Raw genomic sequence first — 278,576 nt, 5'->3', positions numbered from 1 at the left:
TATGCTTAAGAATTGGCTCCACTTTTGTTAGAATTTATACGGAATCATTAATAATGGAAAGCTTCCGCCAACCATGACACAAGCCCGGAACAATCTGATTCTAAAAAAGGACGAAGATCCAAGTGAGTGTAAGATTTACCGTCCAATTTCCTGATCCAGCTAGATATAAAACAATATTGTCAAAAATTCTGGCTGCTCTTCTGATAAAATTAGGCATTTCATCAATATCACGAGGTCAGTGGCGAATGATCAGACTCCAGTCATGGCCATTTGATATGGTAGAATGGGATTATCTTTTTAAGATTTTGGAAATACGTATACGGGTTCAGGAATACTTTTATTGTATGAATTAAGTTACTAGACCCAGTAGCGGTGGTACAAACAAATGGATTACTTTCAGATTATTTTACTCTGAATAGGGGCTCCCGGCAAGATTGTGGTAAATTATGTTGATTGGACATGATTTAGAAAGGCACACACCTGTCTATATAAGGTCCCACAGTTAACAGTGCATGTCAGAGCACAAACCAAGCCATGAAGTCCGAAGAATTGTCTGTAGACCTCTGAGACAGGATTGTATCAAGGCACAGATCTGGGGAAGGGTACAGAAAACTTTCTGCAGAATTGAAGGTCCCAATGAGCACAGTGGCCTCCGAGGTATAAAGGTCGACTGCAGGGTGTTGTGCGGGAGAGAGATCGTTAGCGGACATGTCCGTCAGTGTGTGTTTATGTTTCTCGCCTCCTCCTTTCCATTGAATCCCTTTACACTGGTGCCGAAACCCGGGAAGGAGGAGGGATACGCCGTAGTAGAGTTCTCGCCACTACCGTCCACCCCAACAGAGCAGCCGCGGCCATCTGCCGGGGGATGAGGAGCCCAGCCGCCTGAACGAGGACGATGGCCGCCGACCGCAAGGGGAGAAGGGGCTCGGCAAGTTTGTGGTAAATTATGTTGATTGGACATGATTTAGAAAGGCACACACCTGTCTATATAAGGTCCCACAGTTAACAGTGCATGTCAGAGCAGAAACCAAGCCATGAAGTCCGAGGAATTGTCTGTAGACCTCTGAGACTGGATTGTATCAAGGCACAGATCTGGGGAAGTGTACAGAAAACTTTCTGCAGAATTGAAGGTCCCAATGAGCACAATGGCCTCCGAGGTATAAAGGTCGACTGCAGGGTGTTGTGCGGGAGAGAGATCGTTAGCGGACATGTCCGTCATGTGTGTGTTTATGTTTCTCGCCTCCTCCTTTCCATTGAATCCCTTTACACTGGTGCCGAAGCCCGGGAAGGAGGAGGGATACGGCGTAGTAGAGTTCTCGCCACTACCGTCCACCCCAACAGAGCAGCCACGGCCATCTGCCGGGGGACGAGGAGCCCAGCCGCCTGAACTAGGACGATGGCCGCCGACCGCGAGGGGAGAAGGGGCTCCTAGCCAACCGCCTGGAGCGGTCAGGGCTGCTGCCAGGGGCAGAGGAGTCGCCTACCGGCCGCTGAAACGCGGTGGGGTTTAAGACCGCGAGCGGGGAGGGGCTCACTGCCGACCGCCTGGAGAGAGAACTGCTGCCAGGGGCGGGGGAGACCCCTTCTGTTCCCCAAGAACGCGGCGGGGTGTTCTGTCCGCCAGGGGCTGGAGGACTGCCTCGGATCCGCCCGGAGAGGCGCGGCTGGCGTCCGATAGAGGGTGGAGGAGTGGCCGAGGAACAAGCTGCGGCGTATCGGAGAACTGGCGAGTAAGATCTTTTTTTTTTCATCTCTCTCTCCTCTCTCTCTCTCACTGTCGCTCTGAGTTGGCCTTTTCCCTCTTTTTAAATTTGACAGTTTTTGGGGGGGGTACTACACTGTTACAGGAAGTACCCCCCATTTTAATTATTTCTGTTTCCCTCCCTGTGTCCCCTCCCTCATCCAGGTAGATGACCTGCCGGCAGTCAGCGCATGAAGGCGCGCCCTCCCCCAGGGAAAGGGGGGGGATGTACGTCAGGCCGGGGGCACCCCAGCCTGAGAGAACAAGGGAGGAATGAGGCAGGGCAGAGGGTGGGGCCGGGTCGTGATCATACACACCCGGTCCCGTATTAGGCTAATCAAGCCTCTGAGGTTTAAAGGCCGACTGCAGAGTATCGTGCAGGAGAGAGAGATCGTTAGCGGACATGTCCGTCATGTGTGTTTTTATGTGGTCTTTTGAGTTTATCATTAAAACTATTATTTATATTGAAAAGCCGGTTCTCGCCTCCTCCTTTCCATTGAATACATTTACAGTGACCAAGAACCCGATGGTCACTCTGACAGAGCTCCCGTGTTTCTCTGTGGAGAGAGGAGAACCTTCCAGAAGAACAATCTCTGCAGCACTCCAACAATCAGGCCTATATGGTAGAGTGGCCAGACGGAAGCCACTCCTCAGTAAAAGGCACATGACAGCCCGCCTGGAGTTTACCAAAAGGCACCTGAAGGACTCTCAGACCATGAAAAACAAAATTCTCTGGTCTGTTGAAACAAAGTTTGAACACTTTGGCCTGAATGGCAAGCGTCATGTCTGGAGGAAACCAGGCACTGCTCATCACCTGGACAGTGGTGGCAGTATCATGCTATGGGGATGTTTTTCAGTGGCAGGAACTGGGAGACTAGTTAGAATCGAGGGAAAGATGAATGCAGCAATGTACAGAGACATCCTTGATGAAAACCTGCTCCAGAGCACTCTGGACCTCAGACTGGAGCAAAGGATCATCTTCCAACAGGACAACGACCTAAGCACACAGCCAAGATAACAAAGGAGTGGCTACGGGACAACTCTGTGAATGTCATTGAGTGGCCCAGCCAGAGCCCAGACTTGAACCCAATTGAACATCTCTGGAGAGATCTGAAAATGGCTGTGCACTGACGCTCCCCATCCAACCTGATGGAGCTTGAGAGGTCCTGCAAAGTAGAATGAGAGAAACTGCCCAAAAATAGGTGTGCCAAGCTTGTAGCATCATACACAAAAAGACTTGAGGCTGTAATTGGTGCCAAAGGTGCTTCAACAAAGTATTGAGCAAAGGCTGTGAATATTAAGTACATGTGATTTTTTTTTATTTGTGATAGTTTTTTTTGTAATAAATTTGCAAAGATTTCAAACAAACTTTTTTCACGTTGTCATTATGGGGTATTGTTTGTAGAATTGAGGAAAATAATGAATGGAATCCATTTTGGAATAAGGCTGTAACATAACAAAATGTGGAAAAAGTGAAGCGCTGTGAATATTTCTGGATGCACTGTACATATATATATATATATATATATATATATATATATATATATATATATATATATATATATATATATATACAATACTGTGCAAAAGTCTTAGGCACATCAGATGCTTCACAAAAACATTTGGCTTAAGATGGTTATTTATATCTTCAGCTTTAGTGTCAATAGGAAATACACATTTTAGACTCAAAATTTATTTTGCAAATAGAATAGAATAGAAGAACAGGGAACCCTGCAACAGAGTGCATGGGATTACAAGGAGAGACAGAAGTAATTGAGACAGCCGAAATAGAAGAACTGTGGCAAATTCTCCACGGAGCTTGGAACATACAATCTGCCCACAACCAAGAAAAACTGTGTCCAGGTGTACCTAGGATTATTGGTGCTGTTTTGAAGTCAAAGGTGGACACACACACACACACCCCAAATATTGATTTAGCTTTTTTTATGCTTACTGGACTGTATGACATTGATTGATAAATGAAAACTATTTATGGCATTATTTTTGAAGACATCTTAACTATGCAACATTTTTCTCAAGTGCCTAAAACCTTTGCACAGTACTGTATATATATATATGTATATATAAATATGTAATGAGAGCTGAATGTTGGCGAGGACTCTCCCTTGACATAATGATTTTTATACTGTACGAACTATAGATTCTGATTCAAATACTGTGGAGTCCAAAAGTCTGAGATCACTATTCACTATCTGTACATATATATGTAACGCAAGCCAGCTGATACGTGATAGCTGTGCGATATGTGTAAACCTCACTCCCCTGGTTTTAAGAGGTGCACTAGTTACTGACGCTAGGGGCTGTAGCTTCTAGCCTCCTCATTAGCACCCATGCCGAAGTCACCCCGGTTCAAGTCCCGCTAGGAGCGGGTCGAGCAGGACCGGTGAATTATATACAGTACACACACACACACTGTATACACCCTTGTTTAGTCTTCTCACAGAGCTTGAATGAAGGCATTTAGGGGGTCATTAAATTAATCTTACCCTTAGGGTTAGTTGTAGTGTGTCCATCCCCTTCTCAAGACCCAGATGATTATGTCAACACACCCATACAAACACGAGACCTTCATGATGAGAGGTTTCATGGGGAGTGAGAGGTCAGAGCTCACACACTTCACTGTTAACAGGCAAATCAAAGGTTTGCAAAAGGGTCTTAAATTTGCTTTAAAAAAAAAAACTGTGGGCACATAGATTTTTTTAGGCTGTAATTTAACTGTGCACCTGTGTTCGAAGTAACAATTCAGGTGCCTCATCCTTCAATTCGCCATGCAATCTTCAAGGACTTCTCCCTCTGTAGTGTCTTTAAAATGGAGGGAGTGAGAAACGGAGGGTGACGCAATTGGCAAAGCAGGTGGCAGGCCTAAACCATCTTGATGGCACTATGTTTTAATGGCTCTAGAAACTCATGCTGGGATAAAGAGGGGGGATTAGCCCACTGTCTCAACTGCATTGATGCTCTCTGGCTGGACTGGATGTCTGGAAATCACTGCTTTTGGTGGAACCCACCGCAAAGACAATGGGCTTTGGAATTCCAATAATGAAATGCAATTAATTATTAATTTGAAAAAGCCACAAGAAAGGGCTTCAGAATCCACAGTGAAATTTGAGGTAAGTTGATTGAAATGTTAGCAGCATTAAATTGATTCACACAGATGGGAATACCAACTGTAGATCATTACTGAATGTTCTGTTTTTGAGCAAACCTTTGTCTAGTGCTAATTACTCTGTAAACCAATACTGTTCCTCATTGTGGAGTTTCTGGGGTGACGTGAGTAATATTTTACTCTCTGCCTCCATTTACTCAGAATGAAGAAGGAATAATTATTCTATATTCCAGAATTAAGATCATACTGAAGCTATAATTAAAAAGGGAACTTCATGGAAAACCAGAGGTCATGACTCTCTGTGGCTATTAAAAAAATCCCAGAGCATTTCTTGGAAAAGAGTTGGTTTTCAGAATTGTTGCAACTGTCAAATCAACACTTAACAATACGTAAAAATCCTCACATAATCTCCTAACGACTGATCTGTGCCAGTTGTGCTTGTTAATATTGAGCGATGTTATTTTTCTTCATGTGGCCAAACCAGCGTGGTGGTTAAATTGTGCTTTGGGGTTTAGGGGTTTAAAAAAATGGATCACATTTCTCCAGTTTTAGTGACTTTACATTGTCTTCCTGTAAAGTTTAGAATTGATTCTAAAATTGCTGTTTTTGTGTTCAAGGCTTTATCTGGCGTTGCAACGCATCAAATTAATGACCTTCTGATTCCTTACTCTCCCCAAAGGGCATTTAGGTATAGTAATCAGCTATCACTGTAAAACTAATGGTGGTCGGGCCTTCTCTGCTGCAGCACCTAAACTTTGGAATAGTCTGCCCGTAAATGTGAGGTTTGCTTCTTCACTAGCCAGTTTTAAATCGGCTCTTAAATCTTATTTGTTCTCTCTGGCTTTTGATTAGTTTAAGGGTTTTATGTCGAAGTTTTCTGATTGTATTTTATTTACTGTGTATATATTGTACGCTGTATGTTTTCCTTTAATGCTTTCTTTTTATATGCTCAACGTTTTATTGTACAGCACTTTGATGCAACTCCGTTGCTTTTAAATGTGCTATAGAAATACATTTTGACTTGACTTGACTTAAGAACTGGCTTTGTACATACTGTATATTGTCTTTCCTTTAAATCACTGCATTCAGTCTTGCTGAATGCTTGTGATTAACAACTATTTAACATTGTTGGAATTTAGAGCTAAGATTTAAAGTAAAAAATTAATTGCAATAAATTGCAATAAATAAATAAATAAAGACAATTATTTTGACATCAGTTCACTACAAATCTAATTTAATTTGCATGATTTTGAGAAGAAAAAAAAAGAAGCAAAATCATGGTTACAGTATAGCACTTACAATGGCAATTAATGGGGCCAGTCCATAAACTTTAAAATACACACTTTGCAGCCACAAGACGTAAGCATTATGCATGTTAACAAGATTGCAGTGTCATAAAAATCACCTACTAACTTTATCCATGTAAAGTTATATCCAGTATTACAATGTACATAATCAATATTGTCTGGTGCCATTCTGTTTCATTGTAAGTGCCTGACTGTAAACACAATTTTTTGCTTCTTCTTTTTCTAAATTTATTTATTTATTTTTATAAATGAGGGACAAGTCTAAAATATTTTTTGTGGTAATCAACAGTATGCCTCAAATGCTGTCAATTGAGCTTATATTGAACCCGGAACATTTGTTTAAAATATTGAAATGTGAGGAGAACTTTCATATAGAGCACCAGTGATCTGTGAAGTCTTCATTACGTAACCTTGGTCACCCAGACTTGTTTAATGGCCCTTCAGGATAAGATAAGCCCAAAAAGCTTGTGTTAGACCATTTATCTTTGGCATGTGTCAGCGACGTTGACTACATGTCCACTTCATTTAATCTAGATCACATTCTTTGAGGCTCTGTCAAACTGTGATTTGGTCCTCTTGGGGTCATCAGTCCAATGAACTCTCCTCTTTGGTCAAAATGTCCTGCTTTACCAGAATCTGGGGTTTAAATGATAAACCTACCATTGGAACACAGTTATGTATCTAGAATAGTCTTGCTCATTTATAACTTATTATTTTGATCACATCCAGTGACAAATGTCCCAATACCATGCTGAATATTGATATTGAAATATCCCTTCAGGTTCCCTTTTTGCATTTCATTTGGCACAATCCTATTGAATAAAACTGTTAAAACCTGCATTTCGCTTGTTGGCGATACTTAGCAGGACTTCCAGCCTATTCAGGCTGGTCAGTTGGCTGATTTTAGAGAAGATTCAAACACTTTGTAGGTGGCCTCCCAGCTAAATCATTTGAGAACCAGCATGGCCAGGCTGGGAGAACAGCCAGGCAGCTTAAAACAGCAGAGCAACTTAGGTTGGTTTAAAGTGTTAATTTTCCAAAAGGGTCATTATATAACACATATCTGATGTTCAGAGTTTGGCAATTGATGTTAGTTTGTAAAAGCATTGAAGATGAGGACAGACATACAGCAGTGTATGTTTATCTATGGATTTTCCCAAAACATTACTAACTGACTGCAGACATTAGAGAGAAAACAGATATAAAGCAGGAAGGGGATACTGAGAATGACAGATAGAAACATGGTGTCTCTCCCCATATTTCCTCTATCATCTTTCTGCACTTTTTCATCAGAGTCTGGTACATGACAGATTGCATGTTTTTGAGTGAGACCACATACACATACATTTGTGACATGTACGAGCATGTGACCCTACCAGAGCACAGATAACATCTAGGGCCTATTCAAACTGGAACACTTTGACCTTTTGCCGTCCTCCCCCCCCGAAAAAAACCCACAACTGCACAAATACACACACAATCTAACCTTGACACACTATGATCACCATAGATTCAGTAGAGATCAGTATTAGTTTCCATTACACAGAAAGAAGTTAGGTCTGCCCCACAATTAAGGGGTCATGAAATGGAAAATTACATTTTCCTTGATATTTAGACATACTGTAAGAGGTAACTGTACTTTAAAACATACTGTCAATTTCAGAACTCAAAACTTCCTCCCCAGTCTAAAAAGAGCATTTATAGTTCCCACCCTGATGAAACGTCTCATTTTTAAAACTGTGTGTTCGTGACATCCCGATAAATTGCTCAGTTGTATTTACATGCCACACAACATGTTTCCTCGCACCCTTGGCGTTCATTTTGTATCGTAAACAGAGAGGGAGCGAGACAGGCCTAGTGTTACCAACTATTCTTGAACACCAAACTATTCTTGAACACCAAAAATCTGAACTATTTTGAAGTTTTTGTGCATATGACATGCATAAAACAGACGTCTTTGACCTTGTCATGTTTATTGCACCAGTTTTAAAAGATGCAGTGTCAGTTACAACTCAGAAAAGGAGACTCCATTCGGCTTCGTTTTATGTGTTATGTTTCACTGTACTATGGACTGTGTATGTATGAATATCAGCGTGGACTGCTTGTGAACCAGTCATAATACAATTCAAGCATTGCAAAGGAACTGTTAGTGAAGAATGGGGCAGTTAAAAACACTTGGACTTGTCAGCAAAACCGTAACTAAAGATTTTGATTAGTGAAAATTTCATATGTCATGACTGTTTGATATGTTTGAGTGAAGTTTAAAATATTCAGATACAATATGTTTGTGGCAGGGCGGAGGGTGGGGCCGGGTCGTGATGCTACACACCCAGCCCCTAATCAGGCTAATTAGCCATTGAGAGGGATAAAGGCCGACCGGAGACGGCAGTGCGACAGAGAGAGATATTTACGGGAAGCTGCCAGAAACCTGTGTGTGTGTTTGTCTTTTGGTTCAGTTCTTCATTAAATATTATTTATTTTATCAAGCTGGATCTCACCTCCTCCTTTCCATTAATGCTAAAACCCAGAAAGGAGGAGGGATGCACCGTAGTGGAGTTCTCGCCACTACCATCCACCCCAAAGGAGCAGCTGTGGCCATCTGCTGGAGGACAGAGGAGCCTGGCCACCTGGAAGCGAAGGAACGGCCGCCAACCGCGAGGGGAGGAGGGTCTCCCAACCAACTGCCTGGAGCGGTTAACGCTGCCAGGGGCAGGGGAGACTCCCATGTCCACCAAAAAAGCGCCGGGGCTTTCCATCCTCCAGGGGCTAGAGGACTGCCTCTGATCCGCCTGGGGAGGCATGGCTGTCGTCCATTAGAGGGTGGAGGAGTGGCTGAGGACCAAGCTACAGCATATCGGAGAACCAGCGTGTAAGTGTTTTTTTTGTCTATCGCTTTTCTCTCTCTCCCACTACTGCTCCGCGTTAGCTTTTCCCTCTCTTTTAAATTTGACTGTGTTTTTTGGGCGGAACTTCACTGTTACAGTGAGTACCAGCTGTTTTTAATTATTATTGTTCTTTCCCTCCCCCTGTCCCCTCCCAGATTCAGGAAGGTGGGGATGACCTGCCAGCAGACGAGGCCCCTGGGAAGGGGGGGGGGGCGTAATGCAGGGGGCTCCCCGACCTGAGAGAATGAGGGACGGATGTGGCAGGTTGGAGGGTGGGTCGTGATGCTACACACCCGGCCCCTAATCAGGCTAATTAGCCCTCAAGAGGGATAAAGGCCAACCAGAGATGGCAGTGTGACAGAGAGAGAGATTTACGGGAAGCTGCCAGACACCTGTGTGTGTGTGTTTGTCTTTTGGTTCAGTTCTTCATTAAATAATTTTGATATTATCAAGCCGGTTCTTGCCTCCTCCATTCCATTAATCCCTTTACAGTGTTGGATGTGCGTTAATCCTGAAGTTTAGTTTTATAATGTTGTGGAGAGCAATTTTAAAAACTATGTCAAGGAACACAAGCTTTTGTACCTTTAAGCTTTTTTGCCTTTTTCTGTCATGTACAATGAAATGTAGTTATGTTTGCGGGAAGGAGAACTAGGGAAGGGTACTGATTGAACTTATTAATTTTATGGACAAAAAATTTGTCACAAATGCAAATTCCACAACAGTTATCCAAAGTACTGCAGGGAATCTCCCAGGAATTGGATTCATTGCACGGAAATGCAAGCAATGCCTCATTACATTAGTCCTGGACATCCTCCAAGTGATGTGAACATTTAAGCTAACATTCTCACCCTCCCTAATGTTGTAAAATTGTCTTAAAACCAGAGACACCCACCCTACACTGAGCTCAACTATTTAGAATTTTTCGCCGTAAAAATCTGGTTTGGATTATTTATGAAAACTGGGACAGAAAATGGACAATGTCGCTTTGTATCAGTGCAAACTTATTATTTGGGCCTTATGGGGGGTCCCTTAACTCTTAACAGACAGTAACCAGATCCTATCTCTCACAGACAAATACACACATCTCTATATCACTTTCCACCTTGTTTTCCCTCAAACAAAACAAAGTTATTGTTGTAGGAGACCCATCACCTGTGTGGAATCGTACACAGCATTATTCTCAGCATATATATGTATATATGTGTGTGTGTGTGCATGCGTACATGCTTGTGACTAACCAGTTTCTTCCATCAATAGACATCTGTTTTTGCTCCAGCAGGGGAGATTGTGAAGGCCTGAGTGGTGAGGTTGTAGCTGAAGGACTGCATCACTCACCACAAAAACTGTGGGAACTCTTTTTTCTTCTTTTCTTTTCCTGTAGATAAGTCTACCATTGTAAGGTGAGCCGAACCAGGTCTCGTGCCGACTCCCCAGGTAAGCATCTCATTAGCTCAGCTGGATACCCTGGGAGACTCAGGAAACAACATGCCTCAGCTCAGATTCACACAATGGGAAAGACCTACACACCCCCCTGACCAGAGACAGGTCTGCGTTACATTCCCTCCCTAAATAACAATGAAACAGTGGTTCTGGGTTACAACAAATTCTTGCTTGATGTTTAGCTGGTGAATATATTTTTAACAGTTTAAAGAGAAATTCTGTCATAATTTATTCACTCTCATTTTTCTCCTTACCCCATATGGCTTTTTTTTGTTTGTTTCTTATTTGTTTCGTTTGTATTCCATGTAAGAAAGTCAAATGGGTTTGGAAAATATGAGGGTGAGTAAATGATGGCAGAATTTTCATTGCCGTCAGAACTAAACCTTTGACACGCAAGAACCTCTAATGGGGTAATTTAAGGATAATAAAGAAATCCATTTCAAAGCTGAAAGCCATGCAATCCCATGGTCCCCATTCTCCTTGTCCTTATGGCACCCTCCTTTATTCCTATCAAAGGAACATGTGTTCAGGACACACCTGGAGAACAGTAAGCTGTGGAATTCAAAATCTTCACCTGCTGAGAGAGAGACTCTGCAGCAGTTACCAGACCTCATCCACCTTCCAATTCCTTCTCCCTCAACCTCTGACCTCATAACAATACTTACCTGATACAATAGAAATGGAAGTCTCACAACGCAAACTCCGTTTGGTTTCCATATTGTAGAGCTGGTAACATTTAGAATTTCTAAAGTTGAATTGGAATGACATGAAGTGGAATTTACTGAATTTGAATTCAGAGAAATTCAAAACAGTCACTCGAGGATTTTCATCAGCCCAAAACAAAAACACACATTTTGTGTCATAAATAATTACATTATTCATTTTTACTAATTATGCCTATTTATTCCCTGATAGGAGAAACAAAATGTTTTTTCCCCAACATATTAGTCATATTGAACTAAACTAACTACAATTAAAACAAAAGAGGTTTTAATTTGGCCATACAGCACCAGAAATTGTTCACCCCATTCATTTCTGATTTTTAATTAATCTATTTATTGTAACAATCAATATATGAATTTCTTTAAATGTCAATCCATTTTGCTATATCAACTCAAAACAAGGAGTTGAATTGGAAATTAATTGGTATCCTTAATTGTATTGTGAATGGTGCACAACCCTGATACAGAATTGTTCATAAGAGGAAAAAAATAGCTGTTTCTGTGGGTGGAAATCATCTAGGATGAAGGTGTTGTTGTTCTTATGTAAGCAGGTTGATGATCTTTATTACATGGAAATGTAGGACAGGACTCATGTGTATTCCAAAAGAACAGTATGTTACACTAAATGAGATTCAACTTCAAGTGCTGAGAGCTACTTATCAAAAGAGTTAGGTTAGGACATCTCAATATTTAAAAGCAATGTGTTTTCAATCAAATTCCCTTTTTTCTCACTCTCATTTTGAAGTAGAAGTGAGAATCGATCTGCTTCTGGTATGGTTTTTGTTGACTTTGCCTTATGTTTTGCGTGCCTCTGGATTTGGCAGTGGATTGCATTGCAAGAGGTTTCAAAGTTTTGAGAGTCTCTACCAACCTTAAGTTTTTGAATCATAGAAAAAGTTATTTGTAAAATGTGAATGAGTGCTGCTTATATTCTCTTAACGTTTCTAGACAACACATTAAGTCATTGTATATTTAAAAGATCCAAGACAGAGAGACAGAGAGCGAGAGAGAGTGAGAGAGAGAGAAGAAATCAAAACTAGGTGACCTAATCTTCCCCACCCATCTGTTTCTACAAGCCCTTTCTGCAACAGTCAGCATTGCCTGCACCACAACTGAGAGAGATGGAAGCAATTAGGGCCGTAGGAAAGCACGGGAACATTTAAAAAGAACAAAATGGTGGGATCAAAGCCACCCTGTCTCTCCGCCTGCCAAACCATAGATCAACCGTTAAGAGACACTGTGACACATGTGAGATGGGAGCTGATGTGAACATAAACGTGGATGAGAAGACCACCTTACTGTGATGTGAGCTGCTGTTTGGGTGGGAATCGTGAATGCCAGATGATATTGCAGATGATGGAAGAGGGATTTCGAAGACTAGATGTTTTTGGTGGACAAACATCACTCTGAGCAGAACAGGAACAAAGGCATCTCTTGAACGTTGTCTTTGGCTCTGTGTTTTGCCTGGAATGATGTAAAGCTGGGTTTCTTCCAGTTAATAAACTAAGTCAATCCCTGAGTCAGAGTTTTGCGTCATACATCATATCTCTTTTTAAGGCACAATTACACAAATGCGAAGGCTTGGACTATGCACTGCCAATATGTGGCCTGGTTGAACATGCTTAATGTGTTTTGAACATTAAGTGCATCTTAACAGTGATTACTGAACATGCATAGCACTCAAGGGGGGCGAAAGAGTTACCTACAAAAGTCTGTGCCTTTGGCTGAATGTGTTATTTTATTCAGGTAAGGTGCTATAAATATATGGACTTTAACGTACTCGCTTAGCAATATTCTCTTCAAACTGTTCCTCTGCCATGACAGAAGCTCGCTTGAAAGAGAAAACTCACCATAGAAGTGAACAGTTCATACTAATGTTTGCTGTAGCACCGCTAGTGGCAATGTTGAGAATGCAACACTTACTTACGTTGGGCTATGACCCGCGATCTGACATGCTTTGGAATGCAACTGTGAACAAAATCGAGCTTTCATAGCTAGAAGTGTCTGCGTTTGCGTACTTGTGTTGAGTATGTTTTGGGCTTACATTTTTCCCTGGGTTGGCCACAACTTTTACAAACTACGTTTACATGCACTTTAAAAGTTTGATTTCAGTTGGACTAAAACAATCATTTGTTGTTTTAAATGTCATGTAAATGCTTTAAGGTGCGGTCAAACTAGACTTTGCACTCGATTCACTCGCATTCACACAGATAAAAAATGTGGGAGACCGAAAACACTAGGTCATGCAAATAAATGCTAAAGTTTGGTGAAATCTGATCTGAAAATCTGGATGAGGAGAAGACATGCGACTACTAGAAGATTGAAACGTCACACCCTGACCTCTTGGGTCAATACAAATAATACAAATGATCAAAGCTTCGTGTTTTTATTGTTGCAGGAAAGTGAGTAGAATGTCACGGTGTCTGAAAAAACATTTATGTTAAAAGTCTAGTGTGACTGCCACTTTAGTCTGGCTGAAATTGTGCACGATTTTGATGACGTTTGACTGATATACATAGATAATGCAATTGTAGCTGGGCTTCGTCCAGCATGCAAATTGGACCACAATTGGTCTTGGCATTGTGCCGATGCTCCTAAAGACAGAAGTGATGCTTAAACCACCATATGTCATCCATCCTTGAAACATTCAATTGCGCATTGACATACAGTATATACTTGGACAGAAGAAGAATGTAGCTCAACTACACAAAATCCTGCTCTAGCTCAATTATAACTGCACATATAAACATACTGACAATCTCCTTCATCTGTCCAGGCTGAATTAACCAGCTCTGCTCATGTCAGAAGAATGTACTCTGTTCCTTTCCAGAATTCCCAGCCTGAGCTCGATGTATACAGCCAGAACATGACAGGGTGTTTTAGCCATGAGCGTGTTAGCACTCCTCACAGATTCCAGTTTAGCAACCAGCTTGCTTAGACACTAAACTTCCAGCACACTCACATGTTCCGTGCTCCCTCCAAAAGCCTAAATATTCTGTTGGGGAAAAGGGAGGGTGGATTGTGTGACTGTAGGGGGCTACGAAGCTTTGATTGGTGGATTCGGAAGGAGACAGGCGAAGATCTGAGCAATTATGGCTCTGCTGGTCGTGTGCAAGTAAACGTACTGAGAGTCTATTGCCTTACCTACTTCCTGCCCAAAAGAGTCATGGCAGGGAAATCTGGAAAGTTGAGGTTGGTGGGATGTAGACCAATAGGATGGCAGCCAAGTCGGCACTCTCATGAAGTGAGAGGTTACATGATGTTCTTCTGTCAGAGCCAGGCATTTGATAGAGCTTTCTTGATACTAAGTTTGAGAGCTATTTAAATCTTATGACAAGCACAGGCATGTGTTAATGTAGAAAAAGTGAGTGTAACAGTTAATGGGTTGGCAAGGAGGAGGCGGGAACCGCCTGAACAGTCAACGTAAAGTTAAATATCAAACTCGACTTAAAACAACATAAAACATAAGACGAACACACACACATGCAGTGCGGCCATGTGCGTCAATCTCTCTCTCGAACTGGCGTCTCCAGCTCCCCTTTATCTTGCTCTCCCTCTGATCAGCTGATTCAGTGCCGGCCTGGCTACACCCTTCTCCTCGTCACCCTCCTCCCCCGCCCGATTCAGGCCGGGTCTCCAACCGGACTGACCTACTCCCCAATGCCCCCACCCCCCCATCTCTGGGAGGGGAGACGCTGCCCTTGCGGCCGTTCTGTCAGCGGCAGTGATCCCTCCATCCCTAGACAGACAGCCGCAGCTGCTACTCTGGCGGATGGCAGTGGTGAGGACTCCGCGACAGAGCATCCCTCCTCCTTTCTGGGTTTCGGCACCACTGTAACACTACTTCAATTTCGGGTATGGAAAGGAGGAGACAGGGAGCAGTGACACTCTTCAGATAGGCTTTTGTTTCCTTTGCCTCTGTGCACAGTGTATGCACTCTGTCTGTGCTTTTACTCAGTTCAATAACACTCTCAAAATAAACCTAAACCTCTTCACAGCACTCAGTAGAATAATCACTCAAAAGCCGCCACCGCTGTACATTTAATTCGTTCTCTCTCTGTCTTCTTTGGTGTGTTTGGCTGCTTTTAAGAGCTCTCTCACCATCAATGTCATGAGAAACAGCTGTTAGAAATTATGCCAGCCAGCTTGATGAGCCACACCACTCAATCTCCCCAGCAAACAGACACACGACCACGCCCCCATCCCCACAGTGAGAGTGCATATTATAAAACAAGTTAAAATAGTTAGTCACTCTTTAGAATGTTATAATTAACAGCAACATTACATTATAATTCCCCTGGAGTAACCTGGGGTTAAGTATCTTTCTAAATATCACAACAGCTACCTTTCAACCATCTGTATTGAGCTTTAAACTGTAAACCTCCCCACCCCAGTGCCTAGAGGATTTCCCAGACGAGTCATACTCAGAGTAAGGGTAAGAAACAGAAAGACATAAAAAGCTTGCTAGAGACATGAAGTGGATGTGTGAATATTTCAAACTATAAATCATATGATTCATCATCACAAGTTTGTGACTCATGCTTCCCAAGACGACATATGGGAAAGAAAAGATCTGTTGAAAAGACCAGCTTAGAACAGCATGAATTTCCATGCTGGTTTAGTGCTTGTTAATGATGGTTTAATGCTGCTATGTCTGGTGGACCAGCTTAGCCCTACTACACACACACACACACACACACACACACACACACACACACACACACACACACACACACACACACACACACACACACACACACACACACACACACACATATATATACACACACATATACACATATATACACACATATACACACACACACACACACACACACACAAAACAGAAGAAGAAAATATTGATACTTCTGATACTTTTGTTAAAACATTTGTAAACTAATGATTTTATGATTTCTTTACCATGAAAATGAATCTGTATCATACGTTTTGGAGTGAAAGAAAAAATAAATATATGAGCAAATATTTGCATAGAATAGGAAAGATTTTCTCCAGTCATTAATATTCAGAAATGATAAAAAACAAAAGCACTCAGGCACAAATAGCACTCCTTCAAACAAGAGTAATCAGTTCTTACCTGAAGTAATGGCAGGAAGACAGAGAAACATCATCTGGAGTAAATTTACACAAAATAACAAATCTAATTGTGACATATTAATGGGTTTGTGTGACATCTGTTCTAAGTCTATTATATTAGAAGTTGTTAAAAATGTATAATGTACTGTAATTGTTCAAAACCAAAAGTCTACTAATTTGCACTTTCGGCCTATAAATGTTAACATAAAATATCATATTAAATGGCTACAAAATGGAAATAAAATATAATAATAAATGGCAAAAAAATAAAAAATGTATACCCAGAATTAAAAAAAAAACGATATAATTTATATAAGTATCATATTGGTATCGACATTAGCAATATTGGCCTTGATAGTACTTATATACGAAAAGAACATAAGTGGTATTGCTATCTCTGTAATTTCCTTAACCATCCGATGGAACCGAAAAATGGCACCTCCCTTTGGTGTTCGCAGCCATTTTTGACCAGAAGGGAAAGATGTGTAATCCTTTTTTTATATATATAATGATAATGATACCATTTCTTCTTCCCTGAAGTTAGAACAATAAATGTATGCATTTCTTTTGGTATTTCATGATACTTTATCTTATTTACATGTACATTTCTAAAATGTACCATTAGATTCAGAACATACTCTTCTATAAGTTGAAACATGAAGAAAATATTAGAATGTGAAAAAGTTGGTGAACAAAATATAAAAAACATAACTTGAAAATCATGTCACACCAATAAAACCAGTAAATGGCTGTGGCCAATTGCTGTGTAGTCTGATTGCTGGTCCAATTTTATATTTTATCACAAGATATGTATTTGGATATATATTTAGACTTTATCAAACTATTATTTGTCAATTTTTAAATGTATTTGATGTGTCAGTTTTTGCATTTAATGTAATTATGCTTGCAATCAAACATGACCATGGTGTTACAAAGAGAAGACAAAGAATAAGCATGTTCCTACCAATAATTATTTAAAACATAAAAATGTAATAACTCAAAGTAAATGCATAATAATGTCAAGAAAGAAAATGAACATCAAGAAACAGAAATTAATAGCAACATTCTGAAAATTAAATTAGAGTTTAAAACAGAAGAATCAGGGTAAACATTTTGCTATTTCAAACTTTCTATAGTGAGAGTGTGAGTGTGTGAGTGTGTGAGAGAGTGTCAGATTGCTGTCATCAGCTGGAAAACAACAGATAACTTGTAATGCCAACAATGACCAGATGACACGACCAGGAGAGCCATAATTGCTCAGATCTTCGCCTGTCTTCTTCCCAATCCACCAATCAAAGCTTCGTAGCCCCCTACAGTCACACACACCACCCTCCCTTTTCCCCAACAGAATATTTAGCTGTAGAGCTCGACTTATTGATGCCCTGGATCTCTCTGAGTGTGTGTGTGTATTCTGCATTGTGAGTGAATTATCATCTCACCCCTTCATGTCTGTGTGTGTGTTACACATTGTGAATGATTGATTGTTTTGGTTTTTGTTGACAAATGTAAAAAAGTGTGTTATTGTATCACCAGTTCATTTTTATGTGTGTTTAATTGTGTTTGTGTGTGAGTGGGTGTGTATGCTTCACTGTTGTTTTGCCCCTGTCATCTGTTTCCCCTGGACTACACTTCCCATAATTCCCTGCCCTCATCACTGCCAGCTGTTCCCAATAGTTCTCACCTGTCTTTCATTACCTCGTTAATTCTTTTGTATATAATGCCCTAATGTCTGTTCAGTCTTTGTCAGTTGTTGTGCATTTTCTCCAGTTTTATGTACTATTGCTATATTGGATCACGTTTGCGTTGTTTTCAGGGTTTATCCTGTTTTTATAATATGATTTATTTTCTATTCAGTTTTAAGCCACATCTAAATCCTGCTCTTGTGAATTCATTCAAATGTGACACTTTGGAGGGTTTTTTAATCAGTGTTTTTGTCATGTTTTCTAATAAAATATCTAAACATTTTTTAATCAACAAACATTTATTATAGGAGCAATATAACACAAGATCTTCAGTCTTGTTTTCAGAGAAATCTAACACAATTTAGTGATGTTTATGCTTAAAATAAGTAAATCTATTTGCTTTTTTTCCCTTTGAATATTTTTTTCTTTTTACATTATTGTTTTAGCATAATTTGCATACCATAAATGTTACAAAATTGTGTTAGACTTCTCTGAAAACAAGTAAAAATAACTAGTGACATTTTGCTTCCAAAGTAAATCTACAGTATCTTGTTTTAAGAATGTTTAGACGTTTTACTGGAAAAAAGACAAAAATACTTAATTTATAATAATTACTTTTTGTTTTTGTTTTTCATTTTATTTATATGATAAAATAAGCATTGCTTATTTTATCATGTGGCTCGTCGTGTATGACAGCGGACACTCAGCATGTGGCGGCTCATGCTGCTCTCTGCGATCTATGCACAAATTACCACGTGCCCCATTGAGAGCGAGAACCACTAATCGCAACTACAAGGAGGCTACCCCATGTGACTCTACCCTCCCTAGCAACCAGGCCAATTTGGGTGCTTAGGAGCAAATTTGAACTCACGACTCCAGGGGAGGTAGTCCACGTCAATACTCATTGAGCTACCTAGGCCCCTATTTATGCAGTTTAACATTAACCAACAAGTGTAAAAGTATTGTTTATTGTCTGTTCATGTTAACTAACATAGTTATTTTTACTGGAAAACAAGCCAAAAAGTAGAAAAAAATACTTTTTGCAGTGCAACAGTAAAACTTGGACTGGTGAAGCTGGTTGACCAACGAAATCTTGCTGGTTGAGAGACCAACATCCCACCACTCCTGAATTTTCCCATTTTCTGCATCTCTCTCTCTCTCTCTCTCTCTGTGTGTGTTCACTGGCATAACAACAGAACTATTATGTACTCATCTGTCATAAGAGAGAAAGCACAACATTCAACATCCAAACAAGAATGTATGATCCTGTCAGAATGGCTCCACTTACCCTGGCCTCTTTATCAGCAGATCTGGGATTACTTTCCCCTCACTACTGAGATCATGTCAGAACAGACTCTACATGCCCTCCTCTGAGGACCTTTGTATCAGGTCTTTTTGGAAGGTATGACTCTGCATTGGGATCACTTGATACCAGTAGTCAGGAATGATACAGATAAGCTGAGATCCAGGCCTGTGTTCTTTTTTAAACACCACACTCACCACCACGGCCATTATGAAGTGTGCTTGAATCGGCAGCCTGATACCCAAAGTACTTTCAATAATACTGAGCTGAGTCACTTTTTGAGAGCAAAGATGGCCATACAAGGTGGTGACTTGGTCAGACCAGTCAGACTCTAGCGTGTTTCCCTGATGATGGATGACGAGCTGATTCACTTGTAAGAACAGATGCCTCACATCCCCTACTCACCAAGCATGAAGATTGTATATGTTCTTTTTGTACAAAGGTTATGTTTATCAATACAATGATGTGTTGGGCTCAATTATGCAGTGATCTGTCATATGGAATGAACAAACAGTTGTCAGCAAGTTTAAAATAATTTAAAAACAAACACTCTTTTGTTTGTGTATATAAGCAGTTGTACAGCATAAAAGCTCTAAAGTTCGAATTCCCAACAGTTTACATGCGAAGGAGGAATGCAATATTTAATATGCCCTTAAGAAGCTGGCATTTGTTGATATCTTGTTCTGTTACAATTCTGTAGATGTAAAAGATGGAAATTAAAGGAACAGGTCATCCAAAACTGAAAATTGTGTCATCATTTGCTCTATCCCATTTTGTTCCCAACCCACATGACTTTCTTTCTGTCATGGAACACAAACGGAGATGAAAGGCAGTAACTTGGTCTCAGACACTGTTCACTTTCATTGCACCTTTTTGCATCAGTCCAGTTTTTTCATGCAATGAAAGTTAATGGTGACTGAGGCTAACATTCTGCCTAACATCTCCTTTTGTGTTCTACAGAAGAAAACAAAGTCGTACGGGTTGGAAGCAACATGAGGGTGAGCAAATAATGACAACATTTTTATGTGTACTATACCTTTAAGGGTTAGTGCACCGACAAATACGATTTCTCTCATCATTTACTCACCCTCATGATATCCCAGGTGTGTATGACTTTCTTTCTTCAGCAGAAGACATTTTGAAGAATTGTTTTTAAATATCTTAGCTCAGTAGGTCCTTCAAATACAAGTAGATGGTGATCCAACATTTTAAGCTGCAAAAAGAACAGATAGTCAGCATAAACGAAATCCATATGACTCCAGATATTAAATTAATGTCTTCTAAAGCGGCACGATCACTTTTGGTGCAAAAAATAAAAATATTTCAGTTTAAACTTTTTAACTCTAAATAATCGCTTCCGAATCACTTGCGAGAACTGACGCATGTGCGACACTCATGGAAGAGTAGCGCTGTTTACAACTGAGGGGGAACACTGTACAGAAGCTTCATTTGTGAGATGAGAGAATTTTCATTTTTGGGTGAACTATCCCTTTAAGGCACAGAGAACTTAGAAGGCATCATATCTTCTGGTTCCTGTGATCCTGTTGACCCATGGCTTTGTGTATTGATGTGTATTATGTTTAAAGTATTTATCTTATAGTGACATCACTAACTCTAAACCAGCTGTGATGGATTCTCACCGGCTACTGGCCAATCCGGTTTATTTCAACATTCCGATGTCAAACAAACTTAAAGGGAACCAAGTGCTCAGTGAAACGACTGGACATTTCAACAGGTTTTTGTTTTTCAGAGTCCCGTGTGGTGTCAAACTTCCTGTGACAATCCACTGAGCTAAGTGGTACACAAACATTGTAGGAATGTTTATGGAGAAATATGCCTTAAAGAGGGTCATTTTTAAATTAACACTAGGGTAGATTCCAAACAAAGAGTGATGAACATAAACGTATCATAGGGAATTGTCTTGTAATTAAATTATTAGAACATAGTGCTAGCAATGATAATGTCATGGGTTTAATTCGCAGGAAATACACTGCTAAAGTTTAAAAAGGACTTAAACATTGATCTGTATCTTATGTATCTGTATCTGTATCAAACTGTATCAGTTTGGTTCAGAAGATATGGATTTTACCACTGGAGTCGTATGGCTTACGATTATTCTGCCTTTATGTCCCTTTTGGATGTTCAAAGTTCTGGTCACCTTTCACTTGCATTGGGAGGACCAACAGAGCCGAAATATTCTTCTAAAAAACTTTGTTTGTGTTCTACAGAACAAAGAAAGGCATACACATCTAGGATGGCATGAGGGTGAGTAAATGATGAGAGGATTTTCATTTTTTATGTGAACTATCCCTTTAATACTTAAAACAACTGGCATTACAAATAACTTTGGTCACTTTTGGACACTCTGTGGACATTTTACCCATAAACTGTTTTACCCATGCACATGTATTTAGCACTTCCAGCTTTGGCCACTGGAGGCAGTGGTTTGGTTTTAGTTAAGCACAGCCCTTGTTTAGCTGAAACACTTTCAACCTACTGTCGCCAAATTCAAAGTGAGATCTGTCTGGATTTTCATGCTGGTCCAATCTGTTTTATGGTGATAAAGTGTTTTGTCAGCCAGCATAGTCTTTCTGGGGAAGCTGGTTACCAAATTCACAGCATGGTCATGTGGGTCCCCAAACCAACACCAATCAGTAAAAGCAGCTTGGACCAGCAGTGAAATTCAAAGGGCCCTTCAAAATTTATGTTTTCTATCTAATGTTTATTCAGCCTTGCTTCCAATGATCTTCACAGGGAAGACAATGAGTTTGAAGAAGGGACTTGTGGCAGTGACATATGTGAGGGAGGTGGGACTCATTTCTCACTGATGTGATTGGTCTGCAAACTGACAGATGTGGTGTTATTGATGCTTCCAGGATTAGTCACACACCAGGCAATTCCCATAGTAAGATACCAAACTCCTGTTATCAGAGAACTGGGGTTTTAACCTATGGTTTTTCATCCAATCAATGGACACTTCACTTTGCTACTTTGCAGAACCCTTTAAGCGTCAGTCATTGTGCAGCAATACAAGTGGCTCCTCTGGTTTCAAAATGACATTAAATGTTCCAAATGACCATTATTTTCTACATCTGCACCCTGTATACATTCACAGCTTCCACTGTTGAAGGCCGAGCCTTTACAGGAAACAGGGAATAGTCAATGGGAATGGTGATTACTGAATGGAACACGCTGATAAAATGGAAACACAGGCTTGACTCTGAGTTGCAGTCTCAAATTATTATAGTTTTTGTCTTTGCTGGCACTAAGGAGACTTAAAGTGTTGTTAAAGTAAGTAACAACACTTTACAGTCTATTAGTGACATTCCATTATGTGTCTTGGTCATTTCTTTACAGTTGAGGATCATCTATACACATTGCATGAGGAGCATTTTGACCCACACTTAACTTGGGTCATCCCAACAGGTGGAGATGCAGTCTGGATTTCACAAATAGAAAATGAACTGCCATTATTATGGGTCTGAATATCTCAAGTTACCAACTCAACTCAAATGGTCACCATGCCTTGGTCTTACCCAGTAAAAGAAACATCTCACCCCGGCCACAAGCTTTTTTTCACAGCAACCCAAACCTATTAAAAGAAAGGAGAAGTGTAAAACCATACTCCCTCAGTCCCACCCTAATTTTTTTAAATGAGGCACTTTACTGCTCTCTAACATTTCTTGGAGATGTTCACTACATGGTATCATATTCCAAACAACTGCTCTTAGATGGAAGACTGATAGTTTGAACTACTAGTAACTCAGTTTAACCATCAAATAGAGTAAACAGTCCCATCTACCATACAGATCTGGCAATATTGTAATCACAACCCTTTCTGCCGTCTGTATAAGGTAACCCTAACCCTAACTGCAGATTACTCTTTTCCATGGCAAGTTTTACTGTCATCATAGGCTTACAAGGAAGACCAGGTCATTATTGTGGGGGGCAGAAAGTCTATTAAAAGACTATTCGAAAATGTGATGAGTCATCCCTTGGGTCGTTTTGATGCATTTATATAATAGTGACATTAATACATGAGTGCCAACACTCCCACTTTCCAAACATGGCAGAACCATGAATGTACAGGACACAGGGAACATTAACCTAGTATGTGGTAAGATAAGAGTGGTTCCTGGCCAAAAAAACTCTCAGAGGCTTCAGTTTAGATAGTATTCTTTTTCAAAACTTTTTGTTTTAATATTACTATTGGGCATGCAAAAGAATATTTACCCAGTGTCCAATGGCAAAATGCCAATGTAACTGGCATCGGAGTTTCATCGATTACAGAGGCCAAAAAGTATTTGGACACTTTAGCCACACTTTAAAACCTATTATTTTCTTTGCATAGATAACAATATATATAAAAAAGGTGCTAGACCATTTGCTAGACTTTTTTAGACATCTTTGAAATGGCAATAAACCAACTAGCTACAATTTAATGTTAAAGTTCGCACAGGAGCCCCTTGTAGAGTTACCATGTGTTGTACACTGGAACCATTTTGTTTGTTTGTCTCTATAACCTACAATCAAAATTATTGTACAATTCTTAACAGAAATGATCACAATGTGAAGATGGTGTTGACATACTGTAGCTGTGACTGCAGAGACTTCAACATTGTTTGTTTAAAACATATATATATATATATATATATATATATTTTAAAACTGATCAGAACATGTGTCATACTGTTGCATCCACCATGAGCAGAAAGTGGGATTCAGAATTACTGTATAGCTGACCAAATTTGTTTTACCACATAATCTGATGGAGCTGATGCAAAGTGAGGACACATCTTTGATTGGTAGCAATTTTCTGTCCCTGTTCATCGAGGCTTGCTCTACACAACTTTAGAAGCCTATGAATGTGGAAAGGCTGCAACAGTGATCTGTACGTGTTTATTTGTATTTGCTTGTGCATATGTGTTGGGGGTCAAGACAGAGGGAACAGGGTTCCCCTGTGGCATCCCCCTAAAAAAATTTACTGCCTGTCTGTTCTGTGCTCTGGTCCCCTGGATGCATACCCCCACACACATATACACAGACACAAGCACACTTATCCATATTTTCTCCCTGTTGGGCCTCATGCCTCCCCCAACTTGGTTGAACGCAATGAAGAAACACAGGAGGGGGTCAGAGGGTCGCCACTCAGAGGCCAATGGACAGAGTGAATGCTATTATTGTAACCTATGTATTGTAGGACTTTGCTGGAGCTCAAGTCTGAAGGCTTATTATTCATTTTTTTGGAAAATGCCAACTATGTCAGTATTCTAAGGAAATTTGAAGGAGCTCATTGGTGAAAGACTAGAGATTTTTAAAAGATTAACAGACAAATTATCTGAAAAGCAAATGCTGAAATGAACCTTGAGCTTCTGGACAACATTAAAGCTGATGTGTGTAATTTGTTAGATGTTAAAATACTTTCTCCTATCCCATCTTAATATTTAGAGATAACTATGAGTAAGCTATTAGTAGGCTGATTTTGCCCAAATGTTTAAACACAGTGGCTCTGTAGCGCTTTCCAAAATTTCTGTTTGTGCAGCCAGGCCAGATTGACACAGCAACATTGGCTGAACCAATCACATGAGGTTAGGGCGGGACTATATATTTTTTGACCAATGGCAAATGGATGGTGTATTTGGAAATCTGTTAGAAAACACTATTTTTATCTTCTTTTTTAAATTTTTTAAAATTCTGTTTGGTGACTAGCGCTGCAGAAATTACATAATTTGGTTTTAAGTTCTGTTCTGAAACCTAGTGTGCTACTTTTTGGTTTAGTTCCTACATAGCCATCTGCCTTCTTAGACAGCATCTGAACCTATATTGAATGTCATAAGTGACTCATTATGCTTTAGATAGTCAGCATCATGTTGCACAGCATGGGAGACTTGAGACAATTGTTTTCAGTAGAGTTTGACATTAGCATGTTGTTAAGCTAACAACGGGATACTCTAATGAGCATTAAATTCTGTACACACACACAAGTAGTGAGTAAAATTGAGATTTATTATTTTTATTTTTTTTAGTAAAATTTGTACTGCCATCTTGAGTTTCTTTGATTTTTCTTCATTATGGAATTGCTTTCATTGCAAAGGATACATACAATGCTGCATTATTAACTTTTGGATATCAGGAGCACGCCTATGATCCCTATAAATGCTGTTTAGGTAGATGGCTCACTAAGTTTGGAACAGAGCTAAAGAAATGTTAGTTTACATTACACTAACGTTAGTTTAAATGTTTGCTCTAAGCATGCTCTCCTTCTTACCTTTCCTGTCATGTGATTCTTGATGAACCCTAAGAGGCATTCACACACTTCCTTATATACTGTCTGTAAACATACCAACTCAACAACTCAAAGTTTGACTCTGTCCAACCCCCCCCACACACACACATTAGATTTCATTCTTAAACATGCATATAAAAGTGTTTGTGTTTGAGGGAGGATTTGCTGAAACCAATGGGGTACTTAAAAAAAACCTCAGTCATGCTTGAATGGAACCACTGTTCCATGATGTTGCCTCTACTTGGTCATCTGCATCAACTCCAACTAAGTTGAAATAATCATAAACAGTATTTGCATGGATGAAACCTGATCCTATACAAAGGCAACGTATGTGTTCTGTAAACGGCATTGTGGCATGTTTATGTGGCTCATTAGCTGTCTGGGGAGCTCTGAGCTTGAGTTCAGTGCAGTATATTGCTCTTGCTTTCTCACTGTGGGATCTGAGCGGATTCGTATTAAACACAACCACGCGCCATGAACCATTTTGTGGCTCTTTAAAGACCTTTCAGAACAATACACATTTTAGTGTCAACTTAAAGTAATTTCCTGTGGTACCACTGTTACAGACCCAATGAAATCGCTTGATAAGTGCAGATTTCTATCCTGTTTATATGCATTTCCTATTGAAACAGGAAGTTTGGGCAGGACATATCAAAGTGCTTGTTCAATAAGGGCATGTTGTCAAAGCAAACACATTTGGAAACTTTAGACACAAAAGATGAGTGTTATGGTTAGACTGGTTTATGGTGTTAGGTTAACCCCATGTAACACTGCATTTTCTGTTTCCCAAAGTTTACACCCACTGACCTTGACCCTTGCTCTGGGGACAAACTTCACCACAGAGAAAAAATGTGTAATGGAACCGAATGCTTTATTTTTTTTTGCTAAATGAACACTTTCTCTTCTGTCTCATAAAATGACCTACCTGAATGAGGTAAATTGAATCCAGCTGAGCTCAGTTAAAGTTGTGTTGCTATGCTGCAAAATCAAACTGTTTTAAACTGTTTTACATTCAAAGACTGACCTGAAGTTCTGTATGGATACTTGATTTAGTTGCCCTAGCTCTGTGATTCGCAATTGCTGGGATGCACGTATGTTCTTTATTGCGGACAGCAGGGAACAAAACAGTGCTAAATGTGAATAATACAATGTAACTTACCCTATACGTGTGCTTAGTTTGGATAGAAAAATAAATAGGCCAATTAATTTTTAAAAGGGAGCAGAAAACGCTTTCTATTTTGATGTTGACGTCAAAGACAGTACATCCAATTCAGCAGTGTTTTGCACAAATGTATGTGCCACTTGTAGATATGGCAAACCTAATACAATATTTAGCTCAGTGTTTATTCCAGGTGTTAATCTGATACGTCACACTTCAGCTGTTAATGCATAATTGTCTGTTTTTCCTATGTAGCCTTTGTCATGTTAAACATTGAGCATGTTATTGGGAATATGCTGTTTTTGGGTAATTTGAATCAATTTCAAAGTTTGATTTTAATTTTGTTCCAAATGAAAATATGACTGAAGAAGCCAGCCCTGAATTTCCCTACATGAGGATTTCTTGCATTAATGTTCTTTACTGATACTCTCTTAGTACCAAGCACATCCAAAACTGATGTACTTATCTAAGGCATAAAAACGTTTTAGTGGCCTTTTTTTAGCTTTACTTTTAGCATACAGTAATGAAATTACAGTTTGATAATTTATGGAGTCAGCAATGTTTCTCAAAGAGCACATAATTCTAATGAGCCTTTGAAGCTTGATGTTGCTCTGGAGTAAGTTACTCAGAATCTGAAGGCAATCCAAGCATCACAAACGAAACATCAAATAACTGAAGACATGCAGCGGTTAAATCATTCGAAGCTGCATGTCTTAACTGCTGTATCCAACTGTATCAGGTGATAGATCACTGTCTGCACTCTTATTGGTAGCTGCCACAATGCATTGACTTGCTTTTAGGGTACAAGACTAAGCCCAAGCACCAATCAGGTTAAACCCCATTCCTTGAAGTTAAATTAATCTCCCAACTCACAATCTAACAGGTAGTCTGCAGTAATCAGCAACATCTCCTTAAACGTCCTCTCTTTAAAAGGAACATGTTTAAAGAAGAACAGAGTGAAGGAAAGAAATTCCAGATAGCCTATGTGAGAGAGTCAGGAAGTGAACACAGGTCTTTATGTTAGAGGCACTTCCTGTCCAAGTGATGCCGACGTTAGGTGTAGGGGTTTGTGAACAGAGAGAAATAAAAAGAGAGCTTATTTGACTGTGTATTTAGACTTTGATAATAGATTGAGAGATTGAGGCATTCTGCCAAACACAACTGTGAACATAAAACAACTCTCTCTGTTTCAGAATACAAAGAAACAACCTTTTCTTGTTTTAAAATGAAAGTAAAGCCACATAAGTCTTATCAAGTATTTAAGCAAATCGGTCTCAGTTGCTCATTTATATACTGTTCTAAAACTCTCTTTTGCAGTTCAAGTATTCTGAATGCAATACAAGAGATTTACTCTTTTTTTTCCACATTTACGTTGTACTTTTATTTATAAGTGATACATTAAAGGAATGTTTCTGGTTCAATACAAATTGCACAATGTCCATCAGGCAAAAGTAGCATTTAGTGTTTATTGCATTTACAATGAAAGTCTATCGAAATGAATTGCACTGATAACTACATTTACATTTATGCATTTGGCAGACACTTTTATCCAAAGCGACTCACAGTGAAATTATTACAGGGACAATCCCCCCGGACCAACCTGGAGTTAAGTGCCTTGCTCAAGGACACAATGGTGGTGGCCATGGGGTTAGAACCTGTGACCTTCTGATCACCAGCCCTGTGCTTTAGCCACTACGCCACCACCACTAACTGTAGAGTATTTTAACGTATCTCCATAAGACTTAAATATTATACATATTAACATGGGACTAGTGTGATAATATCACTTGCTAACTTTATCTGTTTACAACTTTACACACATTGGGCCTTAGTCAAGAAACAGAAGAAGGACAAATTTGTAGTATAAATCATTAGTAAAAGGATTCTTCTGTAATTTGACCCATTCAACCCAATGGGACAATTTACTGTTCATTAGAGTAAATTCATAAACAATTTACACACACATTTGTTCCTATCATGTTTCATGAATAAAGCCCATTACATACGGAAGAATTTATAAAGAAAACAAAATCTGCTTTTAAACTCTCCATAGACTTCCATTTTAAGTGCATTACTGTACATGAAATTTTGGTTTGGTTTTACAAACTTCAAAAACTAGTCAAAATGTTTGCCTTTGGTATACAACAGCGTGCCACAGATGCAAAATGGTTAACTCATTTCAAACCCAGAAAATTATTTTAAATGACTGTGTATCTTAGATTTGTTTATGTCATTTACCGGTTAAGATTCATGTTGTAAAATAAACTTTGCATTGCTATGTGACCTTGCAAGTGGTAATGGATGAAGGCCTTGGAATTAACAACACGTTACTTTGTTACTATGCGAATGCAAAACCTGTGTATATTTAAAAGCAAATGAATATGAGTATGTATAATATTTATAAGCTCTGTTCTTAAAACAGCTCCCCAGCTGTTTGGAGAACATCAATGCACAACTGTTTTTTGTTGTGCTCTCTATCAGTTGCTATGACAGCAGTTCTGATGTCACAATCCAAGTATGGAAAATAGCACTGTAGGCCACACACACACACACACACACACACACACACACACACACACACACACACACACACACACACACACACACACCATATATATCAGCCACAACATTAAAACCACCTGCCTAATATTGTGTATGTCCCAACTGAGTTACTGCAGAGTTTAACAGTTCAAACTAGTCTGGCCATTCTCTGTTGACATCACACATCAACAAGGCATTTCCGTCATTAGTAGTAATGGTTAAAAACAGCCAGAACTCAGTGTTCAGTTTAGTAATCATGGGTTGTCCTGTCAGCTAAAGTTGTAACAAGATGTGCCTTTTTCTTTAGCATGAGTAACCACAAATGTCTTAAATGTTTTCCAGGCGGTAGTAACAAATACCTTGACTCAGAATGGAAGAACCAAGTACAGAGATGTTTCACCTAGTGACCAAATACTGGTTACAAAATACAAGGACTAAATACAAGAAGAGTTATCGCCTACTGAATAGACACATACTCCTTCTCACACTCTTCAGATGCAGATCAAAGATCCTACATGTTCAACATATTTGTTGTCTCATTCATTGCTGTATGCTGAAGGGCTTTTGAAAAAAGAAGAAAAAAAAGAAGCATACCAACCTTATATATGTAGCCATGTCCCAGCCCTCCAGTGAAGACATTTTTGGCTACCACTTCTGCTTGTAAATGTGCCTCATGTACATTCCAAGCATACCCTTTAAGATATAACCACATCCCAGCAATAATCTACAGATGAAAACCCCATTGCATAGCCCATGAAAAGAAAACCTGACACACATCCAGGCCAATTACCTAATCTTTTCCTGTTATTCTAACAAATGAACATTTGCAGTGCCAGATCTGGACAAATACCTCATGCTATGGATTTCAAACGGTTCCTTGCTTTACTATGTTGTATTACCTGTAAGTTGCTCTGAGAATTTTTCTCTGAAAGCTTTGATTTGTGATGCGATTTGTTAAATGTACGACACTCATTCCCTTCAAGGTGCCAGATGTCGAGGTGCACAACAGACATAATGTGTTTCATGTCGAGAATTTAGAGTCTCTCAGGTAATGGGGAGGATAACCTTTTGGAGTGGGGGACTGACTCACCACGGCAGACAGCCTGCTTGTGTAACATTTATCTCTCTCTAAAATGTGTATGCTTGAGCCTCTCTGAGATCTTCAAACTTTTGACCCTTGTTATGTCAGTAGAATACATGTATCTGTAAGAATTAATCTGCCTCAGTATATGTATGTGTTTTGTTGGGTGCACTACATAGAAATCATAAGGTACACAGAAATGGGAGGACAAAATAAGCAGAAATCCAAAGGTTTAACTATAAATTTCTTTAGATCAAAGATGTTCATGCTCATTTACACATGTGGCATCATATAATTCTAGTTTGTACTTTTTAAAACAGCCATTGGTTTGAAGCAGAGATGTCCAAACCAGAGATGTTTGGCCTGTAATGACCTTTGATTTGGCCTGCCTTGCCATATATGACAAACAATAAAACTTTTAAAATAAACGCCATTGACGCTCTTCATTGCAACAGATTGCAGAGTAATGATGTATATATATATATACACAGACATGCGTTACGTTCTTGCGTTCCAAACACTTGATGGAGCGCAAATCCGAACTAAGGGATCTCAATATGTGTTCTAAGTATTAAACTATATTTAACTTGACACAGTGACCTAAAAATTTTATGTTTATGACGCAAAGCATCCAAGATGCTACACAAGCATATCTGACGTAGATGTTCATTGACGGGTCCTTAAACAAGCCCTCATAATAAATCTCCAACTGGTAAAAAGGATTGCTTTGAACTGTATGCCAATGATTGTCTTATGATCAATAATATGGTAGTAAACAATAGATTGTATTCTAAAGCCGATTTTTGTATTGTCTTATTAATGATTAACTCTTCTGCTACAAGAATGTAATGCATTTTAATTATCAGAATGTTTTGTTATTTTATATATATATAATCTTTTAAATATTTAAAGATAACTATATATCATTATTTCATTATTATATATTGAATTATATTTATATGAGGGTCTTTCTCAGCAAATATTTGTATATGCGATTAATCGTGATTAATTAATCGGGACACCATGTGATTAATTCGATTACAAATTTTAATCGATTGACAGCCCTAATATATATATATATATAATGAAATCATAAAGGAGGGAACAAGGACAACTTTTATACTTTTATATAATACAGTTTTTGCACCTCTGGTTGAAGCAACAGTTTTCAATAGACCCAAGAACCCCCACCCAGACAGCCAAACTTGGGACCAGGGATTGAAATATTTTAGGTCAAATTTGATTCATAGAAGTATAAAAATAAATTAAATATAAATTGAAAACTATTTAAATCTGTATAAAATCCAGAATATCAGAAGGTAAAAGGTCACAACTGGTTCTTCCCATATGGGACAATATTGACTTGTTACGGCAATGAAGTAACAATTTGTTTTAAATTGTTATTTCTCTATAACAGTTATTTACAAAAGAAATTTTATTTTTTATTTTGTTTGATTTGATGCTTGGTTCCAGTACCAAAAACTTTGAGGTATTTATAATATATTCTTTACCTGTCCCGTGTCAGAAATGACACAAAGACAATAGGAGGATTAACTAAAATTTCTACATTCTATATATAATGTTAAACAGGTCATTAGCAAATGTTCATTCAAATAGTTAGAAATGTCGTAAAAATGTAGAATTTTTTTAATGTCATATGACCTACTGAAGTACCTTGCATGGAACCCCAGGAGTCTACAAGCCACTGGATGAAAACCTTGGATTTCTAGGAATATTTCATCCAAAAACTAGAATTGTCATCTATATCCATTCTTCCATGGAGCACAACAGGAAATGCTTAGCGGAACCTCCAAATCACAGACGTGACCACGGTCTGTCAAGACACATTTAAACACATTTGACACATTAGCAATAATTGCCCATATTTACATTTCTCTAAATAACTAAAGACATTTTTCAATAATAAAAAATGACAAAGAATTGCTCCTTACTTTCTCTTAGTAGGATGCATGGGCCTGTGTATGTGTGCAAAGTACTGTCTTTAACTTTTGTTTGTTTGTTTTGTGATTGCTCCGTATTGGCTTCCGTAGGTGAGATTGCGGCAACTGAAAAAAGCAGTCTATTTGACTATGCAACAGATGTTTGTTACCGCACTATGAAACTGGCAATTTGTATGCTTTTTTAAGTCTTCTTTGTTTATTAAACACAGTTATGACATATAGTACCCAAAGTCAAACAGGTAAATTCACAAGATAAATGTATCAAAAATATTTTTGCACACCTCATGAGCTCACGTTACGACCCCTTAAATCGAAATGAACAAAACAATAAATGTTTTGAAAATGTATTGCCTTTGCACCAAGTCTGTTTAGGATGAGGTTTAAAGTAGAATGGCTGTGATCCGACAGCTGTGAGCTCCCCCTTCACACCCTACTTTCCCAAATAGAAGGCTTCTAACTGTGAGTTCCCTGTAGACCTACATCCAAATTTGGCTCCCCATTTCAATCCCTAGGGCAGAGTCTGAATCAACTAAAACAACACATTCTAATTCCAGTCAGTGAGGTGGCATTTTACAGCACTGAGTCGCACAATTTCCCAGCTCCATGCGTCTTGACGGTGTCAAATCCAAAAATAGAGATTGCTCAGTGTAACACGCTTGTTTATTATAAACAACGGGCCTCTGCAAATAATTGACTCATATTGCAGCTACTTTATATATACATGTGGTATGCTGTTGCCTAGTATTGTTTCAAATATTTCTGCATTGGCTTTTCTTCTAAATCTCCAAATGACCATGACGACAAGCTATTTCAGTATTTAACATCGATTAAAGGAATAGTTCACCCAAAAATTTAAATTCTCTCATCATTTTCTCACACTCATGCCATCCCAGATGTGTATGACTTTCTTTCTTCTGCTGAATAAAAATGAAGATATTTAGAAGAATATTGCAAATCTGTAGGTCCATACAATGCAAGTGAATGGTGGCCAGAACTTTGAAGCTCCAAAAAGCACATAAATGCATCATAAAAGTAATCCATATGACTCCAGTGGTTAAATATATATCTTCAGAAGTGATATGATAGGTGTGGGTGAGAAACAGACCAATATTTAACACTTTTTTTTAATTATAAATCTCAACTTTCAGGCTGTCTTTTACTTTTAAGTCTGTGTGCTCCGGAGGTTGTGTTTGTCGGCAGCATAGTCTCGTTTCAGAAAAGCAAGTAGGAGACTCCAAATGCAGCCTTCGAATACAACCTTCTTTCACAGGAATTTGAGGATGCAAGAGATGTATCCTTTGAACTCACATTTCCCAATTCTTTACTTCGGAAAAATAATTTCTGTGAAAAAATTATGCAGATTTACCTGAAACTATGATGTTCAAAAGTAATGTTAATTCTCAAGTTGAAGTACCTCAGTAGATGGGAGTAAAATATATAATATGTAAAATTATAATAATAATAATAATGCAATGTAAAATAAAGTATTTTAAAGTAAATATAAAAGTACAACCTCAAAATAAAATTTTCTTTATTTTCTACATCATTATATCTCTCCTAAACTTTACAGAAGATGTTCTCTTCTCACTCAGAGTGCTCGTGTAACGGGAGCTGCAGCCTTTAGCCTCCTTGTTAGAGCACCCGCCTACCACGCCGGAGACATTGATTCAAGGCCCGTACGAATCTTCTGTCTGCAGAAGAAAGAAAGTCATAAACATCTGTGATAGCAAGAGGGAGAAAGTAAATGATGAGAGGTAACAGGAGTGTCACACTCATGCAGGTTGAAATAGATGCCTGTTGTCATAGCAACCATGTGTTCTGTCTCCATTTGTCCTGTGAAGGTCATCTCTTTTAAACTATTCTGCTAACTCAAATTTGAGAACGTTCTGTAAATCGCTGGCTACAACGGACGAGGTCCAACCTAGCAGACAGCTTCACTTTCACTTCCACATTTTTCTGTCTTTTGTGTTTTGAAGAATCAAATTCTTTGTGCATATCGCCACCTACTGGTCGGGCTGGTCAGAGGTGGATATTTATAGTGAAAAAGGACTTAAATATTGATCTGTTTCTCACCCACACCAATCATATAACTTCAGACAATATGGATGAAACCACTAGAGTTATATGGATTACTTTTATGCTGCCTTTATGTGCTTGTTGGAGCTTCAAAGTTCTGGCCACCATTCACTTGCATTGTATGGACCTACAGAGCTGAAATATTCTTCTAAAAATCTTTGTTTGTGTTCTGCAGAAGAAAGAAAGTCATAAACATCTGTGATAGCAAGAGGGAGAAAGTAAATGATGAGAGCTCAACTATTTTGGGTAAACTATCCCTTTAACTCGAAGCTGAGAATGTAAACGTTTAAAGGCAATACGTTTGGAGATCATATTTGGAGGATAACATTCTTTGAAAACAGCTCTTTCGTTGTTTAAAGGTTTAATCTTTCATTCAGCTATCTATGACAAATATGCAGAGTCCTTCGAGTGGACAGAAAAACTCTTGGACAGGTTTATGTCTCCAAATTACGCATCCTATTGAAAAGCTCAAAAAGCATTGTTCATAATATAATGCGCATCAACAATAAAAGCAAATAGTTATTTTTATGTACAAGCCCACTATGTCTATATAGTGCATTACTTGTCTTTCTGTATGTGCGTTGCGTTGATTATTTCTGACTGTGCGCAGCAAGCTATATTAATCAATATTCTTCTGACCAAGAACTAACTATCTAGTTTACTTTTTCAGGATATTTCCCCACTTTGTGAATTGTGCTCTTAGCTCCACCTCTACATGAGTTTGTCATGAGTGGAAGAACTGAACTCCCTCCTCCTAATACCCCTTCAATTAGGCAGGAGGGAGGACGCAGAGTGGAGACGGGGAAGATAGACGAACGGCAACGGAGCGCTTGGAAAAATACTGAGCAAACTGGTACATTTCACTCAGGCATGAGATTAGCGTGAGGCGACATCTACAGAGTACGATCTCAGGTGGATTCCGACCTAGTGACCCGCTTTTGTTTAAAAAGAAGTTTCTTCAAATAGGTGGATTTTGATATCGATTATTATGGGTTCCAAAAGGCACCGTTCAAAGACCTCGGCGGCTGTGCACAACTCGCGATGCTCTCCAATAGGACTTTCACTACTGATGCTTCTTCTACCTTTGTCTGTTGCCTTCAACTTGGATGTGGAGAATCCTGCTGTGTATAACGGACCCAATGGCAGTTATTTTGGGTATTCGGTGGACTTTTACACGGTTGAGTCAAGGTAAGTTGTTGTTTTAGCGCACATATTGCAACATGTAAAGGTTTGGAGGCGCCGTGCATACAAAGTCCAACTCAGTTACTAAGATCTGCTAAGCACGCGCACGCATCATTTATCCACGTATAGTTGGCACATTGACAAATATGTGTTTTAACAGCATACGTGAGGAATTGTAACTGAAGTTTGTTTAAAATAACGGTGATCTGCAGGAAAAGTTGCCACCTGTGCTGGTGATTGGTCACATCTTTTAGTGACACCTTTTTGGTCTTTGTAGTTGAGCTGAGCTACTCTTGAAGAATAATGCCCCAGTATAAAGATCAGTGTCATTTCAATACAAATAGAGACATGTTTATTTACAAATATGAGGGAACGTCTTGTTTAGCCCTTATTCTAACATACAAACCTTTGTATGGTAATTACATTCATTGACTCATCCCTTCTCACAGGCTCACTACTGATAAGAGTTCAATAGATAATGTTTTTTTCACACTCAGATTAGGGGGCAATGAAACTATTCCCCCAACTGTTGTTTACAGTTCCTACCCAAAGTGGTCACTGCCATTTAGATCAAAGCATATTGGCACAGTTGGGAAGCGGCTGTCCTAAAAGTGTGGTTTAGTGTTTATACAGTCATAGTGTGAGCCTGAAGTGTGTGTGCATGTGTGTTTGTATGCATGCAAGCACCTGATGACACTCATCCCCCTGTCAGTGGCAATTCTGGTGGCTTTACAATTCAATTTTTCAATTTAAAAGTACTTTATTGGCACGATTGTGTTTACATACAGTATATAGTACATAAGTGAATGTACCGGTGATGTCATGAGGTAAGGAGAGTACTGGAGAATGGCTCTCTTCGGGGAGAATAAAGATTGCCCCCATACTTATCCTTGATTGCACATGTTATGACCACTTAAAGCCATTGCACAGTCTATATAATCTATCAGGAGAATCTCCAACTCCTAAAAGATGACCTTTGGTAGATTATGAAGAACCTTTTTGAGTTGAACCCTGATAAGTAGAATGGTAAAGGTCTCTGATCGGTTGCCAGTGCTTAATTGCAGATATCCATATCCAATTCATTTTTAACTGATCTAGTTTCTTATGATGTAAATTAGTTGATCAACTAGATTTGCATAATTCCAGTCAAATGTTTGGACACACAATACTCATTCTTTATAATTATTGTTTGCCACACTTTAGAATAAGAGTAAACACCGCAAAACTTTGAAATTATACAAATGGAAGTATGACAATTATGTTGTGACCAAATAAATATATATATAACTTCTTCAAAGTGGCTTCCCTTTGCTTAGTTTAAAGCTTTGCAAACTCTGGGCATTGACTTAAAGGAATAGTTCACCCAGAAATGAAAATTATCTCATCATTTACTCACCCTTATGCCATCCCAGATGTGTATGACTTTCTTTCTTCTGTTGAACACAAGAATATTTCAACTCTTTAGGTCCAGGCAATGCAAGTGAATGTGTAATAAAAGTTCAAAGCTCCAAAAAGCACATAAATATAATTTCAGTGGTTAAATCCATGTCTTCAGAAACGATATAAGTGTGGAAGAGAAACGGATCATTATTTAAATCTTTTTTTCTTCTGTAAATTATCCTCCCTGTCCAATAGGTGGCGATATGATTGAAAAATGCAACTAGCCAAAAATAAAAGAAGAATGTAGAAATGGAGATTTATAGTAAAAAGGACAAATATTGGTCTGTTTCTCATCCACACTTATCATATCGCTTCTGAAGGCATGGATTAAACCACTGGAGTTGAATGGATTACTTTTATGCTGCCTTTATGTGCTTTTCTGAGCTTCAGAATTTTGGTCCCATTCACTTGCTTTGTGAGGACCTACAGAGCTAAAATATTCTTCTAAAATCTTTATGTTCTGCAGAAGAAAGTCATACACATCTGGTATGGCCTGAGGGTGAGTAAATGATGAGAGAATTTTCATTTTTGGGTGAACTATCCCTTTAACCAAATTCATGAGGTGCCACCTGAGATGCTTCTTTTAAATAGGATTGAAGGAGTTTCAATGAATGCTATCTGGTCCAACTCCTCAATTTAAAAAATAAAAATAAAAACAGTTCCCAATTAATATATGTCCACAATACAAATGTCAAACATTTATGAATGCATAAGCCTTTAGTTAAAAAGGCTTACAAGATAATAAAACACAAATTCAGTCAAGTGTGTCCAGACTTTTTAAAGGTAGAATATGTACCTTTAAATATTAATAGCTATCTATTATTGGCACAGATCAGAATGGAAATAGTTTGTTGAATGGAGAACCAATGTAATCTAACTGTGATTGCAAGTCAAGCCTCCCAGACCACATGATCACTTTCCACCAAAAGATATCATCTCTGTGGCCATCTTGGGGGAAATCAACTTTGAGTGATGTCATTCAATCACAATGCTAATCTTTTGGGTTTCCCAAACTTTCTCTGTTTTTATGTGGCAGACAGCTGGACGGCTCTGTTCAGTGGTGTGATTGCTGTAATCATTAACTCTCACATGCCTTGACTAGAACATGCCACAATCAGCCATCTACATCTGTGTTTTTGTCTGATAGACTGCGTCTGGCTGTGCACAGCTGTAGAGGGGCCTTTGTCAGAGTGGGCTTATGCTGGCTCTGGTTTCCATTGGAACGTTATTTTCAGTGACTCTTGTCCACCTGTGTTTTTTTTATTGGTCTTTTACTTTACTCTTTTAGAGTCAGGTAAGCATCACTTAATTTTGCTCATACTTGGGCTTAGGGGTTTGTTAACTCTAACCCGAACTCTTAAGTATTAAGTTTTGGCATGTAACTAGTCCCCATTACTTAAAATGCAGTCAGTAATGATACCTTAAATCATGCAGTTTATTGAGAGATTAAGAATTACACGAAAGGAGGGACCTGAGCCATATCTTGGGATCTGAGTATTATAGACCATTGGGCCAGTAAGTAAACATCCAGAACACCCTAGCATTGTAGCGGTAAGTTTTGTATGGGCAAGCATCACTCACTTTCTGTTAAGAAAATGTAAAAATCTAGTTGCTTTTACTCTTTTGTTGTCGTAGTCTGCATTTCTCTTCGGAGAAATGCAGACTGCTCTTGCAGTCTGCTCTGGGTGTCTGTCTGGCATATATTCAGATGCAGTGGATGATTTAGCTCATGACGCATAGCTGAATGAGTCAGAGGATTGTGTGTGCATGCCCTTGTGTGTGAGCTCACCTATATGCGTGAGGTTCTCCATTCTGGGTCTCCGATGATGTAATTCCACATGGTGTTTAAACCCCTCACCCAGTATACCTCCTCTACTCTAGACCGTACCCCACCTTCTTCGCAGTGCCTTGGTCTATGAGCTTCTTATGAGCTGTGGCTCTCTCGACGATTACTTCATTTGAACTTTTCACTCCTCATGTAGGAGGATAGACAGGAAGTGATGGGCCTGATAATGTAGGCTGAGTAAGAGTGTGAAGGAATGTTCAATATCTGGAGCTTTTCTTTCCAAGCACTCTATAGAATATGTATTTCTTAGTTTTCTGTCACTGTACGTGATGCAATACAGTTACATGCCAAGTAGCTCAAAGGAAACTAGAGGTCGACCGACATGGGTTTTTTCAGGCCGATGCCGATCTTTTGAAATCCGAGTCGGCCGATGGCCGATTAATGCTGCCGATTTATTTTGGCCGATATTTGGCCGATATGTGCTTGTCTTTAACCTCTTATTTGAACCTTTTATTTGAAAGATAAAATGTAACACAAATAATTACTTAAGATATTGTATAAATAATGTATAACAAATATATTGAATAAACAAAGCAGGTGTTACGAACTGCTCCGAGACACGAAGGTTGAGATCCAAATGCAGCTTTAATTAAGGGGCAATCCAGACACGTAATCCAATATTCAGAGCATCCAAGAGAAGCACAGGCATAAACTAGGGATGGGTATTGTTAAGGTTTTAATGGTATTACTACTCTTACCAATTCTGCTTATCGATCCGGTACTTTAAAGGTATTCTTAACGGTTCTTTTGATATATATATATATATATATATATATATATATATATATATATATATATATATATATTAAACAAAAGATAAACAATTACACAAAGATAAACGTTATATAGGCACAGTGATTTAATTTCAGGAAGGTCTACTAACATTACTGTTCAGGTGTGGTCTAAAAAGAAATCTAATAAAGTAATCAATTGTAAAATAACACTGCATAGTTTATCATAGATAGATAGATAGATAGATTAATGCAGAAGTGATTCATTCAAGAGCTGTAAGTGATTTTCTCTTTGCCTTTTGTTGTTTGATTCGCAGTAATGGCTCAATCGTCAGCATGTTTATTAGACTGCTTCCCCTTTAAGACCGAGTCTAATAGGCTCCTGATGCGCCATATTTTCTCCCAACTATTTCCATAACTACGTCCATTTAAGAAATAAACTGTGTTTAAGTGAATCTCCAAGCCGGTCGTTTTGACATATTTTTGTGTATAGTTGATGGTTTAGACGCGCACATGAAACCCAAAGTAGCCTATACATTGTTTGTCTCGTTGTGGTCAGTATCGGAGCACGCGCCGCCTTGGGAACGGTATCTCTTGCGCTCTTTTTATTATTAAATGCGTCCTGCAATTTAACAAGAGTAGCTAGACTGCATTTTACAACAATCACCGATCGTGCTGATTCTGATGTTAAGTTTGAGTTTTAGGGAGAAATGTCAGTGCACCGCTGTGAAGGGAAGGAAGTTAAGCTAGACAGAATGCGGCTTATGTATAAATATTCTTTTATAATCTTTGGAAGGCGAAATCTAAAATAAAATCAGACTAATATCCCAGATCTAATCCAGGCTACGTTTGAATGTTTAGTTCTGTCCTCCGTCGTCACTCATTAAGCAGGGCTCTTGTTGTGCTTGCTGTGGCACCGCATGAACGAGATCTCTCTCTCTCTCTGACTGCAAATAGCTAAATTGCATCACAGATAAATGGTTTCATATTATTATACATAGAAATGGCTGGCGAGATAAAATAACTTTCTCTTTATAGCAATAATAAATTAATTTTCTTAATTTCTCCAGTACCGACAGCAGAACCGATAACGTCCGAGCTTACCAAAGCCAGTCCTTCAATAGCCTATAGTGCATTGGTATCTTTTTTATTACTTATTTCTCTGCATTGTGTGACAACCCTCTCAAATATAAGACACACAAACAGAACAAATAAAAGTCTCAGATTCACTGTCTGTAATTGCAAAATTCTTGCTTACTTATTGTGACATGATAGCAACCCTTCTGCTGTGATAATGCAACTTCAACTACGCTATCAATATCCAAAGTAGCCGAACGTCATGTCGCCTAGCGCATTTTTCACATTTTTTCTTGAAGTTGGCAGTAACATATCAAAAATTTTTAATTAATTATAAAGTAGTTATACAAATTTAATCCTTACCGTTTTCTACAAGGAACTTAGCTCCTTCCTTTGGCACTGGATGAGGTCTGCTCACTCTACTGGAAAATGACTCTAGGGGCAGTGTGCGTCGAACACGTGTTCCACAACAACACTAGGCTGCCCACAGATGCTCCTGCCTAATGATTAATCGCCGACCTCTAAAGGAAACGATTGCAACTCTGCTGTCATTGTCACCCAATTCAAAGGAATTTCACACAAGAGACAATTTGTTTTCTTCTTCTAGCAGCTACTCATAATTGTGATAATTTCCATTTTTACAGTTGATAACAGCTTGGTGTTCCCCTCTACTCAAGCACACAACCATGGAGTTATCTTGTATGCTGATTTGAAGCAGACATCAAAAGTATTTTAAAAACTGCTTAAACTTTATCATCTAGAAACGTTGCCTGGAAAATCTATTAAAAAGTTACAATACAGTAAGAATTTTGGTGATATTTTTTATTTTTTTTCACCTACAGTATATACCACCACATCAACACATTACTTCTATACTAATTCAATTTCATTGGCTTCTCATACATGCATGTATTGTTTTTCTTATTTTAACATACTAAGCAGTGCATGTATGACAGCTCCAGTTTACCTCTGTGATCTTGTTAAATCTTACACATCTTCTCACTCTCCATTCTGCTGGCTCCTTTACTCTCCAGAGGTTTTTTCTTTTACTGCCCAAAGGTTATCGAGTTCTCTGACTCTTGTTATTAAAAATGCTCTCACGTTGAATAGCTTTAAGAAACTTTTAAAAGTGAATCTTTTTAAAATGGCTAATATTGATTTACAACTGACTCCAGCTTAATCGGCTGTGTATCTATCTACTCAATTGCTTATTTGCCTTATTTTTGGAATTTCTGTTTTATCATCTACTTCTAACATGTAACAGTGTACTGTGATAAAACGCACTACCACACTGGTTTTTGTCATACTGCATTGTGCATGTAGCTTCCCTGAAACTTCCCTTTCAGGCATGTGCTGTTGGTATGAGAAAAGCTCATTACAAATAAAATGTATTATAATATTATTATTTTCTTTTACACACAGCATGCAAATTTAATTGCCTTTGTCAGCCGAAACTGATATCTGTCATCTCTATGCAGAATGCATAACATATGTTAAACAGAGCTGGGAGTACTACTTTCTTATTAGTAGCTGAAAGCATCTAAATTAGCTGAAATGTTTGATAAACGAACATGCAAGGGTCAGGAGATGTGTAGAACTTTGCGAAAGAAGTCAACTTTTGGGCAACAGATTCAGTTTGGGCCTGGTTATGAGCAACGTTTCCATGTTGTAGTTGTATTCATCAAAGCCATAGTGGGATGGAAAAGGCTCTACCACACTTTAGTAGAACAGCATCAACCTGCTGTCTGAAGACTTTATGTTCCTTCAAAATGAAGTATCTAGTGTGAGGTATAAATTATCTGTCCTACCTGTTCTCTCTCAATCTCTCACACCCTCTATTTCTTTTTACATCTGTGTATATACTCCCTAGTCTGGCTCCACTGGGGCATGTATAGTCTGAGGAGAGTAGGACTCCTTGGCACGCATTATTAGAATTAGAAGAAGTGTGCAGACCACCACAGAGAACAGCCTGAGGACAGGGTTCACGATCTATCAGCTCTATATATGAAGGAGAAATGTATGGCCAATGAACATGGAGAGAAGAACAGCACAGTATTCTGTAGGGGCCTCCCCGGGATAGCCTGGCATACAACCGTAATTTGTCTTTAAGAACTGAGGTTGGTTCTTGAAAGTCTCATGTCTTCGACTGAGTGGAATTTAAATATCTTTTAGTCAATTATTGCAACAAGCATCCAAAAATTTTGCCATCGCATTCTTTTCAGAGTTTACATGCACTTTAAGCTTTTGATTAACTTTGAATTAGAGTGGTGATGGCGTAGTGGGCTAAAGCACATAAGTGTTAATCAGAAGGTCCCCGCTTTGATCCCCACGGCCACCACCATTGTGTCCTTGAGCAAGGCACTTATCTCCATGTTGCTCCAGGGGAATTGTCCCTGTAATAAGTGCACTTTAAGTCGCTTTAGATAAAAGCCTATGTAAGGTGCTAGCGCCTTTTTAAGCCTTAATGGTATTCAAAGCACTTTACACTGTGACTCATTCACACACACATTCATACACCAATGGCGGCAAAGCTGCTATGTAAGGTGCTAGCCTTGCCCAAGGACACTTCGGGTCGTGTGGACCGGGATTCGAACCACCAACCCTGCGATTAGTGGCTGATCCGCTCTACCAACTGAGCCATAGCCACCCTAAAAGGTGTCTCTGTCTTAGGGCTGAATGTCAGAAATGAAATACCTTTTATTTTAAATGTTTAGAATTTAGCAACAATGGAAACAAAACCCCAGTATCTGTGCTTCTGCTGGGATTTGCTTGGCTCCACATAAGTGTTGTTTTCAGAAAATAATGTGTTAATATGCATAAATTCCTTTGATGTTTATGATGTTCGAAAGACTGTTTTTGCTGTTTGATGATTGTTGGCGACTGTTTGAAGCTTGCGGTTGAATCGTCGGAGCGGTACTGTCTGCAGTATTGGCCAAAAGCAACACATTTACAACCACAATGTGACCATTCTTGGCAGGAATATTATTGTATAAAGATTCTACATTTCTCACCTGCCCCTGTATATTTTATTACCCAAATATTCTCAAAGTTGAGGTTTACCAAGTTGCCTTGGCTACAAACCTGCAGAAACTGTTCTGATCATGTACCATGTGTTTGCAGGAAATGGTACATTTAAATGACATCATAGATGGTTTGGCCCTGACATGGTGTATAGTAGGTTATCTTCAGCTTTGGTCATCACTCTCATGAAGATTACCCTCTATAAGAGGGTCATTGCTAGATCAATATTTACTTGGGATGTTGGGTAAGTTTGCCTTTGCTAAATACAGACATGTTTTCCCTTTCAACCTCTTAAGCACTACCTGGTTGGATTCCATTTGTAGTTGATCATTTCTGCTCTTCCTCCATGGATTAGGCTGTCTGTTGTCTGCCGTCTTGCGTCCAGCTGGGTGTGTGTATGTTGGCTGCCAAGCTATTCTTCACCAAGGTTCTCCCTGTGACGACTGGTGTTTTCCATGGAGTCGGTACAATAGAGGCCTTTGTGCAATGGTAGAAAAGGTTTGCTATGTTCAGTAGCAAAACTTTTCCATGTGACTTGAATCTGTATTTATTTATTCATGTTTTTGGATCATTCACTTCTTGATAAAACCTCATTGAGCTCTTTTCACCCATGACATTTGGCACCAATGGTGCTGTCTATCAGGTTGGTCTGTGGTAAAATTAGAGTCTGCTACATTACAGGTTAATGGGTACAACTGATTGGGAGACTATGGGTTAGGTTGTCTTTACCGTTGTGAGTTGTCTGCTTTTTATGGCCTGGTTAGACCTGGCAGGCTTGTATAAAAGGGTCTTGTGTGTGATGGTCTTTTTGTGCCCTGGTGGAAAAACAGGCATGTGTTCGATCATGGTAGAACAAATAGCCCAGTCAGCTTTGCAGACATTTACCCTTTAGACTCCATAATGGCCTTGGATTGATGCATAGAGTAGAGAAGATCTCTATTGTCCCTTGTCCTGATGGACACTTTGGGTAGATCATTATCTCTTGGTCTGTTCTGGTGGATCAGGATTGAATGGCCCCTGCTGGGCAAGCAACGACAATGAAAGTCAAGTCAGCCTTCATTTAGATGGTCTGTTTATTGCCTGCAGGATTAAAAAAACAATGGACATGAGGCATAGCATGTAAAAATGAGCGATTGATGCTAATTGTTTGCCCCCTGATGGCCCCTCTTACTATATTCAAGTGCGAAGAAGGAGACTCCATGCTGAGAAATCTCTCTCAGAGATGTCAACAGTTGCAGCTTGCTTTGGGAAGTTAACTGGTCTTGGTGAATGTGTGAATTATAGCTCTTTGGGGGCTGGGGTTGCAATTTGGTATCAGGAGATTTAAGAGGTACAACCACACTCTGTGTTTATGTCAATGTTGTGGGGTGCTTTAAAGTGTTGTATCAGCACTTACGAAAATGTGGCAGTTGAATGACATGGCTTGGTCTTGCCTGCTGAGTACACTGTCTGGATGCATATTCCAGAGTATTTTCCGGTTATTGGTTCTCCTGAAAGAACTGTAGTTTGCTCTTTAAACCTAATTGATACAATGAAAAAAAGGCAACAAAAAATTCACCAGAATGATCTTAAGCACTATAGATGAACAAAGTCTATGTATATGCAACACATAGTGTGCAACATTATTTAAAAATTATGAAAAGAAAAATACATTAAAACTTAATTAAAAATTCAAGTCCAAGCTACACAGATTATTCGTTTTAACAAATTATCAGTGCTCTTTAACTAGTCAAGTTCTCAAAGATCAAGGCTTCAAGGGATGTACAGGAGAAATATCCCCAAACAAACACCCTAGCGGATTTTGTCATAATCTTTTTAGGCACTCTAATGAAGCCTTTTCGCTCAGTAAGTATGAATTAGCATTTATGATGCCTTAGCATAAATTTGACACATTATACGTTTTTTATATTTGAATGGCTACTAAGATCTACCAAATTGTCCGATGGTGAGCTAAATGTTTTTTTTTTGTTGCAAGAACTTATTCGTCTTTGTGAACACCCAATAAAATAGTGGTGCTTAATTTTCATGCAGTGTATTTAGAGAATAAATGGCTGTTAACAATTAAATTAACTCCTTGGATGCAGCTCTGAGATTTCAGCTCGAGAGTTGCAATGGGAATATCCCAGCATTAACGGGAAGCATGATATAACTAACCCAAAAAACAGGAAGAACTCAAGTCTGTCAAAATAAACGTCCCGCTAACATGAAAGCTCTGTTCAAATGGATGCATGAAATTGAAGACAGAAAAATATAACCACTGTATAAAAATGTCATATTCAAAAAGTAGCAATTATACTCATAATAACAATTATGTAATATTAAATTATTGTATTATTATTATTAATATCTGTAAGCAATATCACAAACAGTTGCAGCCTTGTGCCACAGATAATCTGATTGTTTTCATTAATACTGTGAAGCTCTGTGAAGCATAACATTTTGTAAAAAAATAAATACAAATATTTTTTTATTTGATTAAAACTGTATGTATCAATTTAATTAAAAATAATTTTATCATAACATTTAATTAAATCATTTAACATGGAATCCAGAAAAATAAAAATGGAAAACACAATTTGAATCTGACATGATGCAGTTCTTTTAATTATTAAGTCATTTTCTGTGTAATTTCATAAAAACTCTGAGGCTTTTTATTTGTTGATTATAGTATAGATTTAGTATCGATACAGAGGTTCCAGGGCTGGTATCGTACCGAAGCCCAAATTGTGGTATCGGAGCAAATTTTGTCATCGGTCAAGTAGCGCGCACTGTCTATGTGCATCCTAGTAGACACGTGCCATCGGCATGGTGCTAAAAGTGTATCACTAAACGGTCTTCGCATCAAATGTGTCCATATAGGCTTGAGGTCAAAAGAGTATACTCTGAAAGACTGTGCACGAGATGGAACTGGACATGGAAAAATGCCTTTAGACTGTATTCCAACATACTAACAGAACACTAAGTGCACCTTTTGAACTACATTGAGTACATCGATCTGGCATACATTAACTGGCATAGTGAATAATACGGTGCTCGTCTGCTCTTTATGAGTCAAGTTAAATTTTCTAGATCTGGCTGACCCCTCAGCACCTGGTTTAGTTGATTTTGACTCCCCTTATGGTGGAAATATCCTCTGAGAGGAAATGTTTTTGTGGTGACATTAAAATGTGCCTGTGTAAAATGGGGTGGGGGTGTTTATCAGATTAACAATTGAGGGCATGTGTGCAGTTTTAACGACTATTCCAAGCCGGCAAAACCTTGCAGCAGGCATTGCCTGGAATTTGTTTTACAAGGCCATGACGTTGTACTGTTGGAACTGTGGCTGATTGTGACATATTTTTTCATGCAAACAGGCAGATCCATATTTAGCCATGGATGCTATTTTACCCTGTTTCAGGGAAGCTATGTGCACAATGCAGTGTGTTGATTAGGCCTACCAGTGTGGTAGCATTTTATCACACTAAACTATTACTTGTTAGAAAAAAGCTAAACTAAATTGAAAATATCTGTATTACTATCTTGCTACTGAAATTAGTAGTTAGATGCTAGTAGTGTCACTACTTTCAACTAGTTAATCTCCAGTGTTTATTCAGTTTTAATGCAGTGGATAAGTTTACCTTTCAGAAGAAACATACCTTGAGTTGGATAGTCTCAAGCTGGTCAGACTGTTCTTTTTGCTGGTTTTAGAGGGGTGTGGCACCTTTAGCTGGTTCTTTCAGCAGGGTAATCTTTTTAATAATTAATGGGTATGAAATCATTTAAATGTCATACTTATTCTAAAGTAACCATCTTAAATCCAACCTCCCAGTTTTCTTTCATTATCATCTGAGGTTTAATAATAATAATAATTATTATTACAAAGAAATTTGGTGACAGTTACGGTTGTCTTCCTCCATTTCTTTGCAGTTCTTTTCAGGGCTTTTGGCATGCCAGCTGTGTAAGTGAGCTTTCGTCCCTCAGTTCCAGCTGACCCAGCGGTCACTGCTTTGCTCATCATCTTTTGACCACAGCTCCCAGACAGCAGAACAGAGCACGTGCAGATCGGCTCAACAGAGCAGACAGGGGCTGCAGAAGAGCTTCTTTAGCCCATTTATTTTTGTCTCATTATTAGTTGCTTAACGATACTGAGACAGACTGGCAACTATGTTAATGCTCACTGTTGCCTTACAAGAGAAAACACCCAAAAACAAATCATTCACACGTCATAGAACACGCATATAGAGTACATTTGTTTAAATATTTTTTGTTTAATCATTTTAACTTTTTAACTCTTTCCCCGCCAGCATTTTTTAAAAAAGTTGCCAGCCACCGCCAGGGTTTTTGACGATTTTCGCTAAATTTTAATGGCCCGCAGAATATTTTCTTCCATGAATATATGAAGATGCTATATATCACAATAAAGATCTGAGCCTCTGCTTTTAGGCAAAAAAACGATTTTATTTTATCTTCATTTGTTCTTTTTTATTGCGACTTGAACAGAGGTAGGTTTTGTCAAAAACAACATTTCAGACAAAAAGCTGATAAAAAGGCATGTTTATGTCTGATATTTTGAGCTTCTCAATACTCCATTTCTTCATGTTTGAGACGATCGCAGTCTGTTTCTTTGATCAAAGAGTTGCGTACTCTTTCAAAACATGCGCAGGGGTCTTCCTTACCGTATAACACCTAAAACACGGAAACCCGGAAAATTCTGTGTTTGGCGGGGAAGCGTTTTTTCATAAAACATGGAAAATTCCGTGTTTGGCGGGGAAAGAGTTAATTACATTTTTGAATAAGTTGACTTACAATCAACATTTTGCTGCCATCTTGGATTAAAATGTTCACTAAAATTGTTTTCTTCTCTGCTAAGTGTACATGCATTACTCTCATAAAATTAGGTCAAGCATAATCATGCAGCATAATCATGCTGTCTACCTTTTGGAACAAGCTTCATATCTGGAGTGCACCCATGATGCCTTAAAATGCTGACTCTTTAGGCGGCTAACTAACCACACTTTTCCACTGCACTTTTCGACTCAACTCTACTTGCTTTACTTTTCTGAGATTGCTTTTCCACTGCTGTTTAGTGCGCCTCAACGTGGGTGGGATTATAGGCTGATCGTCATAGATGCGCTGCCTCTACTGCCGTGACATCATCTTAAACGCAACACAAAACAATAAACAATAACACGACCGCTAGCTGTTAGCTAGTAGTTCATTGTGCTGCATAAAGCAGTTGTTTGCATGGTGATTTTACACAAATTGGCCTGGCTGTTTTAGAAGCAAGCTTTCCAGTAGCTGATCAACTAAATAAAGTGAAGCTTTCAAGCAGCATGTAAAGTTAACGTACCATCTCCATCGTGAGTCCAGGGCACTCTCCCTCCCATTGCTCACGGTCTAGATAGCATCCATTTGGTCGAACTACTTCCACTTTTTCTTGACGGTCCTGTAGTCTCTTTTTAACTTTTCCCTACACTGTTGGTAGCTCCAGTGGTAGCCGTGTGCGGTCAACAGCTGAGACACTTCCTGAAAGACTTTTTCGTTTTGCGTTGTTTTGTTCGTCGCAATTTGAAAGTCACGTGAACAAATGATACTGCTATCGCTGTAGCTAACTTTAAAACTAGCGGGTTGATGTCCTGTGTCGTAAATCCTGTGAGGCTGGTAGTGATCAATCAGTGATCTGCAGGGTTTTCATGTCACATTTACTATCAGCTCGGCTCGCTTGGAACTAAAAAATTACCAGGTACTATCCACAGTGGAAAATCCCCAAAACGTGAGCAAAGTCGAGTGGAGTTTTGCCGTGCAGTGGAAAAGCCCTATACGTTTTGGAACTCGGCTTTTGTTTTGGATCAGTTCGACATCATCTTTGTGAACATGGTGTGCTATCTATAACCGTTTGTGCTAATAACAACATTCAAATGCCAATGTGCCTCTGAATAGCTTGATGATTGTTCAGTCTTTGTGTACATTTTTAAAAGTGTCCTTAAGACTACAAATTACAATCAGTCTTAAATATTATGGTCTTGTTAATATATGTCTGGTGAGCATGGGAAACTGTGGGATAATCACAAATGACAAAATTACTTACAGAAGTGACTGATGGTAATGAATTATTCTTGGCACACATGTTGAATTGCAGTTAGCTTGATTGATTTTGTTATTTTTTTGACGCACATGGGTTGGGAAAAAGCTTGTGATGAAGTTGTATACAAAGCTTCCCTGGATATTCCCAGTTTTGCTATGTAGCCTTTAACAGTGGCAGTACTGTTGTTTGCTGTGCCATTGCCATGTTAATGGTGGCATACAAGGTTTGTGTATTTTGTCTGATTTCCGTGCCCCTTCACTACCAGCCAATGTGGTTTCTTGGCAAGCTTAATCAATTAAAATAGTGTTCGAGAGACATAAGCTAAACAGCTGGAAGATAATTAATTTTGGAATGGGTGGAAGAATGTTTTAAGCAGGAGAAGGAGGGAAATAAGGCAAGCATTTGGAATCTGATGTCCCTAAGCCTCTTACCATTAGTGCAATTTAGTTTTGCACTATCAGCCTATTCACCCAACATTTCTTGCCACAACTTAAAGGAATAGTTCACCCACAAATGAAAATCTGCTGATAATCTACTCGCCCTCAGGCCATCCAAGATGTATCTGAGTTTCTTTCTTCATCAAAACAGAATTTAAGATTTTTAGGAATTCAATTCAGGCCTCCTCCTTTAAACAATGCAATTGAATGTACTCTGTTTTTTGATGGTATAGGTTGGGCAAGTTTTTAAACTTGCCCAAAGTTAGTGAAACCAAGTGCGAGAGCATTTACTAAGATTCATAGGGTTTACACAATGAGATCAATGGTACAGGTGATATCACACAGAAGATAAGCTTCACAAACTGAAGAAGAGGTAACGGGCAAAACAGCAGCATGAGCACTAAATAAATATCGATGAAGATCAAGAGCAAATACAGACAGGTAAATATACTACTATATATATTACGTGAGAGCATTATGCAGGCAGTGATGAGCGAGTGAATTGAGGGCAGGTGCAGTGAATTATAAATCAGGTGATGAGGAGCGGAGCACTGAGAGAGCCGTGACAATGACAAAATTTTCAGATATCAACCTTTTTGTTTCTTTTCATTGTCTAAAATCCTCAGGGCTAAAATTATTTTCTTACGTCATCCCTCTTATGAGCGTGCGTCACAGAGATGTACAGAAGTGAACATTTGTAGTTAAAAAGTATGTTTTGTTTCTAAAAATAATCAATCGTTTGGGTTCAGAAGAACTTTATTTATCGACTGGAGTCGTGTGGATTATTTTGATTAACCCTAGGTATGCATTTTGGACTGTCAAAATTTTTAGTACATTCACTTGCATTGTTTAAAGGAGGAGGCCTAAAAAAATCCTAAAAATCTTAAATTCTGTTTTGATGAAGAAAGAAGTTCCAATACATCTTGGATGGCCTGAGGGTGAGTAAATTATCAAAAAATGTCATTTTTGCGTGAACTATTCCTTTTAAGTAGATGACATCTCTGGTGCGCACATTCATTTTTATAGCTTTGATTCTGGTCTGATTACCAGACCTCAAAAGAGGGGGTTTAACCATGTTAAGACATCCTTGCCTCAGTGGTGAGCATCTAGCAAGCTTAGCATTTTGGTGGTAAAATATTTGAGTCTGGATTTCAGACTAATTCAATTCGCTTAATTAACGGCACACCGAGAATGGTGTTTATGTCTGCTGATTAGCAACATGTTTAGTGTCAGTGTTTGTCTCAGAGTGTGTCTGTCATGAGTGCGCCAATACCGGTTTTCCAATTTAACACATCTAGGTTTAAGGTCCACTGTTGCAAAATTGGTCACATTATGATATAATCATGTTTGCTGTCTAGCAATAAATAAAAGGTAAGTATGAAAGATGTTCATAAGCAAAAGGGTGGTATTTTTATCATCAGCACTACATGGCAGATAGCCCTTAAACTGACCTTTTGGCACAATGTTTCTCCATGACACAGATCCATCATTGATCTCCATTACCAAGCAAGATGGTTGTCAAAGCAAGACAGTGTTTTCCCTTTTTAACTGTTCACCTTTTGTTCCATCTTTTTTGTAATCTGGCAATTTTCTCAGTGCTTTGAATAATTTACATTAGGTACTGTCTAACTCAATTCAGTTCAGTTTAAAGTAGTTCCAGTTCAAAATTTGTTGGGATTTTCTATGACGTCATCAATTGCTATTATTTTCGGTGCTGCTAGGTGCAAAACAATTACACACTGCACCTTCAAATTGCCTAACCAACTGACTGGTGTTTAGTTTTTCAACCCAAAAATGAAAATACTCTCATTTACTATTACTCATTAGTTATTTTTCCTGTGAAACATGAAAGAAGTTAGGGTAGAATGTTAAAGAATGACATCCTCCGTCACCATTCACTTTCATTGTATGGAAAATGTTGCAATAAAAGTCAATGTTGACTGAGCTTTATCATTTAACATCTCCTTTTGTGTCCCATGGAAGAAAGAAAGTAATTTGGGTTTGAAACAACAAGGGGGTGGATAAACGATGGCAGAATTTTCATTTATGCATGAACTATCCCTTTAAGTGTTAAAAATGGTTTGGATGTGTAGTGAAGAATGACCCAACATTCATTATGAATTATTATGTTGCACATTTCTTTTTTAAGTAACCGGCCTGTAAACCTTCTCAATTAGGATTCAGTGAACAATCTGTCCCCTGCTTGCTCTGTTCTTTTGACTTTAGTGGTCATCTGGTTGTACCCAAATCACTTTATCTCTGTAGAGCATCTAAAGTGGGCTTAAGTCTCCATGGCTGACCAAAGGGTTGCTGAATGCAGCCATTGTGAGAGCCCTCTGTTACGCGTCACTGAGACCAGCCCAGAGGGCAGGAAAGGGTGTTCTCTTCCTGCACCATGTTCCCCCCCATGAGTTGCCCTTAGTGCCCTCTGACAAACACCTCCACACCCCCATCCCCCCATCTCTCAATATGCCGACCTTAATGACAGGAAAGATGATGGCAAGTTTACAGAAAGTGAGGTCATGGCGGCCCTGCACCAATCCATGCCGGGTCTAGGAATTTTAGACACTGATTAAAAGATCAGGGTAGGTAGGAGTGGCAATCTTGCTTTTGGGTACTTTTGGAGAGTTTTGAATGTCTGCTCTGATCTCAATACCAGAGAACCAATCCTGAAATTTTACAGAAATTGCTGGTGTGGAGTATATTGATGTTTTTGCTTATTTAAATATACCCCATAAGCCCAAGTATTAAACTTCAGTGCGCAACCCGTCCCACATCATTTGTACTGTAGTCGTGAATGATACTTCAATTCATGTGGTTTGTTGAGGAGAGTTGTCCTATTACTTATCTAAGTGATCTGACTTATGATTTTCACCTAGTGGGTGATTAAAATGGGTGAAAAAATAACCCATAGACTTACATTGAAGGAGAAACCCGAGCCATATCTAGGGACCAGAATAGATACTTGGGAAAGAGCTCCCAAGTGTGTGCGTAAGTGTATTTGTGTGTGTTGGTAGTCACATGTTGTCAAAGTTACTAATGATTGCACATGGCCACAATGCTACTTAATACAGCACTGTATGGTAGATTAGGAGCCAGTCCATTTCCTCAAACATCGTCATCATCTCTCGGCTAGTTTCTGGTCCTTCATTTTCATATTTTAATAAGATTAGAATATAATGAGTGTAATATTGAGCTGTTTCCTCTGTCTTTTGTAACAATGACTAATATTATTATAAAGAATATCTGTTTCTTCACAGATAGCTTCCTGGTTGCACTTCAAGTTGATTATAAAATCCAAACCCTTTACCAAAGTTCTCCACCGGTTTTTGCGAATCAGGACACTGTTATACTTGTCTTGCTTTCTGATACACATTGCAGACAGTCTTATTAGCATGCTAACAGCTTCCTTCATCTTTTCTCTTTTTGAACAGTGTGAGCATTATAGTTGGAGCACCCAAAGCCAACACCAGCCAGCCCAACATCAGAGAGGGAGGTTCAGTCTTCTATTGTCCATGGAGCCTCAGCCAATCACAATGCAGCAGCATTGAGTTTGATCGATTTGGTAAGTTTCAGTAAACCAATAGTGGATTGCATTGCATGTGATGCAGATGGCACTTTAAACATGATATTTAAATTTGATGTATTTAGTAAATAAACACTTTTGGTTTTGGACCCCAAATCAAGTTTCCTTGCTAATAAAGCAACTTAAACCAGCATAAACTGGTTTGGTGTCCTTACCTGGTCTCAGCTGTTTCCCCAGCCTCTTCAAGCTGATCTTCCAGCCTGGCCAAGTTTGTGCTCAACTGGTTTAGCTGATCAGCTTGCTGGTCTTCCAGACTTGCCAAATGAAAAGTGCTGGAACCCTTCTAAAACCAGCAAATAGAGCAGCCTGACCTGTCTAGGAAAGCAGCTATGATCAGCAAACCAGCTTAGGCTGGTTTAAGCAGAAGGGTTATCAGCTTGCGAAACAAATTTAGAGCTCAAAGACTCCAAGAATGCTAATTGTTTAACAGCACTTTAAGTGGATCCAATATTTAAGTTTCCATATCCTCCTCAAAACAATCCCTGTGTTGATGGATATCTGCTCCCTGCATTATGTGGCTTCCTGAAAGCTAGCACCTTTTGGTCACACAGGTCTTTGCCTGTCATTGTGTGCACTGGGTTCTGAGAGGGTGATGGAAGATGGGATTTAAAGGAAGTGAAGCCAGACAAGTGCTCAAGCAGACTTCCTGAAGTTCATGCAGTCTAATATTTTCTCACAAAATTAATTTGTTGAAAGTTTCTCAACAAGGAAATTCCCTTGAGGTAGGCCTTAATAGCTAGCAACTCCTAAACATGGATGGGAATATGTTGCTTAAATAGAGATATTAAGTGTAAGGTCAGATACATACTTTCCGCAAGTACACACACAGATGTGAACATTTGACCAACGCATTGCCAACGTGTGATTTGGTTGAACATGCTAACATACCTTCTTGCATTACTGGGATGACACAAACCTCAGTAGCCTACATGAGAGGGCTTGATTGTCTGTTTAACTTGCTCAGAATTATTCTCTTCAAACTGTTCGCTTCGCAATGACGATAGTTGACTTGGAAAGAGAAAACTCACCGTAGAAGTGGACCGTTAACACTAGGGCTGCAATGATACATGCGTCCACGCCGAACCGAACGAATACAGGGCCTTCGGTACATGCAGTCATACGAATTATTACATATCTTTTTACCATTATTTAAAACAACATATAACGAACAACACAAACTGCATAGAACTAAAATGAAAAAAGATTCTGGACCAACACTGGAACGGACAGAATCAAAACTTAACAGAACAGAGCACCACACGGTACACTAGAAACTGCGTATCAGATATATGCATGTGAAGTTTAAGTATCGCCACAGTGTTCAAGCAGCCTTTCGCTGCAAGCTCAGAGCTAAAGCGATAATGAACTCCATAGGCGTATTTATTGCTGCAGACATGCGACCATACTCGGTTGTCAGTCGCATCTGCTTAACGTGCTTCAGCCCCATTATAAAGTTGTTATTATTATTTATGGTTTTATACAATGTGCATATAAGAGGCTCTTATGTTTTGTATTGTAATTTCGTTGAACAAATAGTGCAGTCATGTATAAATGAGCCTTCGCAATAAGAATTGTTGCCCATCAGCCACTGTGTTTTCAAATTAAATAATTTAAATAAAGATTCTTTGTTTGTCCTTCTTTGAATCATAATGATCTTAAGTTACTCATTATTAAAAATCATTAGCTGCAGTCAAGCAACTCTTTTCAAAATGTAGCAAGCTACTTTTCAAGTGACTAACGAAATGATGGACAGTATTTTAAAAATGGAAAAATGTTTTAAGTAAGTTGCGTTGCTACTTTTATTTACTTCCCAACTCTGTTCGTGAAGACAACTAGAATATAACACGTATTTTGGGGAATTCTGGTTCTGGAAACAGGTCACAAAAGCTTACATCTTATTTAATAGTGAGTTTTGTTTACAGAAAGAATAGACAAATAATAAACGTATAGGACAAGGACAAAAACTTCAAATTTGAATATTTTTGTCTGCGGTGGGAAGAGGTCTATAAATAGAATCTACATATGATTTCTTTATAATGCATTATTTCAGTTTAAAGCCTTGTTCACTGCAAATTATCACTCTTTAAGGAATATTCCAGGTTCAGTACAATTTAAGACGGCATTTGTGGCATAATGTTGATTTAAAACCAAAATGAATTTTGACTTGCTCCACTTTTTCTTAAAAAAACTAGCAAAAATCTGGGTAACAGTGAGGCTCTTACAATGGAAGTATAAGAGGGCTAATTTGTAAACGTTATAATACTCACTTTTTCAAAATGATAGCCATAAGACAAACAATATGCATGTAAACATGATTTTAGTGTGATAAAATCACCTACTAACCTTTTATGTGGAAAGATGACAAAAGTTGTAAAATTGGCTATATAACTATATAATGTCAACAAACCTTAAATGACTGTATGAAATGACAATTGAAACTAATTTTATAGCTCAATAAATACAGCAGTTTAAGAATTAATGGAAGCGCTTTTAATATATAAGCTTCACATTTCAGACTTTTTAAATCCTCCAAAAATTGGCACATTCATTTCCATTGTAAGTGCCTCAATGTAACCCAGATTTATGCTTCTTTTCAAAGAAAAGGTTGCACGAGTCAAAATAATTTTTTGTGGTAATCAATATTATGCCGCAAATGCTGTCGATTGACCTTAACTTGTACCAAACCCAGAATATTCCTATAATTTGAACAGCTGTCTGCTTTGTGCCTGCATGCTAATCATTGTTGCACGTCAATTTCCATCAGAACCGGTCAGCTTTGTTGTGGTCCTGATGTAAAACATAAAATATGCATAACCTAAGGATTCAAATTTCTGTGCACTACAACAACCAGGAAAAACAATATGGGGGCCACAACTTACCCTCTAGCAAGTGCGTATTAATTTAAAGGAGTCCATTTTCTTGAAGCTGATGGAGTACTAAGAAGTGATCCAAGTTGCCGAGTATGTAGAACATATGTCTGGGGACAATGAAGTGTTCGTTCTTTCAGTGAGATACTATTGGCTTCCCTCCTGCAGAATCAAAGTCTCCTCTGAAAATCCAAACTGTGATTTATTGCCTATTACTTATACACAGGGAGAAATATTCCACAAAATCTTTTTACAGGGCTGTTTGACTTGAGAAACATAAGGTGTGACTATGAATCATGCAAATGTTAGGTCATTCTTATTGCATTTGACTTGAATTAAAGCGTAATTTTATTTTGGTTTAACTCGATAGTCAAGCAGAAGATCATAATTGAGTTAAGCTAATACCCTGTGACGCGTGATGTATTACGGGGTCTGGTTTAGTCTCAGAGGTTAATGTTTATCCAATAATTATTCAGTTTGTTGTCAATGCATCCAGGCAGACCCAAAATGGTTGACCTTTTGACAAGTGAGAAACCGCTGAATTGACTTCCTTTTTTTTTTTCATTGGTGAGATAACATGGAATTGTAAAAAAATTTAAAACTATATTGTTTTTAGATACCTATCCATAAATAACTCGCCATTATTATGCTAGGATGCTGCCAGATCATTGATATGCAATGTTACTAAGGTGTTCAAAGTGGTTTTAAGTGTGCTATTAGGGGGTTGTGGGTGGTTGTTTCCAGGGCTGGGCTGGGAATCTGGCATACCGGGCATTTTCCCGGTGGGCCGACGTACTTTGGGGCCGTTCAGGGCGGAATGGCCATTGGGAGAACCGAGCGGGCCGGTGGGTCGGCCGTGAAACGTGCTGAATGGGCCGCGTTAAGGAAAAATGAGCCCCCGCTTTATGCAGAACGGACCACAAAGCGGCGCCGCGATATGCTGAAATGAATAAAGTGAATAAAACTGACGTGCTGTTCATCCCAGATGCAGTTGAAATTTAATCTAAGCATAAATGCAACATTTTTAAGAAGAATTTTCAGTTATTTTAGTGGAGTATCTGTATTAAAAAAGCTGCAGATGTTCTTGCTTCTCATCTGTAGCCTAGTTTCCATCCACTTTTCGCACTATTTTGTATCAACAAATTGAAATTGAAAATGCGTCAAATTATGCAAAAAGTTGCTATATCTTCTGCCTTTTATCTATAAAAATGGTGTGCGTGATGACGTCATGCCTAAAAAAACACTTGTCACATAACCCTCTTTATTGTCTGCCAGGCAAAAATCATTCAAAAATCATCATCAATTCGGATCATTTAGAAAAGTAATAGCACACTTCTCAATAAGCCACATAATTTGAAGTATAATTCATGTCCGTAGCACAATTAATGCGGAATGAGTTATGTACCAAAGTTAGATACTTAAAGTTAGGGGTTTGTCCAAATCCCTAATGCCCAAAATAAACAATACTAATAGTGATACTTACCTTGGAGAGCACCACTAATAAAGACCTCACCACTTGAATATGGGCTTGACCCAGCATCACCTGATCCACAATTGCTTTATGTGGGCCACAAGAGGGTCACATATTATTTCCTCCTACCTAACATCCCTCAAAGAGAGAGCATTAGCTAATCATGTCTCAAGATCTCACCTCTTTCCTCTTTCTCCCTGATGAGAGCGAGAGCGCGCATGTTGGCTCTTGGCTCTTGTCTTTTCTCATTTCCCTGTCTCTTGGCCTCTCCCCAGGGACGCTTGATGTGATGACTGAATTTAGCCACGTGGCTTGTGCCTTCCGCTACCCCTCCCGAACACAGATCTAGATACTTTACTAATGGGGTTCCTCTCTCACCGCTGAAAGATAGTGGTGTCTGTGACCTCCTCACCTCCAGCATCCCGTGAGAGAGTTGACCGGGTCTTCTTGGCCAGACTCCAGAGACTAACGGCACTCATAGGATTACCAAGAGAGGGGAATTCTGATTAAAATGGCTGTAAGTCACGGCACAGCGTCTCTGAAAATGTCACATTGTTTTAGCCTTAAATACTTCCTGCTAAGTCTTTTAGGTTACATCACCAGAGTCTAGACTGAGTGCACTGCACTTGTACGATGATTGAAAGTATTGTGGTGCTTTTGAACGTTTTGATGCTGAACTCAAAGTATTGTATTTGTTTTAGGCCACGTCCACATTTTAAAACACATTTACTTTGCTACACCTCTCATCCACACGAGAGCGAGTTTTCAAACATAAATGGATTAGTGTGGTTGTGGCCTTAGATTCTGGTAAGAGAGAATTTCAACCAGTGAAATGGATGATTAGCTATGTAGTCATTTAGCAGACACTTTTATTAACACAATATGGAGCAACAGGGATTTAAGATATTTCAATTTAAAGCCGAAATTATAATCTGATGTTTTCTGTGGTGTATAATGCCAAGCTCCGTGGGACAAAAAAAAAAGCAGCATCAAAGTACTTTGAAAGTACCAGACTGATATCTGAGTGAAATAACAATGGGTTGACGTTAGCTAAAATGGGTCTGTGCTTGTCGAAATTCGAAACAATGCCCCTAGTGGCCAAAGCAGTAAATGTTGCATATGGGCACGTGTGAGCTCCATTTTCCATATGTAATGTCCACAAGGTGTGCCAAAAGTGAGTTGTTTTCAGCTGTTCAGGCTGTAAAACAGCGAAGTATGCATATTTTATAAATTGTATCCCAAACCCTAAACCTAAACATAGGCTGAATTAAAAATGTAATGTTAGAGGTAAAAGTTTAACCTCTGATTCGCGCTAGTCAGTGATTATACAACCACAATTAAGTCTCGGTTTCAATGCAGTATCTGAACCAGAGTCGCCTTGATTTGGAGATGCTGCTTATAAGTTGGCATAATGTGGCCTACCCTAGGGTACTGGAACACTTGAAAACAACATGCCGACTTCCCATGTGATCATGTTGAAAGTAGACTCATGTGCTATATTCCAAGACTTATGGAACCATACAAAAGCTTTATCTGTGAAACAGACCAAAATTCTTTGATTCTTCAGGCCTCCTTACTTTGGCAGAGAGCAAAGAAAAGACAGGAAGGAAAAAAAAACAGAGTGTGTGATCACCCTGGAGTTGACCATAAGGCATATATCTTCTAATGTTATTGGAGGACTCTAATCCCCACTGCTTTCTGCTTTCCGGTACCAAAGATCCTTGAGAGAGGCAAACAAGTGAGGTGTGTGAATTGCCTAAAAATTCATGTTCCATGTCTTGGAACATGAAAGCTGGTTTCTAGATGGTCCAAACTGTTCTTTAGCTGATTTTTTTTTTTTCAGATTTTTTTTTTTTAACTAAATTTGACAAGAGGAGGTCTTTGGGAACTAACTGGGAAATTTGGAAAATTGATTTTAAATCTAACATTTTAATACGTTTTCTTTAATGGGTATAATTAAGCCACTCTCACAGAAATGTTAAATTTTTTTTTGTTTGGTTTGAAAACGCTTTAATTTAGCTTCTTTTGCCTCTCATCCACACTGGAACTACGTTTCCCCCCACTGAGCAGTGTGAACGTGGCCTTAGCGTGTCATTTAGATGCTGCCAATTAGTAATAATAATTCGCTCTCTACAGTATAATAACAATCTAAGTCTATGGGATTTTCTTATTTAGATATCTAATTATGAGAACTTGTGTGGTTTTTTTCTACATTGTGTGGAGCAAGTGTAAACACCTAGATAGTAAAACATTAAATTTTCTACGTTGTGGAGAGCAGCATACGTCCCTACAAGGAAAACGGCTTAAAAAACCTATTGGATAAAATCGTAATAAAAATGTCAAATTGCCCTAAGGTTTCTGTGAGATATGAAGAGTTGTATCACTAGCTTAGTACCAAAAGTAGTCAATGGAATGTCCCACCATGATACGGTGTCTTCACTTTGAATGAGAGCAAGTATTTTCTGAGCCAGCTGAAAGGAGATGATAATAAATGGTGTTCCAGCCAGTTGTACCTTTCACTCATTTCTTCTCTTCCTCTATCCCTCATTCCCCTTTGCCCTCATGCTTGTACTTATGGTGCAACTGAAGACATTTTTTGTGGCAAAGTTTGAATGTCAAGGGTGGTAGCTGAGCATTTTAGAGGGTTTCTTAATGTTGTGACATTGTTCTGGCCTAGTGACTTTTATCCTTATATCTGGATACTGAACTTGAGCTTTGATGGTCTTGGTCTAGCACATTTATTGTTGCATATCCACCCCTCTTTGTCTGTACATGTCTCATTAGTTTTGATTACGAATCCCATTTCAGTCCATATGTGGCCATCTGTCTTTTCCCCTTCTTGTGCTGACAATGAGATGACCTTGAACCTTAGAAGTCACCTGAGTCATAAATGGAACTAATTTTGCAGTCTGCTTTTTTGTTTTTTACATTGAACTTCTTTATTTTTTTTACATTGGACTTTCTGTAATTTTGTTAAAGTTGCTGTAAGTGATATTGTTTCATGGAAAGGTATGCAGAAAATGTTCCTACTCCCTGAAAGATTTTATTGAATTAAAGGGGTCATGACATGGTTTTTTTTATTGTATTATTATGTTCCCTTAGGTGCAATTATAGTATTAATATATTTTTTTTTAAGAAAAACTTTTAAAATCTAGTGATTTATGACCTTTTCCCACCCTGTTTCTCATCCTCTGATTCAAACAGTCTGTTTTGGGGGCGTTTTCCATTTAAGACTTCAGTGTTAACGCCCACTGTTATGATTGGCTAACGTCAGTGCCTATGTATCAATTATTGACGCTCCAGCCAGAACAATATGCAAGTAAACTAAGTAAAAACACTGTGATTATTCATAGTGAATGAAATTGCGCTTTAAAAAGTAGTTTAAAGTTTAAAATAGATTACTTACAGTTTGCGTCGTCGTTGTTCCCAGAATAGTCGGCACGGACTTATCTTTGAGCAACAGTTTTCTGGCAAAGCCAGCATCATATTGAGATTTGTTCTCAAAACAGTCATCCTTAAAATGTACAGAACAAACGCTTAAGTTAACACTGCCGTGACTGGGTCATCCGCAAAAAATAAAATGCATCCATTTTTCCCTGACGTCTGGATCTTTCGGCAGCTTATTCAGAGGTTTTGTTTGACCACAGCCAGGAACAGCACATCTGTGTGGCATCGTAATTTTCCTGTGCACAAGTAGTCTCTGTCAGAGCTCGCTGTCCATCGACTGAACACTTGTGAGGCGCACGGCGATACGAAATGAGCGTAGTTGTCTTGCGCTGGAGGCGGTCATATGCAAACGCTGGTACGTCACTTCTAACCGACACGTCACTTCTAACCATGAATCCAGAACGAGCTGTATTTTGAGCTTGATTAAATAAATGATTCGTTTAGAATGGGGAGGACGTCTTAAAATATTAAACTTGCAGGACGTTTTAATGATACAAAGACCTCTTATATACCAAAAGATCAAGGCAAATTTGGTTTCTCATGTCATGACCCCTTTAAGTGTTGTAAGATATCTCACCTGTCTCCTGTGACTGCTTTGGACTCTGTATATGGCAAATAAAAACGCGGGCCGCAGACAATGACGCTTTTGACCCGTCCATCATTTTGTGCATTGTCGTAGTATTGTAGTTGCAGTGAATTATTGAGGCTAACTGCCATTTTTAAGCCATATTGTTCATAACAATTGTCTGTTGATGGTGCTATTTTGCTGCTGCTGTTTTAAACATCCGTTTCTGCATGTTGTCGGTCTCAATAAAGATAATTTGTTAGCTGATTTGGAGTGCTGGATTTTGGAAAGAGGCTAATTCAATGGCTCAGACTCGTAGAAGTAGAACGGCTAAAATCGCTAGCAGCACCTTTAATGACCTAAATATTCTTAATGACATGAAATGGCTGTAACAGGATAAGGATGGGCAAGGAGGAGACGGGAAACGGCTGAACAGTAAACAGTAAATTTTAATAAGAAACTACATAAAACAAACATAAACATAAGGACACACACGCAACATGGCCATGTGCATCTCTCTCTCTCTCTCCTGAACTGGTGTCTCCGGCTCCCCTTTATCTCGCTCTCCAGCTGATTTAGCGCCGACCATGGCCCAGCCACACCCTTCTCCTCGTCACAATGACACATTGAATTTCTGTAATGTGACATTTCTGAGTGAAACAGAAGAGTCAGTGGAAAAATCTAGGGCCAGACTTTTTTTGATCCATTTTTATTTAATTGGATTGTGAAATGTAGGCTAGGTTACAGTGTATATAGTTAATGTTATTTTTCCACCCATATTGCATGGTTACACCAACAGAAAGTTGTTAAATGCCAGAGAAGTTGTTACATTTAAATTATATTCTTTTGAATTTTTTTTTTTGTTTTCTTTAAGAATAACTTGCTCTGAAGCATTTTATAAAAACAAAAAACTTTAAATTATGTAAATGATTGATTTCATAGTGTCTTTAGTGCTGAACAACCCTGTAAATAGGCACTAACATCAAATGAATCCACATCTAGGCAGTGTAAACGTCTCTTAATTTGTATTTTTCTGACTGTAGGAGATCTAAATATGACTGTGAATGATGCATTGCACCAGGGAGAGTTCAAATCCCATCAGTGGTTTGGAGCGACTGTACGAGTACATGAAGATAGTGTGTTGGTAAGATGTTCTTACTAATATATTTGACTATATTTACATATTCTTTTTAATAGTCTGCATTCAGACATGTTCACTCACGGAATGCAAGAGAACTACTTCCACCATCCCCACTGTGCCATTCAGCATAAAATGGACATATTTCTGTGTTTGATTGCAAAATATGGATAATAACTCAAGTCTCTGTTATAGAACTGAAGTCTGAATTTCAGATTTGTCTGTCAATATCAGATCCAAATGAGATTCAGAAATCTAGATGTGGTATTCATAGATAGTTCCTCTGAAATAATTCCTTTACCATGTTTTGAATCTCCAGACTCTCTGTGATTAATGCTAAATTTGTAGGTCTGTTACATCAAAAGACAAGGTGCTATAGTTCTTCATGAATTATGTGGCCAGTGTCATGCTTACTTTACTCCAGATGTACCCTTGACCTCTTTCATACATGTGTGTGCATGGAAGTGACCTTTGACCTCTAGCAATATCCTTTCTTTCCAAGGCTTGTGCCCCCCTATATTCATGGAGAACCATGGAGGACACGCCTCATGCCGATACTACAGGCTCATGTTATCTCTCCATCAAAAACTTCACCAAGTTTGTTGAATACGCACCGTGTCGCACAGGTGGGCTTGCTAGCTCATTCTCTGAATCTCTGTTTTTTTATGAGATTGTGTTGCACTGAATGTGGTATATAAAACCATATTTTTAAATTTGACGTTCACTGAAAATAACATGACGGCTGTTGCAGAATTCCTCGGAAGAAAAGACCAAGGCTACGGTCAGTGTGGATTCAGCGCTGATTTTACTCAGGCAAGATGTTTTTGGATACGTGTGAATTTAACAAATGGACCCACTTTATATTAGGTGTTTTTAACTACTTTATACTTACATTTAAAGTACCTGCATTTACACTGTTAACCCTAACTCTTCTTCTATACCTACATGTACAGTACTTCAATCTTAGTAGCAGCATCTTAAGCGCAGCTACTGTCAAACAGTCATGCCATTTTAAACATTCATGAATGAAACCATTTGCTCACAGGTCCGGTAGTGTTTAACTGCCCCGTATTTTAACAACAGTTCCTTTGCAAAGCTTGAATCATATTATGACTGGTTCACAAGCAATCCACGCTGATATCAGCTGAAAACGCATACAATCCACACTGAATTGCAAATGTAATACAATCCATGGCGATGTTGGGTGCTTTAACAGGCCAAAGCAGAGATGCTGGTCTTCACAGGAGAGACATCTCACACATCTTCTGTGTTTGTTTACACACAGAATGGCATGTGTTTCTCCCAGTCAGTGGCAGCAGCAGAATGAGACGAGTTTTTAAAAGTTGCCCTTGTACCGCTCTTAAAATGTGGCACAGATCACACTCTAGTGCATGTTTACAAAAGATCAAGAAATAAAAATAGCCAGCAAAACAGCCAAATAGCAAAGAGCAAGATGAAACAGGATGGGGGTCTCCTTTTTAGAGTTCTAACTTTACATTGCGTCTTCTAAAAGTAGCACGAAATGCATGATACGTTCAAAGCCATTCATCTAGTGCATGCTTGCATAGAAAAGCATTTAAATCCTGATAGACACATGAAGGTGTCCTGTGTAAGTCTTCTTTGGTGTAGATGAATCTACCATGACAGGCCCTCCCTTCACCTGTGTGACAGAGTACCAGTGGGCTGGGCTAAGGGAGAAACATTGTAAAAGTAGGGGTTTCTTTTGCTGACGTATTGTTCTTTGAGATATCACAAAACACACATTCCAAATGAGCCATTTCAACAGCCTGGTTAAAAGAAATGCTCTTTTTCAATTAAGGAGGAAGTTTTCAGTACTAAAACTTACAGTATATTTTTATAGTTCAATTACCTCTTATATGTCAAAACATCAAGGAAACTCGCATAATGTAAAGTGGTACCAAACAAATGAACCTCCAAATTGCGTGCCCATCTCTGCTGTTGTGTCCTCACCTAGAAAATGTTGCTATGTTACAGGAAGGAAAGGTGGTGCTTGGAGGACCTGGTAGTTACTTCTGGCAAGGTTTGGCATTTAAAGTATAAACACTAATTTAATTTACACTTAAAATGAACCATGGTAATTCCAAAAGTACCATGGTAATAACATGCTTTAAAGTACCTTGGGATACCATTTAAATACCATGGTACAAGAATATGGCAATCATTCAGGATAATTGTATATATTAAAGAACAGTAGTATTATCATCTGATACCATCACTGTTCCATGGTACTGCCATAGTAGAAATGTATGATTTACAAACAACCGTTTTGGTTAAAAAGCTGCTTACACAGACCTTCACCACATTCATAAGAAAACGGTCCTCAAAATGTGTATATTTACATCTATTATTTGCTCTGACTGATAGCTAAATGTCAATATCTCTATGCCATCTCTAGGACAAGTGATCACTGCAGTAAAACAAGACATTGTCAAGGCTTATTATCCTGGATTCTTCTTAACATCAGTGCATGGCCAGATTCAAACCAGACAGAAAAAAGAGATCACCTTTGATGACAACTACATGGGTAAGAGTTTCCAGTCCTCTCTCATTAGCAATCTGGGTTAACTTGTTGAGGTTGATGTAACATGAGGGTGAGTAAATGAGTAAATGATGACTGAATAATTTTTTTTTAGGTGAACTATCCCTTTAAGGGTGGAAATTTTGTATTTCACAATTGCTTATCACTTTTCTCTGTGTTGCAGGTTACTCTGTGGCTGTGGGCGAATTCAGCGGCGATGATGATGAAGGTAAATGTTATGACCTGAAAGAAGAAAACGACTACATCACACTCTAGTCTCTGTTAGTTTAGAATACTTTAAATTAGTTTGACTATATCGTGATGCCATTTTGATTGCATTCATGTAAAACAAGGAATTAATTCAGTGTAGTTGCTCCTGACTGATTATTACCGCAGATAATGATTAATATCATCATTTGGCATTTGAATAGCCATAGACGGATATGTTAAATTCAAACACTGTTTGTAGAACCTTTTAAAGGAAGTGTTATGATTATACCCACTTTACGGTTCCATTTCACTTAAACAAATGTGAAAATACAGCTCTTGGAGTGATTTGGGCTCGGATCGCCAGATTTCCTTTGGAAGCCACACATTTCCATGTTTCCACTGCTAAGTCTTTCTCTGTCCTTATTCTATTTTTCTCTCTCTTGCTCACTCTTTTTTTGTTTTATTTTGTTTTGCCTGCTCTCTGTCTTTAGACTTTGTGACAGGAGTTCCCAGAGGAGTAAGACTGCACGGACAGGTGAGAGGAAGTGCCTATACCACTGTCTAAGAGAGTCCCTTTATTGTGACTTTTAGCCATATAACTCGATGGTAAATTATGTAAAGGAAATTTTAGTTTGTTGTTTGTATTTTCAGGTTTCTATTCTCAATGGTTCTCTGGATAAGCTGAAGACCTTCACTGGTGAGCAGGTAAGTTCGATTAACATCTGCCAACATCTGATGATAAACCTACAGATTACAGCTTTAAGTGTATGGCAGTAGAATACTAAAATAAGGCTGTGCTGGTAACCTAAAAGAACACAGTGGGCATAAAAATTTATTTTATTTTTTTCATGAAAATTAAGCTGAACAAGCATGTTTGTGGCTTAAGTGTCAAACTGCTGTATAGGCACTAAAAGATGCAAAGTGAAAGATTTTCACTCTTAATTGTAACTGTTTGTAGTAGTTTACACTATGTCCGTTTTCTTTTGCAAAGTTGTACTATTCTAGAACAGCAACTATTATTTGATGAAGTGACACATCATCGAAGACGTAAACAGTAGTTATGTAATTCATTCTGCTTTGCAAAGCTTCATCCCACCATGACATTTCTCAAACCGTAACACAGTGATGATATAAGCAAAATAATCTCCTTCACAAGTCTCTTTAAAGTGGGTTTTAGTGCTCTGTGGTAAGCAGTAAAGGACTATTATTGGAGGCGAGAGCTTACAGGCAAATTTTCCTTAAACGAGCGCCACGGTTTTGCAAATGAAAATTGTCGGAGGCCTCTAACTGCTCTGATTGCCTCAGCTGAGTAAATACAATCAAAAAGCAGTTGTGTGTTCAGATCTGAATTATCAAAAAACTCTATTCATCTACTAAAATAAAATAACCATTGAAGGGAATGTCAGTGTGTGCCTTAGGCAAAAGGATGCAAAGTTACTGTCCATGTGACATTCATATGTAGTTTATGTATAGTTTATTGTTCTCCTTAAAGAATGAGATGCTAATATGCACAACTAGTCAATAGTTTGGACGCACTTGACTGAATTTGTTTCTCATGCTCTTAAAACGTTTTTTGATTTAAAGGCTTGTTTAAATGCTTGATTAGTATCAAAGATATAAATTGCTTGTGCATTTATTTTAAAAAACGAACAATTCTAATGGATGATTTGGACTGGAAAGTAAATGAATGGCAGAAAACAAGTGTCCAGTATACGTGGGAACTCATTCAATGCCGTTTAAAAAGCATCCCTGGTGGCACCTCATGAAGCTGGTTAAGCAAATGTTTAGAGTTTAGAGCTGTAATCTAGACTTTGAAGATGCTAAAATGTAAGAATGTTTTGTTTAACACAGAATATGTTATTGTGAGTCAGGCATGTCCAGACTTCTGAATCACCATGTACACTATTATTCAAATCAATTAAGTGTCTAGGATAACAGTGGTTAGATATCTGTTCAGCAGATTTTGTCAAGAAGAACATCTGACCTGTACATCAGTTGTTTGGCATTTAAATAATGCAATTATTCACAAATGTTTCAGATGGGATCCTATTATGGCTATGCAGTGGCCGCTACAGACATTAACAATGATGGGTAAGTCACCATGTTGAGGTTTAGTTGCATTAAATCATAACATAAAGTTCATACCATTGGCTAATTGACTCCACAGTGTTCAATAGATGATTAGATAGATTTAGCAGTTCTGTGAGAATTTTTTAGTTGTTAAATTTGTGGTTGATGACACCCAGGATGACAGATCTTCTGGTTGGTGCTCCCATGTTCATGGTTCGTGACTCTGATGGGAGGTTGGAGGAGTTGGGTCGGGTCTACGTGTACCTGCAGAACGGACCTCTGGATCTCACCCCTCAGCTACCTCACCTCACTGGCACACAGACGTTCGGCCGGTTTGGCAGCTCCATCACACCTCTAGGGGACCTTAATCAAGATGGCTACAATGGTGAGAGTACATCCATCCATTCAGCCATCCGTTTAAAAAATATAAATTAATAGGTGGATTTTTTTTCTTAATTTCTCTGTTTACATTCAATTGTTCGTTCTTCTATCATCATATTCTTTTGTTTCCATCTATGGCAGATGTGGCCATCAGTTGTCCATTCGGTGGGGAAAATAAACAAGGATTGGTCCTAATTTATAACGGGCACGCTGCAGGACTCTGGAACAAGCCGTCTCAGGTGATCGCTGGTCAATGGGCTTCAGCCATGCCGTCAGCTGTGCCTGCCAGTTTTGGTTATGCCCTCCGTGGAGGAAAGGACTTGGATAGCAATGGCTACCCAGGTAAGAACAGAAAATTATGGGTCGTTCACACCGAATGTTGCATCCATCTGTGCTGTTTTAAAAAATAAATTATCTATAAAATATGCGCTAGATGGACATTTTTGAACGTTGTTGATTTACATACATTTTTTTTAGTGCAAGAACATATTCACTTAAAGAAAGATATAGGGTTCTTGTTCATGAGTGAGGAGCATGAGTTTGACAGACGGATCGGTGCAGTGCCTCCTCAATGCGGTTCTGCAATGCGGTCGCTGCACCAGACCATGGTGGTAAAAAAATAATCTGAGCCTGAAGGCAAAGCTCTCAATTTACCAGTTTATGTTCCAACCCTCTCCTATATTCATGAGCTTTAGGTAGTGAACGAAAGAATAAGATTGCAGATACAAGCGGCCGAAATTAGCTTGCTTCGCAGGGTGGCAGGGCTCACCCTAAGGGATAAGGTGTAAAGCTCGACATCCAGGAGGGGCTCAGAGTAGAGCTGCTGCTCCTCAATGTTGAACGGAGCCAGTTGAGGTGGTTCGGGCATCTGATTAGGATGCCTTCCTGCTAAGTTGTTCCGGGTATGTCCAACTGGGAGGAGGCCGTGGGGAAGACCCAGAAAACACACTAGAGGGATCATATCTTTCAGCTGACCTGGGAACACCTTGGGATCCCCCAGGATGTGCTGGAGGATGGGGCCAGGGAAAAGGAGTATGGGCTGCTATGCTTGGTCTGCTGCCAATGCAACCCAGTCCCGGAAAAGCGGTTGAAGATGGATGGATGGATGGAGGAACACATTCAGTGTTACAACAACATTCAGTGTTAACAACTGCTACCACAGTTTAACAACATGCGACTTAACATAATCTGATACAATTTTCCCATTTCTCTTTTTCTGCAGATCTCATTGTTGGTGCATTTGGTGCAGATACTGCATTTCTTTACAGGTCAGATTTAGTTTTTTCATAATGTAAAATTCTGATAAAGACAGCTCAAGAATTTAATGAACTGGATCTTTTGTCTTTTTATACCTTTCCAGGTCTCGTCCTATTGTAAACACCAGCGCAACCCTAAGTGTTTACCCAACTATGATTAATCCAGAGGAGAAAGTCTGCACCATAAACCAGGGGAATGAGACCATGCACGTGTCCTGGTATGTCTGCCAGTGTTTTATTCCTGGTTTACAGCTGTAAATGGACATTATAAGACCTTACACTGAGTTTATCCGAACTTCGAGTGAGAGCTGATTTTCGAGTGATTCAACGAGCAGTTGTATTTGAAAAGTTAACATCATGATTATACCATTTGTAAAATGTTTGATACTAAACAACACTTAACAATACTAAATAGCAGGGCCTGGTAGCTAAGCGACTATTGACGCTAACTACCGCCCCTGGTGTCGCGAGTTCGAATCCAGGGCATGCTGAGTGACTCCAGCTAGGTCTCCTAAGTAACCAAATTGGCCCGGTTGCTAGGGAGGGTAGAGTCACATATGGGTAACCTCCTCGTGGTTGCTATAATGTATGGTTTTCGCTCTCAGTGGGGCGTGTGGTGAGTTGTGCGTGGATGCCGCAGAGAATAGTGTGAAGCCTCCACCAGCGCTATGTCTCCACGGTAATGTGCTCAACAAGCCACGTGATAAGATAAGTGGATTTATGGTCTCAGACGTGGGGGCAACTGAGATTTGTCCTCCGCCACCCAGATTAGGCGAGTCACTACGATACCACAAAGACTTGGAGCGCATTGGGAATTGGGCATTCCAAACTGGGGAGAAATAGGTAGAAAATAAAAAACAACAATACTAAAAATCGAATTGTTATAAATATAGGTTACTTGAATATATCCACAGGATTTGGATGTTGGGTTGGGGCATGTGAAAGGGTGTAGTTATGCTGTCAGCAAAAACCTTTCAAAATGGCTTGGACATGCTACGCTGGTTGAGCGCGAGCCAGGAAGTTAGTGAAAAGCATGAAATGGTCTTTTTCCACCTCTGTGACGTGTGTTTTTTAAAAATATGCATCCTAGTATCTGTAGAGGAGAAGGAAATTCTGCTGGGCAGTACTCCATCTGACGTGAAATGTCTGTCTCTCCGCCTGTTCGGTTTTATGCAGGAAAAGTTTGTATACACATGTCTTAATTACAACACGTTGCTTGGAGATGGGGGCTTTTGGGGGAAGTTGGAGAGAGTAGCTTTGAATGAGATATTGTTTAGTGGTGGAACACAGCTGGGAAACATCAGGGCGTATTGAGCTGCACATGCATGTGAGCTAACACACACACACACACACACACGCGTATGAAGAAAAGTATACTTAGGCTTATAAACACACATAGGAGCACATTTAATTTAGCCTGGATTGTAAGTTTTTGTCTCGCTTCACTCTGCCCCTTTTGTATCTGGTTTCTTTTGTATTTTTTTCCTTTCCTTAGTTACCTTTTCTATTTGTTTGAAAATTCTTCTCTTTCTTTCTAATGAATGTACAAACAAACAAACAAACAAACAAACTTTTAAATGAACTAATGAACAAACTTTTTAACAAACTTTAGAAGTAACAAACATTTTACTGAACTAAAACTTTTTAACAAACTTTTGAACGAGCTTTCGAACAAACAATCTTTCATACTTTGTTCAAACTTTGTGTCTAAATGTTTTCTTTCTTTCTAACTTTTTTGGTTTTCTTTCCAACTATCAGACTGCATTTCAAACTTTCTTTACAACTTTTAAACTTTTTGTAATAAAACATTCTTTAAAAATTTTCTTTGTTTTTTGTGTTGAACTTCTTTAAACTTTTTTTAGAACTAATTTGTTCTATAAAATGTACTTTCTATTGAACTGTCCGTATCAAATTTTCTTTTTTTTTTTTTTAGAACTGTCCTTCTATAAAACATTCAATCTTCCTTACAAAATTTTGATTTTCCTTTCAAGCTTTCTTTAGCTTGGTTGTCTTTTTTCTCTTTTATTTCTCTTTTTTTTTTTCTCTCAGTCAGATACACTGCTACATTGTCACTCTAGTGTCACATATCATAAAAAGATTCTTAAAGACTTCCTTTTTGAGTACATTAGAATAGTTTCCAGCACGCTGATATTGAACAAGGACAACTTCTTAATTCAGCGTCCTGTCTGAAGACATATTCTGATGCCTCATACGATCCAATATACAGTAATTAACTGTAGTCTTCATTCAAACTGTCAATCCATGTAAAATAGGTAACTTAATAGAAATGGGCTTGATAGCCAGAGAAGTGTAATGAGAATCATTGTTATAAATTCACTTCATCTCTCATCATTTGTCTGCTCTGCCTCTTACAGCGTCAACCTGAGCCTCTGCCTCTCAGCCAATGGGAAACACCTACCAAATAATCTCGGTAAGCCAGCAGGACACATCTGCTTCTGTTTACCCACCTATAGGAGCTCCATTGCGAAGTCATTTGAAGGTGTTTTCACACTGGGATCTGAGAGCAGTTTGCACTCAGGCCCTTTGTAGTGAACTCAGACCATCTTGGGAGTTGATATTAGCCTCTTATTTTTATGGTGATAACAGAATGAAGAGAAAAATCTAGTTGGCCAAACACAGTTTTATGCAAAGATGAAGATTTGAGGGTTTTACCCAGGCCACCTTATGCTTACTGTTAATTTTTTTTATTAAATAATAAAAAAATTACTATTTCATAATAATAATCTAATAATACATTTAAGAAGAATTAGTATTATATGTTAATATCATTTTGCATCTTACTGAGGTGGTATTGGGAACCTTAAATGCATGCTGCCGATTGTTTTGGTGCAGATTTGAGTGAGATTACAGTGTTCATATACTGTCTGCACAACCTAAAACAAATCTACTTTCTTTTTTGGTCTCTGACTGTGCCTTACCTACCTTTTCTGTTCCAATTCCATCAATAAGCCATTCTTTGTCCATATACAACCTTTACAATGTAATTATTTGTAATTACTTCCCTGTACACGGCCATATGCCCTGCCATTACAGGCCTAGACTACGTGTGAAGAATAACACCTAATACATGCTACCATATCCAAGCACAGGTGCCCAACACACATCAGAATGAAGCTCCAAACACACCCAAATTCCTTCATGCCCTCATGGCTTTTGATCAGAAACATAATGTTTTTTTTCTTATAAGTCTTCTCTTCAGGAGTTGGATCATGATAAAACTTTGAAGAAAAAAAAATGTGGACAATTTTCTACACTTGCCAGGCAAAAAGGTCCACTCTGACCAGTAGACTTTGAGATTAAATATTTAGTGCTATGTCAGCATAGCTCTTGCTTTGCACCTGTGTATGAAGAGCCAACGTGAAGGTATCATGCCCTTAAACTTCTAAAAAATATCTGTGAATGTGTGTGTTATAGAGTTTAACATTGATGTTCAGCTGGACCGTCTGAAATTGCAACAGAAGGGGGCCGTACGGAGAGCTTTGTTTTTAGACACCCAGCTACCCAGTCTACAGAGAACACTAAATGTGCAAAATGGAGACAGGGTCTGCAGTGAAACCAAGATCTACCTGCGGGTGAGAATCAGCCATCCATCCATCCATCCATCCATCCATCCATTTTAAATATACTTTTGAAAGGCTCCATTTATTTAAAAAATTGTGCACCTTTAAGTAAATTTTTTTTGTTTCTTAGTACAAGTATTAAAAGTTAGTTGAGGATAAGTAAGATAAGTGACGCTGATGCGCCAAGAGACGCTACTATTAATGGCAAATAATGCACTGCTGGATTAAGAGTGTCATCTCGCTCTGCTTTCTGACCGTTCTCACCAACTCCCATTCTGTTTTCCTCTCTGACTGAGTGCAGGATGAGAAGGAGTTCAGGGATAAACTGTCTCCGATCTTCATTGCGCTCAACTTTAGCCTGAATCCACAAGCTGCGGCAGACAGACACGGCCTGAGACCCATCCTCAACTACCAGACAGCAGAGATCATTGAACAGAAAGTATGTACATCTGATGTCACACTGTGGCCCTAAATAATTTTGGACACTTAAAAGAATAAAAAAATAGCCTTTTTTTTTTTTTTTACCCTCAAGGAGCAATGCAGTCCTTCCTTTTCTATGGCACTGATTGACCCAGATCTATAAATTTCTCATTTCTTGAGGGGGGAAGACCCCCCCCCCACCCCCCCCCATTTTCAAAACACACATCTGGGAAGTTCTCCAAATTGTCTGGAAAGCCATTTCAGAGTAGGGGGGAAAGTGAACGGTGTACGGTGAAGAACTTTTCACTGTCCCATCAGGAGTAGCTTGCTGGGCTTTGTGGAAACTCCACAAAGTATAGAGTGTAGAGTGCTTTAGAGATGTTAGACTGCCCTAAAACATTGTCTATCCTCACCATATATAGAAACATTCTAATCAGAGATCTTAGAAACATTGCAAATGGAGTGATTTCCTCAGACTTTCCTATATTTAAGCCAGAATGATTTAAGTGTTTTCATTCATATCAAAGCTCAATTGTAGCTCATATGTGGTCTTTATTTACATAGGACTATCGATCTATGGTTATGAATATGTCTCTGTGGGCTGACAAAGGCTTTGTGTTTTTGGTAATGCTAAAGCCTGCTGTGGAGTTTGGGGTGGTAGCACACTTGGCCAATTCACCTAAGCCAATACAACTTGCACATTGTAAGACATTGTGGGGGACCTTGTGTCAGAAGTGGACATGGTATTTTAGAGTAACACACATATATTTTTAAGTTTCAATGGAACATTTAAATATTACATATTTTGTTTCAATGGATGTGCATGTGTCCATTTAGTCTCCCTATGTGTGTTGCATTTTGGGTACAGTGGCTGCTTTACTTTGTGCTGTATTGCTTGATTTGCAAGGGCACTGATGCTTTGCACCAGATCTGATCTCAAAATTAGATCTCATTTGAGTTGTAAGAGCAAATTTTAGTTAACACACATGGGTAAATGACATAATGATATTTTATTTTGTCAGAATTTATGAGGTTAATTGGTAACACTACAATAAGGTTGCATTTGTTGACATTAGTTAACTACTTTAGTTACGGTGCATTCAGAAAGTATTCAGACGGCCATTTTTAGGTCTCCAGAGATATTCGATTGGGTTCAGGGACATTCAATGGGCCACTCAAGGACATTCACAGAGTTGTCCCTAAGCCACACTTGCATTGACTTGGCTGTGTGCGTAGGGTCATTGTCCTGTTGGAAGGTGAACATTCGGCCCAGTCTGAGGTCCTGAGCACTCTGGACAAGGTTTTATTAAGGATATCTCTGTATTTTGCTTTCTTTCAACCATAACCAGTCCCCCAGTCCCTGCTGCTGTAAAACACCCCCACAGCATGATGCTACCACCACCATGTTTCACCGCTGGGATGGTATTGCGCAGATGATGAGTAGTGCCTGGTGTCCTCCAGATATGATGCTTAGAATTGTGGCCAAACAGTTCAATCTTTATTTTTTATTAGACCAGAGAATATTTTTACAGTCTGAGAGTCCTTTTAGGTGCTTTTTTGTGTCTTGCACTGAGGAGAGGCTTCCGTCTGGCCACTCTTCCATAAAGCCCAGATCGGTGGAGTTTTGCAGTGATGGTTGTCCTTTTGCAAGTTTCTCCCATCAAATTAAAGTTTCTTTTAATAGCACACTTGAAAACAACAAATGTTGACCAAGTGCTGCACAAAACTGACCAACATATAATAAATAGCACAATAAGATTAAAATAAAATAACACCATAAGATGATACTGCAAAATATGTTACAATGACTCATAAGCAAGGGAGAACAGGTGGGTCTTTAGATTAGACTCAAAAAGATCTAAGGTTGGACAAGACCAATCGAAGAACGATCACCATAGTTTTAATCCTTTGGTAAACCCATCTCCACACATGAGATGGGTTTACACACACCAGAGTTACCATCTGTTTCTTGGTCACCTCTCTTACCAAGGCCCTTCTTCCCTGATTGCTCAGTTTGGCCAGGCAGTCAGCTCTAGGAAGATTCCTGGTTGTTCCAAACTTCCATTTAAGAATTATGGAGGCCACTGTGCTCTTGTTATGGAGGCCACTGTGCTCTTGTCTCACTGTAGTCCTTGTTTTTACCTTAAAATATGCAACTGAAGTTAACTTTTTTGATGACTCATGATTGAGTTTTAAGAAAGTATTTAAATACCTTTTACTTCATGGTTTCACCACTTTTTAATTATTAAATAAAATTTGTGAAAACATGCTATAAATGTTTATTAAAGACAACATGGCACAAAGATTAAAATTCTAATAGTTGACACGTGTTTTAAAAATATTTAAAGATTCCAAATTTTTATCTCCACACTTCTTTATTTGTCAATGATCTACATGGCGAAATCTGCACTAAAACCTTGTGCTATTGCATTCAGAAGAATTATATTACCTTCAGGGTGTGCAATTCGTGTGAAGTAAATGCATTCGTATTGCGTATAGATTGAAATATTTCGGATCCCCCTTTTGGTTAATGTTGGGATAGTTCTAGTTATCCAGGTTGATGTCCTCCAGTTTGTTGACCCAACCATGCTGTTTGCAGACCACCAGACTTCCATAAACACTTGGCTTGGTGGTTTTGGCTTTGGATCAGCTTTCTTTGACATATTCACATGTGACCCTTCTACATCTCATATCTGCAGTCTTCTAATTGTTTGGTTGCAGCAAAGAACCCAAACAGCCCTGATCTTTCCAGGAGGCTCGAAGCAGCCCGATACAGGCCTGTAGGGAGCTGTGGAAAGTGGTGGCCGCCCACATTGGTTGTAATTAGAGCTTGAAACTGACTGATTACAGGGAAGCCACTTTGCCCTTTCTAATCTCCCTATTCTATTTCTTATCCTCATCGTCATGTTGCATCATTCTCGCACATGTCCGTGTAACGCAGTCAGGAGGAAGCAATTAGCCCTGGCTCTTTTTCCTTTTATGTCTTAAGAGTCTTTCATGAGTTATGTGGAGTTTGAATCCCCCCCATTACTCATTAATGCGCATGTACTTTATGCAATAGCCTATATTTATTTATTTATTTATTTATTTATTTATTTGTGTGTGGTGAGTTGGGTGGTGCGGTTGAGGGTCGGCAGCCACTGATGTGGATGTTGGTGGCTGACCGAGGGCTTATGTTACGGCTGTAGCTCTTTATCCCTTTGAGCAAATGTTATATGATTGTAGAACTCATACACATCTGCTCTCCAGCCCCAAAATTCATTCAGCAACATTTACTAATCTAAAAGTTCACATGTGCTTGTCTGAGGAAAAATGTTTACTAATCTATACGGTAATGTTTATGGCAGCAGACACATTTAAGAGCTTTCAGACTAGGGGTGCTTTTTGCTATGCAATACTAGAAGCTTGTTTTAACTTGAAACAGCATTTTAAAAATGCAAAACTCCTGCGTGTGACGCTGAAAAAAACTGTGAGACCCAGTGCAATGGTCAAAGATGTCCATTTAGTGTGCATGCATAAGGTTTGGGTATACTTCTCCCACATGGTTGAGCACCCAGCCTTTCAAAGTATACTCTTTTGACAGTGAGCGAATATGAACATGTTTGAAGCACTACGACTGCTTTGTGGTAGTCTTATAGTACAGTCAACTGCAGGCGTTGTGTGGGGTTAGTCCACACAGTTAGGACTGTCTACACATCGAGAAAATCTGAAATGCACATGGACATGCAGACTGTGCACGTTCCAACCTGCAATGCAGACAACCGAAGTATACTTTGGCCTTTACATAAAAAAACAATTAAACCATGCAAATGGATGCAGAAACATGTTCGGTTTGAGCAGCTTCTTAAGCTGCTACTGTCATAAAATACAATAAATGACAATGGATTTTGAAGTGTGAAAAATTACTATCCATTGTTATACTTTTAAACATCGTGTGCTAATACATAACCTCAACAGGCTATTTATAACATGGCGACCTGTAGTTTAAAAACATGGAGTATCTTGATTTTTTTTTTTAGGCTACTGTGTGTCTACATTGATCCGTATACATTTGAAAACGTTCGTGTTTTCGTTTTCGAAACTCCGTCCACACTGCCGATTTTAAAGTGTTTTCCAAAAGATGCTTGTCCACACTGAAATTTATCGCACAACCTCGTCATGTTTGGCGGTTCTAATGCTATAAAGATGATATCTTTTGCTGCATCTGGTGAGTGGTCAATGGACAATGTTGCTGCCCCTTTCCCCAGTGAATGCAAGGAGCGTGCACACACCACTGACAAAGAGATTCTTTGCGTCCTTTCAAGGGTGGTCAAAGAGCTTGGTCTGGAGTGGTCTCCTCCACTGAAACCTGGGAAATCTCACCTTGATGAATGCTTCTTGGAGTCTGGATGCCGTCAATCGACCGTGTTCTGCAGATCTGCCCGTTCTTCCCGGAAGTTTATAACGAACTGACAAAATCCTGGCACGTGCCCTATTCAGCTCGCTCGCACAGCAATTCCACTCCTCACTAAAGAGGACCATGGGGAAGATAAAGGTTATACCCAACTACACCCTGTGGAAGAGGCGGTAGCGGCACATCTCTGCCCGGTGTGTAGCAGTGCATGGATATAACGCCCCATTCATCCTTCCAAGCCGTTTTGACTGATGTCCGCACTGGCTGGAAAAGCATACTCCGCAGTGGACCAAGCCGGTTCAGCACTCAACGCAATGGCAGTGCTCCAAGTTAAGCAAATGGATGAGCAAGGCTGCGATCAAGAGATGTTCAGTGAGCTCTGCACTGCTACAGACCACAAAAGTCACTGCACAGGCCATTGAGGAACCTGGTAGTTTTGGATCAGCACATCTGGCTGACCTTCATGGAAGTGCGTGACGTGGAAAAAGACGCTCTATTTGATGCTCCGATGTCTCTAAACGGCCTTTTCAGTGGCGCTGTGAATAGATTTGCTGAGCGCTACATCATGACGACTCAACACTCCCATGCTGAGACATTTTATGCCAAAACGAAAACAATATTTCATCACAACCAGTTTGCTCCTGCTCTGTCTCGGGCCAGCACTTGGCTAAAAACCCCTTGCCTGCTGCCAACAAAAGTGCGGCCCTATGAAGTCCTATGAAGCGAAATGCAGAGCTCGTTGTTCCTTTCGGACCGTCCCCAAGAAGGCACAATTGGAGACACATAGTGCTGTTCCTCTTCCCCAATGCTGTTTAGTGGGAAAGGAATGTTGTTGTTCAAAATGTTGTTTCTGTGTCTCACATTCAATCACATGCAAAAAGAATGCAAAAAAGTGTACAACGCTCTTTGCACATGCACGAGATGCTCACACTTTTTCAATAAAGAGCTCTTTCCCACTTCAAAGCCCACACATTATGCACAATCGCTTCCCAATGGTGAGAGGTACTTTATATCATGCAATAAACAAACCAAATTACCCTCTGTTTGTTACGTGGACGCATGGCGATCCCTTATGGCATTTCCGACTGGGTGCTAAAAAGGATCAAATACGGTTATATGATCCAATTTGCACGTCGGCCGCCCCATTTTAACGGTCTCGTCAATGTCCGTTGTACTGAATCGTAAGGGAACCTCTTTGTTACGTATGTTACCTCGGTTCCCTGAGATGAAGGGAATGAGGCTTTGCGTAAGCTGGCCACACAACTTCTTTTGAGGTGTGAGCGATGCGCTCCTTGTCCCCTCAGTCAGAAAATTCTGATGAATGGTGTTTGCGCCCCTGTTTTTATTCCGGACAGCTTTGCGCCTAAAGGGGTGGGGCTTAAACACCATAGCCAATCCTACCGTTATTGTAGAAATGTTTGAACTAGGTCAAAAGAAGGACAATCCCCATAGCATCAGCTTAGTGATGCAATGTCTTGTTCCCTTCATCTCAGGGAACCGAGTTTACATACGTAACTGAGGTGTTAACAGCACTATCAAAGTGAATATCAGGCACTAAAGTGGCACTATAACACGGGCCGCTATCTTGATTGTTTTGGTTGAATGGATCGCATGACTGCTTTGCATAACAACAAATACGTCATCGTTTTTAGATATATCTGTTTTCCCAGTCCACACTACAGCGCGAAGTCTGCATTTGAAAATGTATCAGCTTGGAGAGCATTTTTTAAATGCTCCGTTTTCACTGACAAAATGCTGTCTCATTGTGGAAGGAAGGCCAAAACGTAGAGTAAATATACATTTTCAAACATTCATCAATACATAAAAAATATACATTTAGATTTTTTAAAGGCAACATTTGATTTTAATGGCCAGAGATGTTTATTTGGGTTGACTTTTAAGTAGGGAATGTTCATTTTAAAATGAACACGAAACGAGTTTCACAACACATTTTACATCTGATTCTGTTGTGAAATGGGGGTTACAACAAGGAAAAAATGTAGGGTGGGACATTTAGCACACAGTCTACTTAAATGGATGGTTGTATTTGTCTCGCCTGGAAGCTACTTTTTTTGTCTTTTTGTCCCGTAATCTCTCAGTAACTCACCTTGGTTACTTTTTTCTGTCTCCATTTTTGTTCCAGGCCCAGATTTTACTGGACTGCGGAGAGGACAACATCTGTGTCCCTGACCTGAAACTCTCTGTGCATGGGTAAGATGATTAGCAAAGAATGCAAAAAATAAATAAAAAAATAAGGCCTCAAGTTTGCAGTGCACATATTTAGTAAAACTATTGTAGGCATGAAAAAAAGAACATTCAAGCCACTATTTAGATTAATATATTCACAGTATCACAACTTCTAGAGAATAAGAGACTCTTGGAGAGAATATGTTAATGGACAAATTGTTCCCAGGTGAGATTGTATACACGCATGCACACACACACGCATATACATTTACTTTGCTACCTAAATAAGGACAAATGATCTACTTCTATTGTTTTTATATGAAGGTAGTTACTATTAAACTAACCTTACCCCTAAAAGAAAACATTTTACATTTAATGGAATATTAAAAACATAATTTACTGTAATGCCAGGTTTTGCCAACTTTATAGACCATTTTGTCACCAGTAAAGGGAAGTAATCCAAATATAGGCAACACTGATACATGGGCTTTAGGACAAAAACAGGAAGGAGGGCTATGCAACAGGTGCTTGGATTGGCTGACTTGACTTGTGGGGGGAAAAAAACAGGATAGATAAAAGGGATCAGTTTGGAAAATTTGGGGGCATGGAAATCTCTTGTGGGCCCTTTCCCCTGCAGTTACAATTCACTGCCTTTTCAATTCTCCTTTGACTCACTCATGCACAGATTTGATTGCAATCGGTTTCTGTTGTGCAACCAAAAAATTTAACTTCCAAAAAATGTACAGATTTGTTGAATTTGTCTAAGGTCACATATTTACAAAATTTCAGAGGATCTTAATTTTCCCTGCAAAATGATTTGGAATATCAAAAATATTCAAAAAGCAAAGAATACATCTTAGAAATTCACTCGATTAGTTTTTCATCAGGATAAAATATATCTTGACAGCTTAAGACACCTTAGGCAACATGGCTATTCTGTAGTAAACATCTACCAAGACATGTGACCTACAATATGGCACTCTCCCATGCCCATGTTGAAGAAACCCAGACAAATAATTTACATTTTACTTCCATTTTTCCAACGCAGCAAACTGTCTTTTGTGCATAATTGGTGCAATGTGAATATAAGAACTCACCAGTGTTGATTTCTTTTGAGTCAGCAGTACAAAAATAACAATATAATGATGTTCTGAATCATGCTATTTACTTTTGATTGGCTAGTAAATGCAAATCTTGACTCTTGTGATACGACACCAACCTCATATATCAATCACATTTTTTTGCTTATTTATTTTTTGTAGTTATGATATTTTTAGAAGCAGTGCTGCAGCTGTTAGTTTGAGCTATAAAGCTTTTTCTGAAAAGTTACATATTTACACCCCCTAGGTGAACCCTCAGGCATCCGTTCAGGGCTAGGTGAACTCGACAACATTTGTCGACTTAAATATGTAAAATATGTAGTTTTGTATCCTTAATATGTTTCATCTGGAGGGGGTTGTTGTGAAATTGCAGGAACTGATGGCTTCCACGTAGGTTCGAGTCCCCCACCAACCAGAGTGCCAGTGTTTGAATTCAGTTCGTTCTGCTTCCCCAGCGTAGCTTTATGAGGCCAGGCAGTAATTGGAAGCGTCTGTGTGGCCCTTGCATGGAATTTCTCATTGTGTCGGATATGTAGAAAGAAAAGAAAGGGGGGGGAGGGAACATAAAGGAATAGAAAAAGGGAACTTTGTGTATTTGAAGGTTGTCTTTGTAATTGCATGTTTAACTTTATTGCTGAGTGGTGGTGGCATAGTGCACCACCGCTAAAGCACAGGGCTGTTAATCAGAAGGTCACAGGTTCTAACCCCATGGCCACCACCATTGTGTCCTTGAGCAAGGCACTTAACTCCAGGTTGCTCCAGGGGGATTGTCCCTGTAATAAGTGCACTGTAAGTCGCTTTGGATAAAAGCGTCTGCCAAATGCATAAATGTAAATGTAAATGTATTGCTACAATGGAAATTATATTTTATTTAATGTATGAAATGAATGTGCGAGGCAAGAGGTAGGCCTTCCTGCTGCAAATATCTTGCTGGTGCATTCTGTCTGATGATACACTGCAAAATCAGCAGAATTCTAAATGTTTAATGTCCTATGTTAGATACTATATGGCAATATACATCACTGTTGTTATACAGTATAATAGACTGTTACACACACAAAAAATATTTTAGCCTATTTAGGATTTATGAATTTCAATTTCATAACAAAATTACATCAAATTGAATTGTGCAATGTTTAATTATGTTTTAATCGATTCGTTTATTCAAATATAGTATGTATTTTTCAATATTTTACTTTCTAAAGCTGTACATTTGTAAAATAAAATAATGTGTTAGATGCATTCAAACGTCCTTATTGTACGTTTTAGTGTCTATCCAAATGCACAAACATGTACGTTTAAATGTTACAAATATTAACGTACAAATAGTTACGTATATTAATGAGATCAGACTGATTTAGCAGATTGTTAACTTGACCCTAGAGGAGGTAAATTGGCAGCAACGGTGTGAGTGTTTCATGTTTTGATTTTATTTTTGATTTGCCTTCCACAGGGACAGGAAGGAAGTGTACATGGGTGATGACAACTCACTGACCCTGACTTTTAACGCAAAGAACGATGGAGGCGGAGCGTATGAAGCGGAGCTATATGTGGTCTTGCCACCAGAGGCCGACTACAGCGGAATAGCCCGCAATAATGAGGTGAAACCCACCTACCAGGTGCTGCATGTGTGCCAGACCCTCTCCATTAATTCATACATGTGTTCAGTATTTCAGCTGAGGAGGACCTTTGTTCAGTTACTTTAACACTTAAAGAACATGTGTTTTTTAATTATTATTATTAATAATCCTGCTGTAAAAAAAAAAAGCTTAATCCAGCCTTAGATGGTTTGCTGGTTTTAGCTGGACATCAAGCATGGTCACGCTGGCCTATGGACTGGTTTTAGAGGGGATTGGGGCACTTTTCAACCTGGCCAAGCTTGGATTTCCGATTAAACCGCCCATAACCACTGTTTGGTTGACATTTTTATTGATCATTTTCATTGTTAGTAGAAATCCACTAGTCAAGCATAACTTGATAGTGGTTGGTGATTTTATGTATTACAGTGCTTTTAATATCGACTGCGTAAGAGTAGAATTGTAACATTCAACAGTTGTAACAAGAAGAGTTCTAAGCAGGTCTAGAAATGTCAGCCATCGATATGTGTTATCAACATGTGTGTTTCCAGAAATTTACCAGTGGTTCTTTTTCTTTTCTTTTTTCTTTTGGACAGAGTCTGACCCAGCTGACTTGCAGTTATGAGACGGAAAATCAGACCCGTTACCTCAGCTGTGACTTGGGGAACCCTATGAAATCGGGCACCAGCGTAAGCACATTAAACTCTCCTTTTCTATTTGTCCAGTCAGTTCACCCCAAAATTCATTAACTTGCACCATGTCATTCCAAACCCTTATGACTGTATTTGTGGAGCACAAAAGGAGATTATGAAAAGGAGAATCGGTCTGCTCTTTTCTATGTAATGAAAGTGAATTAGTAAGTATGCAGTCAAGCTACAAAAATAACAAAAAAAGCACCTTAAAATAATCATAAATGTAGTCAAAATGTATTGTATGTCTCTTGAAGCCATACGATAGGTTTGTGTGAGGAACCGAAGTCCTTATTCACTGAATAATTCACTCTCATTTCGCCTTTGCTTTTATTCGTATATAAAGTTCCAAGGCATGTATCGCCACGTTTGACATCAGTGATGTCATACGCATTTGTTTTCACATGTACGTGTGAAATATGCAGAAGTGCAAATGAGTTGAGTATAGAAATTTTCTGATTCGATTTCAATCCACAGGCTCCCATTTCATTTCAAGTATGAACTACTTGTATGCTGTCCTTTTTGGAGCTTGACAGCCTGTGGTCACTGTATGCTGTCTTTATAGAGAAAAGAGCAGCGTTCTTCTCAACTTCTTCTAAACTTCTTTTATCTTCTTTGGAAGAAAGAATGTCATGCAAGTTTGGAATGACATGAAGGTGAGCAGATAATGATAATTTTTGGTGAACGATTCCATTAAGAAGTAATGCTCAATTTGCAAACTTGAGGGACACTTTTTTTTAAAGTGCAATCAAATCTAAGGTTATGGGCACCTTGTCTCAGATCAGCCTTGACTAGCACTTAAAAAAAAGTCATGGGTTCTAGCAACCCTAATCATGCATCCTGTTAGTCATGCAACCTTTATTAATCATCTGACCTTAATGCTTCCCACAAGCGATTCAGGAATTGACAGTTTTTTTTGGCTCGACCCCCTTGTCGAGTGGAGTTCCCCCCTCCAATATGCCACTGTGTGGAGGTGGAGGGCCTTGTGGCTTTTTAATTGGTCTGTTGAGACTCTAATTTGTGTGACTGTAAAAACTGCTCCATGTCAATATGGGTTTCCATACATCCCTGTCTGTTTTATTCAGTGAGTAGGTTTTACTTGAGACACTGCTCATTAGTTCAGTTCAGGTTAAACAGGTTTAAAAAGCTACTTTATTGTTGAGGTTATTTTAGGTCATTGTTTTTGGGTTCTAAGACCACCAAAGAGGTTCCCCGTAACAACAAGGAATTTGTAATAGTATCTTATTCAATGAGAAATTCAGAAATCACAGCCGCTCACTCAACACGTGCACGTATGCCCACACAGACACTCATGCAATTCGAGGGAAAACGAGAGGCGCTTGAATGGGGTCTTATTGCCAGAGTTGGTGTGCGTGCGGTATAAGCATAAAACTGCAATTATAAAAGTGTAAAGAACTCCCATGGAGTCTTGAGCTGACTAGGTGTACATCTACAGCACAATTAAAGGAATAGTTCCCCCCAAAACAAATTTTTTCATTATTTACTCAAACTCATGTTGTCCAAACCTGTATGATGTCATTTCTAAAGGAGGATAAACTTCAGTCAATTTACTTTCATTGTATGAAAAACATACAATGAACGTGAAAGGTTACTGAGGCTGTCATTCTGCTTAACATCTCCTTTTGTGTTCCATGGAATAAAATAAATTCATATGGGTTTGTAACACCAAGAGTGTGAGTAAATGATGACAGAATTTCAATATTGGGGAACTATTCCTTTAAGAGTGAGGGGAGGAGCTACCTGGAGCACTTTGGACAGTGCAGGTAAACATGTCATTATGAAGATGAATAAGAGTGGATATATTTCATGGCCCTTTGTCAGTATTTCCACTTGCATTTTTTGGACTGCATACAGGAAGGAAACATTCCACAAACTTTAATATCCATTCTGTTGCCATGGCAGTACATTGTGAGTGATTTGTATGTTTAGCATACTGTATATATACTCAGCAAAAAAAGAAACATTCTCTCACTTTCAACTGCTTTTATTTTCAGCAAATATAACATGTGTAAATATATGTATGAACATAAAAATATTGAACAACTAAGACATAAACTGAACAAGTTTCACAGACATGTGACTTGAGTGAGGATGTCTTCCCTGTAACGCACAGCATTGAGATTGCCTGCAATGACATCAAGCTCAGTTGATAATGCTGTGTCACACGCCATCCCAGACCATGACGGACCCTCCACCTCCAAAGCGATCCCGCTCCAGAGTACAGGCATACTACACCTCTGTGTAATGCTCATTCCTTCGACGATAAATGTGAGTCCGACCATCACCCCTGGAGAGACAAAACCACGTCTCGTCAGTGAAGTGCACTTTTTGTCCAGTCCTCTCTGCTCCAGCGAAGGTGGGTTTGTGCCCATAGGCGACGTTGTTGCCGGTGATGTCTGGCAAGGACCTGCCTTAAAACAGGTCTACAAGCCCTCAGTCCAGCCTCTCTCAGCCTATTGCGGACAGTCTGAGCACTGATGGAGGGATTGTGCGTTCCTGGTGTAACTCGGGCAGTTGCTGTTGCCATCCTGTACCTGTCCCGCAGGTGTGATATTCGGATATACTGATCCTGTGCAGGTGTTGTTACACGTGGTCTGCCACTGCGAGGACAATCAGCTGTCCATCCCATCTCCCTGTAGCACTGTCTTAGGCATCTCACAGTACGGACATTATAATGTATTGCCCTGGCCACATCTGCAGTCCTCATGCCTCCATGCAGCATGCCTAAGGCACGTTCACTCAGATTAGCAGGGACCCTGGGCATCTTTCTTTTGGTGTTTTTCAGAGTCAGTAGAAAGGTCTCTTTAGTGTCCTAAGTTTTTATAACTGTGACCTTAATTGCCAACCGTCTGTAAGCTGTTAGTGTCTTAACGACCGTTCCACAAGTGCATGTTCCTTAATTGTTCATTGTTCATTGAACAAGTATGGAAAACTTTGTGGATGTAATAAAGATCTGAGAATTAGAATTTTTACCAAATTATCTTATCTAGTGTCCTGAAATAGGGACGTTTCTTTTTTGCTGAGTGTGTGTGTGTGTGTGTGTGTTTATATACATATATACATACATGCATGCAGTGCAGTGCAGTCGGGAAGTATTCGCAGCGCTTCAATTTTTCCACATTTTGTTATGTTACAAAATGGATTAAATTCATTATTTTCCTCAAAATTCTACAAACAATACCCCATAATGACAACGTGAAAGAAGTTTGTTTGAAATCTTTGCAGATGCACTGTATACAGTACGGTGGAATAGTCTTAGGCACATAAGATGTTTCACAAAAGCATCTGTCTTAAGATTTGTGTCAGTAGGATCTATAAATGTTAGACTCCCAAACATTACTTTTGCAAATAGAAAAGATTAGAATGGAAGAACAGGGAGCCCTGCAAAAGATGTCATGGCCCCCAAAAAGCCCCCCACTGAACATTGTGTCTGTCTGAGATTATTTAAAGAGACAGAAGTAATTGAGACTGCCAAAATAGAAGAACTGTGGTGAATTCTCCAAGAAGCTTGGAACATCCAATCTGCCAACAACCAAGAAAAACTGTGTCCAGGTGTACCTAGGAGAATTGGTGCTATTTTAAAATTGATTTAGCTTTTTTATCTTTACTGGATTTTGTATGACATTAAGTGATAAATGACATCCTAACTTTGCAAAAATGTTCACATGTGCCTAAAACTTTTGTACAGGACTGTACATCAAGTTGAAGAAGTTTATATACACTTCATATTTCAGACCTTGAATAATGCAAAGAAAACAAGTTCATATTCATTTTTAAACAACACTATACTAATACTAAATACTAATATTTTAACATTAACTCCGTAATCAATATTTGATGGAATAACCCTGATTTTCAATCACAGCTTTAATGCACCTTGGCATGCTCTCTACCAGTCATTCACTTTTCAAAAATTCAAGCAGCTTGGCTTTGTTTGATGACTTGTAACCATCCATCTTCCTCTTGATAACATTCCAGAGGTTTTCAATTGGGTTCAGGTCTGGAGATTGGGCCGGTCATGACAGGGTCTTGATCCGGTGGTCCTACATCCACACCTTTACGTCACTGATGTTAATGGAATATATTTTTGAACTATATATATATATATATAAATGTAATATAATTTTGTTTTTCAAGTTATGGGCCGGACTGCGATTCACAGTACCACGTCTGAAGGACACACACAAATTTGTACAGTTTGACCTGCAGATCCGCAGGTATGGAACTTGAGAATATACTCGCATGCTTGCACTGCTAAATATCACTTTAATATGTAGGAAGATATTGCCAATATATGACAGTGATGCACTGATATTGACATTTTGGCCAATACCAAAAGCCAATTTATTTTTAGGCTATAGTATGACCAATATTTTTAATCTAAACTGGTTTTGCCTGGTTCTTTTTACGTCAGCATTTATACTATCTAGAATCTAGAAAGTAGAATGTTACATGCTTCTGATGAAATCAGACCTTATGGCCACTACCACATTAATTCTTTTTAGTTTGAAAAGAATACACATTGATTTTGCTGCGTTTACTCATGTCATCTATACTAGGGATGGTGTTTTTTCCTTCACCAAAAAATAAGTGCTTTCGAAAACACACTCCATTACTGAATACTTTGTGAAACGATGACATTAGGAAAATGAAAAGGAGTTTTCAAACTAAAGTGAATTAGTGTGGCTTAAAGCACTTTAATGTTCAATGGCAAAGATGGAGAATGTGTTCAATGTGCACTTTTGAAACCTGCCATAGAGGAAGAATAACCCTAATATTATCTGTTTCCTATAATGAACTAACAAAACCAATGGCGAAAGTAAAAAAAAAAAACAAAAAAAAACAAATATTGGGCAACACCTATATTGTGCATCTCTAATATATGGTCAGGTCAAATGTACAGTCTTAAGATGTGCTTCTTAATAAGCTGTTTGTCTGTCCATCTGCAGTAAAAATGAGAATAACTCCCAAAGTGAAGTCGTCCCCTACAAGGTGGAGGTTGTAGTTCAGTCTGATGTGATTCTGCAAGGGTGAGTTTACATGCAGAACCCATTTATTTCTCTTCTGGAATTGTCACTAGGAAGATCTTACTGTTCCCTCAATTTAAACATTTTCCTTCTCATTTTATCTCTCCTTTTACAGCGTCTCTCGTCCCGACAAGGTCTTCTTCCCCCCTCCGAACTGGAAGGCGGCCAAGAATGTAATGGTTGAACAGGATGTCGGACCCTCTGTCCGGCATATTTATGAGGTAAAAGCCTTGTCCAAGTCTTTCAGTTAAACGTGAGTGGTCATTTTATAGGAATCCAGTGTTATTGTGATTTTAAAATCTTATGCAATTTTGCTGTCAAGTAAATGTATCTTGAGATATTTTAACAGAAAGCAAGACAAATATACTGATTAAAGGAATAGTTCACCAAAAATGAAAATTCTCTCATCATGAACTCACCCTCATGACATCCTGGATGTGTTTGTCTTTCTTTCTTCTGCAGAACACAAATGAAGATTTTGTGAAAAATATCTCTCCTTTGTAGTTCTGTTCAATGCAAGTGAATGGTGGTCAGAACTTTTATGCTGCTTTTATGTGCTTTTAGTAGCTTCAAAGTAATCCATATTACTCTAGTGGTCAAATCATGCTTTCAGAAATGAGTGGGTGAGAAACAATTCAATACTTAACTCCTTTTTTTCCTCCTGCATTTGTGATGGCATGAGAAATGTTTTTAATTTTTGGGTGAACTTCCCCTTTAAGAATTTATTTTTGCAGTGTGGTAGCTTCTTATCACTGAATTCTGCAAATTGCTGCTTGCAGCTATATTTCTTGAAAGGGCAGATACCTTCAACCAGGGTTGTCCAGATGAGTCACTGAAACACTCATACAGGGAAAGGTTGTCATGGAGAATGTGTTCACATTTAAAACAGAGGTCCTGAAATAGCACAAGGCATCAAATCTTTCCTTCATCGTGACCAAAAATTACAGGGACACCTGTGAAGTTACTTTGGTGGTGCGACTTTATCCTGTGGTCATGATGGTATAGGACAAAATTGTAAAAATGACAAAGCAGCGGCCTTGATGTTAAATCAATGTGGTTCAGAGGGTATATTATGACATAACACAATCTCAAGTCATCTCTCTCTCTCTCTCTCTCTCTCTCTCTCTCTGTCTCTTTCTCAGTTGGTGAACAACGGGCCGAGTCGTATCAGTCACACTCTACTGCAGCTGAAATGCCCCATGAAGCTTCAAAGTAACAGGTTCATTTACCCACTGGAGGTCACAACTGAGGGTCCCATTAACTGCACCACCCATAACATAGTCAACCCCTTGAACCTTAAGGTAAGTAGTCGTGGGTGAACCACAGGCCAGAGATTTGTTTTATCAGGGTATGACCTGCCGAAGTCATTAAGACTGAGTTGTGTTCTGTGATTATGTGCATGACTTTGATCTGTCAAGCTTTTCTGTTAAACCTGTTTATTGATGAATCTCACAAAACCTGTCAAGAAACTCCACAGGTCAAATTTCACCCAAAATCAAAAGATTTTAATATTTTGCCCAGAAAATGAAGCCTAATTTTAGGATCATTAGAATACTATGGCACTGAAACATTTTCATTACAATTGGGAACCATTTCCACAAAATTCAAGAACATGAAATATCTCATTGTCATTACTGTAATGCGAGACAATTCGATGCTTATTTAAATTGTGAAGTATTTATTATTACGTATATACACTCACCTAAAGGATTATTAGGAACACCTGTTCAATTTCTCATTAATGCAATTATCTAATCAACCAATCACATGGTAGTTGCTTCAATGCATTTAGGGGTGTGGTCCTGGTCAAGACAATCTCCTGAACTCCAAACTGAATGTCAGAATGGGAAAGAAAGGTGATTTAAGCAATTTTGAGCGTGGCATGGTTGTTGGCGCCAGATGGGCCAGTCTGAGTATTTCACAATCTGCTCAGTTACTGGGATTTTCACGCACAACCATTTCTAGGGTTTACAAAGAATGGTGTGAAAAGGGAAAAACATCCAGTATGCGGCAGTCCTGTGGGCGAAAATGTCTTGTTGATGCTAGAGATCATAGGAGAATGGGCCGACTGATTCAAGCTGATAGAAGAGCAACTTTGCCTGAAATAACCACTCGTTACAACCGAGGTATGCAGCAAAGCATTTGTGAAGCCACAACACACACAACCTTGAGGCGGATGGGCTACAACAGCAGAAGACCCCACCGGGTACCACTCCTCTCCACTACAAATAGGAAAAAGAGGCTAGAATTTGCAAGAGCTCACCAAAATTGGACAGTTGAAGACTGGAAAAATGTTGCCTGGTCTGATGAGTCTCGATTTCTGTTGAGACATTCAGATGATAGAGTCAGAATTTGGCGTAAACAGAATGAGAACATGGATCCATCATGCCTTGTTACCACTGTGCAGGCTGGTGGTGGTGGTGTAATGGTGTGGGGGATGTTTTCTTGGCACACTTTAGGCCCCTTAGTGCCAATTGGGCATCGTTTAAATGCCACGGCCTACCTGAGCATTGTTTCTGACCATGTCCATCCCTTTATGGCCACCATGTACCCATCCTCTGATGGCTTCTTCCAGCAGGATAATGCACCATTTCACAAAGCTGGAATCATTTCAAATTGGTTTCTTGAACATGACAATGAGTTCACTGTACTAAAATGGCCCCCACAGTCACCAGATCTCAACCCAATAGAGCATCTTTGGGATGTGGTGGAACGGGAGCTTCGTGCCCTGGATGTGCATCCCACAAATCTCCATCAACTGCAAGATGCTATCCTATCAATATGGGCCAACATTTCTAAAGAATGCTTTCAGCACCTTGTTGAATCAATGCCACGTAGAATTAAGGCAGTTCTGATGGCGAAAGGGGGTCAAACACAGTATTAGTATGGTGTTCCTAATAATCCTTTAGGTGAGTGTATATATATAGTGTGTGTGTGTGTGTGTGTGTGTGTGTATTTAGATTATGTGTTTTCTTTGTTTTGGGGGCCTTTCTCAGCTAATATAATATATATCTTTAATTTGATTAATTAATAATCTCATGCAATTCATTTGATTAGATTTTTTTAGCGATTAATAGCCTTAGAATTTTTACATAATTGTAGTATTTGTTGTAGTGCCTTGTATTTCAACTGATTTTAATTAATAATTATTACAGTAAAATAAATTTAAGCCAAATTTCATAAAATAATTTTACTACAGTACACAAAAATACCCGGTAACATGTAAATTAATAGTAAAATGTCCAGACATGTTAAAGTGATAAGAATTTGGAAGGAAAATGTTTTTAATTGCCATAAAAATAATGTCACAATACAAATCTATCCTAAATGTCATAAAACAGGCTTCTTGGTTTTTCTTTTCATTTTTGGGTGAAATATAACCATGATATGGTCTTGACTGTTTTTCTAGAGAGTCACCCTTCTGTATCGATTATCGACATCGTAAATTTATTTTCATATGTGCCAACACACAAACAAATGCAGTCAAATGAGGTCAGAACAGATCTGACCTCATCAGGTCTGTCAACTTAATTCAGAGGCTCTTAAAGGGGCGGAGTCTTTTTATAACTAATTTGAAACCTGTGGGACATCAGATGTCCAGATCACACCCACTTTGTCCCATACAAACTAACAATTTTATGCTACATATGCCAAATACATGATCAATTGCCAAATACATCATCACCAACATACTTCTTAAGCATGTCTTCTCCTTGAGTCCACCCTGTCCCTGTGCAGCCCCACCCAAGGCCGTCTTTGATCCTCCTGCTGTTCTCTCATCTCAATTTTCATACACCACGTCCCACTGCTGTCTTTATATAAACAACCATCAGCTCAATCAGAGCCCCCTTTCAAAGATCCCTCTGAAAGATCTTTCTCTTTCTGTCTCCCTGCTGAAAAAACTGTGAAAGCCAATCCAAGCTGGTTGGCTTGTCTTAGCTGGCATCCCAACTTGGTCATGCTGGCCAGTTGGCTGGTTTTATAGGGGTTTTGGGGACTTTTTAGCTTTTCAGGCTGGGAGACCAGCTGGCTTCCCAGCTAAACCAGCTTAGGTTGTGAGACCAGCACAAACCTGCTAAGACCATCATTTGTGCAATTCTGTTTGGTGATGCTAGTGTAAATAACAAAAACAAAATGTACAGAGTAATTGAAAAGATTATATTATGTATAACATATAAAGAATATATATATATATATATTTTTTAAATTAAAATAAAACATGAAGCTCAAGTGGTAGAGCATGGCACTAGCAAGACCAAGGTTATTGGTTCAATTTCTAGGGAATGCTCAAACTGATACAATGTAAACCTTGAATGCACGCGTAAGTCACCTTGGATAATAAAGAACGAAGAGCAATAGTTATATTCAACAAATGTTTTTGTGTCCCATCTGATGCACTGCTGTGGCTCTTTTGAAGGCTGCCTTGATCAGTAACGCAAAACTGATGTAACATCTGGGATTGCACACTTCCTCCCTCAAGTGGTTTGTTTATCATGCTGTCAAGGGCGTTTCTTGGTTTTGAGATGTTTTTGGTCCACACAATGGAGAAGTTGAGTAAAATGCTGACATATGTTACGAAATACCCCATGCGTCCTGCATGACACATCCCTCCCGTTGAGCTCACTGTCAGTGTTGATTCAGTGGTCGTCAGTATAGACTGTACTGTGATTTCAGAGTCTGCAATGTTCAAAAGGGTAATGAGTTTCCACTAAATGTTCTTTTCCCTCTCTCCCACTCTGTCTCTCTTTCTCTCTTTCATTAGCTCCAGCGGTCATCTACAGAGCAGCCTCCCTTACGAGTTGCAGCACAGGAACACCATATCGAGAAGAGAGAAACGCACAAGGCCGAGCTGTCCCAACTGACCAATCTGGTGAGATTTCATAAAAGTAAAAAAAAAAAAAAGGGGGGAGGGGTTATGAATGAATCGTAAAAATACACAAAATGTGAGTGAAACATAAGCTCTGTTGCAAAATCTAGCGAGCTGCCTTGCTGTCTACTTCCAAGACCAGATCCTAACCGAATGGGGACTTATTTGGAACACTCTACATAGCCAGTATTGTTTACAGTTTTGTGTCATATTAAACTGTTATTTTTCAGTATTGAATAGATAGTAGATTTATAATCAAAATTTCTCTTGCTTCCTCCACCATCTTGAATACATTTTTCTGCCGAGCTCATCACGATGCATTCTGGGATTGCCTTCCCGGGGAAGGATACATATGATGCTACCTTAGAATTTGGCCAAAATGAGATATCTTAAGAGGCAGCATAATTAAGATGTATACCTTTTGGAACAGCTGCCTCCGGAGGATGCTAACAAGGTTTTGGAACAGACCCAACATAATCAAAACATTAAATTCTTTGATTTGAAGCAAAAAAAGTATTTGAAAATCAGGCAAGACTGTGCATGTAATGTCTTTATTGAGGGAATTAATTACAATCCCATAAAGCATTGCAAAAGTAATTGAAATAAAAACGGAAATTTTTAAAACTATGAATCTAAAGTCATTGATTTTAAGTGTATAAACAATACATTTTTATTTTAATTACTTCTGGAACAAAAGTATTGCACTCATTTTATTTCCAATAGAGTTGTTATCATGCTACTAAGCTAATGACTTGATGCTCTAAGCAGCATAAAAATTACATAGCACACACAAATATTGACTGGTGTTTAGCCAATTTTAGTTACATTGAAAAAAAAATTAGCGATACTTTTCAGTATTAAATATAAATGAATCTGTAGCACCCCTTTAAAATGGCCATGTAAGACTGCCTCTGTAGCACCCCCATTTTCACCTACAGTCACCAAAATTGGTACATATTTAGTTCTCATCAAGCCAGACAACTTCTATAATTATAGTTATTATCTCTGCCCAACAGGAAGCCGGCCATTTTGGATTTTTTGAATATTGCGGTCTCTGAACTTTTAAATACTCCTCCTAGGGGATTCATGAGACGGTCACCACATTTAGAGATTATTTTGCCAAGACATTGAAAATGTTAAATTGTGAACAATAGTCCTCTTATCTTTACCCAAATTGCTTTAAAATATTTAGAATAATGTCAAATACCAAATGGATGTGTCCACATTGCATTGTTTTTTGAAAGCCACTGGGTGGAAATGAAACCATGGTGCTTAGGCCCGTCATTGCTCCTTGCAAATATATTTGTAAAGTGCTACCAGTTTCAGAACAGAACTTTTGAGTCCTGGACAACAGACACAATGTTCTTGAACCACTGTGACTCATGTACATTTGGTAACAAACACTGAACAAACAAATCAAATGCAGCATTCTCATGACCTCAGAACTCAAAAGTTATCATTCTTTGGTGTTACAACTCAAAATGTCAAGTCATGCAGGGTCAAAGATCTACTCTGACTGAATGGGAACCATCAAGGATGTTTTTGTTGGACAGTCTAGGTGCGTGCACGATTGTGTGTGTCCACGTGATCTGTCATTAATGACCTCATTGCTCTCAAAGTGAATGGTCTGCCAGTGTCCTCACTCTACCCTCTAATTTTCAGCTCTTTTCTGCATCATTAACTGGCCCAGCTACCCCTTCTTTTAGTCAGCAGCTGATTGTGTAGCCCAGCTGCAGGTAGATCACATCCACCCTGTGTACCTGCTCCAGTAAAGTAGGGCTTTATGTTGCTGACTGTTGTGCTCAATTGCCCTCTTTTACCATTCTTTTGCTTGATGAAGTGCTTCAAGAGGGCTATTTATTCTCCACCCTTTTCGAGAAGGAAAGTGCAAGGACCTCTGTTAAGAACGTTCTATCAGTGGATGTCGGAGATGTGTTTATGTTGGATAGTGTACTGTGATAGTTAAAGAAGCCTGGCAGGAACTCAGCTAGAGGTTCAGACCCACGATTGACAACTCTCTGCTGGGTTTAAGTGATAAGTAGAGGTCCTGGCTTAGAGAGACCTATTTGATACTGATTTATTTTCCTTTTGCAATTGTTTTAACCTTTTTTAATCAGTACCTCAGTTTCTTCAAATATGCACTCACCTAAAAGATTATTAGGAACACCATACTAATACTGTGTTTGACCCCCTTTCGCCTTCAGAACTGCCTTAATTCTACGTGGCATTGATTCAACAAGGTGCTGAAAGCATTCTTTAGAAATGTTGGCCCATATTGATAGGATAGCATCTTGCAGTTGATGGAGATTTGTGGGATGCACATCCAGGGCACGAAGCTCCCGTTCCACCACATCCCAAAGATGCTCTATTGGGTTGAGATCTGGTGACTGTGGGGGCCATTTTAGTACAGTGAACTCATTGTCATGTTCAAAAAACCAATTTGAAATGATTCCAGCTTTGTGACATGGTGCATTATCCTGCTGGAAGTAGCCATCAGAGGATGGGTACATGGTGGCCATAAAGGGATGGACATGGTCAGAAACAATGCTCAGGTAGGCCGTGGCATTTAAACGATGCCCAATTGGCACTAAGGGACCTAAAGTGTGCCAAGAAAACATCCCCCACACCATTACACCACCACCAGCAGCCTGCACAGTGGTAACAAGGCATGATGGATCCATGTTCTCATTCTGTTTACGCCAAATTCTGACTCTACCATCTGAATGTCTCAACAGAAATCGAGACTCATCAGACCAGGCAACATTTTTCCAGTCTTCAACTGTCCAATTTTGGTGAGCTCTTGCAAACTGTAGCCTCTTTTTCCTATTTGTAGTGGAGAGGAGTGGTACCCGGTGGGGTCTTCTGCTGTTGTAGCCCATCCGCCTCAAGGTTGTGCGTGTTGTGGCTTCACAAATGCTTTGCTGCATACCTCGGTTGTAACGAGTGGTTATTTCAGGCAAAGTTGCTCTTCTATCAGCTTGAATCAGTCGGCCCATTCTCCTCTGACCTCTAGCATCAACAAGACATTTTCGCCCACAGGACTGCCGCATACTGGATGTTTTTCCCTTTTCACACCATTCTTTGTAAACCCTAGAAATGGTTGTGTGTGAAAATCCCAGTAACTGAGCAGATTGTGAAATACTCAGACCGGCCCGTCTGGCACCAACAACCATGCCACGCTCAAAATTGCTTAAATCACCTTTCTTTCCCATTCTGACATTCAGTTTGGAGTTCAGGAGATTGTCTTGACCAGGACCACACCCCTAAATGCATTGAAGCAACTGCCATGTGATTGGTTGATTAGATAATTGCATTAATGAGAAATTGAACAGGTGTTCCTAATAATCCTTTAGGTGAGTGTATACTCAACATTTTAAAATTTTGTTAGCATTTTCAATCTTAACTTATTCTTTGATCTAAGATAGTCATAAAGGGAAAAGAGCTGGAAGACCACAAACCCTTAACATAAAAATACAAAACCCCTAACCGATCCCGCAGGTTGGGGTGGTTCATCTGTTGGTGTTTGCATGTCCTATGATTATTCCTCCAGCCCCCTAATGAAACGAACATCATGTTACAGAGTTCTGATGACAAATGTGGTATTGTACAGCTTGTAAAAACTAGGGAGCAAAATGTTATTGCGTTGGTGGGTCGGGAATTTTACTTCTGGCCACGGTAGCCAGTATTTTACAGTCCTGTGACTCTACCAGTGAATTTCTGCTAATTTGAAGCAGTCGATGCATTAAACCCGAAGATTGGGCCCTTTGTCACAGCTATTGGTTGTGACTATAACGTCAGCATCATGGTTCCATCTCTCCATCTGGATCTTCATATTTATAATTATTCTTGGGTTTTTAATGAATGCTTTCAATTAGAGTTTGTCTCAATGGACTCAAATGACAAGCAGGCATGCTTTCATGTTGCCTATATTTCTTTCTGCCAGGAAATTTAATTCACATGATCTATATTTGTTTAAAGAGCTTCTTTTCCCCTCTATTTGTCTGATGTTATAGTCTTGCTCTAATGTGGATTGCTGGACTCTAACGTGTAATGTTGGCTTGTTGGAGCGAGGGACGAGTGCCATACTACAGGTTCGCTCTCGGATCTGGGCTGAAACATTCATGGAGGTGAGTGTAAAACTTGCAGAAAACGTTGGTGCCATCAGTCCAAAGCTAATGTCTCTCTAAACAGGATAATTATGGTTCAGAAAATTGAATTGGCTTTTATTTTTATTTGATTTGTATTTTGGTGTTTAGTCAGTCAATCTGTTAGTCATTCATAGTCTGATTAGTTTAGTTGGTTTGTTTTTAATGGTGTCTAAATGGATGCAAAGTTACATAGGAGTCAGTCATTCATTGTATGGTTAGTTAGTCTGACTAGTTAGTTAGTCAGTCAGATATTCATTAAAAGACTGACTAGTTTAGTTAGTTTGCTAATGTGCATATGTAGATACAGATCAGTGGGGATTTCTTTAAGACTGCAAGGGATGCTCAGCTTCCCTTGTAATGTCAAAAAAAATAATGGTCAAATATGTACTATTGTGTAAACAATTTATTGACTAAAAATGCGAAGACGAGTTCGTTCAGAATCAGCTACATTACATATAGCAGGTCGGCTGACTCGATTTACTTCTCATACATTCCCGTAGCGTCAGTGCATTTCCCTGTTGAAGCCGAGCGTCCATTGACTTCAATGTGGCTGCTCTGAACAGTTTTTTTCAGTGCTCCGAAAATAGAAGGTCATTGGATAAATGCTGCGATTATGTCCCGCCCACGGACGCTCAGCCTCTCTGGGGGTGAATGAGGAGTGGGCTGGCCCGGACTCCGGGCTTCTGCGTGATGATTGGAGGATCTGTCGAAAGACTGCATCTCCTTTTGATTGACAGCGAATCTGTACTATAAGAAGTCACTGAAGCTATTTCGCGCTCAGTCCCATCGCGGATTTCTTAGTCGAAAGATAAATTGCTGCAACCTATTTCTTTATATTTGTTTGGCGAAATTGCTAGTCAATTTGCATAATACATTTCACACAATTATACACCACATTCCTTGTTTCAGTTTTACCAAGTTTAAAATATTTTGTTTTAGAGCGTTCGTTCGTTCGTTCGTTCGTTCATTCATTCATTCATTCATACAGTAGGCTAGGCTAGCGTCGTACGGGTGAAACTGCGCACGATGGCAGACGGTGCTAATATTGTCGACCTGATTTTGGCGAAGCCATTTGAAAGTCTTCCTTACGAGGAAAAAATTAGAATTAAACAGCAGGGCAGATCAACACCTAAGATTGATTTAGTGCAAAAAATAGGGTTAATAAGTGTATAATGTAGGCCGAAAATGAGCTTCCCCTCTTTGAAAGACCAGCAGCCGCCACTGATACGGATACATTCATACTAGTAATAGATGTAGATAGTTAGTCAGTCAGTCGGGTGAGGAAGTCAGAGTAGTAAGTCGTGTTAGTTTGTCAGGTTGGTAAGTTATTTTGTTTGTTTGTTTTATGGTGCATAAATGGATGAAGATTTACCTGCCAATTAACATGGGGTTAGTTAGTCGGGTTAGTTATTTATTTAGTTTGTTTGTTTGTTAATGGTGCATAAATAGATGCGGATTTACATGCCCTTAACCTCGGGTTAGTTAGTTGTTTGTTAATGGTGCATAAATAGATGCAGATGTACCAAGCTAGTCAGTCATTCACAGCAGTACTGGTTGGTTGGTTAGTTAGTTAGTTTTTTGTTTGTTAATGGTGCATAAATAGATGCAGATTTACCTGACCCTTAACATAGGGTTAGTTATTTAGTTTATTTACGTTGCATAAATAGATGCAGATTTACTTGCCCCTTAATGTGAACTACAAAGAATTAACTGTGGTTGGTCGTTTTACATGTCAATCAGACACTCCCATCCTGTGTAATTGGCCAGGTATTATGATCTAATTATTCTGACAGAATAAACTCATAGTCAGAAGTCAGGCCTAGGAGATTCATTAAATTACAATATCCCGAACTGATTGAAAGTTTTTGTTGCATTTTAGAGTGCATTTGTAGTTTCAGTTTAATTTAGTTTTTTGTTTAATGAAACTTATATTAAACTGAGTTATTTATACTAGTATATTTAATACATTTTAACAGATAACACAGGAAACACTATACATGATTTCTAGGTCTGGGGTGATCAAGCTTTTATAAAGTACAATTTCAAACTATATCACATCAAAATAAGAGCTTGACTTCTCAAAGTCTGCCCACATAATTATACTTATTAAATATTATTACTGAGTTCAAATGCAAAGTGTGCACATTTCCTGGCATGGTCACCATGAAATGAGAGAAGTGTGTGTCCATTCAGCATGTGAATGCGGGTTAAAGAGAGTCAGATTATATCTCCAAACAGGACCTCTTTTGAGCCTTACATGCTCACTGCAGTTCTAGCCAATACAAATCTTATAAGTGAGTGCATTGAAAATACATTAGCAGGCGATCCTGAGAGCTCAGACGATTGGAAAGTCACAGGAGTTTTGTAAGAACCAAATCTAGACTGAAACACTGTGGTTTAGTGAGGCAATACTGCCCTCTGCGGAATAAGAATGGGACTGTCACATTAACAATTATATTTGTCAAAGAACCATCAATCATTGTCAACCATTTTCACAGCCTGTTTTATTCACATGGTTAAAGAAATAAGTTGACAATATTAAATACATTTTCTGGAACTTATTTACAAATGCCTCTTTTTCTATGCTTCCCTGCAGAATCCATTTAAAAACATCATTCTGGAGTGCCTTGCTAGTTACAAAGTGGAAAAGATGCCTTATGCCATAGTGCCTATTGTAAATCCTAGTGGTGCTAAAAAGGTAAACGTCATACAGTTTAATTTTCCCCTTTTTATTTGATCCATTTAATTTCTCCTTCCTTAGCCATTGTGTCATATATATATATATATATATATATATATATATATATATATATATATATATATTTTAACTATATTTTTAGCATACTAGTTAAAATCATCCACTGAGGATGGAATTTTTCATCTCCCTTCTGTAGATGGTCACTCCTGTGGTCTGGAACAAGCCAGACAGTACATATGCTGTTCCTCTGTGGATCATCATTTTAGCTATTCTAGCCGGCCTTCTGCTGCTTGCACTGCTGATCTACGTCCTCTACAAGGTGCGTGATGGCTGCCAATTTAATAAGCATTGTATTTCTTGTTGTGTTTTTATAAGTTACATAGTTGGACTAGTTTTTAATTATTTGGAAATAAATTCTTATCCTTTGTTGTCGGACCAGTTTGTTTGTTATAGCTTGTACATATCATAAACAACATTCTTTGAAATTGGGCTAGCTTGTAACTTACCGTAAACAAATTTCTTAAACTTGCCTTAGTTGGACTATCTTGCAACCTATCATAAACAAATTATTATCCTTTGTAGTCAAGCTCCTTTGTAGCTTCTAACTTATCACAAATTGTTTTCCTTTTTAGTAAGACTAGCTTGTAACATGTCATGAACACATTTTTATCCTTTGTAGCCAGACTACCTTGTAACATCGTAAACAAAATCCTTTGTAGCCAGACTACCTTGTAACATTGTAAACAAAATCCTTTGTAGCCGGACTAACTTGTAACAACGTAAACAAAATCCTTTTGAAGTCTGACTAGCTTGTAACATTGTAAACAAAATCCTTTGAAGTCTGACTAGCTTGTAACTAATCGTAGGCAAATTATTGTCCTTTTGAGTGGCTCTAGTGTAACATATCCTAAACAAATGTCTTATCCTCTTTTAGTCAGACTAGCTTGTAATATATCGTAAACAAATTATTATCCTTTTGTAGTCAGTTTAGCCTGTAACTTATCGTAAACAAACTATTGTCCTTTTTAGTTGGGCAAGCTTGTAACTTATCCTAAATACATTTTGTATCCTTTTTAGTCAGACTAGCTTGTAATGTATTGTAAATAAATCCTTATACTTTTTAGTCTGGCTAGCTTGTAACATATTGTAAACAAATTATTGTCCTTTGTATTTGGATTTGCTTGTAACTTATCTTAAATTATTATTCTTTCAAGCTGGGATGGCTTGTAACTTATCGTAAACAAATTTGTATCCTTTGTTGTCACGCTAGCTTGTAATTAGCGATAAACAAGTTATTATTCTTTATATTCGCTGTAAACACATTTCTTATCCTTTATAGTCCATTAGCTTGTAACAAAACCTACACAAATTCTTATTCATTCTAGGGTGACAACTTTTTAACTCATTATCAAATGATCTATTGCTGTCAGACTAGCTTGTTACAAATTGTAAACAAACTATTATTCTATGTTGTCAGGTGAGCTACCTAATCATAAACCAATTATTATCACTTCTCTTCTTGCATCCTGTAGCTTGGTTTCTTCAAGAGAACTCCCTACAGCACCGCCATGGAAAAAGCCCAGCTCAAACCTCAGGCTGCATCTGAGGCCTAAACTACTAAAGAATTTAGAGAACCATACCAAAAACGTTTCTTCACCAGAGGCCATCCAAAGGTTACTTGCTGTTTTTAAAAGACTAGACTGCAGTAAAGGAATAGGGATAAAAGATCACTGGATCTTCACTGCACTAGATGATGAGACCCTGAAGACTCAAAGCCAAATGAATGTTGACATACGTGTTTATTTTACGTTATTGTTATGCTTGCTGTGGGTTTCGATTTTTATTCACCAATTATAGTCTACCACTTACAAACAGTTTGGGTTAATCTTAACCAAAACTCAGAATCGCTTGCCTGGCAACCGCTAAAGGAGATAAACAGAGTCTCTCCTACGGATTTTGCCCAAGACTCACTCATCTGCACTAATATTAAGAGTAACATTTATTATGTCTCAACACTTTTTTTTGTCTTAGTCCCCACCTCATATATTGTAAGTGTTTCAGATGGTTAAACAATCTGCAGTGTAGCATTTTACATTTTCATCATGGTATTTCACAATTACACCAAAAAACTTCTTTGCAGTATTTCACAAACAACCAAAGACTTTAATACAGGTGGTGTTTTGTTTGTTTGTTTGTTGTGTTTTTAAAGTGAAAACGAGGTCGTTGGATACCTCACATGGACCCTCATCTCCAGTTTCCTGCTGTTTGTTTTTCTGTAGATTCTTTTTTTTAATTGTGATATCTTTATTGAAAGTCTATGCAGGGCCATTGCTTAATTTCACTGGACATGGGACAACATTTTGATGGGTGGGCCCTAATCATGGGCCCAAATTGTAGACTATACAATAGGGGATATTACTGGGGCCCCATTATCACAGACCCTGGTTGCCTCATCTTGACAATGGCCTTAGATAGATTTTCAGTTAGAATGAGATGTTTTCAGCTCAGTCACCTCTGTATCTTTTATAAAAGACAAGCCAAATGGTTTCGGGTATATTGTGGAAAAGCAGCAGACATTACCATTCAAACATTGCCAGGATCCTTCACGGAAGGCGACTGTTCTTCCCCGCTGACTACCAACTCTTTCTGTCCTGTTATGTTCCAAAGTTTACTATAACAAATGGTAACGGTGCCTTAAAAGTGCCTGGGACACGACTGGATCTACACAGAGCCTGTGAAACCTTGCGAATGCCTTGAAGCAGAGCTGTGCTTTGCCTTTTACGATATCAGACTCTTGGAGCCAAAGAGCAAAAAGAGTCAGAAAATGGGGGCCGATTACTTCCCACATGTACCCTACAGTTGTCCCTCCAAACTTCTGTGGGCGAACAGAGAACCACTGTGGACTTGGAACAAGATTTTTGCAAAGTCCATTTGTCAGTGCAAATGCAGGTTATTGTTTACACACACATATACATACATAAAGACATAGTTCATCCAAAATTGAAAATTATTTTATGTTGTACCAAACAGGTAACTGTTTTGGAATGACATGAAAGTGAGTAAATGAGAGAATTTTTATTTTTGTGAGAACTATCCCTTTTGTACAGCATAGTTAACCACACAAATGGTGTTTGAGGTCAAAATCAATTGACTCATGGACTAAAAGCAAACCTCTTCCAAGGCAGCGGCCTCAACCAGGGATTGAATGTTGAAATACACCTGTAAAGTTGTTTGTTTTGTGTGTATTGTTTGTGCATGTAGTGTTAATCTGCTTGTGTGTGACCCTTTGTGTGTTTATGGAGAGGTGTGTGTCTGGATGTGAAGATATGAGAGATTTTTGTCAAAATGCTTATGGAGAGCCAGAGTGAATGACATTCAGAGTGTAGAAATGCCTCCGTACATCATGGTGCTGAAGTGGCCGAATTAGACAGGATGCAACTGCAATCATTCAGCATGAAAGTTTCAGCAAGCCACTTAGAGAGGGAATGCAGTTGAAACTGTGGATTATGTAGGACCTGTATGGAAGTGCAATATTATTATTATTAATTTTTTTGTTAATTACAATAATTGTAATATGGAGGGGGGGGCGGTGTTGTAAGGTTCTCAGTTTGAGGGATGAAATTAGCCCGGAAGTACAGTGTAGTCAATTGTGTGGCCAAACAAATGTTTAGATGTCAACATTTGAATGGCACAAATGGTTATTCCATTGCCCAAAAAAATAAAATAAATAAAAGGCCTATTTTCAATCGTTAACTATTTTTGTGCCATAAAAGTCCAGTAAATTGTCTTGTCGACGATACTGCCTGTGGTATTTTATGAACACTTTTACTGTAGTTTTTACGTTATACAGCAACACTACTTTCACAAAACCAACTAATTGACTCAGAGACCACTTGAATACTTTTTAAATTTTCATTAATATGTTATCTCTTTTGAACATTTTCAAAAAAAAAATAAAAAAAATATTTATTCCTCAATGTTAGGTTTTTTTTTTTTTTTTTTTTTTTGGCAATTAAAGCAGGAGGAAACACTGGGTTTGTCTTTTTTTTTTTTTTTATAATTTTTTTTTTGCCAAATTCCTGTTTTTGTTTTGAGTTGTAAATATAAGTTTGGTGAGGAGAATATTTAAATTTTTAGCTGATACTGATTTGACATTGTATTTCATCACCCCATATTGGGGAGAATTAGAGGTATGTTCAAGTAATTATTTGTATTCACAGTTTTCATTTTAAAATAAATCTTTTTCTACAAATTCTGATTGTTACTCTGACATTTAATTTCCTTTCTGTTATTATTTAGCATAATTGTTCTGTGGAATCTACTAATATATCGCAGCATAGATTTTCCTTGTGCCCGCTAGAAACTTCTGACACCCCCCTCCCGGTCACATGAAGAGACGACCACTTTCCCACCCTAAAGATAAAAAAATATATCAAACAACAACATGCACCACACATTTTCAATAATGTATTTATAAAAAATATATACACACTTCAATAAACGTGCATAAGATATATATTTCTATAATTATATTGTCTAAAAATCTGATTGTGCTATTGTCATTGTATTTAATTGGTTTATCATTGTCGTATTTGACTTAGTATATACAGCAGCTAGTAATAATCTGTACACTGTTGTTCTCCAGTGCTTGCTCACATTCTGTACAGGCCAGAATACTGTTACACATTTTATAAATAACAGTGAATGCCAGCAGTGCCACTAAAGTGAAGTTAATTGACCGTGGTGTAGTATGTATTTCAGATACAGCCCAAAGGGGGCCAAGCAGTTAAATCAGAACATTTATGACAAGGCACCAAAGGAAATGGTCACCACACAATTTTTTATTCCCAGCCAATGCTTGGGCTAAGTATAGTCCATGTAGCACTGAGTGACAAAGCGTTACACCAATTAACCACACATAGGGTGATCATGGATTTCATCCGCCACATTAAAATGAATGGATGAGATATTTTCTCCAATATGGAGTGAGGAAAGGCAGTCTGATGGTTTCTCAGTGCTCTATAGTTCTGGATAACTGAGTAAGTCTCTTCTGATTGTCAATCACTTTAAGATTCTGAATGTACTGTCTGACATTGATGGCACTGCAGAGGGTCAGAGACTGATCTGAATCTACAAGAGATAAGAGGGAGAAATCAATGAAGCTGTTTTTATTCTGTAGAAATCATGATGCATAGCAAGGACACAGACTGGACAGTACACGTACTGAAAGTAGAAAAAAACAACAACATACTTGTTGATACTCGGATGGCTTGGGCATCCAAGAACATTCGCTCTGTCAAACCTTTTTGTGGCGATGAAGGTACTGCAAAAGAGGAAAAATTTATCAAAAACATCTGTTATTTACAGTCAGATTTTTTCTCAAATTGAATGACCAACATGGAAATCGAATGCTTCACAGCTAAAACCTGTGACATCCTGACATCCAAACCACTAGGGGGAGTATTACCGTAAGGTTGACTTCGGCACTCTTGAACTGTCTTCAGTGTCCTGGCAATCATGCGCTGCAGAAAGGATAAAAAACATTAATTTAAATGTTTTCTCTCTCTCTCTCTCTCTCTCTCTCAAGTGTAGCGTTAATTGAATATTAAGTTAAAGAATGTTTAAAAATTCACAGGAAGCAAACCAATATGTAAGCCCACAAACTTACCATTTTCTCAAAGTTGACCAATTTATCAGTGTAGTTTTTGTTTCCCTCATGTATAAATGTCATATCTATAAAAATAAATAAATACGTGATAGATTGGGTCAACAACTGAATGGTCAAATTCAACACCTAAAAATATTTTCACCAAGTATTTTTTTTTTTCACCTTGCTGTTCCGTAAACATTAAATAGCTCATGATGTAAATAGACAAAAATATAAATAATAATAAATTAGCAAACTGTACCTTTAAGTAGTAGAGGCATGAAGGGAATATAAGGAGGGCTGAGTTTGGCTACAATCAGCCTGTAGGCTCTGTGATTACGGGATGGATCCTACAACACATATGTCAATATGAATGTGAAACACTTAACATTTTCAATAATACATAATGTGAGCCTATAGGCTAACACCCTTGTATGATTAAAGACAATTTCATAAATCACATTTGGGTAGCACTGTTAGGTAATCCTTGTAAAACCTGCTTGTAAATCTGAACATTTAAAATTTGCTCTTACCATTAATCTTTCATATGCGCAGTAGATCCTTTTGGTTTTGTTTGGTAGCCTCTGTTAATGCACATGAAGTAGAAAATGGTTTCATTTAGTCAGATTTTTCATATTCAAAATAACCAAAACCAATAAATTATTCACAATTTACAGAATGTTATTGATTTATGAAAATTGAATGCATGCATTTTACATTAACTAAATTAAAAGCTAGCAACAAAGCTTGTTCGCTAAGAACGCACACCAGTGGCGTAACTGGGGTGACAGAGGGCAGTGGTCAACCAAAAGAAACCTTAAATATGACCACAGATCCAAGTTACGCTACTGCCGCACACCATCCTTCATACTTGTACAACAGACGCTCAAATATAGTATTTGCGATTACACAGAGCCTTTGCAGAGGCTGACTGCTTACTTGTCCTTACCTCCCATGTTTTATTAAGTCTCTGAACGGCAGTGTTACTGAGCCCGAACATCACAGCAAAAAAAGAGTTCAAGTTCTTCTGCTCTTTCAAACTGAAACAGAACAGAAATATATTCAGATCCCCAAATCACAAACCATCCTTCTTGATGCAAACATGACAACTGTGTTGATCTCGCTGTAAATGAATGGTGATATTGTTGATATTAGGGACACTGTTATAAAAAAGACCAGGAGCGGATCTTTAGTGGGGCATTTTGATATTTAGGGTGGGTAACAGTTTATGTCATTGTCAGACCGGGGGATGCTCCTTGATAATTTTGCTTGGATTGGTCCCCATTTATCGTGTTTCATCATTGGTCCGGGGGCGTTAGATTTGTGCATATTTCTGTCACAATGGATGTGCACTGCACCTATCTGCATGTGAGTGTATTTCTCTAAAACATAGTATGGTCATGTGTGCAAATTCTCTTAAGCAAGAGTGCTGTGAAACACGAAGTGAACACATTTTGATAAGGGGTTATGTGAATGACTCTTATAGGGCTTTTCCACTGCACGGTATGGCTCGACTCTGCTCGCTTTTCTGGGGTTTTCCACAGTGGATAGTACCTGGTACTTGGTACTTTTTTAGTTCCAGCTCGGTCGAGGTTCCAAGCGAGCCGAGCTGATACTAAATGTGACGCCAAAACCCTGCAGATCACTGATTGGTCAGAGAGAATCGTCACTACCAGCGTCACTGGATTTGCGACACGGGACATCAACCCGCTAGTTTTAAAATTAGCAACAGGGATAGCAGTTTCATCATATGCGACTTTCAAATTGTAAAAAGATATGGCTGTGCACAAAACCACGCCGTGGTCAATAAACGAGGTGCAGATTTTCATCTCGTTTGTAGCCGAGGAGAGGATCCAACGAGAGCTGGATGGGGCAACACAACTATGATGAGCAGCCTATAATCCCACCCACGTTGAGGCTGGACTAAACTGCAGTTGAAAAGCAATCTCAGAAAAGTAAAGCGAACAGAGCAGAGTCGAGTCGAACCGTAACGTGCAGTGGAAAAGTGCCATTAGTGGGTCAGATGGACTTGCTGATGTTAGCAAGTGTAGACAGGTGTAGGATAGCTTTATGGATAGTAGACATTTTATAGTGTATTTATTGCAAATGTATTGTAATAGTTAACAGCTGCTAACAACCTTGAATCTTGTGGGAGTATCGTAAGTTTATTGATTATTATCCATATAGAGAATACTCACACAATGGCCATCTTGATGAACTTCTTCAGTAGTACGGCTCTCTTGACCAGGTCTTCACACAGACACAGTTCAGTGACCACCCAGTACTGCACCTCGTTGAAGCGGCGAACAAAGCGCTCAAGGTTAGCTGGGGTGGCACCTGGGAATTTTTCCTGTCCGAAAACATAGTAGACCAGCTCCACCTGTAGGACAAAAAATTACTTATGGATGACCTGTGTTACAGTTAAATTAAAATGAAAAATCTTAAATGTTTTGCTCTTTTAGAGCATTGTGGACTGCAGTTGACCTTTATCCCTCACGGAGGCTTAATTAGCCTAATACGGGACCGGGTGTGTATGATCACGACCCGGCCCCGCCCTCCGCCCTGCCACAAGCATATTTAACCCCATTTTTGTAATTCATTTCATTTGACTTTTATAATTAAATAACATAAATATTTGTTTTAATATTCAAAATAAAAATAAAGTTTCACTTTCGTAATTTCTATTTTTCTTGTTAGTAAACAAGACTAATATGGTATTAAAATAATAATAATAATAATAATAATGAAATTGTTTGTAAAAGTATTCTGAACTTTTCTTGTATGAAAGGTGTTCAGTAAATTAGGTTTACTATTATTATATTTTCATTATTACATCATTATGTTTTACTATTATTATTTATTAATTTATTATTATACTTATTTATATATTATTTTATAGTGAACTGTACAGATTCAGAAGTGACTTTTAAAATATTCATAAAAGCTATATTTTCTTTGAATAAATACTACATAGTCAGACTAGTTTAAATAGCCTACATCACTACTCTCTAAGATACGAGCTGCTTTTGTACTCTTAATACTTGTTCAGGTGAACTTTGATTGTTCTGAACTTACACATTGAAGAACAGTCAATGAAATGCCTCAAGAAACATGCATTCATCTGATAAATAACCATACATGTATTTCTGAACAGGCGTCAATGAAGGCGTCATATTTTGTTCAAGTTTACCCAGAGCAGGTGTGAACAGCGGAAGTATTTCACTGACTAATCTGATCTGACACTCTGCAAATGATTCTCAGATAAACTGCACACAACACTGATCGCATCCTGTGACGTATTTGTCACTGAACATGCAAGACTATTTATATTTAAATGCTGGTGTCCGCTGATACATGGAGTGCTGATAATTTATTAAAATGTCACACTGCTGTAGTGCTCTAATCAGACAAAAAATAGTACTATGATTCAGGAGTGATTAGTAACAAATAGCAAATCCTCGGCCTTTACAAATATGTATCTCTTATTTCACCTTAGAATTAGTAATTTGTTATTTTTGTTTCATTCCAGCTGAAAAAAAGAAGAAAAAAAAACCTGTCCAAGCTTGTGTTTAGCTGGTCTAGGTGTTTTACTGGTCTAAGCTGGTTTATCTGTTCAACCAGCAGGTCTCCAAGCCCGACAAGCTGATAAGTGCCCAAAACACATCTAAAACCATCAAAACTTACCAACCTAACCAGCTTGGCCAGGCTTGGTTGTTTTTTTATTAATAATTTTTTTCTCCCTAATTCCTTATTTACCTGCTACAAATGGCGCCACAGATTGTCTAATGAAACTCACATTGTGTTATTAGTGTTGGTGTTTTGGTATGGCAGGTACCTCATGCATGGCCGTGAAGAGCTCCCAGTCGTAGCTGGTCAGCTGGCTGGCGATGTCTTTGAAGCCCATCTGCTCCAGTGTGTCCATGGTGTTCTTCTCTGGGCCGAGCTGCTCTTTCAGGGGGGTCTGTCAGCGGCAAAACATACCCACACCAGAGAAATCAAACTACTGTCTTTAAAATTTTTAAATGTACAATTTTGAATTCTATTCATTCAATCTTACTGGTTCCCTCTGAAATATTTTAAATATCAATGCACAATGATTGCCATATTTATGTACCCTGGTATTCCAAGGTTCTTCAAAGAATACCAATGTATAACCATGATACGCTTTTTTAAAAGTTCAGAACTAGTCTTGCACTTATCAGATCAGATCTTAGAGTAAATATGTAGACTACAAATATGTTGCTTAAAGCTAATTTGTATGCCTAGAATCTCTTTGCAACAGTGAGGATCTTGTCCTATAAAGCAATAATAATAATAATAATAAAATAGTCTCTCACCAGTTGTTCCACTTGACTGGCAGAACAGAGAAAAAGCCTCTCGTTTACTCCTAAAGAGGCAGACACCGCTGTGGCTTCCAACTTGAGCTGGACCCTGTCTGAGAGAAACAAACCAGAAAAACTTATAAACACACATATGCAAGACAAAAACTGAAATTTGACTGTTTTTTAAAAGGAGTAGGCCACCCAAAAATAAAAATGCTGTCATAATTGATGTCCATTGCGCATTCATGAGCGCCATGAGAGAAACACGTTCACAGTGGCTTGCGTGTTAGAACTTTCTCGCATGAACAAGTCTTCTCTCAAGATTTTCTCTTAAAAATGACTCAAATTTTAGGTTACATCCCTCAAAAACCTAGCGTATGCTTTCAGAAGTCTTGGAATAAGACGCAAAAGCAACATGGACTACTTAAAGGAATATTCCAGGTTCAATACAATTTAAACTCAATCGACAGCATTTTCCATAATGCTGATTACCAGAAAAAAATCATTTTGACACATCCCTCCTTTTCTTTAAAGAAAAGCAAAAATCTGGGTAACAGTAAGGCACTTACTGTTAATGGGGGCCTCACTTTAATCTCAGTTTTTTGTTTATTTTTTTAAAAGGAGGAACGAGTCAAAAGTTTTGTGGTAATCAACATTATGACAAATGCTGTCGATTGAGCTTAACTTGTATTGAACCCAGAATATTCCTTTAATGATACTTTTGGGGCCCTTTATTAAGCTTAAAAGCAAGCCACTATCCACTGCCATCAATGTGAAAAAACAATATTTCAATAAAACATATCCTTTTGTGTTTCGCAAAAGAAAGAAAATCATGTGGGGTCGGAAAGACATGAGGGTGAGTAAATGATGACATTTTTTTTTTTTTTTTTTTTTGTGAACTATTCCTGTAAGTACTGCACTTCAGCAGTTCTGACACATAGGCACATCACAACTGAGAAAGCAGAAAAATTATAGACAGAAACACTTAATCAAAATCATCTGAATTTCATGGCTTACCTCCTGAGGAATTTATCTTGATAAGCACATAGTTTTTCTCCGGGTCCACTAATGTAGACAAGATGTCCTTCACTGAGGCATCGACTGGCAGCATTACAGTTACAGCCGTATGGTCCGGTTTAAAGATCTCATACAAGACTGTAAACAGACAAGGAGAACACTTAAATGTACCAATGTCATTAGTGCTTCCACAAAGAGTGGAATTCTCTGTATGCAACTCTTCTTTCTCTATGTTCTCTCCTTTAACTGACACTGAGGTCTCTAAACTCCTCCTCTCCAACCACCCCACAACCTGTTCCCTTGTCCCCATTCCATCACACCTTCTCCAGGCCATCTCTCAGTCCATCCTACCTGCACTTACACACATAATTAACACATCTCTTCTTGCAGGCACTTTTCCCACTACATTTAAGCAGGCTCGAGTAACCCCACTGCTGAAAAAACCTGCACTTAACCCCACACAGATAGAACACTACAGACCAGTCTCTCTCATCCCATTCATGGCAAAAACACTTAAAGGGCAGTTTTCAATCAGATCTCTCACAGAACAAGCTGCTGGATGACAATCAGTCAGGCTTCAAAAGTGGACACTCCACTGAGACTGCCCTGCTGTCTGTCACGGAGTCGCTGAGACAGGAGGCGAAAGCTGAAACCAGATCATCCATTCTGATTCTGCTGGACCTTTCTGCTGCTTTTGACACAGTCAACCATCAGATCCTACTCTCCACCCTCTCTAAACTGGGCATCACTGGAACTGTGCTTGGCTGGTTCAATGCCTATCTCTCAGAAAGGTCTTTTGAGGTAGCCTGGAGAGGGGAGGTATCCAAGCCACATCAGTTACTTAATGGGGTACCTCAGGGATCAGTGCTTGGGCCACGTCTCTTCTCCATATACACAACATCACTGGGACCCATCATCCAGTCACATGGTTTCTCTTACCACTGCTACGCTGATAACACGCAACTCTACTTGTCTTTCCAGCCCAACGACACCACAGTGACCGCTCGAATCGCTGCCAGTCTGGCAGACATCTCAGCCTGGATGAAGGAACACCACCTGCAACTCAACCCAGCCAAGACCGAACTCCTTGTCTTTCCAGCCAACCCTGCTGTTGAACACAACATGACCGTGGAGCTGGGTCCAACTGCAGTTTCGCCTTCCAAAATGGTCAGAAATCTAGGGGTAACCATTGATGATGAGCTAAATTTCACAGAGCACATCTCAAAGACTGCAAGATCATGTAGATTTACACTCTACAATATCAGGAAAATAAGACCTTTCCTCTCTGTACATGCCACACAACTGCTCGTTCAGTCACTTGTCATAACTAGACTGGACTACTGTAACGCTCTCATTGCAGGCCTCCCTGCATGTGCTATTAGAAATCTCCAAATGATCCAGAATGCAGCAGCATGTCTGGTCTTAAATGAACCTAAGAGAGCACATGTTACACCACTCTTTGTCTCTCTCCACTGGCTGCCGGTTCATGCACATACTAAATTCAAGGCCCTGATGCTGGTATACAAAACAGTCACTGGGTCTGCTCCAGCATACCTAAAAACATTTATGCAGAGCTACGTTCCCACCAGAAGCCTGCGGTCGGCTAAGGAACGTACCAAAACGGAGAGGCACCAAAGCACTTTCCCGGACTTCCAGTTTCATCACACCACGTTGGTGGAATGACCTTCCGAACTCAATCCGTGAAGCTGACTCACTCTCTATCTTCAAAAAACAGCTAAAAACACACCTTTTCCAAAAGCACTTTATATATATATATATATATATATATATATATATATATATATATATATATATATATATTTACAATTCTTGTTGCACTTAAATCTGTTTTGTATACTATTCTGATGATAGTGAAACTTTGTAGTATGGCTCTTTTCGTACCACTGTCTCCTTAAGATGATTCGCTGATGTTTTCCTCTTTTGTAAGTCACTTAGTTACTAAAACTCTTCACAGAAGTAAAAACAAACCTTTGTCTTGAGCTCTGATTGGTAGCAGTTTCCCCACAGGCTCTTCGTGAGTGGAAAACCAATCAAATTTTTGGTTCAACTGAAACAAACAGATGACCATATTAGATACCAGCGCTTAAGATGCTTCAAAAGATAACTTTTCTGGGAAACATTTTTGCTGTAGACAGACTGGGAATCAAATAAATAAATAAAAGGATGGACAGCACTTGATGTTCTCAGGTACTATGAATTTTCTGTGTGGGTGAAAATAGCCAAAGCTATTTGTTCTTATTTCAAGAATGTGAGAAATCAGAGACAAGGTTTGGTACAGTCAGAGATCAAGGAAGAATGGTCCACGTGGCATTAAAGCAATGTCAATCGATTAAAAGATTTAATTGCAACTAATTGCATATTTATTTTTTGTAATTAACACATTCAGTTCCAAGAACACCAAAAAATCTGTGTAATTACTAGGTTCAGCAATTTGTGTGGATGACACTCATAATGTAAATTTGCTGCAAATAGCAGCCAAATTAAAATAATTAAAGGTGCACTCAGTAATACTTTGCTCTTTAAAAAAGTTCTACTTCTAAAGAAACACATTTTAATTGTAAAACATATGCATAAAATCAAGACCACGCACAAGAGATGGAGACTCCAGTCATATCAGCAACCTTATAAAAGCTGTTTTATTCTACATGGAGAGGGTCCCCTCATGGGGGCTACCATATTATGATCACATGACCAGCCAAATACCACTTCCTTAATCTCCTTAATCGCCTTGTTATTGGATTAACTCATGGGTTAAATGAATCAAAGCTAACTGTAAATAGTGATTTTCTACAATGACATTTGTAATAGAAAACTACTGTGTTTGAATGATGCTGCATCCAGGTCCCTAGGTGTTAGTGTAAGTCCAAGACGACACATTAAAAAAAATACTGAGTGCACCTTTAAGAGACAGTGCTGTGATGGTAGGACAATTGGAATTGAAGTACAGGTCAGGGGGCATGATTAATCACACTGAATTAACACATTAAGTTGATTCAACTGCAGTGCTTCCTAACCTAAACAGGCAAGATAAGTTTTGCAGTAAAGTTGCACTATATGGAAACAATGTCACATTAATTATCATTCAATCATTTGTAATCATTTTGATGCACTTCTGAAATAGATTGCAAACAATATAACGGTTGACAGGATTTTATATAACCCACTTTTAATGTGCGCTCATTTCAATGCTCATAGCGTGCCATGTAATATATGGCTCCATCTCACCTGGATTACTTTTGTTTTGTTCTCTGAAATTGCTAAAGCAACTCTGGGCAGAGAGCTGTTGACTTTTCCACCAGTGAGTTATTTTTTCTTATTCTATGTCATACAGCCGTTCGAAGGATTTATTGGTCTATTCTTATCCCTGCAATTTTCCCATAGACTGAGAAAACCCCAAGTGCCTCTTACCTTCATCAGAGTGTGGCATCCATTCTCAGTTCTGAAAGGAGAGAGAATAAAGGAGTACAATTGTAGGATTGTGAAAGAGGTTCACTGACATACAGTACATTACAGACACAAAATTAGAGGTATGTACAATCTAAAAGCAGGTCAAGGGAAGATTATGTTTATGGTTATAGCATTAATGGGCTTGCAGCTCAAAGATGCTCTTGAGTGATGCAGTTGGCAACAATACTCTGAGTGTGTTTGTGTGAGCAGATGTGTGTGGTAAGTATGCGTACATATACATTGGGAAGTGTATTACTTACATTTTGGTCTTTCTCTTGTCCCTCAGCTGTTCTCTGAGCATGCTGGATAGCCTTGAATCAGCCATCACCCCCTCCCTGAATTTCTACCACAAAGATGGAGATTTCAGTCATACATTTTTTTACTTTTTGTTCAAGTTGAGGAACTTAAATGTGTCATTTAAGAGTATCACCCTAGTCTCACTCTATAAAAAAAACATCTGAAGAATTGTGAAAAAATGTAAAGAAAAAAAAAAGAAAAAGGAAATTCCATCAGAGAAGTACTAGAACTATTAAGAATGCACCGTTTTTTTGGCCAATACCAATAAATGTAAGCATACGTGTAGTTCTAGAAGGAAGATCTCGGTATTCATTCTATCAGGCATCTCATCCAATAACAATACAGCCTCCGCTTATAAGCCTGCCAGCTGCCTATCATTGTTTACATACTTCTGTGTTTTCATCCCCCATCCCACCCCACCTCCGCTCCGCTCCCTTTCCGTCATTACCTCTGGCAGGATCTGACGGTTTAAGCAAGCATCGGAACCGTAGGACAGGGCTTATGCCAAATTATATAACTATTATTTTGCTCACATAGAACTGATTATTATCTTAATTTTACGGCCAAAAACCAATGTGATTTTTTTAGTTTTCTCATAATACAGTGAAATAAGGCATTTAAACATTATGTCCTTTTTTAAACCTGGCATAGAGAAAGAGTATAATATGTATTGTCTGACATTGACCTAATCAGACAAATGTTATGTATTTTTGCCCATTCATTTTTTCCATAGGCATTTCTTTAAAGTCTTCAAAAAATCTTTCTAAGCCATGAACAGCTCTGAGGTGAATCACAAGATTACATGCTTTGATTTTAAGCAAACAAGTATTTAAAAATTGGACAAGATGAAGGTTCAAGACTGTGCATTTAAAATCTTTAATTAGGTAATTAACCACAATCCCATGAAGCATTGCAAAAAGCAATAAATTAAAACAATGGAAATATGTAAAACTAAGTTTTTGATTATAAGTATGTAAACAATATATTTTAATATTATTGCAAAATATTCAGATTTGGCGTGCTTTGTATACTGTGATTCTCTGATTGGTGGATTTTCCCCCACAGGATCATGGGTAGTGTAGTTCTTCATCAGAAATTCTTCTTTTAAACAAAAAGTTCAAAACACTTTGAAATAACGTGGACTGATGGCTTCATCAGAAGCATATACCAACAAAAAACAACCTCAGATCTCAGGGTACAGTCTGTCTATAAATGTTCCCCTATGTTAAATATAAATGGGATTTTAACTTCCAATACCAGATTGTTGTGCTCTATTGGCTGATACCTATGGTCAATATTTTGGTCATCCCTAATGACTATTCAGTTTTATACACTGTGATTACACTAACCTCCAGGAATTCTGAGGCCACAGGGTCATCCCTCAGTAGCAGACCATACAGAGCCACCCAATGACCCACCAGCTTCACAATCTTCTGTTTGGTGTTGAGAGCGTATGCTGCCTTCTCCAGATCTGAGCCTTCTGATGGCTCCGCTAGATAAGTGCTACAGCAGTTAAGCAATGATATTGGACCAAACACACTTTATACAATTATTGTTGCAATTCAGGTTTGTGCTCTCTGACAGGAATTACAGACACTGAATAGCACTATTATCAAACCAAAGAAAAAGTTGAGACTAAAATAGCAATATGAAGATGATTTTGAGTGGTTTGTTCAGTGTCAGGATATTGATGCTGGAGGGCCGCACAGAACTGACTGTAGGGCATGAAGACAGGATGTGTTAAGAGAAAGTCACTCACACTGGGATCTGTAGGAGCACAACAAAGGCTCATAAATGGCATTAAAAGGGACATTTTTTCTTATTTAAGCAGTTTGGAGAACACCAGAACAATCTGAATCATTCTTTAAAGCAGGGGTCTTAAAAGGCCAGAAAAATACTTTATGCAAGTACTGTATACAAGTATGCAAGTATACAAGTACGCAGATGTGACACTTGCCTGATGCATTGCAAGCACGCAGTCTCTACACACGTCGCTCCGCCACGGCCACATCACTACAGCATGAAATCGAGCTTGCATAGCTAGAAGCGTCTGCGTTCACGTACTTGCATAGAGTATGTTTCGGCCTAACAGGGGGCCATTTATTGATTTTTCTATTTTATTGATTTATTGAACTTTTCTGTGTAAAATTAAACTATGCATTACAAATTACAATATAAAGTTTACTTCAGCCTAAGCTACAGTTAAAAAGATAAAGTTCAGCTTAACATTTCATTTTCCCTCTTAATTTCAAATGTATCATGTAAAATATATCAAAGAAATTGTAAAATATAAAGTATTGTAAATTATAATGAAAAGTAAGTACATAAATATGGTACTATACACAGGTTTATATACTGTAGGCTTGGCATAAAATGCACACTCCATTTGTAAAGGAAGTAATCTCCATTTGCCAAGGGGGTCCATAGCCTGAAAAAGTTTGATGGCCCCTGCTTAAAAATAACAAAATTACAATCTCAAAGAGACAATACCATACCTACAAAATCAGTGCCATTGGTTTCCAATTTAATTGTCTCCAGCATGTGTTCTAGTATCTTCTCTGGTGTTCCTGATATTACTGTATACCTGAGATAGATGGAGACAGATCTGAATAATTTGTGTGTGGGTAGGAGGTGGGTAATTCATATTGATAATTAGATGTCCTCCATGGTTTCATAATTGGTTTAAAACACTTGAAATCAAGTAATAGTGATGACTAATGCTCAAGCTTGTTTTTCAGTGTAAAGTAACACTGCTGTAGCTGAGCTAAAGTCCTTTATTTCACACAAATTCATGTACAACCGAACTGGCACTCTCATTGCGGATATTGTTTCCACATACTTTTAAATGTGACTGATTTTACTTATATGTTTTACAGTTTAAAGCTGCATTTGAGTTTGCTAAAGTGAGCCTAATGCTGTGAGAAAAATATACTCTCCTAAAATAAGAAAACACAATTCAAATGAGTAAGTTTCAGTATTTTGTATGATGTTGATGTTACTTTTTCAGTGCTTAAATGCTTTCTCCTGTCCCAGGTTAATATGCAGTCAAAACTATACATAGGTTGTGTAGGCTGATTTCCCTGAATTGTGTAAATGCTGCAGCTCTTTCTAAACATTGCTCTTTTTGTTTGAGCATCTCAAGTGACAGATTAAGAGCATCTCCTTTTTAACCTTAACAGTATTCAAAGCACTTTACACTGTAACTCATTCACACACACACACACACACACACACACACACACACACACACACACACACACACACACACACACACACACGCTCACACACACGCTCACACACACGCTCACACACACGCTCACACACACACACACACACACACACACACACACACACACACACACACACACACACACACACACACACACACACACACACACACACACACACACACACACACACACACACCAAATGACAGCAGATCTGTTAAGGCACTAGCCTGCCATTGGGAGCAACTTGGGGTTCAGTATGTTGCCCAAGGACACTTTGGCATGTGGAGTCATGTGGGCCAGGAATTGAACCACCAACCCTGCGATCAGTGGCCAACCCACTCTACCACCTGAGCCACAGCCACCCCAAATAGTGTGAGTATAGGGTGGGGCTATCTGTTCAGGGGCACTGTATGAAAATGATAATACTTTTTGACATAAAAATTACATACTTCAGCTTTAATTAAAAGGGTTTTAAATTACTGAAATGTGCAATTAAAATATAAACTAAATTAATTAGTTCTGAAATGAATTATTTACTTGTTGTTGCTTGCTGATCCTCCCTGACAGTTGGACTCCTGCGCTGAACACTTCTCAAGAACCAGAACGACTTTACCATGTTCCTCCAAACGGACGGTGTTGGCCTCCACATCCTGCAATAAAATATGTACCATTACACCTGATGCACACACATATACTTACATCCATGCATATTCCTGGAACAACAAACATGTTGGAGTTGCACAAAATTCCTATCATCCAATCAGATTTTAGGTTTAGGTTTAGGCTTAGGGCTGGGACTGAGGTTTAGCCAACTGCATTCTTATCAGTCAATCATTTCCCTGTGAATTTAGGGGTTGTAAATGATAAGGTTTAGGAATAGGATTTGGACTGTAACTGATTGACAGGAATGTGCTTCAGGATTATTCTGGTTAGTGCTGGTTTGGTGCTGGTCTTTTCAACAAGGAACCCATCCAGACATATGTATGCAACACATACCTTAAGGATATGTATGAAGTCCTGCTTGTCCACCCGCAGGAAATGGCAGTTGTCCTCTCTTAGGATGATTGTGGCCGCTCGAGGGGCGTCATTCACTAGGGCCAGCTGCCCAAAGTCATCTCCTTCATGAAGCGTGGTCACCAAGCCCTGTATGATACACAGATACACAAGCACAGACAATAAGATCATCTTTTCTTAAGAGGAAGAAATAAATTATGAATCATCTTGAAACAATGTAAGCATCTATATTTAAACTTTTAAAGGTCACCAAGATAAAGATGATGGCTCTACCTTGCCGTGTGTGATGACATTAACAGAACCCCTCCAGATGATATACCATGAAGTCCCCTTGTCCCCTTGACTAAACACTGAAAAACATAAACACAAATACATGTTCCATGAAAGAAAGTCAGCCTGGTTTTGAAACAACATGAGGGTGTGTAAAGGATAACAGATTTGTCATTTTTTTGGCTGAACAATACCTTTAATCTTGGTATAGTCTTGGTAAAACACACATTGTAAAGTAGAATCATACTGCAATATTAACACACGGACAAAAAATAATCTAATACGAGCATAAGAAGTGACTTTCTCTAAGGCTATCTAACCATTTTATTGGTTCAAACAGAATTTATGAATATATGAGTTTATGAAACATGTACAGATTTTAAGTGTGACTAACCTCCTCCATTAGATAACCATCAGTGTCTGTGCTGCCTACTCTTCCTATTCAGTATGCAAGAATGACTGCGGCAGTGATGCTATATATGCCATTATTGCTTTTAGTTTTTCTTCTGTATGTTAATCATCTACTTTAGCATGTAATAAGGGAATAACACAATAAAATGATCAACTCATTCACATTGTTAACAGTGCTGTCTTGAATGAAGTCTAAACAGGAACATCACAGCTCTTTTTTACTCTGCCTAAGTGCTTTTTCAATGTTAGCACAATGATGACTAACAAAATGTCATCAATGCTTTCACACTCACAGACGGTTCCCGCCTCAGCATGGCTTTCAAAAACCAGCACTGCAGCCAATTCCTTCCGAACCTACGGGAAAGAGTGAAAGATGAGAGACATGATGGATGAATTAAGATTTGTGGTGCAAACAAATACGAAGGGTTTCAGTGAGTGTTAACTCACAGATGTAGACAAGTGGGCCACAGCTTTGACGTGCAGAAGCTCTTCGTAAATAACTTCAAGATCCTCTGGAGTCCGCTGGTTTGGACTAATGCACAGAAACACACATTTTTACAAGTTTTATGCAGACTATTAAAAGGCAAAACCATTTGTTAAACACCAATTAAATGGAAACTGGAGTATTTTAGCTAAAAGCCCATGTCTGTTAGTAATGTCATCCATCCATCCATGTATATATATATTTTGTTTCAGACATGTTTGGCATCATCTCTTGTGTCTTACCATTTTCTCAGTATCATAGTCAGAAGAGCATCTGGGCCCATCTGGATAAGCAGCGATAGACTCTCTTGGAGCTCGTCTTCTTTGGAGTCTTTCTCATTTGTTGTGTGGTTAAGGTCAAATTCTGCCTCCATAAAGCGGTAAAATTGTGTGTCTTTGTCATGGAAGTTTAACTCCTGTTTCACTGCACAATTTAACAAAGACATATTTTTTGTCAGTTAATATATTTACATTCATATATGTGACACTAATTAAAAAGAACCATGGTACTACCATGTTCAATTCCTGGCCCACATGACTCCACATGCCGAAGTGTCCTTGGGCAAGACACTGAACCCCAAGTTGCTCCCAATGGCAGGCTAGCGCCTTGCATGGCAGCTCTGCCGTCATTGGTGAGTTTGTGTGTGTGAATGGGTGAATGAGTCACAGTGTAAAGCACTTTGAAAACCGCTACGGTAAAAAAGCGCTATATAAGTGCAGACCATTTACCATGGCAATACCATGTAATTTTGGACTAGTACCATGGTTATCTTTGAAATACATTGGAATACTATGTAAATACTATAGTCCATGAATATGGGATTACATTCTGATACCATCACTGTACCATGGTACCACCACAAAACTTTTTTGTATGGGAAAGCATGCCAAATATGTGAAATATTCTATAGATACTGTATATAAAGACGTTGTTGTTTATCTTTACCGTGAACCAGAATGCCCTCATCCACCAAAACCTGCCACATCCCGATTGCCTGACTCCGGGACTGAAAACAGTCATTCAGTTTCATCAGCCAATCAACAAGCTCCTTTCCACTGCAGCACTGCCTATGGTTCAAACCAAATACAAAACAAAAAAAACATAATTTGTTGTCTAAGACAGTAAACAGATAAATTATACACATTTATCTATTTGTCTTTGTTGGTGAATATTGTAACTTATTTATCCCAAAATGACAAAGTGATTAGATGCAGTGAAAGATGCACCTATAGGTCTTAAGGTGGTGTTTTCTGTCCCTTATCAGGCCTGGATTACGCTCCATCAGCGTGCTGTACACAACCCTGGTGGCTTTCAGGATTCGATCAGACAAAAACTGAGAGAGCAAGAGCAAAAAAAGAGAGAAATGGTAATTTTAAGACTAATAATGATCATTTAATAATAATAGGTAATATAATTTATATACAGTATTTAAACCATAAAGGTTTGAGTACAATTTAAAGACAACGTGAAACCAAAAATTACAATACTGTAATTACTTTCTTCAAGGGATAGTTCTCCAAAACATTTAACTTCTCTCATCATTTACTCACCCTCATGCCATCCCAGATGTGTATGATTCTTTCTTATGAAAACAAACAAAGATTTGACCAGAACTCAGAAGGTCCAAAAAGGATATAAAGGCAGCATAAAAGTAACCCAAATCTCTAGTGGGTAAATCAAAGTCTTAAGACACAAGATGATAGGTGAGGGTGAGGTCCTTTTTTACTTTAAATCACCACCTTTGACTGAGAGTGCCTTCCACGCCAGAATGTGGTGTAGATTTACAGTAAAAAAATATTTATCTGTTTCTCACCAACACCTATCAAATAAATTCTTAAGACATGGATTAAACCACTGGAGTCTTATGGATTACTTTTATGCTGCCTTTATGTTCTTTTTGGATCTTCAATGTTCTGGCCACCATTCACTTCACTTGTATGGACCTACACAGCTGAGATATTCTTCTAAATATCTTTTTGTGTTCATCAGAAAAAAAGAAAGTCATCCACATCTGGAATGGCATGAGGGTGAGTAAATTATGGCAGAATTGGAATTTTTGGGTTACTATCCCTTTAATTCATTGTGCATGATTCATCAGTATATTTCACTGAAAATAAATTTCTTTTTTTTAAAGATGTGATATGACAGGTGATTGAAGGGAGGGGTTGAAAAAAAGGCTTGGTGACATAAAAGTGGAGGTGGAGCAAGTTAAAAACAGCAACGTGTGGTAATCGGGTCAATTGTGAGTTCATGTTGACTTTAACTGTGCTGTGAAAGGCGTTACTTGTTGTCTTTAAATGAAATGGACATTTGGTCATTATTTCCAAATAATCAAACAAAACAAAAAAAAATCACCATGATCTCCCTGCAAATTCATCCAAAAAACTTGTCTGAAAATGAACACTTCACAGTTAGGTTGGATTTGTTAACATTAGTTAACTACATTAGTTAACATGAACTAACTATGAACAATACTGCACCTTTTCAACACTTATTAATCTTATTTAATGTTAATTTATATATATATATATACTAATTCATTGACTAATCCAGTGTTACCAAGTTCCTACTAACAACAATGGGTAGATAAATACAAACATTTCAGCCAAAAGCCTTCTTCAGTTTGTCATCTTTTGAAAAGATTGGCTCTTTATACATTCATAAGCAAAGTTTCCTTTAAAATCTATATATACCATGTGGAAGCACAGCGTCAGTAAATATGAGGCAACAGATTAAGATTCAACAAGAGGAAGAGAGTGTTTTATTGAACAGGTGAGTGGCGGGTGAGAACATGCCACAACCCCCCAGTGCTACACTCGCCAACACCTCCTTTGCTAAAGATCATTACCATTCACAATCCTCCCCCATATGAAAGCTGTTTCTCAGCTCTTCTGTTTTCCTTCTATCAACACCCTCTGTTTTCATACACTCCTGCTTTATCCATCCCTCTCTTTCTGGACTTCTGTTTTCATTCCTTGCCTCCTCCTTTCCAACCCTTCATTCTGTTAGACCCCCTGCAGATGGTGCGTCCCGCTCCAGCTCCCAAACAGACTGAGATAACACAAGTGTAAGAAGTCGAACTAATTGAGGCTACAGTTTATAGAGCTACTGAAGCATGCCATCGTTGTTGCAATGCAGCCTTGGTTTTTGTCTGTTTTCCTGCCAAGACCAACTCATACGGATCACATGGTGATAAAAACTGGTTTAGTGCAACAGCACTGTAAAAAACAAACGTCTATTAAAGTGAAGACACTCATGCTGTAAGAGGATGAACTACTGTGAATGTAAAGCACTGCACAGAAAACAATGTCAGCAGAAAATATCAGTAATCAGAAGGTCGCTGGTTCAGTCCCCACAGCCACCACCATTGTGTCCTTGAGCAAAGCACTTAACTCCAGGTTGCTAGGGGGGATTGTCCCTGTAATAAGTGCACTGTAAGTTGCTTTGGATAAAAGCGTCTGCCAAATGCATAAATGTACATATCTAATACGTCTAGTACATAACTCTTATGGAAAGAAATTGGTACTTTTATTCACCAAAGTGGAATTCAACTGATCACAATGTATAGTCAGAACATTAATAACATGAAAAATTACTATTAAAATTTGAAATAAATGTTCAGATCTTCTTAAAATACTTCAAATAATTCTTATCAAAAAATCCTCCAAATGCAGCAATGACAGCTTTGCAGATCCTTGGAATTCTAGCTGTCAGTTTGTCCAGATACTCATGTGACATTTCATCCCACACTTCCTGTAGCACTTGCCATAGATGTGGCTGTCTTGTCGGGCACTTCTCAATGGGGTTAAGATCCATAACACTCTTTTCCGATTATCTGTTGTCAAATGTCTGTTTCTTTGCCCACTCTAACCTTTTTTTTTTTTTTTTTTAAATGTGGCTTTTTTTTGCAATTCTTCCCATAAGGTCTGCACCCTTGAGTCTTCTGTTTACTGTTGTACATGAAACTGGTGTTGAGCGGGTAGAATTCAATGAAGCTGTCAGCTGAGTACATGTGAGGCATCTATTTCTCAAACTAGAGACTCTGATGTACTTATCCTCTTGTTTAGTTGTACATCTGGCCTTCCACATCTCTTTCTGTCCTTGTTAGAGCCAATTGTCCTTTGACTTTGAAGACTGTAGTGTATACCTTTCTATGAAATCCACAGTCTTTTGGCAATTTCAAGCATTGCATAAACTTCATTCCTCAATATTTTTACCTAATATTAACCTTAAGACATGCCAGTCTATTGCATACTGTGGCAATACAAAAACAAACACAAAGACAATATTAAGCTTCATTTAACAAACCAAATAGCTTTCAACAGTGTTTGATATAATGGCAAGTGATTTTCTAGTACCAAAATAGCAATTTAGACAGAGGAACCTTATTGAGGACGCTTGAGCGAGGAAGCATAGGTGCATCCTATGCGGAAGACTTTTTGGCGAAGCAGCTGATGCATGCATATATTCTCCTCCCCTTCACATCTCACACAACAGTTTTAATTCATGTTTCACCTTTGCAGTCTACTTTAATGGTGCATCTTGAATTATTAGGATTTGCTATGAAAATATCCATCAATCCATCCATCCATCCATCCATCGTCAACTGCTTATCCTGTGTACAGGGTCGCGGGGGGCTGGAGCCTATTCCAGCTAACATTGGGCGAAAGGCGGGGGACACCCTGGACAGGTCGCCAGTTATGAAAATATCCATCCATCCATCCATCGTCAACCGCTTATCCTGTGTACAGGGTCGCGGGGGGCTGGAGCCTATCCCAGCTAACATTGGGCGAAAGGCGGGGGACACCCTGGACAGGTCGCCAGTTATGAAAATATCAATAAGTCAAATTTCAACAACATAACGTCAAGCACTCCAATGTAATGCAGCTGTGCAGAGAAGGCGCTCTGAAGTGACGAGTGAGTGAGCAGGACGTTTCATTTTACCAATCCGTCTTGCTTTCATTCCTCCATCCTTATTTCCTTTCCTTCCATTCTTTTGAGGGTGGAGCAAGGAAATTAGAAAAGGAAGAAAGGAAAGGAAACAAGGACACACAATTTCAGAAATGAGAAGTCCTCAGGGTTTCAGCAGACAATTTATGATGCTGAATGATGCAACGTATTTTATATATTTTGAAAATTCATAAATACAAAATTCAATGTATTTAGACATAAATTACATAAAAATTTTTTTTCAAAGACCTTAAAATACAGTACAAAATATTTTTTTTGTTTTCAATTACCTATTTCAAATACACGTATCTTAAATGCTTGCCCATCTCTGGCATTGGCCTACATCCCAATTAAGCATACTTTGTTACAGAATATAGTGTATATAATAGCAATAATAATGCTATTTTGCTATTTAATGCAATTTAAAAAAATATGTGTATTCAGCAAACAGTACAGTTTAATTCAGCAAGTGCGGTCCAGATGAAAAAGTTTTATACTGCAATTTTTTGCAAATATAGTTGGTCATCCAGGAATTACATGCATATGTAAAATCAGCATAATGTGTGCAGTATACACACTATATACTGGAAAAGTAGTAGAAAGTTGAGTACCATATTGTTTGAGTATGCCAGTACTCATATTATTGGGACATATCATCAAGTCATACAACTGTGTCTTGTTACCACAGACCCTCTGCAATATTAGTCCAAAAACCAGAGGAAATAGTATACTATCCAGGCACCTTAAGAATAGTACTTTCAAAATGCCATGATCTGGGATATACTAAATCAAATCTTGCATACTACTTAGGATGGATAGTGCACATTCTGAGACACAGGGTTGGGGGCCATTTAAGCTTAAAGTTGTGCTGTTTTTCCATTGTTTTTCTAAGTAAAAATGAACTTGATGGATGTCTGTGTCTGTTGTGCTCAGGTTTCTCTTTATTTTTGTCACCATGTCAGGTTAAAAAGTACATAAACTTTTAAAGGTTTGTCTATAGAAACCTGCGTTCTATTATATTTGTTGCACTGCGACAGGTCTTTGTAGCAGGAGAACACGTTTGGTCTGAAAAGGCCCCTTAAACTCAATTTAGGCTAGTAAAAGGTTTCAAACCTGAATTTCTTTAATTTCTCACCCTATGTAGGCCAGTTATGTGTGCCTATTCTTGGAGGCCCCTGGTCTGGTCTGACCAGTCAGTCTTGGTGATGTAATTGGCTTCTGACCCGTCAGAGATCGGCTGAGCCATCTTTACAGTCCCAAGGGAGGCAGTTCTCATGCTAAAGCACCCCAGACGGGCCCACTTTCTAAAACACTGCACAAGGCCAGCACTGAAAGCAACACATGCCACACCTCGTGAGTTGGGAAATATCATTGGTCATATAGTTGGTTTTGGGCATATCATTGGTTTAATGTCCTTTAACGTAAATCATGTATTTTTATGTATTTTTTCCTTTCTTTTTATGACACTAACTGTTAGGATTAGGTTTAAGGTTAGGGTAGGGATGTAGGTACGTTTTGTTGATTTAAAACTCTGTAGAGCATTATCCTTAAAAACCTCATCTATTTTTTGGACAAAATTTACCTCGCTTTTAATTTTCACATCTTGCATTTCACCTTGGAAAACCTGAGATGCGTGCAAGAAGTCATGTCGCAACAGTCACTGTATGTCATGTATCTTTTCTTTGATATATTGATACTTGTGAGAAAAAAGTGACCGATCAAGGGACAACTTTAGAAGAACGAGATACCAGTTTCACCTGAATTAAAAAATGTCCAACTTATTTTACTCCCTGTAACTGTAACTCAGTTGGTAGTTAGAATGTAATTTCAGCCAAGCTAAGAAGCACAAGGCTGGTAAATGCATTTAAACGGTATCTAGCCCTATCTCCGCTGAAAACTCTACACTACAGAACACTCCGTCTTACTCACTTTACACTGCCTGGGCCCAGACACTGTGTCTACAGACCCTGAGCTTGTAGATCTCTCCCCTGTCATCTCTGCCTCATGGCTCTGTCCCTAGAGAAGGGGGTTTAGATGGGAACTGTTGCTAGCAGTCTATTCCCAGTATTCTTGAGTCCCCTGAGGAACAATTACCTTACTTTACAGCACTGATAACTGGGAATAAATGTATCTGTACACTGTTATCAACCTTATCATCTAATTCACAGACTAATTTTATATATAAATGGCCACAAATGTCTCTCTCCTGTTCTCAGCCTCTGAGGTTATCACCTAACAAAAAGCATTTGACTTCTCATACTGTGGGCCTACAAAGTATTTGGACACTTTATCCAGGTTTGAATCTCAATGTTAGAATTACATTTGGATTTCTATATAACATTAGCAAAGTGATCCTAGACCTTTTCTCAGAAATAACTTCACCTTTCTTTACCTTTCTTTGCAGTTATACTTTCAAACAATTGGTCCCAATGTGATTTTTATTGGATGTGAAGTCAGTTCCCCTCAAGTTCACATGCATCTCATAGACTTTCATTGATTTTGTAGCAGGCTAAAGATATATTCTAACCCCTATCCCTAACCCTACCCCTAAGTCTAACCCTCATAGAAACCTGTGCACTTAATTTAGGTGATTTATGAGCCTTTTTTTTTACCAGTGAGAACCAGCCAAAATGTCCTCACAAATGGGTTCTCTAGCACTTTTACTGTACTTGTGAGGACATTTTCAAAAAGTTGGCACTCACAAGTATAGCAAAACCTGTACACACGTGTCCAGCAGAGTAACCACAGGTGTATTGTTGTTAATCATTTACATTTAATGCATTTGGATTTACATTTAATGCATTCAGATCACCCTGAAGCTCAAGACTGGTTGCCTACTGAAGCTAAGCAGGGCTGAGCCTGGTCAGTACCTGGATGGGAGACCTTCTGAGAAAACTAAGGTTGCTGCTGGAAGAGGTGTTAGGGAGGCTAGCAGGGTGTGCTTGGACCTGTGTAGGTTCTAATGACCCAGTATAGTGATGGGGATACTATAATGTAAAAAGGCACTGTCCTTTGAATGAGATGTTAAACTGGTCCTGACATTCTTAAATCCCAGGACACTTCTCAAAAAGAGTAGGGTGTATGGTGTCCCCCCCCATTAGCCCTTATCAAACATGGCCAAAATATATATATTAATGAATTTGGGTTGAATATGACCAGGACAATTGTTTGAGAGAATCAAGAATAACATATACACACCGATCAGCCAAAACATAAAAAAAAGCTAATTTTGTGTAGGTCCACCTTGTGCCGCCAAAACAGCGCCAACCCCGCAGCTCAGAATAGGATTCACTAACTAAATGTTTTTTATTTTTTGCACCATTATGATTAAATTCTAGAGACTGTTGCATGTGAAAATCCCAGGTGATCAGCAGTTACAGAAATACTTAAACCAGCCTGTCAGGCACCAACAATCATGCCATGGTCCAAATCACAGAGATAACATTGGTTGATGTGAACATTAACTGAAGCTCTTAACCCGTATCTGCCTGATTTTATGCACTGCTGCCGCACGATTGGCTGATTAGATAATCTCATGGATGATTGTTGGTGCCAGATAGGCTGGTCAGGCTGGTACCTGACCTTTCAGAAACAACATGCGACTTCCTCTATGATTATGTTGCCATTTTTGTGGCACTTCACAGTTGATTTAAAGATGGCATTTCATGACTTGATGTTGTTTTTTGTGATGTACCGATTAATCTTGGCCCTGAGTCTCATCAGACTTGCTAGACTTTATTCAGGTCCGGAGGTAGTTTGAACTGAGGCATTAAATTATTTTCAGTACTCTTAAGCACATTAATGACCAATTCTCATTACCACGACACGTCTGGATGCTTTACTTTCACTATTCACCATTATTTTTGATGATACTCATTACTGTAACACAATCATGCATTTAGGTGAATTGAAGTAGTGAAGTGAAAATGAAAAGCAGTATGAATGGAGTACTACTAAGGTGTATTTAAGATGTACTTTACGATTTTAAACACATACCTTTTTTTACTTTGCAATATTTACATTAATGACAGGGGGTAAAATGTACGTAACTGTAATTAAAATGATGTCATAATGTAAAACATCTTAATTTACTCTTAATTCTTGATACTGAAAGAAGAAGATGAGTCTGTTTTGCTTATCTAGTTCTCTCAGGTGTGTCTAAGGATCCCTGGAGAGCTCCAACCAAACTCCTACCAGGTCACAGAAGACTGCTTGTGTGACGTCGCCATGCGACTATAAAGTTTGTCCGGAGGGAATGGGTGGCATTGTTTAAGTCTCAATCAGATTGCTATTCAAAGAGTTACCAAAAACAATGTGGTACAGCAGCTTGAAAGTACTCAATGTGCAATACAAATGTGTAGAATGTGTGGTTGTAAAATTGCACCATGGGAGCACCTAAACACAGCATGCAAACTCTGATTTCTTAATTTAATGACCTTAAACCACTGTATGTATATCCATGGGCAAATCACCAAACAATAGGGCCTCACCCTTACGAGTTTTGCAAACTGCTAAAAAAATGCATTAACAAAATTACTTTAACTATAGAGACTTTTCAGGGAGGTGGTTGCTTCCTTTGCATACAAGTGTTAGTCACCCAGAGGTGATGCATTTTGAAGTAGCAGCAGCACAGGTCTGTCCTCCCCTGTGCTGTAGGGAGGAAACGGGCTGTATTTTCCATCTGTGGGCGACGGTAATAGCGGAGGCATTCGTGATGGTGTGACCTTCTTGAGCTAAGGGAATAGCTCCATTCAGCACAATAAATACACAACTCACAATAGAGGTGGGCAGGAACCATAGCATAGACACAGTGGCCACTCAGGACATAATGAACTTATTCTCATATCAGAATACAGTGAACAAGCAGCCACGGTTGCTTATAGACACCCCATAGAAAGTGAAAATACAAAGCAACTGAAGTGTTTGGACGTCTTTTACTGTTGAACGTCTCTCTTTTTGTTTTCAGTGTGTCACACAGGAGCGCTGCGTCTTTAAGACCACCTATAAAGTGTATGTGGATACATCTGCATTGTGTTTCATTCTCACCAGCTTGAGAACTATTTACAATATTTACAATCTCTAAGTGAAATTAAAAAAAACAATGCAAAGCAAAAACAAATACACCAAATTATTCGTATATTTTTTTGGCTTTAGAATATCAAAAGGCCCAAGCTGTACATGGTCAAAACAGTACGGTAAACAAAAGAAAAACTACTAGTTAGAGGAAAACCGATATATCGGTTTTACAGATTATTCAGTGCCAATAGTTGCTTTTTGGAACTATCTGTTATCTGCAAAAATCTATGCCGATAGTTTTAATTATTTATTTTTTTATTTGTTATTTTGTTTTGGTAGGATTCTACAGTTAGAGCGTCATGGTCCTCCAGTACAACAGTGGCCACCAAAGGTAAAATAAGTAATTAATGAATAATCTGTTTCCTCACTTTTATGTGTTTTTATATTTTGTCCTAAATTGAAGTGTGGGCATGCAAAGAAAAATTTGACTATATTGAAACATGCCCCATCAGCATATGCATCTCCAACTTCATAAAATAACAATAATAATAAAACGTATTCCTCATTAAACTTCATCTGGTGAAATATGTACAAGGCCCTTCATCTTGTGACTATAGTACATAGGCTACAAAATGCTTAATTTGGAAAATACAAAATATAGAGCATTATAACGCAGTCAATTGTTTTACATTTCAAAATAAGAGCCCCCGGTGTGTTTAAAAGTTATTAACTAAATATAAATTTTAAGATTATTTGGTTATTTAGTTTCTGTTTTATTGGGATTTTGGTTGCACAATAAACTACAACTACAACACTTGTATCCTCAATGTCTATAGAAAGGAAAGACAGATTTTGCTTTTAACTATCAATTAATCGGTTATCTGCCTTTTCTACCACCTTAGTTATCGGTATCGCAAAATCCAATATCAGCTGACAGCTTTTACTATTAACAAAGGAACTTTCCAGGGACCATATCAGAATTCCTTGTCCAAGAGCTCTTGCCTCTTTACACTCAGAGAAACACACTCCAAGAATCATTGTGCCCACCGAAAGAACAGTTCAAGTGCTGAAAGCATTCCACAGATGAAAGATGCTCATTAAAGAGGCAGAGAAATATGTGTACAGCAGAAGTAGGTGGATACAGTAATCGTAAAAGCAGTATTTGTACAAGTATGAGCTCTCAAGTCATAAAACAAACTCATTAGAGGTTTGACTGGGTTAGGTGTTAATAAGCGGGGAATCCAAACTGCATGTCTATTCGCAAATATGTCTTGCTTATCAATGACAAGTCTTTCCCATTAAAGTCACTTAAAGAATGAGAGATAAGGCTGAATGAACTAAGGTGGGGTTGGGGTTGAAAGTAAAGATGAGACCTAGCCCACTGGGATGAAAATCACCTACAATGTATGTGAATGTAAGTGAACTTTATCTATATAATGTTTCCGTCTTGTGGCTATACTTTTGTAACGGTGTGTATTTTTATGTTTATGGACTGGCCCTATTCACTTCCATTGTAAGTGCCTTATACTGTAACCGTAGGATTACATTTTTGTATATATATATTTTTAAATAAACTAGGGATGAGCTATCTCCTGCGCTATAATTAAAAGTCAGTCAAAAATACATTCTCATTCATGAGAAGAGCCAGAGCTACAGACCTACAGTAGTTTAACAGTAGTTTAACAATGTATTAGATGATTAACTGTACACATGAGATCGCTAGGCTGCAATGCCAGAACAGAAACATATTTACAGTGTCTTCCTCCCTCAGGGGTTCATATGATACTGAAGGGACACGTATCATATGAAAGACGTGACACTGCAGTTCTAGAACCGCCTGAGGCAGTGAAAAAGCTATGAAGAACAAAAGAGGCTTCATAAATGAAATATGAATACAATATTTTTCAGCTCAGTTTGAAAACATTAAACAATTGTGTGCAATAACTCACTCCAAAAAGCACAAAAAGGTAGCATAAAAGTAATCCATATGACTCCAGTGGTTTAATGAATATCTTTAGAAGCAATCCAATCAGTTTTGGGTTAGAACAGACCAGAATGAAACTCTACATCATTGCAGTTTCTAGGCACGATCATGATTTCAAGCTCGGTTATGTTTCCTAGTTCTTGACGCATGCGCAGAGCACTAGATGGCACTAAGAAGTGTAATCGAGAAGTTATATTTTGGTGACTTCTGAAGATATAGATTTAACCAATGGAGTCGTAAGGATTACTTTTATGCTGCCTTTATGTGCTTTTTGGAGCTTCAAAGTTTTGGTAACCACTCACTTGCATTGTATGGACCTACAGAACTGAAATTCTTTTATTTGTCATTATATTTATCTTTTATAAATCTTTATTTGTGTTCTGCAGAAGAAAGAATGTCGTGATGGTGAGTAAATGATGAAAGAATTGTCATTTTTGGGTGATCTATTCCTTTAAGCAGATATTGGTTAGGAATAATTATGGTAGTAGTAACGCCTAAAAACTTTTTTAACATGGATCTGTGTATCTATTTGATCCATTTATTGTGTCCTCTCCCATCCTGGAATGTTGTTACAGGGTGGGAGTTCAGATTCCATGAGAAGTGTAAAGTTTTACTTCGCTATTGATGTTGTGTTTTGAGCCATATTTAGAAATTCGTAAGCCCTTTTATGCCTTTAACATTATTACACCTCGAGCCACCCACTAACTATCTCTGTGAGCATAGTATTACTAACACATATAGGTCAGAGGTGTTAAGATAAAAGCATATGCGCATAATGTCATTCGGCTGATCTACAATAAGGTTTTACTTTTCACGCTTATGAACTTTATAGGAATCTGGTGGAGTTCAGATAAGACCTCTTGACATGTACAAAACCCAGGCCATAATTCAAAGGGCTTCATACCTCTTTGATGGTGTCTTGTGTGTCCACAGCTTCTGGCAGAGGTGTCTGTGAGGAGAAAAAGAGAGAGAGAAAGAGTGTAAGGAAAAGAATGCATGGGACTAGTGGAGAGCTCTTGCTCTGATTATTAGTGGTCATTATTATTTCCATTTTGTTTGAGTGTTAATGTATGGTGATCCGGCGCTTGAATATGTTTTTCATGTTATCATGATTGCTCATTGCTACTGTTATCAGTGGCCTTGATTGACAGCGGCAATGTTCTCTCGTGCACACAAACACGTGCTGCAATGGCTTCAAGTTGTTGTAGATACTGTATTTACACTGAGTGTTATACAAACTCTCAGCCTTTCAAAAAACAGCCAAGCAATGACTAGCAAAATGCCATTCTGCCAATGCACAATGTCAATGTCTTAAAACATGGTACAACAAAGTCACAGAGGTAGGAAAGAATACCAGAAGACATGCTAGACTGATGTCGTCATTCGTGGCATCTGACGCTTGTGCTGTATATGAACCTTGCTACCTGCCTTGCTTTCTTTAAAGACTAATTATCAGCTATAACGTAATTATGAGTCACACAGGAATTCAAGAGAAATGTTTGGCTCTGTAAGCTTGCTTGTGTGGTGGAGACAAGGAGAGAGATTGAGAGATACTATAATATATATATATATATATATATATATATATATATATATATATATATATATATATATATATATATATAAAACAATAAATATTTTATATAGCCCAATTGATAAATATAAATATATTTAAAATCATTTTTCACCCCACCCACAAAAAAATAAAATCTAACGTTCACTTCCACACGTTATATGGACTATCTTACTACTTTAGTGATAATATTGTGGTATTTTTTTACCTATTTGGAGCTTGACAATCATTGTATCTTTATATATTACAGAAATGTCCTACTGCATCATAAGTCTAAAGTTAATATCTGAAGTTAAGTTCAATGTTCAAAAATTAAATCCTAACTGAAATCGCTATGGGTTCAGATAAGATAAGATAGGCTATTTAGATTTGCAACATGATCGCGCAGGAAGTCGGCATGTTGTTATCAAGAGTTTGGCCAAATTATGCAGACTCACCAATAAGCTCCATATCCTATCATATATTTTTGTGCATGTTTACTTTCCCCTTTGGCATGCATTTTTCCCTTTAACATTACAATTTCTCTCCACTGATGGTTAGGTTTAGAGTTTGGGTTGGGGAATATGCACTCCTCTTCACTGTATTACAACCTATACTGTACAGCTGAAAACAACTCGCTTCACAATTCACTTTTAGCGCCCCTCTGTGGACATTGCACCTGGAAAATTTGCCAATATGCTCACAAACACTTACCGCTTTTGCCACTGGGGGCAGTGTTTCAAATTTCAGTAAGCACAGACTGATTTTAGCTAAAGAAAAGTCAAGCTACTGTTTCCAATTTCACTGTGTGATCAGTCTGAGAATTAGGATGTTTCTGTAATATGATCCCTGGTCACGTCAGTTACTTTTAGCTTCTTTTCCACCATCTGGCCGAACGGTTCTGAGCACGGTTCAGAACGGTTACAATAGTATTTCCACTGGAGCACGGTTTGGCACGACACGATTATAAACCATTCTCAGCCCAGAATTCCTGGCATGGTTAGCTAACCATACTCAGCTGTTCTTAACCATGTTGGTGGAATGACTTTAGTACGTGACAACTTGTAAGTATCTTAATGATTTTATTAATATTGTTTAAGTATTGTAGCTTAATTTTATTTTTCTACATGCCTTTTTCATCAGGGAAGTAGATTACCAGCTCATTTAAACTCAAAATACATCAATATATTCTCATTTAGTATTTTCATATAATACTCATATAAGATTTTGACAATAAATATCCTTTTTCACTAGTTTTGGAACTTTTACCTCTCTGCATTCTTGTGTACGGTTGTAAACACAAGTCCTCAGGAAATTATGGTAAACCTTGCGCCGACATGGTCTGTGTCTTTGCTGATGTTAGGAGAGTAAAACCATGGAAAAAAGCAGTACTAAAAACTGGATCATCCACTATAGCGTGCTACACTCGCTCCAATGTTTACCTCTCATGACGTCGGAAACACACGGATCAATTATTTACCACAGTGGAAAAGAAAAAACGTAACTGCACCAGCTGGTCCGGATCGGCACGGAACGGTACGGTTTTGCGACGAAAATTGTTTGGCCCAATGGTGGAAAAATGGCTTTTGTATGGAAAAGAGCACTTTGGACATTCTGTTCAACTTCTCCTTTTGTGTTGTACGGAAGAAATAAAACATACAGGTTTGGAACAACATATGGGTGAGTAAATGATGGCAGAAGTTTAATTTTGGGGAACTATTTATGTAGTGCCTAATATTGTGTAGAAATTACAAAACAAATGAAATGACACCAGCAAAGAAGAAGCATTCAAGTGATTTCAAGCATCTGAACTGGACCACATACTTGAGAATGAATCAGGTTGTAAGTATGCATTTCTGATGGGATTCTGGCTCAAGAGGCACTTGAGTTTTTGGTGCTGTGTCCAGCCATTAACTAATGGCAGTTGCCACCAGCTCTAATCTCTGTCTGCAATCAAAGCTATTTCAGATAAAAAATATCTTCTCGCTCCTCCATATGATGAAAATCAGAGTGTCGATGAGATTGAAGATAGAATAATGGATGAATTGCTGTTTTAAATAGATTTATTTTTTGGTAAGCTGTAAATCACTGGTGATTTAGATGCCCAAGTACTCACTTGTATTCGCCTGTGAGTGCAAGATGAGTCATGAATATTTTTGGTTCTTTTTTACGAAAAAAAAAAAGACTGTACATTTTAAGTGAATATCGATGTTAGTAGTACACGATCATATACTGTAGCTAAAAACGTTTTTTGACTTAGGCATGAAGAGCCATATAATGCCCATTGATGACAAATGGAATTACATGGCATGAATTCTAAAACCAAACATTCCTTTTGATATACGTTCCGTGCAGCACTACAACCTTTACTTTCTATTATGAGATTCTGCTGGCACAATAGCTAATTGTTTGTAACCTTGATGACAAAGAATTTCACCACTATCTTTCATCTCAAAACTGGCCACCTGATTCCCTTTTCCAGTATGGCAGATAATCCATAACTCAGCATTTATTGGCCTCTGTCAGAGTCTATTCCCACACCAGGTGTTACTCAGCATCACCAGCCCAGAACCTTAACCACTACCACGTCATTGAACCATTAATGCAGCAGATTTCCACTGATGCATCCCAGTCAACAGTCCCAATATTTAAGTCTGGTGTATCATTTCTCGAAAAGATCTTAGGGATAAGCTGATTGTTATGAGCAGTATGAACCAACAGTGACGGTATTTTTCTTCAGCTAACTAGGTAGCTTCATTTTCTACATCAAATTTCCCTGCTTGGTTTCCTTCCAAAAGTAGTGATGGACAGTTTGTTTGGATTCTAGTGTGAGGAGGGATCATTCCCAGGTTATCAAGTTCACTACCTCCTCATGCTTCATTTCTATTATTAAGGCTGGCCAGCGAGGAGTTCTCTCCACCCTGTGGATCTGTTGACTGAGTAAACTGTGTAGACTACGACTGTAGCTGCCTAGATCACATGCTCAGACACAAAGGGAAATTACGCTCTATTGACTCTATATATAATGAAACTGGGTAGGATCTAATATGGCCTGAAAGTGAAATTAGATGGATGGAGTGGTGTATTTACAATCTCTTTGGATGGATGGATGGATGGATGGATGGATGGATGGATGGATGGATGGATGGATGGATGAATTGGAACAGACCGACCGACCGACAGACAGACAGATAGATCGACAGATAGACAGACATACAGATAGATAGATAGATAGATAGATAGATAGATAGATAGATAGATAGATAGATAGATAGATAGATAGATAGATAGATAGATAGATAGATAGATAGATAGTATTTCATATAGTATTTAATACTTATGGTTGTACTGTCTACTTTACTTTTTGTTTAATTAACAACATAATTTTTCACACTCTGGGTTTTGGAACACGGAAGTAAACATTTGCAGAGTAAACTTTGACAGCGGTTGAATGAGAGTGAATGGGGGATCATAGCAAATATTATTTTCACTTACCCATTTGCTCCAAGACCAAAAGAAAATATCCACTCTTACGTTTGAATGACTTTCCAGAAGAGGAAAAAAATATAGATTAAGACGCCGAAGATGCCAAATTTATTGTCACTCTCTCAGCAGCTGTAATAGAAACCCCCTCACAGCTGTGGTAATTCGTTTTTTAAAACGAATTCCAGGTCAATATAACACAAAGTATAATATAAAAAAATGTGTGACAATTACGCCGCAAAATAAGGCAGAAACGCATCATCACAGTCTGTGAAAAAGGTCTATTGCAGAGAAAAATGGAAAGCAAATTGTTTGGCAACCAAATGTCTTGTTTTATAACAAGCTCTTTGGCAGTAAAAACGATCAATTGCACTACATTAATTAAAGAGGGCTTGCCATTAGTCTTAGTTAGAAACTCTTATGGGAATCTCACATAGTTTGGTGGACAAAAATATATTTTGACTAATGCTGGACACTCTTGAGGCACATGCCCGGGGCTCAGTTATGGTTTTTTAAATTGAATGTGGACAAAATAGATGAATAATTACAGAAAATGCCAGCCAGAAAAAATAAAAAATACTTGACTGTGGCATATTGGCCTACATGGATTTCTTTCTTTCCCTCTTTATATGGTTCTTTTCCATTTATCCCTTCTCAGAGAATTCTCAGGCAATGTAAGGTATTTCGCCCTGTCCAGTCACCAGCCTTATTGCTAGAATGCAGAAGAGGGACAGCGGGGTCCTGAGACTACACATATAAAAGACCTCCACTCCTTGACAACCAACAATCATTAGAGCAGAAAGTTCCAAATCAGGCATTTTGGCCTAGTTGAAAACGGTCTTAATTGAGGAAACTGGGGGATGAGTTATTTGTTTTAAATGTTTGTAATGAATATGAACAAATTATCCACACCAGAAATGAATGTAATTTAAAAGGGTTCAATTTGAGTTATTTTTATTTGGATGTCTACTTAATTATTTGGAGAAAACAAATGCTAAATACATGAGATTTATTCTATAATTTACAAAAGTTTACTCTAGTTCACTAAGGCCTACAGTGGTGTGGGTCTTCCTGTCCTGGAAGCCTCTCTGTGCACATTATTTTCCAGACTGTAAGGGAACAATAAGTTGGACAATAAACAATACGCTATAAATAACTCCTTTTTAAGCCTTTAGTCCAAGACATGTAAACAGAAACACACACACACACACACACACACACACACACACACACACACACACACACAACAATGGAAAGTGCTTTCCCCCATTGAGTCTTTGCTGATTCTGTTTCAGCTATCATTATGAGGACTCTCCATAGACATAATGATTTTTATACTGTACAAACTCCGGGAAGGGGCCAGTGATCAGTCTGTGGTGGCACAGAAATTTTAAGGGCAGTACATATTACTTCTTGTGCTCATAAACAGCAATTGCGAGAGGGGTGGCCAATGGGATGGCCGTGGCCACCATGGACTGAAGCCTGGCAACCCCCTAGCTCCACCACTGTATGAACTTTAGATTCTATCCCCTAAACCTCACACTCACAAAAAACTTTCTGCACTTTAAAATTTCAATAAAACATAGTTTAGTATGTTTTTTAAGCTATTTAAATTATGGAGACACAGAAATGTCCTCATAAACCACATTCATAGCATAATACCCTTTTAATTACCAGTTTGTAACCTAAAAAAAAGTCCTCCTAAACCACACACACACACACACACACACACACACACACACACACACACACACTTATTATTATCTTTCACCTTCATTTATGGAAGTCTTCATAACCTCCCTCCCTTAAACCCGTGTTAAGTAACAGTACTACATGATTTTGTCCTAAAGAATAGCCTATATTTTTCTTCACACTTACCCAGCTGATTCCCCTGATTTTTGGTGTTTTCTCATTGGAACCGCGATCGGGATAGACTTTGTAATTGTAACTCCGAAAGAGATGCATGTTTCAGTGAGGTCCGATATCAAGAATGATTTCATTTAGAGATCATCTGCTGGCACTGGCAGTAACACACGGTGAAAGCTACATTTCCAGTGAGAGTTTGACCATCCCTGTTTGAAGACAACGGGAGCTCGCTGCATTCCTACATGCGTGTTATGTCCAGGTTCTGAATGCCATTAAAACCCGTGCTGTGCGCTGTCAAACTTGCCTGCGCGCTCTCGACAATCCAGCCTCAATTCAATACAGGAGGCGCCGAAACGAGCTGCGCGTTCCCGCCCCCATGCAGCCGGATGCACGGCGCGACACTCACTTCCAAGCTTCCGCACGGATTTGTCCTCAGGACAGGTGTTTGTTTCTACACCACAATTACCACAATTATTAATTTACGAATACTTATGTGACCTTTAAGTTTCCGTTGTTGTTTACCGCTGTACGTATTTAAATAAGGTCAACATGGTAACATGTTCTAATGAGCCCAACTTTCATTTAGTCTGACAGTAATCACACTTTACATTACACTGCTCAGTGCTCATGTTACTCTGTATTCTGTGCGTTTCAGTGCCACGGTACAATAGCCTGCATTTCGAGAATAGCTGAAATAACATTGAATCTTGAGAATAAAATCACAATTACGATAGGCTACTAAAGTCAGCCTTATGACACTTAAGAAATAACATTATCAGAATAAAGTCGTAGAAATTATTAGAGATTTGAGTCATAATATTTTGAGAATAAAGTCAAAATTACGAGAATTAAGTAAAAGTATTCTGAGATTAAAGTTGCAATATGATATTATGAGAATAGAGTAAAATCAGATTAGTCGAAATAGTATGGGATTAAAGTTATAATATGAAAGGACATTATTATAAAGTAGTAGCATTACAAGTTTAAATAGAAATACATAAATAAAGTCATATAACAATGCAATATTTTGAGAAATGTTTTATCTCTCAAATATATCTTTATTCTCTGTTGTGAGATTTTTTTCAAAATATTTCCACTTCAATTTCATAATGTTACTAATCTTAATTTGCATTAATTTGTTATTTTAAGGTGAGACACAAAAATGCCATTGTACCATAATATAATGTTTATTGTTATTTCCCCTTGCATGGTGCAGTGATGTGGTACTTTGATACACTGTATATATAATAGTACCGAATGATTACCTGTACCATGGTATTTATTTACATGGCATTACAACGGTTTATGTTAAAAAACACAGTTTTGCCATGGTACACATCCAAAGCGATTAAAACATGCAATAGGCCATATGGACATGTAATGTTAAGTGTTAATCAAAAACATTGCATAATTATTTATATCAATATGATGTATATGCAAATATAAATATACAACAGTATATTAGCAGTAGTCGTCATTCATGTCAAATTCATATAATTTATTTATTTTACTATAAACAAATCATTTATGTATTAAGCATTATTCAATGTAATAATGTTTCTTAATGTTATTAATGAAAGTTCTTATAAAGTAAATAGATAACTTTTAAAATCTTCTTTGTAAATACTTTGAGGACACCTCACCCACCATGTTCAGTACACATGTTATAGTATATACTGTATTTACTACATATATACTGTTTAGCTCATGTGTTTGACTCAAGAACACAGTCTCTCCTTCAGCTCTCTTATCTATGTGCCCCAGATGCATGATAAACCTGGAGGGTGTGAGGATCAAGGGGCGTGTCCGCAACCAACATTATAGCTACTATGTATGCAGGTGCCAAGGCTGGAGTAAAGGAGTAAACCAACAGAAAAACTGCAGCATTGGCTTTGGTACAAATCCCTCAGAAGTTGGAATAGAACATATTTCACCCAAATCTATGAACTGGAGTTTGAATGTTGAGCTTTCTAAGTGTTTGATTTAGACCTGTATCAGAAAGTGTTGAGTTTGACATTTACTCATACATATGTGATATTTCATTGGTAACCCCCCCCCCCCCACTGGACATCATTAAGGAAATAGTCTCTTTTCTGTACCTGTTCAGTGGGCAGAGAAGCCTGGATGAGTGTGTCTGCTGAGCACATGACTGCTGGAGCCTCTGAGAAGACAAACATAAAAGAGAAGTCAAAAACAGTCTTTAAAGTCAAACTACACTTCTATTACCGTTACATGATATTATTTTCCCATCTCATGCTTATGTTTTAAGAGATATAATGACTCCCACAATATTGTGGATGAATAGTATTGTGAATATTTGCATATGTAGAGCGGAGGAGGGCGGGGCCGGGCTGGAACAACTGAAACCTGGTCCCCAATCAGCCTGATGGGGGCACGTGAGGGGATAAAGGCGGCCTGTGAGGACAGTTCGAGAGAGAGAGAGAGAGAGAATGACAGGCAGCTGCTCTGTGTATTCATGTTTGTGTGTTTTTGGTTCAGTTTATTATTAAACTATTATTTATATTGCCAAGCTGGTTCTCACCTCCTTCTTTCCCTTATACCCCTTTACAGCATACTTGTAAGTGACTACGAAGATAGCAACTAGCTTTGTTCCAAATCTAAATGAGCATCCTAACTGAAATGGAACCTCAAGTGATTGGTTTAAAAAGCCACATTAGAATAGAAATAAATTGATGTGCATTAAAGTCTGACTTTAGAATGTTACTCAGTTAATGACTAATGAAAATACATACAGAAGCTGTAGATATTGGGTGAAACATTCATTTTAATCAGATGGATTTCAGGTTTAGTACCGAATAAAATATAATTTTATAACGTAACTATTTATAATTAACATCTGAAAATTTTTACTTACGCATTTTGGGACCTATTCACAAAGGATACAATGAATGCTGCCTGAGATTTTGGCCACAATCTTACAAGACAGCATTTCGCTGTAGTGTGCCTGTAATTATTAAAATGGGGCCTACAAGTGGGCAGGTCACCAGTTTTTGTAACACTTATATTTAAAACTTGAAGTAGCCTACTTGTCACAACTCTGTTTGTTTTGAAGTGTCCATACAAAATACTCGAGGTCCTCCCCACCCACAGATCACATTGGGGACAACCTTAATTCCCACCCTAAGAAGGTCCATGTGGACAACATCAGGGTGTCGGCCGTTCACCAGTGTAATTTTTGTTCTGGATGTCAGGGAGCATTACATAATGCTTGTTTAGATCCCGGCTATTGTTTCAGGAGAGTAGGCTTCCCTTCCTGCAGGGACCAAATGGAACAACATTAAGCCTCCAGACAGTTTTTGTGAATTTTTTTGTGGATTGAAGATTTTCGGTCACTTTTGTGATGCTTTTCCTCTCCTCAGTCCATAATAGTGATATAACAAGATATAAAAATGCAGCTGCATTTTAAAAAATGTTTATTGCCTTTTTTTTTTTTTTTTTTTACAGATTGAACATCAACATTTTATGTTAAAGGGGGTAGTTCAACCAAAAATGAAATTCTCTCATCATTTACTCACCCGCATGCCATCCCAGATGTGTTTGACTTTCTTTCTTCTGTAGAACACAAACAAAGATTTTTAGAAGAGTGTTTTAGCTCTGTAGGTCCATACAATGCAAGTTAATGGTGATCAGACCTTTGTAGCTTCAATAATTACATAAAGGAAATAGAAGTAATCCATAAAACTCCAGTGGTTAAATCTATATCTTCTGAAGCGATATGAGAGGTGTGAAACATAAGTCCTTTTTTACTCTGAATCTCAATTTTCACATTCAATTTCAGATGTGAAATTGAAACCATACAGCCACTACATGTGACTTTCAAATGTAAAAGTGAAAGTGGAGATTTAGAGTAAAAAATAACTTAAATTTGTATCTTTTTCTCACCCACACCCATTACATCACCTCTGAAGATATAGATTTAACCACTGGAGTCTTATGGATTACTTTTATGTTTGCTTTTGTGATTTTTGGAACTACAAATGTCAGATCACCATTCACTTGCATTGTGTGGACCTACAGAGCTGAGATATTCTTCTAAAAATATTAATTTGTGTTCAGCAGAATAAAAATTGTCACACACATCTGGGATGCATGAAGGTGAGTAAATTATGAGAGAATTTTCATTTTTGTGTCAACTATTCCTTTCAGCTTTGAAGAAACACAAAAACAGAGCAAGTTCTCAGTGTTTGTTTTTAGGGTGCACTCAAAAAATATTTTAGCCTATTTTTAAGATTTACGCATTTCAATTTCACAACAAATTTACATCAAATTGAATTGTGTAATCTTTAGCCAAATTAAATGAATAAAACCTTTTTTTTATTTAATTTAGTTGAAGATTACTCAATTTAATTTAATGGAAATTTGTTTTGAAATTGAAATGCTTAAATCTTAAAATAATTGAGTGAGTATAGTAATACAATTACCCTTTTTTAAGATTTATGCATCTCAATTTCATAATAAAATTCCATTAAATTGAATTGAGTAATTAAAAAAAGAATAATAAAACTTGTACTCTATAAAAAACAAAAAAAAAATATTATTATTAAAGATTACTCAATTAAACTTGATGTAATTTTGTTATGAAATTGAAATGCATAAATCTTGAAAATAGCCTAAAACTGAAGATTAAATATTGATAAAGAATGACCCATCAGAATGATTTATATTCATGCACAAGCTTGAAATGTCTTATACTATTTGTGTGATGTTCATTTAGGTGTTAATATAACATGCTTTTAGGTAATATCTTACAATTATTGATCTTTTGGGTAAAATTGGTTAGAAGCATTCATTTTAAATTAAAAGTTGCATTTGGTTGTACAAAGCCATATCAAACTCAACGCTCAAGGTTATGTGTAAAATGTAACAGCACAGACTCCATTCATGAGCACAAGTTGTCCCTTATACCGTGCTTGCTTTGGATGCTTGTACCTATTCTGGCTCTATTCATCTGTCCTCTTCCACAAGGGCCCCAAAAATGCTTGTCAAATGCTATTTTGGTTTCTCTTTATGGCTGCACCAAAGCAACAGACTTAGAGAGCTACTCAAAACAACCAACTGAAACAGCAAAAGCTGTCAGTGTTTCAACATGAACACGAAAAAGCTTTTCAACTGCACAAATATGCAAGTGTACACATGCTTGTACACATTTGTGTGCACACAAAAACAACCAACCACAACAAAGAATAAAATGTCATGTGGATTGATGTTTGCACGCTCTTATAACTAGTATTCATACATCTTCTAACCAGGTATTTACCTCAATAGAACTGTATCGGATTTATCTTACCAATTCTGTTTCTCTTCTTAGCAGACAGGATGTGTTTGAAGAAAGAATACATTCTGCCATACATATTCTCCATGTACGTTTCACTCGACAGTTGCTAATGTAAACCGTTAGGGCCCAGCAAGGCGATTAAAAAGAGAAGATCCACAAAGTGTCTTTCAGACTCCATGTTCCTGTCTGCATATTTATAACATTATTACTGTTGCCTATGACAAAACTGGTGCCAGTGACAGAACTCGGAAATCCATGTGTTTTCCTGCATGTGACCTTAACAATTTACTTGAATGTGGTAGTTTGTATCTGATAAGAAGCACAGGCTTAGTTCAGATCAGATAGTAATAGGCACTTTAGTAATTTTAATTGTGTGCAAACACTGGGTGTCAAAATTTGTTGATGATCATTTGGATGCAGTTGTCAGATTTTGAGAAAGCACAAATCTATGCATCACTGTGCATTACATACAGTATATGTCAATCTTATTTCAGTTAAGATTTGAAATTGAGAGCATTTTATACAAGGTGTTCTCGATTAAAATCTATTTACACAGCAATGTCAAGACAATAGGCTATTAAGTTCCAACCAGTTCACCAAGTAAGGACATCTGAGTTTAGAACAAAGATAGGATGGATTTTTTATTTTTTATACCTCTTAAATACAATGACAAAGGAATCTGATTCATGGCTGTAGAATCAAATTGATTCATATGATAATATACACTGTCGGCCAAAAGTTTGGAATAGGTACATATTATGCTCTTATGGAAAGAAATTGATACTTTTATTCACCAAAGTGGCATTGAACTGATCACAATGTATAGTCAGGACATTAATAATGTAAAAAATACCATTACAATTTGAAAAGTATTTAATAGTTCTCATCAAAATATCCTCCATTTGCAGCAATGACAGCTTTGCAGATCCTTGGCATTCTAGCTGTCAGTTTGTCCAGATACTCATGTGACATTTCACCCAACACTTCCTGTAGCACTTGTTATAGCTGTGGCTGTCTTGTCGGACACTTCTCACGCACCTTACAGTCTAGCTGATCCCACAAAAGCCCAATGGGGTTAAGATCCATAACACTCTTTTCCAATGTCTGTGTTTTTTTGCCCACTTTAACCTTTTTTTTTTGTTTTTCGGTTTCAAAAGTGGCTTTTTCTTTGCAATTCTTCCCATAAGGCCTGCACCCCTGAGTCTTCTCTTTCCTGTTGTACATGAAAATGGTGTTGAGTCCTCTTGTTTAGTTGTACATCTGGCCTTCCACATCTCTTGATATAGCCAGTTGTCTACGTGTGCCCTCTAGTGTGCATTTATAGCTAGTTCAATTTACACACTTGATAGTGTGGCTTCACACTGTGGTTTGGCTGGTCATTGTTAGTTTTTGGTTTATCAAACATTTATGGCGGAAAATATCAACAAGCTTATCTTTGAATGGCGGGTGTTTGTTTTGTAAGTGTTTTATTAGTTTCACTGTTTCGAACTGAACAAGACAATACACTGATTAAGTGGTTTGTTGTTTATCATGATTTACCATACGTGAATCCGAACGTTAGGATCCAGCTTTTTTTCACAATCTGAAAGGCGCATGAGCAAATGATACTACTATCGCTGTTACTAACTTTAAAACTAACGGTTTGATGACCGGTGTCGGAAATCCAGTGACGCTGGTAGTGACGATTCTCCCTGACCAATCAGTGATCTGCAGGATTTTGATGTCACATTTAGTATCAGCTCGGCTTACTTGAAACCTGGACCGAGGTGGTACTAAAAAAAGAATCAGGTACTATCAACCGTGGAAAAGCCCAAAAAAGCGAGCTGAGTCGAGTTGAGTCAAGTTGTACCGTGCAGTGGAAAAGCCCCTTTAGGGTAATGATGTTCTATACTCTTAAAATGGAATACATACACTATCAGCGAATTGCCAACAATAGCCTACACCAGCCAAATAACAAAGGACAATGGGTCTGTGTGAACTTCAGCAGCTACCCAGGATGGGCTTCAAAAACATTAGTCATTAATCTTACAGTTCATACAAAATCTTGTTGTAAATGGTCTGCACTTATATAGAGCCTTTTTAACCTTAACAGTATTCAAAGCGCTTTACAATGTGACTCATTCACCCATTCACACACACATTCATACACCAATGGCATCTTGGGGTTCAGTGTCTTGCCTAACGACACTTTGGCATGTGGAGCAGATGGCCGGGATTTGAACCACCAACCCTGCGATTAGTGGCCAACCCACTCTACCAACTGAGCCACAGCCGCCAACAGCTGTTGTTTAAACACTGGCCCGTAACACTTACTTTGTTTACTAATTTTAAACCATGACTTGCACCACACACTCACACACTCACACACACACACTCACACACAAGAACTCAAACAAACAAAAACAAATAAAACTAACATTGGCATAATAATCATGCTGTTTAGCCACAGTGAGTCTGGATTCTCCCAAGGTTATTTTTCTCCATTAACCAACATCTTATGGAGTTTTATTTTCCTTGCCACAGTCGCCTTCAACTTGCTCACTGGGGTTCTAAATACAATTATTATTATAATTTTTTTCACAATTTAAAATCACATTTAAATAAAAACACAATGATGACTCAAAGACTTTATAGATCTTACAGTTTCGTTTTCTGTTAAAGCATAATTTTCTCTAAAGCTGCTTTGATACGATATGTGCTATGAAAAGCGCTATACAAATAAAAATTGACATGCAGGCCTACACTTGACATGTAGGCCTACTGTTTGGCATACATCTGTTGTTTTGTCTTTTAGCTTCACTCAAGTGTTTCATTCGTGAATGAAAATAATTTTTACCTTATAAAAGTTTTACTCCTAAAGAAATGAATTGTCATTTTGAAACAAATACATAAAATGATGACCACTCATATGACTCAAGTCATATCAGTAACCTTATAAAAGTTATTTTTTTTCTACACGGAGAGGGTCTCCCCATGGAATCGGCCGAATACTACTAGCTTAATCTCAGTAATCACCCTGTTATTGGACACTTTCACTTATGGAATAAACAAATCATATCTTACAGTGAATAGTGAATTTCTACAAATATATTTGTAACTGAAAACCATTGAGTTTGAATGATGCTGCATCCATGTTCCTAGGTGTCATTGTCTAAGACAGCACAATCACAAACATTAATGAGTACACTTTTAATGATTCGGTTGAATCAGTTGATCTATAACTCACTTATATCATGCTCATTTGTTACCTCCTATTGGTGGATATAATGGTTACTCAAAAAATATTTTTGGTGAACAGATTTAAAAGACTTGAGTCACTGTTGTCAAAATTCCTACAACTATAAACACCCCAATCTAACATCTCCCACAAGTTGGAAAAAAAAAAAGTTGTACTTACATTATTTTGTTGAATTTTTTCAAAATGCTAGCATTTTGTTAAAACGATAAAAGATGCTCATTTGACACCTTCTACTGGTGGACATAATGGAACTAATCTTTTTGGTCAATAGATTCAAAAGACTAGAGCAGAGACCTTTTAGTACGAGATGGACCAGTGGTATAAAAATGAGTGGGAGAAATTGGAACGCACAACGGATATAGAAAAGAAAGTCCCACCTTACAAGTAAATGAGCTTATTACCTTTTAGATACAGGCATAGCCTTAAAGTCAACTTGAGAACGTGCATGCGCAATAGGTGAACCAGCCTGAAAATGGCATTTTTTTAAGTGTGACCTGAGCTAAAGAAGCATTTTACTACTGATTTTAATTATGTTCTTGTAATGTAATATTGACCAACCTTTTTGGAGATTTCAGTCTTTCCCCATTCAAGGTCATGTAGAAAATAGCTGCCTAGCCTGCCTATTAAAGATTGCCGCAGAGTGAACTGTCTTGACTTGAACTTACCACTTTATCTGTCCTTGACTCTTTGAATAGTCTTTGGAATTAATCAAAATCCCATCACTAAAAAACACTGTAATCTCATGCACCCCATGACAGGTGGTTAAAAAACTAATTTGCAAATACACTGGAACATACAACACTCTTTTAATGTGGTTCGTTATACAGTATATCATGATGCATCTGTACTGTTCGTCATACTTCAGTGGTTTTATTCACACTGGTGTTTCATTCGTAAATATATTTTTGTTTTTTAACGAATCAATTGATGCAGTCATAATTTCAAACCCTCACTTATAATAACACATAAATGACACTAGGTGCATCCCAACCTGCTCACTGTATGTACATTTGTAGTGTAAGTAGTGCCTGTAGTATGTTAACACTGAAAAAGCAAAATAAAAAGAGTTGTTGTACAAGTACCCGGATGGTGCACTTTTTCAACTGTCAAAATGGAGTGTGGAATTTTGGACACCTCATGCACCCAGCACTCGTGGCTTGTCATAAGGGGTGGAGTTACCTGGCCGTGATGCTCATAGATATGTATATGTACGTAGATACCTTATTAGCAGTTGATCCTATTGGCTGCGATATGTTGGCGTGTCCACCATATTGGAAAGTTCATGAGCTGTCCATCAACACATGAAAGTAAATTGCTGGAGTCTTTTCCAGCAAACTTTCAGATTATCGGATTTTCTATAAACATTGGGCAAGATTTGAGATAATGGCAGTGATTGCCTGACAAAACACTAAATAATGGTGAATGTAGCAACTAGCGAAACTTTAGTAAAGACAGCACCTTACAAATGTATGTTAAAAGCTGTACAATCACCCCCATGCTGTGTGAAGCTGTTTGAGATACAAGTGTTGAACTGAGGCTGGCTAATGTGCTACAGCTAGCGACAACACATCACATGCGTTTGAAACATCACTTCCATGAGCTGTTAAAGGGTGAATGCCTCCGTGTAGTAAAAAAGTGTTCCATTTGGAACGATTCTTTATTTTCATACACTACGGCCATGTTCACAGTTCACACACTGTACTGTACACGCGTGTCTCGTGTGTTTCATGTGGGGTTTTGGTAACTCAAGGAGATGGAAAAATTTGCTGCGTGTCATCCAAAGATTCAGCCGCTGTCTTCCATCGGCTGCGCACAGGCACGAGTCGCACAACACAAAAGCAGCGCTCTGCATGTGGTTAAAAAGCATTCAAAGCCACTGTCGGTTAATGATGATCTGATGGATGAATTCACACCTCGATTGGACTCATTTATTTAATAACGCAGTGGCAATTATGATAAGACATGCCAGTGTTATGGACGTCACCATCTTTTACTCACTGTCACTATGGTTACAGCTGTAAGAATACGGTTGTGGTTGTTCGTTCAATTGAAACTGGTCCTGCTCGATCTGCTTCAAGTGGGAATTGAACCGGTGTCTCCGGCATGGCAATCGGGCGCACTAATGAGGAGGCTAAAGGCAACAGCCCCTAGAGTCAGACACAAGTGTGCCTCTTGAGGCCAGGGTAGTGAGGTTTACACACTACGCAGCTACCTACCAGCTGGCTACAGTTACACATACAGACAGCATTCAAACTGCTACTGTACACCGTTTTATGAACAGGACATTTCAAGGCTCACACCTGTAAGTAAATATGGTTGTCAATCCCAAACCGTATGACTGTGTGAACATAGCCTACATGGCTGAGTGCAGTGTATATTGTAAGGGCATAGTGTGTAGTGCATCATATTGGACACAGTTACTTAATAACCCCCCCTTGCAGATCCTTTGTATTCTAGCTTTCAGTTTGTCCAGATACTCTGTGGCCTGCACCCTTGAGTCTTCTCTTTACTGTTGTACATGAAACTGGTGTTGAGCAGGTAGAATTCAATGAAGCTGTCAGCTGAGGACATGTGAGGCGTCTATTTCTCAAACTAGAGTCTCTGATGTACTTATCCTCTTATTTAATTGTACATCTGGCCTTTCACATTTCTTTCTGTCCTTGTTAGAGCCAGTTGTCCTTTGAGTAATGAGTTTCTAGAGAAAGCTGTTTCTTTTTTTGCCATTTTTTACTTAATATTGACCTTAAGACAACTTATGCCAGTCTATTGCTTAGCTTTCAAATGTGTTGGAAATAATGGCAAGTGATTTTCTAGTACCAAATTAGTAATTTAGCATGATTACTCAAGGATAAAGTGTTGGAGTGATGGCTGCTGAAAATGGGGCCTGTCTAGATTTTATCAAAAATGCCTTGCACGCACACGCACACACACACACACACACACACACACACACACACACACACACACACACACACACACACACACACACACACACACACACACACACACACACACATACGTTGTGTTTCCATGTTTTATGGGGACATTCCATAGACATAATGGTTTTTATACTGTACAAACTTTATATTCTATCCCCTAAACCTAACCCTACCCCTAAACCTAACCCTCACAGAAAACATTCTGCATTTTTACATTTTCAAAAAACATAATTTAGTATGATTTATAAGCTGTTTTCCTCATGGGGACCGACAAAATGTCCCCACAAGGTCAAAAATTTCGGGTTTTACTATCCTTATGGGGACATTTGGTCCCCACAAAGTGATAAATACACGCTCACACACACACACACACACACACAGACAGGTCTACCTATCATTATGAGGACTTTCCATAGACATAGTGGTTTTTATACTGTACAAACTATAGATTCTATCCCCTAACACTCACAGATAACTTTCTGCGTTTTTACATTTTCAATAAAACATAGTTTAATATGTTTTTTAAGCTATTTAAATTATGGGGACACTAGAAATGTCCTCATAAACCACATTTATAGTATAATACCCTTGTAATTACCACACACACACACACACACACACACACACAATTACCCAAAAATGAAACATGGCTTTCTTTCTTTTGCAGAATCCAAATGAATATTTTTAGAAGAATATTTCAGCTCTGTAGGTCCAAAAAATGCAAGTGAATGTTGGCCAGAAATTTGAAGTGCCAAAAACCACATAATGTCAGCATAAAAGAAATCCATAAGACTTCAGTGGTTAAATCCATGTCTTCAGAAATGTCATGATAGATGTGAGTGAGAAACACATCAATATTTAAATCCCTTTTTACTCTAAATCTCCACTTACACTTTCAGACGTGAAAGTGAAACTAAATAGGCATCGAATGTGACTTTCAGATGTGAAAATGGAGATTTAGAGGATAAAAAGGCCTTAAATGTTGATCTGTTTCTCATGTTGTTAATATTAAGGGGAGCACCACCTCGAAACTCACCTAGGGCACCAAGTAAGCCAGAACCGCCACTGGGTCTATGTTCTAAGAATCTTTGCACTCCAATTGGAGCTGTATTGCCATAGAGTGCACAAAAAGGACACAAAATAATAAACATGCAGACCTTACTCATTACTATATAGTTAACTTTCAAATCACAGAGAGTAAGAGACAGAGAGAAACACACAGATCCTTTGGGAAAGGATGCAGGACTTCCTGCAACAAATCACATTCTCTTTATACCCAATCCTCTACTCCCTGTTGACTCTTAAAGTAAGACCATTTTAAATAAAAAATAAAGATCACACACTCACACACACATAGATGTTGTGTACATAGATTCTCAAGCCTTACACATACACATAAGATTGTTTGCATTTTTGCTCATCCCACTCTAATTCCAGTACACTCAGTGATTTGACATTATCATTATCCTATCTGGTCAGTTGTACCATTCCAAACTTTTCCTTCCCATTCCAGCTCAGTGCCCGTTTCTTAAAAAAAGAAAACTCCCCGTCCATGCTTCAGCCCTTGGAGGAAGGAAGTAACATTTATGTTGGAATGACAGTGCAAAATTAAGTGATAAAAATATTGAAAGGGAGATTTCGAAAATGAAAGAGATAAAAGCTCAAAAGCACGCCACTTAATGTTCATCTGCTCGCGTGTGACTTCCTGTCTGCTACCTGTGGGCTTCTGCAAGTTCATAGCTAACCCTCTTCTGCTTATCTTTCACCCACTTGCATCGCCCACCTTTCCCAGCATAAACATGGTTCATTGGCCATAGAATTTCCCATGGCAAGATACGTTATGGAAATGTTTGTGTAATGGACAGAATGAATATCATTACAGTTAATGCACATCTACAGACCTTACAGACAACATGTTAAACTTATTTTGGCCACATGTTGTAAATGAGCTACTGTTTGAACTTTCAGTCAGACAACTTTTAGGATAAATGAATTATTTACACACACTGAATGCCATAAGATTGAGGAAACCCACAACAATAACTGCCATGTACTACCATATAGATACTGTGTTCTCATTTTCAGTTGTGTTATAATTTAATTTACTCATTAATGTAAACAAATATGAATAAAAACGAATAAACACAAATTAAAAAATTTCAACTATTTTACCTGCTTATGTTTTATCAGGTAACTTAAAAATATGCTTAATGTGGTAACACTGTATCGAATATTATTGAAGAGTACAAATACAAATGTAATAATTATAAAAAAGGAATATTAAAATATTTAATATGACAGTTAACTGGTTTGCCTCCTCATGCTAAAGACACATCTACTTAAACTAAAAGGAAAAATTATTACACCAGTTATAGCTATGATGAACATACTTACCGGTATGTCCGGTATATCTATAAGAGATGCTGGCAGTGTTTTCTTCTTTACAAATCGTTTCCTTTGAAGTCAGTCAGGAGAAGACTTGTCTTTCTGGTCTTTAAGGAGAGCGCCAATTACTTGCCTTTACAGTGTATCCGTATCTCTTTATCAATTTTTCTTTCTCTAGCCCTCTCTTTCAAACCTTTCTTTACCTTTATCTGTCTCTATCTCCTTTTGTCTCTCTGTGGTGTCTGTTAAGTAGACAGAGGAAACCAAAAAGAGTTTTGATCTCATTTGAATATCTGAGACCATGCAAGTTACCAGTTTCCTGCTTCACTCTGATTGGTGACAATAAAAATGTGGCTTTGTGTTCATTTTGTGAAGGCTGCCTTAAGAAGGTGTGTCTGTAATCTTGTTGACACTTATTGTCTTCAATGGCCATAAATCTGAAGCAAACCCCATATTGTAATAGCTCTCCAATGTGACCGGAGGAAATGGGGCCATTGTACATCTGTGTCCTCTTGACTCTGATCACGCCCCTCTGGACTTTCACTCTGTGTACATGTGCATCAACTTCTGTGCTGCCAAATATTGTGTGCACATTGCAAATCAACAATACTTGGCTTTTGATTCACAAGTTAGTTTGATCTTCCCACTTTCCCCATGCATTGATCTTTTCCTTGATAGTCCCAAAATCATCAAGAATAAAGATGGCAGAGCATCAAGTCAGCTTGCCGACACCATGACAGCTTCTGTCCTGTGAGTGCTATGTATACTGTAAAAATGTCATAGCTACAATTTAATATGGTAAAATTGCACCAGGGCCTGTTGGAAATTTCTGCATGACTCATTTAGGATATATGGAACATTCTGTAGATGATGTCAGTTAGAATTCAATCTTCTCATCACAAAATCTAGGTATAGTATTTCAAAAATCTTTTAATGTAATACATTACAGATTACTGAATGTAATCAGTAACGTAATTCAACTACATAAATATGAAAGTAATGTAATCAGATTGCCTTTCATTACTTTTGGGTTACCACAAAGGCACATATGTAAATAAAGTCAAGATAAAATCATTATGATCTCTAAAACTTCAAATTATGCCTTGAATGCAAACAGAACATGATTGAGTAATATTATGACTGCTGTAGCTGTTGTTATATCTAAGGAAAAGAAACATGGACACTGCACCCTACCAAGAAATCAGATGAGTTATCTGCCTGCTACAGAAAAAGAAAATGTCTCATAAAGCAAATATAGTCAGAACAGCACTGAATTATGTCTTGGTTAGCATTGAATCTGACAGGAAATATGACAGGTGTATTCCAAAAAGAAAACAAAATCAAGTTTTAAAGAATATATCAGATTCTTTAAAAACAGATTAAAAGTTTTTGTGTGTCTTTTCAATGACTTATTCCTAATTAATATAAGTGTTGTACATATGACATTTGCCATATGACATTTGAACTGTTCTCAACTATAATTTATCAAAATATTTTTGATTTCTATGCCATCCCAGCAATTATGTGCAAATCGTGTCATTATTGGCAGCTATTCCTGCTCATGCCAAATTATGAGGGCCACAGATTTATTTGAGCACAAAGGCTAACTCATTTGAACACATTTTAATATTAACTAATTTTAGCTAAACTATCTAAAGTGATTTCTGTGTGGCTCTTATTACCTTCAAATTCTCGAATCCTTTGATAATGAGAGCATCTTCACAGCTGGAAGGCATAAATTCCACTGAACTTGAATGTTGTTTCGCTTTTCTCTTTTAAAGAGCGAATAATGCATAGAATGCAAAGGTCGTCCAAGATGGCCATCGCAATGAAGCGGCTGTTTGCCTCGAGAGCAGAGTGCTAATGTGAGACAGGTGTTATTTGCGCATGCGACAGTAGGAGGCGCGTCTGACTCAAGTGAGTCATGAGAGAGAACCGGGCTGGTTGCATAAAACTGTTTTAGACTAGTCTTACTAGTTAGTCGTCTAAAATGTTGGTCTTAATTTTTTCAGTCAGTTGCATAAAAACTTAGATCAGTCTAATTAAAGACCAAAATGTAAGACAGCACACCTCAGGCTAACTTTTGTTTACATTCCATTTTGCCATTGAAAATAACTGTCAGCTGAGCCAGTGGGGGCTGAAAGGGGCTTGAGTTGAGACTTGGTTGAAGACTTTGACTTCAAAAATGGTAACAAAATGTTGTGTTTTTAATTATTTGGGTTAAATCACTAAATGTGTTCATTAAAATCAATTTTGAAGCATTGTAGTCCTCTAATAAGCAAATATTCTCAGCGAATAAAAAATTTATTGAACGTCCACAGTCAGCCATTTTTTTTAAGCTGTTCAGTGTCTTATTTTTCCCACAATGCAATGCAAATTAGACTGTCTTACTAAAGACAACTGTGAGCTTGATTTATGCAACAGGCTTTCTATGGCGTCTTTAGCTAGTCAAACTAATTGTTAGATGCAGACTTAAGTTAATGGCTATGTTTATGCAACCGGCTGCTGCTATATACAGATCAGCGTAAAGAACGCGCATCTAAAACACCTCTCACTCTATTTCATTTATATCTTTCAGTGAACAGGGACATTTTCTTGTCATTTCATTAATATTACTGAGAGAGAAAAATTTCAGTTTGTTGGAATATCGATTAAAAATAACATTAAAACCACTGATCTATATATATAAATATGCTATATATATATATATATATATATATAGATATATATATATATATATATATATATATATATATATATATATATATATATATATATATATATATAGATCAGTGATTAAAACGCTCTTTTTCATCTTCACAACGTCAGGGCTATGTTGACAGTTGCCATGGTGATATCGTGGAGCTCTTCCGGGTCGTGCCGTCATGTTTACGAATTAGCAGCGCTGCGTTACATAATTGCTCTCTATGGCGTAATCCTTCATTTCAGCATCTTTATACATCTTCTCTAAAAACCTCGGTACTTTATAGATTTTAAATGTTTCCGAACAGAATATATATCAGTGTGGGTTATGCCACAGTCGGATTTTTGGTGGGTTTTTCGGCGTTTATCGTGTGGAATGTGGTGTATAAACAGCCGTGGACGGCGGCAATGGGCGGATTATCAGGTATGTAAATAAATAAACTCAAGGCCACAGTTTCTCTTTATTCTCTCAGTTACAGTAAAACGTTTCCGTTTTTTCTTACTATCGTGCCTTTAAATGCATTGTTATTGCACGTCATGTCATTTTGTGGTGGTTGACAAGACAAGAGACAAGTCTCCTCCTGTCAAATGTTGTATACGTGTAATACAAAGCCTTGTAGTGTATTATTTACATTTCTATATATATATATATATATATATATATATATATATATATATATTAATAACTATTTTTGTATTATATATAACTATAAGTGTTTTATATGTTTCTTGGAAGGATCAACCTATTTACTATTACTAATTACAGCATGACCCATTTACTAATTGTCCCGTAGAAAGAGAGATTTAATTAATCCCTTCGAGAGAAGACCCAGTCAACACAATGCATTTTATGTGTGTTTTAAAATCAACAGGGGTTCTGGCACTCTGGGCCTTGGTCACCCACATTATGTACATACAGGACTACTGGCGCACATGGCTGAAGGGACTCAAGTTCTTCATGTTTGTTAGTTCTGTCTTCTCCCTCCTGGCTTTTGCTGCTTTCGCCACCTTCATAACTATAGCTGTTTTAGAAAAACAGGGTAAGTACCTTCATTGGGACAAATAAGTGGTATTAACACTGGAAGAGCGTAATAAAAAACCTATAGTGGAAGTCTGAACTTTGTTATCTGTAACATTGTACCTGTGATTAAATCAAGGTAACCTCACAAGTACCCAAAAACAGCCTTTAAAACCGTGTAGGGAAACCCTTTTCCTTTTATCTGTCTTAATTTTTTGTTTTTATATGCAGCATTATCTGACCCCAAAAGCTTCTATCTGTCAGCTGTGTGGAGCTTCATGACTCTGAAATGGGCTTCACTGCTGGGCCTGTACTCCTACCGGTATCGCCAAGAGTTTGCTGACATCAGCATCCTCAGTGACTTTTGATTGGCTCCTTCATCTGGAGATGAATGATTTGTTGTTGACAGTTGGTGGCTTCACCTGCCAGTCCGGAAATGGAAGGATGGATGGTTATCCTTTTAAATATAGACTAACGTCTTCTTGCTTTCACAGAAAAGACTCAATCTCACCCCCACCTTCCCTCAGATCCAAGCCCTGGAATAAGATGCTGGTGAATGTCTGTGATCTTCCTCATTCCTGTCTTTTTTAGTTTTTGAAGGTGAAGTGAGTATGTTTTTCGATGTTAAAGGGTCACCCAAAAAATTTTAATTCTGTCATCATTTACTCATTCTTGTGGTGTTCGCACAACCTATTTAGAAACATAATTTTTTTGTTAGTGACACAGAAATGACATACTTCACCTTTAAGTTTTAATAGGTAATATTACAACATTGTTTAGAAGTGTTTCAGGTTTTTTGTAGGATACACTAAGATGTGGACACAGGTAGTTGTTACTTTACTCAGGGCAACATCTCCAAATGTTAGATGTGAAGTGTGATCTCTCCTTGCAGTAGGTAGAGTGGGTAGCTATATATATATAAAGATTTGCACAGCTTTTTCTAGGGTCCTAAGCCAGGGATGGGGGAATGGAGGACAGTGTCATTATTAGCATCTGCCTACAAAGCTGACTTTGATTCATTGTTAGTGATGTTGTTTTTGTTATTGTTTTCAGATGTAGAGCATGACCACACTAATATGTTTTCAGTTGAAAACACATTGATTTTGCTACGATTATGTCTCACATCCACACTTGAATGGCACTTTCCTCCTCTGGTACTGCATACTGTGTGAAACAATGATGTTAGGAAACAGAAGACAGTTTTTAACTGAAAACGTGTTAGTGTAGACCTGGCCATAGACAGTGTTGTTATATATTTTGTTTAATATTGTGTTTATACTGATCTTTATGTATGATAATAAGCTGTTGATTATCAGTGACTACGTTCTGAATAGCATACTACTATAATACCTATACGTACTATTTGCTGCAGTATGTAATATGTATACTGTGTGCAGTATGCACGTTTATGCAGATGACCTGCTAAATTTGCCAAAATGTGCAGTATACAACAATGCACACAGCGAAGAATACAATGAGCTCTACTTGACTGTTCCTTTTCCAATGTGTTGAATGAGCAGTAATTACAACCATGATTTTTAACATCTTCTTGACCCTTATTTGATAAGAATACCACATGTTAAGAATTACAAGTAATACAGAGATGATAGCTGAACATCATTTACTGAATTAAACATACAACATGATGAGGTTGTGTGACAACAAAGTAGCGTACAATGTAGCATTGCGTAATGCATTTTGGTTTCATTCAATTTTTATATAGTAAGCAGAATGTATTGTATTCTCTGCCATGTTCTGTAAGCAGGATGCTTGTATTCCATTTTGAACATAGCCCAAGTTACATTAATAGAATGCTGTTCTTCTCTTTGCCACTAGTAGGGGTGATTGATCAATTGAATGAATGACTACCTGGTGCGCTGTCATCTGCAAATATCAAGGACACATTCACTAAGCTGAATTCACCAAAGGACTGAATACTAAATAATGTTTTATTTTTCATATATTTTTTTAGCAATTATGTGTCGTCGTCGCCCCCTTCTGTTTTAATGTGTTTTAATTCAGATGCAGATATGCTTATTTCAGAGAATGTACCAGAGTTTAAGAAGTCATTGTGTTTAGTTGCTTGAGTTGAACAGTTTAGGAGCCAAAAAGTAACAAAAACAGATTGCACTAGATTGCTTAGGATTTTAATTGTATTGTTTGTTGAAATTTCGATAGGTGAGGGTCAACTTCAAAAAAACCTTTACGCTATAGCATGTGTCAAACATTTTTTTGTATTATGGTTGCTTTTAACCAGCTATACACATATTCATCACTGATTACAGTTGTACTACAAGCAGTTAAATATTTGCACAGTACTGTATATGAATTACATGGAAATTGGTATTAAAGTACTGCTGTTTTAATCTATCCTACGAATGCTCTGTTTTCCTCATTTCAGAATTGTTTTGATCTGCACACTATTTTAAAGTCCAAAAAAACAAAAGTTAGATCATGCTAGATTATGTGTCTAAAGAGGAAGAGTTTGATAATAACAAATTAATCTCTTGTATAATAAAGGACCCCCACCCCCAACAGGGTGACTAATTATTGTGAATATAATTGTGACATGAAGAAGACTGCTGCACTAAACTCCTGCTTAGACAAGCCTCAATATAAGGGCAGTGATGATCTCAAAGCCATTTGAAGACCTCTGATAAACCAAAATTGTTAATCACATCCAGCAATGAATGGTATGTTTTAATGCTCTCTTTATTATTCACCTGAATGAAGAATGACTGTGATGTTTGCTTGGATGTGTGACAGATGCTCAGGAGAACGTTTGAAAAGTCTCCTCCTCAGACACATGCCAATTCTCAGTTGGATTCTGTGATGTCATCAGCGGGGTCAGCGCAGGCACCATACAGGTTCCTCAAGATCCATCCCGTCTTAACACTTAGCACATTTTCACAGCAAGCTGGAGAATTGACAACAAAATCTAGAGCAACTATGATTAAGAAACCCATTTAACTTTTGTCAGAATATCTTGTCATTGTTTTGCTTACAAATTCCATGGATCTGGCAGACTATAAACTCCCGGAGCAGGTTGATTCTTGAAATTGATCAAAATAACCCAATGTGCATTATTCTTCTCTGTCTAGGCATGGCCTTTGCCCTGCTGGCTAACCTGCCTCCAGTCAATGGGCTTTATTCATCTTTCTTTCCTCTTATATCTTATTTATTTCTGGGTATGTCTCACCAAATAGTCCTCGGTAAGTTAGGGTTGAAAATAGTTTTAGGAGTTGCAATTTGAATACAGCAACTTAGATAATAAATTCAAGCTCATAAGTACAATTTGTTTTAAAAATAAATACACATTATTCCATCATAACAATATTCCATCAAATCGAACTGAGTAGTCTATAGCAAAATAAAACTAAAAAGGAAATGGGCAAAATCAAGTTGATTGTCTAATTTAGGACTTTTAAATTGTGTTTGTTTGAATGAATTCCACCTACTTATTTTACCCTTACAGGAAATGATCGGATTGTTAATCCATTCCGTTTATATAATTAATGGATTCCGGAGAACATGGTATTTTGTCACACTACTAGACTGAAATCCACTGAACAAAAGAGTAAATGAGAATCATCAACAAGATTCCATTCTGCATTGAGGAATTATAATTCTGTACAGTGCTGTATAGAAAATAAAAGCTATTGTAGCGTATTGTGTGAACAGTTGCTGCTTTCAAGCCTATAATTTCATGATGTGCTGTTTTGGAATTGATGGTGAATTGATGGGCAGCAGTTCAAGTTTATTTTACATTATCAGAATAAAGCTTCTTGTTTTTTTTACAAGTCCAACTTTGCATTTAAACAATTGCTATTAACTGCAGCTTATTTCAGCCAATGAATCATTGACAAATAACGTGGATATAAAGGATATATAGGGTTAGTTTACACAAAACTGACAATTCTCTCATCATCTACTCACTCTCATGCCATTCCAGATTTGTATGACTTTCTTCTGCAGAACACAAATTAAGATTTTTAGATTATCTCATTTCTGTAGGTCCATACACTGCAAGTGAATGGTGACCAAAGATCCAAAAAGCACTTAAAGGCATAGAAGTAATCCATAAAATAATCCCTATGTCTCCTTAAGCGATCTATTAAACTTTGGGTGAGAACAGATCAAAATGTAACTCCTTTTCCACTTTGCATCTTGCCATTGTACGATCATGATTTCAAGTTCGATTACACTTCCTAGCACTGGACGTATATTCCTAGCTATATTGCGCAATAAAGTGTAATCAAGCTTGATGATATGATCAACAAGGAGACTGCAAATGTCAAGATTTATAGTGTAAAAGGAGTTATAATTTGGTCTGTTCTCACCCAAAACTGATTGGATAGCTTCAGGAGACATGGATTTAACTACTGGTGTCACTGGATTACTTTTATGCTGCCTTTATGCGTTTTGGAGCTTTCAAATTTTTTCACCATTCACTTGCATTGTATGGACCTTCGTTTGTGTTCTGCAGTGGAAAGAAAGTCATATGCATTTGGGATGACATGAGGATGAGTAAATAATGAGACTTTTCATTTTGTGGGTGAACTATTCCTTTAAATCTGTGTGCCAGACTTGTACTCTGATATTATTATCATATATCAAATATATCTTTATAAAAACTGAAATTAGGTATATTAGAATGAAAACACACTTAAGAAACATCCACTCCTCTTCAAGAGGTGGCGATATGTTTTTTGAGCTGTTTAGAAACCACTTAATCTGGAGTGAGGAAGAGGGTCATAATCTTCAACAGTTTAAACCTCCTTGGTTTGAGACAAGCGTCCTATGTTACGGGTGAATGCTTGAAATTTGAACTACAATTAATTAACTAAATCTCTGCACACAAAACTGTCGAATGTAAGTAGTCCGCATTGAACTATGCTTTGCAATTATTTATGTAAGTAGGCCTATAATAGTACTTTGAATACTATATTACTCTCCATCAATAGTCTAACCTTTAGAAAACTGTGCAGTAACTGCAGTTTGTAGATCACCATTCAAAATTAGCAACTTTAAATTCTGTGTATAAACAATAGTTTTTAATGGTTTATTTTTAAATGTTTAGTTAATAGTTTATTAGCCCTAATTACTACAGACTGCGGAGTGCAGACCGAGTGCATCAGAAATCTCCCTCTAGTGGCAGATAAAGCTCATTACAACAACAACCTGTGATGCCACAAAGCCGTTTATGTACAGTTTCAGTTTCCAGTATTTAGCTTGATAATTTTCTATGCTATGTGCACTATGTAGACCAAAAAATCTCAAATATATATATAAAAAAACAAAACAAAAAAAAAAACACTATTTTCACATTAACTTTTTATGTTGTAGAAAGATAGCACGTTTCTTAACAGGAAATGTGTTTATCAAGTGCTTGGTAAACTATCAGGCCAAAAAAGTTCACACAGGAAGTGGTGATTTTTTGTTATATATATATTTTTTTATAACATACAGTCTGCCTTTATTGCCCAACATGCCATAGTTTGTGACAGCTGCTGTTTGTGAACGCCACAGCTGAGTGCAACAATGCAACTCAACAGAGGTAGGAATACAGAGCATTTTTATAAATTTATTATTTTGATTAAACATGGACCAGCTTGGTATTTAAACCATTGTGAATCTTTGACATTAAATGTCAATTGATAGATATTGTGTTTTCACTAGATTGTTAGAACAGTTTTCCAGATATTTTTCAAAGTGACTTAAAAGAACATGTTGATGAAGCATTTTTATTTGAGTACATTTTTGGTGTATGTGTATGGCTCTTGCTTTTGCTGTGTAGTAATGCACGCTTTGCATCTGCATCAGACAAACATAGCAGATCTGGATAACACTTTGCAATAAGTTTCCATTTGTTAACATGAACTAACAATGAACAATACTTTTACAGCGTTTATTAAACTTAATGTTAATTTCAACATATTCTAGAACATATTTTAAAATAAAAGTTGTATTTGTAAACATTAGTTAATGCACTATGAACAAACATGAACTATGAACAATTGTATTTTTATCAACTAACATTAACAAAGATTAATAAATGCTGTAAACATATACTGTTAATTTTTTGTTAATGATACCTAATGCATTAACTAATGTTAATGAATGGAACCTTATTGTAGTTACCCATATTGGTTTAACAAATGTCATGAAAGATAGCACAAAAGTGTTGCTTGAAAAAGTGTTCTTTTTGTTGCTAGGGTTTAGTGTAGTTTTTTGTAGCAACATTTACACACATCAGGATGTGGTTTTTCATTTTGGTTTCTAGAACAAGAACCTGACACAGCCCTTTCTTATTTGCAATAACAACCTCATTACAAACGAAAAAACAATCTAGAACAACTGTTACCCATCAATTTTAATGTTAACAACTATATTACATCTCTTTTTGCAGCTCTGCTCATCCTTTGCCTGGTGATATCAGTGGGTAAGACTTGGCACAAGCTGTTCATTTTTAATATGTCATTCAACACTACATATCTCTCAAGGTGAACATTGCATTTGTAATGGTTTCATGTGGTACAAGCACACTGCTGCTAGATTAGAGAGCACTGAAGAAAGGACACATTTGAGAAGCAGAACAAGCATTACCTTAAAAAGTAACCTTTGGCTATTGCTAATGGCATCATTGTAATAATAATAAAACAGATTATCTTTTACTCATACGTCTCAGATGCACATAGGGAGCACAGAGTGACCTGCTTTCTGGATGTTTTAACACACCACACACGTGAGGGTCTGTGCACTCATATCGTCGTCCCCTCTGCCTCTACTGACGATAGACTCAATCTTCAAAGCTTGTCAGAGGATGACTTTGCAACTCTTAGTAAGATGCAGGAGAGGTCTGTGCCAAATAAACCATGCAATTTTAACAGCATTCTTTTTATACCCAGAGATTATAAAAATATTTTTTTAATAAAGTTATATTATTGATCCAGAAATCCAACGCTGAAGATTTTACTTGGATTGGAAGTCAAAACATCAAGGTATTAAAAGTGTTTTGCACACATTGTCCACTAATGACATCGACTGACTCCAAGCAGTCACTCATGTAAACATGTCCAGGTCACATTTTACCCTAAAGTCAAAAGGAAATTTCTATACAACGATTTCATTTAAATAATGTACAGCATATATGCATATAAATAATTTATTATGAATTTAATATTATTTCCCTTGATTTTGGGGGGGAAATATGAGCTGGATATGTTCTTGACAGATTTAACGATATTTTAAACCAAAAACTAAATTTGCTACTGTTTAGGTTGGAGCTAATGTCTGCTAATGAGTCCAGCTATTGACAATTTCATGCACACCGCACTTGGATACTTAGGGGAGAAGAATTTAGATGGACTGGACTTGACTTGGCTGGATGACCCTGTTTCTGAGCATTCTAGCAAAAGCACAGATCTGTTCATGAATTTTCTCAAGGCAAGTGTTTTTATTTTCAGACACTCAATTCTTTTAATGCATACCAAATATGATGAATCTTTTTATGATGAATTGATTACAGAGTCTAAGAGGAGAAATCGAAAAAAAGACACTTGTTACTCTTTCTGGTAACAAGTCTCTACTTCTCTCCGTGTCTGTACCAGACCACACCGAGCACAGTAGTGCGGTCAGTTATGATGAGCAAACACTTTCACAGTAGGTCTTATTCTTAAGCACCATTCATAGTGTTGCTCACTTCGTAGTGTACTTAACATGTTTTTTTCCTTTCAAAAGGTATGTGGACTATATCTCCCTTCTGCCTGCTCATCTTGAAAAGGATGGTCCATACATTGTAAATGACTTAAATTGAATTATTATTTCAGCTCATAATAATAATCAATTATTGCATTAATAATACAATGATTGTCAACTGGAAAAATACATTAGCTGCCCACAAGATGTGATTTACCCAAGTAGGATGTTTATTTGAATCAACATCCAGACCATTCTGATGAGCTAATTGTAGGCCTAACGGCAGGATCGTAACCCCTAAAGCCATTGGGAGGGATGCATCATTCCCATTAATAAGATAGTGGTCCATCCATATGGGGTTTTCAATTATTTAGTCAGCCTAATTTTGAATATTTGATAACATCCTTGCTTAACACTACCCCTAAATGAGATGGAAATTATAAAGTTGTTGTCTTCAGAGGAAGTACACTGAAGAAAAATGCACTTATTGTAGTAACAACTAAATGAACTAGTTTGATTGTTTACATTATGTAACATTTCTGACATCACCCTAACTATGTTAGATCACACCAATAAATCTCATTTTAAGGGTTACATTGGCTATAAATAGTTCCTTAAGGCAACTATTGTAGGTTACCACTTTTTAGTGTAAGTGAAGGCTTTGGATTTACCTGGAGTTCTGCATAAATTGGTCATAACTTTTCACAAGTCACAACTATAGACAAACACAGTCTGCTTAAATACATAACACAGATTCAACAATAGTTTTCATGTCTTTTTTTTAACACACCATGTAAACATTCACAGTGCAGGGTGGAAACAAATGTGTGAACCTAGGACTGGGTGATAAAACAATCTGCATATTAACTGACACACGTCGGACCAAAACCAGGAAGAAGAGCATTGTTGGAGAGTTAAAAATTATTGACCATGAGGAGAGTCAAACGTCCGCTGTAGACAATGTAATTGTGGCAAAAAGAGGTCTGAACATATGTTGGATTAAATCCCAAACTGAGTATACTTGAGATTCAAATGAAAAGGTAGCTTCTCCTGAGTTTACCTGTAAACAAACAAAATTTATGTTTCATTCATTCTTGAGTTCTTAAAAACATGTGGAATTATTGGTATTATTATGTATATTTTGATAAATATCGATGTTGAATGATAGGAAAACATATATTGTGATATTTTGGGCCAAATCGCCCAGAACTATGTGAAATCTTCCAAATAACAACTGGTTGACCAACCTTTTGACATCAATAACCTTCACTAAATGTCTATTGTAATAGCATACCAGACCTGCACAAGTTTCAGGAGGAATTGTGCACCATTTCGCTGTACAAAACTGCTTTCGTTCAGCAGTATTGTTGGGATGGTTGGTGTGCGTCACTCTTTTGAGGGTTTTCCTGCAATTTTAGCTCCTAACCCCAGCCCCAACTCTAAAACAAACCCTAAAATCTGACAGATTCATTAAAATGTTGTTTCAGGAACAACAAGGATGTTGATACATCCTACTTGGCTAAATCACATTAAAATCTTATCCAAGTATCCCTGTGCCTTGTGTTTCACTTATATTCTTGTTGTTTTATAGAACAAAACAGTTCAACACTGGCAGGATCAGCAAGTTGACCTGCAAAAGTTGAATCTAGCCATGCCTGCTTTTCTTCGAAGGTCACGTAGGAGGCATCACCATAGGGACCATCCAAGAAATGATGACTTAAATACAGAGGAAGTAAAGAAAGATCACATCCAAGGAGTGAGCTTAATGCTGGCCAATCAGGTATAACTGTAGATAGAATTAGTGTAAGCTTAATTATTAGCTTCCTCTGGGACGGCTTAGGCAAAGTGTTTCAATCATCTGAAACTCTTATTCTTTCAGGTGTGCCAGGCCATTAAAAGTGGACAAGAGCAGTTTCTTACTTTAACAAGTCTCTCAGATGAGCAAAGTCTTGTCGAGGAGGTAAGTGAAGCATTTTTTCAAGCAGGAACATAATTTGGAAATGTAATTACTAAATATATAGGTTAATCAGGTGGCTAATGGCACCTAACATATAAGTACAAGATGGCACTGTAGTGCACTGCCTTGGGGTCTACTGTCTACATAGGCAGCTGCCTTTTGAGACAGCATCCTAAATGAGAATAGTGACTAATTTGGAACACTCTATATAGGCAGCAACACTGCGCACCCAACAAATACTATTGTGCTCTGCTCAAGGGGACTCGACACATGATTGATTATGGTAGAGCTTGATGTTAGCATGTTGCTAAGCTAATAACATGCTACTCTAATAACCATAATTATACAACCACACATAAACATTGGGTAAAAAAGTGCATTTCAAATTAGATTGCCTGATTTTTTTTATCAATGCTTTTCAGGATTAAATGAAATATGAATATATTTCGAACCACCATTTTTCTCACTTTTTCCACAAGCATGCCTGTGTTTTAAAATACTGCCTGTGGGGGCAGCGCACTAGATTTTGGAACAGAGTGGACGTTTGATGAAGAAATTATATTTCATTGGTGTCTCTATTAATGTGCAGGTGTCATGGTTGTACGAGAAAGGCTTTGGTGGGGTAGGGATCGTCTTCATTGATATAGATGGCTTTGGTAACACCATATGTGCCGACAGCACTCAGGATGAAAGGGCGATTGTTGAATCAAAGGTGGTTGGGCATTCACGTCATGAACACAGACGTCATGGTGATCAACATCACAGAAGGGATCATCACCACTCTCCCAATCCTTCTTATGTCCTTGATGATGGTCACCATCATCGTGGCCATCATCGCCATAGTCACCATGGTACCCTCAACCATGGTCATCACCATCATGGTCATCACCAGCATGGTCATCGACACCATGGCCATCGACACCATGGTCATCATCATCATCATCCTCACCCCCATCCAACAACTCCTCAAAGCATTATGGCCACAGAGGGACATCAGGGTTTGGAGTGACCTAAAAATTTCACAATATATTTTTATAATCATACATTTTATCAAAACAATAGTCTTTGTTTTAACCTTCACAATGTTATGATTTGCATATGAAGCGCATTAAGGTGTAAAATTATGCAAATTATATAATGTTTTAGGATTTTACTCATCATTGTTTGTTATTGCCAAGAACAATGTAATCATATTCACTTGTGTTGTCAGAAAGCTTTACCACAGATTAATACAGCATTTTGAAATAAATATGTTGTCCAAATATCTTAGGGGTTTCCATTTCTTTTCTCTTGGACTGCAACGTGGGGCATTTAGTCTAAGCATGAGACAACATGCCAACGGGCAACCCACAGTCCATTCGCTGATGGTCAGATGCGTACTGCTCACAAAATATCTTTGAGGAGAATATTTTCAACTTTGTTTTGTTGTGTTGAGTTATGTTTGCAAAATAATCAGTATTACTTTTGGAAGGACAAAAAGTCTCAACCAAGTTTACACACATTTCTACTAATTTCTTCTGTGTTTTCTCTAATTGTTCACGGATCGACAATGCTGGCCAATAACTTGAATGAGTTTTTGACAGTCGAGGTCGATAATTAGTGAATTATTTCAGGTTAACCGACCCCTAAATGGCATGAAAAAACACCACAAACTGTGGTTGGTCACTTTACATATCGGTCAGACAGTCTCTTCCTGTTAGGTATGGGCGAGACCACATTTTCTTTTTGATCCGATACCAAGTACTTTTAGACCAATATCGATACCAATACCTCTATTAAATTGATTTTTTTACCAATTCTTTGGATACAATTTGTAACTTAATTATTGCTAACATTATTTTATATATTTATGGGCCTAAACAGAAAATTATTAGGCTGCTTTGTTTATCCTTTAAAAATTAGTTAGTACAAGCCACATATAAAACCTCCAAATTAACCATAGATATTATTATATGGTTACTATTACTAAAACAAAGTAACCATATGGATACTACAGTAATGCTGTAGTAAAACCATGATCATGACCTTTTTTACTGCCAAAAAGAAACATGGTTACTGCAGTAAATCCATGGTAAGTTTAAGGGTATAATTTATTAACGAGGATTACAGACCATTATCAATGTTTTAACATCTGTGAATGTAAATAAGCCTGTAAAAATGGTCACACAAGCCCATTATAATAAATGTCACATCTAGGTTGGTCATTATTTAGTGTGAATAACTCCAGATGCTGTTTGGCTGTCATTAACTCAGGAAAGCACTGCTCTCTCTTTGAATGCGCATTATGACTAAAATGGTGAGCTCTGTCTGTGACAGCTAGTGTATTTTAGCATTTCTGCACGTCAAGATGAGCGGATGAAAATAATGTGCCATGCAACTATTGGCTCATATAAATATTTCAGAATCTATATTCTTGATACCACATAAGTATCAGAAGTATCGATATTTTAGTATTGATCCACCCATCCCTACTTCCTGTCTAAGTGGGTGGTTCTTGACCAGAATAAGCTGCCAAAGTTGACCAGACTTTTTGCTGAAAGTCAAAAGTCTGGTTATGTGATGCTATGTTGAAATGTAAGGTTGTATAATATGTCTATGCACATGTTGACTTTTTTCCAGTTCATTGTGCTCTAAAACTAATTGACCAAAAATCAGTGTTCCACCAAAACCTTATTAAAAACAGGCATTGATATACCAATCCACAGAGCAGTCCCCTTGAGAGTCTACTGGCTTCTGAATTCAGGAGCGGCAGGTGCAGCATGGCTGCCCAGTGGCTTTGCTTTATGCATGAGTAGATTTATGAGGCTATTACTAGGACGTCCTGGGGTATTTCACACAAACACACACACATACAGCACACACACCTGGTTCTTTGACTGCCTGTGGCTCAGAAGCGCAGTGGCACAGTAGGTATATACAAGGATCCTGCTGTTTCAGGCTTTAATTGGGAGCAGAGAGAGATGCAGGTACATTACAGGCCATACTCTCCTTGTGTGAGGACACAGTTCCTTAATGTCATCGCAGCATCACAATATGATGATTATCATTTAGCATCATTGTATAGGGAAAATGTGTGGTTAATGCTCATTGCACTTTATGGAAATAAAACAGATTTGATTGGCGAGTCGGCACAATTTCAGTCATGTTCCAAAACACATTTAGTGTCCTGTAGCGTGACATGCTATACTTAGAGGTGTGGCTACCGGTGGACATTGGCCACCCAATAGAAAATCAGTCAAATTAGATTAAAGAAAATGTATTAGCCAATCTATTCATATCACAAAAGAAATGCATACAAATTCACCCCTGAGCCTGATATACATCCATTGATTTATAGATGCAATTTTGTTTAAAATAATAATAATAATATATTTTCTTTTAAATAACCATGCGGTAATCGAACCCTGTACATTTCACACTCGAACCAAAATTCTTACCACTTGAACAACAAGCCTTTATAACAAAAAGTATTTTACATTTCCTTTTAAAACAAAGTGATAGCCATGTAGTTTTGTGAAATATTTTATATAGTGGCTGTAATATTTCCTTTATTAACCTCTTTTTTTTTCTTCACACATTGACTTTACTTGCCCACAGCCCAAATCCTTGTAATACCACTGGATATACTACAGTAACCTACAATTCAGAACATTTTAAATACCATTTTGTTAATTATTTTATAATTATTATGCATAGGCAGTGTCATAACCTCATTAATTGAGAGACTAGAATATTTGTACTTATTTAGTACAAATACCTGTACACACCACAAGACCATTAAAAATAAAAATTGAAGGGAACAAGTTATTACAAATGTATTTTTCCCCTTATGCACTGATATCATTATTTTATCTAAAATCTTCATGTTTGTAAATAATATGCATAATCTTGTGAACCCTTAAATCCTAATGCTAAATATTTCCCCTCATTTCTCAGGTTTACATGACTTTTAACTCAAAAAATCTTTCAGAAAGTTACACAATTATTACATCAATATCCAAGCATAAGTAAATGATCCATGTTGTACAAATGAACCATGTGTAAATGTTTTGATAGGGTGAATTAGAGAGAAGGGTAATTGGAAACACAAGATAATTGCATTTTGCAGAACTTTGTTGGATGAAAATAAAATTAGTCCACATGGCCCCAATTTAAGTGTGTCTTTGAGTGTTATGTGACAATTAAATTAAGTAAAACAGTTAATACTTAAATTGCAACAGTAGCCATGAATGCTCAGGAGTAATGATATCAGATGCCTCTCTCTCCCTGCTATAGACACAAAGTGCCGCATAAACCCTGATAAGTAGAGTTGCAGGCGCAGTTATTTTAACAACAGTCCAATGACACATGAGCAGCAATATGGATAGATACTAGCATCTTTCGCCTAAACACATTGCAGAAAACAAAAGAATGAAGCAAAGTGAAACTATATTAGACTCATCTGTCTAATATATGAATCCGATGGTTCAGCAGCTAAGGCTGGTTTGTGACCTGGACAATTTAACGTGGCACCTACAATGATTCCCCCTGTCTAAATTTAGCTTAATTAATCAGCATGTTACAAACATCATAATAAACAAACTGATTTTGTTCTATATATACTGTATATGTTGTCATACTGACACAGATTAAGTTATTATTATCCAGACTTTTGCTGGGAAGGGAATGGAGAGATCAGACCACTTGAAACTTTAATTAATCTCCCTGGTATAGTAAAATCAGACATTGTAGACAGATTAACATTTTAAGGTAGGACCCAGCTATCACGGGCACCCTATAGGCGGACGTACACAGTGCTCCAAACCAATTTTTTCCCAGTTGGGAGAGATTGCGTGGAAATCGTGCTCTTGTGATCGTGGCTTGCATCATGTGAGATTAATTATGTGCGGAGCCGAGTGGCTTAAGAGCAGCAAACGTCCTCATAATTTGGTGAAGTCTAAAAAGTTTGACTGCTGTCAGCTTGAATTCGTGAGGTGTGTGCGGTCGAATGAGCCAATTTGATGATCTGCCTGAAGTTGTTACAACTCACACGACCAATGAAAACCGAGTGTTCATTAAGCTTTTTCACATTTGGAGAAAACGGTCGTGTTTTTCCCATTTTATTCATGAACACATCATTGGGAATGATTCTACAGATAGGCCATGCTATTCTCTGCTCTTCAAAACAAATAATTTGCTATACGGGTTGCACTAGAAAACAATCTGACGGACATAGTTGTAAAATATCCGTCATGGTCTATGTTCTAGGGCTACATTTAGCAGGACAAAAAGACCTCACGGATCTTCATCAGAATGTCTGCTATCAACATGCAAGCAGTGACACAGATGAGAAGGATGTAGCCTAAACCTAAAGCTGAATAATACAGGTAGCCTACTCCACTAAAATAACTTGGAATTCTGCTCTAAACAAAATATTTGATCTGTTAAAAAAACGACAGAATGGGAGCACAATTTTTACACACTTTCTTTTTAATCTTGCACTTTATTGTCATGCAGTAACTGGCAGCAACACACTAACGTTATGATTGATGTATGCAGTCATGAAATCACATAGCCTCCCTTCGAAATCTGAATCTGTCAAATGTTGGACAGCATTTGTAATAATTATGGTAAACGGTAAATGGTCTGCACTTATATAGTGCCTTTTTAACCATAACGGTATTCAAAGCGCTTTACACTGTGACTCATTCACCCATCCACACACACATTCATACACCAATGGTGGCAGAGCTGCTATGCAAGGTGCTAGCCTGCCATTGGGAGCATTTTGGGGTTCAGTGTCTTGCCCATGTAAATTCATGTGGACCAGGATTCGAACCACCAACCATGCGATTAGTGGCTGACCCGCTCTACCAACTGAGCAACAATCAGCTAATGCAGCCCCTGGCCATGCCAGTCTTCCTTTTTATTTCTAAAAAGCATGCTATTAAAGCAATGTCCTCCTCTGGCTTTATGTCTTATATTGATAAAAAATTCGAAAATTCATGTGAATGCTCCGGAATTCGCCAGATCGTAAAGTTGTGTTGTGTACGGTTGCACCTGTACGATTTTCAGATAAACTGACTCATAATGTGCTTACGACCTCCCGATTGTCAGAACTCACACTGTGTATGCCCGGCCTTAGACCGTGGGCCCCAGTGCGGCTGCCCCGCCCACACCGCCAGCAGTTGCACCACAGTAAAGAGGACAGAACATACCAGCACCCTTTCAGAAACATCAAATAACCTTTGAACAGAGATCAACTAGTGTGATTACTCTTACAGATCTTCTACTGACACAATCTATTGTTTGACTTAATGAAGAATATGACACTATAAATCTCTGGGCAGCCACTGACATTACAAACCGATTGTGGACATTGCTGGCAACTGGTTAATATTAATATATGTTGTCCATTCTCTCATTTCACTGGTCTGATTGCAAATAAATGTTCCATGAACTGCACTGATAATTCATTTATGCATAAAATGCAAAGCTTGAATTTGGAAGTCCAATTGAACAAATGAGCCATGCATCTTATAGCACACAATTAATTTTGTTGTCTGTTTGCTCCAACAAGAAAAATGGAATGCTCAGAGAAAAAGGATTTATTTGTAGCACTAGGCACAATTACAAAAATCTGATTGGTGCTTACCATGCGAGAGTATTGTGGGTGGTTGCCAGGGCATTGCTATGGTGTTTAGTGTGGTTATGTGGTTGCTTGTATGTTTTAAGTGGTTGCTTACTGGTCCAAGTTTAAAGAGCCCAACCCCAAGTCTCTTGACATTCTAGTCCCTCAGTAAGACTTGTGTCCCTTTTCAATTTAAGTCTATGGGATTTTTTAGTCTAATCGCTTAGAAAACCAATAGTTTTCAGTTACAGACAGGCCCGGATTACCCAATGGGCATTATGGGCACGGGCCCAGGGGCCCATGCGCACTTGGAGCCCAAGCGAGGGGAAGATTTATTTATTTTTGTAATTTTTTTTTTAATTTCCGAAAACGGAGCATATATTTGCACTATGTGTCGGCCCGGTGCCTGTCTTTTTAGCAAAAAGACGCTCGACACAAAATAACTACTGTAGCGTAAGGCGTGAGGTGCATGATGGTAGCTTTTGACGCGTTCGGCCAGAGTTCGAATCCGCCTTTTGCCGAACTCGCTCTTCTCCCTTTTCCCTTTTCCCAACACATGCAGGTACTTACTGCTGGTGGTGACACGTACGCGTGCACTTGAGCAACACTGGCAACAAAACTAGCACTAGTGTAATTGCTAAATAAGTTAATTGCCATTATGCAACGTTTTAGAAAAGTATGAATTAGCAGAATATCCAGTGTTATGAAAACAGTAGGTCAACATAACTACAATGCATTCTTTAATTCCCTGTCTTATTCTGCCCTCTGGCATATCGAAATTAATACAAACCTTAACATAAAGAGACGGACAGTGTTATTAACAGACAGTAAAAATCATACAAATAATACTATGTAAAAAAAATCTGATGAGCCCAGAATATAAACTCAACGTGTTTAATTACACGTTATAAGCATTGCCGAATACACTCAAATGAGATCGACTCAGAAAAGACGTCAATAAATGCACGCGTCACCTGCTACATCCTCTTTGTTGCATGCGCAAATTATGATCACTAATACAAAATACAACATTTTATTCACAAAAATGTCTCTATTTGTAGAAATTGCTGCACATTCGTTGAATTCTGAATTTTGCACACATAAGTTGAAAGCAATTTGTTTGTGGATAGTAGGCACAGGCTATCCTAGAAGAACATATCTGCAACATTTATCAAGTTCACGGATAATTGTGCGTGCATCTGATCTATTAAATTAGTATTATTAATCATTATGACACTAAAATCATAATAAAGTATGTATACTATAAAAAATCAGATGAGTCCAGAATATGAACGTAACGCGTTTAATTTCACATTAAGTATTTTCCTCCCATATAAAACATTATAAGAAAGCTAAATGTGGCTTTATGCATATTAGAATGTCCCCTTATTATGTCGAAATAACGACTTATTATTATATTGAAATAACGAGATAAGTTATTTTTCTTCCTCTTTTTTTCACCTTAAAAAGTGAACTTAGAACAACAAACACAAAAGCGCCTCAGTGCACTGTCACTGATGGCCATTGAATCTCAGCTGGTCATGGACTTGGATTTTGATGACATTGTAACTGAGTTTGCTAACAGGAAAGCCAGGAAGAAGTCTTTTTAAGGGCAGCCGGAGAGAGGAGAGGAGGAGAGACAGACAGACAGACAAAAAAGTGAGGAGAGGAGGAGAAAGACAGACAGACAGACAAAAAAGTGAGGAGAGGAGGAGAAAGAAAGACAGACAGACAGACAGACCCTGAGGAGAGGAGGAGACAGACAGACCCTGAGGAGAGGAGGAGAGGATGAGACAGACAGACAGAGAGGAGGAGAGGATGAGACAGACAGCCCCTGAGGAGAGGAGGAGAAAGACAGACCCTGAGACTGAGGAGAGCAGGAGAAAGACAGACAGATAGACAGACAGCCCCTGAGGAGAGGAGGAGAGCATGAGACAGACAGACAGACCCTGAGGAGAGGAGGAGGTATTGTGTGTGTGTGTGTGTGTGTGTGTGTGTGTGTGTGTGTGTGTGTGTGTGTGTGTGAGAGAGAGAGCAACTTACATGAAATATAGTATTATCAAAAAAAACAAAAACAAGCTGCTTTATTTTACATTTGATTTACATTTAGGGCATTTGGCAGATGCTTTTATCCAAAGCGACTTACATGTAGTATATTTGTCAATAGTTGGACAGGTCATACACCAGCAATTGTAATTTGTATTGTAAGCAACCAATATTATACCATAATACTTACAGCATCTTGTAATGTGTCTACTACCATTTCACTATCATTCAATCATCAAACATAGTGCCATTAGGGGCCATGAATAATAAAGTGCTAAATACATAAGTGCAGAATTTTTTTAGTATAAAGAAGAGTAAAAAAGTTGAGTTAAGATGACCTATACTGTTTGCATCCTTTTCATCACAGGAAGAGGAGAGGGGAGAGAGACAAAGAGCGGCAGCCCCTGTAGAGCCGAGGAGTAGAGGACAGGAGAGGAAGAGAGAGACAGACAGGAAAGCTACATTAATGGGTGTGTGTACGTGTTTGTGTGTTAATTATGGAAGAATTTGATTCATATAACTGGATTGGTAAAGGTGAGGCACTATGTGCTTGCATATGCCAGCTAGTTGCTCGCTATAGGTGTTACCAGCAAATAGTATCCAAAAATTCAAAAGCTTGATTGTGTGGGTGGGGTGGGGTGGGGGTCCCTACAAGACATTGTGCCCAGGGGCCTCTGAATTCTTAATCCGGGCCTGGTTACAGATGCCATTGTAGAAATGCACTTTTCACAATCAGCCATGATTAATTTAATCCAAGAGTGAAAGTGTCCAATAACAAGAGGGTTACTGAGATTAAGCGAGTAGTATTAACAAGGTCATGCGATTCTAAAATGGCAGCCCCGATGAGAGTGCCCCTGCCCCTTGTAGAATAAAACAGCTTTTATAAGTTCACTGATATGGCTAGAGTCCTCATTTAATGTGAGTGGTCATGATTTTATACATATTTTTCAAAATTACAATTCTGTGACAGGGCGGAGGGCGGGGCTGGGTGGTGATTCTGCACCCCCATCCCTTATCAGGCTAATTAAGCCTCCGAGAGATATAAAGACCAACTGCGAATGGTGGTGCGACAGAGAGAGATCGTTAACGAGCAGCTGACCATCATGTGTGTGTTTGTGTCTTTTTGTTCAGTTTTATATTAAAAATATTTTTTATATTGTCAAGCCTGTTCTCGCATCCTCCTTTCCCACATATCCCTTTACACATTAATTTCTATAAGAGTAAAACTTTTTTAAAGGAGAAAACAATTACTGAGTGCACCTTTAATTATGTATGAGCAAAAGGATAGAAACATACTTCCCGTAAGTATGCATACGCAGATGCGAGCACTTTGCCAACGTGCAGTCTTGTTGAACATGCTGACAAAAGTCAGTACTCAAGGGGAGCGATAGAGTTACCTTCAAAAATCTGTGCCATTAAACTGAATGTGTTATAATTCAGGTAAGTTGCTATTAATATTTTGACTTTATGTTACTTGCTAAGCAATATTCTCTTCAAACTGTTGCCCTGCTATAACATTAGTTGGCTTGAAAGAAAAAAAACTCACTGTAGAAGTGGACAGTTCACACTAATGTCTAATATATATGCCCCTCGTGGCAGCTTTGAGAATGTAACACATGCTTGCATTGTATTAGGGACAGTTCACCCAAAAATGAAAATTCTCTCACCATTTACTCACACCCATGCTGTCCAAGAAGTTCTTTCTTCAGCAAAACACAAATTAAAACCTTTAGTTGAATATCTCAGCTCTGTAGGTCCATACAATGCAAGTGAATGGGTACCAAAAATTAAGCTCAAAAAAGCACATAAAATCAGTATAAATTTAATCCATTATACTCAAGTGGTTAAATCCATGTCTTCTGAAGTGATATGATAGGTGTGGGTGAGAAACAGATCAGTATTTAACTTGTATGGTTTTTACCATGAATTTTCCTCCCTGCCCAGATATGCAAAAGAATGTGAATCACAAAAAAAAAAAAAAAGATTAATAATAAAAAATTGAAGAATGTAAAAGTGTTGAGTGATAGTAAAAAAGGACTTAATTATTAAACTGTTTCTCAAGAAACACTTATTATATCACTTGAGAAGATAAGGATTTAACAACTGGAGTCTTCTAGATTACTTTTAAGCTTATTAAGTTTATGTGCTTTTTTAAGGTTCTACATTTTGGCACCCATTCACTTGCTTTTTATGCCATTACAGAATTGAAATATTTTTCTATAAATCTTAATTTGTGTTTAGCAGAAGAAATAAATTCAAACACACGAGGGTGAGTACATGATGGGTAAACTAATCCTGTAAGGCCATTTTTACTTAAAATTGTATCATTTTCATTTATTATGCTCAAACCTACACCCTTGTGTCAACGTGATTTGTCGGACGGACATACTTTGGAACGAAACAGCGTACAAAATCAAGTTTGTTTATAGCTAAAAGCAGTACAAGTATGTTTCAACTTAAAAACTGATGCCTTGCTTTATGTATATAAAGGACAGAAAGCATATTTATAAAACTCTAAAACACTCTTTATTCGGTCATAACTGCAGAGTTTTAATCCATTTACACATATTTATTATCAAAGTGCCACCTGCTTTATTTTGCACTGACTCTGCCTCTACCTTTGTGTAATTGTTCTATGATCACGAAGGCTTTTAGCTTCTAGATAAGTGTTAAATGAGAGTATAACCCATTGTTGGAGGAAAAAAGTGCTGGCTAACAGCCTTTTGAACTGGACCCAACTTTATTTCTCCGTTTAGCCAAATTGATTGGCAGCATTGTTCATGGATTTCAGATGTTAGGAATATCTTAATTAACGCAGATGGTGGCTCTGGCTTTGTTCAACAGCCGTACAGAAATTAAAATGGACAATGTGAAGCTGTAGACTGGCTCCTGAGGGATCTCATTACTTACTATATGAAGAAGTCAATGCACACTCCGTTGCTTCAATAAATGTTAATATCGTTACATGCTTGTACGTACATATAGGTGCTGAATGGTTAATTATGTAGTTGGGTGATTTCCATTAACACATTGACTCCAAACATGAGTTGCATGCTCAAAACTGAATTTGGTCCAAAAACAATCATAAAGCCATTCAGTGCCTAGTGATTGTGCACAGTGTGTTTGTGAGTGTGTTTGTAGATGAGTTGTAATGGTGGCATTTACATTTATTTTTATTTTTTTTAAATACATTTAATGTAAAATGTTACCATGGAAAATAACTGAGCTGAGCTAGTGGAGGCTTCAAAAGTGGAGAAAAAAAGTGAGCTGAGCTAGTGGAGGCTTCAGATGATGGCTGAAAGCAGCTTGAGTTGACACTTTGACTTCTACAATGGTAAAAAAAAAAAAATCTTATTATTTTGGTTAAAATCACTAAATTTGATCATTAGAATAAATTTGTAACCATTGTATTCCTCTAATAAGCTAATATTTTCAGCAAATGAAAACTGTATTGAGCATCCACAGTCAGACATTTTTTTTTTAAACTGTTCATTGTCTTACGTTTCCCCACAATTCCATGCGAATGAGACTGCCTTAAGACAACTGTGAACTTGTTTTATGCAACAGGCTTTCTATGATGCCTTAAGCTAGTCAGACTAATTGTTAGACAAAGTCTTAAGTTCATGGCTATTTTTATGTAAATGGCCTCTGATGCTGGCTCTAGTTCAACTCAGTTGTAGAGAACTATAGCTGGTCAGTGGGGTCCGTACTAACAGCACATTTAACTTGAGTTGTCTGTCCGGTAGCTTTGTTGTGGTAGCTAAGCGTTGATTATCAGTCCTTTTTTTGTTTCGTCCTCACTATTCCGATGACGTTCCTATACTCAAAGCACATGCTCAAGATGGCAAACTACCTCCTCATATCAACTTTGCACACACCAAACTTCTTCACGCTACACCAGTCGAAACACACACCTAGCACACAAACGGGAAGCCATTTTATACTGACTCACCCTCATCATGTCTTGGTGGCTGATCCTTAAAGTGGCAGGGCCAATTATCACTCTGCCAGAGTGCACTGCAGGTGATTTCTCTTTGGTGTGTATCCCTGTGTTCCCCATCATCATCAACAATCTGATGCTTAGCTTACATTACACGAACACACACACACATGCACATATAAATCTGCTATATAGAGTCCACTTTTACTGTCAATACTAGCTTCATTTTATTATGTCTTAAAAATTAATCCTATATGTATTGGTTGACAGCACTAAACAGAATGGAATAAGCACAACCTGAGGCCATGGACTAGACTGACTGTAGTGAGACAGGCTATGGTTACATTTGCTTTAGAAATTGATTTGCATATGCATCTTCTGTATGTTGTTGGCTAAGACCTTTAGCATATTGCTTGTGCTCCTGGTGGAGTATTCTGTGATTAACAATCAATCAGTAACAGTAAAACAAAAAAGTTTTGTTAAAAACTAGCTGTTCTGAAACTACATGTGGAAATCAATGCAAGTTCATTTACTCTGACTGACCTTGAAACCTGATATTGGGGCATTATTTGTGTGCCAATAGTATAAACCGAATTGCACTACTGATTGTAGAATAATGTCTTGGTAATTTCCCAACAACATTTTATTTGATTGTTTTCATGATTTTAACAAAACTTTTGATGGTTTGAAAGGCATGACTTACTTGAAATTTTGAGACATGAATACGACATGCCAGCCCGTGTATATGCAGACTGCAGTGCAAGTGGTAAAGTAGAATTCCACTCATTACAAAAAAAACAAAACAAACAAAATTTTCCATCATTTCAATTATTGAAAAGTTAATCCCAACATTCAAATTCCACAGGACAGTGCCAGGGGTACCTCAGAGCATTTAAAGTTAACAAAGAGGAAATAGTGTCGATTCCCAATTCTTCCACTGGAAGGCACTGTGGTTATGTAAACTCAACCTGGATGTCTTGAGCATCCGGTATTGGAAACGCTCATGAAGAGTCTCGTTTCTACACTGAAGAACAGAACGCCTATGTATCACACATTTTGACACAGACGATTTACGTTTGCTCATTAAATAAGCCACAGATGTTTCTCTACATCCTCTGATACGTGCACGAGACTGTGTTCCTCAGAGCGATGTCAAAAAGAGAGAAAATGAGGAAGGTAAAATCAACCATTAACAGCAATGATTCCCTCGAGATTAAAACGCTTTAGTGTTTTAGGTGCCCCAATACGGTGGCCCAGGGGTGCACAACAACATAACACTACCAAATGAGCAAAGCGTAGAACGATTTAGATGTAGTTGGGCAAGGGAGAGGGGGCAAAATAAGCCAGTAATGTTTTAAAAACACTTCAATAAAAAATGTGTCAAAGTGGGTGAACATTTCTAGAAGTAGTAGACACATGTATGAGTTGTAATGATTGAAACACGCCTGGATGTGGGTAATTTTTGTACTCCAAGTAATCACTGCCAACCATGTTAAAATAAAATGAATAATTGAATAATTCTGAATCTTTGTACTGATTACCATTGTCACATGTCTGCCAACCATGTTGAATGGTGCAAACATCATCTGCAGCCCAGCATAGCCAAGGGTGGGCCTTGGTGGGCATGGGCCCACCCAAATTAGACCCAGGCCAACCCAGAATATTAGAGATTATTCTTTGACTTCAAATATATATATATGTATAAAATAGTAAAAAAAACAAAAAAAAACATGAATTTTGATTTCTGAAAGTGTGAAAGAATTGTTTGAATGCGCCGCTTCTCTGTTAAGTAATATTGGTAAAAAACTTTTAGGTGAAAACTTGGCACATCCATTTTTATTGGGGCAACCCTAAAGTAATTTCCTGGCTATACACTTGCTGCATCCTGAAACTAAACTTTTCATCGGAAGTTTGGAGAAAATGCACTTGGCAGCATAGGAAAGCTATATATGGTCCCTTGCTCCCTATTTAGCGATTGACTTCACTAGTAGATTGACTGACTCAGTTTGAAATGCACCTTATTTTCATCCTAACTCTGCATTTAGCACCTGAAAGCAACACTTTCAATCTTTCGAATGTATCCATTGATACTCAGTGTGATAATGCCCAGTGAATAAAGGATTTCAATGAAACAAATAGCCCTATCAACGGATGTGCGGAACGACTAATTTTACTGACGTTTAAACAAAAATTGTGGAGTTGACTAATCTAAAAAGAAACCGACCTTCAGAAAACAGTATAAAAAATGTGTTTATGTGACCCATTTAAAATATTAATCTATTCCGAACACAAAATGTGATTTTTGGCAGAATGTTAGTCACATGCTATTCACTGTCACTGCATCTTTTTTCTCCATAAAATAAAAGTGGATTGATACTGAAGCTAACATTCCACAAACATCTTTTGAGTTCCACGGAAGATAGAAAATCAGACAGGTTTGGAACAACATAAAGGCAAGTAGTGATATAATAATAATAATAGGTAAAACTTAACAATAAGGTTAATTAACATTAGATAATGCATTAGCTATCATGAACTACCAATGAACAATATGTCATGTTGGTGCCTGTTTTTCATGTCTCTTATTTGAAAAAGTTCATGTCATGTTTTTCTCCTGTTTCCTTGTCATGTGATCTTCCTGTTTCCCTCCATGTCCATGTGTCTTGTTTTCATTGGTTTATTGTTTGATTACTTTGTTATTAGTCTTGTCTTTTTATTGGTTAAAGTTTATTTAGTCTTGTTATCTTGTTTATAGTTTAGTCTTGTGATTGGTTAGTAATTTAGTCATATGTTCTCCCATGTCAAGCATTTAAGCCTTCATGTTTTCCATTGTCCTTCATCAGGTATTGTTTGTGTATCGTCGTTATTGTTCATGCCAAGTACATAGTCCAGTTCATGTTTTTGTATTGGTCTAGTTTAGTCCAGTTCATGTTTTTGTATTGGTCTAGTTTAGTCCAGTTCATGTTTTTGTATTGGTCTAGTCAAGTTTATGGTTTTTTCTTTTTTTTTTTGGACATCACGTTTGTAAAATAAACTGCACATGGGTTCTGCTTAATCATCGTCTTCATTTGCATCTTCATCATTGCCATTGCTAGCTGCATACGTTTCACAATATTTTACAGCATTTATCAATCTCAGTTAATGTTAGTTACTAAAATACAATTGTTCATTGTTAGTTCATAGTGCATGAACTAATGTTAACATGTACATCTTTTTATTTTAATGTATTAATATACTGTATGTTGGAATTAACATGAACCAAGATTAATAAACTATATAAAAGTGGTGTTTATTGTTAGTTCATGTTAACTGATGTAGTTAACTAACGCTAACAAATGGAACCTTTTTGTAAAGTGTTACCCAATTTTCATTTTTGGGTAAATCATCTCTTTGAGAGTACAACCCAATTCATAAGGTATGTTTAATATTGGCAAAATGCATTGAAAATGTTAACCGATAAAATCCTGAGAGAATCTTGCTGCTAAATCAGTTATGTTGTATATTCCAAACAGAAATGCATATTAAAGAGACAATGATTTCATTGTGTGTAATTTATTAATATGATAGTGTTAATATTATTATGTGTATATAGTTATATACTTATTATGATTGACTGATTCACATGCAGAGAAAATACGTCGTACACATACACTGGATGGAACTCTAGAAAGATGAGAGATGTAATGGGTTCATAAGTCTGTTTGAAGCATTTCTCCTCACTCTCAGATGGTATTATTACACAAAGTGTTTTTGCAATTTTCTTGCTGTTTTATGAGGGAGTGCCACGATATGATGAAACAAAATTAGATTTCTCCAAAGTTGCATGCTTGCAATGAAGACAGCTTTGTTGATTATTAACAGGAGCTATAGTTTTATCACATTGCTCAAGACGTGGTACAACATCCTTTTCATGTCCAATTAACAGGTTTATACACGTTTATATATGTAAAATGTAAAGTTCAGTAGATACGCGCACTGCTTGCACTCACAACAAGCTGCTGAACACTGCACCATGAGTGAGGGCGAGAGTGAGATAAGGTGATGCAATAGAGGGAATTCTCCTCATTTTGAAAGTGAAACATGCCTTGCAATTGAGCTAACATTCGTTATTGAGATTTTAATCTTGTCCGATCATGCAAGTAAAGTTCTCTTTAACTTGCCCGTTCAAAATTCTACTTGTCCCGGACAAGCGTTAAGGTCGAGCACTGTATTAAAACACATTTTAGCCTCAAGTAACATGTAATCTTCACCTGTCGCTGTCTGTGTGCAACACTGTGTGTGTGTGTGTGTGTGTGTGTGTGTGTGTGTGTGTGTGTGTGTGTGGAGAAGCTACTTGAGCCCCACCCCAAAAAAGAGCAGATGAGAGCACAGATGCAGCATGACTTTTGGTGACATTCATTCTTATGTGTAACAAACACGCATGTAAACACAATGGGCAATATCGATGTCAGCTAAAATGATCGAGGTCATGTCCATATATCGTACAATAAGTCAATAACGTAATTATCATGACAGGCCTACTCACCACTACTTGGCGGGGCTACGGAAGTGATAGGGTAAAGTTGATTGACGCATTGTTGTGGAGGCAGTCAGATGCAAATGTCTACCACAGTGTGACATCACAATGTGGAGGAAGTACAGTCGTTTTGGCAGCTTGGTTTTAGCAAATACTGTTTTTGCATTAAGGAGGAAGTTTGGAGTTCTGAAACTCATATTTGTAAAGTGGAATGACCTCTTAAATGTAAAAAGATGAACGGAAATTTGATTCCTCATGAAATGACCACTTTAAGAATGTGAAAGGCCTGTCAACATTTTAGTTTTGTGGTTTTAAGTACAAGCATGTCAAACTCAAGGACATTTATAATAGTGTGCTCTTCAAAGTTGTCAAAAATAACATTTATCAGATATACATATTTAAAATTTGCACTGTTTAAAACAGGTCTCCTATCCTGGCCAAGCTGGTGTTTAGCTGGTTGGCTAGCTGGTCTCCCAGCATGACCAGCCAGATACAGTTTAGCAGAGATGGACCACTTGTATTCAAATGAATGGTAGAAATTGGAATTACCAACAGACAACAGATGTAGAAAAGGAAGTCGTGCCTCACTGGTAATTTGAGCCAGTCACCTTTTAGAAACAGACATCGGGTGTCAGTCAATTCGAGAACGTTCATGCGCATTAGCGGAATCAGGCTGACAAATGACGTTTTTTAGCATTATCCAAGCTAAAGAAACAATTTATGATGGTTTGTGATTAAATATTTTCTTTCTTCCTAATCTTGACCAACCATTTTGGAGATTCTGGTATTTCTCCAATCAACTAGATAGGAGCAATACTTTATAATGTTCTGTCCCATGTTCATGTTTCAATAAGAATACGTCACCACAAGACAGAAAACTGTGCCTTTCTGTCAATTATCAATGTTTATTTAGGAATATTTAGGAGTGTTTATACTAAAAAGAATAAAAAAGAGAATGCCTGTCAATCATTCTCAGTAGAAGAACAGTTCATGAGTTCATGCTAATGGGAAAAGTATGAGGATGATTAAACTTCATTCATAACAGATGCCATATTTAATTTGACATAAATGGGAATGAAGATGTGAGAGATGTAAGTAGTCTGTTCATGATAAAGTTCAAAATCAAAAAACCTGGTTGATCATTCAACTTTTTTAAGAACATACTGAGCAAAGCGTTCTTCGGTCCCTCACAGCCCCATTTTAAATTCATATAAAATATAGCACGTTCACTGACTAAAGTCTATAAAATTAATTTTATTGGCTCTGCTTGCAAGCACACCATCACACTAAGGAAATGTTGACTTACTTACGTACAGTGCAAAGATGCCTATATAACCCTCATCTAATTCAACACTGGATGATAATGTGTGTGAATGCATTGATACATAGGCTCTGCTGTGCTAATGTATGCATGTCTTTTATCTGTTTAGGTGTGCGTGAAAGAGGGACAGACATAACTGACTTATGACATATGCATGTGTAAGGGATTAAATAAAGAGTGTCAGTGTATCTGTGTTTAGGTCTATATATGAACCAATCTGGGACATTGTCTCTTCATTCTGCTGTGAAGATGAACTCTCGGCCGCTTGCCATGTCCTGAAATTTCAGCTCCATTGGAAAATCATTACAGATCAGAGAGGAACAGGACCATAGACATACCAAAAACAAGACATGCTATTGACAAGAATCTCAAAGGTAATATGTACAAATGAAAATGTTTCTAAGAACTAGGGCTGTTAACGCAGGATGCATTCTTGCATTAAGAACAGCTAGATGGAGTGCGACAGAATGCCACAGACTTGAACAGAAGGCTCATTTAGAGGCACATTAACTCCTTTACTCCGTTGCTGATGAACACGCTTGAGATGCTTATCCCACCCCCAGATTCATCTGATCGGTCCACTCTTTTCAAACTCACATTGATTTGCTGTTTTATGTTTTCAAACTATTTTTAACTCAATACAGTGTCTAAAAAGTCACGTTTGTGGTGCAAGATGCTGAAAAAACAGTTGGCCAAAGATGTTTGTCTGCTGTGTGTGTAAATTGGCCAACAATTAAAAACTATCCCAGATGGATCGAAAGAGCGCATCCTGTGTGAACGACCCATATCATTTGTCTAAATAACCATGCCTATGCAGCCTTGTTGGTAAAAATCTTTTTAGATTCACTGTGTATTTTCAGAGAGGTCAGACCATGGCCATGTACGACTGTGCAGCCACACCTGGAAATTAAGTGAGAACATCTTCTCAGGGAAGGAATCATTTTCCCCTTCAGCATCAATAACTCAAGGGCTGTCTATAAATACCTGACTCACTTTTGGCTTTTTGGAGCTAAACTTTGGAGGACTTACAGAATTACGTGCATGAGAACCATAGTTGATATGATGATAGTCCTTGTAGAGATTTAAAAACTTTTGCAAAATGTGCCATATTTCATTAGTGGTACTCTAATGACTGCTTAAAGTCACCAAATTAGTAGTAGTGCCTGGAAATGCCATCTAAAGGCAGATCAGAAAAAGTCGTTATTACGTGAAAATCATAATTTATCGCTCTTTAATGTTTTTCACGCTTTAGTTGGCGTTCAAACCTGACAGGTTCACAATATATGCAAGAACCAGTAAGGTTTGTGTGCACTTACTGGTGTGGTGTGGGGGGGTTGGGTGCTCTTCTGGCCTATGTGCAAACAAAGTTCTCACTTGCCAGATGATAAGAGGTAAAAATGAAGAAAAGTGTTTGGTCTAATTGAAAGTTCCAGACAGTGATTTGTTTTTTGTAACAAAAGACATAGAACATAATTTTCCTGAACATTCACATTGACTGTTTCTTGCTGGTGGAGTGATCTTTGTATCAAAATGAGCATCTCTTCTGTGTGCACTTGACTCAATCCTCTTACAAAATCTCTTTCGTTCATTATTAACTCTCACTTTTCCAGTTACTATATACATGTACGTTTGGTGTCTGGAAAAGATTTGATTGGACGTTCTGCTAAATAACTCCTTCTTTTGTCTCATAGAAAAGAAAACTTGTACAGGGTCCGTACAACATGAGAGTGAATAAATGATGACATAATTTTAATTTGGCAGATTCTTTTTGCACTCCGGTGTAAATAATGAGAAATGCTATTTACACCTCAGTGCAAATAGAAGCAGATTGTTGCACAACAACCCTGGTGTAAATAATGTTAGAAGCACCCTGGTGCAAATAGTGTCACCCGTATTTAAATACTAACATACAGTATGGGAATCACTGCAGTGTGTTTATTTATAATCCCATATACACACTACATCAACGTCTAACCCTAAACTTAACCTTAACCGTAGAAAAAATAACCTTCATTTTACTACAGTAAATGGTTTCACGTGGGAACGAGTGTGATCGACAGACTTCTAACCTTAGTAAGTAGTATTAAAGGAAATATTAAGAGTGGAAACAGGAAATCGGATGGGAAAAAGAGTGAGACATAAAGCGGATTCAAACCGCGGTCGCTAGGACAACAGTACACATTCACACATCGTCTTTACACCCCTGTGACTGCAGCGACACCTAATTGGTTAGTTTGTCATATATTTCCAAGTACACCAGAGTACAGTCGTGACGATGGGGCATGGTGACACACTGGGGTGGGCCGACACTTGTAGCTCCGCCCACATCTGATTTAATTGTTTTACAGCTGAGCTTATAGGTGTATGTTGTTGAGAAGTGTGACGCTATAAGCTAAGCATACACATAGGGAGACTATTCTCTGGTTTTATGAGGACATACATAAATCATTACGTCTGTGAACTACTGAATAATAATAAAGCTCAAAAAGTAAACAGAGAGAAATAAAGCGCTAATAACTGGCGCACATTTACTATTAATTAGCAAACGTGACGTTCAGAGCAGAATTCTATGTGTTATTTTAGTGGAGTATCTGTAACAGAGATTCTAATGTGCATGCATGCCTCTCATATCTGTCCCTCATGTTGATATCAAACATACTGAATAATTTCGTGAAGTTCATGTACATGTTTATGCATTTGCCTTTTTAAATTTTACGATCATGTGATTATTTCCCTTTTAAATCCTCAAGGAACCGGCAAATTGTAAACGCCTGCTCTTCCCTTTTTTTGCATGGGAGGCACTTAAAGATTTCTGTTGCTATAGGTTTGGTTAAGCATGGAAAGGTTGTTGAAATGGACACTATTTCCCCTTTTATAAATGCTGCACAGAATTGTCACAGCTCCAGCTGACTATTATTATGCAGCTAAAATACTTAAATTGAATTGAAGGTATTTGTTACAAGTCACAAAGGAGCTTCAAATGAGGTCACAGGAGCAGATTCTAAATGGAGGCTTAAAAGTATATAATAAAATAAACAAAGTACAAATTAACGGGGTAAACACAGGAACAAAAGGAACATCCACGATGGGAAAAATACAGGAACAGAGAAAACATGAACAATGGGAACGGGTCACAAACAGAAGGTCAAAACACATACAACAACTGACAAGGACTGAACAGAAATAAGGGCATTATATACAAACTGACTAATGAGGGAATGGAACACAGGTGAGAACAATAGGGAACAGCTGGAAGTGAACAGAGCAGGGGATTATGGAAAAGTGTAGTCCGGGGGGAGCAGATGACAGAGGCAAAACACAGGGCAGACAACAGTGAATCGTATCAGTATGCATAGCAAATAAGTGTCATAATGTTATTTAACATCAGAAGCTAAAGAATGAAATTTCATAAAACATACTGACCCACATACTGTACATAATTTATTAAAAGGTAAATGTGAGATACATGGGATGAGTTTGCCATTGCTTTTAACACTTCAATATTCTGCAATGCAAGTTCACTTTATAATTGTAATTGGCTTTACAATGTAGTGGACATTTTCCAATATGCCTCTTGCTGCTGGAAAAAAAAAAATGTATCAGCCTCTCTCCTGTGAGCAAGTTTAATCAATTTAACATAGCTGCCAATGTATTGAAAACCATCTTTCAATACACCTTCTACTGCTTACATTCTGTATCTGATTAGACAGTATGGTGCTTCATATTTGCTGTGAATGACACGTCGCTATGCTTAAGCTAGTAAGTCGCATTCGATTCACGAACATCACGTACTGTAAATTTTTTAAAATACTGTACATTAACTAACTTTACACCAAACCGTTTCTCTCACCTCACGCAATGACAACGTCCTCATGTTCCCCCTTATCCTAAATCGTTTCACTGTTTCATGTCCGAACTGTCCCTTGTTTCGGAGCTTTTCAGTATTTAGGTGTACCCAGCATGTCACCCTGCCCCATCGTCCAGACTGCAATCTGTGGCTTCCCCACTTCCCTCTTGTTCTAATTGTTGACTGCCATGGAGATGTTGAATCTACAAGACCAGCAGATCTCGATGGAAGTTTCAGTATGTGGCCTCTTGGCCTCTCTGTGTTTTGAATGTATACACCCCTTTGCACTATAATTTCTTTAGATGTTGATTTATTAACTAATTGCTTGTAATTGCTGCTTAGCACCACAATTAATCCATGATGTCTGGTTCCAGGAGCACATTAATCTGGATTTCTACAATTAAGTAATTAGTTCAATTATAGAAGAAATAAAAAGAAAAGAAAAGAAAGGAAGAGAAGGACGAGGAGGGGGCCACATTTTTGGAAAAAGAGAAGTAATTAATTATGAATGGGGGAAATTATAAGAGGGAAAAGTATGCCTCTGTGAGAGGTTTTACTTTTGTGTGAACATTTATTCAATCAAATTCATTTCATGGTCCTTCACTCATCTTGGTTAAATAGTGAATTTCCCTGCGTCTCTGCCTATGTCGTGCATCAGTATATCGTGAACATGAATTCAGGCACTAGTAAGGGAGTTCATCCACTGAACATTGGTCACCTGCGACCTCGCGCATTGAGGCTCAGCTATTATTAATCAGCATAACACTATCGTTCATTTTCCTTAGATATGAAGATATTCAAATGTACAGTGTTATTATAACAGATAAATGGCGCGAATAAAGAAATACAAATATATGAGAGTGTATTTTAAACCTTTTAACAACTCAAATGTTTAAAAAATGTTTCACTTTCATGGTAGTTATTAAAGAAAGACATTACAAACCACATCTCTTTAAAGATAAAATAAGGCTCAGACTTTTGCACTTGTGCTCATCTTCTAACGACTTGAAAGATTTCAGAAGACATTACGACTTTTCCGGTAAGTGAATATAGTGAGCAACAATGCCTGGTTTTAACGGTGCATTGTGGGATTTTTATGAAGCGAACATTTCAGTGCACTGGAATGATTTTGCAAATGAGGCAGCCCTAAAAAGGGCCGACTCACTGATCAGTGCCCTGACTACTGAACTAGGAAACTGATTGAGACGCATCCTTAGTCTTTTCTGTACCCCATTCCAAACCATCTAATGTTCTCTCCTGTGTGTTTTCATGCCGTACCCACCCAGTCTATCCTGTCTCTCTTAGGCTGTGGTACAGACTGCATTGTCTGCAGGCATTGTCATTGTTATTAGCCTTGTGGATTGCTTCAGGGGTATGTGCAAGCTCAGGGGAGAAGGAGCCAGGTTGGATAATTAGTTTTTCCTCAGTTTCAGACGAGCACACCAGCACTGTCACATTCTGGAAACAGGAAGTGCTAAGATTGTCAAGGCAACAGCAGCTAGGCTTCTGGCAAGCTGCATTCCAGCACAGCTTCCCTGCACACGCCATCAAAATACTGACAGGACAATGGCAGCAGTCTCGATAGAGGTAACAGATTGCTGTCATTACGTTCTGTCAGGTGCTTTATTGCAAAAATATCTTTATGAGAGGCATTAGGAACTGTTGGAACTGGAGGTGTTGGAATGTCTCACTAATTTCTGATGTAGTTTAAATAGCACACAGATAAGATAATAACCAGTCGAGCCTACTTTAATGGACATGCAGTGGCTCATAATCAGCCATCAAAGGCAGAGTTGTTTAATATTGAATTTCATAAGGATGATCATGGCTTCGTTATTGTTCTGAATGCTCAGTACTATGGAGTCTCTCTTCTGGTGTTGTCTGGACAGTACCTCTGATCTCTGATGATGTCATAACTCTGAGGAGTGGACAGCGATGGCATTGATGGCTAGTCTTGGATTTGTTTGAGGTGCCTTGGGATAAATATATGCTGATAAGCAGGATAAGCAGACTTGTGAACAGTGCACCGACAAATCCAAAGAGGAGACCATAAAGTAGTGGCCATGTTCTGTCTAGCAGTTGGTGCTGAAAAGGTGGCACAGGTTTCCTCTTCATCTCTAAATCTACATCTTTCCAGGTGAACCCTCTGGCTGTAAACCAGTCAGTGACAATAATGGTTAGCATGACTCGTCTTTTTGAGACAAGTTACTTGCAATTCACAATCTTTGTTCTCAAGAATGTTAACCAAAAGAGATGCTGCAATTTTGATTTTGAATAGTCAGAAGATGCCAAAATAGTTAACATTCAGTTGTTGTGTTTACAGAAGTGGTGTATATTAAAAGGATAGTTCATGCAAAAATAAAAATCCTTTTTTATCATTTACTCACCCTCATGATGTTCCCTTGTGGATTTATGGACCCACTTTATATTAGGTCGCCTTAACTACTATATACTTAACCATTTGATACAATGTGCTTATTATATACACTCACCTAAAGGATTATTAGGAACACCTGTTCAATTTCTCATTAATGCAATTATCTAATCAACCAATCACATGACAGTTGCTTCAATGCATTTAGGGGTGTGGTCCATGTCAAAACAATCTCCTGAACTCCAAACTGAATGTCAGAATGGGAAAGAAAGGTGATTTAAGCAATTTTGAGCGTGGCATGGTTGTTGGTGCCAGACGGGCCGGTCTGAGTATTTCACAATCTGCTCAGTTACTGGGATTTTCACGCACAACCATTTCTAGGGTTTACAAAGAATGGTGTGAAAAGGAAAAACATCCAGTATGCGGCAGTCCTGTGGGCGAAAATGCCTTGTTGATGCTAGAGGTCAGAGGAGAATGGGCCGACTGATTCAAGCTGATAGAAGAGCAACTTTGCCTGAAATAACCACTCGTTACAACCGAGGTATGCAGCAAAGCATTTGTGAAGCCACAACACACACAACCTTGAGGCGGATGGGCTACAACAGCAGAAGACCCCACCGGTACCACTCATCTCCACTACAAATAGGAAAAAGAGGCTACAATTTGCAAGAGCTCACCAAAATTGGACAGTTGAAGACTGGAAAAATGTTGCCTGGTCTGATGAGTCTCGATTTCTTTTGAGACATTCAGATGGTAGAGTCAGAATTTGGCATAAACAGAATGAGAACATGGATCCATCATGCCTTGTTACCACTGTGCAGGCTGGTGGTGGTGGTGTAATGGTGTGGGGGATGTTCTCTTGGCACACTTTAGGCCCCTTAGTGCCAACTGGGCATCGTTTAAATGCCACGGCCTACCTGAGCATTGTTTCTGACCATGTCCATCCCTTTATGGCCACCATGTACCCATCCTCTGATGGCTACTTCCAGCAGGATAATGCACCATGTCACAAAGCTTGAATCATTTCAAATGGGTTTCTTGAACATGACAATGAGTTCACTGTACTAAAATGGCCCCCACAGTCACCAGATCTCAACCCAATAGAGCATCTTTGGGATGTGGTGGAACGGGAGCTTCGTGCCCTGGATGTGCATCCCACAAATCTCCATCAACTGCAAGATGCATCAATGCCACGTAGAATTAAGGCAGTTCTGAAGGCGAAAGGGGGTCAAACACAGTATTATTATGGTGTTCCTAATAATCCTTTAGGTGAGTGTACATATATGTTGTTGTATTGTAATCACATTTAAAGTACTTGCATTTAATTAAATTTGTAGTTACACTGTCAACTTTACTCCTAACCCAACCCTTACCCCAAAACCTAACTCTAGCCCCTAATTCAATCCCTAACCCTATCCTTACTCCTAAACCTACACGTACCTCAACCTCAGTAGCAGCAAATGTGGGAATTTTGCAGAACAACATGTAGTTACACAGTAAATACATTGTCTTGTATGTATTTAATGTTTGCACATAGTAGTGAAGGCCACCTAATATAAAGTGACTGATTTATTTTTTCTGTAGAAGACAAAAGGATGTGTTTGGCAGAATGACAGCCTCAGTCACTATTAACTACAGTGAAATGATGCAATGAAAGTGAATGGTGACAAAGGCTGTGATTTCCTAATATCTTGAAACAGCTTATGGGTGAGGAAATGATGAATGTAAATGTGTTGGTGAACTATTCTTTTAACAAAGTGCTCACTTTATTTGCTTAATGTTAAATATGTAACAGTGTTTGCATTCCCATTTTACTTCCATAATTGGACATATTTGTGAGTGAAACAAGAAAGGAAATGTAGGGACTTAAAGGATAGTTCACCCAAAAATGAAAATCCTCTCATGATTTACTCCCTCCTGGCATCCCAGATGTGTATGACTTTCTTATGCAGAACTCAAATTAAGATTTTTAGAAGAATATCTCAGCTTTAGGTCTTCACAATGCAAGTAAACAGGTGCCAACATTTGAAGTTCCAAAATCCACATAACATTTACATTTACGCATTTGGCAGATGCTTTTATCCAAAGCGACTTACAGTGCAGTTATTACAGGGACAATTCCCCCGGAGCAACCTGGAGTTAAGTGCCTTGCTCAAGGACACAATGGTGGTGGCTGTGGGACTCAACACAGGATTGAACCAGTGTCCTTCTGATTACCAGATTGCCAGTTATGTGCTTAGACCACTACGCCACCACCACCACATAAAGGGAGCATAAAACTAGTCCATATGACTTCAGTGGTTAAATCCATGTGTTCAAACAGATAGGTGTGGGTGAGAAACGGATCAATATTTAAGTCGAATTGAATTCATTGTCCTGCCCAGTATGGAGTGATATGCATGAAGAATGTGAAACACCAAAAGCAGAAGAAGGAGAATGTAAAAGAGTGGAGAATGGAGATTTAACCACCAGAGTTTTATTTTGCCCATATGTGGATGTTGGACCATTTTGGCACTGATTTATTTGCTTTGTATGGACCTACAGAGCTGAGAAAGTCTTAAAAAAAAAAATCTTCACTTGTGTTCAGCAGATGAAAGAAAGTCATACACTTTCTAAAATGATTTTTAGATCATTTTCATTTTTGGGTGAACTATCCCTTTAATTTTGTCCATTTTGAATAGATAAAATATTTTTCAAATGTATTGATGTCAGCCGAAAAGGAAAGTAAGTTAAAAGGCGGAGCAAGTTATTACTTTTTAAATTAAAGATTGTGAAGACCAACTTTTTTTGGAACTTGTTTTTTAAGGTGCACAATGGGACCAGGAATGTGCATTAATAAAGTAAATTGGGTTAATTTGATTTCTTATTGACTTATTGAGAAAATGAGCAATAAAAATTATCACTCAAATGATTGAAAGCACTTTGTCTTGGTTGAGACACCAATCAAGAACAATAAATTACTACTTTTAAAAGATGTTGAAGCCCCTCACCCTGTTTTGCGGAGTACTGCATCACCTTCTCATGATCCTCATGATCCTTTATATTTTCTAGTTGGTGCTTCTCCAGGTCAGCGGTCATCTTGCTAACAAGTTCGTGGTACCCCTCCACATATTTCTGCATGGCAAGAGTTTTATCCTGGTTGATGTTCTTACCCACCTCTTAAAGAAAAAGAGCACAGTCAAACCCAGCATTTACTTCTAGTCCAGTTGTGTTTAGTCTAGCGTGGCTCTTGTCTTCACTCTGCACACTAATATGGATTTAATATTAATTAACTTAATTGTTCGTGACATTCCTTTCATATTCATATTCAAGACACAATGCAATTCTTGCAGCACATTAAGAAATCAAACATACGATAATGGCCTCCATCAACCCTAGAAATGAGGTTAACTAAGAATGCCAGGCCCAATAAATGTACCAAGTATAATGAAGCAACACATGCCGGAGCATAAGGATGCAATTTATCCAAGGTGTTGTTTGCTGAATGGCTACTCCTCATCATAGCCCATTTACAGGCTGGCAATTAAAGCTCTTGTAATTGCCACATTGTATATTTTCTGTACGCATCAGCTTCTATTTTTGCAGAGAAATCGCTTTCATTTTCTGCGGCACACCATTTTGACTGAAGGATGTTCTTGGGCTGTCGAGTCTGTCATTTTTCCCCCTCTTCCTCTTTGTTTATCCCTTTCTCCCTCTCTCTCTCTTTAACGGAGTTGATGAAAGGAACAGATGGCATATAGTGAATTTGGTGTCAGCTCCACCGAGCCTGCTGTCAGATCATTTGCACCTTCTCATATCCGATGCCATTCGACTGTGGAGTTGCCCTCACACCGGACCACAATCACTGCCAGATGAGCGACAGAGTGCAAAGTGCGTCCCATCCAAAATGTATAAAAATAACACTATGCTCTGCTGAACTTCATCTTTTGGACAACAGTTTAAGATTGATTACTCTTATTAGCTCGATGCTTATTGCATCAGTGGTGTGCAAAAACAATAGAAAGCTGATGAAAAGCTCTGTAAATTTTTTGTCTATTCAACAGTTTTGTTTCTGACAAAAACTTGTTTATGGCCACATGCAGATGTTAGTGGGGAATTCAGTGTGCCAATACCCATATCTGATTATTTAGAACAACATTTGCTGATACTGATAGTTTGGTTATTTTACTTTTTTTAATGCCTTGTTTCAAATGACTGATTACTAATTATGCAACCTTGAAAGAAATGTAAATAATAAGCTTATTATTTATGTCTTTACATGTCTTTCATGTGTCAGAGTACCTGGTCTCAGGATTAACTAAAACACTGAAACAACTATTTAACTAAACTACACATTAACTAAACAATTATGAGCGTACATTAACATTCTCAACTCAGATTAACTGAATTCTGAATAGCCTCATGTTTGACTGGTAAGATTTCTTAATTTTTTGAATGTTCTCAACTCACATCAACTGTATTCTGAATGATGAAGATTGTCAGTTTTTTGCTGAAGCATCTCCGCTTTAGCTTTAACAAACTCATTACATTCCTTGCTGTGTGGAGCTTTAAGGTGAGTTATCAAATTAGTTGTGTTAAGTTTTATTGGTAGTTCCACCTCGTTAAATTCTAGCAGTGGAAAGCGTACCAATTGCAACTCTGCTGTCATTGGCACCCAATTTAAAGTAATTACGCACAAGAGACATCACACGCAGCACAAGTTTTGGCTAATTGGCTAAGGTGTTTTTTTCTGGCCCATATTGACAGGAAACAATTCACTGATGATGTCCGATGATGTTGAGCTGATGTCCGATAGCGCAGATAATGGCTTTTGTCAGCTGATACCGATGTTTGGCCAATGCATCAGTGCATCTCTAATGAATGCACATTTTGTAATCATTACTGATGGCTGTCAGTTTTATTAATTAGTAGGCTTGGGATTGATGCCTTTTCATGAATCGATAATCAGAACGTTTTTCTAATGATTTTCAATCTATAATGTCCTTTTTCTAAATAGGGCTACTAGTTGTACAATGGTCTTTGTCTCTTCATACATTTTCTCAACACATTGTTAGTAGAAGTGTGAATAGCAGGTTTCGGTTTAATTTGTTTTGGAAAAGGGACTCTCCACCACGTTAAATGGCTGCTTATCGCCGGTTATAAACTTTTTTTATAAACTTAAATTTCTTAACTTCTTGGCTTGTGGCGAATTAATTGATAATTTTTTCTAAGGGTTCATAGCTTCCGTAATTGTTGGTTGTAACTGTTTGTTGCCTTTTGCTGCACATACCTGCCATTGGCCATGATATCTGTTCATATTGGCCAGCTCCATCAACCCAGAATCCAAAATCACTCCAAATTTTGCTGCTTTTGCAATTTCCCCAAAACTCTCCCAATTTGTTAATCCGCCATAACATTATCCACAACGAATCCAAAGACTACATTAAACATTTAACATATCGATTCCTCAAAAGTGCATCGAGAAATAATGTGTCAATCAATAATCAATGTATTCATATTTTATGATATTCCTATTAATTAGTACAAAAATCTGCCAATCGTTGCCTAAAATAATCATCCTAGTTTTTCTATCACTTATACTGTACATCTGACAGTGTCCTCATAGTAAATCATTTATCAGACCACATGTACTAAATGCTCTCAATAAATGGTCTGCACTTATAAAGCACCTTTTTAACCTTAACGGTATTCAAAGCACTTTACACTGTGACTCATTCACCCAATCACACACACATTCATACACCAATTGCGGTAGAGCTGCCATGCAAGGTGCTAGCCTGCCATTGGGAGCATCTTGGGGTTCAGTGTCTTGCCCAAGGACACTTTGGCATGTGGAGTCGTGTGGGCCGGGATTCAAACCACCAACCCTGCGATTAGTGGCCGACCCGCACTACCAACTGAGCCACAGCCGCCCACAACAGAGAAGAAATTTCCATTTTGTGTGTGTGCAGCTGACCTATGGCAATGTCAGTTCTGCCAATCTTCTGCAGTGCACGAGACAGCCTGTCGTAGTATATCTGCTTGCCATGTGTCTGCAGCCAGTCCTTAAGGTTTGAGCGACAGGGGGGCTCCTTGTCTGAAAATAACCCAAACATGGTCTAGACAGTCAGAGGGAGAGCAGCCAGTAATAGAAAGAGTGGCTCTTGAATTTTACAGGCAATTAAACTATTTAATCATGTCCCTCTGCCTCAATACATTTCATTTCTGATGAAAAGGAATCACATCAACAGAATTAGTTTGGTTGAGATGCCTCTTGAGTGGACCTCTCAACATGAGTAGATTGCTGAGAGTGTACCCTCTGCATTACAGTGGAGATATACATTATGCTGTATACATTAGTTGTCTATGAGCTCTTCATTCACTATTTGTGGTGTCACAAATCTCACATTGTACTACTGGATTTCACCAGCAAAAAACAGTTCAGCCAGAAATTAAAATAACGCCATAATTTACTCACCTCTATGTTGTTCCAAACTCTTATGACTTTCTTTTCTTTCTTCCGTAAAACACAAAAAAGGAGATGTTAGGTAGAATGCTCTCTTCGGTCACCATTTAATATTTTATGGAAAACAGACTCATTGAAAGTGAATGGTGACTAAGGCTAACATTCTGCCTAATGTATTTTTTAGTGTTTAATGGAAGAAAGTCATACAGGTTTGGAACATTATGAGTGTAAGTAAAAGATTACAGAATAAAATTGTTTTGGTGTAATATCCCATTATAATACCTATATTTCTTCGTCTCCTTGAATGAAGTGTTAACTGGTTCTTTTCTGCGGACAGTCGATCCAAGTGTTGGAAGATGTTCTCCTCAGTATGGGAGAGGGCAGAGATGAACTCTTTACACTCCTGAGCTGTCAGCAGCTCCACCAGACGATCCAGCTGGTGAGGTCCAATGTTCTCTGCCACTGTGGAAGACGAAAATAAACCGCATCCCACCAGAGTACAGAACAAGGGAGTTAGCGGGATATTTCTTGCAAAAGTTTAAAATCTGCCATCATTTACTGACCTGTTGTTGTTCCAAGCATGACTGACTTTTCTATTGCAAGAATAAAATAACAAAGTATTCCTCTAAAGGTGATCTTTTCCCCCCCAAGCACAAGATCCCTTAATTTAATACAAATACACAATAATTAAGTTAAGAAAAGACCACGAGGCATGGTTTGTTTATATATACTGTATATACATGATGTTATGCATCATGTTTTATTAATACTATGCCTGCTTTAATTAGTTTACATTTTTTCACATATACTTATATCACTGTAGCTTGTGTTATATAATCCAGGCATTAAAAAAGAGAAGCTGGTTTTGGAAGATTATTTGCAATATACTCGTAGCAAAATACATTCATAAATATAAAGACTGGACGTGTGCAACAGTGCTCTTTACTCCTTCATTTGCACAAAAAAACACATATTCATTGGTCCTCAAAATGCATTAAAACATGGAAAGAACATAATGAAATAGTTATGCAAGTTAGGTAAATACTGTAAATTCCTTAACAGCATTAAATATATGAATCTCATGTATTGACAGCTGAATGCTTAAAGATCCATGCACCAGAATACATGTTTGAAGAACATAACCGCCTACTTTTCAGGGTTGAAATAGTTTTTCATTTTATTTGTTTTGGTCTCGGTGTGAATAGACCTTTCGTCTGCAGTTCGTCTCGCAAATTCATCGTGAATTTGGTGTAAACAGGCCTTTGCTTTCTGACTAAACATCTTTTGTTGTGTGTTCTATGGAAGGAACAAAGTCATATGAGTTTAAACATGAGGGTGAGTTAATTAAAGGTGACAGAATGTTCATTTTTGGGGTAACTATCCCTTTAAGTGTTTCTAAAGTAGAACTTTAACTGATACTGAATAACCACACCACCCCCTCTGCATCTCCAACACAAAATCATACATTCTGTGTAGACATATACAAACAAGCATAGTCGTGACTCGTGCCTTGAATACCTTTCTAGTTCTCCCTATGTCATGCTTGACAGTCTTTAAGGCAGCTGTTAAGACTGCAGCTGATACCATCCCTTGAGGAATGTATAGTAGAGCTGCGAACAGCATGAGAAGCAGATGCGTGACATCGCTGGGAAGAGGTGTAATCAATTAATGCCGATGTGTGATAGTAGAGACATATTTCCCCCTTCCATCACTGTCACCTTTAACGAATAAACCATCCTCTCATGTCAATACCACACTGTGGGTGGATCAGTCACTCAGAACTTTCTCTCAGATTTGTGTATGTTATATGTATGTGACTGCTGTAAGTAATCAACACTCACCTGTATCTTTAGCAAGACTTGGGCTGTTCAAGAGGAGGATGAAGCAGAGAAACGATGGCTGCATTGTAACAGAAATCCTAGTTTTGTATTTATTTTCAAATCACCTCAGAGTTCTGTAATCATGAATCATCGCTTGTGGAATTTGAAACTAAACAGTTATCTGTTCTCTAAACCAATGGCTCTGTTTGGCCAGCTTCTGCTGAAGGTACATCCAGTGCTGGAGGCTATGATCATCACAGCCTGAAATAGTCAAGGTCTTCAGCAAGGATGACTTCCATTTCTCCTTCTTTCAATTTTTCCTTCACCCTGAGGATTTGAGTTAATAAACACAATGAATGCGCATTTAGAACAAGCAATCTTTTGGACCTAGAGATGAGTATTTGGTTAAGACATAAAACACTTATTTTCAAGTATTTTATATACTTCAGAATCAGATCAGTTTTATTTCCATATAGCTGACGTATTAAATTAAGTAGCCTTGATACACTTAGAATAGTCTATAAATTAAAATAGACTCATTATAATTATTAAGTTATTAAAAGTGTTATTATATATTATAGATATATATATTTATATATCTCAGTGCCCCAAAATCTAATTTTAAGCTTGAGGTATTGTTGTTGAATGTGTGAAACCTTCTCTAGGTATTCTGTATAATTATTGACAATTGTCATCCCTTATTAGACATTTTTGAATCAATTAAAGTGTGTTTACCTTTTCATGTGGCGCTACTGATTGTGAATTGTGCGAACAGCCTCAGAGGCACAGGTACTGGTTCCATGGGAACCAGGAAGTTATCACATTTATAATCAATGATAAGCGTTATTCAGAGATTGCATTTCATTCTAAAATTACATTTTTACTCCACTGACAGTTAGGTTTAGGTTTGGGGTTAGGGTTAAGGGCATATGGTTAATAAAATATGCATTTCTGTTGACTAAGTAATGTTTTTACAAACTTATCATTTTTTAAATCTTTGTGTTTGTGGTTATGGTTAGGTTTGGAGATATGGATAGATGTAGGGTTGCTGCAGGACTCCAAATAAACACAACAAACACAGTGTATGAATGTGGCATCCAACTGTTCCAAGACTTCTGGATTTTGCTTTTTTTTTTTGGAGGGGGTGTAACTTTTTTTAGTAGTCATGTAGGATACAGACAGAGCTCATGTATGCCCATACATTCAACAACACTGCCAGCTTCAGCCACTAGAGGCAGTGGTTCGTATTTTAGTAAAAACAGACTGATTTCAGCAGCAGAACTTTTGATCTACTGTTCAGCTGAGTCTCTACATTAGGGGCAAGTGGGGCCAAGCCCCACCAGAGGTGGTACTCTTGTGCAAACTGCATGGCATCATCATATATTTATTTTAAGAAATAATATATTTTCTGCAACTTAAACTTGTTTTATGTCCATTATACAAGAAAAAAAGTATATATTCTTTTGAGAAAAGAGTGAAAAGAGAAATTATATTATTATTAAGGTTGCGTAAAAAACATTGAATCATTCTCATTTGCTATGCGTGGGGCTTGACCTTCATCCTCAATGTTAATCAATGGAGATCTGGAGAACGTCATACACATGTGCAACGAGCGTTCAACGATAGCCTGAGGGGCTAGTTTGCCTTTGCCCCTGAGCCAATCAAAAGCTTAGATAATATTTATGTCAACTTTTGACATGAGCATTGAAAGATACCGCTCTTGACTGCAGACCTGCGTAATGAACTTCACTGGTAAGTTTTAAAAGCTATTTTTTGTTCTAATGTGCTGTTGGTTGAATTAGTTAAGCACCGTTCAACATTTCATTGAATTCTATGCCATTGCATTGAGGTGTTGTGTTGATGCATTGGTTTGTATTAGATATTAATGACTGCTAATATATTGGGAGGCTGTCGATTTGATTATTTTGTTATGCTGTTCATTCGAGTTAGTGAGATTATATGCACACCCTTTTGCCTATTTATGGTTTACTTTCATGGTCACTTGAGCTTTTTGACATGGATGTGCACATCTTAGTGGTGTTTTGTGCTGAGATTAAATTATTAGGGATGGGTTATGAGTGCACCGGACTATCCCTCAATCATCCACTCTCACTCACCCATGTTTTAACTACACGCACCTGCATCTAATCATCATCTCATTAGAACTGGCATTTAAACCCCACTTGAACACTCTAGCCTTGTTGCGAGGTGCTCTGGACTTCCCTCTCATTCTGCTGCAGTGTAAAGGACTTGTCTGCATCACTGACTTATCTGCTATCATTCCCGGACATCACAGATGGATTTACTCTAGATCTTCTTCACCAGTTTGTTCACATTCCTCTACAAACACATAAGATAAGTGACTTTCTGAATCCCCAGTTTACCATATTCCTACTCAACTGTTTGAAACTTACCTTCTGAACTTTGAGCATGTACTTATGCTCGGGGAACGAGACATTGAAAACGCTGAGGATTTTTTATGTCTGGAAATACTTACCATCTCCACTGTTTATGCACCTGACTGTCCTTTGATCCTGTGTGATGTTGAAGTCAAGATGTGAATTACCTTTGACTCTGTTCGACATTGTAATTTTCAGTTTCAGCTCAAGACTTGATTTACCTGTGATCTTGTTTTGATATTCAATTTACCATTCTGAGCACCAGCCATGACTTTCTGTTATCCTGTGTAACATATATATGTAATATATATTACAGATGGTTGGCAATTAAGGTCACAGTTATAAAAACTTAGGACACTAAAGAGACCTTTCTACTGACTCTGAAAAACACCAAAAGAAAGATGCCCAGGGTCCCTGCTCGTCTGCGTGAATGTGCCTTAGGCATACTGCATGGAGGCATGAGGACTGCAAATGTAGCCAGGGCAATAAATTGCAATGTCCATACTGTGAGACGCCTAAGACAGCGCTACAGGGAGACAGGAAGGACAGCTGATTATCCTTGCAGTGGCAGACCATGTGTAACAACACCTGCACAGGATTGGTACATTTGACTATCACACCTGCAGGACAGGTACAGGATGGCAACAACAACTGCCCGAGATACACCAGTAATGCACAATCCCTCCAACAGTGTTCAGACTGTCTGCAATAGGCTGAGAGAGGCTGGACTGAGGGCTTGTAGGCCTGTTGTAAGGCAGGTCCTTGCCAGACATCACTTGCAACAATGTCGCCTATGGGCACAAACCCACCTTCACTGGACCAGACAGGACTGGCAAAAAGTGCTCTTCACTGACGAGACATGGTTTTGTCTCACCAGGGGTGATGGTCGGACTTGCGTTTATCGTTGAAGGAATGAGTGTTACACTGAGGCCTGTACTCTGGAGCGGGATCAATTTGGAGGTGGAGGGTCCATCATGGTATGGGGCAGTGTGTCACAGCATCATCGGACTGAGCTTGTTGTCATTGCAGGCAATCTCAACGCTGTGCGTTACAGGGAAGACATCCCCCTCCCTCATGTGATACCCTTCCTGTAGGCTCATCCTAACATGACCCTACAATGCCACCAGCCATACTACTCTTTCTGTGCGTGATTTCCTGCAAGACAGGAATGTCAGTGTTATGCCATGGCCAGCGAAGAGCCCGGATCTCAATCCCATTGAGCACATCTGGGTCCTGTTGGATTGGAGGGTGAGGGCTAGTGCCATTCCCCCCAGAAATGTCCTGGAACTTGCAAGTTCCATGGAGGAAGAGTGGGGTAACATCTAACAGCAAGAACTGGCAAATCTGGTACAGTCCATGAGGAAGGTGGGTAGCTTCCTTAGCTCCTAAAAATGATTTAGAAGAGAATGATATATCTTACAGAGATATGTGACATTTTCATATAAAAAGGCTCTATGACAGCAAGAAGTCATTCAGTATGGTTGTAAAGGAATAGCTCATCCAATAATTATAATTTACTCTTCATTTACTCACCCTTCCCCTTCTGTCACTCACTCGATGTTGTGTCGATGTTGTGTGTTCGACACAAGGGGTCTTCCTGGGACAACAAACATACCTCTGAACCTGAGAAAAGGCCAATGTCAAGTTGGCAGACAGAATTTGCAGGCCCTGCCCAGGACATATGTGTATAAAGGGAAGCAGAGCAGCGAGTGTCAGTCAGAATTTTTCTTCGGAGCCGAATGGTTGTGCAACAAGCAAGCTGAAGTTCACCACTGTTTCACTCACCTCTGTCAGCGAGAAGCACTGCTGTTGGATCTACGGCGCATTTCCAGCTGGCATTCTCTCTCTGCCCGCTGTGCATTCTACGCCCCTGGGCGCTTCGACAGTGCTTTTCACTGTTAAAAGAGTGTTCTCCTCCTAAAGGAGTTTGATTTCTCTAAAAGAGCAATACTCAGTGGCGTTGCACGTCCTTTTCAGGATGTGTCTTTTTCAAGATGCCTTTCCGCCCCTGTGTTGTTCCTGGATTCGGTCGATTTCTCTTCAAGACCGACGGCCACAGATGCTGCCTTGTGTGCCTGGGCAGCGATCACACTGAGGCGGCGTTCGTGGATGGCTCATGTACACATTGCGAGAACATGACCATGGCAGCGTTGCAGTCGCTGCTCTCCTTCCTCAAGGTGAATGCCACTTCAGCCGCCTCCCTCCTCACTCCTTCTTCTGAGGACGACCCAGCTGGCGATGAAGGCGATATGGGGATAACGACGGACTCCGTTTCGCCGGGTAAATCTCCACAAACCACCCGCCCCCCGACACGCTCACTCACTTCCGTCCGAGCTCTGGATGAGTGCGGCTTGCCTCACAGCCAGCTGGCATTCTCCCTTGAGCCCCTGTACTTGGATAATGACATCGCATGATGCTGGCTGTATCTCTTGCCCTACGGAGGTTTCTCCCACTAATCCGGGACAAGCACGTCTTGATCCGTTCAGACAGCACCGCGACGGTAGCGTACATAAATCGCCAAGGCAGCGTGCGCTGTCGTCATATGTGACACCTCGCCCGCCATCTCCTGCTTTGGAGTCAGCCGTGACTCCGGTCGCTGTGCGCCACTCACATCCCTGGCAACTGCAACACGACAGCGGATGCGCTGTCGCGGCAGGTTTCGCCCAGCGGAGAGTGGAGGCTCCACCCCCAGGTGGTCCAGCTGATATGGGACCAATTCGGCATGGCACAGATAGATCTCTGCCTCCCAAGACAACTCCCACTGCCCGCTCTGGTACATGCTTTGTGTATCTATGTTCAGATGTTGCCAAAAAAAATTATTCTTTATTCGTCACTCTCTAAAATTTCTATCGTGGTCTATTTTTATCAGGCATACTTGTTTTAATTTTGTAAGTACTAGTTCATTGAGGGGTTTAGCATCCATTCTAATGGCACATACATGACAGTAGATAAGCTTTTATGATCAATTGTTTTACTGCCCTTGTTTGAGTCCGGTAAAACCAGTGAGTTCTAGTTTGACTCTTCCTGTCAATCAGCTCCTGCGCAAAAATTCTTTTTTTTTTTTTTAACTTTGCCAGTTAAAGAGCATACACACATGCACAAGTTCACAGAATTTCATAGTCCCTGATGTGCACATAAACTGCAACAGGAGAAGCACATCTGTGAAGCTCAGTTAACATTTACTCTACTAAAATAACAGTTCTGCTATAAACATGATGTATGCACTTATTAAATGCATGCATAATTGGCTGAAATAATGCGCTGCTTTTTTGTGTTTTCTTTTTGTTGTTATGCAGTTTGCAATAAGTATTATCATGCATTAAAACACTGAAGTAATGTTTGATGTATGCAGTCACGAAATCAGATACCTTCTACTCAAACTCTAAACACAAAAGAGATGCACAATACCAGGTGTACATGATGATGGTACCAGTTAATATGCATAGTAATACCAAGGAATAAACAGGGCACATGTTCAGCGGGAATGTGAGGGACAAAGAGTGAAGTCAAAACTGATGCACAAGGTTAAAATGTTTTTCTTGTTTCTTTTGACCGAATTTGGAATTATTCGTCAATGTTTCAAAGATCGGTCAGATAATTGATTAAGTGATTGATTGTGCCCCACACTAAATAATGACCCTGAGACACCACTGCTACTGTTGTCGAATTCTCAGTGAGATTAGTCTGTTAGATCACTTGAGAGATTCCAGGCAAAAATTAGCTTAATTCTATGTATTCTATCTCAAAGCTTATTTAGTGCAGTCCTAAATGCAATGTGTTGACTACTACTGTTGCTTGTAATTGCTTGTGCAGCTTCTTGTTACATCTCCCTGTTAACATCTTTAGTTAGATCAGCTTTTAATAAAATGTTGGTCTGTTGAGCTGAACCGTTCTTTCACATACTGTAAGTTTTAAAGGCTCTTTGTGTTTAATAGTGATGTTGAACTATTCAACTGCAGTATCTGCCAAGCAGAAACCAACAACAAGCAATTCTGAACAAACCTAAATTACAGCAAATTAAATTTTAAAGCGTTTGTGCTTTAAAAACCTTTTTAAATGTGATGTTAACATGGTTACTCTCATCAAATGAAAACAGGCTTGCTAAGTCCAGTACCTTAAAATTAAGTGTTTGCAGCATGTTGCTTGAAGATTGTTTAGATATGAGAACATCGCTAAATGAAATAGCTTATTGCAGTTACAACTGCAGACTGTAACTTTAGATAAGCATGCATTTAGATAACATGTAGGGAAGATTAAAAGTTTGTTTAATGTTTAATGTTTTCTAGTTATTTTCTTGATTCACCAGTTCAAGCAAACACTGTCGTTACCAAGGGTTTTCAAAAAGTGTTGATCATGTCTAAACATGACTTAACGGTGAAAAGAGCAAGGAAGCACTTTTGTTTTTATCCTGGAGAAGCCACAGGCATAACCTCAGGGCAAAAACCTCTAGCTTTGCATTTATCTTTCATTTTCAAAGTAGCAACTGAACATGTCTGTCCACAGGGGGAATCAAGGCACAAGCGATTGTGTTTCAAAGCGAGTCATATAGCTGTTCCTTAAAGTTTCTTTGCATTGACATGAAAGTTATACTTGAAAGTTTTCTCTAAAGTTGGGGGTTTCTTGCAATGCACTTGGCATACTTAGAACTCTGTTCACTTTTTTTGGCTTTGTGCGGAATGATTTCAAAGGCTTACAGATATCATTCTCAAGTCTTACCACATGAGTGCAAATTTCAGTTCATAGAGAGAATATGTGGTAGACTAATCGCAATTTAAAAAGCAGCCATATTACAAATGCAAGGGGAGTAAGGAAGGGTTGATTTATTCTTGAAGTTTATGGTCAGGATTGGGCAAATCACACAAACAGATTACACATGAATTGAGTTTATTAGTGTGGGTTGAGTGTATAAGGTCTGAACTCTGAAGGATCTCTTTTCTAGTTCAATCTTGTATGTGTGTGTGTGTGTGTGCTTATCCGCCTCTGCTTAGACAGTGAACAAGCATGCCATGTTGTTTGGAGCCAGCATAGTACGCTAAAGGGCAGGGTGAGGTACATTGCTTTACATACAGCAGATGTTTAGATATGGTGAACTTATAAGCGTTCTCTGCACTATAGGACAGCTAGGAAGGCAAAGAAAGGGGCTTGACATTCACAGTGTTTAGCATGAAACACGGGCTACATTGATCCAAGCAGGCATGAAAGCACAAACAAATGATACTACTGAAAACTAGTCATGCATACTTTATAAATCATGTGGTTGAAATGTTTACTCTGTATTTCACCTTGTAATGGTACTGTTATTTTTTTTCTTCTGTTAATCAAATGCAGCACCACAAGTAAGAAACATTTTCCGAAATGTCAGCTTGTAGGAGGTGAGATTTTTCCATGTCTCCTACACTTCACACCACTGAAATCTGATTGGACAGCTACACAGACTCCGGTGGAATGAAGGATAGAATTCACAGAGCACAAAAAAGCCTCCGTACCGCAGCTCTTGGTAAGACTTCATGGAGGGCACACCTTCCATACCTGTATGCAGTCTGACATAACACAAGAATATGACAGTGTTAATAAAGAAATCTTGGGGATTACAGATCATTTGAAAACGGTGTACTCATTGCAAAATAGCAAATAGAAAATTCACATTTTTAATTCAGATTCAAATGTAGGATTTTCCTAATTTAATCAGTGATGTTAAAAACTTGTTTTCTCAGTTTATTCCAGTATATGAGGGCCATTGTTGCTATGAGATTCAGAGAGTGTGCGCGGGAATGTACCCTGTGACTCCCCCCCCCCCTGTGCCTAAGAGGGGGGTTTCCAAGTGTTTTTGATACTGATCTGACTCACCCTTCCACTTGCACATTATCATGAGTTCTTATTATTAAAGTTACTAATATCTAAAAACATCACTGAATAGAAAAGGAAATTATTGAACATATATATTTTTTACACCAAGCAGCATTTTTGTTTATCATCCAGGTCGACTGAAGATCAACTTACAACATATTATTCCACAAAATAGTTTGAAATGTTATATGAATTGCATTTATCAGAAACTTGCTGTGACTAATGGTACCTACCTTGATTTTGGATCGCACACTCACCTTTTACATGATGTTAGATCCAAACCCACTTAGTTCTGAACCAAAAAAAAGAAAGAAACCAAACCTGTCAAAACCTGCAAAAATAAAAAGGTTTGAGCCTTTAGTATATATAGAAAAAAAGTGCGGAAGGAAGGTTTTTAGCTGGTCCCATTGTGAGTTGGAGTGCAGGAATGATGAGCAACACTGTGATCCTCTATCTCAGGTCTGTCTTTATTTGCCTACCTGCTTCAGGTAGCACTACTTTACTACCAGTGACCGACCAATAGGAATGAGACATTTTTTTTGTAACCGCACCCCTCTCAATCATAAATCTGAACCACACCTAGTACCACTCTGCCTGTCTATAACTCACTAAATGTAATGTGAAAGGCTATTGCAATAGTATTTTCAATGAAATAAAATTTATGTTTCATGTTTGGTTTTAATATTTAACAGCATTACATATTAAATCTTTACAATAATTCATGTTTAATTGATCCATGTTGTAAGTTGCTGAAGCATGGCTAGCACAAGATTTAAATCTTGTAAAGGCTGTTAAGTACACATTTTCTTATGATTGTCCATTTAGTCTTTTATGTTCTCATATGTGTTTATTAATAGATTTATACATGCATACACATTTTTAAATCACTTTATTTTGTGAATCAGTAGGGTGAATTCATACTTCAATTTACGGCATTTCTTTTGCATGTTTTATCTGCACCTTTTCCTGTGCTGTAACTTCCTCACACATTGTATCACAACTGCAAGAGCAAAGCCTGCTTCTTTTTTTTTTTTTTTTTTTTTACAATACGTGGTAAGCTCAAGTCTGAACCGGAGCAGGAATGCCCCACCTCTCCTGTTGATTTCTATAGGCATTCTGAAACAAGACAATGGGCATGTGGGTAAGAGCCTGTGGGGGTTTGACTGATTACAGATCTAATGGAATTTCTGAGGACTAATTCTCACAATCACCTGGGAGTACAACCTCATTGGAAGCACATGCATATTGAGAGTTGATTGTCTCCCTTGTCTTGTGTAATGAAAATTTGAATCTCACAAAAACATGCCCAGACCACCCCAAATTTAAAAAGTGATTCTTATTACTGTAATAAAACAATACTTTTTTATTATTTACATCAGCTTAAATATATATATATATTAGTATTTAAAGAGATGGTTCACCCCAAAATGAAAATTCTCTCATTTACTCACCCTCATGCCATTCCAGATGTGTTTGACTTTCTTTCTTTTGCAGAACACAAAGATTTTATTTATAATATTTTAATTAATAAAATTTTCACAATGCAAGTGAATGAGTACCAACAATTCAGCAATAAAGGTAATCCATAAATCTCCAGTGGTTAAATCCATGTCTTCAGAAGCGATATGATATGTGTGGGTTACAGAAAGATCAATGTTTAAGTCCTTTTTTACTATCAATCTCTTTTTTCACTTTCACATTCTTATTTTGTTTTTGCTGATTCACATTCTTCGTGCATGTCACAATCTACTTGGCAGGGAGGAGAATTTATAGTAGAAGAGGACTTGTATATTGATGTTTATCACCCACACTTATCATATCACTTCTGGAGTCATAAGGATTACTTTTATGTTGCCTTTATGTGCATTTTGGAGCTTCAAAATGTTGGTACCTGTTCACTTTTTTATTGTTTTGGAACTACAGAGTTGAGATATTCTCCTAAAAATCTTTGTTTGTGTTCAGCAGAAGAAAGAAAGTCATACACATCTGGGATGAGTAAATTATGAGAGAAATACATTTTTTTTGGTGAACAATCTGTTTAAATTGTCATGAAAAAATATTTCCCTTTGCAAAATATATAAAACGCATTTTTATTTTGGGTGATGTTTGACCCGGACAGTTAACTAATTTTAACAAATGAAATCTTGTTGTAAGTGTTACCATTTCAATTAATGTACTGTAAGAATCATTATACATCGTAGAGTATGAACTTCTGTGATGAGTTTGAAAGATGCCTTAGCATCCTGTGTCCACACATTATCTGTCACTATTTTCTTCTCGGCTCCTGGGAACTCTACACCATAGGGGGAGGTTTGAAATCCCATCAGATAAGATTTCTATTGCAGGTGTGTCACTCTGAGCACTGTCAGTGTGTGTTATCAAGTACTTATGTGCATAAATTAGCCCACTGATGTTTCTCCAACAAAACTAGTTTGAATTTGTCACCAAAGCAAGCATCTCATGAAGATTTACAGTAGGTTGTGTCCACATGTTATAGGCATGTATGTTACATATATGCCATAAGGAGCTCTGCAACTTTGTCTGAACGTTGAAAAGACATCGTCACAAAGAAATGGGACTCTTCCTCCTTAAAAAATCAGTATTTTAACTGACCCAAGTCAAACTTTGGCAGAAAACAATAGGTGTGTCAATGGATGGTTTAAGGCAAACATCCTGCATGCAGTGTGAGGGGGGATAGTCACACAAATTCACATTCCAAGTCTTTGTCACTCTGCCTGACTAAACAATCAGATGCAAACACACTGTGTCCCCAATGGTGCATCCCACATTACAAAGGAAGCATCTATTCTTTTTTTGTTGCAATGTCACTTATTGCAGATGGCAAGTTTTTTTTTTTTTCTTTTCTTGCTAAGACAGGACGGTTTAGCAATAGATTATTAGAACACTTGCCACTAAAGTAGATCAATAAATAGCCTACGTCTTCTTCACGTCACTTAAAGTGACAGGAGACATGTTAAAAATGGTTGTACCATTACCTAAAAAGTTTAGTTTTGATGCTATGTGTGAACCGAGTCATAAGATAAACAGTTCGAGCACGTACAAGTATGGGACACGCTTATGTAAGGCGGCGATGAGTCAGTTACTCTCGAGTCAAAAAATTATTACAAATTGGACAGATTCAATTGAAATCATTCTATTTAGTCGAAGAATATAAAAATATATTTCTTATTTTAGAGCCGACAACAGAGGAAACCTTGTAGTGTATGATGCTCCATAACTCAAAACTGAAGTCATATGGTGAGCAGCCAATAGATATCGACCGTGTACGAATACGACACTGGACCTCAAAAAAATGGAGATGTGAAAACACACTCAAAGTGGAGAAAGCATTTAATGCCACTCATGTGCGAGTGGATAAATAAATTTGTCGACTGATAAAATAACTAACTACACAGAGATTAATGCCGTTTTGGTGCTGATGTGTGAATGGTAGCAAAATGGAAAAATGACAGAAACCATTGCATATGTGAATAGCAGATGTGGTACATATAACAGTTCAGGTAATCCAAAAGTTTTACTACAATTTACCAGGTTACATGTATCAAAGGGGCTAGTTACTGTCTTCACACACAGAGATGTACTGTGTCTTTGTCTACACACAGCTGTCATGTGTGTGCCTTCGTGTAATGTTTAAGAGAGTGCTTAAATACAGTACACAGGTTTATGCACACTGTTGCTAAAATTTGCAGAATGCACATACATGGTAGACATGTAAAAACTGTTTTAGGGTTGCAAAGGGTGGACATGAAGGCTCTCTAAATACAAAACTGAGCAGAACAATCCCTTTGACCTTTGTGACCCTACCCTGTTTTAGCCATGTCAGCAAGAAGCTGGATAGAAATACATACAACATTAAACATTACAACATTTTCTACAGTTTATTTTGTAATAGAGGAAAACAGCAATAGACAGAGTTATGACTTGCTTCTCTGACTCCCATTGAACACACACACACTCACACACATAATGGTGCTGGGTTACTGTAGCCTCTTCCCTGTAGGCTGCAAATCTGTCTCAACGTGCCCAGGAATGTATTCATTCTTTCTTTCCCTGTGTGAGCAGTGCCTGAGAATGCTAGATCGCTCTTTCCCTCCATCTACCTTTACTCTTTTTCTCTGTCCCATGAGAGCAGGAATATTGATCAGTTTAAAGACCTGTCTACGTCCCGTCTCCCCCTTCTCTGACTCATGCATGCAGGAATGCAGCCTGTATTGTGGTTCTCTGCTTTGCTGATGTGATCCGTGGATGAACACCCCCTGGTTATAAAGTACGGGTTTAGTCAGAGCAAGACATTTGAAAGCCATGATTAGAAAATATCTATGACACACAAAACAAGTCCTTGCCTGAATGGTTATGCACTTCACCTTCACACTGCTGAAACATATTAAAGGGATAGTTCCCGCAAATTCTTTTGTCATTTACTCAACCTCGTGTAGATACAAACCTGTTTGACTTTTTTTGTTCCGTGAAACACAAAAGGTGAATTTCTGAGCAACCTGGCCACCCTTGTCCAATAATGAACGTGAATGAAGATTGAAGATTTCAAGCTCCAAAACAACAATAAAAACACCAAAAAATAGTAATAAAAGTGCTCCATATGACCCAGGAACAATAGTCTTCTATTCATCAATAAGTCTTCTGAAGACAGCTGATAGTGATTATGTGAGGAAATTTAAGCTGTTATTTACTGAAAATCTTGACATCCATTTTTCCTTGGTGTTTATGAGAGAAGCAGTGATGTCAGATTTGTGGACGAATCACTCTTTTAAGTCTTGACAGCTTTATTGAACTCTACCTGCTCAACACCAGTTTCATGTACAACAGTAAATAGAAGACTCAGGGGTGCAGGTATTATGGGAAGAATTGCAAAGAAAAAGCAATTCTTTTGAAACAGAAAAACAAAAAGAAAAGGATAGAGTGGGCAAAGAAACACAGACATTGGACAACAGATAATTGGAAAAGAGTGTTATGGATCTTTTAAATATTTTAATTAATTACAGAAAAATGGTCTGAATGATTAATTGATGAGTAAGCTGGTTTTCAAATTCAGCTCAATGGAACGTAGTTTCAGTCACAACTATTAACAGCTCTATGGAAGAAAAACTTATCAGTGAATAGCGACTTTGGTCTGAACTTTGGTCTGTTCCAAAGTCACGTTGACAAATTTAAAGGGATAGTTCACCCAAAAATGAAAATATTCTCATGATTTACTCACCCTCCTTGCCTTCCAGATGCAGGGGTGAAATTGTCATCAAAATGTTGGGGGGACAATAAACATAACAATATTCAAGACCAATTTTTGAAGGGGGCACTAAGGGTTTTTTTGTTGTTGCCCCATTTGCATTTGTATTATTTTATTTCTTAAACAATTATTTTAAGAATATATCATTATATTATTTACAATACACATATTTTAATGATATTTTAGGGGGGGACAACCCTTTTTGAAATTTGTGTAGAAGCCGACTGTATAATAGGGGCACTCGACTACTGCCAAGTGTCAAGGGCCCTTTGAGGTCACACAGCAAGTCGGGGAACTGGACTATGAGGTTAAGAGAATGGATAGGGGTGGGGCATGTCAGATTTACCACCTCAACCTCCTAAAAACCATGGAGGCGGTCCCTGTGACGTGGGTTACGGTGGTTCCCGAGAGGGAGGAGCTTGGACCGGAGGTGAATATAAAAGCAAATCAAACTGCCCCAGTCACTTGTTGAGACCACCTCTCACTGCCCCAACTCGCAGAGGTCACCATTTTGCAAAAATAATTCTCTGTGTTCTCACCTCTCCCTAGTCGCACGGATCTCATAGAACACCACATCGAGACCACAGGGGTAGTGGTACGCATTCGTCCCAACTGCCTACCTGGACGGGAAGAATTAAAGGCCATGCTCGATATGGGAGTAATAGAAGAATCCCACAGTGATTGGGCCAGCCTGGTTGTTCTAGTGCCAAAGAGTGATGGCTTGGTCCAGTTCTGTGTGGATTATAGGAAAGTCAATGCAGTAACGGCAAACCCTAAGTAATAAAGACAGACTCAGTCAGTTCTCATTCACTTTCATTGAATGGAATAGCGTGGCCAGGATATTAAACAACAGTTTGCCTTTTGTGTTCTTTGAAAGAAAGTCATACTTGTTTGGAACAATATGAGGGTACATAATAATAGTGTTTTCATTTTTGAGCGAACTATTCCTTTAACCTGTAATTCTATGTAAAGGTTATTTTGATTATATGTGCTTGTAGAACTTTTAAGGAAGATGGGCCTTTTCTATAGGCTACATACTACATTCTCTCTCTTTGTTTCTCTCCTGTCCTTTGCTGATGGGAATGCGATTTCCATATTGCCTGTGTCCGTTCTGACTTGCCCAAGCTGGAATGTAGCAGCCATCTTATGTACTTTTATCTCATAGCAAATTGACTATGAAGAGTGCCATTATTCACAACATAAATATTCCATTCCCAGTTTGGATGCAAATTCGAGGCATTGCCATTGGAATATGAATAGGCCATATACCCTGAGAGTTGATTGTGAATGTGATTTGTCCAAAAGATGTGTGTACATGATTGTGTGTAGAGACTGATGAGACAAAAATAGAGAACAAATTTGTTTCAGAAGCTCAGTTTTGTCGAGGAAGCCTGTTAGTTACAGTAGGTTGGTGTATTTTCAAATCATTCACTACAAGGTTTTACAGCATCAGCTTCTTTCAGTAATGGAGAAAATATGTTCCATTGTTATTCCTTTATTCTTTGTATATATTTTGTAAATATGTTAATCCCTTTTTTACGTGTGAATATTTTGCAAATGTAATTTGTAAAAAATATAAGCAGAGGTGTGCAGTAGATCAGGGGCATCGCTAGACTTCTGTGTCATCCTTGACTTAGCCTACGGATTATTTTTTTTTTATCTAAGGAATCATTTTTGTCTTTGATTTAACTGTTTATTTTGTTATAACTGAAATTATTTGACAAAGTGATATGAAACCGTCATTTAACAATTTAAATTTGCAATTGTCATTTATTGTAATGTTTTGAGAATAAATTGAAAGGAAAGTAATGTGGTGGACAAAAGCAAAGTGGAGCATCTGTGTCTTTACATACAACATCACTAACCAGGGAGATAACTTGGCTATGCAACCAAGCTGAATTTGTGGGAAGTTTTTGCAAGATCTCTGTTCATGAACGAGGTGTGCATAAGTACAGGAGTTTTCAATCTCTGGGCGCCTGTCAAGGGAGGCGCGAGAAAAATAACTAGAACTGCTGTGAATTATAAAGGTCCATTCCAAGACATTGTTTGTGGTAACATCCCCTCAGTTACAGTATTGTTTAAAGAGGAAAAGCAGAACAAGCATCACCAATGAGGAGCGGGACTGCGCAAATGTCTGTCTGGTACTTTCTCCTGAATAAATTACATTTCCCACAAAACTGCTGCAGTGTCCAGAAACTCTGTGCTGATGCACCAAAAGACCAAGGATTTCTTTATTGCTAACTCCAATTCTAAATATGATTACATCCTCCAAATCCATCTTTTACATTAATAAAGCTGCTGGCTCAGTGTCCGTTCTATCGTTGAGATAATGATGCTCTGTTTGGCCTAATATTGAGATTTCTTTCTTGAAATATTTCTTCTATATTCACACATTATATTACTTTACTCTCACAATGCTATGACTTTATTGTAATAATTTTTTACTTTTTTCTCATATGAATTTTATCTCATACTGCTACAACTTTATTCTTGTTATTTTATGTTCATTCGCAAAATATTATGACTGAAATCTCGAAATCGTATTTTTTTTTTCTGTGGCAATAAAACGCCCTTGTGGGATCACAAGTAAGAAAGTTAAAGTTAAAAATAACTTTCATTTTTATGAATGCATCTTGAAACACCTGCATAGTGTTTGATGACTGTTACACCATTAAACTTGATTTCAGGTTGTTTTTATAAAAGCAAAGTTTCAATTTAACGGTTAGACAGTGTTTTTCCCCCTTTTGCTTTAATACAATAATTAGAAAAGTTCAATGCAATCTGATTTTCACATCACATTGAAAAGTGAACCAGTATTTGGATAATTTTTGTTTGACTTTATTGTGAGATTTTATCATTTTAATACCTATGTATTGTGATATTTAGGCTCATAGCTCTCTGTGCTGATATTCTGAGTTACATTTGAGGAAATTCCATTGCAATAAATGTTCTTTGTTCCCACATACCGATGAAAACCCAAATAACCGTTCGTGAAACCTTGTGGTTAACTGAATAGGATAAAAGGTAACTGTGCACATCCCTGCTAAGAATGATCAACAGATAATGATAAATCCAGATTATAAGCTCACGTGTAAATTAACCAGTTAGCAACTGTTAGCTCATTAATGTGGCTACCTGGCTACTGGCTTAAGAATCGCACATCATATGGTGGCCACAGATTTCTCTTATGGAAAGAAATTGGTACTTGTATTCACCAAAGTGGCATACAACTGATCACAATGTATAGTCAGGACATTAATTACGTGAAAAATTACTATTACAATTTGAAAACAAATTTCAGAACTTCTTAAACTACTTCAAAGAGTTCTCATCAAAAATCTTCCATGTGCAGCAATGACAGCTTTGCAGATCCTTGGCATTCTAGCTGTCAGTTTGTCCAGATACTCAGGTGACATTTCACCCTACACTTCCTGTAGCACTTGCTATAGATGTGGCTATTTTGTTGGGCACTTCTCACACACCTTACAGTCTAGCTGATCCCACAAAAACTCAATGGGGTTAAGATTCATAACACTCTTTTCCAATTATCTGTTGTCCAATGTCTGTGTTTCTTTGCCCACTCTAACCTTTTTCTTTTTGTTTTTCGGTTTCAAAAGTGGCTTTTTCTTTGCAATTCTTCCCATAAGGCCTGCACCCCTGAGTCTTCTCTTTACTGTTGTACATGAAACTGGTGTTGAGTGGGTAGAATTCAATGAAGCTGTCAGCTGAGGACATATGAGGCATCTATTTCTCAAACTAGAGACCCTGATGTATTTATCCTCGTGTTTAGTTGTACATCTGGCCTCCACATCTCTTTCTGTCCTTGTTAATGGAATACCACTTTGGTAAATAAAAGTAAAAATTTCCCTCTGAAACAGCAAAATCTTTACAATATTACAAACTTTTGGCCGCCAGTGTATATATATTATCCTTGTTAATGTTTTGTTGTATTGAAGGTATTGTTAATGACATACCTTCTCCATTCTGATAAACTAAAGTAAAATAAAGTCTGGTTGGTTCACCATTCAGTGAACTTGCTTGCAAATTTGATTATTGATGGTAATTCTTAAATGCGCTAGCTGATTTTACCAAGGCAGAATCCAACTTAGAGAGCGAGACAGCAAGCTCTGAACAAGTTGACTGGCACATGCATAAAAATCTACTTGTGTGTGGATTGTGAACAAATGAATATTAGTAATGACACTTATATATGACATATTTAGAAATAAAGCTTGCGTAATAAAACCTCAGTACCTCTGGTACAGAAAAGCTGCACCCCATGAGAGAAAATAGAAAACTCCCACTTAAGGCATTCGTAATGAATCTTGAGCAAAAACGGCGATAAAAGTAAAATTGCAAACTTTTGCAAACAATTTATGCAGGTGGGGCTCACTGACAGGAATTAATTTACATTTGAAGCCAGAATTGCAAACTGCCTTGTTGCTTTTGTATCCTGATATAATGAACATTAAGCCTTACTTTTTTCTCTTTTTTTTCATCACAAAAAATATTCAGGGCTATTAACAAAAGATCCTGGGCTAGCCATGCTGCTGTAGTAGATACTATTATTCATGTGTCTAAAGTTCAATGCTTACCACTTATATGGTACAGATTGCCCATTGATTTAAAAAATAAAAAGATTTTAGGATAAAATGTATAATGAAACAATTTAGACCATTGTATACAACCATTTAGATTTTTGTTTAAAAATAGTTTTTCAGTTACTGGTCCATCTAAACTTATTTTTAGATGTAGAAATGTTCCATATTGTCTCTAAATTAATATGAGATAAGGAAAGCTTCACACATTATAATTATAAAAAAATCAGCAAAATTCTGTTTAAAATAGTTTTAGGTGCAGTATAGAATGCAACACCGCAAGACATGTCAAAGACGTATTTCATACCAACCACCCATATACATGCAGAAATATGACCTTTCATAATCCCATTCTCTAATTTGTTCTTTCCTTTACTGAATGCATGTATATTTTTCTTTCCCGCCTCATGTGTTTTGTGAGAATGCCCTGAGCATTTCATGTGCACGGCCCCCTTCATTAGACATGAGAAACCAATGCTTTTCCAACCCTCTTCCTGACACACTGTAATTAAAAGCTGGGAAATAACAGTGGATGGCTGGCATCTCAGTGGGCCATCATCAAAATGCTCTTTCTCTCTGCCTCACTTTTGGCCCAATCAACACATTAGTACCAACTCAGTGACTCCCCTCCTCACTGTGGGCACTTCAGACCATCAGCGAACTCTAAAGAGTGCTTGCTCTATCTGCTATGGTCTGTCTGAAATGTAGGCACACAAAATGATAATAAAAAAATTGTAAATGGTTTGCACTTATATACTGCTTTTTTTAACCTTAGAGGTTACCAAAGCACTTTACACTGTGTCCCAATCACCCATTCAAACACAATCATACACCAATGTTGCCAGAGCTGCCATGCAAAGCGCTAGCTTGCCATTGGGAGTAACTTGGGGTTCAGTGTCTTGCCCAAAGACACTTTGGCATGTGGAGTCGTGTGGGCCGGGAATCGAACCACCAACCCTACGATTAGTGGACAACCTGCTATACCACCTGAGCCACAGCCGCACAGAAAAACTTAAAATATTATAAATATAAATATAGTATATATATTTGAAAAAATAAATAGTTTGTTATCCATTTTCAAGGCTGTTGGTGAATTTTGGAACTAACAACATTTTGGCCTGGTTGTTATATCAGTCCAGCACTTCTTAGCCCTATTTTGCCTGCATTGTTGTCTGCCTACAGATGCTGCTTGTTTTCACAATACATTTGAACGTCTTGGTTACTGATGTAAGCTCTGTTCCCTGATGGAGGAAACGAGACGTTTTGTCGATGTAGTGACACTAGGGGTTCGCTCTTGAGAGCCCCAATCATCTTTGCTTTATCCAGAAAAGGCCAATGAAAAATGGTGAGTGGATTTTGCATGCTGCTCTCCGCCCTGGACATACAGGTATAAAAGCAGATGGCGTGCACCACTCATTCATCCACTTCTGAAAGCAGGAGCCCACCCTCCGACGTTGCGACCGGTAACTCGACCTCGTCATGAGCCCCAAACGAGACATTAAATCTGCCTTGAGGTGTACCACCTGCATTGCTCGTCAACTCTGCCGAGCAGAACAAGCATACTGGAGGATGGGAGGACCACGGAGACTGGCGGAAACAAGCGCCCAGGGAAAGCACAATACTCGACCATGCGAGGGTGACGCTGATAGGCTCTGTAATTCTATCATCAATACTGAGGTGATGGGACGAACACACTTGTGAGCTCAGCTCACAAGGACCAGTCTGAATGAGTGGTGCACGCAATCTCCTTTTATACCCGTATGTCTGGGGCGGAGAGCTGCATAAGGCAAAGGTGATTAAGGCTCTCAAGAGCGAACCCGTAGTGTCACTACATCGACACAACATTGAGTGAGTGACAGACAGGGAATGTCTGCCATTGGGAGCATATTTGTGGGAGTTGGAGCACGTTTAGGGTTGACTATCATACGTCCCCATGTGATTCAGAACGACCTGCCAAAATCACTCCACCCACTTTTAGAGTTGCTTTCTGTGAGCTTGTGTATGCCTGTTTCTTAATTCTTAGTGCTCCATAGAACTCTTTGGAACTCTACTCACCGTCTCTATGGTAACTCAAAGCATGCCAAGGAAGGAACAGCTGGAGGGCCTGATTAGAACAGAGCTCAGATCTCTGTGGACGAGACAGTGCATGCTTCACACAGAATGCAGGTTGAAGCCTCTGCCTCAAAAAATGCAGCTCTGCTCAGAGCCACAGGAATTTGAAGGCCTTATTTTTTTTTACATTTGTGGTTCAAGTAAAGGAGAATATCTTAACAGCATCTTCACATCCTAGGGTGAATTGCATAATTAAATCCAGAATTTATTGCTTTTCACTGCTGGAAGCTACATGAAGTGGTTTTCATGAGTTTAAGATGGTGAAAATGATTGATCATAGACAATTGTGTGGAAACTGTACAACCAGAACCAAGGCGGTCTCCTGTCCAAATGGTAATAAAGTCCAGTACCTTGTGAGATAAGATAGAAGGTAATTCATCATGGACTCCCTCGGCGTGGTGTGGAAAAGAATTCGACACTATTAAGTCAATATTCTTAGTGTATCTTTGACCCTAAAGCATAGATGCATCTGTGCTTAGAGTCCAGTGCTTTTTGTAGATTAATCAGGTTGTCTTGTTTAAAATGTTACCAGTTATGAGCCGAAAGCAGGACTAACAACAGTGTTACGTTTGCAGAGGTTTGATATGAAAAATTAGAGATCAAAAAATGATTGCACTTTGTATTTAAACAACTTTAATACTGCTTAGAGTGTCTATCAGTGATGAGTCGAAAGAGACTGCCACTGCATGTTATGAATTTAGTAAGACAAAAACTAAGCAGGAATATTAATTGAATTTCATATTTTAGTCCTAAGATTTTCATCAGTGTAAGTACTTTTTTAGATTGTCAAAACTAGTGAATGTATTGAGTTAGATGGAGTCAATATGGTGAAACCTTTGCTGGTGCTGAATGTAAGACTGCTAGAATACTTTACCAACTTTAGCAAACATGGCCTATTGCTTTTACCATGGATAAAAAATTAAAAAAAAAAGAAAGGAAGAAAGAAATTAGAAAATGATGTATGAATCACACAGCTGAGATAATTTTAGGGCTGAAGTGTGATAAAACATCTCACTACATGAATGCTAAAGACCACTGTACAACTACAACAAAAAATGTCACACTTATCCACAGTGGCCATGATGTGTAAACACTGTGTGGATCGCCGGGATTATACCAAAATAAAAACTAGTGTTAATGTGATATGAGAAAAGAAAGCTGTGAAGAAATATCTCACAAAATAATATCAGAATGAATCTGTGTGTGTGTGTGTGTGTGGCAGCCAGATGAATGAAAAAGGCATTGTTATTTTAGTGGAAACTGATCCATTTCAAATGAAGAATCTCACAATCTACCATATAGCTAAGAAGGAACTGCTGAAAATAGTGCAAGAGTTGGGAGATGTTCATGGAGCACTATTGAGACATTCCATGTCCAGGTGTGCAAAACCAACACCCTTTATTGTCACTCTTAGAGATCCAGGATTCTATTGGAGTGAGCTTTGGGCAGCACCCCTGTCGCCCTAGAGAAGTGACTCAAAGAATTCTGTGATATCTATTGTATGGGATTATCTGTCTAATCCTGTCAGTGCTTCAACCAAGTTTACTTTAACAGTAATATAAGAAGAGATGAGCCCAGATCAACTTTTTTTTTTTTCCTTTTCATGCCTTTTTCCATCCTATTCCCATTTTCTTCCAAATCACTCATGACTGAAAAGACCCTATTTTCCCCAACTGTGTTTCATTCCACATTGAATGTGTTTCAGCATGAAAGGTTGCTGAACAGAACAAGATGTTATACTTGTCATACATCATCAGAGACTCATTTAAATTGCATGCTTGCTCATTTACATTTAACAGCCCAGAGCTGGGATATGGGATTCAAGATGTGTGTCAGGTAAGTGTCAATTATCATTAAATGATTGCTTGTTTGAATTCTTGTTTAAATGCTTGTTTTGATTTTGGCCTGCTTGAATCCTTTCTTCTGATAGACTAAAATAGACATTATTTAGGAATTGAGATTGGCCCACTTGTGTACATGGGACAACCTGGTGTCATAGACAGTAATTCATTCTTAAAATAATGTTGTGTTGTACTTATCATGGCATATTTCCTGGTGAAATGAACACTAGAGGTGCTACAACAACAAAGACTTGTATTCCCTTGCACACAGATTCCAAGTAAATTGGCAGATTGTCAATTCATAAACATTTACTTTTCACCCTGTTCCTCACGCAATGCTATCTAATGACATATAAACACTTTCACTATAGTTTGTGACTTGTAAGGTGATACATTTGAATGTTTACATTACATAACCAGCTACATTTAAAAGTTTGTTCAAATGCATTCAAATGGCTAGGTAGCTCAACTACAGGTCCTTCTCAAAAAATTAGCATATTGTGAAAAAGTTCATTATTTTCCATAATGTAATGATAAAAATTAAACTTTCATATATTTTAGATTCATTGCACACCAACTGAAATATTTCAGGTCTTTTATTGTTTTAATACTGATGATTTTGGCATACAGCTCATGAAAACCCAAAATTCCTATCTCAAAAAAATTTGCATATTTCATCCGACCAATAAAAGAAGTGTTTTTAATACAAAAAAGTCAACCTTCAAATAATTATGTTCAGTTATGCACTCAATACTTGGTCGGGAATCCTTTTGCAGAAATGACTGCTTCAATGCGGCGTGGCATGGAGGCAATCAGCCTGTGGCACTGCTGAGGTGTTATGGAGGCCCAGGATGCTTCGATAAGCGACCTTAAGCTCATCCAGAGTGTTGGGTCTTGCGTCTCTCAACTTTCTCTTCACAATATCCCACAGATTCTCTATGGGGTTCAGGTCAGGAGAGTTGGCAGGCCAATTGAGCACAGTAATACCATGGTCAGTAAACCATTTACCAGTGGTTTTGGCACTGTGAGCAGGTGCCAGGTCGTGCTGAAAAATGAGATCTTCATCTCCATAAAGCTTTTCAGCAGATGGAAGCATGAAGTGCTCCAAAATCTCCTGATAGCTAGCTGCATTGACCCTGCCCTTGATAAAACACAGTGGACCAACACCAGCAGCTGACATGGCACCCCAGACCATCACTGACTGTGGGTACTTGACACTGGACTTCAGGCATTTTGGCATTTCCTTCTCCCCAGTCTTCCTCCAGACTCTGGCACCTTGATTACCGAATGACATGCAAAATTTGCTTTCATCCGAAAAAAGTACTTTGGACCACTGAGCAACAGTCCAGTGCTGCTTCTCTGTAGCCCAGGTCAGGCGCTTCTGCCGCTGTTTCTGGTGCCTGTGCACAGTGGCTCTGGATGTTTCTACTCCAGACTTAGTCCACTGCTTCCACTGAGGTCCCCCAAGGCCTGGAATCGGTCCTTCTCCACAATCTTCCTCAGGGTCCGGTCACCTCTTCTCGTTGTGCAGCTTTTTTGCCACACTTTTTCCTTCCCACAGACTTCCCACTGAGGTGCCTTGATACAGCACTCTGGGAACAGCCTATTTGTTCATAAATTTCTTTCTTTGTCTTACCCTCTTGCTTGAGGGTGTCAATGATGGCCTTCTGGACAGCAGTCAGGTCGGCAGTCTTACCCATGATTACGGTTTTGAGTAAAGAAACAGGCTGGGAGTTTTTAAAAGCCTCAGGAATCTTTTGCAGGTGTTTAGAGTTAATTAGTTGATTCAGATGATTAGGTTAATAGTTCGTTTAGAGACCCTTTTCATGATATGCTAATTTTTTGAGATAGGAATTTTGGGTTTTCATGAGCTGTATGCCAAAATCATCAGTATTAAAACAATAAAAGACCTGAAATATTTCAGTTGGTGTGCAATGAATCTAAAATATATGAAAGTTTAATTTTTATCATTACATTATGGAAAATAATGAACTTTATCACAATATGCTAATTTTTTGAGAAGGACCTGTATATGAGCATTACTCGTGTAATTTTTGAGCTGTAAAGTAGTTTACATTTTTACAGTCGTTTTAGGGTTTTATGGCAATGAAGTTGTAAAATTGGCTATAACTTTACACAGAAAAGCTTAGTAAGTGTTTCCATGCATATTGTAAACTTTTGAAAAGAGAGTACTTTTGAAAAGAGAGTATTTTAACGTAAAATTGTGACCCAGCCATTGTGACCCTTCCATTGTAAGTGCCTCATTGTAACCAAGATTTTTGTTTTTTTAAAGCAAGGGAGGGGTAAGTCAAAATGAATTTAGTTGGTAATCTGTATTATACCACAAATACAGTTGATTGAGCTTAAATTGTATTGAATATACCGGAATATCCCGTTAACGCTAAATATTGCTGCTGTATGGAATTGGCGTTCTTATGGATCCTGCTTTACAGATAAACAAGTAATTTGCCTTTTTGAACGTGGCATTGCAACACTCAATATGGAGGCTGTATGGAATAGAAGTTCTTATGGTTTTTTAAGGTCTTATGGATAAAAAAGGCAGTAATCGTTTTGATAGAGACATCGTCTCAAACGTGCATGCACATGAGCTGAATCAGCCTAAAAATAGATTTTTGTGATTTTAGCTAAAAAATAAAGCACAATTTATGATGCAATAGTTTAATTGATATTTTAACACAAATCATGACCAACATTTTTAATTATTTAGGTATTTTCTCATTGAAGTAGATAGGTGACGTACTGACATGACTGAAAATTGCTGGCCGGAGGAGTTACAAATATGGCCGCTGAGGGACCTAATTTGCCTTAAAAGGACTTTGGTTAAAACTTTGTGTTTTTGATTATATAACAATTGTGGCACAATGAACTGAATCAGTGAATTTTACATGAAGTAGCCTCTTTTTCATTGGAGAATTTAATGACAGGTTTGTTTTAAAGGGGTCATGACATGGGTTTTTTTTATTGTATTATTATGTTCCCTTAGGTGCAATTATAGTATTAATATATTTTTTTTAAGAAAAACTTTTAAAATCTAGTGATTTATGACCTTTTCCCACCCTGTTTCTCATCCTCTGATTCAAACAGTCTGTTTTGGGGGCGTTTTCCATTTAAGACTTCAGTGTTAACGCTCAGTGTTATGCTTGGCTAACGTCAGTGCCTGTGTATCAATTATTGACGCTCCCAGCCAGAACAATATGCAAGTAAACTAAGTAAAAACACTGTGATTATTCATAATGAATGAAATTGCGCTTTAAAAAGTAGTTTAAAGTTTAAAATAGATTACTTACAGTTTGCGTCGTCGTTGTTCCCATAATAGTCGGCACGGACTTATCTTTCAGCAACAGTTTTCTGGCAAAGCCAGCATCATATTGAGATTTGTTCTCAAAACAGTCATCCTTAAAATGTACAGAACAAACGCTTAAGTTAACCTTGCTGTGACTGGGACGTCCGCAAAAAATAAACTGCATCCATTTTTCCCTGACGTCTGGATCTTTCGGCAGCTTATTCAGAGTTTTTGTTTGACCACAGCCAGGAACAGCACATCTGTGTGGCATCGTAATTTTTTCTGTTCACAAGTAGTCTCTGTCAGAGCTCGCTGTCCATCGACTGAACACTTGTGAGGCGACGGCGATACTGAAATGAGCGTAGTTGTCTTGCGCTTAAATCGTAGTTATCTTGTGCTGGAGGCGGTCATATGCAAACGCTGTTACGTCACTTCTAACCGTCACGTCACTTCTAACCATGAATCCAGAACGAGCTGTATTTTGAGCTTGATTAAATAAATGATTAGTTTAGAATGGGGAGGACGTCTTAAAATATTAAACTTGCAGGACGTTTTAATGATACAAAGACCTCTTATATACCAAAAGATCAAGGCAAATTTGGTTTCTCATGTCATGACCCCTTTAAAGGGTTGAAATTAATCAATTTCCTGAAGAGCAATGGAGGATAAAACTATGAAGGTCAGATGAGCTAATTGATGGTTTTTCATCTTTTCCAGTATATTTCTGAATTGTTCCTTATCTGCATGAAACATTAGCTGCAGAGCGAAGCTGTGAAAATATGATCCCGTAGCTCCTGGATTTACACATTTATTTCATGCCAAAGGTTGGATAACGCTAGCGGGAAAAGTAAATTATGAATCTACTTAGATTTCTTTTTCTCTCTCTCTGTGGTGGCAAACTCAACGGTTTATCTGGAAAAGGAGTAGCAAAGCCAGCAGATGCATGGTCTTACTATGCTAGATTTATCGCCATGGAAAAAATTATATAGAAAGATACATATTTTACATTTCCAAGTAGATAAAAGGGAGCTTGCATACTGTATTTGGTATGATTGAAAGCTGACTGCCATGTATTGTCTGATAATACCTGCTCCTCTTTTGGACTGGCACATTACATATGCTCTGATCTCTGGTTGTGCATTCAGAACTGTAACCTTTTTGTGAAACTTAACAGATTCTGTTCACTTTAAGAGCGTTGCATACATGTTTATATTCAGTATACATATTGCTTATGTTGTGTTTCCATGTTTTATGGGGACTTTCCATAGACATAATGGTTTTTATAATGTACAAACTTTACATTCTATCCCCTAAACCCTACCCCTAAACCTAACCCTCACAGAAAACTTTCTGCATTTTTACATTTTCAAAAAACATAATTTAGTATGATTTATAAGCTGTTTTCCTCATGGGGACGGATAAAATGTCCCCACAAGGTCAAACATTTCAGGTTTTACTATCCTTATGGGGACATTTGGTCCCCACAAAGTGATAAATACACGCTCGCTCACACACACACACACACACACACACACACACACACACACACACACACGTTGTGTTTCCATGTTTTATGGGGACTTTCCATAGACATAATGGTTTTTATACTGTACAAACTTTATATTCTATCCCCTAACCCTACCCCTAAACCTAACCCTCACAGAAAACTTTCTGCATTTTTACATTTTCAAAAAACATAATTTAGTATGATTTATAAGCTGTTTTCCTCATGGGGACCGACAAAATGTCCCCACAAGGTCAAAAATTTCGGGTTTTACTATCCTTATGGGGACATTTGGTCCCCACAAAGTGATAAATACACGCTCACACACACACACACACACACACACACACACACACACACACACACACACACACACACACACACACACACACACACACACACACACCAACAGAGCAGCAGAGCTGTCATGCAAGGCACTAACCTGCCATTGAGAGCAACTTGGGGTTCAGTGTCTTGCCCAAGGACACTTCGGCATGTGGAGTCATGTGAGCCAGGGATCGAACCGTCAACACTGCGATTAGTGGCCAACCCGCTCTACCACCTGAGCCACCTATCACGCACTACATTTATAAATACATTTATTTTCTTTGGCCCAATAACTGCAACAGCAACAGACAGGGTTATCATTTTTCTTTTGCTTTAATAGCCATCAGCACTTCTAAAATCATCCCTCTGATAAATACATTTTGAGGCATAGCAGCATTTGTTGGCAATGAGAAAGCTGGTGTGACAGGCCCATTGCTGAAGGTGATTTAAATGGCTGATACAATCTACCTCTAAAATGGAGGTCTGTCCTCGAGCAGACAGTTTAGATATGTCTATGATAAGGAATTACTTGGATATTACAAAAGCCCGTAAACCATAACCAGCAGCAACCATTTAGTGAGGCAGGGAGCTGGGTGATGAGTGACAGGTGAAAATGTTGACACAAGCCTTCGGAATAGCCCTTTGACAAATTAGTATGGAAAACCATAAGGGGACTTATAGCAGGAATAAATATTTGCCTGTCGCCCTTTGCAACATTTGATTTAGAGCCAGTTCGTAATTTTAAGGTTTGATTAGAATTTTGGCAACCAAACAATCTCGCATCTGAAAGACGTCTAACAGTTTGGCAAATGTTTACAGCAGTACCTATAAGACTGTTTGATGGGATCTGGGTAATTTAAATACATTTATTCTTTGATAAACACAATGCTGAAACTTCTTAGAAACAGATTAACAAGTTTCCATAATGCAAAAATGTATGTATGTTTTTCCATTATATTACAAAAGATCAAACCAAGTGGCATTTATTTTAAAGAAATACAGCACAAATGCACTTTTCAATCAAAACATTTCACAAAAAAATTTTTCTTAGGTTTTAAAGTTTAAAATAATAGATATATTGTGAAAAGTTATTACAAACTGTTATTGGGTGTCAAACTTTGTCAAACTACACTCGCGTTTACTCTATTATGGTACATGCATGAATTTGAGGGTAACTGCCTTGATACATAGTCTAAATATTACACTCACCGAGCACTTTATTAGGAACACCTGAATACCTACTTATTCATGCGATGATCTAATCAACCAATCATGTGGTAGCAGTGCAGTACATAAAATCATGCAGATACAGGTCAGGAGCTTCAGTTAATGTTCACATCCATCATCAGAATAGGGGAAAAAAATTGAACTAATTGTTTAAAGACTGTTGGATAATTTTTGGTGCCAGATGGGCTGGTTTGAGTATTTCTGTAACTACTCTTGGGATCTCTTGGGATTTTCACACACAACAGTCTCTAGAATTTACAAAAATACATCCACCGAGTGGCAGTTCTGTGGATGGAAATGGCTTGTTGATGAGAGATGTCAACAGAGAATGGCCAGACTGACTCAAACTGACAGAAAGACTATGGTAACTCAGATAACCACTCTGTACAATTGTAATGAGCAGAATAAAATCTCAGAATGCACAACACCTCGAACCTTGACCACAGTGCTCCTAATAAAGTGTTAGTGAGTGTACATTGAGGCCAGTTGGTGAGAAGTCATTGCCAAGTGGCTAGGAAAAGTGAAGTTAGTCCTGAGAAAATGTCTAGCATAATTTGCTTGCAGATGCCATTTGATATTTTGTATCAGATGCAATGCTATTTAGACATTTGTAAGTGTGACTTAAGTGTCAAAATACTGAACTTTGTTTGTCCACTGTATATTCCCCATAATGTGCTTGTATGAACAACACAAGACTTGTCAATTAAGTAGTGAATTGTTGTTTCCTTGAAACCAAGCACTGTATGGTATTTGTGATACCACAAAAATAATTTGACCTCAGAACATATATAAGTTTTAATCAAACACATCAGAATTCAGCCTGAAATTAAGTTAATTTTGTTGAATTTATTCCTCTTATCTTGCATCATAATGGAATTTTCCGTGAGGTGGCAGAACAGAGTGGGGAGATCTGGAATGTCAGCAGGATGGGACTTGCCTTCTGTTCTGTGCTGTCCTTTTGGAATCCTACCTGTAAAAACCAACTCAGTTTTACAGCTCTGTATGATTGGGCCGCACCTCTGCTAAGAACAGGTCTGAGGTCTCAGAGCCCCAATTTCACGTTTTACAAGCATCCTTATTATCTGTGCTTCTAATTACATCACCCCAGATAAAAAAAAAGCTCATTCTTTAACATTATTTTGAAACATTTGAGACACGATTCATCACAATCTTACACCGATTTGGTTGAATAAGCTGACGTGTATTGTCATGTAAATGCCTTATAGTTTTTCCTTTATCGGGGTAAGGTCATAAACAGTCAACCTACAACAATTGTGCATTTTATTCACTTACACATAAATCACAACAACAACGGCTGTTCGTGACTTTATAAAGACTTATTTTATAAAGATTTACTATTACTCACACACTGCAATTTTATGATATTGAAAGACTTTTACTATATTTCACAAATGTGCATTTTTTGTCGCATTTGCTTTTAAAACACTATTTGTTACGTTTACGTTGGTGTTGATTTAGGGAAAGGATGTCTGATTTGTTCATCTCTCATTTGCTTTTAGAACACTATTGGTTAAGTTTAGGTTAACATTTTAGGTTAGGGAGGTATGTTTTACTCCTTAAACCTCCATCTAATAATACTGACCTTAAAAACCTTGTCTGATTACAACACAGTTTCACTCACTTTTGGCGCCTCCTGCTGGACATTTCACTGGGAAACTGCAGCAAAACATGTAATGTAGCATGTAATTTCGTTTTGCCATGGTCACATAATGTTCTTGATACCAGTCTGTAAACAGCTGAAGCAATAACAATCAACACAGGTAGATTTTGGCCAATTACCCAGATTTCACATCACATGTAATCAGCTTTAACTGCATTCTTACCAGCTTATCCACTTGTGCGCAAGTGTTGTGCGCATGTCTGAATTTTACAATGATTTCAAATCTCATGTAAACACAGTTTTTTTTTTGTGTGTTTTCTGATTTTTTTTTTAATAAGCTATAGACAGGTTATCATATAGAAGGCTCAATAGACAAATTCAAAGTATTTTCCCATCTGTCACTCAAATTTCTTCATTACATTGATTATACAGTAATTGTGGAACAGCCTATTTAAATGCTACAATAATCAAAGCATAATAACATGAATTGCTCATAAGACAGATAGACACATAGCAGAGGACTAGGAAAATCATTAATGTTTAACGATCAAATCACACAGACCCATGTAGTCTTCAGCAGAGATGAAGGAACACAATAGCAGCAAATTACTTACTAGTTTGTTCCAAACACATTCTTTAAAAATGAATAAATGCATGTATGTTCAGAAAGTTTTTTGTTTTTTTTGCCCAGTATTTTTCTACAGTATTTTGCTTAAACAACTTGAGGACCACTAAAAAGGAATAGACAATCATTCCACCTAACATTTCCTTTTGTGCCCAATGGAAAAAAAGAAAGTCATGCAAGTTTGGAACAACATATGGGTGAGTAAATGATGACAGAATTTTAATTTTGGATTAACTATCCTTTACGTTTTTAGTTAAGAAATTCAAGCAGATCACACTTTCCCTTCTACAGTTTTCCATTTGCAGTTTTGTACTGACAACCCAGGAGGCAACTTAATATGGAAGACACTTTCCACACAGCACTGAAGTTCTAAGACTAATGCAGGTTTAAAGTGATCCAGACCTCCTGCAGTTGTTCTGCACAGTGCAGAGGTGGCACATGAGACACTGGTTTATTGTTATGGGGCCAGGGTTTAGCCTGTTATGTCACCAGTCTGGACTGAAGAACAACACCCGATATGCCTTCGGCTTTGTTCACAGCCCAGAACTCTAATGAAAGCTCAGGGATCGTTAACTCATTCATCTGCTGTTTGCGGCGAAATGCATCAGCATAAAGACCTTTCCAACACTAATGGAGCATAATTTAAAATGAATCTAATTTTAAACCAGTAGTTATATGCCAGGCAGTTTGCCTAGGCTATTATCCCTCCATTGCTATTATTAGGAAAAACATGGTAGAGAGCTGAGCTGTATTGTGCTCTATGGATTCTTAGAGACTACTAAAATAAGTCTGTCCATCCGTCCGTCTATCGTATATTATTTTTAATTTTGTAATCAATATTTGTTTGTTTTTTTGACAATGGGTTGGAATTACATTATTGTGATGATGCACAACGTCTTTAATCAGTGCTGGCCAAAGAAGTTCTGATTCTGGGCTTGCATAAACTCTTGGAATGACAAGAGTTTGTAGTGTTTGGCATGTGTGCTTGCAGTGCTGTCAATGGCAGACACAGTAGCGCCATCTCTTGGCATATTTTTGAAATTGCCATGCCATTCTTCAGCATTTTAGCATGTAAATACTGGCTTGATACACATGACTTTTTAATGACAGCTAGGCAAAATGGCAGTGAGCTGCTGCTCTCAGTTCGTAATGAAAATTTTTTAATAAAATAATTATGAGTTAACGAGCTGAGATAAATTCACTCTCCTCACCAGTTGCTAAAGCTTCTGGGTCAAAGGATTTCTCATATAAGAGATGTTTCATAATGTGGAGTCTAGTCTAATTAGAAGCAGATAATTTCTGTTGTACTAATTGTAGTCTTTAGTAATTAGAGTTACTTTAGAGACAGTTGCTCAAAATGTTTGTAATATGGCACCCATTAACAAACTTGAAAGCAGAGTTTGTAATTAACAACTTACCCACCTCTAATTGAAGTGCTGACTATGGTGTATGATATATAGTATTTGCCTGCACTCTTGCTCATCAAGCTTTCATGTAACATGAGTTCTGCTGTGTTCAGTGCTTTAATTGACCTTTCTATTGTGCTAAGGAGATTTTTTGAGTTAGGTTAATGTGCCATTTCATTCTCTGCCTCACCTGTGCAAAAACTTCAATCTTTTAATTAATAGAATGTGTTGAATTTTATTAATTAGTGGTTAACCCACATATCTGTGGATGTGGTAAATGCATAAAATAAACTATATCATACCTAGTAGGGCTGGGAATAGCCACAGACATCCCGATTTGATATTACAATGATATATATATATATATATATATATATATATATATATATATATATATATATATATATATATATATATATGTAAACTTTAACTCCTTTTTATCAGAAAGAAATGTCTATTGAAGAACATTTGTATCTGAAATGACAATTGTTTCACTCTGTAATATATAATTTGCAGGTAAAAGTTAGGGACGGTCAAAACCAATTTAAACTATAACAATCATCAATCAGTTCATTGTCTGAGCTAGACGAGTTAGTGCAAAGGAACCCATGTATAATGCTGCATTATGTAACTTTTTATTTAACAAATACATATTGAAATGTAACTTATAAAATTACATTTGTTTATTTAGAATATAATATATAACATTTATTACCATAGGCAATGATACCTATTATCATTATGATCATTTTGCAACATACAAATGGAGGCTAAAGAGTAAAGAACGTGTTCAAGAACCATTTCTGGGGCTGTACAGAATTATGATGCACATGACAATTTGCCTGTAGTCTCAGTGTTGTTACATGTTATTTGCATATGCATTCCAAGTCTGAGATCATATGCATTGTTCTCATAGATAACACTATTCTTACAAACTGCTCCCAGGTGACTGACAGAGAAAACATTTTTAGAACTCCCCATTTGCGCATGTTCCGCAAGACAGTCATAGAGTCACATGCATCGCCAACATTTCTATTGTCTGTTCTTCAAAATATAATCACGTGTCAGAGGTGCCATGACATGCCACAAGTAGTATTGCCAAATTTTTCCACTTCTTTTTTTGCAAGCAACATAAAATCAAATATCAATATAAATATTTTTTTTTTGTTTTTGAGGGAATCACAAAAGTTAAACATTTTTCACAGACTGCTGCGTTTCGTTTTAATGTGTTTTTACGTTTAAAGATTCTAATCATCACTTAACTTAATTGTTCCCTTTACAAAAAACTTCACTATGATGCTGCACTTTGCTAAGCGCTTTTGGGAACAATCCTGCATTGTGACCAGCTGTGAATATGTGTGTAACACGTCAATGAACATTGACCGGAATTTATAGCCTCGGCTGGTGAGATCATTAGATGCACCTGTGGCCAGGCTATAAATAGACGCGTCACCAGCGTGTCGTCAGATCCGTTTTCTTCAGAGCAAACTGTGCTGTGTGTCTCACAAGCCTGTCAGAAAAAGGTGGAAAAATGTCGGAGAAGCAAAGCAAACGATGCGTGTTTCCCTGTCAATGTTCTATGACTGTCAGGGACACGCATCAATTTTGTTTTGTTTGTTTGGGGGAAGAGCATGCTGCTCTCGCATTGGGGCAGGGCAAGTGCGCGCATTGCGACCTACTTTAGGGCGAAATGCTTCGCACTCGCCTCACTTACTTCCGGAGAGGCATTTATGGCTTAACCTTTCGGGCATCAAGGATAAGGACAGAGTTTTCCCACTCGATGCCCCGGTTTCGCCTTCCGGTCTCTTCGGAGACGCCATGAATACGGTTATCTCCAGATTCCAGGAGGCGAAAAGCCACAAGAAAGCCTTTGGGCAGTTTTTTCCTTGCCGCCCTCAGGGGGGCGGGGCCGTCGGCCACCCAGTCCCGCCCCGACTCTGCTAGGCAGAGCGTGGCGAGTCGTGCTCCCCCTTGTAAAGACTGGGGACAGGCTCGTCGCCCTCAGCAGCCCCAGAAGCAGGACCTCAGGGTCGTGATTTCTAAAAGAAAGAAACCTTGACGGTCTTGTACCCAGCCTTGTGGGGGTGGTTCCTCTCGGGACGGGGCGCGTGTACCATCCACTTCGGCCCTCCTGATACCCTCACGAAACCTCTTCACTCCCTCTGCCGGAACACTCGACATCCCCTCAACAGGAAGTGTCGAAATTGATACCCATCTCAGAGAACCTGGCAGCATGGAAACTTCTGCCAGGCATTTCTATGTGGGTTCTGAACACCGTAGAAAGAGGCTACAGAATTAAATTTGCTCGCCACCCTCCGCGTTTCAATGGCGTGGTTCCCACAACCGTGAAACCGGAGCAGACACGTCTACTGTGGAAAGAGCTGCAAAATCTCTTGGTCAAAGGGGCCATGAATGTGTTCCCCTTCCAGAGAAAGATTCAGGCTATTACAGCAGATACTTCCTGGTCCCCAAGAAGGGGGTGTTGCGTCTGATTTTAGATTTTTAAGGCTTGAACCGCTCGGTCAGGGTGTTCAAGTTCAAGATGCTATCTGTCAAGACGGTCGTGTCTCAGATCCAACATTATGATTGGCTGATCACGATCGATCTCATGGACGCATATTTCCATATTGGAATTCTGCCACAGTACAGGAAGTTCCTGAGGTTCGCTTTCGGGGGCGAAGCCTTCCAGTATCGAGTTCTTCCATTCGGCCTAGCCCTATCACCCTGCACATTCACGAAATGCATGGATGCAGCACTGGCTCCTTCACGACTCCGGGGCATCCGCATTCTGAATTACATAGACGACTGGCTAATCTTTGCACAGTTCCAAGAACTGGCAGTTCAGCACGGGGATATTGTTTTAGCTCCTCTGGTTTCTCTGGGTCTGAGACTCAACGTCAAAGAGCGTTCTCTCTCCTACACGGGTAATCACCTATCTGGGGGTTATATGGAATTCGATCACGATGCGGACACAGTTGTCTCCCGCTCGTATCACGTCCATTCAGAACACCCTGAGCAAACTCAGGCTAGGTCAAGGTTGCACTGTTCACCAGTATCAACAAATACTAGGTCTCATGGCATCTGCATCCACGGTTATCCTTTGGGCCTGTTCAATATGCGACCGTTTCAGCTGTGGCTAAAAGCCAGGGGATTTCATCCAAGGGCCAGTCCCCTAGGGCTAATAAGGGTTACGCGCCGCGTGCTTTGTTCCCTTGCTATGTGGTTCAGACCCCAGTTTCTTACCTTGGGTCCCAGTCTAGGTGTGTCTCGTCTTCGCAGGCTGCTAACAACAGACACCTCCCTGATGGGCTGGGTAGTGGTCTTAAGTGGTCGTCCAGCTCAAGGGAATGGGAGAGTCGTCAGCTCGGTTGTCACAGTAACTGTCTCGAGTTGATGGCGGTATTTCTGGCCCTGAAATACTTCCTCCAGAGGCTACCATGTCTTGGTGCGGGTGGGCAATACAGCGGTAGTCTCTTACATAAACCATCAAGGAGGTCCAAGTTCACGTCAGATAAATTTCTGGCATGTCGGATTCTCCTTGGGGCCCAGAGAAAGCCCCTGTCACTCAGGGCAGTTTATATCCCTGGATGCCCGTATGTGGGAGCAGATTTACTGTCCAGACAGAAAATAACGACGGGTGAGTGGAAACTCCACACCTAGGTATTGGAACAAATCTGGGTGAGATTTTACAGGGTAGAAGAGGACCTCTTCGCCTTTATGAACAGCACAATGTCTCCTCTACTTCTCCCTGAGTCACCCAGCCCCCCCTGGGTCTGGACGTGATGGCGCATACATGGCCCTGAATGCGTCTGTATGCGTTTTCCCCCGGTTTCTCTGCTCCCAGGAGTCGTGGCCAGAGTTCGCCAGCAAGGGTCTTGCCTCTTACTGATAGAGCTGCGCTGGCCAAACAGGGTATGGTTCTCTAATATCTCTCCTCGACGGCTTGCCTTGGGCGATTCCGGACAGGAGGGACCTTCTGTCTCAGGCGCAGGGGATGATATTTCATCCCCGGCCCGAATTGTGGAAACTTCATGTTTGACCCCTTAAGGGTACCAACTGAGGGACACAGGGCTGTCACCTGAGGTTATCGAGACCATTCTTAGTGCTAGGGCTCCCTCTACCAGAAGAATCTACACCAATAAATGGGATGTCTTCGAAAAGTGGTGCAGTTCACATGGTGCAGATCCAGTTAACTGTCAAATTGTTTCAGTTCTGGACTTTCTGCAGGAAAAACTGTCAGCAGGCATATGCCCCGCTATTCTCAGGGTTTATGTGTCTGCCATTTCGGCTTGCCACAACTTGATGGACGGGGTGCCTTTGGGGAGGCATCCTCTACTCACTCGCTTCATTCATGGAGTCATGCGACTGAGGCCTCCTGTTAGGACCAGAACTCCTTCATGGGACTTAGCAATAGTCCTGGAGGGTCTGGTTGAGACCCCCTTTTGAACCTCTAGAGTCAGCGTCTGACAGACTTCTGACTCTCAAGATGGTCTTTCTTATGGCGATTACCTCTCTTAGGAGGATTGGGGATCTACAGTCTGTTTTGCCGGCCTGTTTAGAATTTTCCCCAGGTATGGCCAAAGCTATTCTGTATCCTCATCCTGACTACCTTCCTAAGGGGCCTTTTTCGACACTATGTCCTGTCACTCTGGAAGCCTTCTGCTCCCCGCCGTTTTTAACGCCGGAGCAGGAAAGACTTCACGGACTCTGCCCAGTCCGTGCCCTTCAGACTTATGTCCACCACACTAGCCAGTGGCGTAAGTCAGGGCAATTATTTGTCTGCTATGGGGGCCGCAACAGGGGGGCGGCCGCTACCAAGCAGACTATGTCACATTGGGTGAGGGATGCTATTGCCCTAGCCTATGAGGCGTGTGGTCAAGCTTCGCCAGTAGGTGTCAGGTGTCTTTTTCTCAAACTAGAGACTCTGATGTGCTTATCCCCTGGTTTACCTTTTTCTTACACTTTTGTAAGAAATCTTAATTTTTAAAAAAGATTTCAAGCATTGTATAGCCTTCATTCATCAAAACAATGATTGACTGATGAGTTTCTAGAGAAAGTTGTTTCTTCTTGACCTAATTTTTACCTTAAGACATGCCAGTCTATTGCATACTGTGAAAACTCAAAAACAAAAACAAAGACAATGTTAAGCTTCATTTAATTAACTGAATAGCTTTCAAATGTGTTTGATATATTGGCAAGTGATTTTCTAGTACTAAATTAGCAATTTAGCATGATTACTCAAGGATAAGGTGTTGGAGTGATGGCTGCTGTAAATGGGGTCTGTCTAGATTTGATTAAAAATGATATTTTCAAATAGTGATGGTGCTGTTTTTTACATCAGTAGGCTAATGTCCTGACTATATTTTGTGATCAGTTGAATGCCACTTTGGTGAATTAAAGTATCAATTTCCTACATCATCTAACTTCCTACATAATAAACTATTTACCCACCTGTTCAAACTCTCACTGATGGGTGATGAGATATCATCTGTCTCCTTTTGCTGCTCTTGTCTGTTTGTAAAAACACCACTTACTCATTTGAACCTGACATCTTACTGCACTCATTAAGTTTGATGTTTGTAATTGTCACTTTTAGGGGTAGGCGATATAAGCAAATATTGTACTGTGAAACTGGTTAACAATATCACGATATACACATTTTTTATTGAAAGTGATTTAACTTCTAAAAAAATTAAGTTCCTTTTTTTATTTAAAACTATGTCCTGAGTAATGGTAGAAGTTCCATATCCACTGAAAGGACTTAAATAAAATATTGTTTTTAATAATTAGTTAGCTAGCTCTTTGTTTCAATATTTACAGAATTATTTTTTTTTTAATATTGCTGAATAAAATAGTATAAATGTCTGCTTTCATTTTTTAATTTCAGTCAGTTTTAATTTAAAGCATCTTCAGGTGTCATCACTCTCCACATGCTGTATGCTGAGAAAAATTTACATTTAAATGAAAAATAATGCACAATCAACTAACGACGACTACAAATGCACATTCCCTACCAAACGGTGGCACTTTGCATCACTGCGATAACAATGATACACATAAAATGATTGTGGTTGACACATTTCTGTATGTATATTTATGTCATCGGTTTATCAGTCACCTGAAGTCATTTAAATTTGTTTCTTGACATTATCTTTTAGCCTCCCACATCCCTTGAAAAATCTCTTGCAGAAATAAACAATGCTCTTTTGAGCTTCACATGCACGCTTCATGGTAGCTTTGGAAATGGCTCACAAAAACCTAGCTAGCTAGCATTATCCACTCCTGCATAGACAAAAGCTCAAAAGTGAATCAACAGCCAACATTTGCTAAGCTAGCAAATTAAACATACAAGCAATTTACATAACGATAAATATGACACTCCACATTTTGTTTTAATACTCCTGACACATTTTCACTGGTTATCAAGTTAATTGTGAATATGTTGGCTAATAAACTCAGCCATGCTATACACATGTATGGTTAAATGTTTGTCTTTTATCAATTAATTTTTTATGTTCTAAAAGTCTAAATATATAATACACTATAAACAAATAATCAGTATGTATTACAGATAGCTATTTTATCCTCTCACATTTGTTGCTCATGCTTCTCTTCTTCTCCGGGCGGGAAATACGGCGCTCTGAAGCAGCGCATTCAATTGAGCATCAGGGCAGTCAATTGATTTTGAGCAGTCACAATGATTTCAATCACAATGTGAAAGGTAAAGTCAGGATTAAATCACATACAGTATATGGATTCTAATTTGAACTACCAAAGCTAAAAATGCATGAAATAACGGAGAAAAGTATGATTGCTGGGCAATACTTAAACTAAAATTAGTATTGCCATGGCAATACTGACGGCAGCGGCCATGTCACATGTATTTCCTCAAGCACTCGTTTTTGTGTGTAGCAGCATTTCTTGTCGACAGTGGCGGGTAAATTACCCAACACTGCTTGGCTGTTAGATTATAAATATTCTGGGGTGCGACATGTAGTTAATGCCATCCAACAGTTTGATAAGCCTTTTTAAAACTAAACTATTTTTTGGACGTCTGCAAAGGTCCGGATAATAATACGTAGTAAATGTACTTATTTGGCTCAAGTAAACGTAACTAATATTTTTTAACTAAAGTTAACTAGTTACTAGTAAACTTAACACATCTGTGATTAAAGTATTGTTGTTTATATTTAATAATTATATTTATAAGGAGTTATCACATCTTATACAGTATAAGGGAAGTTATGACTGGACTCTAGGTTAGCCATATGGCACATGGGACATAATCACTACTTCTTAATGCACATATATCTGTACTTTTGTAAAGTACAATTGCATAAAAAAATGACTGAAATGTACAGGTTCCAACTTCACCAGAGGTAACACTAATAACCCTCATGGTGACTTCACAAAAATCTCAACTATCAACCAGCTACAACAAAACAAAAATAGTTATAAGAATTAAAACTGAATACATTTTCAAATAAGAATTATAATTTTTCTACATATGTGCCTTGTTTTGACCAATAATTCATAATTTATTCAAGTGCAAGGGCTTATGGGTATTCCACACAGCCACAATTTTGTACTTGGTAATTTTGAAATAGCAGTACTACGTATATATTTCAGTTATGATTCCAAAATATTATATTTCAAGCACTTTTTAATTAGGATCACTTAAATGTTTTTATTAATGACAACTTTAGGGTTAGGAGTGCAATGGTAACTTAATTAAATCTAGTAAGAATAGTAAAACCTTACGCTTAAGTTGAGTAAACAATTTTAAAAAATTTTACAAATTAAGATAATTATTGGTATTTAAAGTGTATATTTTTGAATAATTTTTATAACTTGCCACATTGGCAGCAATAGTACTTATAGACTCTTCAAAACAGATCAAGTACAGAGAAACACAAAAACAGAGCGACAGCAGTCTAGTTTTTGTGTTTAAATAGTGATACATTCAGAATATATATGTATGGGACATAACATAGGATGCCTTTTGATAGATAAAAAATACTGTATGGGGTTCAAGGGTGTCCCCTGAGAGAAAAATTATAAAAAGGTAAAAGTCTGAATGGACCATTTTCCTTAAAGTGAGACAAATTGTAACAAACAATTTACATAAAAGTGAAGCATAAAAATTAATTTTGCTTAATTTTAATATACCGTAAATAGGCTTTCCTTGCGACCCATGCCATGATGACATTTTTCACAAAATTAGAACAAAAATCTGTTTAATATATAGGCTAACATGCTGATTAATGAAGCTAATTTTAGACAAAAAAAGTTATAGTCTAAAGATGGTGGGTTAACTTGTCCTGACACAAACCAGGCTTCGCTGAACTGTCTAAATCACACATCAGACAGATGAAGATAGTTTCACTTTGCTTCATTTTTGTTTTCTGCAGTGTGTGTTCAAGCGAAAGATGCCAGTATCTGTAGCGGTGTCTCCCCTACTGTTGTTAAAAAAATGGCACCTTAAACTGCGTGCAGTTCAGGCTTTTATGTCTATAGCAGGGAGAGAGGCAACACGTGCGGATTGGGAATAATGGGGCTTTTTCACTGTACGGCACAGCTCGACTCGACTCAGCTCGCTTTTTGGGGGTTTTCCACTGTGGATAGCACCTGGTACCTGGTACTTTTTTAGTACCAACTCGGTCAAATTTCCAAGCGAGCCGAGCCATTACTAAATGTTACGTCAAAATCCCGCAGATCACTGATTGGTCAGGGAGAATCGTCGCTACCAGCGTCACAGGATTTGCAACATGGGACATCAACACTCTAGTTTTAAAGTTTCGTTTGTTCACACGACTTTCAAATTGTAAAAAGAAATGGCTGTACGCAAAACCACGCTGCGATCAATAAACGAGGTGCAGACGTTCCTCTCGTTAGCGACGAATGAAACAACGCAAAATTAAAATGTCTTTCAGGAAGTGTCTCAACAGTTTGCCGCACACGGCACTTCACTTTATTTTGTTGACCAGCTTGCTTCTAAAACAACCAGGCCAATTTAACTGTTACACTTGTGTAAAATCACCATGCAACAACTGCTTTATGCAGCACAATGAGCTAGTAGCTAACAGCTAGCGGTTGTGTTATTGTTTTGGTCAGTTTGTGTCGCAATTAAGATGATGTCACGGCAGTAAAGGTGGTGCAACTATGACGATCAGCCTGTAATCCCACCAACGCTGAGGCAGCACTAAACTGCAGTAGAAATGCTCTCGACTTGCTTCTCGTCTTTGGTGGTGAAGTGCAGAGAAACTCATCCAGCATGCCTGCAAAAACACCAGAGCCTCCATTTTCTCCTCAGTCAGCTCCCACTTTGTCCGGACTCTGACATGTAATTTGAATTCATCTTTACCTCAAGCTGGCATGCTCGCACCTCAAGCCTGCCTCCAATTAAGATGGAGGTTCTGGGGACGGCGAGCAAGCAGACTGAGAATTATGGGATTTCACAGCATGTTCCAGCTTGGCTAAAATCTCCTTCTCTCAATTATCAGAGAAGAGTGCCACCTTCTTGTTCATCTGCTTGATAGTGGCACTTTTCATCACACAATGTTAATGAGAGAGCATGAATAAAGAATAAGATGAACGCTAACCCTGCTAATCCTGAAAAAAGTAATCAGCTATTCAGGTTGCAAGAGCGAGACAAAGAGAGAGAGAGTGTGAGAGAGAGTGTGTGAGAGAGAGAGTGTGTGTGTATCTGTGTGTGTGTGTGTGTGAGAGAGAGAGAGAGAGAGAGAGAGCGAGAGAGAGAGAGAGAGAGAGAGAGAGAGAGAGAGAGAGAGAGAGAGAGAGAGAGAGAGAAAGAGCGAGTGAGAATCTCTTGATTGCTTTTGCCCGCAATCAACAAAAACACAGAGATGCCAGTGAGTCAGATATTGAGTGATTGCTCTGGAACCAGTCCTAATGAGATATTTTCTCACTCACAGCCGAAACTGAGAATGCTAGAACCAAAGAGGGAGGGCATGTTGTTAAGACCACTTAGTTGAAGAGTTGCTGCATGCCTTTGTGTGAAAAATATTGAGGTTTTTCTCTGTATGTCTAATAAAGCAGTGAGCTAATCTGAACTGATGTATGCATTCCTACTCACATTTGCTCTAAATACTTACTGAATTCTTACTACTTCCTAGCTGTGTAACTAGTGGATGTTCTGGGTGTTCAGCAAGTCGTGTATCAACTAATAAAATAGGAGGAAAATTCCCCCATCCATAAACAGCATCCCTGTATATATGCTTGCAAATATATTTGGAAGTATGAAAGAGAGAATTAAATAAAATGGCAGCATTTGGCTTTACACAAAGCACGTTACAAGCAAACCACACTGCCGCTGGGTAAAACAAAAGTGTGAAACAGCTGAGCAACACCATACTGTTCGCGAACATTCAGACATAGGCCATGCCGCTGTGGGAGGCATTTAGAGGTGTATTTAAATATGAGGAAGTAAAAGACTACATGTAAAACACATATAAAACTCATGTGACATTGAAATGTGTTATCAATGACTTCATGCCTCATTTGAGATCAGTAAAAGATGCTGTTTTAACTACTCAATGATGATTTTAAGTAATATACCATGTATGCAGTAGACAATGTGTAATTTGTCTTGTTTACATTCTGAATTCATGGCGCAAATGCGCTAACACACTATACACAGCCATAATATGCGCCGATTAAACTCTGTTATTGTAATTTATGATGACACTGATACTACTGCAAAGATGGGTGTGTAAGTGTTAATGGGCATAATACAGACAAAAAAATACTATATGCATATTTTACTTTGGACAGATGTGGGAATGATTTTTGCTGCAGATGGCACATGAGTGAAGTAGCATGTTGTCGCTGTCTGATGAAAAACACGGATTTCCACTTTTGGCAATTTTTACTTTTTCTATAGATTACTCTTCCTATTGTTTGAATTTTGCATCAAAATGATCAATGAAAAGATGTTAAATCAGACTATATTTGTTTATCAAGTATCTCCATTGGCCTTGATAAGTGTCCATCAAAACCGCATATGTCCCGACCAATGTGTAATATAAAGGAAAAGCATCAACTAATTTACCTCAGTAGTTCGGCTGAAGTGTAGTGAAGAGATTGCCTACATTGTGCTGGCTCTTTGATTTCCCTGACAACCAAATCCATTCACACACACAATGTCAGGTGGCTTTAAAAAGTAAACTATACCAGCCATATACGGTTGCCAGATTTCCATCTTTACAAAACTGCAAGTGAAAGCTAATTTTGACAAGCAATTTATGTGTTGAACCAGAAAACGCATCTCGAAACTGAACTATCCACTCAACAACCACACTTGAAACCCTAGTCATAAAATTGATTTCGATCTAAAATAGTAAGTGAAAGCTCAGATTACATCCAAAAATAAATTCTCTAGCAATTGTTACCTGCCAACTGAGTTCTGGGAACACAAACAATTAGACTTGAGTCTGTAACTGAACATGTGCCATTGGAACCCATGAAAAGAAAACCGTGTAGGTCCAATTAAAATATCAATCACTTCACTAACAGATTTGTAATGATAGAATTCTATTTATGGTGCTAAATATTACTAATTATGTTATTTTCGATTAATTTTATAAGATTGTTTATGAGAAAAAGAGTTTTTCCATGCTCTTGAAAATATATATATTTTTGGAGATACTGTATTTGCATGAGTGAATGGGCACTTAATAGTTTTTGAGTAGTTAATTTTCCTTTCGTAGAGAAGTATGCTGGGGCCTTTATGAGCAGGTTCTTTTAGGTTAATCGAAAACACTTATAAATTAGACAGAGCAGTTACTGAATTATTCATTTACTTATGCACAAGTAAGAGGGGGTTCAGTGAAAATGGCAGCTGACAGCAGGAAGTGCCAGCCAGTGTCTGTCGGAAGAGTAGGAGGAACCTGCTGCTGGCAGCCTTCAATCATTAGCATCCAAACAGTGAAGCAAACAGATGATTTTATAGTGTTAGTGGTTGAGTTTTATAAAATAATTCAAACTTATTTCTTCAATCATATGTATAAAGATTTGACAAAACATGGTTAGCATTGTCGTTTTGATTACAAGTCTTGTATTCTAAATGAGATCATTTTCACTACACATTGTGAAACTGAACTTGAAATGTTTGCATTCATCCATAAAATATTCTAAGGTTAAACAATTTGGACAACCAAATGGTGTCATCCTTCATTTAGACAGCAGGTATACTAGGCTATTCATACAATGTGTAATATAAATGACATAACTAGAATTAAAAAAAAACATTTCTGCCCAATATCAATATATGTTATGACTTGAGAAAGGCATGCAATGGTGATGAAAGTCAAATGTCAAGAATTTTTTTTTGTTGAAAATATTTCTGCATTTGAGTGGTTTTGAAAACGACACAAACGAGTGGCATCTGCATATAACATTTGTCAACATCATGACCCTTACAAAAAACAATAATTCATGGAAAATGTGCAGCAAACTTGTCGCAAATTTGCCACTAATAATGTTCACATGCAAATGAGCTTTGTGCAAAATTGTGCATCGTTGCCAAAGGTTTGCTACAGGTTCACCACTAGCGCTTTCCTCAAGCATATGAGTGATTTGCTGCTGCCGATGTATCTAATGTAATCTAATTTTCTCTGAACCCTTAGTGGAACAAGCTGTGAATGTCCAACTTGAAATTATATAAGAAATGTTGAAGTCTCACAAGCCTGAAGTACAACATAAGGCTACATAATAGTCTAAACCAGGGTTGGGAACCTTTTACCCATTAAGGGCCATTAGAGTATTTACAAAATTAAAAGCCATACAATTGCTTCCAATTTCTGATTGTGGGTTGAAATTCCATTACGTGCTCACACATAATTTTAATTGTATTTTATCTTACAGATAATTGAATCAAGGCAATTGTTTTGCTTTTCAAATTATTTCTCAAATGGTCTCAAGGGCCATATACAGCCCTGAGACGTGTTATACCCCACCCCTGGTCGAAACGGTTTCTGGAACAGTTACTGTTATGTCATGTTGTACTTCCGACCTGTGAGACTTTAATAAAGCAGTGCAGTTACTGATGGCCATGTGGATGTTCATATGTTTAGTTGAAGATACACAAATTTTGTAGTAATAAGTGGAGTTTTATAAAATTATAAATTAATTAATGAAATATGTTTTGACTTTTCTTATTTGCTTATTTTTTTTTTAATTAAATTTTTTAATTTATATAAAATAAATTATTGTATTACATTTATGCCTCTAAAAAGTCAAACTTTTACAATCATTTTTATTTTACATAATTTATTAATAAATATGTATCTTCTCTGTAGAAACCTGAAATTACCTCATCATTTAGCAACAGCCTACTGAGGGCAGTAAATGCAATAAGAATTGCAAATCTTATTTCCAAATCATTTTTCCTAAAAAGTTCTAAAAGAATAATTACCGGAATCGTTATTGTGACCGTTAAGGAACCGGTATCGTTAAGAGGAATCAGAATCGGAAACAGAATTGTTAAATTCCTTACTATTCCCATCCCTATATAAGAGTATGTAACACATTCAGTGGAAAGGAGGAGGCGAGAACCGGCGTTTCAATATTAATAATAGTTTAACATAAAACTTAAACAGAAGATACACACACACACACATGACGGACATGTCCGTAAACTATCTCTCTCTCCCGCACAATCTTCCGCAGTCGGCCCTTATCCCTCTCGGAGGCTTGATTAGCCTGATAAGGGACCAGATGTGTATGATCACGACCGGGCCCCGCCCTCCGCCCTGCCACAGAGTATTTTGTTAATTAAAAGATATATTAAATTTTTTGATCATGCTCAACATTATATTGTCAGTAAAGTTTCGCAAACACTTATATATTCTTAAAGAATGAAGCTTTGTGGGATTTGTGATTGCCACAAAAAGTCCCTTGAAAGATTTGCCTCAGCTTCCAAGAGCTTATTTAAGGGACATTTAGTTCCGGGTTACTGTCTTGTTTGGTGTGTGAAGAGGAAGATTATGCTACCTATCTGTACTGTGAAGAAAGGACAAAATGAGGTCCCTTTCTGACACTTGACTTTTTCCCCCCTTGAAATGGTGACTTTTTGCTAGTGCTGCAGAAAATTGGATTCTCTGCCAGTTTTGAAAGGTACAAATGCTACATGCTCTTGGCTTTTCTCTTAAGACCGGAAAGAGAGAGAGTTCTTCGGAGGTATTTTCCACAGGCTGCAGGAGACACATAATAACGAATGATGGCAATATTAGCTTGACAACTGGGCTGATGTTATTGCGTTTTTATGCGCCTGGGGAAATCACCTTGTCGGTGGCAGCAGAAAATGATTATTGAAAGCTAACAGGTTGAAATGTTTAATATAAAAATGGAACAGATGAAATCATTCACTGCTCCATGGGGAACAAAATAAGGAGAGATTGTGAAGGTGTGCGACAATGCAGTAGAAAGATGGTGCTTATTACTGCGGCAGCAGTAGTGCCTTTACGGAAGCACAAATCAGAGAGGCAGGAGGTAAAGAGACTGACTGTAGATGTCACTCGGTTCCCTTGTGGGGGGTGATTGGGCTCGTTTACTAGAGAAATAATTTGTTTCTATTATAAGACATGCATAGGCCCAGGAAGCAAACATATATAAATATAGTTGCCCGTTCACCTAAGTATAGTCAGCTATTGTTTACTTTTTCCAAATGTGGAAATGTGAAAAGGGTCCATTGGAAATATTGTGTCATTAAATACAGTATTTGTATTAAATACAGACAAACACCTTTTTAAATAAGAGAATTTCTTAAAATAGCACATAAGAACTAATCAGCTTTGCTAATGGAGTTGTGCATCTGTTTGCCACCTGTACTGTTGTTTATCCCTCTTCACTTTTTCCATTTTCTGGTTTCACTATTCCTTTTTTCCCTACAATTTATGTTTCTTTTCTATGCCAGTTCCTCTGTGTGAAGCCCATAATGGAATACATTTCTCTTCTCCCCCCCCCCCAGACTTTTCTATCGTAGACAGCTGAGTGCTCCATGTGGTCTTGTCATCTTGCTCAATCTACTTTCCTGTCTCTAACTTTATCTCTCATCATATTTCTATTTCTTCAGTCCATCAATCCTTTTCCTATTTCAGGATGGACCGAAATATATTTATGTTGTAATTTCTTCTGTACTTTTACACCTGTGCTCTCAATATTGGTATATTTTTCCTGTATAAACAGACAGACTGAAGTTTTTTTTAATGTCATGAACTTAGATCTTAGAATTCATATCAATCATATTCTGGTCAATAATAAAATATATAACTATATACATGTTTTTATGGAAAAGTGATTTAAAGTGTTCCTTTTTATAATTTTTTTTTTATAAAGCAATGGAACTTTTCAAATTTTTATTTGAACAGCCATGTACATTTCAATCAAACAACTTTATCAGTTAAGAACTAATTATTAAAAATATAATTTTATCTCCTCAATATCGTTTTTCTCTCTCTGTGTGTGTGTGTGTGTGTGTGTGTGTGTGTGTGAGAGAGAGAGAGAGTGAGAGTATTTATAATCTTTATATTGAAAAGATGCATTTATATGAAAAATAATTATGTAAGAGTTACTAGTGATGGATAATAATAGATGGCTGAAATTTTACAACTCAGATCAACAATTATTTGAAGTGCAATCTCTAATTGAAATGCACATACTGTACAATGCAGCAGCGTTTTGCATAAGCACAATATTCAAAATATTCAACGGTTGACAATACGGTTGACACATTTCTACCAGTAATTTGTTTTAACTCGTATAACACTCACCCCTACACACAGTTAACATTTTGGTACATCATATAAAGAAGACATTGTAAATATATTGCCATTTAGCAGATGTTATGTACAAAGCAAACAACAGTATACCTGGTGTGGACCATCTAGTTCAAGGGCACAATTGTGATAGCTGAAAGTTTTCTACTTACGGGGGTATGAACAAGCAACCTACCAAGATTTTGAAATGGCAAGTTAAATTTAATTGGGATGTGACTTTCTATGTGAGGTTTAGACATTTTTATTAAATTCATAGGATGATACTACAAGAGAACACTGCTCTCACATGATTGCCAAGGTAAATTTGGCTGTAGAAGTCTATAAGCTCACATATAAATAGGCAGATTTAGATATTTCTTGATTTATGGTGACAGTTTTGGAATTATTTATGTCAATCATTTCCTATTCTCTGCCTAATATAGCAACATAGGTCAATAAAACATCAAAGGTGAACTGCAATGTCACACAAGCAGTTTTAAGATGAGGCTTTTTCAAAAAGAATGACAGCCTCCAACATACATAATACATACAAATGTGTTCCCATCAATTTCAGTTGCCGCTCTATTCATAATTTGCCTGTTCTGTAATTCAAATGTCATTTCAAACCCCAATCTTACAGATTCCATCCTCATGCCTTGCATCTTATGTTTTAATGCATTAACGCAGTCCCCTCCTGCACTGGTCCCATGGTGGATCTCATTCTTGTTGACCTCCATGGGACATGTCCTCTGTCCTTCTGCTGGAGAGAGGAATGGAGGAGTAGAGGAATTGAAGGGAGGGGTGCATAATCTGCAGGTCTCAGGGGGTATTCTGCAGGTGTGCTCATCTGCTGGCTTCACGAGAAAAAGAGAGGGAGCAGAGAGTATGAGAGAGACCCAATTTTCCCTATCCTTGAGTGAAGGGCAGCCAAGAAGTCTACAGAATAAGTACAGGGGGTGGAAGTATGGATTGGCCAGGATAATGTTGAGAGCAGCCTGCATTATCACAATGGTATGGATGAAAGTGCTGAATAATTTCATGTGTCATATTACAAAAAATAAGGGAAATTCATTTAATTGCAAAACCAAAGTATATTTTAACACATCACCGTATACTCTTGGCTGTGGAGCCTGTTGATGCGCACCCCCTTTTTGAGCACATACCATGAAAATGACATAGCTGAACTTAAATGGTTGTATTTACTGGCCCCTCTGGAGTATAGACACAGTTGTTGTATCTTTTGAAAGATGACACTTTGGGCTTTATTTTTCAAGTTTCAGAATTAATATATTGTTATGAACATGTTTTTTATAATCTAAAAAAACAATAATAAAAGTGCCAAGACAACCCAGATATAAAATGTTCTCAAAGCCACAAGTCTAAAGAAGTTATGTTTCAAATTTGAAGATGATCTAACAAAAAATGAGGTTCCTGCAAGCTTTTTTCTCTGTAAAATTGCTGGCAGTGTACAGAGTAAAATTAAGGCTCCGCCTTTCAAGACGACACAAAATCTGACTGCACTGCTTGGCTATTATGAATAAAATTACGCCCCATTTTTAAAAATAAACTTTGGAGACAGGCTTGTTTTGTTTATGAGACTCTAATATATAATACAGTTTATCATATACAGTTTTACAACATGAATGCTGCTCAGATTGCATAGTTTGTTGATGAACGATGATGAAGGGTAATTCTTTCAGGCGAGATCTCATGTAAACAATGGAGAATATATCAATATTTCTCAGATTTATCACTTTTATGGACAAAAAGTGCTATTCAATGAACGCTTGTCATGGACAATTGACCCAAGTGTGGCGAACTGGATTCATTTGGCGATCGCATTTTCATAACAAAGGTATGAAGTCCCATTTTGATATTACATGTTTTCATTTGTACTCCTGGCACAAATAACTAAATTGCTGTTTCTGGAGCATTGCTATCGTGAAACAGAGCTCGGATATCAATGTTGAACCCTTAGACCTTTGAAAAGTATTAAATGTAAGCAGAGTGACGTCACTACCGCGTGCGGGGGAAATGCGTATCAGCAGGTTAACCATGACCTGCTAATGTATATATCAGGGGTGTAGGAACAAGGCATAGGCAGAAAGTAAATAGGTGCCAGCCATATATATTTGTGACAGACAATCTCTTCTTCATATGGCTCAGCGTCGTTCCTTTGGGTATCTCTCCTCTTTTAAATATTAACCTTAAATATTAATACATATACAATTTATTTATATTTACTATTAATTATCATTAGCCAGACTTTTGGTGAATATATGGAACTCGTGCTTGAAAACAAATTAATAAAGTAACTAATATAAAATAAAACGCTGTGAACAGATAGATAGATAGTTTACTTATATCACTTTGTTTCATTTGCCATGCCAATTATTATTGAAATTAAAATGTAATTAAAATAATGAACAGCAACATTTGAACACCAGATTGAGATTTATATCAGTAAATGGCGTCAGCTCATCTTCACACTTGCAACGAAAGAACGTGTATGTATTAATATTTCAGTTTTTATATTTACAAGGAGAGATACCCAGAGGCATGAAACTGAGCCATTAGAAGCTGTCTGTCACATTATTAAACCAATCAGGTCAGAGTAAACTGGTCAAAGAAAACCTAATTTGATTGGTTACTAGAAGCAGGTAGGCCTTCCTCCTCATGCTTGCAAAACTCTTTTCAGGGAGAAATTTGTTCCAAAATGTGAGTGCAACAAAGGGAAGACAGAACACTATATAAGGGATTATTTCTGGAAAATATTTATGCCACAAACAAGTCATTTACACAATTGCAGTAGTTTTTTTACACATACTTTTATGACCAATAACAGTTCTGGACCCAAAATCAGAACACAGACACGGAGAAGGCAGTTGGTTCAACGGGTTTATTTCAAGACGTTTGTAGGCATAGGTAGCGGAAAACAGGCTGGCGGAGGCAGAAGACTAGCCGAGTGGCTGAGCGGAGCTGCAGGCAGGCCAGGTGAGTCGTTGCCTTGGAATATAGTAGAGGCCCGGAGTTACAGACTAAAGGCAAAACGCAGGGCAGGGCACATTAGGTCTACCGTTAGTAATACACTATCTACTGAACAATCTGGCAACGAGTGACTGGAGAACCGGGGTGTAAGTACTTGCAGGCTGATGAGAAGATGAGTTGGCTGATACAATCAGGAGGAGGAGGAGCCGAGTGGAGCGCCACACCTGGAAGAAACCACAATCACATACAAATGGGGGGATAACAAAACACAAACACAGAAAACACAAGCAAAGGGAAAACAAGGAATCACTTATTATTTTTTCCCATTTTCTTGTGATTCGAAAAAATAGGTGCCTCAGCCCAAACCATGACACATACAGACTGATTCTATGCTCTCAATCTGTTTTGCTGTTCATGACACCAAACAGGTTTGCAATGTTTTTGGCCATGTTTAGGTGCAAAAACAGTACCAAAAGTGTAAGCGCAATAAAAAGGAAGAATACACACCAAATATACTTTGTTTTAATATGAAATTATAGATTCACAACACATGAACTACACTTATACAAAGCTTTAAAGTATTGCTAACATTTTTTTTTCTTTTGCTTGCATCTTGATTTACACCTTTACAAAACTTTCTATGCAATTTATTTTTACAGTTGCAATTTGATTTACACTTTCACAACAATTTAGGCACTATTTTACCTTCAGAAACTTAGCTTTGCACAGGAGCAGTCAATGCAGAGAATGTACAGTCAGCATTAAATTAATTTATCCTACTAATTTATTTTTTTAATGGTTAAAAACAATTGAACTGCAAAGGTTGTTTGAAATGGGTTCTTTGGGGTGGTAATGGTTCTACCTATGACAATTTGTCATCCAAAAAACCCTTGAAGCACCCTTGAGTGTAACAGCATAGCATGTAGCATTATTAAGGAGATGCTGACCCAAAACCTTTTACCTTAATCAGCCTTTTTTAGCCACTTTTATAGTCACAGACCTAAGCAGATGGCCAGGCCCTATTATAGACCAGAGAAAAAGAGTGAAACTGACATGCCTTTTGATAGGAGGACAAACATAAAATAAAAAATAAGTCAAAGACAGAGTCTGATTCTGCTTTGTATTGCAGTTAGCATTTAGACTAAGTGGTACTGACCATTCATTAACTTTCAGCTGCAATAGATAGATCGTCCAGTGCCTCCAGTGTCTGTCCTCTGCATGCTCATGATCCACAGTCAAACATCACCAACTAACATTTATGTTTAAGGGGGATTTTAATGACAAAAAATAAATCATATAAAATATTTTTAAAATATTGTTATAGAGTTGGTGCCCTACTCAGACTGCATAGTCTGCTTATAGGGAGCGGCAGTACTGGTCATGAGAGTGAACCAGATGAGATCTTCAGCATGCATCTGATCATATCTGTACCATTCTAAAGCAAGCAGCAGTCTTTATCATGTTATGTCAGTAGGGTTGTTTATTTTTTTATATATTGAAAATTGTAATCCTGCTAGTAATCCCAATTTTTAACAAATGTAACTGTAATCTGAATACGTTGAGTTTGTATGTAACTGTAACAGATTACAGTAACACATTTTTTGTATCCTGATTACGTAATGCCATTACAAGTATTTCGTTATTCCCCAAGCCTGGTTAATTTGGGAATTAGGGCTGACATAGTTTAATCCATAGGATGCTCTTTTTGAGATTTATTTTAAAAACTTTCTTTTTAAAAAGAAAGAAAAACCTTGTGCTTCTACTACAAGTAACCAGGGAACAACGCATAATGATAATTTCTATAAAATTTCGCTTAAAACTACTAAACACACATAGACATTCGTTGGAGAAAAGAAAATGCTTGTCAGAGATTTGGCACAGCAATAGTTGCTAAGATTGAATTAATCAGAAATGCTTTTAAGGCAGGGTTAGGTGAAGGGTCAGTGAGTTCAGTGATCAAATCCTTATTTTGAGTGGGTTTTTTCAGTTAATTTAAATGCTTCACAAATCAGTTTTGAGTGATTCAGTAGCGCAATCAGAATTGCACCAAAATGACTAGTTAAAATGGGTTTCCAGAAATGACAAAGAATTGGAATATTCATTGAAAAAGTCATGAGTATTCATATGTAAAAATTGTGGCAACCCTGTTTATTGAAACACTTACATTTTGCTGCAATTCATTTATAAGAGCTGGAAGATATGGTGAATCCTTTGAAACATAAGTCTGGAATTCAGGGTCGGACTGGCCGTCGGAAGAATTGGGAGATTTCCAGAATGTGCCACAAAACGGTGCCACGATATTCCGAAGGGGGCAGTGACACACCCCCACCCCACTCAACAACTTTTGGCCCAGTTCCTATTTAAAACCCTGGGCCGATATCTCTTCCCAGTCTGCCCCTGCTGGAATTACAGCCCTAGATTTCAAAGCATGAGTATTATAAACCACAGCCACTGTGGCACAAGGTTAATGAGAGGAGTTTGAATATAGTTTATGGGAGATTTTATCAAGCAAATACAGAAACACACAGAAGCACACACACACAAGAGCAAAAAAGCCTGCCCCAAGGTCTAAGCATACTCAATCAATAGCACACAACAAAACTGTGGCCAGAGGAATAGCTCTTGCCTGTCGCATCCTTAGGGTTTTCATTTAATTTTTCTTTATAGCCTGCTTCACCTTACACACACATACACAATATTTCTAAAGGCTGCTTGTCATCGTCCATATGGCTTGAGAATATGTAAGAGCCTCTCGGTGCTGTGATGCAGTGGAAGACCATGGCAGCCAAAACCTCTTCCTGATATCTCCCTTGAGGCTTGTGGAGACAGGCCTTCTTAAGCAATGCAGGAGTGGGACGGGACACTGTTTATATTTGGGAGAGCTGCAGCCAAGAATCCGTAATGCTGCCATAATGCCGAACTGGCGTCTTCATAAATGTCTGGTCCCTTGAGACACTAGCAGCGCTGTGTGTTTTGTAAGTGAATATGTGTGTGCGTGTTGGCTACATGAATAAATGCATGTTCGGTTCCACACGAAGAGGGTGGTCTGTTTGCCCATTATATATGCCCGGTCGCAGTCTGGGCCATCCTCAGGAGATGAAAGTTTGTAAACATGAATAATAATTAGGCGCAGGTCTTTGGGCAGGTAATCTGCATGCTATCTCTGCCGGTATGTTTCATCCATTTACTATTCATTTGGTTCCGGGTGTAGAACAACATTTGCATTTGGTGAGAACAGACATAGGTAGTGTTTGATCTGCATGGGGCCAAACCGACTCAATCTCTTTTCTAATAGGCTTTGAAGGACATTAAACACATGCATGGTGAGAACACTAGCTACAAAGGTAAACAGACACTATTGCTCATAATAAACAATTTATTACATGGACTTATTCAATAACTGAATTGACAGAAGACATACCAACCTCTGCACATAACACGCAGGTGGTGACTCAGATAACTATTTTTCACTGAACATCAGCCCTCATTTCCATTGACTGGAGAGCCAAAAAAATTATGATGCCGCATAACCATAAACATAATTTTGAGAACATATTTTAACATTCAAATTAATTTAATTTAGTGCCTCTGTGCCATCACAAGCTGGCTGTGATTTAATGGTCAGAAACAGGGTTCTGGCACTATCACTGGCCACCTTATGGTGGAAAAGGGGTGAGGATTGAGAGTGAACAGCACTTTTATTGTTTTGATTTAAAGCTGTTAAAGCTGTTTCAACAGAAAAGTTTAAGGCATCTGTGGTGGAATCAAGGTGTGGTGGAAGTGTAAAAGCGTCTGAGAGCTTTGCATGTGAGACATACCATAGAATGCCGCACTGCGTTCAGACAGCATCACATGAGAAGCTACCAGGGCTTCCAGGTTTAATGGAGGGCGGCTGGTGAGCTGACAAGTGAGGGCTTATTGACACATCGATATGGCACTGATGATTAATTAAGAGCGCTGTGTGTGTTATCTGTCGTGGTTGAGATGTCCAATCTGGAGGTGACATTGGAACTGGAGTCTTTACTTTTTGCTTCCCTCATCCACTACTTTCCCTCGGTATAGAGGAGCCAATATAGGTAAACAAACCTCTGCCCTCCCTCTTCTGCCCCCTCCATTTTACAGATAGGCCTAAGACTTTAATCCGGATCCAGTGACAAACTTATCCCCAGTCAATAAGGTAAATAGAACCTCCTATGAGGGATGTGTGCTCTACTGAAAAGCTTGGCAGAAGAGGAAACATCCTGCATCTCAAGTATTACTCAACCTTCAAGGAGAGGGCACTCAGTAATGATTTTAGAGTTTGGCTTTGCTAGCACCACTGTTTTCAAAAACAATCCAGTCTGTAAGGGGCGACAAGTTCTTTGACCAACATGATGTAGCCTACAAATTAAACATCAAATGGACCCTCATTGTAGTATCTAGCAGGTTAAATGTTGTTGTATTATTAAGCGTTTAACCTTATTTGGTGTTTCTTCAACTTAGGGTACTTTTTTGTCCAAGGGGTTGATTTCTTTAAAACAAACAGATTTTGTTTTTTTTATTATTATTGTATTTATATAAGGTCACATTCAAACTGACTTCTTACTAGGCTTTCATCATTTATTTTTGGCACTTTTTAATTTTTACTAGCGAGCAGATTTTCATTTCCAATCAAGCTGCAATTTTGCCAAATTATACAAAAAAATATAATTTATTTGTGTGTATTTAGAATACATAAAATGTTAGCTATGAAATTAGCCTTTTGAAGACAAAATGTTTTTTGAAATAATAAAAAATTCGATTTCCATCACCGTTATTTCCACTTCGAATTTGAGGTGTGGTGGAAATGACACTGTAATGGGAATTTTACTGACTTTCTGAAATATCTGTGATGCACGTACATATGCAGCTGGACATTGTTAGAAAACAAATTAAATAAACAGCGAGTGTGTGAAAATGTTAAGAGACTTTACTTTTTAGAAAAACACATTGTTAAAAGTGTCCAAATTTAAATAAACTATTTGTTGTGTTATATCACCCTGGCATTGAGAAAAAGAAAAGAAAGAAAAAAAAATAAACACTAGGGCTGTCAATCGATACAATTTTTTAATTACATGGTGTCCCGATTAATTAATCGCATACATATTTGCTGTGAAAGCCCCTCAAATAACAATAATTAAATATATAATGATGAAATAATTATAAATAGTTATCTTTAAATAATATTATAAATATATACCAATCAGCAACAACGTAGACTTTGTCAGTTCGAACCAGTCTGGCCATTCTCTGTTGACCTCTCTCATCAACAAGGCATTTCCGTCCATAGAACTGTCCCTCACTGGATGTTTTATGCACCAGTCGGAATAAATTCTAGAGACTGTTGTGTGTGAAAATCCCAGGAGATCAGCAGTTACAGAAAAACTCAAACCAGCCCATCTAGCACCAACAATCATACATGTGATTAACTAATCAGCCAATTGTGTAGCAGCAGTGCATTAAATCAAGCAGATACGGGTCAGGAGTTTCAGTTAATGTTCACATCAACCATCAGAATGGGGAATTTTTTTTTATCTCATTGATTTGAACTGTGTTATGATTGTTTGTAGCAGATGGGCTGGTTTGAGTATTTCTATAACTGCTTATCTCACGGGATTTTCACACACAACAGTCGCTAGAATTTACTCAGAATGGTGACAAAAACAAAAACATCCAGTGAGGGACAGTTATGTGGATGGAAAAGCATTGTTGATGAGAGAGGTCAACAGAGAATGGCCAGACTGTTTCGAGCTGACAAAGTCTACGGTAACTCAGATAACTGCTCTGTACCATTGTGGTGAGAAGGTTAGGATCTGAGAATGCTATTCTGAGATGCGGGTTGGTGCTGTTTTGGCAGCACAAGGGGGACTTACTCATTATTACAGGCATTGCCATTACAGGCAATGTGTTTTTAATTTTGTGGCTGATCAGTGTATGTATGTATGTATATATATATATATATATATATATATATATATATATATATATATATATATATATATATATATATACACATACATACATACAGAGGAGTTAAGCATTGATAATAAAAAATGCAAAAAGCTGCTTAAGAATCCAATGTATTGTTTATCTTAAGCCAATCATTTGCATACAGTTCAAAGCAAACCATTTTGCAAATGAATTTGTCAATCAGTCAGACATTTATTATGAGGGCTTGTCTAGGGACCCGTCAATGTACACCTGCATCAGATGGATGCTTTTGGTGTGTCTCGCTTTGGTTGCATCACGTCATAAACATACAATTTTTAGGTCACTGTGTCCGGTTAAACGTAGTTTAATACTAAGAAGAACACATCTTGAGATCCCTTTGTTTGGATTTGCGCTCAATCAATCTGGGGTTTGAACGCAAGAATGCATCCCCGTTTTGTGCCATCTGCTGAAGTGTGTTTTTGTTCTTTGTATAAGATGTGCATTGCCTATAGAGCTGAAGTTTTGCTTACTGCCCCCTGGAGAAAACAGGTGGTACTTCAAGCTCCGGAGACATGATTAATTGCACTAATTGTTTTACTAATCGCACTGAATTAACGCATTAAATCGACTGCCCAAAAAAATAAAAAATAAAAATACAACTGCTGAGGGAGTGACAATAAATTTTGTATCTTTCTCTCTTCTCTGACTGCTGTAATCCACTGCTCTGTTGTTTTCATGGAAACGTAATATTGGGTTTTTCTTTGCTGTTGGAACAAATGGGAACGCAAAATAATATTTGCTATGGTCTCCCATTCACCTCTTAAAAAGTTGACCCCACTATAGTTTACTTCTGTGTTCAAAACTCTGAAATTTGAAAAGATGCATTGCCATTTTATAACACATCATTGGTGAGAATTCAATGTCTTTTCACATCTCTCTGTCCCAATACGTGGTGTGATTTCTCTAACTCTATAGAAATGTATACATTCTAAGTAAAATCTCTGTGCTCTCTGGTTGAGTTGATAGCATATCTCTATCTTAACGCTATACCTTCAGGATCCTAATCTGTCTTTGTTAGCCTGCCAGGTGCTAACTCTCTGCAGGCAAGCGTAAGACTGATCACCTGCCGCCTTTCCATCTCAGCTACGCATACTACTATACTGCAGCACTTTGTAATTGTCTCAGATGCCACTTTCATTCTACCAGTCTTGCATTCTGTGTAACTGCAGAATGCTGGTGGTTTGACATGGATAACAGTGCTCAATATGTGTGATAAACATTTTGTACTCAGGGAGCCTGATGTTATCACTGTCTGTTAATCTCAGGTTTTATGAGATTGCATTTTGATTGGATTAATTTCCAGTAGATGCTTTTCCGCCTCTACTGCACTGAAAGTTGGGAAGCACAGACTGTTTTTGCTGTCTGCACTGTTGTTCCCAAAAGCTGCTCAAAGTAGGCTACTACTCAAACAGTGCTTTTTTTTAATGAAAGTAATTCACTCAATTCAAAACTGCTTTTTTTCTGAGCTCTTTTACATACATTTCATACACTGTCAATCACATACATTAGCGTTTAAATTACTGGCTTTTGCTGCAAAGTCTTGAGCATTTGAGAGCTTGACCAAAACTTCAATGGCAGCTGCAGATCTGGCACCAACTCTGGAGGATGCCTCAAGCACAGTTAAAACCTGAACATCATGGCAGTCCCTAAAAGGGCTTTTCGCAGTGAAAAAAGCCAATTGCTTGATAGTGTCATGCGAGTTTAACTTGCTCAAGCCAGATATGAGCATTAATCCTGCCTCTAATTTGAAGAAACATATCGAGGTAAATTTCATATTTCTGCTTACTAGATTCTGTGTGTCTATAATGTAGCCTGTACATTAACTATCTATCACTGAGATTATTGGGCTGCTGTGAGAGATTAATACAATGTAATAAATACGGCTGGTCAAGAAAATTATATAGATGTTTATCGGAAGAAAAGGAGATGTCCTCAATCAAACTTTCGAGTAATTTTTTATATTTAGCCTATATTCTACATCTAGATTGTTCATTACAACAATCGCGATAGAAAGAGCACCACTGATCTAGATGAAATATAAAAGACTGACTTTTTTTTTCCTGACGTCTGTAACTGCGCGCTGTTTGATTGACAAGCGTCTAATGTTTGTACGCTTTACATGCACATGTGCTCAGAGAGTGTTAATGCGCATGTACCTAAACGGTCAAATGCACTTCATAATTCCGCCAATGCAGATTTTGATGAGGCATTAATGTAAACGCAGTCGTTTATGTCTAAAGTGAACTTAAACAGTGGGACAAAAAGCATATTTTGGACTTGAAGTGTACATGTAACTGAATTGAGCACTGTCTAGTAGGATATGTCATATAAAGGATATTAATCAAACAACAATAACAAGGAAACAAGAAAACCATTCACTATTTTTGGCTGAATAACTTGAGTAGCTTTAAAAGTATTACTTTAATAGAATAAAACAGTGACATTTTTAATAATACTATTTTTTTTTATATTGTTCGTTTTATTATAATACCGACCCCTGATGTAGAGTGTGTTAATTTGTATAAAAAATTACCAGGAAAGTAGAGATAATAAAATAAATTATAATTATGCTTAGCCTTTATAAAGATCAACATTTGTACAGCAATACTTCAGATAGAATATTCCACCAGTCACAAACTTCAGAAAATTGTGCATCATGTGCATCATTAGAATGAGAACACAATTTCTGGGCTTAAAAGATACAAGAACTAAATCAATGTTGAACATTGTATCTCAAAAGTAGGACAATTTGGCCCTACCATGTGCTACTTAAAAGAAATAACTCACACAAAAATGAAATGATCATTTACTCACCCTCATTCCATCCCAGATGTGTATAACTTTCTTTCTTCAGAAGAACACTAATGAAGATTTTTTAGAATAATATTTTAGCTCTGTAGGTCCATTCAATGTAAGTGAAGGGGTGCCAATATTGTGACAATCCAAAAAGCACATCAAAGTAGCATAAAAGTAATACATACCTCTCCAGTGGTGTGAAAACAGATCAATATTTAAGTCAATTTTTGCTAGAAATTATTCTCTCTGCCCAGTAGGTGGCAATATGCATGAAGAATGTGAATCACCAAAAACACAAGGAGAACAATATGAAATTTAAAGTAGAGAATTAATAGTAAAAAGGAATTAAATATTGATCTGTTTCTCACCACATCTATCATATCGCTTCTGAAGACATGGATTAAATCACTGGAGGCACATGGATTAGACTACTTTTTTGCTGATTTATAGTTTAATACAGTGTTCTAGATTTATACAGTGTTCATTATAATGGGGCATAGGTTTTGCAACACAGTACACAATACCCACTACTCATGAGTACTTTTAAATGAGCTACTCTTTTACTCTTACTTGAGTAGTTATTATGACTTTTACTCACAACATTTTTTGGGAAGTAACAGTACTTCTACTTGAGTCAGTACTCTTAGTACTCTTTCCACCCCTGTGAGAATCACAGCATCTGGATTGGTCCCAAAATGATGGGTTTAGAGCAGAGATGTCCAAACCAGGGCCCGCGGGCCAAAGTTGGCCCGTGATGACCTCTGATTTGGCCCACCTTGCCATATATGTGAAGAGGGAAATAATATATATAAAAAAGACACTTTGTCCTTTGATCGTTTGTGCCATCGATTTGAGTTCTACAGGTATCTGCTATAGACTCCGACTGAAGCAATACTTCAACAGCGCTTGATGGTCCATGCATCCACTTTCTTTTTTGGATTATTAATGTAGGAAAAAGAGGATTGCGTTACTTAAACCAAGAGCTAACAACCATTTGATGGAAGAGAAGGTAAGTTGTCATTATTGGCTATTTGTTGTTGCCTAAATTAACTTGCCAACCGAATCAATCTGAATGCACCTCTTGGTTAAACATATACTTCAGGTTCATTGAAATCATTGTTTGGCCACAAGCAAAGCCTGAATAACCATAACTTTTTTCATAGAGGACAAAGAGTTGAGCTTTGCTAGTAGCTGGTAGCTCTGGATTGTTTCTTTCACCTTAAAAATGGTTTTCATGGTTATTTCCATCACCATGGACACAACTTCCATACATTTACACCCATTCATTACCACATGCACACTTGGGTCTGACTTTGTTGGCCCATATGCGAGGAAGCATAACGTCCCTTAATAACAGGGATCATTGTCTACTTCCAGTGTTTCACTGGTGGACTTGTCCCTATAATATTGCTTCTATTTGAACATTCTTCCCTTGCCATTCACTCTATCTTCAATCCCCAATGGTTATTACACACCAAAGCTATCTGAACCAGCTTATTCCCCAAGAGTCCGATCACATGATCAAATGCTAGATTGGAGAAAGTGGAATATATATATATACAGAAGTGGCCATAATCCCTGTCATCTCTGAGCTAATCCAATTGTCGTCACAGATAGGTAGAGTCAGCTGGAATTTGATTGAGGCCCACAAGTGGCATAGCAGACTTAATGCAATGTGACATTGTTATGAGTGGCACCTTAACACCTCTCTCCCTGTGATGTAATCGGAGCACCGCCGAAATGAGAAAGGGAGGCGTTTGTTTGAAGCCCATGTGATTGGTCTATATTACGAATTGGGAAATGCATGACAACATAATTTCTCCTCATAACTAACTATTTGATTACAGAGAATATGAGATATTGAGACTCTATCAGATGATAGAATTAGAAGCATCTCCTTTCTGTTTCCACTGGAAAAATCTTATTGTTATAGAGAAATGGTTGCTGTCTCTGTGCAATCACATTTCTTATATAAATACAGATATATCTATTTATGCAAAATGAAGAATACAATTATTGGTATGTATTTGCAAATAATTAGCACCATCCTTTCCAGTTGTAAGGAAAGGGCTTGGATGATTGAGTCTGTGGTTGTTGTTTAGGGCAAGCCTAGTTCATATGGTGATGACTAAACACCAATTTGATTTCACACATACCATTAAAGATGCATTACTGTTTCCTAGATCATCGCTTGCCCCAGAGCTGGTGATACAGGAGAGAGAGAGAGAGAGAGAGAGAGAGAGAGAGGAGAGAGAGAGGAAGGGGGGTTGGTTCAAATACGTTTCCCCCATTACCCTGCCAGCAAGCAGTTGTAACACTACACAACAGGGATATTAATGAATATTCAGTGATTGATTATTAATCGTTAATTATTAGATTGATTAAGCTTGTAGCCAGCAGCCATATAACTCTGTAACTCCAGGCAGGTTGCCCACTGAAGCTTAGCAGGATTGAGCCTGGTCAGTAACTTGATGGGAGACCTTCTGTGGAAAACTATGGTTGCTGCTGGAAGAAATGTTAGTGAGGTCAGCAGGGGAGCTCACCCTGCGTTTTGTGCGGGTCCTAATGCCCCAGTATAGTGACAGAGACACTATACTAAAAAATAGGCACTGCTTTCAGATGACATGTTAAACCGAGGTTCTGAATCTCTGTGGTCATTAAAAATCCATGGGCACTTCTCATGAAAAGAGTAGGGGTGTAACCCCTACCAAAAGTTCTGGCCAAATTACCCCCCATTGGCCCTTATCAATCAAAGCTTCAAAATAATCCCCATCCATGAACTGGCTATGTCACTCCACTTCCTCCTCTGGTGTGTGGTGGGCATTCTGGTACACGATGGCTGCTGTCACATCGTCAGGTTGTTTTGCACACTGGTGGTTGTTAAGCACTTTGAGTGTAGTCATAAAAGTGCTTTATAAGTGTAATGTTCATTCATTTAATTTATATAGATCATCAGTTAATCAATTTAAGCATAACTTCATTAAACATGTCAGCAGATACTGTCTATACAGTCATCCGCCACTAGAGGCACACTGAGCTTGCGCGTTGCATGTCACGGCTTGTCAGCAACGCAGTATAAAAAGCATAGATGTGCATTCTTCACTTCCTTGCTTCCAAGTAGGGCTGCAACTAACAATTATTTTGATAATCGATTAATCTAATGATTATTAGACTATTTGGTGATTATTGCAACGATTAATCATTAGCTCTTAACCAATTATCCAGCTTGTGCCCTGACTTAAAAGGTTGTATTAAACGTGCTTACTGACAAGAAAGACAATTAAAAAAAATCCTCTAAATGACATTCACTGAATAAAAGGGGAAAACATTTGTATTAAGTTTAATTCAGTAAAGAAATTCACTAAAAATTCAGAAATTCAATATATATATATATTGTTATAATTTTGTTGTCTTGTTTTCCATTTAAAATTGTCTACAAATCCTTTAAACAAGATACCTTTACTTGAGAAGCAACATATAAGATATTAAGAATTGATTTCGGAGAATGTATCTTGAATATAAGTGTATTTTGTATATATGTGTATTTTTTACACATGCCATAAAGACAAAATATACGTATATTCGAGATATCTTAAATATCTTATATACTGCTCTCAGGTGAATACATCTTTTTTAAAGGATTTTTTTGATATTTTTAAATATTTATATTTTTTATATTATATTCAACATTCTCAGATAAAAAAAAATGTCTTCTGCAGTATAACTGCTAAAGAAAATGTACATTGTTTTAAAGTAGCTTTAGATATTTATATTGGAAAATAAGCCAAAACAAAAACAAATCATAAACGTATTTTGTTGCAGTGTATAATGGGGCGAAGACTACGTCTCTCACCTTTCTGTTCACTTCAATAAATCATTAACTCACAAAAAACAAACCCTCTCTTATTAATAAAGCTGAGTATTGCCAATTTTCTTCACAATAAGAAATACACAGTGAAACATATATTATGATTCCATAAGTCACGAGCCATCACGTTATAATCTAGCTGCATTTCAGTCTCTCCAACTTAGAATGGGACACTTCAGCTAACTCATAGAAGAGGCACTGACCGCACAGAGAAATGACAGTTTCAGAGTTTTTAGTTATTCACATGATCTGCTTCTGTATTATTTGAACTTTAATAAAACTATAAAGCATTAAATATAACTGCATTTAAGATGTATCGTCAGGGTGTTTCCTTTAAAGACGCTTGACACGCAAGTTTTGCTCCAGCTCCACTTATTCCACAATGAGATTGCTTCTGTATTTACCTATTTTGTATTTTTGCATTATAATTCCCTCATATTTTGCTATCTACATCACCTGAAGCTGTTTGGAAAGTTTAGAGTGTATCTGGATTGTGAGCTGTGTAATTCTTCCTCTCCTCAGTCAGACGAGAGCTGCAGTGCTTGTCGATAACATCGACTAATCGATTCAGCTCTACTTCCAACAGGACTTAAATTCGCTGTGCTTCTAACAGTCCTGGATATCAAAGAAATGGTGGGTTGTGCTTCCTTACTTAATGTCTCAACCCAAACATCAGGGGTACTCACTCCCCACTGATGTCCTCATTTATCAGTCTTCCAAAATTGGGCCTTGGAGACCCGACACTGCGCTGAAAGTTTTCTTGACTCATTCGAGGTCCATTTGAGGAACTCTGTTGCAAAGCCATTAACCAACCATCTGCAAAGTTGAACGCTGGCCCCCCTTTCTCTCCTGGTTTTCAAATACATATGATAAGGTGGATGAACATAAGAATATGCACTTGGCAGGGGGTTGTGAGGATACAATTTCCACCCTGTCTATTTCTCTCACCCTGTGTAGGGGAAAGGTTCAGTCCTCTAATGTTCCTGTGCATCAGGTCTCACAGAAGCTTCTTTAGTTGGAAGTTGATAGAGCAGGGCTGATATGCTGGAGAAGATTTAAATTAATCTTATACGTGGCCTTTCTTGTCTCTGGGATTTGGAACTACATGGATTTATAATCTTTGTTTAACCAAAGCCACTTCTTTTGTGTTCTGCAATGCAAGATTAACGTCAGTTGCTTGTCATATACACTTTTCTTCTTGGGTTTGTTAGGGATTTTTATTGAGACAGACAGACAAACAGACAGACAGACAGACAGATAGACAGATAGATAGACAGATAGATAGATAGATAGATAGATAGATAGATAGATAGATAGATAGATAGATAGATAGATAGATAGATAGATAGATAGATAGATAGATAGATAGATAGATAGATAGATAGGCCACTTTTTTAGTATTTGAACACCCTTTCAATCAGCAGATGATTACACTGAATAGGATGTTGATAAATGTTGACACAGGAAACTAATTAAAAATAGGGACTTGTGGTTTACCTCTTGCATGTGGCTCTGATTCTTAGTGTGTCTGTTTTCATGTGCGTTTTTGTTTTGTAAGACGCAATAACCAATGGGACAGAAGTTAAACCAAGTCAATTGGAATTCATCTGGCTCCCGATTCCTAGTTAAAGTCATTAGGTTAAACCAACCCTTGTTGAGGGTTTCTCTGTGGAGTGATGCCTCCAGGAGGGCAGCTGCATATCAGCATTTCTTCAGCCTCAGCAAGGGCCATTGAGAGTTTAATTTGAGAGCCAAATGCATGACGGACGGATCGCCACAGCAGAATATGATTAGCATTTCCTGCTCAGTAAATAAGTGAATTAATGGCGGATATTGTCCTTGATATTTATTTTCTGAAAGCCTTTGTGGGATGTGGAAAGAAAATGAACCTTGAGTACAGCTGTATGCAGCTCTTGGGGAAGGGGCTCCATATCCAAAGAATGATGCTATATTGGAGACCTCTAATTATTCTGCATTGGTGGTGGAGCTTTTAGGTTCACTAGAGCACTGAGGTTTAGGGATTATATTATGATTCAACATGAGTTGGTTGATTACATTTTGATAAGACTTGCTAGAGCAGCACAAGCATGTTCTGATTTGACACCCTCAAATAAACATGGAAATTAAAGCTGTTTACATGACAGGTTGGTGATAGAATTGCAAGGTTACAATGTAATGTAGGGAGGAGAGCGATCCTAGTGCCAACCTGTTTATCATACTTGTAGAAAATACTGCTAAGCTACACTTGGCATTCACTCAAGTGAATAGTTTGGTATGGTTTTGCGTCTTTTCACTTGTATTTAACAGTCACATTCTCTGACACTCATGTCTAGAAGGTGCTAAAGTACAATCTTAAAAGCTATGTAGACGATCAGGCAACAATTACATATGGGACTAAAGAAAATCCCACTGTATTTGCTAATATTATTACTTAGCTCTGCTAATATTTGTTCTGGCTGAGTGGACGACTTTCATATTTTTGGCTGTATTCAGCAGGCTTTGGTGAGGATAATTTCCAATCACACAGCTCACTTTGAGGTTGATTTCACAGTACGGGTGTGTGCCCACTGTAGAATTCACCCGCATATGGGTTGAGCTTTAGCAATCATTTTTGACTGGTGTCTCAATTTAGAACCATGGTCGCTGGCCAATTTTTATGCACCAGCTAGAAAATGATGTCCCTTTTTCTTAATTTTGTGGTGTATATTTAAATTTGTCTCAATTTGCATATTTCCTCTTAGAGGAATATAATATATTTATTAGATGCTCATCTTGATTAATGAACTCTCATCAAGCTGTTTGATATATATTCGGTCACACTTTAAGGACTGTGTTACAGCAATTAACTCAGCTTGATTTGACTCTCATTCGCATTTTGTCTTCAGACAATTTCCCGCTTACAAACATATCCTTCTATAAAGAAATTTAGAAATTTAGTAATATTATCTAGTGATATTTTCAGAATAGTTCAAGCATGCTGTCTTATCAGCTGCTGAGCTCTGACTGATGTAAGCCAAAGTGTTCTTCTCAGCTCAAGTGAGGCTTCATGCTCTAGTTCAGTATATTAATGCCTCTCAAAGTAATTGTGTATGCCATTAAGGAAGTGGATTTGCTATCAGGAAATATATGCATGCACTCACTCGGCACAACACCTCATTAATAACTGTTGTTGTTTTATTTCCCCCTCTGCCTGCACAAAGGGGCAGAATGTTGTGCCAGGGTGGATTGAAGATGACAGGGAGATAAATTTCTCTGACGTCCTGTTTCCCATTAAAATTAAAGGCACACCCTCTGGTCTACTAGAATGCAAACTCAATCATGCATCCTGTCTCATGTTGTGTTGACCAAAGCACCTTGCTCATTTTATTTGTGACCTCACAAAGGAGAAATTGAATGGCTATATGTTCAGGTTTGTGGAGTTCAAAGATGAAAGATTATTTAGCTCATCATAAATGCCTTTTCGAAAATACTCTGTATACTTTATATATCTCATTCTTGGATGCATTCTGTGTCTATGACAGATGCATAAGGACTCCATAGGCTCAAACACCTGTCAGCTAGACGATGGCAGTTAAGAGTGATCATCTTTGGTCTCACGTTTTGCCTCGGCAACACTCCAAACAGCTTAATCAGCAGAATCTTGAAGGCAGTAATTCATCATTCATTATACTTTGCTTGCTATCAGCAATTAGCAGTGGGAGGTAGATGATCCTGCTTCCAGAGGCCAAGATCAATCCGTCCATCTGTGCTCCCCTACTAGTGGCAAGTACAGCCCTCATGTTCAGAATTTGATGGACGTACAGAGATGCAACGCATGTCTTTTTTTTCAATTAAGTAATGCGGCCAAACAGATATTGTCGCTGAAGTTTGTTTGTTCATGAATTTGCATAAAAATAATTTTATCCACTCCAACTTATCAATGGCACCTTTTGTCATGACTTAAAAATCACTTTATGACAACATGTCATATTAGATCATATGTACAATATGATATATACAATACATATAAACTTAATCATAACAATTATGATCTATAGGAAGTTTAACTGAAATCTTATGAAGGCATTTCAACACCATTAATCCGCACGCTTTATTTGACGCTCGCACGCGCGATAGATTAAAGCCACCCGAGGAAAGAACTTTTAAACCCTCGCGCGCATTATTGCCACTTGCGCGCAGAAGTTCATTGCCGCACGAGGAAACGAGAAGATCCCGCGCGCGCATGACATCTCCTGCGCGCGCAATACAAGATCTCGCACGCGAGGACATGCCTGACAGCACGCGGAAGACAATTCCCTAAAGTCTCCCGCTCTAATCTCATCTGCTGCTTTTGCTCCCTCAAACAGTGACTCACATGCAGCGGGTCCGTTTGTGAAACCATGTCAAAAGGTGAAGTTTATCTTGTTATTAATCCTCTTATAAAAGGCATCCAATCACAACAGACTTCCGGAAATGGGCAACATATCTGGCGTTAATTTAGAAGTGAATCAATTTATTGTAAGTCAGTTTGCTGATGACATTACTCTTTAAAAAAATAAATAAAATGAACAGCAAATACCACTAGCACTTCAGTTTATTAAGATTTTCTCAAAATGTAAGTTATTGGCCATCCATGATCATCCTAATAGAACATTGTATAATATCCCAGTTAAAAACGACGTTACATATTTAGGTATCTGGATATCGAAGTCGGTGGATAATTTAGAAAAAAAAGAATATTTCGATAAAAATATAGAGAAATATTAATTAATTATGAATACTTTGCTGCAGGGAGACATAACGATATTCGGAAGAATTCTACTGACGAAAGAAGAGAGTCTTTCTAGATTCATTTATCCGTATTTCTCACTAGCAGCTTCTGCTAAAAGGATACAAAACTAAATTAATTTTTATTTTATATGGAAAAGGAAAAGTCATTATATACGTAAAAGTTATATGATTAAAGATTATGAAGATGGAGGTCTTAAGAAGATTTACTTTGACATTATGAATGGGGCTGACAAGCTTAAATGTTACAATCGTTTTTTAATAATGAGTCCTCATTCTGGTTTGAGATTCCTTCAGCTGTATTTAAAAAAATGTGGTGGCATAAGTTTTCTGTTACAGTGTGACTTTGACATTTTTGTCAAACTCCCTGCAAAACTTTCTGCTTTTCACCAACAAGTAGGCTACTATTATATTGGAAATTGATTTTCAAACATAATTTTAGCCCACATAACATGTCAATCTTGAATAACAGATGTATAACAGTGAGCAGAAAATCTTTGTTTAAGAATAAGATTTAATGTTGGGGACTCAAATCTGTGTCAAATATACAAGTCAGAGATAAAAACAGCTGAACACTTTGAAATGTAATGTATTCATTCTGGAAGGATACATTTAGCTGGATGCAACAAAAATACCTGCTAGACTGATAATTTCATGGGAAATTGTTACATTTGGTTTATTCATTAAGGATAAAAATGTATCTTATGTTATTAATAATTCATTGCTTTTGTTGAAATTTTACATACACACATGTAAATTTTTCTAAATTCCTCCCTGATTACTTGCTTTTAAAGATTAATTTTCAATGTATTTAGAGACATTGTGTGGGATGAAAAGTCCCAATGCAAAATATGTGTATGCCTTGTTTAAGGATTGGGTTTGTAATGTAAAAACCTCCAACTCACCTACTTTATTTTTATTTTTGTTTATTTTACTTATTTTTAATTTTTTATTTATTGTGAGGTATGTTGTGGAGAATGTGTAAATTGAATTATAAGGTTTAATTCGCATACGAGTTCTTCCTTTTTCCTAGCGTGGCTTTAATCTATCACGCATGCAAGCGTCAATGATGCGTGCGGATAAATGGCTTTGAAATGCCTTCATAAAATCTCATACATTTTTGTTTCATAAGGCTTTACAACTCTGATCTTAACTACATTAACATACGATACACCCACATTTTGCACGCATACACCCACATATTGTGCTAACACTCTCACCCACGCCCACTTGCGCTTTGTGCTGGCACAAAACCTGCACTTAGAATTAGCATGCTCACGAAAATGGGATAAGACCAAGTGCACTGTCATTGCACATAGCACTGTGCTTTGCACATAACGACAATAGAGACCAATGTGCTCAGGGTTTTCAAAGGGTAATTCTTCCCATTCTTATCTACTTAATTAATCTCTTCAACACAGGAGATAGCTTAACAAATAGTTAATTATTTGTTAGTTAAGTAATAGTTAAGTACTGTTGCAGGATCCTGGTACAATGATCGAACAAGATTGTAAGATCATGGTACATATTTTATGATATAAATCATTTATTGAATGGTCACCATATTAAACATAGTTGTGAATGATTACTGAAAGAATACTGTATCATGATACCATGGTAACTGTCCAGAAAATATGGTATTTTCATTGTACCATGTCCAACAAACTGGTGACAGTACATTATTGAATGTAATTTACTTGATTCTGAACTATTGTTCAGGTAATTGGAACTATTTTCTGGTTTCTAAAGGGATATTGATTAGGAATCTCAGCAAAGGGAAGGGACTGACAGTAACGAAATCTCTTTAAAGGAAGATATATCCAGGATTTTACCTGATACAACAACTCTGTGTTGTTGTAGAAGTTAATAAACTCTGGTCAGTTGGAGTCAGACACCTTGCACTAGATTGGGGGAGAAGGGAAGTAAGAAAACTCCAGTAATCCTTTTCTTCCATTATGTTGCTTTATTGTTCTGCGCCTCATGCCTTTCAGCGGTGGAAGCATTAACTGCCTTTAATAAGAAGCAAATCTCATCAGCTGGAAAGAGAGAGACATTATTTTCTCCTACTGCATGAGGAATGTTTCACCTCTGTTCATAATTACACAGAATAAAATAAAGCTTTGATATTGCATACATAGGCCAAGGATTTTATTGTGCCAATATTTCCCCGGTTCTGGTAGCATTATACTGTATGAACAGACTGGGGAAATGTATTCATGGTGAATCTCAGGTTTTATTACTGGTTTTCAGAATGGAGGGTTTATGGAGTTGGCCTTCTGGTGTGACAGTTTGACTGTGAATCGAAGGTTAGTCAGTGTGACATTGTGGATGAAGTGAGACCTTTCCTGCATTTCTTTATACCTCTATTAAGATGAGATTTGAAATGTCATCAAAGTCACTGGCTGAACGGTTCAGAATACAGTTGCAAGATTAGGATTTTCTTTAATTTGTGTGTCCTCCATTATGTTTTTGGTTGGCTTTTGAGAATTTTCATCCATACATCCGAATAGTTGAGATTTTCACAGTATTTAAATAAACAAAAAGTGGTGTTCGCACCCATTTTCTGTGTTGACACAGTCATGGAAAACCTGTAAGTCTGGGAATTTTAAAATCATGGATTGAAATTAATAAAATCTTAAAAGTCATGGAAAACTCACAGATATTTCTATAATTAATGTACTGTGTATAATGTGTATTCTTCTATGCTTTGTTCTAAAATGTTTCATAGTGCAAAATGTTGCTCTTGTGTCTAATTAGATTTTTTTTTTTTTTTTTTAATTGTGAATAAATCATTCTTTTTAGCCAGTTATTTTCAGTGGATCATTCAAACAGATTTACAAATCAGGGGTCGGTATTATAAAAAAAAAAATATTATTATTAAAAATGTCACTGTTTTATTAAATTAATACTTTTAAAGCTACTCAAATTATTCAGCCAAAAGTAGTTAGTGGTTTTCTCGTTTCCTTGTTGTTTGATTAATAGCCTTTATATGGCATATCCTACTAGAAAGTCCTCAATTCGGTTTGATGTACACTTCAAGTCCAATATTTTGATGCAAATACGACTGTTTCAGTTCACTTTAGACCAAACCGACTGCGTTTACATTAATGCCTCATCAAGATGGGCATTGAAGGAATTATGAAGTGTATTTGATCGTTTAGGTGCATTAGCACTCTCTGAGCACATGTGCATGTAAAGTGTACAAACATTAGCCGCCTGTCAATCAAACAGCATGCAGCTACAGACGTCAGGAAATAAAAAGTCAATCTTTTATATTATATCTAGATCAACCAACCAGATGTGCTCTTGCTATCTTGATCGATGTAATGAACACCCCTGTTCCAGTTGTAGATCATAGGCTAAAAATAGAAAATTACTCAAAAGTTTATCATCAATATCAATCTCTTTTTTTATTTTTCAGATAAACATCAAGATTGTTTTATCTCCCAGCCCAATTGATAACGCTGCCTTAATCTCTCACAGCAGCTCAATAATCTCAGAGATAGATTGTTAATTTACAGGCTACATTATAGACACACATAATCTAGTAAGCAGAAATATGACATTTATCTTGATTTGTTTTTTAAATTAGAGGCAAGATTAATGCTGATATCTGGCTTGAGCAAGTTAAACTCACATTACACAATCACGCAATTGGCCGTTTTCCCTGCAAAAAGCCCTTTCAGGTGTCGATCTGTTTTTGAGGCATCCTCTTCGGTTGGCGCCAGATCTGCAGCTGCCGATCAAGTGTGTTATTTGATTTGACGGGAGTCAGGAGACTCTCTCTAGCCAATCATGTTGATAGTTAAAAATAAAATCAGGACGGGGAAGTAGCGAACACAAACGGTGAAATAATACTGCAGTAAAGGTACAGTTAGCTTCCTTGGTATCTCACCTGATAGAGTGTTGTACTTTGTACTTGGAAGTCTGCGGTTCGAGACCAGCCAAACACACAAGCTAACACAAGATGAAGCGACACAAGATGACAAAGTTTTAGGTTAGGGAGGTATGTTTTACTGATTAAAACCTCCATCACAAATTCACCTTAAAAAACTTGGCTGATTATAACACCCTTTCACTCGCTGTTGGCGCCCCCCACTGAACATTTCACTGGGAAACGTCAGCACAACATTTAATTTTGGCATGCAAAAATGTTGCCACAGTCACGTAATGTTCATGAGACCAGGCTGGAAAATAAATAATGTCTACTTTTTAAAAGTCAACTTGAAATCTAAATAAAGGATGAAAATAATGAATTCTTCTCTTTTTGCTTTACTTATTGCTTAACTTCACCATCACACATAAACACAAGCATTCTTAAAGTTAAATGACCAAGTAAATACCTAGGAAAGTGTTTTCTTGGAGATTATGGATGGATGAGAGCAATGCCTAGACAGCCCAACTATGTTGATTTTTCTCAGGTCTATAAGAGACTGGAATACCAAATATAGTTTAAACTAATCAAGCCCTTCAAATCTGTATGCAGTAACAGCCTGAGGCTCGTATTGTTGTAGCATTCTCTATAAGGTAAATTATTGCTTTGTTTACAGTTCTGAATAGCTTTTACACTCATCTATCTTGGGCATGTTATTGCACTTATTTGCAATATGATAACAACTTAAGCACAATTTCCACAGCTCTAACTAGACCTGGTGGGAATATGTTTGTTCTTGGAGCCCTGACTGTAAGACATCCACATCACTCCAACTTCATATTACTGTCACGTAAAAGCGTAGCAATATAATTATTCTATATGAATTATACCATGGAGTATCTCTCCCAGTAAATGATTGGCGAGGCAAAATTAGCTCCTCAAGGTAATTGAAGCCTCCCGACTAAAAAGCGTTAGACAAATTAGCCAAAGTTTGAGTTTGTTTTCTCCTTTAATTTCAGAGTGTATCACTTTGCAACACCCTTGACAACAATTCAGCGGAGGCGAGAGTTTCAGAAGCCAATTGGCTGGACCGGCTGTGGGCTGCTGACTGTGCAATTTTACTCAACCTTTGTTTTGAGTTATTATTATATTGTCTCTGTACTGCAAATGTTAACTAACCGAGAACTGCGCTCCAACTGCAAATGTATTTGGCCGTTTGGCTTTCCGGTGAGAGATCAAATGCAAATCATTCACAAGATGTGTACAGTGAACTTAGTCTGTCCCTCGGAGAAACAGGAGACATTACATAAGACAGTAATTTTGCTGAAATGAGCTGCAGAACACATTTAACTAATTGTGAACATTTTAAAAACAATTTCTTTTTTCTTTTTTGAGTGGGCGATAGTGAAATAAGCTTGAGGGGTCGTGGCGTGTTTAGTTTTATCTGTGCTGAAGAGATCATCGCATTTACTGTATGGCATGATTCCAAGTTTTAAAAAATGCCATTTAATGCCATTTCACTGTGGCTTGGATCGAAAACTATCACCATTTTATGCACAATGCTTTTAAGTATGCATGTGATGCGATTGGAATTGCTTGCTCTCATCTCTCCATTTTTCTCACTGACTCACTTAAAGGGACAGTACACCTAAAAATGAAAACTTCAGTCATAATTTACTCACTGTTATATTGTTCCTAACACTTTTGACTTTCTGTCATGTTACACAAAAGGAGATGTTAGGCAGAATGTTAGCCTCAGTCACCATTTAGGCTACTTTCGTTGTATCGTTTTTCTGTCAAATTAAGTGAATGGTGTCTTTCCAACAAATCATCGTGTTTCGTGTAGGTGAACCATCGCTTTAACTTTCTCTTAAGTGTTACTGCCAGTTCAACAATTCAAACTGGACTCTTCAATTCCTTTGTGACTCATCCGAGCTCTTTTTGAATAATACAAATATTTACAGTTTCAGAAGTTTATTAACAAGTTTATGATGTTTTCTATTGTTTTTGTTTTGTTTTTTTGTTTTTTACAGTGCCAGCGTGGTCATGTAAATTATATCTTAAAATTATATGTAAAGTTTTGTATAGTATATGTAAACATTTTTGCTGTATTTTTTACATTATTATTCTGCCAACCACAGCCGCCAGTTTCTTCTTTTTAATATTTTTGCAAAAACAAAAGGATATTTTGAATGAATTTATTTGGGTTGGGTATGGGTATCCGATTCACAAGCTCTCAATTCAATTTGATTTCATTAGCTTCTGATTAATATGGATACGTTTTAGTAATAATATCCTTTTAGCTTACATATGAAATAGGGGTGGGAGAAAAATCAGTTCTTCGATGCATCATGATTTTGTTTCTAACGATTCTAATTCAGTTCTCCAAAATTCAGAATCAATTCTGAGTTCATTTAAACCACCACAGAGCAGTGGAACGTTTGTTCATGCCAGAGACAGAGTGAGATGCTTAAAACAAATGGTCAGACGTGCATATACTAAAGCCAAGCACACACTACAGAACTCACCAGACTGGATGTATCAACTTCATGACCATCGTCCCCGACTGAAACTACGATCCTGAAATTCATTTCACATAGCAAGGGGAGAGTATATTTGTTATAACATGCCAAAAACAACATGAACAAAAGGCTCGTGCATGTTATTGCACTGACCATTTCTTTGACTATTGCTCATTGCCGGTCTCTCACTCATCGGGACAATGCGCATACGAGATGCTTGATTGATTTCTTAAGCAGCAACCCCCTATTTGAGTCACTTTACTATCATGTGTGATGTGGAATGGAGAAGCTGACGTCTACACTCTCACAGAAGCAGATATCTCATGTAGCCATTTTGGACCAGCAACCCATAGTTTTAGTAATAGTTATTGGCTAGGAATCGATTAATTTAATACTATTTCATGCTAAGTTTGTGTATTGATAATTTTTTTTGGAGATGTATCGTGATGCATTAAGAATCTTTTTGTAACGAATTGTTACACTCTGAATCGTGGGACCATTGAAGATTTACAACTCGAGTATGGAAGTAATTTGATGATTTTCAATCCAAATTTAGATACCACAACAAAATACAAATTTTAGTAAAAATAAATAAAGTTCTGAAGTAACTATTTATAAGTCAGTAAAAAAGTAAGAAACAAATGACGAGAAATAGAACAAATAAAAACAATAGAAGAAATATACAAATGAGGAAAACCGTGCTTTAACCGTGCTTTAACAGCAGTATCAAATTTTCCAATTAATATTCAGACATTGAAAAAATAATACAATGTGAAACTACTTAAATTACTGGTCTTCACTGTATAATAACAATATAATACTTTTTAAAGCTACTAAATTTATCCATTCAAGCGCATTGTTCAAGTTAAGATCCTGATTAATTGGAAAATATTTTCTTTTTTACCCAGCCCTAAAAAGGAACCACATAAGAACACTATATTACTAAGCATCACCAAAAACATGATATTATCATATCATTGTCCATAAAACAATGGTTTTACCCTGGTACATGTACACTACAGTACCATGTGTGGAGAAACACAATACCATGGTTCTGTTTGTAAGTGTATAATCTTTTTGAAAATATAATTTCACCATTGCCGTTTGCTGTCATGGTCCTGTCACCTTGTCAGGTTGGGTTTTTGTCTGACGGGACAGTGACATGTTCTGCTCCATGTTCTGTCTTGTGTGTCGTGTCCTGTCTTTGAGTTTAGTGCAAGGGCCCGGGGGCAAAGTACCACCGTGTGCTCTTCGGTGATGTCGCGGTCCTGTCATTATGTCAGGTTGGGGTTTTATCTGATGGGACCTTGACATCATTATCCCATGTCTTGTGTTTTGTGTACGTTCATTGTGTGAGCACACAGGTCCAGTTGTGAGTTACCGCCGTGTGCTCTTCAGTCTGTCTTGTGTCATGTCCGGAGCATGGTGTCTGGATCCTGACTTCCTTTATGGTTCTGTTTCTTTTCTGTCAGGATCTGGACACTCATGCTCCATGGTTCTGTTTCTTTTGGTCAAATCATGTTACGTTTCTCCCTCATGTGTTTCAGGTGCCGATGGCATGCGCAATCAGCATTTCCATGGGAACCCTGATTGCACCTCACTACGCTTCTACGGAGGATTCCTATGGATCTGCTCCTGACTTCCACAATGCACACACTTGTCTGCAAACACACTCTTCACAGATTATGTATGAGTATAATTGTGTGATTATGGTGCACACTCATTCACAAGACTTCGGTCTACTGCAGCTGGTGTGGGGGTCTCTAGTCTTCGCCAGCACAGTTACCATTATCATTTGTTGTAAATAAACCCTTTGAACTGTTCCTCTGCTTTTGGGTCCCTTGGTCTCACTCTTGCTCTCTGACTCTTGCATGCTGTTTGTTTGTTAAAGCAATTTCACATGAGCACAAGGCCCTGAGCTGTATAGCCCTGTATCAGCACGGCAGGTAGATCAATAAACAAGTAAAACATTTTTTAAAATAATGTGAAAAAATAAATAAAACGCACATGTGCATGGAACTACTTTGTATGCCACGCTGAGGATGCTGTTGCTAGTTCAAAAGATTCACCCAAGTCCCCATTACTAATTAAAAATGTAACTTTAGAACTAGTAACGATGGCTTGGACTGGCTTGGACAGACTGTGTCTGTCGTGACTCCCAAGCAGAGATGAACATTAAAGCAATAGATGTTTAACTCCATTCCTCAGCTGTAGTGTAGTGTTAGTCAGCTAGCTGAAGATAATAGAGTTTGGTCAAACATCCAGTGTTTTTCTGCCGAGGTCCCCCCCGAGTATTTAGTGGTATCTGGTTCTCAAGAGTCATTTATTATAATAACCACACTCTCCTCCACCATGTTGAATGTTTATATCTCAACCTAACGCAGAAACTCCGGTAGGTTAGCACCTTGAGTATGTGTGATTACTTTGTCTGTTGTGTCTCTCAGCAGTGATAAGCATTAATGCTGTATTTCCCAGGTGTAGTGTAGTTGGAAACACTTTTTGTCAAGAAAATTGGCATTAATGCAAAAATATAGTGTCACATGACAGAATTTACCCCAATCGTTAGCCTGTGCTAATCATGATGGTATACATCCTAGAAAGCCAATTTATTGTAGGCTACGTGATTATGGATTGATCTTAACGTCACATAGATCCGATGTTGCAAACAAGACTCTTCCAGGAGTGCCAACACAAATATCTTGTATCATGCACATCGGCAAGTGCACGGAGAACAAATTAATGGCCACTTTTTGCGATTAATTTAATCCATCCGTTTATTTATAAAAAAAAAACATTCGACACCATTCAAAATAATAGACGGCAGTCATGCAATTAGCCCATAATACAAAAAAAACATACAATTTATATGCACAAAGATGTATTAAATACAAAATAAATATACAATAACCTACTAGGAGAAAAGCATCATTGTGCTTTTTTGGAACACTAACATATAGCCCAATTCTATCAAATTATTGTTTAGATTACTTTTGAAAAAATGCCGGCAAAAGTTCCTGTATTAAATTAAATAAATTAGCCTACCAAATTAATAGTTAAATAAAGCATAAAATAAAATTACCAAATGAAAAATATTATATTTTTAGACCTATATATACCTTTGACGTCATCATGCACACCATTTTTCTCGATAAAAGGTCATTTGAATGTATCACACAAGCGGAGTGATACATACAGTAAAGCATACAAGTGTTGCTGTTCTTAGACATCAGCACTGTTAGAACATCTCTTGTCCAATCAGATTCGAGGACCGGAAATAACTGTTGTATAATACCAAAACATTCTTATGATATATAAATCTATGGCTCACTGCACCTAAATCTCTCCCCAAAATCTGCTGCCTACTATATTGATATGCTATCCCTACCACTCTGTCTCCATGGTAACAAGCTAAACCTCTTAACATCTGCAAACTTTGGATTCTTAGCGCAGAGAAAGGTGATCCCTCTCACTGTGGTTTCAAAGGACACGGACCCTTGATGGATCTTTGCTCATCTGCGCTGTTTTGTTCCTCCCCTTGAACTCATTTATCTGCAGGCAAAAAAGAAGAAGCTGTTGCCGTTCAGCCACCATTAATTTTTCATGAAAATATCAATTATGTGCTGTAATAGAGAGCTTGCACATGCCGCCCAGGAGGGACCAGCCATCCTCCACGCAATCATCCCAAATTTGGCCTCATGCTCAGCTTATACCCTTCATTCCTTGCTGCCTCTGCCCTGAAAGCCATACTCTCCTAATTAGTCACCTGGAGGAGAGGGGGCTCTATGGACACTACGATTTATAGCAAACTACTATTCTTTCTAAAATAAAGTGATTTATCTCAACAAATGTGATTTTATTTAGTAAATATATAACAATGATCTCCTTAATGAACTTCAAAAGTGTAAATACGTATTTACAGCCAAGCACTGCTATCCACCTTTTTCCTGGGGGTCTTACTGGTAAAAGGAATGGAATGTGGTTGGAACTTCCGCCGGAAGCCTTTCTATAGCATTCCCTAGCTCTGGCTGCAGTCATTTTAAGACCCTGTTTACAGATGGTAAATGATGATCCAGTCATAAAAGGTCAGCGCTAAATATGGTTATAAATGGGGTGCAAAAATTTTTGTGATTGGATCATAAAAACACATACAGAGGTAGTCAAAAAGCACATTGCATTTGAGGTTTAAAATGCCATCCTGATGTGTCCTGAATGGCGGCGAAGCACCACCTCCCACCAGTCAATCAACCGCCAAACAAATGTTTAAACTTACATGTGGATTCAAAAGGAAATTACCATT

At 38.0% G+C, this 278,576-nt stretch overlaps 3 protein-coding genes and 1 pseudogene across 4 annotated transcripts; 3 read left to right on the top strand and 1 right to left on the bottom strand.

Annotated features, from left to right (window-relative positions):
• Nucleotides 1–35,197: 35,197 nt before the first annotated feature.
• Nucleotides 35,198–104,871, top strand: LOC127628515 (integrin alpha-5-like). The gene is made up of 30 exons (XM_052105309.1): nt 35,198–35,593; nt 53,638–53,768; nt 63,183–63,283; nt 63,780–63,903; nt 64,029–64,090; nt 65,273–65,318; nt 65,694–65,822; nt 66,001–66,045; nt 66,518–66,561; nt 66,678–66,731; nt 68,065–68,117; nt 68,273–68,481; nt 68,619–68,819; nt 69,700–69,745; nt 69,838–69,951; nt 72,109–72,164; nt 73,169–73,326; nt 73,616–73,753; nt 80,271–80,338; nt 82,868–83,015; nt 83,588–83,680; nt 87,839–87,918; nt 88,651–88,731; nt 88,844–88,949; nt 89,871–90,029; nt 93,491–93,598; nt 97,609–97,722; nt 100,340–100,441; nt 100,638–100,760; nt 101,974–104,871. Exons 1-30 carry the CDS (start codon nt 35,394–35,396, stop codon nt 102,052–102,054), a joined length of 3,174 nt encoding a protein of 1,057 aa, XP_051961269.1. The 5' UTR covers nt 35,198–35,393; the 3' UTR covers nt 102,055–104,871.
• A 63-nt stretch (nt 104,872–104,934) lies between these two features.
• Nucleotides 104,935–153,559, bottom strand: LOC127628516 (rap guanine nucleotide exchange factor 3-like). 2 transcript variants are annotated; one of them, XM_052105311.1, is made up of 28 exons: nt 153,320–153,559; nt 141,552–141,613; nt 133,456–133,500; nt 121,828–121,934; nt 121,547–121,668; nt 120,844–121,024; nt 120,565–120,649; nt 120,411–120,471; nt 119,710–119,786; nt 119,419–119,565; nt 118,960–119,072; nt 117,688–117,776; nt 116,881–116,959; nt 116,542–116,692; nt 115,156–115,238; nt 114,857–114,887; nt 113,417–113,495; nt 111,428–111,565; nt 110,426–110,523; nt 109,924–110,049; nt 108,287–108,468; nt 107,038–107,128; nt 106,622–106,672; nt 106,351–106,438; nt 106,110–106,174; nt 105,909–105,963; nt 105,693–105,764; nt 104,935–105,571 (listed from the first exon to the last, which is right to left on the bottom strand). In XM_052105311.1, exons 2-28 carry the CDS (start codon nt 141,597–141,599, stop codon nt 105,453–105,455), a joined length of 2,583 nt encoding a protein of 860 aa, XP_051961271.1. In that variant the 5' UTR covers nt 141,600–141,613; nt 153,320–153,559; the 3' UTR covers nt 104,935–105,452. The 2 variants fall into 2 exon arrangements, with proteins under 2 accessions (XP_051961271.1, XP_051961270.1); XM_052105310.1 differs by lacking the exons at nt 141,552–141,613; nt 153,320–153,559 and adding an exon at nt 139,465–139,746.
• A 2,626-nt stretch (nt 153,560–156,185) lies between these two features.
• On the top strand, nt 156,186–159,463 carry LOC127628738 (heme transporter hrg1-B-like). The gene is made up of 3 exons (XM_052105582.1): nt 156,186–156,437; nt 156,886–157,053; nt 157,263–159,463. Exons 1-3 carry the CDS (start codon nt 156,308–156,310, stop codon nt 157,397–157,399), a joined length of 435 nt encoding a protein of 144 aa, XP_051961542.1. The 5' UTR covers nt 156,186–156,307; the 3' UTR covers nt 157,400–159,463.
• A 2,308-nt stretch (nt 159,464–161,771) lies between these two features.
• Nucleotides 161,772–167,948, top strand: LOC127628877 (uncharacterized; annotated as a pseudogene).
• The last annotated feature ends 110,628 nt before the right edge of the window (nt 167,949–278,576 follow it).

This window comes from Xyrauchen texanus, chromosome 35, assembly GCF_025860055.1.
Source record: "Xyrauchen texanus isolate HMW12.3.18 chromosome 35, RBS_HiC_50CHRs, whole genome shotgun sequence".
In the NCBI taxonomy this organism is placed as follows: Eukaryota; Metazoa; Chordata; class Actinopteri; order Cypriniformes; family Catostomidae; genus Xyrauchen; species Xyrauchen texanus.
Note: the sequence above shows the minus strand (reverse complement) of the source record. Positions and strands in the feature narration are given on the sequence as shown.

What these genes read in the sequence shown, in the direction of transcription:
- LOC127628738 (XM_052105582.1), top strand. Translation starts at nt 156,308, where the DNA reads ATGTTTCCGAACAGAATATATATCAGTGTGGGTTATGCCACAGTCGGA. An exon ending in GGCAATGGGCGGATTATCAG is followed by an intron (nt 156,438 to 156,885) that starts GTATGTAAATAA and finishes TAAAATCAACAG; the next exon opens with GGGTTCTGGCACTCTGGGCC. An exon ending in AGCTGTTTTAGAAAAACAGG is followed by an intron (nt 157,054 to 157,262) that starts GTAAGTACCTTC and finishes TTTTATATGCAG; the next exon opens with CATTATCTGACCCCAAAAGC.
- LOC127628516 (XM_052105310.1), bottom strand. Translation starts at nt 139,551, where the DNA reads ATGCATCTCTTTCGGAGTTACAATTACAAAGTCTATCCCGATCGCGGT. An exon ending in GATGCCACACTCTGATGAAG is followed by an intron (nt 113,496 to 114,856) that starts GTAAGAGGCACT and finishes TGTTTGTTTCAG; the next exon opens with TTGAACCAAAAATTTGATTG. An exon ending in TCTTCACGGCCATGCATGAG is followed by an intron (nt 108,469 to 109,923) that starts GTACCTGCCATA and finishes TTTGTCCTACAG; the next exon opens with GTGGAGCTGGTCTACTATGT.
- LOC127628515 (XM_052105309.1), top strand. Translation starts at nt 35,394, where the DNA reads ATGGGTTCCAAAAGGCACCGTTCAAAGACCTCGGCGGCTGTGCACAAC. An exon ending in TACATGAAGATAGTGTGTTG is followed by an intron (nt 63,284 to 63,779) that starts GTAAGATGTTCT and finishes TTTCTTTCCAAG; the next exon opens with GCTTGTGCCCCCCTATATTC. An exon ending in GAGACCATGCACGTGTCCTG is followed by an intron (nt 69,952 to 72,108) that starts GTATGTCTGCCA and finishes TGCCTCTTACAG; the next exon opens with CGTCAACCTGAGCCTCTGCC.